This window comes from Apis mellifera, linkage group LG10 (genome assembly GCF_003254395.2).
Source record: "Apis mellifera strain DH4 linkage group LG10, Amel_HAv3.1, whole genome shotgun sequence".
Taxonomy (NCBI): domain Eukaryota; kingdom Metazoa; phylum Arthropoda; class Insecta; order Hymenoptera; family Apidae; genus Apis; species Apis mellifera.
The window spans coordinates 5041075-5301417 of NC_037647.1; the positions used below are offsets into that span (position 1 = coordinate 5041075).

General features: G+C 32.2%; 7 protein-coding genes and 5 long non-coding RNA genes across 22 annotated transcripts; 7 read left to right on the forward strand and 5 right to left on the reverse strand.

Moving 5' to 3' along the window:
• Nucleotides 1-5488: 5488 nt before the first annotated feature.
• LOC107965098 lies at nt 5489-94548 on the reverse strand. The gene is made up of 7 exons (XR_001704591.2): nt 94180-94548; nt 93990-94090; nt 92351-92434; nt 36509-36588; nt 17618-17691; nt 11214-11430; nt 5489-6480 (listed from the first exon to the last, which is right to left on the reverse strand). It is a non-coding gene; the product is annotated as an uncharacterized LOC107965098 (long non-coding RNA).
• On the forward strand, nt 22367-154007 carry LOC726179 (protein sister of odd and bowel-like). Of its 3 annotated transcripts, none has more exons than XM_006562495.3 (4): nt 22367-25857; nt 65246-65308; nt 120315-120354; nt 151496-154007. In XM_006562495.3, the coding sequence occupies exon 4, from the start codon at nt 151672-151674 to the stop codon at nt 153772-153774; it is 2103 nt and encodes a 700-aa protein (XP_006562558.1). In that variant the 5' UTR covers nt 22367-25857; nt 65246-65308; nt 120315-120354; nt 151496-151671; the 3' UTR covers nt 153775-154007. The 3 variants fall into 3 exon arrangements, with proteins under 3 accessions (XP_006562558.1, XP_016770052.1, XP_001121936.2); XM_016914563.2 differs by lacking the exons at nt 22367-25857; nt 65246-65308 and adding exons at nt 94574-94704; nt 94979-95097; XM_001121936.5 differs by lacking the exons at nt 22367-25857; nt 65246-65308 and adding an exon at nt 94586-94704.
• A 17338-nt stretch (nt 154008-171345) lies between these two features.
• LOC726199 (tumor protein D54) lies at nt 171346-193219 on the reverse strand. 3 transcript variants are annotated; one of them, XM_016914462.2, is made up of 6 exons: nt 181351-181854; nt 178587-178717; nt 177842-177990; nt 176114-176173; nt 174941-175103; nt 171346-173491 (listed from the first exon to the last, which is right to left on the reverse strand). In XM_016914462.2, exons 1-6 carry the CDS (start codon nt 181823-181825, stop codon nt 173363-173365), a joined length of 1107 nt encoding a protein of 368 aa, XP_016769951.1. In that variant the 5' UTR covers nt 181826-181854; the 3' UTR covers nt 171346-173362. The 3 variants fall into 3 exon arrangements, with proteins under 3 accessions (XP_016769951.1, XP_026298974.1, XP_026298973.1); XM_026443189.1 differs by lacking the exon at nt 181351-181854 and adding an exon at nt 192993-193219 and having other exon boundaries at nt 173169-173491; XM_026443188.1 differs by lacking the exon at nt 176114-176173 and having other exon boundaries at nt 173169-173491; nt 181351-181849.
• Nucleotides 175110-178717, forward strand: LOC113219032. Its single transcript, XR_003305421.1, has 3 exons — nt 175110-175756; nt 175998-176403; nt 178562-178717. It is a non-coding gene; the product is annotated as an uncharacterized LOC113219032 (long non-coding RNA).
• On the forward strand, nt 182476-184951 carry LOC102656145. The gene is made up of 3 exons (XR_001704540.2): nt 182476-183482; nt 183659-184816; nt 184895-184951. It is a non-coding gene; the product is annotated as an uncharacterized LOC102656145 (long non-coding RNA).
• LOC113219031 lies at nt 185855-188676 on the forward strand. Its single transcript, XR_003305420.1, has 5 exons — nt 185855-186120; nt 186195-186411; nt 186493-187039; nt 187118-187260; nt 188519-188676. It is a non-coding gene; the product is annotated as an uncharacterized LOC113219031 (long non-coding RNA).
• Nucleotides 193220-195631: 2412 nt separating the features above from the next.
• LOC113219037 lies at nt 195632-196730 on the forward strand. The gene is made up of 3 exons (XR_003305432.1): nt 195632-195750; nt 195820-196056; nt 196134-196730. It is a non-coding gene; the product is annotated as an uncharacterized LOC113219037 (long non-coding RNA).
• Nucleotides 196731-198303: 1573 nt separating this feature from the next.
• On the reverse strand, nt 198304-204259 carry LOC409525 (oxysterol-binding protein-related protein 2). Of its 3 annotated transcripts, XM_006562499.3 has the most exons (10): nt 204121-204257; nt 203733-204003; nt 202267-202465; nt 202086-202195; nt 201060-201218; nt 200534-200734; nt 200152-200341; nt 199318-199434; nt 199009-199226; nt 198304-198711 (listed from the first exon to the last, which is right to left on the reverse strand). In XM_006562499.3, the coding sequence occupies exons 2-10, from the start codon at nt 203765-203767 to the stop codon at nt 198609-198611; spliced, it is 1332 nt and encodes a 443-aa protein (XP_006562562.1). In that variant the 5' UTR covers nt 203768-204003; nt 204121-204257; the 3' UTR covers nt 198304-198608. The 3 variants fall into 3 exon arrangements, with proteins under 3 accessions (XP_006562562.1, XP_006562563.1, XP_016769947.1); XM_006562500.3 differs by lacking the exon at nt 203733-204003 and having other exon boundaries at nt 204121-204259; XM_016914458.2 differs by lacking the exons at nt 203733-204003; nt 204121-204257 and adding an exon at nt 203529-203705.
• LOC724872 lies at nt 204237-208535 on the forward strand. 4 transcript variants are annotated; one of them, XM_026443241.1, is made up of 3 exons: nt 204237-204445; nt 204513-204693; nt 208211-208535. In XM_026443241.1, exons 1-3 carry the CDS (start codon nt 204274-204276, stop codon nt 208431-208433), a joined length of 576 nt encoding a protein of 191 aa, XP_026299026.1. In that variant the 5' UTR covers nt 204237-204273; the 3' UTR covers nt 208434-208535. The 4 variants fall into 4 exon arrangements, with proteins under 4 accessions (XP_026299026.1, XP_001120083.1, XP_016769950.1 ...); XM_001120083.5 differs by lacking the exons at nt 204237-204445; nt 204513-204693 and adding exons at nt 206758-207229; nt 207450-207653; XM_016914461.2 differs by lacking the exons at nt 204237-204445; nt 204513-204693 and adding exons at nt 206758-207229; nt 207457-207653.
• Nucleotides 208536-208784: 249 nt separating this feature from the next.
• Nucleotides 208785-210591, forward strand: LOC412310 (cilia- and flagella-associated protein 20-like). Its single transcript, XM_395771.7, has 4 exons — nt 208785-208868; nt 209178-209372; nt 209517-209749; nt 210082-210591. Exons 1-4 carry the CDS (start codon nt 208785-208787, stop codon nt 210485-210487), a joined length of 918 nt encoding a protein of 305 aa, XP_395771.3. The 3' UTR covers nt 210488-210591.
• A 191-nt stretch (nt 210592-210782) lies between these two features.
• Nucleotides 210783-212191, reverse strand: LOC727023 (transcription initiation factor TFIID subunit 9). 2 transcript variants are annotated; one of them, XM_026443102.1, is made up of 3 exons: nt 211915-212191; nt 211356-211805; nt 210783-211121 (listed from the first exon to the last, which is right to left on the reverse strand). In XM_026443102.1, exons 1-3 carry the CDS (start codon nt 212051-212053, stop codon nt 210979-210981), a joined length of 732 nt encoding a protein of 243 aa, XP_026298887.1. In that variant the 5' UTR covers nt 212054-212191; the 3' UTR covers nt 210783-210978. The 2 variants fall into 2 exon arrangements, with proteins under 2 accessions (XP_026298887.1, XP_026298888.1); XM_026443103.1 differs by lacking the exon at nt 210783-211121 and adding an exon at nt 211191-211288.
• A 2810-nt stretch (nt 212192-215001) lies between these two features.
• On the reverse strand, nt 215002-217463 carry LOC113219028 (pancreatic triacylglycerol lipase-like). Its single transcript, XM_026443101.1, has 7 exons — nt 217348-217463; nt 217096-217261; nt 216744-216889; nt 216235-216486; nt 215462-215650; nt 215229-215364; nt 215002-215128 (listed from the first exon to the last, which is right to left on the reverse strand). The coding sequence occupies exons 1-7, from the start codon at nt 217373-217375 to the stop codon at nt 215071-215073; spliced, it is 975 nt and encodes a 324-aa protein (XP_026298886.1). The 5' UTR covers nt 217376-217463; the 3' UTR covers nt 215002-215070.
• Nucleotides 217464-260343: the final 42880 nt, after the last annotated feature.

Sequence of the window (260343 nt, forward strand, 5' to 3'; positions counted from 1 at the left end):
TAATATTTATTTAGATACGAGTCGAAAGAAAAAAAAAAGAGAAGCTACCGAATAAAATGACAGACAAGATATTATTATATTAGAAAAGAAATTTAACCGATTTAAAAACAGACCAAACGAATTAAAGATAAAAATTTCTTTTCGAAATAATGCGATTCGAAATTGATGGACAAAAACTGTTATATAGAATGGAATCGGTCTAAAAAAGAAAATCTACGAGCAATCATCGTTTTCGATCCGGTTCCAAAGCCACGCTTGCAAAGGTTAATGCAGTCGCGGGTAATAAACTCTATCCAGCGTTGGCTGGATCCAACAGCTCTTCTCTCTCTCGTTAGGGGTCGAAAAATCTCGAGAGCGTTTTATCGTTAATTGCAGCGCCTTAGAAAGCGCGCCTCTGAGACGGATGGAAGAAAGATCGGGAAGAGACGAGAGAAATCTGCCAGAGGGGCGTAAAAATCGGACGGAAGCCGAGGGTCGACGTTAATTTATGCTACCGTTTCAACGAACAAACTGTATTTATGACAAGCAATCGGGAATCACCGGCCAGTTTCTAGTTGGAAATTATTGAAACTCGAGTGAGGGGGGAGGAGGATACGTCGACGAGGATTTGAATCGAAATTTATCTCAAATGATAATTTAAATTATTCTAAAAATTATTCAACAAGCGAGTTTCGAATCGATGCCATTCACACGCTTCTTCAAATCGAAGATGAAGCGATTTTTCTTCTTCTCTTCCACGAATCGTTATTTAAACCCAACATTAATTTCTATATCGCGAAACTATCGATATCCGATGAAGATAATCCGAATGATTGACAGAGAAATGGTTATGTTTTTATGCAAGAGTGTATTACGTGCGCATCTTCAGCTAAACAGAAATTGGCAACGGGTTTCAGATTGGAATTCCATGGAAAAACAGTACATGAATTTCGTGTTGAAACTCTTATCTTCACTTAGAGTGAGAATGGTAAAATATAAATACGTCCTCGCACATTCGTCACATTAACCGATTTTACTTTATGATTACCGATGATATCGGAATAGGTTATTACACCTTGCTATATAATATCGAATTAAACTTACTTTCCATCTTAAAATTAATAACCTTTCCGACATCACATTTTTTTACGATCGTTGCAAATAAAATACGTGTTGTTTGCACAACAATTTTTCTGAAAGCATCAAACATCTTTATCCATTTTTTTTCAAAGATCCAAATTCAAATTCCGCCACATTTCGAGAAAAATGAATTTTGTGTCCAAGTTATCCTCCATGAATTCTCATCAGCGAGTTTTATTTATTTTTTCCCAAACAAGTGGATAACTCGTTTCGATCACATCGAATGATGCTTTGCAATCGTTCCAAATTGAAATTCCGCCACGTTTCGAGAAAAATTTTGCCTCCAAGTTATCCTTCATGGACTCTCATCACCTTTTATTTATTTTTTCCCAAACAAGTGGATAACTCGTTTCGAGAAAAATGAATTTTGCGTTCAAGTTATTCTCCATGGACTCTCATCGCCGAGTTTTATTTATTTTTTCCCAAACAAGTGGATAACTCGTTTCGATTACATCCAATGACGCTTTGCTTTCGTTCCTACCCACTTAACAGCAATTGTGACCACCCTCCACGGACAAAAACTCCTATGCTCTTCTAAAAAGTGTGCAAAAGGCGTGTTCAGCAATTGTTTTCCAACGCCTGCTTGTATCGGATATCACCGATATCGCCACGAATATATCTCACTACGCTTCTTAGACCGACAAAGACGGATCTCCAGTCCCGTAACCGTGACTCAACACAAAAGGAAAAAGGAGGGGGAGGGGAGGGGAGAAAAGAAGGAAAAGAGAAAAAAGGAACGAAGGAAATAAGGAACGGCGTAACACGCTGACAAGCGGAGAGGAAAAAGATTGACTGAGAGAGATTAACGGAAAAAAGAAGGAAGAAAAAGTTAGTACAACGTATTAGGTAAGAGAGAAAGAGAGAGGAAGATAAAGGAAGGAGACGGAGGAAATTAGAGGAGCAATCAGAGGAAACGAGATCGAGCAACACTGTGCAACAACTTATGATTCCCTCTGGCATTTACATGATCATGAGTAGTGAGACGTTAAACATAGGCGTATCTGTAGAAAATCGGTGTGGTGTTTCTATGTGTTTATATCGATCTCGAGATCGTCAATAGGATTCTACAGGATGTCGATATATTCGAGACATTGGAGGATCGATTTCTGAAACGAAATTTTTAATTAATTAATTAATTATTTATTTAAAGTAGCAAGTAATTTGAACTGGATGAATTAATCGATGAAAAATCGATTTACATTTACATGATCATGAGTAATGTAGGAAATCGTATCTGTAGAAAATCGGTATGGTGTTTCTATGTGTTTATATCGATAGGATTCTATAGGATGTTGATATATTCGAGACATTAAAACGAAATTTTTAATAAATGAAAATATTAATTAATTAATTATTTATTTATTTAAGAAGTAATTTGAATTGGAAGAATTAATCGATTTCCATGGCGGAATATTAATTGAAGAGAATCGATCTATTTGAGAAAATTTATTTTGCGAGAGAATTTGATTAAAAATCATTTACACTCTCACAAGATTACGATCATTCTACTGAACATTGCAGAAATATTTAGATAGAGTACGTAATATTAATTAATCGAAACACCACAATTCACTTTACAGAAGAATCGAATCCTCAATCACTTCGTTTCAATCTCGTTCCCACGTATGATACAATTTCTATCTATAAATCGCGATTATCGATATCCACTCAGTTGCACTCTTAGTGTATCGCTTTTTCACGTCACGCGAAACTCAGATTATCCTCGATCAGAAAACCGGGCACCACCCTTATATACGCAGGCTATTAGGAAACGCCATTAGCAACGATGAAACTCGACTGAACCAAACTCACATTCGAACTAAATTCCATTGTAAATATATTTCGATTCCTTTGTAAATATTTTGAAGAAATGAAAATATAGAATTTCAACCACGCTCGATATAAACACGAAACTTTTATAAACATACGTTCGAAAACGAAAACAATATTTCGAAATAGATGTAGATGTTTGAATAGCTTCGAATTCTTGTTAATAACTTTGTTAAAAATTTCCTGATTTTATATATTCTTCCTATTATCTTCAGAAAATCCTTCAGAAAAGGAATACTCTTCAAAGAATGGAGGATGTAATCATTATGCACTTCTTCGTATCAGAATTTTATTTAAATAAAAAAAGGAATATTTCTTTACGAATATATCACAACACTCTGTGCATTAAACTTGATCCAATCCAAGACACGTTAGTGCGTTCGCATTGGATCTAACTTGTAGCACAAGGTTGCCGAGCAAAAGCACCACGAGGAAAAAGTTAAATGGCTGACAGTAGGATTTCCGTTCGAAATCAGGCCGCTCTTTAACGATCGAATCTCGCGATTTTCACGCGGTATCCGCCGGCGTTTGCTGCGTGCTCTCTGTTACGCAACTACCGAGATTAATTGGAATAACGATCGGAGCTACTTTCCAGATGAACAGCTTGTTAAAGAACGCGAGGAAGATGGGAATTAAGACGTGTTTTTCTTCAATTTCTTATTCCTTTTTTAAACCCAAGTTCCGGAATTACGGACGATTCTTCTTTTTTCTATTCTCCTCCGATTATTGTTGAAGAATCATTAACAGACAATTTTGATTTTCGATAGTGGATCTCCAAATTTTATTTATAGAATGAAAAAAAAAAAAGATATTCTCGAGGATAAAAATTTCATTAAAAAAATTTTTGTAATTTCAACAATATGTTATACAAAATTTAATAATTGGAATTTTTCAATTATAATACAAATTGAAATGAATTCTTCAATAATTAATTTTCTTACATATCGGCAAGATTAACAATATGGTGGTATTTCTCCCCTCCATATTTTAAATGGCAGTCTTAAGTTAATAAATTTCATAGAAACTCGGTCAATTAACAGCCACGATGGAAAAATGTTACTAAAAGGTACGAATTAATAAACGATTAAAGGCTATTAGTAAACGTTTATTCCTTATTGTAACGAGAGACTATAATTTGAACCGTTTATTAAGAAACGTAATCAGCATCGAGCGAGTATTAAATGCACGATTTATCGACGTACACGTTGCTTTTAAAATACAGTAGCATTATTTCGGATCGATCTTGCTCAATTTTATCAACGATTAACGGTTTTTAAAAAGAACCAGTTTTCGAAGAATATTTCCATATTTTTGCAACAATTTTTCTTTCGATGCTTCAATGTTTCAATACGTAAAATGATTGAAAAAAGAATCACGAATTCACGCGAATTCCTGCAACTCGAAATTAATTCTCGAAAATGAAATCTCTCTCGCTCGAAAATAAATTAATCGATCGATAGATTAAAAAGGAAGAGAAGAAGGTAAAATAATCTCCTCCACTGTCGTTATGTCCCTATTCTTTAACGTGGCGCGCAGAAGACGAAGACACTCAATCTTACCATTCGAACGCACTCGATCTAAACATGGGTGCGTATTATTCAACGAGACAGACTTCATCCCAACGTAATTTCGTCCCGTGGGTTTCGTGTATGCTCGAGATCCACGTGAAAGCGTTGCAGGACAGTTGAATGAATCCGCTTGTCATTCGGCGCCTTTACAATAAATCTTGGTTTCATAATTGCTTTGCTTTGACACGTTCTCAACATCGAACAAGGATATTTATTGCCTCGAATGCGCGCGCTTCTTGCGCGTTTTCCTTTTCTCTCTCTCTCTCTCTTTCTCTCTCTCTCTTCTTCCTTTCTTTTTTTATGGAAACGATAATAGCCATTCAAGAGTTAAGTGATCGCTTTTAAATAACTTGAAGCGACAGGAAGGAAGAAAAATCGTGATAACGGTTAAAAGTGATCGCAACAGATCTCCATTTTGATTTCTAGATTTCGTTCATTTCTTGTTCTAGAAGCGTGCAATCAGAATGATTAAAAAAATCCGCCTCTTGCGCCATCTCATTTAATTCCATCTTCCTCTCCCGCTTCGTTACGATTTTCCTTTTTTTTTTTCGTCATCAATATCAAATTTTGTTCTCTTTATATATGCCTCCATCTTCTTTTTTCTATTTCATCGCGTTTCATTATTTTATATTATATTTTACGTCGCACTGCTTCATTTTATTCTTCGACAAATGTTATTATATTTTATACATCTCTTGATATAAATGTACTTGGTTACTTGGTTACAAAAAAAAAAAAAACGAGAGAACGATGCTGCTTGTGATTTTTTAATGACAAAAAAATTAAATTGTAACCTTTTTGTACATTTTAAATTTCTATTAGAATTAATTAATTTATAAATCAAGTAAAGCAATTACGCCATTGCTGGCACTTATATTTATCTTTACTTAAATTAATTTCCGAATAAAACTTTCATTTATTGTTTCAGAATCCTCTATTAATCATAATTTTAAATTGTATATATAATCAATTAATACAATTAATTTTAAAACCACGATACAATATCGGCGACGCGTGTGACATCTAGCGGCGATTGTGATATATCACAAAAGGCGATGCGATTTTATCAATTTCCAATCAATCGCCAACAGCACATTCATTCTTCTACTCGTCTCAATTTCTCTCAGTTCTCCATCCAATCTATCCCCTTCAATTTCTCCAATTCGCATAATTCGAAAGCCAAGCCAACTTGCATCCCCTTCTCGCCACACTCCTTCAAATCGTCCCATCCATTCTGTTCACCACCCTCCTCCCTTCCCTCCCCCTACAACTCGCCGATTCTCGAGGATTCTCCTCTATCAATTACGCAGTAGGTCGACGCCGCCGCCGCAACATTCATTACGGCTCTCGAGCCGCGTTTCGCAACGCGCGTGTCGCTCGATTTATGGACCGACCTCGGGCATCGAGACTCTCCGCGGGACAGGATTATCGCCGCCAACCATCTTGGACGGAGAGGAGGGTGACGAGGATACGCGGGTTTTATTGGTACGAGCTTCACGCTCGAAACGACATGTGCATTCGAGAGTTTCAAGACGAGTTCCATCAGATTCCACGGAGATCGTGTAAATAATAATCGTCGTGTAAGAGGAGAGGAAGAATTTGGATCCTTCTTATCATATAATATTCGAGAATATCGGTTAGTGATAAGAGTCTGGCTAATCCCTTTTAGAGATTGGAAAAAATTGCGAAGCTCATTTGATCGAAGGTTGAAGGTTTGCAACTTTTGCTTCAAAAACTCATTTGCGTCAAATTTCGACTCGTCATCTGAGGTAAAGCGTTTCGAAAAGGTCCAGTTCCCATGCTCCTTCCTTCCAACTGAAACTCTCCTCCTTTTTTCCCTTCTTCTGTGGCTTTAAGAGCGGTTTCCCCTCGCTGCAACTCGACCGTGCAATCTCAAAAGCGGTTGCCTGTCCACCACGGTTTTACGGAAGCTTAATGGAGTCCGTTTCCCGATTCGTCGAGACTGGAATTGGAAAATTTTCCAATCAAATTCTGGTTTAAAATCGATACATAGCTCGTGATTTTTAACTCGTGGCCGACATCGAGTCAAGACTTGGGAAAAAGAAGGAGAGCAGCGCGCTAATAGATCAGGCGCGGCCTGTGTGTAACACGATTCCAAGAACACGGAGGTGATATCGAAGGAAACGCAGGTTGAAGCCAATGAACAACGATGAACGCAGCGGGTTAGCAGTTCTTCTAATTAGCCACGATCCGTCTTCGTAAAGCGGTTGGTGAAAAATCGAGTTACAAGCGCGGCGTTAAACTCGATCGGTTTTCACGGGTTCTCTGTAACCTATATATTCGAGGCGAGGAGGTTGTAAAAGCGGGCGCAAGAAGCGGAGTTTGTTGCACTCTCAGCTCGAGTCCTGCCCGATTCAAATGTGAAATCGCGCTCCTTCACGTGTTCGAGGAAAGAGGGAAGAGAGAACTTGTTATTTAATACGTTTTCGTGTTAGACCGATCCAGGCTGTTTCATTTTTTCTTTCATCTCGTCCAATCTATTATGCAGCGAAAGTGCTTTAATTGGTAAAGGAATATAGGAAGAAATTTATTTTAATCGTTTCTCAATTTTGTTTTTCTTTTTTGCATACTCTTCTCACAAGAATGTGACAGGAAATATATTTTTAAAGGGTAAATTAAAAATTATCTAATATGTATCTACAATTAAAACTTGTATTACCTTTTGTTTTATCTTGAGAATTATGAATTGAATCGTTGAAAAATTTATAATGGAAGTTTTTGTTAAATTGGGAGAATACGATCTCAAAATTCTATTATTTTAATCATTTCTCAATTTTGTTTTTTTTTTAAAGCGTCTCTTTTGTGCATCTTCTCACAAGAATGTGATACGAAATATATTTTTAAATTTCTGCAATTAAAGTCCAACTTGTATTAATTACTTGTATTAATTGAATTGTTGAAAAATTTATAATGAAAGTTTTTGTTAAATTGGGAGAATACGATCTCAAAATCCTATTACAAACACTACACACTGCGGTCAAACGTTAAACGAAAGCGTGCAATCACATCAGAATCGTCGTAATAATAAACCTCTCAATCATAAGAGAGACCATACTCGCAATAATCTTCGTAATAAAAAGATAAAACAATTTCATCCGTTCGTGAAATTTTCCCAACTTCGACAATATTATTGCGTATATACGATAATCTTTTTCTTCCACACATTTTTATAGCGCCAATTAAACCGTAATATAATTTTGCAATCGCTTTTGCCGTGAGATAATTCGATTGCAACTCGAAAGAGAGGGATAAATATTCGTGAATAATATATCCTCAACAGTTTGTTTCCAACGCGTTTTCATATTGTATTAATTGTATCTTATTGGACGATTAAAAAGTTTTTCTTCTTTTCTTTTTCTTTCCATGAATGGAGAAGAGAAATTTCCTCCCGTACACGAATGATTTATGCAACACGTGTTTGTGAAAATTCATTTATGTTCCTCGAAACCGAGATGAATAGATTTGATGTTGGACGAAACTTTGTTTCAAATAATAATTTTTTACATAACAGTTTCTTTTTCTTCTTTTTCTGATACGACAATTCGAGGGATTTGTTTAAATAATAGAAATAAATAATAGAAAAGAAATACAATTTATCTTCTAATTATTCGCGTAAGTATAAAAATTGTTGGTGTAGCAATTAATTTTAAAGATTTTCTAAATTAACATTTGAAATACACGGAGAAAATTCATATTTTATTTATTTCACGATGAATATATAGCTATATAACTTTGTTATTATCCCGAGTTTATTATTCTGGTATAATTACGAGTTCAATTAAATATTATCCCGTTCGAATTAATACCCGAGTTGTTAATATAATTTTATAACATGTAAAAATGTGGAAAACTAATTGTTACGCTCGAAAAAAGGAGAAAATTTTTCTCTAGCTCCTTTTTCTTCTTCTTCAAAAAAAAAGAAAAGAAATATTATTCCTAAAACCTATATTAACAAAAAACGAAGACAACGAGAGATCTCACCTTCTTCTGTTTAACATCACGTTCGATCATCGAATAATCTCGCGAATTACATACACGATAATCCTGCAATTAAATCCTGACTCATTTGTATTTGTAGAAAGTGCAAATAAAATCGTGTACAACGCATCTCTTCTCGAAAAGAGAAAGAAAGAAAGAAAAAAGAAGCACAAACACACGACACAAACAGCTCGCAGCTCGGTTACTCAGTGCCTATTTTCACTCGATAATTAATCCAAACAAAATTTACCTTACCGCACACTCCACTAATTAAACCCTCACGCTCTTTTCAACGATTCCCCTACATTACTTACACACTTTAATCACTTTAACAACGTTACACAGCGAAATCATAATTACTCGTACTCGCGATGAGTGTGCAGAAAATGTAAAAGAGGAGGACTGGATAAAAGATCCCTCGTCATTCTTGCATACAAGAATTCAATCTCGCAAATAGAACGCGCTCGTGATCACACGTACATTCCCCTTGTTTCATATTTTGTTTCCGCAAACCAGACTTCCTTAAACTTAACTTCGCCACGACATCCATGCTTCGAGCTAATTACCAGGCAGAGAGATAGAACGACACTATGCTTCGCCTATTCTTAATTTTAATTTTAATTAACCGTGACGTTGCCATCCCATGAATCCACGGATAATGGAAAATATAAAGAAAAAGAAAAAATCTCTGCCTCGAACGATCAAGGCAATGTCGAATAAAATACGCTCGACAGGTTGTAAATCAGTTGGTTACGTAAAGATACGTGTTAAGTCAGTTTTCAACCTAATACGATTTGTATATATATATAGTGAATAATAGGGATATTTATCGTAATTTAAATTTCGTGAAAGAGACGATGCATAGAAAACTTTTATTTGAAACGAAAGTAAAAAAAGATTGTCTTAGGTGGATCGAATCGAACTTTTGGAATATTTAAAAAAAAAAAAGAAGAGTAATAAAAAATTGGAACTAATATTTTAATAATAATTTAAAATAATCTCTCGTTATATCATTGATTCCACAAATCAATATTTTTAATTAAACTGTTTAAATTCCTATTTAAATAAAATAAAACAGTTTTAAAACAGTTGTGCAAAAGAAGCGTAGAGAAAAAGCAAAAGGGGGAAGCGATTCGAGGAGAAGGATAATTCGCGCCAACACCGCCTAACCGCGTTTTACCAGCAACAATTACAATCGCGGCGAGAAAAATCGGGGGCAGCAGCATTCGATCGAACCAATAATAATACAAAGTGGATCTCTCGACAGGAAACTACTATCTCGCCAGTGATGAACGGCTGTGGCGAAGGTCTTTTTCACGAGGTGGCCGCGCCGTTGCACACAGGCACACCGGGGAAAATGCAACGCTTCCTAGCAGCGAGAGCGCCGGTGCTGGAGCAGCCAAGCATGGAGAAACACCATCGGTACAATGAAGGGGAGAGAAAAATGGCGGGGGATGCTGGGAGGAGGCGAAGAGGAAAACATCAGGAGAGCGTGACTCTTCGCGCAAACGAGAAAATAAAACGACACTCGACTGGAAGAGGAGGAGGAGGAGGAGGAGGAGGTGGAGATATACGTTAACGAGTTACGATCTCGAGGAGAAAGAGTATAGAAGAGTGTGATCTCGAGGTTCTTAACGGGGGGAGAACAAATTTTCTTGTTTTATACACTTTTGAAGACTTTGCCTATTCTTATAGATTTTGTTTGCATCCTTACAGGGGATGCGAATGAGAATCTAAGGGAGGAAGGTGTATAAAAAGTCGTGTGATATTGTAAGAAGATAACAATTTATATGTTATATAAATAATAAAAAAAAATTATATATGTATATTATACTTATAAATAAATATAAATAAAAATTTTTAAAAATTTTTAATTAAATTCACTTAAAAATCTGTACTAACATAAATAATTATAAATAAGATTATGTGAATAGTTTGTTTAAAAATTTTAAATTTGTCATTTTAAAATAGTATTGATATAATTTTTTTTCTAAATTTAATAATTTTTAAATCTAATTAAAAATCTATACTAATATAAATAATTATAAATAGTTTGTTTGTTGTATGTTACACAGTTATACTAATAAGTATGCTAAGATGAAATAAAACAAAATGATAAAACTGCCACCTCTTGTCGACTTATAGTTCCTCCTAATGAGAAGCAAAATTTTGCCCTTAAATTAATCCCACTATATGAATAACTGTCCAATTATATTTTATCAACATTTTTTGCGAGCAAAATTCCCCCCCCCCAAATTTACAATGTTGAATTATCCCACCATATGAAATCCTGTCCAATTATATCTCAAGAATCTCTAATCCCATTCATACTGTTCCATCTAATCAAACTCGACATTTTTTTCTTTTAAATTTACAATTTTCACATCTCCTGCTCCCAATTAACAATTAACATATCTAATCCCTCCATATGAACGCGCCCTAACGCGGCGACCGTTCACCGTCTGCTCGCGAATAGTTCCGTTCGACTGGGACCGCGGTCGGTTTCTTAACGGTATCGCGAGTTACGTCGAACAGCATATATCCTGTCGGATGTTCTCCACTTGGAAGGTGGAGGGAAGGAGGGAAGGAGGGGAGGGGAGTCTGTATGTAGGTCTCGCGACGCGATTGGCCGAGGCTGTTGGCGGGTAGGACAACGAGCCGCGCTCACCTTCTTTAAAACTCGGGGCTTAAACTCACCTGCTGCACCTGGCGTGGCCGGGCACCGGAACCCCCCCATGATTTTGGAAACTGGTTGTTGCTCGACTCACGATCGCCGTGTGACCCATATTCCGGCCACTACGCTTAGACGATGAAGACGTGGGATATGCTGTGGACGGCATCCGTCCACATGGCCCGGCTGGCTGCTCTCCTCCTCCTCCGCGTTCGGATTCCACGCCGATTTTATAATTTATGCCTTGGGATATACGGTGCAATATTATTTGCACGCCAAGCTCGATTTTCCGTTAGGGAATTAAGCACGCTGCGAATTGGACTTGGATTCTATTTATAGGTTATGTTCGAACATTCCTTGATAAGCGATTCGAAAGGTGGTGGTTTAATAGAGGGAATTGATGCGAGAGGATTAGAATATTTTCTAGTAAAGGATTCTTTTTTTAATGGACTGTTGCACAAAGAATGATATTATTAACTAACATCAAATATACTCGAAAGAAACTATTGTTCGAACGTTTCTAAATAGAATCTGGAAAGAATATAGTTATATGCATTACGAATAACATTAGAAACCCGATGAAGCGTGTCTTTTTGCGTTCGAGTTAAATTTCTAAATGCACATTGAACTCGATACCATCGCTATTTTCCCCACGTATGCTTCGCTTTGGGGTCTCTCGAGGCGTTTGGCATATAGGGGAAAAAATGGAATTTGAATAGGGAATTGGAGAGCGGAGATAGCCGAGGATCGTTGGGTGTAACACTGAGTGGTGCGCGCGTGATCCGTGATATATGTTATTTAGGAAACGGGTTAAATTATTTCGACGATAATTGGATAAATGGTGTATTGGAATATCTTGAAATTACGCGCCTTTCGATCGGGCGTTCTTTCGAAAAGTTGAATTTGGAAACTTGGATTTTGAATAAAGATGGCCACTTGTGATTTTGATGCATGCCACTTCAAAGTGAAGCGTGTGAATATTATACAGAGAAGTGGAAAGATTTGTGAATGTAGGAGGGAATGCTTGGTAATTTTTGTGGATTATTTTATAAATAATGCTAACTTTGTGATTGATGTTTTATGAAATAAGAGAAAAATATATAAATTTTCTAAGGAGACTCATTAGAGATTTCGTAAAGAATGGACGAGAAGAGATTGGAATATTTTAATAATTTTTGAATTATTGTTACTTGCTGATGAATATTTCTTCGAATACTGGAAATAGTACGAATATTTTGCTAAAATACGTAGTATTATGTAAAATGTAAATTATATATTGTAAACGGTTCGAATAATTAATACCCTGATGAAGATAAAATGTGGAAGAGAATTTAAAATATTTTGCAAACTTTTATATTATGTGATTCATAATGAATATTCATAATAACACTATTGATTGTGTGAAAATTTAAAAAAAATCTTGTTATTTTAATCATTTTAATATGAAAAAAACTGAAAAATGTAGAGTACCTATTATTTTGAAATATAAATTTGTGAAATTGAAATATAATTCATAAATAAATGGGAGGGATATTCACAAATATTTATAAGAAAAAGAAAGATAACTAAAATGGCAAAAAAAAAAAAACTAAGATACTTGTAATCTTTGAAAAAATATTGCTGAAGAAACTAACAACTACAATAATTAAAATGCAAAAGATAAATAGATAATTCGATCAAAATGCATGTAGTAGCGAATTGACTTTATATACCATAACCTTGAAAATCGCAATACTGAACTTTTCTCACTTTTCCAAAGAAGATCTAGAGAAAAATGGGATTCGATTAAAACCCAGAAAATTCTAACATAAATTACATACTTATAATGATATTATCATTTTTCCTCCCATTTAATCTCTGTCAAGTATTTAAATATTAATGCAGAAATACAGAACTTGAAGAATATAGTTGGAAAACGTTATTGCTACAAACTGGAATTCCTCATTTATTTCATAATTTATGCGTTTCTGCATGATATATCGGAGTTAAGAAAACAGAAATCGATCATATAAATAAAAAAAAAAAAAAACTAGTATTGAATGGAATTCTTTACGATATTGGATTTAAATTTGCTATAATTCATACTTGAATTTCATGCTCGTACATCATAAACAATGACGTATTAATTAATCACAATTCTTTTTTGATTTTGATTTTGATTTTGTTAACATTATCGCGTGTAAATTTTTTTTGTTTGAAAAGATTATTAATAAAAAGAGAAAGAATTCCATATTTAAATTATAATAGGAAATTAATGAAATCTCGCGAATAAATTCTTTCTAAAAATTTGATAAAAGATATTTCTTCGATGTACAAATAAATCGTTTCCTTCGGTTAATATTATTAATATATCGTACCTGTTATGAGACAAGATACGTTTAAAAATTAAATTTAAATAAAAAAAAACTGTTCCTCGCGAAAACAGGAAATTATTAAAGACTTCAACTTCTTTTCAACCTTATCTACAGTACAGATATAACTCGGTTAAAGATAACAAGAAAGTAATTTATTTTTTTAAAATGCATCGCGATCGATCGTTCAGGAATTTTATTTATCGAAGTGAAATCAAACACGAAGTTAATAATAATTTGAAATCTCCATAATCTTTATTATTTCACGATTATAACCGACGAGCTTAAACATTATTAACTATTATGCTCGACTCGTTATTTATTATTACATCTACCATGTTCTTACTATTTGTATAATTTTATAGACCGTTTTATACATATATATATATATAAACGTTAAAATTATACTTTTACTTACGATTCAACAATTCCTAGAATTCGATTAAAAGTAGAAGACCGTGTATGAAAAACGGACGCAGCCATCGTTGAATTGTCACGGTTCGTAAATTTTATAAACTGGTTAGAAGAATTAATAATAATATCAAATTAAATTTATTAAAAATTCCACTGAAAATATATTTCAAGAAAGCTATCTATCCTTTATCATTTTTTCCTCCACTTTCCTGTGAAAAGAAACGAAGATTCTTTTTCGCACCTTTATTGCTTTAAAATATCGTGGGAACAAAAATTCGTTCGAATTTCTGCGAAAACGCTTTGTACACAATGTTACATCTTCTTTCCTATAAACAAAATTCCTGGAAACCGTTCCAAGGTTTTACCTACAATTGGAAACTTGTTTCAAGTATTACGCTATAAAATCAATAATATACGTATGTCCATGTTATTATTTATTATATAATCTTCCATTAAATAGTTAATGGACGAAGAAACTCTGGAGATCCGAGTGGAATTCGATGGAAGCTAAGCACTGACCCTACTTATGATTTTGAAAACTGGTTTCGATTCAGGAGGAAGGTTGTTTTGTAATTTTTTAACGTCCACGATTACGAGACATCCGGTCATTCGGTTGTAGTTAATGGCCAAAGACGCTAGAGGTCTCGCATGGAATGTAAGTCACCTAACTAATGGCGAATCAGAGCTGTTTATGATTTTGAAAACTGGTTTCCCAATGGTTTTTAACAGGAACAGAGAGACATTTGAAAAATGTGCGAACATTGATAAAATAACGAGCGATATCGGTGTCTCGTAATCTAATAATATCAGATATATTCTGCGCTAAGAAGGGAATTATAGTTACAGTTCATATACAGTTCAGTGGAACATAAACGTTTGAATGGGAAACATTCTGATCTAAATGTACAACTATCGAGTGAATGAAATGTATGATTTTATTTTTCATTTCTGTACTTTATTTACTCCCTATGTGAAAATTTATCTAATCACTTTATTTCTCTAAAAAAATGTTATAAATAATATTGGTGATTAGATAGAAAGTGTCTTGCAATTGGTGACATATTCACCAATAAAATAAAATTTTCCAATTTAAAATTCTTATTTATAAAAGTCTTGTGTTAATAAATTTATAAAGTAAATTCACCTAATGTCAAAGATTTTTAGGTATTTTTAAAAATACCATTTCTTTCAGCTACCAATTTTAACATTTATTTATTATGGTATAAATTAAAAATAATTCAAAATAATTTTAAATTTCATTAATATGCAATTACTTGTAAATGCATCATTTATTAGATGCATATATGTATGTATATAATTGTGAAATCTTGATTACTCACCTATATGTTTTTATCCCATGCTTTTGGAGAAAAGGGTTTATAAAATTTGATAGGAGTTTAACGTTGGACAGGTAACATTAAACTGAAGCCCTTTGCAATTTTAGGGAGCTGTCATTATATTTCTTGTGACCTACATTCCGTCGAACGTGGAAATAATTTGATATATCAAAGGGGGTTGTTTAATTGCTAAAATACTGGAATTTTAAATGGAAAGATATTTATAAGAATTAAAAAATTATTTAAAAGTATGATTACTTTTAATTTGAAATTATAAAATTATTTAAACTATTTTATATTATATTCTCCTCAATTACCATATTCGATATTATTAAACTATTTCTGTATGTAGAATATTCATCCAGTTATTTTGTAATAATTCCTAGAGGCGTGTTTAGAGGCTAAATTGCGTTTCCTCGCTTCTCTTATCCAATTTATCCCATAGCAGTATAATGGAATCTAGGTCGTGTAATTGTAGTGACTAAATCGTGGTATGTATATTCTTTATTTTTAGATTTGTTCCAAATATCCTTCGTGCAACCCCAAAATGAGTTAAAGAATAGATCTAGTCTTATGAGTAGAAGAAAAATCAATTAATCGTTGATCTAACAATATCCCATTATTTTATATAAAATCTCCAAAGTATTTCTTCAAATGAAAATTGAATATTTTTCTTCAATCTTCATCCATACATTCATCTAAATATATTATATTTTTTTTCTAAATTCATTGCAATTTTAATTTCAAAAATTATGCAACATCATTGTTGCAATGTATCATTAAAAATTAACATTAACTTCCTCTTACTTCTCATGTCTTCATCCACACACCTTCATAATAGATCTTCATAATCACGTTAAAATTATATTTTTATATTTTTCCACATTTATTATGAAAGAAACAATATGAAGAAATTATTTTTTTGCAACATTACTATTGTAATACATTTTCTATAGCATTGTTATTGAAATTAATTTATTTTTTAATTCCTCACTCATATTTTTTCCTATTCGTTCGTTTCCTTAAAAAAAAAAAAAAAAAAGGATACGGAAACAAAGACGCAAAAATAGGAGAATATTCGTAGGGACTGTTGCCATGTTGTCCGTAAAAAGAATTGTGCTCAATTAACGATTCATCTGTAACGTCTGGTCGAAGAAACAGGTTCTCCTACTCGTGGATACGGTGATGCTCGTATATATATGCCCTGCTTCCTTCCTTTTGCAGAACCCTTTGTACTTAATTGTATTAATATAACGAGCTGCTTATGCGCAATAACGATGGAAGAGTAATGTGTGCAAACGATTGGCCCATTACACGATACGATCGATGCATCGTGTTCGTCTGTCCAGGTGGAAAAGAGAATTGGAAGAATATTTGGCAATTTTTTTTTTTTTGAAAGATGGTCGAGTTATTTTCTTTAATCAGTATTCCAAATCTAAGGAATATTAAACGTAAATGGAATTCTTTCGAATTTTGTATTATTGTTTCTTCTTCTTGCTAATATAAAAATTCAAGTTTGAAAAGTTTCTTTCATATAATGAAATATGTAAAAAGTTAGAAATATAAGAAATGATATAAATAAGAGAGACCATCTTTCACGATATAATTCGATGAGTCTGAAGAACCTGAACGATTATGAGGGAAATAAAAAGATTAGGGATAAAAACGGATATGTTTTAAAAATTCTTGAGAATGAAAAATTCTTACCCTGTTCGATTTTGTTCGCATATGTAATAAAAAAAACGAAAATTCAAACCGGCTATTCTGTACTCATTTAAATAAAGAAAGGGATAAAAACAGGCGAATTTCGAAAGTCATCAGCGTTGAAAAATGCTTACACGGCATGATTCTTCTTATTTCTTGTAAGAAATCAGAAGATTATAGTAAAACTAAAAAAAAAAAAAAGAAAAAGGAACGAGGCGAAATTGGGGAGTCATCAAAATTGATAAATTCTTTCACAGTGAATCTACTATGAGTAATCAGTAATTAATAGCCGTTTGTCTAAAAAAAAAAATATCGTAAAAAAATTGACCAAATATAAAAATATTAAATTATACATCATTAAGTTTTCATTTTTCGGTGTAATTTTTTTCTTCGAAAGTAATCAATTAGAGGAAATTTTTTTTCACCGAAATTAAATTCGTATTTAGTAGAAAAACGATAAATTTCTCTTAATGGAATTAATTTTTTCTCACCATTAAAAAAGACTATACAATTTTATTTAATTAATTTACCATCACGTCGATTATTTTTGAAAATTATTATTCCTATAATTATTTTTAAATCATTCTCAAATTATTCTCAACAAATATTTCAATTAAAACTCACCTTATTCTAACATACCATTGAAAATTGGGATGATTATCCAGAAACAAGAAAAAATCCGTAAAAAATGTATCCCACTGAAAATAAAAAAAGAAACAAATGAATTAAATAATATTAAATAAAAATATATAGAATATTAACGATAATTCTCGCTTTTAATTCGCATTAAATAAAACGAGATGGAGACAGCGAGACAGTTCACAGCGCCATCTCTATCTCCATCTCTCTTCATCCAATGCAATCGCCTCAATTCCCTCATAACAAGCGATCGATCGATCGAAATTTCTATATTCATTTCGACCTTTAAGATCGATCTTCTCACCTGAATGCATCATAACACTTATACAAAGATACAAGGAATAGATGCAAGTGCGGTTTGGATCGAGGTTAAACGCTCGTTCACCGGAAACGCCAACGATTTTGAGTCTCGCTTGCAACAGCCTCGCGGCGGTAGGCTCGTTCCTTTAACGATCCACAATTAGACGAACAACTCCCACGCAAACGTTGGCGCGCCTTCGACCGAAGAATTCCGCCATTATCTTCTTAAAAGCAACACCTGCACACTGAACTGAAACGCGGTGGAGGAAGGTCAAAATTGGAAGACCAATTTTCGCTGATAATAAGTAGATTATCCTTAATAAGTAAACTCGTGACACGGTTTATTCGAACTGTTTTTTACGATACATACAGAGATTCTGCCACGACACGAGGGATCGTGTGTCGAGTGCCTGGAGGCGTCTTGTCGAGTACCTTGTATGCGCTAATAGCAGTCAAAGGGTTAATGATTTCAGTAGTTGGTAACGTTATGGTTGTACGGTTGTTACTTTGGAGGAGCGTAAAGGCTTCTTTGATATATTGCATTCCAAAACAAGTATGCAAGTTTGCATTGGCAATCGTGATTAAAGTTCGAGGATTTAATTGGTTATTTCGCTTGATTAAACGAAGAAAATTCTTCATTTCTTCTTTTTTTTGAAGAGAAGTAGGTCTTCTATGGTTACGTGTGTAATGATATTATTGGAAAAGGAAATTTCCTATCTTAATGGCTTCTGAAATTTCATTATTTTTCTTCTTCTTCTAACGTTATTATTACACATTTTTATTGCAATGTTCAGAAAAAATTGGAACGTCGATCATTGCCAATAATCTCTTCTCTGTACTATATATTATTAATATTTTTATATATCGTCTCCTCTTAGGTTTGACGAGATTATGAATGACTAAGCTTCTCTAATCTCGATAATAACAATAATCATCCAATGATAATACTAATTACGTTAAATTGTACAACGAACACTTTCTACGTGCAATTGCAATGTATACCATGCCTCGTGTATCATTATTCTGTACCCTTCTTCGTCTCGACTCGACATCTTCGAATATCGTAAAAACAACGGAGAGACGATTCACACGTGGTACAATTACAATGGAAAATTAACGATGGATAACACGAAACCGGTAAAACACCGGTCGATAACACGTATTTACGAAACGCACGATTATTATGATTGTTCCCCACGCAAATACGAGATGATAGGAATGGAACATTTATTAAGAAGTAACGGATGGATCTAAAACTGGCTGTCTCATCCCAAGAAACTAGGACTAATGCTTTTTCTCTGTTCGTTTGTTATGGTAAATTTGTAACCTCATGGTTATTTAGTCATCTCGGATACAAATACGATTCCTCAGGATTTATTGGATAATGAATTGCGAGGGATATAGAAACGAAGTGAAATATACTTGGTTTCATTATAATTTTATATGATTTGCGAATATTATATTTGAAAATTGGATGATTATATAGTTTGTCCAAGGACAAAAACTTGTAAAGTAAAGGTAATTACATTGTCCATTGTCCATTAATCTTGTAAACTTGTGTATTAAAAGAATATATGCATATACCTACAATTCCTACAGCTTACCTAGTAGGAATAACTGTTGTCATTATTAATTCATATTTTTCTTCAGAATTTAATACTTTAATATTAATTACTTTCTACAGATGCAGTCAAGTGTACACCGTTTCACAGAAACAGTAACTGATAATAATTTTGATAATTAATTTTTTTTTCTCTCTCTCTTTTTCATTTTCCTTATCTCACATCGTATATCACTTCTATCATTTCAAAAGAGAATCGCAATTCAAATAAGATTAATCTACAAGCTGGAAAGAATTATTATTAATACAGTCGTCATCCAAAGGATATTTTTTTTTTTTCGTTTACTCGTAAAAATAATCGCAATCATTCAATATATATATATATATATATATATATGGAGAAATCATTACATCGTTAACACGGTTCACGGAAATGGAGACACATTATTCATTGCTACAGAATTGGATACACAATGTGTAAAAAACATTGCTAAGCATCGATGATTCATTAATAAAATCGTTATATACAGTGAAATTTTCTCGTAATTTACGATCTTTCTTAAGAAGAAAATAATAAAACGCACACCGTTCCTTCCTGTAATAAGCTTCATTCAAGAAATTTATTTCATTCTATTTATTATATTTAAAATTTATTCAAGGATTAACCCGATTTTTTTCTCCCCCTTCGAAGCATATAGAATATATATTATATATGCATTTCACGATAAATCTTTACGGCCAATTTTTCAAATTTGACTTGGCAATTTTTAAAAAAGATTACAAAACTGCACACTTTGTCAACTCCTTATTGTTTCTATTCTCACAAAACAACACCCAAAATTTCTCTTTAATCAATATTTGCACTTAATTCGTACAACGTATCATTGATTAAAAAATTTAACTCGAATCTTCCAGTTATCCTTTCTCTCGAATCAAACTTTTACACCCTGGAATTCGAAAGCAATTGCAGAATACAATCGACCAATCACTCTGATCCATATCTCATCGATATTAAGTAAAAGGAGCCGAACTTGGTCGACCTTAAACGAATGGCAAACGAACCGTTAACGAGAATAACATCCTGTTCTCCAGCTACCCCTCGTCATAGAAGAAAGAAGGAGAAGAAGCTGTAAAAAGAAAGACACAAGTTGCACGAGTCGTTCTCTTGGCTTCTCTAATATCATCTGTTTGCAAAAATCATCCCGACAACGGAACAGTCGGTTTCTCGTTGAAGCGTATCGATACCGCGGACGTTTCGAATCGGCTCCCTCCGAGTTTCAACCGAGCCGAGCCTTAATGGACACGATTAATAGACCCTCCAGCTAATTACTCCGCTATCGCCAACTTTTTCCAACTTGCCCTCGAACTCGTTTATCGTAGGATAGAGTTAGATTATTAATACGACCATCCAAGGAATTTCACGATGGGGAAGATAGCGGAGCTATCTTGGATGGAATGTTTCGAGAATTAACGGATTGCCTTTGCTGTTGTTATTCGCTTATCGTGGGTAATTTCGTCGAGAGACGAAACGTGAAATAATTTGGAAAAAGAACTATGGAAAATTGGAATACAAAGAGTGTCGTTGATTTGTGTATTTTAGGGATGAGAGGTAATGAAAGAGGTAATATTTGAAATCGAAGTTGACTCTTTAAAAGAGAGAATTTCGAAGGAATTGAAGAGAGAAATTTTTCGATCAAACGAAAACACTTTGCATAGATTCGAGCAAAATCCTATCCAACATCGTCCACGATAGATTTTCACAACGTAATCAGAAGCTCGTGAATCGAATTTCCAGCTTGGCACGAGCGTCCTTCCTGTCCACAGACACCGTTGATAAATTCCTCTCCCTCCCAAAAGGAGGAGGATGATCGAAAGATCGAGGGGATTCCATATCCCCGGGGCGTGCACTCGCCTCTCAACTCTATACACGCGCTAAACTGGTATTTAAAGCGGTTATCATTTATCGCGGAACTGTTCCGCGAGACGGCGAGATCGGGTGGCTGCTGTACACAGATCCTTTTCCCTTCTTTTTTCCCTCTTGGTGTTCAAGCGCACCAGCTGGTGCTCGTGCACGTGCTACGTAGTGATGGGCTCGAGTGGGACGCGAGCGTTCGCCAACAATTCGACAGCACTTTCAAAAGTGAAAGGAAGAAATTGTTTCGATCGTCGAAACGAATTCAAGAAAAAATCAATCTTGTACATCTTCGAGAGGAGTTGTACATCTCTCGATGAAATTTTTTTCGAAATTATCATCATCGTCTCACTTCAAACTAGCTTAAAAAGAAACGAATGAACAATTTATTGTTCATCTTGCTATTCGGTGAAAATTTTGCTTTGAATTTGATTTATATATGTATAAAACTTGGTCCCATCGCTAGTCTTCTGCCTTCCTCAGGGAGGAAGGAAAAAGCGAAGACGGTGGAGGCTTAATTGCGGAATACCAGCGCACGTGCACGCGTCGATAACGCGCATCCTTTCCGCTCCTCTCTGACATCATCGATCAAACCACCCCGCGCGTTCCTCTCCTTTTTGCAAACGAGGTCTTCGCTTCTTTCGCACGCCGCCATTTTTCCCCCATCACGGTTATTAGTCAGGATCAAGATTTTTGCCGGGAAACGGGATTACTTTGTCTTTTTTGGAGCGGGGATCGATCAAGGATGGAGTTATTGGACGGGTACATGGGTGTCGTATGTCGATGATTTTTGTTGAGTGGAAGGAGATACGATGGTTTTCTTCCGCTTATCATCCTTCGAACGTTTTTTGAGCATTCACATCGTCGATTTATATGTATATTGTACGTTTCTCTTTCACTGTAGATAGATAGAATTTGTATGAAATTTTTTCTATCATTTCGTATACGCTTGAAATTTAAATATTCTCAAAATCGAAGAATTTCTTAAGGAACAGAATCCCTTTACTTCTTCTTCTTTTACTTTTATATACTATACTTGGAAATGAAAATGTGCAAATTCACGATAAAACCTAGAAAAAAAAATAAATAAATAAACAAAAAGCGAGAGAAACCTCCTTTACAAAACCCCAAAAAATTCCATTCGTCGAAAAAGAATCCAATTTCTCAAACCATCTTCCCAGAAAAAAAAAAGAAAGAAAAAAGAGAAAATTTTAGAAAAATGAATCCGTTCCAAACCACCCAGTATATGAGCACAGGGGTCGGTAGCATCCGCACGGAAACGGTATCCCGAAGTAAGTAAGCATCCCGAGCCGAACGAAACGCCGTTCTCCTCGACGCGCAGAGGGCAGGGACCCTTCTTATGCGCTCGTCGAAGTCTCCGCGCCTGGCTAGGCCGGCCAGCAGTAGGTCGAAGCGAGGCCCGAAAAGCTCACGGCCTTGAGAGATCCTGCAGCCCGCTGGTGCACGCTGCTGCGTTCAGCGGTAGACCGCAGACCGTACGTCGGTGTTAACCCGGTGTGTTCCTCCATACACACGAGCATCCATAGAGAAAGAGGAATAACGAGGCGGAGAAGCCGAGAAGCGAGGCGAGTCGAGCAGAGTAGGGAAACGCGTGCACACACAACTCCGGTGAGTATACTCGTCCCACGGATACATATACATACACACAATATACACACACTACACAACTACAACACCGACGATGGCGGTATAACGATGATGGTGGTGGTGGTGATCGCGACACGTGCAGTTACACGTAGAGAGAAAGACACTGTGTGTGGATGTGGAGAAAAACGAGGGGCAACGTGGGGTACCAGGACAGGCGAGTGGAGGAGGGGGAAGAAGGAAGAGGTGGAGGAGGATACCTGGCCAGGTGGTAGTGGCGGCTAGGTGGAGGGGAGGGGGGCCGAGAGGTGCCCCTCGGCGAGGTGGTGGGCAGCTAGGTGGTAGGGGCCCGGTGTGGGGGAGCGGGAAGGGGGTGGAAGAGTACCGCTATACCTGGAGTCGCTCGAGGCGAAATACATACCTACCTACCTACCTAGTATATATTCCCTCGGCTCGTTGTACCCGGCTGATACGATCCTCTCTGTCCTCCACTCTCTCGCTCTCTTCCTCGCTCTCTCGCTCTCTCTCTCTCTCTCTCGCTTTCTCTCTCTCTCTCTCTCTCTCTCTCTCTACCCCCTTTCGTCGTCGGCGTGCCGAAGCCCCGGCAAGGTATACCGCTGTAAGTCCTCCATGATGCACGCCATAGAGCGCACCGCGGCCACCGTAAGACATTGCGCCACCAGTGTCTTGCCTTGCCTTGCCAACGTCCGACGCCGCTGCCGTCGCCGTTCAGACCGACCGCCGTCGCGTATCCACTCGCCATATCCTCCGGCTAATACATCCTCTACCCGTTCTTCTACGCGTAACAACATCATCACGGGATAACATCACGGGCGGAGGAGGAGATTTCGACGTGGCCGATCGAATCGATCCCTTTTTTCCTGCTCTCCATCTCCCGGAAACCTTTGGGATCGTTCCTCCTCTTGGGGGACAGAGAGTCTCTTCCTCGTCCCTCCGTATCGCGGAGTGAACAATTTTCTTCAACGACAATCTGACGGGATCTCCAGGTTCAAGCGTACAAGTTGGAGGTGAAACTGTGATCGAATCCTTTTGCGTTTTCTTCTTCTTCTTTTTCTTTTCCTCTCGTGTTCCCTTTCCTCGTCCCAGGAGAGATTTCCAACTTCTCGAGGAAACGGAGAAGTTTTTCGCCGAGTTTGAAGAACAACATCCCGGCGGGTGTTCGGTGTTCTGTTCCAGGAGAAAGGAAGGGAGGAAGAAACTCGAAGAGGCTCTTCCTCTTTCGTCGCGAAATTATATATCCGGCTTCTTCCTCTCTATCTATCCGTCCGTCTGTCTATCTATCTATCTCCTTCCTCGCTCTCCTTCTCGGAGAAAAACAAATTCCCCGGCCGGCCGGCCGACGAGAGAATTCGAGGAGATCAGCGCACCGAAGGTGGTGCACACACAACCGAGGTAGTCTCTCTCTCTGAAAGAGGAACACGAAGAGGGTTCCCTACCTCTTTCCCCACCTTTTCCTCCGCCACTCTACCTACCGCTACCTCCATCTCCTCCTTCCTCCACCTCCACCACGCGTACAGTCGTACGGTCGCCGGCGAGCAATACGGTTTACGGCCGCGTGACACTGTCCCGGACAACATCGGCGTCCACGAACAGCTGGATCCACGTTCCGATCGATCCGACTCGGATCCTGCGACCTCCTCCTCCTCCTCCTCCTCCTCCACCCGCTGCACGTAGCGTTCCAACGATGCATCCGTGCCGTATCCTGCGCGATTTAACCTCGAATTGAAAAAAAATACAAATCCATGCCATCCAGCTATCGAGCCAAATTCCTTCGAAAAGATACCTCCGCCAAGGGTTTACGACACCTTCGTCTCGTGAGAGAGAGAGAGGGAGAGAGAGAGAGGAAGAGAGAGAGAGAGAGAAAAGAGCGCTTCTCTCTAACTGTATATCCTCCGTGTATATCCCGCGGAATATATACGACGACTGTTGGATCGTGGTTGGTATCGACGTGTAGTGTGCGGTAGTTGGAGAGCCAGGAGAGCAACGCGACAAGGGGACAAGGGGAATTAGTGAGTGAGTGAAGAAGAAGAAGAAGAAGAATAAAAAGTAGAAGAAGAAGAGACAACAACGACGACGAAGAAGAAGAAGAGAGGAGCGTCGGCCTCGTTCGTCGGTTCGTTGATTCGTCGAGAAGAGAAAAGAAAAGCGCGGTGCATATATGGCCGGCCAGGTGGCAATCTCTGGAAGAAGCTAGCGGAACATACCGTGCCCGTGTTCGGTCGCGAGTGAGAGTGTTTTTCGCGTGTAAACGCTAGCGTGGCGGCGTCCGTGGTTCTCGCGAGACGTCAACATCTGGTAGCGTGTATCCGGCCGCCCGAGCGCGTGCACGTCCCGTTCCCCTGGCACACGGCCCCCTGTCCGCCTTCCTCTGCCTCTCTTCATCTCTTCCGCGTGCTATCTGCACGAGTTCCCTTTCCAGGATCGTCCCCGTGCGCGAGAACACCTCCACCAATACCCCTCTCGCTACTACACTCGTGTACACGTACACACACATCGTGAAAAAGAATCGAATGATCGGAAGAAGAAGAAGAAGAAGAGCCGACGACGTCTCCATCGCGATACGACACGTATTATAACGTATTACAACCATACATTTCCCACTTTTTCTCCCCTGAGAAAAGAGGAGGTGGTGGAAGGAAACTGGAGGCTGGAAGCCGTTTTCCAGCATGCCGTGGACGGACGAAGGAACGTCCTCGAGCAACGTTTTGTGACCGGATTCTCAGACAGATCCTCGCGCAGCCCGGTGTCCAGTCAGCTGTCGAGGATTATATTCCCCGGCCAGGTTATCCCCCAGCGGTGTTGGACGTCCATCTTCTATTCGCAGAGGTTAGTCACTCTCCGCTTCGTTCCGGTATAGTACGCACACTCGTACGCGAGTCGACTGTGTGCGCGTCAGCGCGCGCGCGCGCGCGCAACCGTGTCGTAGCACACGTACGCCTCTCTACGCCTCTACACCCGTGTGGGCAGACGTCCTTACGCGCATCTCGTACGGGTGTGAGCACGTACACGTACGTAACGCACACCGCCACGCACCGTTGTGTACGCGCGTACGTGCGCGGTGGTCTGACCGCGTGGATACGAGTCGGTGCAACGATCTGCGCGTTCGTCGAGCAGCGTTCGTGATAATGTGTGTGCGGTATGGGTGTGTATGAGGCGAGCACTCGTCCGTGTTGCGAAAGCGGCTAGGCTGTTGCGATTTTTCAGTGGAAGAGTTGTTTCGAGGTGTTTCGCGTGGACAAGTTTTCGCCAAGGCTCTTTCGCCCGGGAAGGGGGTCTAACGCGCTCGCGAAAGCGCGTAGGAAAGTGAGAATTTTGCATGCAAATCTCTTGCAAAGTTCTTTTTTCTTTCTTTCTTCTTCTTTTTGGACGAAATGTTGGATTATCTTTTTTTTTTTTTTTTTTTTACTTTGGTCGAATTTCTAGGAATTTCTAGGCGAGTATAATATAAGGGGATGATCGTGGGGGAGGATCGTTTGTAGCTTCTGGTTCTTTTCTGATTTGTAGAAAGAGACGCGTATGGAAAATTGATTTGGAAAGTTCAGAGTTCAGAGACACGTTCGAGTTGAAGATACCGAAGGTAGCTGCATCGTTTGCATGCTAATGAAAGAAGTGATATTGAAGTGTCTTTGTTGCTCAACGACGTGAGTAGCAGTTGAAGGTTTCACGTTTTGCAGGATGTTCGAGAATAGAAGTTCGTGATTTCCGAGAAGCATTTTTCATCGTTGTATGATGTATGATTTTATTCGTAGAAAAATTGGAGACGAAATATTTAAGATAAAAAATAACGATGATATATCTTTCTTGTAAAATTATACGTTTCTTGGAACAATTTTACGATCCATTTCAAATCGAATAATTTCATTTTTCTTCCTCTGAATCGCGAGTTTTCGATTCCGTGCATCAAACTTTTTCGTCATTTTGTAATTTTGTTCACATCCCGATGAGCAATATAGTTAGTCTAAAATCATCGATAACTTTAGACACAACGTTTTGAATTCTACCGATTCTTGCTTGCCGAGACAGAGAAATACTTTTAGAGCTGATTCCTTGGTTATCTTCGTGTGTATTGTACGTGTTTGAAATACGAAATTCGTTCCTTCAACTTCCTAGATTAATTAGATATTCAACGAGTTGCTATGCTGATGGCTAGACACGCCGTTACTTTTCGTCTCTGGTGTTTCGATTCATCTTCTGAAACAACCTTACTGCATTTTCTTATAAATATATCTTGATTTATCTCGAATAACGTCAAGTTTTTTTAAATACGTAAAATTAAAATTTTTCTGTTTCAAACTGCGTATATTTCGTTTCGAATCGAATCGAAAATTTGATTCATTGCATATATAATTGTACATTTATATATATATATATATATATACCTTGATTTTCATTCAAATTTATACAAGATTTGATGAGGAAAATCTCGAGAAAAATATTTAAATTCTTCGATTCTAAATGCTTGATCGCATTTCAATCGAAAGCATTTGAATGAAAATCGAAATATTAGAAAAATATTAATCCGAGGAATTAAATCTTTCGTGTGGCGGCTAACGATCAATTAAAACGCGAGTTTAACATTGGAGCACCTGCCATGTTTTGGCACAGCTCGCAATTAAAGCGCTCGTAACTTGAAATATGGCGCGTAAACGTTTGCAACATATTTCAAACAACTACTATAGCGTGTAAATATTACACGCGCGGGTATACAAACAATCAAAAGTATCCAGACGTTTGTTTATTTCTACGTCATCTGTTTGCAAAATCAAAGATAATATAATTTGCAAAACAATAAGTTGCATTATGACGATACAATTAATCCTCTCGTTCCTAACCTCAATCTTTAATCGTCACGAATCAAACGAAACGATACGAATTTTGCCAAGATATAAAACAATAATAATAATAATAATAATAATAAATACTAACTATATTCACTAACTAAACGATTATTAGAATTAAAAAATAAAAATCTAACGGACGTCTTTCAATATCTTCAAGAACTAGGATAGCATGTTTCATCGAGAAAACTTGTAGTTTCCAATCCTAACCTAAATACTTCTTCACCTACGTAAATGAATTCAAACAAAACTGTTTTTTAACACCACACTTTTCCCCATCTCTTCAATTCCATTTCAAATTTCACTACGAAACACATCCTACATCCTTATTTTACTTAAATAAATTCCTCCCTCCCAACCCTTTCAATCTCTTCTTCAATCTCGTGCAAACAAACGCTACAATCTATCCACAAATAAAATAAACGAAAACAACGAGATCCTCTTTGAATAGGCGCTCAAAATCAACGGACGGAGGAAGAGGAAGGAGGGAGAGAGGAAGGAGGGGAGGGGAGGGGAAGATTAATCGGCAGAAACGAAAATTAACCCGATTGTACGTTGCACGAGCAACGTTGTCGGGATCGATCTATCCAATCGGGATGGAGTAAAAACGCGCCTCGGGTGTTATATTCGCATCCAGAATTATGCAATGACAGCGTGAAATTAGATCCCCGCCTCCTTAAGTGAACGCAACCGCACACCTTTGTTCCTCTCCTGGGGCCTAGCCAGCGCGAGGTTGGTTTGGTCATCGACTTTATTTTTTCCTTCTTCCCTCCCTCCCCCTCCGTTCCTTCTGACCCGAAACAGATCTACGATAACGTAATAGTTGGAACGATTGTTTCCATCATGGCGATCCATCCAGCTCGATGCAGCGGAACGACGAGGCTCGCTTTCGGGTCGAGGAGATCGGTATTATCGCTTGCGAACAACATTATTTTTTACCTCATCAATTGTCATCATTGTACTCTCAAATTGTCTAATTCAAGTAAAGTAACAATAGAGATCGATAGAGTTATCACGCGTTTTCAATTTTTTTACCAATTCTTGTTTTTCTTTTTCTTTTTTTTGAAAATTTTTTACTTCAACAGGGAAAGGCCATTCCTAATTATTTTCGACCCTTCAAATCCACGCGTTTAACAATATGCACGTTGACTTAATTATCGCAATACACGTAGAAAGGAATTTCATTCTTCATCTTTATGACACGACAATGAAAATAAGCAATTTTATTTTTCTCCTAATTCAATCTCGACGATTTTCTATCCATACAACACTTTGATAGAGATTCTGCTCTTCTGACGAGATCTCTTGGAGACGTGATATTCCTCGTTTCATTGATCTTAGACGACGATTCTTAAAAGATAGAGGAGAGAAGAGGAGGGGATTCCACGGCGTTACTTCATTTCTCTTCGTTTCATGAGAGAGAGAGAGAGAGAGAGAGAGAGAGAGAGAGAGAATTGGCCGAGTCGGAAAAATATCGGTGTAACGAGCGGCCGATTGGATTTTTACGCTTTTTACGCCGCGTTTCGTGTCCGTTTCTCGCAGCGACACTCGAATACCGGATAAACGCTTCGACTCATCGCAAGAAAACGCCGGGATCTCTCTTTTTCGATTTCTCTACTCCTCGGTTTCTAAGTGGACAAGCGGGCAGGGAGGAGGGGAGGAAGGAGGGAGGGAGGGAGGGAGGAGGGGAGAGGGGAAAAAAAATTCTCTTTCGTCTGCTTAAGATTGTTTCCAAGAGTCTCCAAGCAAGCGTGGAATGGGAAACGTTTTGAAAGAAGAGGGAAGAATCGGTTCATCTTTATATATCTATTAATCGTTGTTTAATTCTTTTTTATTCGATTTGAATCTTGTGCAATTTGTACAAAACTCTGATGGAAATATGATGGAAATTTAAATAGAAACACGAGTTTGTAAAAAAAAAGAATGGAATTAGATTGATGATAATATTGTTTCTTTCCTTTTTTTATTATTTATTTTTTGATATATATCTGATTGTATAAAGAGAAAAAGATGGATAGAAAATTGTCGAGATTGAATTACGAGGAAAATAAAATTGGGTTGCTTATTTTCATTGTCGTGTCGTAAAGGTGAAGAATGAAATTCCTTTCTACGTGTATTGCGATAATTAAGTTAACGTGCATATTGTTTTATTCCCTGTTTATTTCTGCAAATATTTATCGAAGTATCGTTAATAAAAATAAAGATTTATGGTCAGGTGAAAGTTATGATTTACGCAGTTATTCATAGATACATTTATCAAGTCAATTTTAGGATTTACAATTTCTTTTTCAAGTCCCGGAATAGCACAGCGGGGATATAACCTTGTAATTAGACGTATTATATAAAATATAATCGATACGACAATGTAAATAATAAAATGATCCTTGCGTTTTTCTAAATTTTTTTTTATAATTCTTTCTTCTTCTTCTTTTTTCCTCCCCTTCTCTTTATTTCTTCACACGGAATAATCAAATATATTTTTATTCATCGGTGAAAGAAACATTGAGAGAAATGTGTGTCAGATTTGAAAATATCCATATTTTCATATTCTAGAGTTTAGAGAGAAAGAGAGGAAAAAAAGAAGAAGAAAAACATTAAATTATCCACTATCTATTACACTTACTTTACTGAAAATGATTACCTTAGATTTCGAGGAATGATATTAGGAATCCAACATGTTATTCCAACGACATTTGCAAACGGAGAAAATGATAAAATCAGAAATGATCAGAACGATCATAATTTTCTCAACAACGGATACCTGTCCATCCACGATTCTCGCATTAACCCTTCCCCGCCAGAAAGTGGAAAGTGGAAGAATATATGAGAAACAACAAAAGGAGCGCGACTTGTGTTACGAAAAAAAAAAAAAAAAAATAATAATTTTCCTCGTTTAAAAAAAAAAAAAATTTAAAATCATCGCCTCATCGAGAATCGTAAGTTATGTAAAATATTCCATCGTATTTCCATCGAGATTTTTTTTCGAATCGAAGAGGCGTGCGTGTGTCGATTGTGTGTCGACTTCCACAAGATTCCAAGAATGTTATCCAAGTCGAATTATTCTCTCGGTATCGTGCAAGTCCACTCTTACATCCCGGATTTCTCTCAGGCCGGCTCGCTTCAAAAGCGACAATACGTTATGCAAATGAGGGTATGTCAGCGAGATTCTCCCTTCGATTTGCATTAAGCTCGCATCCAACGTCGCTAAGCACTTTCACCCGTTGAGCTACGAGCATCGAAAACGTCTGACAATGTACCGAGGAATCGAAATCTGATCGATCGAAGGAAGGATCCAAAGAATTTTTCCTTCTCTTTTTCTCCCATCGAGACTTGATTAATTTCACCCGCTCCAATTATCAATGCTTGCTCTCTCAACTTCTTATTGAAACAATGTTTTCTTTTTTTCTTTACTTGGAAACTACGATTATTATCAAGCGAAAAGATGAAAATATCGTTTCAGGTGAAATATTTATCAACACTTTGCACGATTCGCGTGTTCTTCGTTCAGCAAGTTTCGTTCAAGCTGCTTTTTCCTCTCTAAATTAACAACGATGAGTAGCGTATCTGACACATCTAATCCCTGGCCACGATTCCTGGTAACAATTCATTCTCTGTTTACGCCACGTTATTTGTAAACACATTTTGTCGATCTTAATATTTCTTCCATTTGCTAATAATAATAAAAAGAGGGAAGACAAAAGGATACAGGAGGAGGAACAATTAACCCGGTTTCCAGTCTACTCCCTATTTACGCAAAAGATCGGTTCGATTAGAGGATCAGGGCAAAGAAATCTTCTAGGCGTATCTTTATTGTTAATTAATGATTTTTCTATGGTAATTTTAAGGATAATTTTAATAAACACCGTTAGCCGCACGCGTATCGAAAAAGAATGAAATTTTTAGATTTTCTAATTAACTGTTATAGGAAATCCCCTACGCGCATACACGAGAGAACTTCCTTATCTTTTTATCGTAATTGTGTCGTTAATTAGAAAACCCCTTATTAGAAAAACTTTTGAACGAGAATTTATTTATTAGGTAATAAATTGATCACAATGAAACAGTAATATCCTGGATCCTTAATTAATCGATGAAATTATATGTATATGTGTGCCACGTGGAATACCAGTACTGTTAATCTAATTTTTAATTAATTATCCGGAAACAAAAATAAATAAATACAGAAAATATAGAATATTAAATTATAACACGAATGTTAATTTATTAAACTTTCTGTCCATCTTGACCGATTATCATCACTCGTTTCGTTCTTGAAATAAAAAAAATTTAAATATAGAAAATATAGAATATTAATTTATAATATGAAATCGTTCTTGAAATAAAAAAAAAAAAAAAAAACTTACACGAATAATATTTACGATAATTGATGGAATGTTAAATATACTTTTAAAAATAAAGGAATATATTTCTCGTGGAAAAATCGTGAGATTCAATTTCATCTCTCCACGAATATTCCACCTTCTTCTTCAATCTCTCAAAATTGAAGATACAACAAAAATCAACTACAGAGATCATCTCGTAGTTGATCTCGATTATATATATATCGTTCGATGAAGCGGTAACACCGTTTATTATTCGCGTTCGGTAACACGTAACACGGTAAATCGTGCGCCGCACGATTCTCAACGGCGCAACGATTCTCCACGCAACGAGAGTCGTGGAATTTCGCGTCGGCAGGCAGAGAAGAAACGACAAGTCTCTCGATGCAAACAAGCTCGACACATGGACGATCGGTGAAAGTGAATTACGATCCTGGCGCCCGCTCGGAAACATGCTTTCCTCGCGGTTTCGAAAAACCGAACAACCGACGATTAGGCGAAACGATTGACCGATCTATTAGGCCGGTGTACACGCGAAACACGCCATTTTCACTCGCGACGAGAAATCTTTCATCCTCTCGTCTCCCCTCGAAAACATCGAGCGTTTAATGTCGAAATGATGATCTCTATCCTACCTTTTTTTTTTTATATATAACGATTCATTGATTTTTTTCACTTGGATATTTATTTATTTATTTTAGATCGAGTTTGATCATATTGCGAAAGAAATATATGTTAAATGATCGAATTCGATTATTATAATGATAATGATGAGAAATAATTTTGTCAAATTTGAACGAGGAATGATTTTAAATATTTTTTTCGATAAGCGAACGAGTATGTTTTTTAAAATATTACTAGGCGCCTTAGAAATGTCCCTAGAAATATACGTCTCCTAGTTGTTTCTCGTAAATTCGAACGAATCGTACGTATATTGCGAGAGAAAAGAAATTTTAGAATCCAATTTCGATCCAATTCGATATTTTTAAGTCGAGGATTTCTCCTTGCGTTTGATATTTCTGTATTAAAATTTGTTAAAATATCGCCTCCCTTCCTTCTTTTCCTTCTTTCACGAACGGGTTTTCTTTGAAAAGAGGGCTCGGCACGAGACTCTTCTGTTTCGCTTTCATTTAGATTTAATCTGAGAAAGGAAACAAACTCGGGCTACAATGTTAATAATGGCGGCCGGTCGTCGAGGCGGCGTTGCGTGCGCGTGACGGTTGCCGACGAAACGAATAATTGCTGAAAAATTCCTGGTCTCCATCGGCCGCGACCGCCGTGCTATTAATTAACTATAAAACATTCGTGATGGCGAACGTGTCGATCGGTGAACAGTTCTTTCTCGTCCTGAACGTTGTCACGCTGTTTTGCACCAATGATCACGTTTCTTTTTTTGCGCTCTCGTATCGAGAACGTTGATGCTCATGACAGATGGCGCGCCGATCTTTTTGCTTGCCTTTTTTTCTCTTTTGGGACGAGAGTTTCGAAATGTAATTTTCGTTCCAAAAAAATGTACGTGTCTATCTTTGAACTATTTCATCGATTTCATTAAAAATTGCACTTAATTAAATTACACTCTATTTGTCGAATGCATTGAATATATTGTACCAATTATTTATTATAATTTCGAGGTTAAAAATTTCCCGTGGATCTCTTGCACAACGAGAAGTTGAATTTTTTTTCTTTTTTTCTTTTTTCTTTCTTTCTTTTTTTTTTTTTTTTTGAAACGAATTTATACTTTTCATTACGTAAAATTTATTATATAAATAATAGTAATTTGCAATTCGAAACTTTCTCCCTTTCTTGAAAGAAGATGGCACATAATAACGGATATTAATACGTTACATTATTATTTGTTTAATTTTACACGTAGAGAAAACACTGGTTTCTAAATTCAATTGCCCATGTTGATGAAGAAGAATATTAAAATTTACAACTTTTAAATCCGTTCACTGTGTAATTTTTCTCCTCGTAACACCTTTTACACACACAATAAAGAAATAATTGCAGCCATATTAATTCATTTTATTTGCAAAACGAAGCGCAAACACAAGCGTGAGCAAGCTTTCATCGAGTATTTTTTGCACGAGTATAATAATAATAATAATAATACAATTAAAGACGGGAGTTTTTTTCTTTTTCTTCTTTTTTTCCTTTTTTCATTTTTTCAGTTCAAACAACCTGTTAACCTGTCCGGCCATTTTGGCCAAGAACACTGGGAACACGTGATACGTTTTTCCCAGATAACGGAAATTAAAGTATCAACGTGGCCGTAATTATTCTTAACGATTCTCCCATTATTTCCCCAACATCTCATCTAGCGAAATAAACCACGTTGTAATACGCTTTAAAAGCGATTGAAAATTGTAAAAAAAAAAAAAAAAAAAAGAAGGAAAAATAAGAAAAAAGAAGATCAAAAGATCGAGCGATTTCACGTGTTCCAAATACCGATCTTATGGTTATATACACTGCTATTACACTGCTTAACTGTGCAACAATTTGCACAATTACCATTACGAATTCCAATTTCACGCAATATTTGGCTTAAAATCTTAAATATGCTTGGATATATATATAGGTAGAGTATTCATTTAATAGTAATTTGAAAACCAAACATTATAATTACATATCGATAATACGATAATAGTACGTACGTGTGCGTGTGTATAAGAATATATGGATATTAAATTATTCGAAATTTTTCTGAATATTGAATATTCGAAATTGTACCACGAATATCAAAATGGGAACGTTCGATATCTCTACGAGCGATATAAAAATATCGCTTCTGCGACTGATACATAAATAAAATTTCTGAATATTCGTAATATCCAAATTCAAAGGTATTTCGAAAAAATTAAAATATTCTAACTCTGATGAAAATATTGGAAAATTAAAACATTCCAATACTCTCTCTAAAATATTCGAAATCTCTATCTCTGATTTATCCCAACGTGGATTCGTGACTTCAACTATTAAAAAAAAAAGAAAAAAAAATGGATTCGAAATTTTCTATCTAGAATATCACTTCTGGCTGATACAGCAATAAATAAAATTTCTGAATATTCGTAATATCCAAATTCAAAGATATTTCGAAAAAATTAAAATATTCTAACTATGATGAAAATACTGGAAAATTAAAATATTCCAATATTCTTTCTAAAATATTCGAAATTTCTATCTCTGATTTATCCTAATGTGGATTCGTGACTTCAACTATTAAAAAAAAAGAAAAAAAAATGGATTCGAAATTCTCTACGAATATCACTTCTGCCTGATACAGCAATAAATAAAATTTCTAAATATTCAAATATTCGTAATATCCAAATTCAAAGATATTTTCAAGAAAATTAAAATATTCTAACTCTGATGAAAATATTGGAAAATTAAAATATTCGAAATCTCTATCTCTGATTTATCCCAACGTGGATTCGTGACTTCGACGAGTATTAAAAAAAGAAAAAAAAAAGAAAAAAAAATGGATTCGAAATTCTCGACGAATATTAGATTCATACGCGAAATACCGCGCTATAATTCACGCTGATTGCGAGTCACGAAGCAACAGCATCGTATCGCAAACTTGTTCGTTTCACGAGCGCATAAATTTCGTTACGTGCAAAACTCGATTGCAACTTTGCTATTTTCGATCGTCGTCGCGGATCATTGTGATCGTTGAATTATATATCGTTCAAGATTCAGCACGCATACGCTCGTCGAAAAAAAAGAAAAAAAGAAGGAAAAAAAAAAGATCGTGGATCGATTATTCAATTTCAAGGCCAATTACCGCGCGCCAAGAATAAATTTCGAATTTTTGACGTTTCAGATTCGCAAAACTGATACTGAAATTTACGAACCATTCGTGCTCGATCGATTTTTGCTCGAATTTCGCTCGAAAAAGGGCGTTGCTTCGATATATATTTTTAATTCCTTCGATTTTATCAAAATTGTTTTCGAGCAATTGAAAAAGGATGAACAGTAATGAAATTATTTATAGATGAATAGCAAAATTCCAGGCTGACTGGTTCCACTATAACGAATCATATTATTTATAGCTACGAATAACTGGTGAAATCCTAGTGAAGAATTGTTCACGAATTCCTCGAGTTTCATTAGCTGGTAACATCTACTTATAATAATCTTTGATTTAAACAAATATAAAGAGAAATAATCGTTAACTTTTCCGAAATTTATCATACGTTTTTAACACGTCGAGGAATCAGAATATTAATCAAAGATTGATAAGAGAAAAATTATTCGAATGGAATAAAAAAATAAATCGAATAAGAATAAAAAGCTTACCAGAAGAATCCCGGCATCGAGGAGGGTAGACCATCAATCTTCATAGGCAAAAAAAAAAAAGAAAAAAAAAAGAAATAGCTCTGGAAAAAAAGGAAAAATAATCAATTTCGCGTCTAATTAAACTTTATACAAGAAATTTTACATCCACCAATATTAATATTGATTGCACAATCATCGAGAGAATCGATGCATCGATGATGTTGCACGCAGGTGGTCCCTCGGTTTTGCTCGATTAATTTTCCAAAGCAGGATGTCTGGAAGATTCGCGCGCCAGGTGGTGAACGAGCAATTAAGCGGGGGTAATTTAATCCCTCCCCCAATTGGGCTGTTAGAAGGATGCGTTCGAGACTTTAACGAGCTTACTATTTCGTTCGAACTTGTATTCTTCGTCGTTTGAAAAATTACACACACTGGACTAGGACACTTGCGTTGATGATTGAACAGTGTCAGGTGTTTGATGGCGAGAGAATGTCACAGAATTGTCCTTTTTTTTTTACTGTTATATATTATATGCAAAAAAAGAAAAATGAAATTTTAATAATAATTTTGTTTGTTCCAATTTATCTAAAGAAATCTCTTTTTTTTTCTCTTTTAGAGAAATAGAATCTTATTGGAAATAATTTAATAATTGTCGTCGATAAAAGTCTTATTTTATAGAGGAATCTTTCTCCAAACAGCTCGTTCGATTTCGAGAATCCAGTGAAACGAGAAAATCCGCATTCTAGAGCATCCCGATTCGATTTTTAGAACAATGCGATTCAGAGCCATCCATTCGATCGTTCGTGCACGCACATCCTCGCGCATACATAATTAATCACACGTGCCTAAATAATACGATTATGCATACGCGGCTAACTCGGACGCCAAACAGCTCCACAGAACCGTGATCCAAACGTGACTTTCCAGACCGATACTTTTCATTCCTTTGAATGGAACAATTTTCATCATTCTAACGATCCATACGATCTTTAATTTATTTTCTTCTTTACGGAAATTCTCTACACTTTTTCCAATATTTCTCATTCTAATATTAATTTCTTCTTCTTCTTTTTTTTAAATATATCGTTCAGATATATTATTGAACGTTATTTTTAAGAAATATTTATTATGATGAAATATTTATGTATATTTAGATACGTGAATATTTTTCAATTGTTGTATATTTAAATAATATACGTATATTTTAATTAAATATAATGTATGTGTTGATTTTTTGTTTAATTTTCAAGGAAAAAAGAAGAAGAAAAAAAAGGAAAGGTTGTTATACGATAACAAATCGTTTAGGGGAAATGTGTGCTAACAATCTCGAGAATCGCGCGTGTCATTCGACAAAGTTGCAAGCAATCTCTCTAACGTGGGAATCCATATGTCATTTGCTTTGATCAACAGGCTGAAAAAAAGCAATTGGAGAGAGATTCACGATTCAAATTTATAAAACTCTCTAACTCGAACCGCTTTCGAAATTTAAACATCGAAACATCGTTTTCAAAATTACTCTTCTCGAAATTAATATTTTCTTCAATTTTAAATATATTTCCAGCATATTGAGAATTCTTTCTCTTTTTCTTTATCTCTAACCAAGTTTCTCGACGGTGCTGCTACACTTAACTAGTTCCTTTCACAATATCTGTATCGTTAGACTGCACACATCATTTATGCATTTATTTAAAGATCAAAAGAGAAAAAAATGTGATACGCACGGTATAAACATATTCCAAGCAAGGTGATTATTAATTATTTGATTAGCGAAACAAGATTTCATTTTCTTAATTTTATCGATAAAATTAGGAACTCGTTCGAGTATTCGCAATTCACCGATTAAGTAAAGACTAATAAAAGTTAAATATAATTTAACATTTTGAAATTCAACGAATTTCGATTCAATCTATCTCTTTATTCTTTATATAATTTCATCTCGATGGAATAAAAATACGAAATGTTCAATCCTAATCAATTGAAAATTGTTATTTTACGTAACAACGATTTAAAAGTTGTACATATATTTTATCCCTTTTCAACCGAAACGTTTTAGAATATTCTAAACGCCCAAAGGATCCTAAAATATTCTCCATTTCCATAAAAAACGAACAAGCTCGCCCGCCAAAATTCCACAATTCCCCCAATTTTTTTTCCAGACGATAGACATCGTGTTAAAAAGAAAAGAGAGAGAAAGAACTCGAAAGGATGCTAGGGTTGTAAAGTAACGAGACATATAAATTGGCGATATATGAAACTCGTCTACAGTGTCACACGAGCTGGCCGACCGACTGGTTGAAAAATAATTTATTTTTATCGAGAAATAAAAATATCATCGTTTTATATTATAGAAAGAAAGGTGTCTGCCTAAACGTAGAGCCACAAGGATCTGAATTCCAAAAATGGCGTTTTACGTCGTGCTCCAGAGACTTTTATTGCTGATTCGGGGCCTGGGTTTTAGTTTTCAACTTGTTCGAATCTGGAATTTCTTATTTTGCTTTCGTTTTTCGGGAAACCGTGCGAGGAATTTTTATAGTTTTCGACTGTGCCGATATCTAAAAACAGATTTTTTTTCCTTTCTTTCTTTCTTTTTTTTCGACTCTTTTCTCCAGACTCGATCGTTTCTTTCTCTCTCTCTCTCTCTCTTTTTATTCCCCGTTTTTTTCTCTGGCTAAGATTTCTCTTGTCCGGATCGTTCCTTTAATTTATTATCCACTCGAGGGAAATCGCGTTTGAAGATGAACGCGAGGTGGAATGAACGAGAAGAATAGAAAAGTATAACACACAGAAGATGAAATAAAATTACGCATAGAATTAATAATACAATAGAAATTAAATAACTCTAAACGTAATTTTAAGTTTCAATAATCGTTTGCGATTGATGTACACGAAAAGTATTGCAATTCATTGCATTTTTATTCTATATTTTTTTTTCCTATCGTGAAAGAAACGACAATTTTTTTCATTAATATAATATAATAACCTAATATAATAACATATAAAGAAATTTTTAAAAAGATCCAATACAATGTTCGAAATAAATAACATTCACGTATCCTCAAATTAATCATTTTTAAAGTATCTTTATATATTTAAAAAAAAAAAAAAAATAAAAAAATCTCATTATATCTCGATATCATCGCACCTATTCCAAACAACCTATTCAATTACTACCCTCTATTCTCCTCCATCAAACACAGACCTCCTCTAATTAATTTTCTTCTTCAACTGAAGAAAACTCAAACATTCGAAATGGTTCAAACTACGTTAAAAACCGAGAAGCTTCGAAATCTAATTTCCCCAAATCATCCTCATTCTTTTGACCCAGTATCGTAAAAAAAAAAAAAATGAAGAAGAGAAGACAAACCTCTGAATCTTCTTTTCTTCCCCCCCGCCACAAGTTCGCAAGTTGCACGAAGATTTCATCTCGACCCATGTCTCGACCTCGTTAACGGCTTCAATCGTTTTCAAATGTCGTGACGAAATTCCACGTGACCTAGCGTGAACGCTTGGTAGGTGGTCCGAGGTGGATTGACGAGGCCGATGATATCGATGAAAGATAAGGATTATCAGGATGGATGCGCCCCGCGGCGAGACACAGCCTACCGAAACCCACCGCGCTTATCACGCCTCGTTTCGCCCGCATTGTCCGATTTAATCTGCGAAAAAGCTTCCAATTTGTACTTGGGAGGGCGAGACAATGAGCCCATTTGCACGCGCCGTTTGCTTCCAGGGAGGACTCCAACATTCCATTCCGTTTCTGAGTGGAGAGAGAGAGAGAGAGAGAGGAGGTGAAAGATTAATCTGGCTCGCGACGAGATCGGATAAATGGATTCATCTGGGTTAATTTATTCATTGGACGATTGCATCGATCGATGGAAATTTCATCATCTTGTTTCTTTTGGAAAGTGATATCCTTTAAACAGAAAGAAAATCGTTTAGTATTAGAACAATTAATTTATAATGAAGAAGAAGAGATTATTTTCTTTCCACAGAGGAAAAGAAACTTGTGATTCGATATCACAATAATTCGAATAACTAATCGCTCTAACATTCTAACAACAAGATCTTTTCGAGAATCGTTAAAGTAATTCTCGATAGTTGGGAAGGAGAGGATCGGTTTGACCCTTGGAAACGAGGTTGTCGATAAGATTCACATCGACAACGGGGAAAAAAAGGAAAAAAGGGAGAAAAAGATCTGGCAATTTCTAGCCGAGCGATCGTAAATATCGGTGCAACGAATGGAACGAATGCACAAAACGACGACACCTCGTGCCATCCTCCGCGAACCGTGAAAGTAAGCGCGCTGAGAGAACAGCTGGTGTTCCCCGATCCCGAGGGGGGAATCGTGATCTCATTTGGCTCTCCGCATTCCTCGAATTAATCAAACCGATTACCGATCTGTCGATCCGGAATAATTAATCTCGAACGGTAAAACTTTATTTCTCGATGCCGTTCCATCCATCATACACACGTGGTAAAAGGAGGATTAGATTACGGAGAAGATAGCACTACCCCTCTTCTTCGAGGATTTTAAATGGGTTGAGAGTAGGATTGATAAGAGAAATTTGAATTTAGAGATCTGGTATTTGAACTGGATTGGAATTGAATTTTTTTTTAATTTGCAACAGTTTCTCTCGATATTATTGATTAATTGCAGTCAATTTAGGGTTATTAGTTAGATGTAGGATATATAGAAGAATGATTCGATTCGTTGAGATCGAATTTTGAAAAATTTTGAAACTCTCAACTCGCTTTTTGGAATGCTTTTTTCCCCGAGGAATTTGAAAATAGTAAAAATGAATGAAAATATTTGGATTAACCGTGATTCGTTGAAAATACATCGAAATCGTGTTTGCTATGAGTAAAAATATCTTTTTCTACAATTATCGAATTAAGAAATGACCTGATTGAGCCAGCTAAACACGATGATTTCACGTTTATCTAGCCATGGAAACACCTTAATTATAAGTTCTAGTTACATGGTAACCGAATATCTCTCCTGCCTTTTTTTTTCAGCAATTTCAATTTTTATCGACCGTATTTACATATTTTATTGGCCGGATTCTGGGACGGACAAAACATCGTCGATACTTATATAGACGCTTTTAACAAAATTCTTCGTTTAATTATTTAAAATTTACAGTTAATCGTATCGTGTACGAGATCTGATATTATAAAATGGAAATTTCAAATGTCTGTGAACCGTAAAAGTTAATACGATTTGTAAAAAAAAAAAATACTTTTGCCAGTGTCGAGGATACGAGATTAAAATTTCTTCTTAAAATACGAAATAAAATTTTCACGGATGGAAATGGAATTTCTGAACTGAAAATTTCTCTATAATAAGTGAAATTTCTACAAGTAAAACTTTCTATGATATAAATACATATATTTCGAGACAAATATGTGTATTCACGTGTTGGGGGAAAAAAAAAATAGAAAATTTAACTGTTATCGTATCGAAGTTTGCTATCTCGTTTCGATATCTTCTAATATTTCATCATTCACGAAAAGATGGACGATTTCTATTGCAAATTTCGAGATTCTTTTCTATTTTACGATACCACGCGTGTACCTTCTCGACGACACGCAGTGTAAATGTAACACAACTCTCTTATAGGTGAACCACTCGTCGACTACTATCAACCTGGCAAATGTCAGACTATCCCAGGGTGGTAGAACCTGTCCTATTACCCACACGCGCGCGCACACACACACACACACACACACACAAGAACGTGCACAGAAAAGCGCACGACACAACCTCTCTTGTCGAAAGTTATTAGACGAATACGCAGGCAGAGCAAACTTTGCTCGAAATAAATACACGCGAAATTTAAACGAAGGTTGAAGGTCTTTGTTTCGCTTTCGAGCGAGTATTACTCATTGTTCGCTCGAAGAATGTTTTTATTTATAACCGTGGATTATTTATATCGTGGATAATAGAGATTGAAATTGTAGAACGAATAACTTTCGTTCGATACCAATGAAAATAAATAAAGTTGCTCGTTCGAACAAGAGACAAGGATTTCGATTTAATGTAACATCGATTGTAAAATTATTACAAGTTTAAAATTAAATCGTAATTATCTCTCGTTATTTCTATTAACGATTTTAATTTTAGCTATTAAAAAGAATTAGTTTTTTTCGTTTCCTATGATTTTCTTTTTTTTTATTTGTTTATTTTATCGTTTCTTCTTTTTCTTCTTTTTTTAAATGTAAATATTCCGAATATCACGAATGCAGATAATTCTAAAAAAAATAGAGAGAGAGAAAAAAGAAAACGTAAATGCAATATTTCTCGCAAGTTTTTTCCTATTAATATTTATACGTATAATTATTTCCCATTTTTATACAATAAATATGTTTCTAAAGTGTTTTTAAAGCATAATTAAATCATTTTAATTATCGAAGCAGAATAATTATTAAATTGTTTATTACTTAATGACTTCGCTTAATGACATTTCTTTCTCTCCTGGCATTTTTCATTCATTTATTTAAAATTAATATTTAAATAGTATCTCACACATTTCCTCCGAGACCTTGTTGTATTTTTAATTATTACACACTTTTCGAAGTAATAGATATTATTAAACGGCAATAAACATTTGCGTATACACGTGTGAATCTATCATTAAACGTGTTCATTTTAACAATATTCTCATATGTTCAACGTAACAGTATATACTTTAACGTAGCCACTGTCATTGATACAAATCGGCAAAAGTGTATATAGATACTTATGAGCTGTAACGTTTATTGAATTTAATGATGTGTAAAGGAAAAGAAAAATATTTTTAACTTTGAAATCATGTTGTTGTTTCAAAGTTAATGATCCAAAAGCTGCGGAAAATTTTAAAATAATTTACTGTACATTTACGTTATAACAAGAAGCAATATGTGAAAACTATATAATTAGAGCAGAATGCAGTTTTTATAGTTTTATTGAAGAAGGAAGGAGATAAATGGCTACTTATAAAACTGGAACATAATGAAAAATACCTTCCTTTCATGATTCATGGAAGATAGATGTGATAAAATTTTATTATGAAAAATTTCTTTTTTTATATAAGAGATAATATTTTTAAAAATAAATTTAGAAAAATATTAAAGATTTAAAAGATACTTAATAATAAATTTTTTATCTTTAACATTTAGAAGATTGGGTTCAACTTTATTCTCTGTAAATTATCTATAAAAATTACCACATAAATTAAAATAAAAAAAAAAATTAAAATATTGGTAATTGCCAATAATTCTTTGACACTTTAAAGCCTGGATATTGGTCACGTAGTTCTATTCCATTCTATAATTAACAATCACCTGTTGCCTAAGTGGTTTTACATTTTTTAAAATCTGTAACTAGATACCTGACTGATGTAGATACTGGTATCTACATCTTTCTCTACATTATTCTGAAACACCATTTTAAAATGTAGAGGTAAAAGCGGTTATCTAATTACATTTGCAATCAATGATTATACATGTTTTATAATTATGATTTTGTTAAAAAATCATATTTAACTATGAATCCAACCTATAATTACTATAAATGATAATTTAATTAGCAAGTGATAATACAATATTTGCAAAGCAAAGTGCTTATTTGAAAATTAAATATTTTTACAATTAATAACTTTTTCTTAATCTTGAGAAGCAAATAGAATATAATATAAATTTAATATTCCTTTACTTTTATATTCATTTTTTAATTTAGAATTTTTAAATTTTTTAAATTGTGCAAAGAAAATCATTTAACGCGTCAAGATTAGTTGGAAAATCATTAAACATCTCTGAAATTAAATAATTTAACTTAATATCAAGTTTGAAATAAATTGTTTAATTTAAATTTATATAATTTAAATTCAAATGTTTTGATTTACAAAGCTTGAACAAAGCTTGTTTTCGTATCTGAATAAATAGTGCAATATAATCTCTATTCGCTCAACAACTATCTACTGAATTTGCACGTGGGACGTTTAATGTTGAGATACGCAGTGGGATGCGATTATGTAGGCTATTTATGGCCTAGATTTAGACGAAACCAGTATCCAATCGTGCTATACGCGCTACTGGTAAAAATCCCGTATTAATAATTTATGAAGCGAGGGATCGTTTCATTGAAGATGGTTCGAAAACAAAAATCCCTTTTCATTATTTAAGATTCATTATTTAATTATTTCTCACACTTCTATTTCTACAATTTGAATTTGAAATTTTCCAAAGAATAGGTTTAAAAAAGTAAGCACAAATAACTTACTTTCTTTTTTAAAAGAAAATTTTACTTATGATCTATAATAAGATATTATCTGTATAAAATATTTTTTTTTAATTATCTAAATTAATAAAAGAAAAATAAAGAATTCAGATACGAAGTGAAAAAATGGATATGTTCCATCAAATTATTTTTTTTCCATCGAAATTATTTGCTTAATTACACGTTTATCTCTCTATACTATGCCGTTTCTACACTCTCGATATCTCAACGAATACGTGGATCAACGTGGTTAAAAAAAGGAAAAAAATATGTAATCGTCTTCGTTCTGTACACGAGTAGAGGAAGTCCATAGAAGGACACCCGTGAAGTCATCGCCGAAAAAGACCACTAGGTAATACGTCTCTTCGTCGGCAATTAGACAGATATGGCGAAGGAAAAAAAGGAGGAGAAAGAGAGAGAGAGAGAGAGAGAAAAGGATATCGGATCCAGGAAGTAACGAATCGAACGAGTGCAAGCTGATTTCGCGCCACTTGTCCAGACAATAATCTCGGAAATGGTGACCGGTTTTAAACTTGATTTCATGCTACCGGATTGGGCAGCATTAATGTATTCGATTTCATTTGAGGCAACGGGTTTCTGGCTGGGCATTGGCTGTTAACAGTGGCGGAAAATTATGCGAGATTTTATTGCAAAATTTTGATACATTTTATAAGGACACGAAACTATTGCATTAATTAATTTATTTTAATTTAAATCGATTATCCTAATAGAGTTTATAAAGAGTATAATTACATTTATACAATGAATTTTAAAACTTTAATCTAAATTGTTCCAACTTCGATCAATATCAAAATATTCATTCTCGAAAGAAGGATGAACATAACCTAAATACCTCTCGATGCAAACCTAACCTCAAAAATTCGTTATAACTCGTCAAAAATAATATTCGCTGTTTAATATCTATAAAAACAACATGATCTTTCTACTTCGTGTATACCTCGACAACTCGTCGAATATTATTCCTACGTGCCTGTGAAAATCCATTCAAATTCTCAAGCATCGTTTTCCAATCGAAAAGAAAATATTATACGCGGAATATAACGTGATCGATCGAAGCCGATGGTCAACGGTTCCCATCAATTTCTACTCTCCTTCTGAAAATACATTTAACCAGCGTGAGTCACCGTTTTCTTCTAGCGGAATGTTAACGGTAATCGTGGTATCATGGAGGGGAAAAAAAAAGAAAAAAAAAAGAAAAGAAAAAAAAAAAGAAAACGACTCGTACGATGGGTACATGCTCCAATAGCGACTTATTTCCAATGATAATTCCACGTTCATTCACGAGGATTCACGCTTCGCCACGATACGAAACGCGTGGAAGGAAGGCCTATAAATTAATCACTTTTTCTTCAACATTTATCTCTAATAGTTTCGAACAGGAAACTTTCGGTCAGATCGAGAACTTTTTCTCTCTCCTTCTTTTTATTCCAGCATTCTTGCATATCATATCCAAGCGATCAGAGAGAAAGAGAGTTTCGCAGCATTGTGTAAATGATTTTTTAAAGTTTTTTGAATTTTGAGAGATTAAACTTTTTACACGAAAAAGAAAAGGGAAATTTAATAATTATTCGAGGTATTGTTCGAGGAAAATATTAATTTTGTTTGAATAATTTAATTTCGAATAAAGAGTTTATTTCGAGATGAGGTTTGACGACGAAGAAAATTGTAGTATAATTCGTTATTTAAATATTAATAATAATTATTCATTATTCATGAATGGATTATAAAATATTATTCGCTATCTTCTATTCGACATTTGAAAGAAAACTTGTAACGTAATCCGTGCTTAATCTCTCTGGAAAAATATCATCTAGTGACAGGTAATATCAGAAGAGAGAATTTTATCGATCGAAAATCAGTCACAAGTAAAGGTTTCTATCTTAACCTTAACATCTACACCTTAACGGAAAACAAGTTCCCCAAATAATCAACTAGAAATCCTAGACTACAAGAATTTCTTTGATACTGGGCCTTAGAAAATTTTACCGCCACCTGCATCGATTAAGAACCAAAACCTGTTCAAAGGCTGAACAAAGTTTCAACACGATAACTATCAAGCCAGATGAAATCAAGCTGAAAGAAATTTATATTTTCTGGTAACCCTTGGATAATTTACTGACTTCTGTTAGGAAATATTTTTGAAACATATTGCAAATATCGAAAAACGTATTAATGTATGCAAGAAAAATCTTATATAAAGAAAATTATGGAAATTTGATTTTTCTTGTTGCATGTTTATTAATAATGCAGATAAAAAAACTATGAAAAAATAAAATAAAATAAAAAATAATTTTATATAGAGAAAATTTTATATAGAGAGGAATAATGAAGAAAATTGTAAAGGATTAAAATTGTGTCTTTAATTAAATTTTTCCAATCTTTCATAAACAAATTATTACTGAATTATTATTTTTTATTTTCACCATTGATTCTTAGAAATTTTTGAAACAAGATATTTAATTTCCTACTTCTAATCTTCCTTTCCAAAAGAAAATGAAATTAATTATAATTAAGTTATGAAAGATTGGGAAAATCAACGAGTCAATTTATGAATAAGTTGTCTTAAAGCAATTTACTCGTGACAATGTTATTTAAAGTCCTACAAGATATAACATACGTTGAATAAGTATAAAATACAAGTAAAAGCTATAACGTCAATATGTGTTTTATTGATACCTTAAGGCAGAAAATGTTATATTATTATATATTAAGCATCCTTCTTAATGATTAAACTCCGCTATTGAGAAATTTGCAATATTGCAATTTCACGAGAATAATTTATAATTTTGAAATATCTTGATTTTATAATTTATAGATTCTTTAATCTTCTCTTTATTTTGCAACATCATAGATGTAAAATTCAAAATCTCGTTTATCGCCTGGCCTGCGTCATTAATAATTTACAATACTACAATTTTACAATTTCAATATAAATTTGCAACATTACAATTTTACATTATCATATATAGGACGATCAAATCGAATAAAAATAAATATGATTATGTAAAACTTTTCCACCCGTAATTTCTTATATTACAATACAATTTTGTAACGCGAAAATTCGAAAATTTCTCATACACAATTTTCCAATCCCTCTTGCAATTTCATCGAACCCAAAGTCTCGTCCATCGCTACGAAAGAAAGCACACAGATATATCTCGACGAGGAAATGACTCGGTTCACCCCGCGAGAACGAGAATCGGTTTAATTGCCCGCGAGACTAGCGCTGCCTGGTAATTAAATGGGAAATTAATCGGTCTTCCAAATGGAAAAACGTACGGAATTCTTATGTAACCGAATATCAAGCTGTGTAAACGATCATGGCCTCGGGCGAAATTAGCGGAATTTACGATCGTCACGCTTTATTCGAGTTCGTGGATCCGGTATGTCTGGTTTACCCGCTCGTGAATTAACTTCTCTGAATTTCATTTTTGCCACAGACCTTTGGAGCTACTGGATCGGATACTCAGCGTCGATCAGCTGCGTGTTTCTCGCAACAATTTCCTAGCCTACTACGTATCTGCACAGATATATTTTATAAAACGTTTCTCGTTTCTCCATATTTCGTTCGCAATAACTCGACTTTTCGATCGCGATCCTATGTATATTTTCATTTAACGGGCGAATCCTGTTTTTCTCCCCGCTTCAATATTTACCGGTTCGATATTTTAAATAATTAATAACCGCGTGATTTTTTTGAAAGTAGATTCGTCGAGGTCTGTTCAACTACGATGCTACTTTTTTGAAAGTTAAATATTAATTAATTAAATACGAAAGAGAATTTTGAACACGAGGGAAAGTATATTTAATTGGCGCAACTTTGTAATAAAAACAGTTTCCCGTATAGGAACAATTATATCGGTATATATTAAAACTGTGTCTCCGTAATTTGTAAAAATTATCTCATTATACCGATAATTTATTGCAACACGTTTGCTGTCGTAACAACCAGTTAGGTATTTGAAAAAGTGTGTATAGATAAAAAAAAAAAAAAAAAAAATCTATCCTGTTTATTCAAATTATATAGTGTAGTTTTCATAAGAAGTTATGTTAATTCGTCAATGATATTTCGTCATATTTAATTTTTTCATCGTAAAATCATCTGTAAATAATAATAAAAAAAAAAAACAAGTTACTTGATGATTCACTAATAACAGCATTATTTTATTCATCGTCTCTTTTGGGGAAATGAAAAATACGTTATAGTAATTAATTTTTTCCCCCACGAGGATACATGGAAATATTTATAAAGTGAAAAAGAAATCGTCCATTTTTTTTTTAATGCAATTGTAAATGTTAATAAAACTCTCCTTTTAAATACAATTCTTTAGAAATCATAATTTTTGCAAATATCCTGTATAATCTTCTTCCTTGAAATTACATATTATTCAATACAACATATAATTTATATCATCAATTGGCAACAATATCTCTTAATCTTTAAAGATTAAACGTCTCTGTACATATTAAAATACCTCCACGAGATCTTTAACACAATCACAAGTGCTTTTTCTTCAAAAAAGCAAAGATGAAAATTCCCTAGCTCACTTTGTCCCTAGCGCGGGAGCGAAAATGGCGGCTTCGCCTCGCCATTTCTTCTTCCTCTCTTAATTTCGAGCGGCGAAAAGCGGTTCTCTAATTGGAACAAAATTCTTTTTCGTCGTGGCGTGGAAATTACGGGGCCAGGAAGGCCTCGAACGTCGTTACCGCGTCCCAGATATTTCCTGGTTAAAGCCACCACGTCGAACGCTTCGACGCACGATGCTTGTATACACGAGGCGATCCCACGCTTGGAGATTCGTATCTCCGTCTCGTTTGGCGGTTTTCCTTTGTTTTGGCTGGCATCGGCCAACTTCCTGCCGTTTTCTATTCCCCGGGCCACGCGTGTTACGCAGTCCTCCTTCTTTTTTCCCTTATCTCTTCTTCTTCTTCTTCTCTCTCGCGCGTGGATACGAGAACAAGAAGAACGAAGACATTGTATTCGGCGACGTTTCCCAAGCCAAGAGTGGGATTATTTGTTGGGGTCACAATTTGTGAGTTTAAGAAAGAAGGTCTTGTTGAAAATAATCAAAATTTGTACGATTTTAAATAGCGTAAAAGATTGTTCAAGAAGGAGTTTCGATTTCTTGTTTTTTTTTTTTCTTTTTGCATCATAAAGATTTGAAAATTTTTTTATCACGTTTTTTTATAACATCTGAGGTACGAGTATTACGTCTCACTTATCGTGATTCGCGATAAAACGTGATCCAACTTGTAAGAGATGTAGATTACGATACTACTCCAATGTATCTTTCCAATACTTTGATACAAGTGAAATTAGATTAGACACGCAGAAGACTTCCGTTTCTGTTCTTATCAATTAGAAAGTTTATCAATTATATTTAATTTAAAAAAAGAATCTCTTTGATTTTTAACAAACTACTTGATCGATATATTTTCCAATAAATAAGCCCATCAAGTTTTGAACATCAATTATAAATATCCTACCATTCTAATGAGTAAACACGTAGGAAGGAATGTGAGAAATCAAGTTCAATGCGCAAAAAAAAAAAAAAAAAAAAAAGAAAGATATATAATAAAAAGAAATTGATCAATTTTCTTCGTGATTCCACTCTAGTGAATGAATTTGTGATTAATAAATGGCCGGCGTATCTCTTTCAACGTGTCCAATTAATTCTGGAAAGGAAAAACCGAAAGATGTATGGAATCTCAGGAATATTGCAGTTACATTTACATTTTATTGCGCAGTGCAATGTCTCTGAGCTCGGTTCGAAGGATCGAACGAATCAAAATGGTTATTACTATCCAATAATGCGTGACGTTTTATTTTCTCTTTTTTTTCTCTCTCTCTCTCCCCTCTCTCTTTCTCCCCCCGTGTCTGTTCTCTTCTCCTCGGTATCCTGGTATGGTGGAATGCGGCCCCTTTGTCCACGTTTTCTTTCTTTTATGCCGGATAGTCGACGAGATGTCCAGCGTAGCTGTTACAATGTAGCTGTGATTGTAGGTTGGCTTTAGTTTTATGATGGAGAAGAGGGATTGCAACGGCTCCGTTCAGATTGAACTGCGTAGATTCAGTGACCCATTTAAGAAGATCTCCAACATTTTAGAGTTGGAGAGTTCTCGTTTTGGAATAATGGCAGCATAAGATCGTTATTCGCTTCATTTTCACGATACGCAATTAGAGAAAGTATAAAACAGATATCATTCGATATATAGCGGTATTCACATTCCAAATATTATTCAATCAAATATAATATACTTTCTTATTTGAAAGCAAAGTGGAATTGTATTTGTCGAATTACATAATTACGGGCACTAAAATAATTGCAAGATTATACTTTAATAAGTATTACTTAAAAAATTTCACTTTATTTCCTATTTTCTAATTTCATAATTTTCAGAGAGAGAGAGAGAGAGAGAGAGAGAGAGAGAAAGAAAAATGTCTGCGATTTCTTTCCGAGAGAAAAAGAGAAACGATTTTCGAAATTGGAATAAATAGAAAAATGATTATAAGAATCATCGAGGAGTAAAAATTAAGAAAAATTCAATAATTTTAAATCGAAAATTAATTAATTCGATATAAATAATAGTTTATGGACGTCATAAAGAAATTCTTTTCAAATTTAGTCGAAAATAGTTCTCGCGTCAGTCAGTCAGTTTCTATCGAATCATCGCTACGTCTTCGAGTCATCATCAACTCTCTCACGAGGCGCTTCTTTTTCTCGACCCTGATCTTCGATTAAAACCCGTTACCGTTACCCGACATTAGAAACTTCCTCGCCGTTTTATTTTTCATCCTCGAAACAGCTCCTGCCGTGTGTTTTTGGGCACAGTGGTCCAAATGAACACGATACACGCTTTCTGAAGGGATCACGAAGGTCGTTAATATCTTGTTCGAGGGTTCACTGACCTGGAACACAGGTCCCTCGACGGTGATACAATCCTCGAAAGAATTAGAGGGTCGGTTACCTGCCCCATCACAAAAAAAGGAAAAAATCCTCTAACTCTTTGGGAGGAGAATGGATCAGATATACAAAATATTCCAAACTTGTTGCTTGTTAAACAGATGAATCGATCCTTTAGTTAGATACCATGGATTCTAACTTTGAATTAAATTAATTTGAAAAGAAATTGTACTTTGATAATTAAATATTTCATTTTCAATTTATCTATATATATATATTATTCAAGTACAATTTCAATTTACTCGAAAAAAAGATTAAATTATTTCAATTTATCTATCGATCAATTTTGATTATTTTCGATAGTTTCTGCTTTGATATATGCTTTTCGATTGGTATAATCTCGCAGAATTATTCTTCTTAAACGATTCGAAAGGTCTAAAACGAGAAAAAATATCTATACTTTTCCACGTCTCGGATCTTCCTGTTTTACATAAACATAGAAATTACGCGTGAGGGCGCTGTTCAGGACAATGTTCATCGTAAAATAATACGTCGTGCATATGCGATGTGCACGATACGCTGTTGTTCCATACGTCGAGGATGTATTGAAATCGAAAGGTGTAATTTCCGATAGAATTCTTTGGCGGCCATGAAGTTGGTCCGAGAAATTCACATCGATCCTCGAGGCTAGAAAATTACCACACACAGGAGACGGTGTATGAGTCAGTTATTCCATTCCGCACATTTTCACATCCTACAGGTATTGGCTCGCTCCAATTTTCCCACTCGATCGAAATTCATGGCTTGGCCAAGCTTTTGACGATATCGTAATTCACTGAAAACCGTTAGGGAACCCTAGATTGGTGATTCACTAGGAAACGCTGAATTTCTATTCTCATTGGATCGAGGCGGTCGTGATCCACTTTGTGTGGTGTAAAAATAAAATTCAATTGGTATTTTTAGATGGATAAGTGGGTTACTTGAGTTCTTTACCTTTGATTCGAGGTATGCTCATAGAGTATTTAAATTGTTAAAAATTATTTCGGCAAATATAACGGATATTTTATCACGAAGAATCGTTATTTCTCTCGACGAGATGAAGAGATAATTTTAATACAATTTTATAACAAAGCTTTTTACAATAAAGCGTTCAGTGTGTAGAATTAATGGCAACAATTATGCTCGGAGGAAGAATCAGGCAAATTTGATTAATCCTCTTCCACCCGTAATTACTTCCTTCCTGATCAGTATCAAATAATTAATCCTTTGACGAAATAAAAAAAAAAAAACTATAATTTCGATAATAATAATAGCATTATGCATGATGATGACTATCCTTTCCAAATCTTCTTTTACCACGCCAGAAAATCAACTTTGCTCATTTTCTCTTCCGTTATGAATAGACAAAGAAGCAATTGTCTTCCTACGAAAACAAAGGCATCGCTGTCCTTCCTATCTCTATTCAATTACTGAAGTCTTTAGGAAAGACAAGACTAGTACAGTTGATATATAAAGTAATAAAATATAACATTCGATTATTATTTACCCCGTTCCTACCACTATTAACCAGTAATACCAACAATTTAAAATTTAATTTCTATTTTTATCAACGATTCTCTTGAAAACAAAATCGTATCAACTATCTCGTATCAACAAACTCTCGTCTACGATATTCAAGTAATGATAAAATATTCATTCATAATTAAAAATCAACAATTCCTCTAACACTACCTACAAACATCAATACAATCACAACACACTTATAAATATTCACATCACACTCGATCATTCAACCCATTCTACTAGCAAACACAAACTACACCACCATTCTACAAAGCTACAAATTATTTTATACAATAAAAAATTCCATCGAAAAAGAAAAAAAAAAAAGAAGAAAGTAAAATATTCACACAAAGCATCCAAGAACATCGCGATCATATTCGCCGTAAACTCGTCACACGTTCGATTCCTCCCCCCTTCCGAAAATCGTTATTCCCATACATAATACATGAATTTTCAATACGAGCCGCATCATTAGTCGCGTTCGAGGCTGAGCCTCGTTATTGGCAGCGCATCTCTCGCTCCTGGTTCCGCTTGTCCCCGATAATTGACGACTTTATGCCGAATACAAACACTGTTCGATATCGGTGGTCCCGTTCATCGTCCCCCTGAATAATCTTGCCCGGTTATCTCGCGTGGGCGCATCCGTTACACGAGTGTTGTGCAACCTCGAAACAGTATGGCAGATTCTCCCGATAAAAAAAAAAAAAAAGAACGGCGCGTTGGGATATCGACGGGGTCGTGGTCGGATCTCCATTTCCTTGAGAAGGAAATTGGAATGATTCGTTACAGGAACGGATGAAATTATTACGGATTATTTTTAACCCCTGTGCAAGATTTTTTTTTTTAATAAAACTCGAAAGAGTCGAATTTTGTCGAAGAATTGATAGATTTTTGAGAAATTGTTTATTATCCGAGCGATAAGTGTTGATTATTAAATTTTGAATTGGTTTGACAATTTAATAGGTTATCTGCATAAATTTCCGTATAATTAATGATCAATTTCTACAATTCAATCCATTAGTTTATTATCTGATAATCGTGTAACCCGAGTATAATTGAAATTCTGCAACATGTTGACTGAAACACGTTGAATAATTCACGGAATATTGATGCTCTCCGTTCGAAAGGACGTATCGACATTTAGAATCGCGTGTTGGTCCGTAACAAAATCTCGTAACGCAACTCGTTGGTCGTACAACTTCGAAGGCAGGTGCATTTTTATGGAAACCTACTTCGATGCATAAACGTCAAATCGCAAGATGGAGGACGTTCTTTCTTCGTGCAGTGTAAAATCGAATTTGGAAATTATTTAATGGAAGAAGATAAACTTAAATGTGTAGATATTTGAAGGAATAGAAATAGATTTTATCTACATTTTCTATTTTCTATTTTTTTTTCTTTTTTTATACTTGGATGAAATTATACATTTGGAAAATTTATTCGAGGAAAAAAGTTGAAAAGTAATTATAGAACGATGGATATATATATGAAAATTGCAATTATTTAATTCTAATATGTATTTCGTGTTGGAAAGAAAATATTAAACGAAGGAAGTAACGAGTAATATATGAATATATTTCTAAATGTTATAAGAGATTAATTAGTTTGATTAAGCTTTGTTGCCTTGGAAAATGAATATTTACCATTGGTTTTTTTTCTTTTTTTTCTAGAAATTATAAATACGATTTCAAGTTTCCTGGATAATGTTATTCGTGCACATATTTTACATTATAAAAAATCGTGATGATTATTATAAAATCTTTCCCAGGATTTAATATCTAATAAATTTATAAATTCGCGATTAATTTAATTTCTTATTACATCCTGTCATATATTTTACATTTTATCCTAATATTTAACACTTTTACATTGTTTCGAATCCCTTTTTTTCCCCCTCCGTCCCCTCTTAACATCGCCATTCTTAAAAAAGAAAAAAAATACCTTACTTTTAAAATCTTTCTCTAAAATTCTCTAAAAAGAAACGAAGATAATCGTGTTTTATAGGTGTCATCCAGACGTTATAACTCTCCACTGTTAAATCCTACTTTTTATTACCTTGTTTCACTTAAAATTCCACATCAGAAGCTCATTCAGAAAACATTAAAATTTAGCAATTCTATTCCACGAAGCATAATTCAATCAAAATTAACAAACACAAGAATAATTACATAAAAAAAAAGAAAAGAAAAGAGAAGAGAAGAAAAGAAAAGAAAAGAAAAGAAAAGAAAAGAAAAAAAAAGAACCAAGGTTTATTTCTCCTCTCCATTTCTCCTCTTCCTTCCTCTCCAACAGTGGTACACTTCAAAATAAACACCGATAGAATATTATTGGCCACGAGTTACAATGACCTCCCAAGAACGGCACCATTGCACAATAACCAAAGAATCTCTGTCCATCGATGCTACGAAACGCGTTACAAAGAGCAGTAAAATACCTCGAAACCTGATAAAACCCGTGATAAACGTTCGTAGATAACGGAATTTCTATGTAACGCGATATTATACTTAGACTGTGCGTGTTCAATATCCAACAAGCCGAGAATCCAATAAAACACGCGATCAACGAATTTTAACCTTAGATGCTAAGAGGGAAAACAAGTTTCTTCGTCTTATCTATTTTGATTATCCTCCTACCCTTATAGAAAAAAAAAAGAAAAAGAAAAATTCGTCAATTGGACTTGAAATTAAAATCGAATTTATTTATATTCGATTATTCGGTTGATTAGTTTTTTTTTTTTTTTTTGGTTACTTTACAAAGGAAACAAAAATCACTGATTCAATTGTCAATTGAGATTAGATTAGAAACTTGGACACTTTCTAACGTTATTGGTTTCTTTTGTAAGAGGACCGTAAAAGGATTCTTTTTTTATATCCAAAAAATCATTATTTTTATTTTAATTTCGATACAGCTGTGAAATCATGATATTCTCTTGTACCGACTAGTTTATCAATTATTTTAATCTCGATTCGTTGTTCAATTGTCTGACCAAACAGAATATACGCATTAACGTATTTTAAGATGAGTTAAAAGTCCTTCCTCTTTCTCTCTCTCTTTCTCTCACTTGTAACATATTCCACGAATCATTCTTCTGAATTAAAATTCCTCTTCTCCTTCCACTTGCACTCATATCTCTCCTTCTAAATTGGTTGATTAAATCACCTTAATTATCTTAACGATAATCCTCTTTTCCTCGACTTACTTTACAATTCCCACGCGCCGCCATCAGGAAATAAAATTGCCTGAGTTATTACCCCGATAATTTATCCAAATTTTTTTTTTCCAACCCCTCACCTACGATCATCGTAGATAAGATAAGGAGAGGGCTCGATTGAAAAATAAATAACGCAATGATAATGAACTCCTCCGTTTATAGGTTGGATCGCGCGTGGGCCGTTTTCTGTTACGCAATCACGGAACAACGGGGCCCCGCGATGGCCCTTTGTGCGCGCCGGTTTTCCCCCACGGAATCTCGATCGCCTACCTTCCATATTTCATATCTCGAATTAATAAATCGATGAATAAATTGACGATGCATCCATTCTCTTTGTCGATCGATAATATTTGATGTATGTAATCTCGAGGAGAGAAATCTATTTTTTTTTTTAAATATTCTGTATCTTCCAAGATGCAAGTGGATTATTAATCTTCATTCGAGTATTGTGTGTCAATACAAGATGGGGAATGTTATATATTTCCTTTATTTTTAATTATTGAACGTGCGTTTTATCATTCATTATGAAAAGCAATTTTTCGACAGAAAATGAAGGATTAAATAGATATTTAAAACGTTAATATATATCCGTGGAATAATCTCGTTGAATCTAACACATATTAAAACAAATGGGATAGAATTCCAATAGTCAAAGATTCAAACTTTACTCCAAAAAAAAAAAAGAAGAAGAAGAAGAAGAAAGAAAAAACAAAGAGAAAAACCAGAATTATCGCCATTACGCTTAACCAAACACGGATCTTCGAAACTTTCCATTCTCGGCATTCCTAAGAAATATTTCAAATATTACCATATCGTAAATATCCCATTGCAGAAATCATGATCGCCATAAATTCAATGTCTATAATCACGATTATACAGAGTTTTTAAAATGTCGTTAAATACTTCGTTTTCTCTTGTTGATTGAACGCCGTTTCCCCTCTCACTCACTTTTCGCACCGTAACCCGAGGAATTTTACAAATCGATTCGAGACGTTCGCCCGTATCGAAACGCGTCACCCTATATATAGACAAGCCACGTCGCCTATGCGAGTTGCACGAGTACCGTAGCCGTAGAGAAATTTCTGCGACAAATTTCGCAATCGTGGCTCCAATAATTTCCCCCCCAAAAGAAACGAAAGTTCGAAGTAAAATTCGAATCGATTTTTCATTTTATTAAATAAAGAAATTTCCGGAAAATTTGGGGAAAGAATTCGAAATTTTATATGTAAGGAGGAAGGAGTTGTTGAAGACTAGTCTCCACTATTATAACGATGGAAGATGACTGGATATATATTGACCCAGTGCATTAAGGAATGCTAGGGGAAATCCCCTAGCAATTGCAAGCAACTTGACACGTCTTCGTGATAAGAGTGTTGGACACAGGAAGAATATAATATGAAATATATGGAGGACAGAGATGGAAATAATCGTCCTTGTTAAGTTGCCATGAACTATTTAGAAGAGAAATCTTTGGATAAGATTTTATAAATATAATGATCGTCCAAAGATGGATGTTAATCGATGTTTCTTCTTTGGTTTTATTACTGGCAAAAGATTCATCCGTTCTCAGGATACGAGGAGCTCGGTTTTAGTTGTTGTAAATATATCTAGATAAATTGAATGCATTTCTTCTGTAATAATGATTCTCGAATCTGCTTCGAGACGACGAAATCAAAATTTCTCACGGTGCCAAGTAATAAACTTTCACCGAACGAAATCTCTTTTGTCATTTCCCCTCGTTTCACCGATTAACGTATGTTTTTCTCGAAATCACGAGAGCTCCATTAGTCCCTAGCCTCGGCGACGATACGATTTACACAGCTCTCTAATATTTCTTTCTTTCTTTCGTGTTCCAGAGAACTTATTATCGATCCATTTGACTTGGTGGAAAAAGCGTAATTGTAAATCGTTGTATAAATTAAATATCGTTTTGTACAATGTCGAGTTTTTTTTCAATCATTGAAAATTTGTTTTTGTTCCTTTTTTATTGTTCCTCGTTTCGCATGCTCGTTTATTTATTTCGATTGTAATAATAAAATGATTAATTGTGCACGCGATTTGCGCGTCTATAATTATATACAAATTATGATAGATACAATTCTATATATTTCTTGGAACGATCCTATAATTTGAGAAGCGTATAAATGTCTTCTTATCCAAGATTGAATTGCGGAATTAAATTAAATTACGAAATCATTTATCAGACCTCGATATTTTTTTACAAATTCATTTTTCTCTTCCTATATATATATTTCTCTCTGATGAGAGAACAGAGAAACAAGACACAGGGATCCATCAGGAAAGCAATATCATTTAGATACATACCAGTCATGCTTCTCATTAAACAATGAAAGAAATCTACGATTATGCACACTCTCGCTTAAAACTTCTCTTATAAATCGTGACATTGTTCATTATCCCCTATTTTTCCTAATAAAATCAAAAAGAAAAAGAAACAATATTTATCACACGTTTCAACAACTTATAACAAAATTGAATTACTACTCAAGAATGAACTATTAGAAAGAAAGAGAAAAAAAACTCTTACGCTGGAAAGGTTAACCATCTCCGCAATGACGCATTTCGTGAAAAATTTCCACCGTTGACTGAGTCACGGTCCGAGACGACCAGACCTCCTCTCTTCCCCGCTAATCTAAACCCGCGTGAATCGTGCGAATTTAAGCAATTAAGCGTAACCTTCTCGACACGAAACGGCCATGGCTGCGGTGATCATTCATCGCGTTTATTAGAGGAATATTTCGCAGGTATATATATATACATATATATATATACACATACACGAATAAGGATGGAACGAAGATAACGAGCGACCGTTCCTTTCCTAGCGTGCATCCGGTGCATCACGCTCGAATGCTGGAAATAAATCTCGGAAACTGAAATGTCAAAGTGCTACCGAGGAGAGCCGAGCCAACTAACCGGCTGGCTGGTTTACGACGCCGTAACAACAATAGCGATCCTTTGCGTCACCGAGAAATCACTCCCCGCCGATTGTCGTGCGGTAATGGCCGTTGTAATCGCCTCGTGGCTGCGTGTATTAGCCGTGTTATTTTCTTCTCCGGGAGAAGAGGGCTTTGCCTGTCTCTCTAGAATTGGAGAGGAGATTCAATGGAACGAGGCCTGTGGTGTATATATATATCTTTTCATTGTCTCTTCAATTTTTCGACACCTAATCTCACTTTTCCTAACACGTTTTCATGCAGTGATGAGGGTTATTAGTTTTTAAAATAAGCCTCTTAAAATTATCGATAAAGATGTGTGTGAAAGATTTATATATATATAGGGTGTTAATATATTCGTGCGATACAAGTTGATATTTAATAGATGGAGGGGTATTTAAGTTTGTGTTGGACGAAAGTGTTCTATTATTTTTCCATTAGTCGGAAGAAACATTAATCTTTTTGGAAAGATAAATGACTGTTAATAGGTTAATTTGTATCGAAATACTTTTTTCTTTTTTTTTCTTAGAAAATAATTTTGCTTCTTGAAAGAATAAGAAAAGTGAAAAGAATTTCATAAAATATCTTCTCTCATAACATAATCGTTGAATTTTCGATCGAAGATTAGATAGAATTTACTTGCTACGATAAAAATCATCAACACGATTTTGCATTTTATACTTAATCATCCTCCGACCGAGATGTAATTTATTGCGAGATAATGTGTATGTTGAAAACGGTGAATTTAGGACGGATCTAACGTCGTAAATATCCGTATATCCCGTGTCCGATCTATGAAAAAATTGATTGTATAATAATTAAGGTACCCAAGAAACATTGTGACGATAAATCAATTATAGTCATTACAGGGCGGAAACATGCTATTGAAAAGCTATTTACAGCAGATGTTACGATTAAATATTTCTCTATCTACCTAACCTATAAATATTTAACAATATAAAAATAAAATTTTAGAAAACTGAACTAATAAAAAAGATACTTGAAAATACGTAATACTCTAATTATAATTCGAATATTTAAAAAAAAACAATTTAAAGAAACGTATATATAAATAATAAATATATTAACCAATTTACTGGTAGTTAATGGTCACGTGGCGCTAGTATCGCGCCAACGTTCACATTTACGAAAGACACGATTATTAAAAAAGAATCTCCACCGACTAACAACCCAATATAAAATTTTTTAAAGCGACATTCGTCGAAAAATCAACACCTATCTGCTCCTCTCTAACTCAACTCGTCTAACGCGCAAATTCCACGCTTCCAAATACGAATCAAATTGCTCGCAAGCAATCCCGGCCAATCCCAAGGATAATTTCTATCCCCCGTCGTGTGACGGATGATGGATCCTCCATCCGTCGTCGTTGAATCTCGCATTCAATGAACAACCGACCGACCGAGATACGGCACACGGCCGTGTGTTAATGACGTCGTGGTCGTCGTCGTGGTCGTCGTCGTCGAGGCTGCCTCTCCGGTTGCCACATCGCGCGCGAAAACACGCGAGTAACGGCTTAATCAGTTTCACCGTTCGAAAATTGCGGCTTGTACTCGCGTGCAATTCCATCGGCGCGAAACCTTCGGCCGCCTCTTACGCAATCCTGTTACCCTGTTCACGAAACGGAGCCGCAATCCTAGACGGCTGGCCTCTACGTGACTCTGTCGAGTCATTTTTTTTTTTTTTTTTGCCCCGACGACCATTATCTCGGGAAGGATTGGAGGGATTGGTGGTCGTGGGTGTTGTTTGGATCGATTGTTTAGAGGGGGGAAAAAATGGGAGATGCAATATACGTGGCATGGAGGAGAGGGGGAGATATGAGAGCAGGATGAAGGCGCGTTGCCACATCTTGGATTTATTGGCTCGGCTGTCACGGTGGAATAGAAGTAACGGCGAAAACGGATGGGATGATATAAATGCTTGGAAACAGTGTTTAATCACGGCCTGGATGGGGAAACGCAGCGTTAATAAATGGATGAAGAGAGATTCTGTCCTTGGATCGTGTCTTTTTTCTTTCTTTCTTTTGTAGCAAAATTGATATTGGAGTCGTACTAATTTATATTGGATAGAAAATCATATGTTTGTTGAAATTGGGCAATAGTCAAAGTATTTTTATTCGGGATTTTTAGGAATTAATTATTAAACATTGATTAAATTGTTCAACAAGAATTCGAAATCTTTCCATAAAAATTATTATACACAAAGTATTACGTTATTTCAATTACTTTCTAACGAGAAAAAAAGATGGAACACAAGTCGAAATAGAATAGAATCATATTCGAAATGTAGAAAACTTTCATTAGTCGAGCATGGCCGGCTAATTAAACACAAATATTATAACTTGAAATGGTAAGAAAAAAGAAAAGGAGAAAAGAAGAAAGAGAGAAAAAAAATTGACGTATGGTGCTTAAATATCGTGGCAAACCTATGATTATATGTTAAAGATGCATTAATTGAACTAAGCACCTGAGACTGCAATAATAATTTATTGCCTGAATAATCTTGTGACCTTTATATAGCCGATGCTTACAACACATATTCCATGGACATATAAATATTTTCTCGAAATTTTGCTAATAGATAAACTCAATAGTCGTAACAATATTTTCTACACTGCAATATAATTCACGGATCACATTCGTCACAGAGAATATTCGAATGTTAACGTTCCAACATTTTTCAACCCCTCCGGACACAAGTATGGTATGTAATTATGTAAATTATGTTGACAGAAGAAATGCGGACTTATCGCATTTCAGAAATATAAATCTTCGCCTCGAGAATGCGCAAGAAATCTTCTATAATCCCTTGAAATTATGACTAAGAGAGAAAGTGTTCGTTCTACGAGAAAATTGCGATATGGGAAGTAATGAAAAAACAAAATGGAGACCGATAAATTAAAGTTTAAATTAAATTTGACTAGATTCTAATTTCTCTTTTTGATCAAAATCAAAAAAAAACTTAATTCTGAAAACTTAATATTGAAAGAACCTATTAGTAATAATTTTCTCATTTATTTTAAATTATCTTTTCTTCACCGATCATTCAAATCACCACGACACAATTATTATTAATTCACGTTCCAAAATTAGAACTTTAAATAGTAGAAAAAAAAAATTTGTCGTATAAACATTCCTAAAGTAATTATTGAAATGAGTTATCCCTTAAAAAATTTTGAAATAATTTCATAATTTAAAAAAAAAAGAAAATTCTTACAGTGAGATAGATATGCTCTCGTCCTTCTCACATGTTGGACAACGAAAATGGCCGCCGTCCACGTCGAGAGATAACCTCTACAGATATAATAAAAACCACGATTCATGCTACTTTAAATTTCATCCCGCAAGCGACTCCATTGTAAGACACGAAAAATATTCGTCACCTTCGAGCAAGGCCTTCGGCATAGAATTCACCGTATAGAGGTCACTAGAGATCGCCCTCCGCCATCGTGTCCGCGAAGAAACACGAGACTCTCGCGTTTTATTTATACGTTGCCCTACGACCCTCACGTTTCGATGGCAAAAAGCGTTAACGCCTGTCTAATGGAGCCCCCATTAACCAACTTAACAGCGACACAACTGCTTTACAGCTCGTCGATAATTCTGGCCTAATCTCAATCGATCTATCGACCACGAACGATTAAGATACAGCGAGTTATCGCGTTTTGATGCGAGTCGAGCTTAAACGAAAGAAACGGTTGCCAAGATTGAAAAAGAAAAAGATAGAAAAGAAAGGGAAAAAAGTATCGAAAGGCGAATTAATTAACGATCGTGTCTCGAGACCAGATAAGGAATTTACGAATTTTTTTTTTTTTCCCCTAGATAGATGAAAATTACTCAGAATTTTTGCCTTCCCTCGAAATGTATAATATAATTTACAACGTAACAAATCGGTGAAATATAATATAATTCAGGCCTTCAGGTTTCCAGGTAAGGGGGGAGGGAAAAATCGAGCAACGAATGGGTCTCGCTTCGTTTCTGGGCGAGGTTTATTCCTGGATTTATGGAAATTTGTCTCGACTCGAACGTTTGATAAATGCTCTCTTGGGTTATTATTCCGATAAGGGGAGCAGATTCGACAAACCATGGCATTTTCACATTTACAGAACGTTACTCAACTGCTGGGAATTAATAACATTTTGATTTATATATATATCAGGAGAAATTTATACCTTCACGACTCTTCTAATATTTTACCAATAAAATTGTCGTATTATCGTTGCGTAATCTGTATATATATATTTTAATTTTCCACGATATTTCAAACGATCAAATCGAGCCTGCCTTTCGTCCACCAGCGCAAGAAATCGATCACGGCTTCCCTCTTGCGAGCCGTTTCCTTTTTTGCGCCCGATCATTAACTACATTGTGGCCAGTTTTCGATGCGCGTGAGGGAAAGTCTCGGTTCGAGGAATCCCGGGAACGGTACGTTGAAATCGTAAATCGAAGAAGAAGAAGAAGAAGAAGAAGAAGAAGAAGAAGTCCATGGAAATGCAACTTTCACGATTAGCCGCTGGATTCCTATTTTGGGACTAGCGGGGCAGGATATTGCCTTCCTTCGAGACGTCTTCCCGCCTTTTTTCACGGAACGTGGCCCAGTTTGCAAGGACAAAACCCGGCTCCTTTTCCTCCCCCCGCGCCTCGTCCACTTTACAAGGAATTACAAGCCTCGACCGTTTAGACTAATTATATAATGCCAACTTTCTGACAGTTCTTGCGTGTTGTCGTCGAGTGGCGGTGGTCCTGCGTCTCTGTTTCTCCGAAAGGAATCAGTTTCTTCTTTTCTTTGCAATATATATTTTAGCGAGGATTTTATTTGGATTTTTGGTAATTTGGTAATTTTATTATAATAATTTCCATCCTTTGTTCGGGGGAAGAGGTTCTTTTTTGAGAACAATTTTGTGACAAAATTATTTTAAATGCACGCGTTGAATGTAAGATATTGGAGTTTATTCTTTTCGGATCAAAATAGCAAAAAAAGGGTTCGTTCACCTCGCGCTCGGCCTAATTCCATGAAGATATTTTAACACGTTGAGTTATTAGCACGTTGGCCCACAGTGTAGTATAACAGTATGTCACGTTAATTCCATTCGAAATAATAAATCTGGCTGAAAATTTATTTATTATTCTGTCTTTTTATTTATTTCGAGAATGTGTCAAAAAATTGAAAAATTTTATTTTTCACTTTTGGATTTATTTCTAAAATAATCGATACGTGAAAAATTATCAAATTTGTTAATCCTTGAATTGATATTTATATTTTCTGGAGATGCTGATATCTCGAATAACTCGTGGAATTAAAAGGAACCTGCCCGATTGTCACGATTGTCAAATTTGATTATTGAATGTTGACGCAATCAATTTATTGGTTGACCGCGTTTTGCCACTGGTGTATAATTTATTCACCACCCCCGTTAATTGCTCAACCGCTTTCATTCGAAACGCTAATTCAATACACACACACGTATATACATACACGGACACGATACAATAAGCGGCTGGCTTTCTTGGTCATCGTTAAGTGGTACGGGACACGTTTCATTACCTCTTTAACAACGTTATCTCGATGTACGAGAGAGATAAGAATGTCCGGTGTACGCTTGTGCAATGAATCAATATCGATGATAATTAATTTTTCCAGCGTCGTCTGGATAAAAGATCGTGTGATCGTTCACTTTATAAATATTGAAATATTGTAAGAAGTGTTAAGAAATTGGTCAGGTATCGTGAGAATTAATTTCTTTCAAAGTGTATATAATTTTAAAAATTAAGAATATTTTATATTTGTTTAACTTTGAATTATCATTCTCAATCATTCTGATTTCAGGAGACATTGAGCATGGTCACCAAGATGAATTGAAGAATCTGCCACGATTCATGGTGCTTCAAGGTATTTGTCTTGCTTTTTAGGAAGTTTGAATTCACACTGCCATTTTGTAAAATATTTCTTTCGTATATTTTTTAAATGGTTAAATCATTTCTCTATTGATCATAAACAATTTTTCGGAATATAAATTATTTTCACATTCGATGCTTTTCTTGGAAAATAATAAAGTCATTCTATCGATAATACATTAGCAATGCTATCCTGATTACACGTTTGTTCAATTTTTAATCTTCAATTTTAAGTAAAATTGCTCAACCTCCTTCATTAGCCAAACATTTATTCTTTCTTTTCATTTCATACGTACATCAAGATTTTTACAACTATTTTCCAATTAGAACAACTTTTTTGCAATAACTAGACAAAATTCGTCAGCGAACAGAGCAAACGATTGTCTTCCCGAGGAAAGCTAATTCCAGCGCAAACATTGCAACCAGCGAATAATCACTTTACACTTTTCCAAAGCATTACGAAAAATTTCCAAACGAAACCTCAATCCTTCGACGCGAAAAACGATTCGTTGCGTCGAATATGTAATTATTATATAGGCCAGCGTGTATTAAAAGGAAAAAAGAGAGAGAGAAAAAATGTAATAAAATATGGAGGTAATCAATTGCACGCATACACATCGCGTACACGCGTGCATGTACACGCGGTTCGCGTAATGAGAGAGAGAAGAGAGCGTGGGCAGAGTGTTTTACCCTCTGGCGTTATTTGATCAAACCCACGCAAGTCAATTAAAGATACGTAGCGAAGTTTCGACAACCTTGCGCCGTTGTAAGCTAGCCGAGAAACCTACGTAAATGACAGTCGACGACGAGTTGGAACAGTGCGCGACAAATCGAACGACTGGATTCGTGATCCAAAAAAAATTCAACGAGCGTAGTAGCATAGGCATTATTTTTGAAAAGGCGCGGGAACAACAATTGTTAAATTAAGATTTGTTTGTGGAAGATTTGTGTTCCATATTTGTCAACTTTCCAATTTTTTTTGTTACGAGTCTTTTCTTTTAAATCGCCTTTTATCGAATCGAATTTTTCTTCCCGAGAGTTAAAAGGTTAGTAATTAAATGTCAGAACATTTATTATCACATCAGAATTACTTATTATACGATTATTGGAAAAGAGTTAAAATTAAATATTAATTGATGATTAAAACGAAGTTTGGAAGATGATTAAAATAACGTTAAAAAACTATAAAAAGAAGTAGGTTCAGTTCCCTCAGAGGTAGATAATTGAATTTCGCAATAGGAGGCTATTGATTTCGTTGAAATCTCCGCACAGGCGATGTGCCACTCCTGGAGATTTCAACGCGTGGATAATAGGTAAGCAATGTCAATGAAAATATCTATTTTTAAGAAACGGAATAAAACGTATAAAAAAAAAAAAAAAGAAAGAAAAACTATACAGTGGTAGTATTCCTATAAAACTATTTCACACTGCTGCTAATAAATTATATCTGTTTTAAAAAATTTTCGAAATTATTTTCATCGAAATATAGTAACAGAAAATTCCTGTAACGAATTGTAAAATTAATAATTGGAACATTCGATGCAAGAAAATAAATATTTAAACAATATTTGAATTCTTGACGCAAGAAGCTATATTTCAATCCGCTAAAATCACTGCGGTAGGGAAAAACTAGGCAATACGCCTCTAAAAGTGACGCCTCTACTATTGTTTTAATGCTTTATAAATGATGATACATCAACGTGAGTAACAGGTTTGAACATCTTTCGATAAGTGTGACTTGTATAAAATCTTTCTCCATATACAATAATAATACTACTACGAGTACCGTATTATTATATCCCATTTACTATTAAAAGATATTATTATCTTCCATTACATCCTCTCCTCCTTCGAGCAAAAGAAACGAATATTTCATACGAATATTTCTAGGAAGAAACGAAGAAAAAAAAAAAAAAATTACCATTCGTTTCATTGATTTTCCTTTTAAAAGTGGGGCGCCGTTAACCAGTTCTAAGCGCGATCGTTTCGGAGACTTCGATGCTCGCACAAGACACGAAGCCAAGTAAAAGCGACCCAATAATTCATCAAGTTCCCTCGATATCGATTTCAAAAAAAAAAGTCTCTAATTAACACGCGCTACAAACATTTCAATAACAACACTTTCGCGAGGATGGAAGAAATTTAATAAAACCCTCCCTTTTTAATTAATATCTTGCGATCCACGCTTCTTTTCGTTTAACTTGTTTTTATTTTTTATTTTTACTTTTTTTTCCTTAACAATTCCCCCGCAGCAACGATCGATCTGTTTGATAAATATTTATCGAGCTTGCCAGGAATGGCGCATGGAGGATGTGTTGCGTCCAGGAAACGTATTAAAAAAAACGCTAATCGTTTACGCGGAATTATGAAAAATCTGACAGAGGGGAGGGGAGAGAAAAAAAAAGCCACACACTCATCGAATGGAAGCACATGCTAATTAAGCTCGTTTCCACAGATAAATGATTATTAAAACGATCGTAAAATTCACCGACGTGAATTTCTGCGTTTCAGTAAACACGGTTTACGAGCAACCGATTTTGTTCCACGTTCGCCATATATTAGAATCGTGGAAGAGGAGGAGGAGGAGGAGGTGGTTTCTTTTTTTTTTTTTTTACCGGTCGTTCTTGAATTTAATTATGCCACGAACGTTCTTCTGCTGCCGCAGCAGCAGTTTAAGAGGCAGTAAACGTTATGTATTTTTATGAATTGGGAAAAATATTGAGATATCGTTTCATTCACTTTCGTCCACATTCGAGTCGAAAAGTTGGAATGAATCGTAAACCGGAGGGATAAGTTGATCAAGAATTGATCTTGGGATACGTAGTTCTTTCTTGTAATATTTATGAAGGAAGAAATCTATGAATCAATTAACAAATCACTCTTTTGTTTAATTTTTAAATATCTTGAACTTTATCTTTATTCATTTCGACTTCTAAATTCTCCATATCAATCGATAAAAATCCCGCTACTTAAAAATTATTCAACCTTGCAATTCAACAATTCAATACTACTAAATTCCTCTAATAAAAAATAAAAAAAAATAATCAAAAAATCGTCTTTCTACGAAAACTTTATTTAAAGATATTAATATATTAATATATTATATATATTATATTAAATAATAATATTTAATATAATAAAAAATATAAATTACAAAATAAATATATTATATTAATTATATGTAAATAATATACCTTGCAATTCAACAATTCAACACTACTAAATTCCTCTAATAAAAAATAAAAAAAAATATAAAAAAAAAATATAAAAAATCAAAAAATCGTCTTCCTACGAAAACTTTATTTAAAGATATTAATATATTAATATATCATATATATTATATTAAATAATAACATTTAATATAATAAAAAATATAAATTAAAAAACATAAATATAATATATTAATTATATAAAAATAACCATAAAACAATAATTTTATTGCAATATTATAACTTATTAACCTATTAATAATTCCAATTTTGGTTTTCCAAAAGTGGTTTATAACTAAAGATACAAAAGATATAATGAACGAGGCATCCAATATTTTATCACAACAAATTACAAATAAGAAACTACGAATCTTAATACAACACTCCACGTATCCACACGTTGGAAGATCTGGGCGAGAATTATTGATGGTCGCCGAGTGGCGGCGTCATAATCGTGGCGCAATGGCGCCGATGAAAATTTTCCTCTCGGTTGCTGCCAATGGGGCAACCGTTTTTTCCACGATGACTTTCCATCGTGGCACGCGAATATCGAAAGAGGGGCCCTCCCTCCCCTCCTCCCCTCCTGCCTCTCGTGCGCTCGCCAGTCTGACCCAGATTTTTCTTTTTGCCGGCCGGCTAGATTGCCGATAATGATTAAATCGCCGCGCTAGTTTCGCGGAACGGTCAGCGGCCACGGAGAGACAGCAAGCCTATCCTTTGCAACCGGGTCTCCCTCTCGTACACACGTATGGCCTAACGATTGTTACACACGGACGCGCGGAAACCTGTGGTGGAAACGGTTACGTGCGCACGATCTTGGCTGCACTGGTGTGCCGGTACACTGCCGGCAAAAAGTTTCGCGGCAAAGTCTCTCTGGTGAAGCGTGAAGCGTCTCTCTAGTAAGCGCAAAGGAAGATGGAACGACGTGTTTCAATTTTGCGAATAGGAGATTTTCAACTTGCAATATATTAACTATTTTGGAATTGATTTCTCAATCGTTATAATGAAACTCTAAATCTTTGGATCAATTTTCGAACTTTATCTCAATGAAACCCCTAACCTTTACAACAAAGATATAAATTAAACTTGCTACGATATTTAAAATTATGTATCAATCTTTCAAGACACAAAGGAAATATGTATATCACTATACATAGGTTGTTTTATCATAACAAATTACAAATAAGAATCTTAATACACGAATCTTAATACACTCTGTATCCACACATGGAAGATCTGGGCGAGAATTATTGATGGTTATTTTGCTATAAAAGCACATAACCTATAACTTCCATCTTCGATCGATGACCGTTACGTAAGGGGATTGATAGGAAAAAAATACGGATATGGCGGATTATGCAACTGTGAGAGGAAAAATTTATCCATTCAGCTATCCTTTAACTTTTGAACGGTGGTGTATGCGTAATGGAAGCCGGCGTGCACGAGTCGAAAGATCACGCAGCCCTCGTAATCCGCGCGCGCTGACGATCGTATCTCGATCGCGTACACGGAAGAAAGGTTTATTCGCGAAATAAGGATTTGGCCGTTAATGGATCGCGCCGTGCCGATTTATGCGTTATTGATCGATGTGCCCGATTCATCCGTTCTACGTAGTTTCGTACGTAGCCGGGTGAGAGTTTTGTAAAATTCTCCACGGTTATTTCTCTTTTCCTCTTTCTTTCCTTCTTTTTTTTTTTCTTTCACATTGTATTTCCTGCATTCGATTCAGATACCAGATAACATTAGAAATTCAAATCTGATTCTCGCGTGGTATTCGAGTGTTACGTATTTGAACGAGAGAGGAAATTACAAATGGAACAAATCGCTTTTTAGATTGATTTTTAAATATATATGGTGGGTAGAAAAATTATCATTATATTGTTTGTCGTATACACATTGGATTTAAAGGATTTCATTTCCTATTCTCTCGCGAAGAGAATAATAGAAGATGAAAACGAATTATTCGTGCATTAATAAATATTTATAGGTAATTTATTTTCTATATATAATATTTAATTAATATTATAAATATATCCATTTTGGAGTTATTATTTATCGTGAACTTACTCATCGTTATTCGTTAATTCGAAGAGAAAGAAAGGAATAACGAATATTTTTCCTCCCTCCCTTATTTATTACACGTAAAACAAAATTTATCACGATTAACACATTCGTGGGTGACAATGGATCGGGGGGGGGGGAGATACGCGATTAATCATGGATTAACCACAATACGAAATGCGGCGGTTTTATGAAATCGGTGTTTTTTAACGATATTGCCGATCACGGTGCTCGTTCTCGTTCAAGATTTCTCAATTCGCTGGCACGCGAAATTTCTTACCCGACACGAATTTATCTCCTCGTGCTTCCAGCCCATTTATATCCGTCGTGGTTGGCGGAAAAATGTGAGATTGCGAGCAGTTCAACTCAACGGTATTAAATATTAAACCATTTCTTTTCACACCTGACTCGATTCTCTCTCTCTAAATAAACTCTCTTTAAAAGAAAAAAAAAAGAAAATACGCTCTAAATCCTTCCAATCAAATTAAAAACTCGATAAGATAAACAAATAAATTACCAAAAAGAAAAGAAACTATCTTTTACATCCACCTAAAAATAACCAACAAATACAAAATCTTCTTTGATTGACAAGCAACGACTCAAAAACTCGTGTAAACCATTAATCTCCGTTTAACCGATCTACACCCATTAAACCATTCGCTTCCCTCGAAAGATAATCCGAGCACGAGTGTTGGATTCGCGGAATCGATGCAAGGGGCACGATCCAACGAGCAGTGTTCGCGTCATATTAAATACAAATCACGAATTTCTCGCGGAACGAGACACAAAGCCAACGAGATGGAGGGAAAGAAAGAAAAGGAAACCAGAGAAACGGAGGGAAAAGAGAGACTTCTTAACTGGTAAAGAACGGGGAGCCGGTAGTTCGCGGTGGCTGTGTGCCAAGCCCTCGACGACTTCGGTTGAGGCAACACAACGCCGGTATCCACGGCTCTCTTTGCGAAGCCAACTTCTAAGCCGGCTTGCTCATGACAGCTTCAGGCTATGTAGGCGTAGTATCTCTTCGTCTCTCTCTCTCTCCCCCACGGCTTGGAAGGTTGCGCAAGCAAGACAGAGGCAGAGCACAGGGAGAGCCAGCCAGACGACGACCACGTTGTCGACGCTGTGTTTCGTTACGTTTCGTTTCGTTTCTGTCGCCATTGTATATAGGCTAAAAGCATAGCTGATAGGTATGTACCTGACACCTGACTTTGGTTAAAAGTCTATGCTCTCTTTCCCTTTCCTTATCCATCCTATGACGTGATCCTAATGGATTAATCTGTCTAGATATTCCTCGTGATTGTCTATCAATTATTGATGTGTTTATTTCTTTTAAATTTCGATTGATGCAAATTTAAAGGAACGAGAATGCTTGTTAAAGATCTATGCTTCGATTTCTTGGACGCAGGTACACTTAATATGGATGTGGAAGAACAGATTAATCTGTCTAAATATTCCTCGTAATTGTCTATCAATTATTGATGTGTTTATTTCTTTTAAATTTCGATTGATGCAAATTTAAAGGAACGAGAATATTTGTTAAAGGTCTATACTTCGATTTCTTGGACGCAGGTGTACTTGGAAATATGTGGAAGAGCAGATTAATCTGTTTAAATATTCCTCGTGATTGTCTATCAATTATCGTCCAATGTGTTTTTTTTTTGATTTATTTCTTTATTTTTTTAAATTTCGATTGATGCAAATTTAAAGAAACAAGAATGCTCGATTTCTTGGTCGCAGATGCACTTGGAAATATGGATGTGGAAGAGCAGATTCTGTCTAGATATTCCTCGTGATTATCTATCAATTATCGTCCAATGTGTTTTTTCTTTGATTTATTTCTTTATTTTTTTAAATTTCGATTGATGCAAATTTAAAGAAACAAGAATGCTCGATTTCTTGGACGCAGGTGCACTTGGAAATATGGATATGGAAGAGCAGAGGCGTGCGAAACCGTTTGAGTTTTGCTTTTATTCAACAACGCTTGAAGAAGAAGCTGTCGGATTCGTTTAATAGAAAGAATCAATCAGAGTTGAACATGGTACAATGAGATGAATGGAAAATGTGTGATGTACATGGTTTGTTGTACGATTGTCCGTTTTCACTTTGATGAAGCCGATTCTATCGAATAGATCAGACACTTTGGGATTACACTTCCACTCCTATTTCATGTTTCAATATGAAAATATGGCTAATGTAATTTCTCCTCGTTTCAATTTCTTTGTTCGAAAGAAGATTCCTTTTCTCCTTGTATATATTTTATTGGAGGATGAATTAAATTTTATTATTTTTTATTATTTTTTAAATTACAGTCTCAGACTGCTTCGTTAAAGCAAAAATTCGATATCGATTCCAATATTAATAGAGCACGTTGTGACATTTGTTGCGATACAATTTCAACGCGAGAGTTTTCAAAAAATCCCTCTCCTTACGAAGTGTCTAATAGTACGATATACTTTTCAATATCGATACAGGATTAATCGATAAGGCTTATCATTTCCTACGTTCTGTCCCTACATCGTAGGAGTAGGTTGTCTAGATTCGTACCCTGCCCGATATTTTATGCCACTGTCTCAATCCACTCGAATCAGAAAAACATATTTTAACTCGTTCATAATTAGCATCGTTGGGAGAATTTCAGATAACGGCACAGCGTGAACTCGCTGTGACGTGATTAAAGCTTTATCGAAATCTGCAATCTGGATAGAAATATCGGATATTTTTCGGTGGGTGGAGAAATCGATAATAATTTCGACGAAAGGATTTTTATACAAATAATAATCTCGTTGGGCGAATATATTCGAAAATTTGAAACGATTGAAGAGTTAATAAATTAATAATAAATCCTGTCCTAATTTAAATTACTTGTTGCCTGATCTTCTAATCTAAAGAATACTCGAATCACTCGTGAGAAGAGAATTAAAATTTCACGATAAAAATATCAAATATCAGCTACTATATACTATTATATCCATGCTTAGATATCTAACCTTGTTTCGACTAACTAAATTACCAATGAAACGATTTAAATTATTGTGATTAAAGCTTTATCAAAATCTGCAATCTGGATAGAAATATCGGATATTTTTTGGTGGATGGAGAAATCGATAATAATTTCGACGAAAGGATTTTTAAACAAATAATAATCTCGTTGGACGAATATATTCGAAAATTGATTGAAAACGATTGAAAAGTTAATAAATTAATAAGAAATCCTATCCTAATTAATAATACTCGAATCACTCGTGAGAAGAGAATTAAAATTTCACTATTTCGCGATAAAAATATCAAATATCGGACTACTATATACTATTATATCCTGCGATAATAATTTCGACGAAAGGATTTTTAAACAAATAATAATCTAATTGGGCGAATATATTCGAAAATTGATTGAAAAATTAATAAATTAATAAGAGATCCTGTCCTAATTTAAATTACTTGATCTTCTAAACTTGACTAACCTAAATACTCGAATCACTCGTGAGAAGAGAATTAAAATTTCACTATTTCGCGATAAAAATATCAAATATAAAGCTACTATATATCATTGTATCCACGTTTAGATATCTAACCTTGTTTCGACTAACATCTAAATTACCGATGAAACGATTTAAATTATTATTAGCAATAAATAGCACACGAGAGAGGGTATGATTCACAAAGGCAGAGAGAGGCTTTTGTGCCTCGAATACTTTCCATCCAGCCTCGCCAACCGGGCTCGATAAACGAACTGAAACCACCGTTTGTGACATGAAGTATGTACCTGACACTGAGAGACCACCATTCTATTTCATTTCACACTCGCTTTCACGTTTTGCCCTATAAACACGAATGATTTAATAATTGCACGCGGTTGAAAGGGATCTCACATATTGGCCGCTCTCAAATATAATTGGCCACGAGGCTACAAAAGGCAACTTGTCGCCTTGATCATTGAATCCGTTACGTTCCGAATGAATGATTTCATGAACGATACGTATATGGATAAAACATTGACTGCAATGCTGAATGATTGGAAATAATATTTACTCGTAATCCTATCCTATTACCGCACGAAGCATTTTCTAATCGTAGAATTAAAAAAAGTATTCCATAATCGACTTATTCCGAAATATTTACACGATCCAAGGGAATAAAATTAAAATACAATTTCCTCGATTCTTAATTGATTGATACAACGAACAACAAAGGTGAGTGAAATCGTAACAAAAACAAAAGCTAAAAGATAATCCTTCGGAACGAAAACAAAGATTCTCGCAACAATCGTCCAAAATTCGTCGAATAATTCAAGTGACTAAATTTATTAAATTACTTAAGTGAATAAACCACTGCAATCGTGACGAATGTTTCGCGATTATTTTTAAAAAAAGGGAAAAAATCGTTCTGTTTCGCGAAGCAGGAGAGGATTGTGCCACGATTTCTTGGCCAGGATTGTCCAGAGGCGAGCAAATACGAAATGACGAAACGAGGCTGGTTTCGTCAGGCGATCGATCGACACCGGCGGCGCTCCACAAAGAAAAATGCATTGCTCTCTGTGGGAAACAATTCAACGAGCGAGCAATCGTTACCCTACATAGAGCCCCTCTATTGTTGCATTCGTTTACGCGCACAGGCCCATTTATTAACTCATTACACGAGGAGCACGAGGACTTCTCGTTAGCCGATCTGTTCCTCTGTTTCACGCGTATTCCAGTATACCAGGCGAGCATTGTTGCGGGATTCTTGAAAGTTTCAAACTTTTTCTTTTATTTCTCTCCGTTGGAAATAAGTTTTTCTTAATTAATTATTCTTGAACAATTGAATTTCGTCGTTGAGCTTTTTCCTTTTTATTAGAATTTGAAGGAAAATTTGAGAATTTGAAAAGTTGGGAACAGAGGAGAGACTTTTTGTCTTTCTTCTTTTATAATATTCGAGAGATTAATAAAAGAAAGGATTCAGAAAACTTTTACATTGCTTTAATTTATCTTGAAAGTTCTTGAAAGTTTCAAACTTTTTCCTTTATTTCTCTTTGTCGAAATAAGTTTTTTTTTTGTCTTTCTTAATTAATTATCCTTGAACAATTGAGTTTCGTCGTTGAGCTTTTTTTTTTATTAGGATTTGAAGGAAAATTTGAGAGTTTGAAAAGTTGGGAAAGACTTTTTGTCTTTCTTCTTTTATAATATTCGAGAGATTAATGAAAGAAAGGATCCAGAAAACTTTTACATTACTTTAATTTATCTTGAAAGTTCTTGAAAGTTTCAAACTTTTTCCTTTATTTCTCTCCGTGGAAATAAGTTTTTTTTTGTCTTTCTTAATTAATTATCGTTGAACAATTGAATTTCGTCGTTGAGCTTTTTCCTTTTTATTAAAATTTGAAGGAAAATTTGAGAATTTGAAAAGTTGGGAACAGAGGAGAGACTTTTTGTCTTTCTTCTTTTATAATATTCGAGGGATTAATGAAAGAAAGGATTCAGAAAACTTTTACATTGCTTTAATTTATCTTGAAAGTTTTTGAAAGTTTCAAACTTTTTCCTTTATTTCTCTCCGTAGAAATAAGTTTTTTTTTTGTCTTTCTTAATTAATTATCCTTGAACAATTGAGTTTCATCGTTGAGCTTTTTTTTTTATTAGGATTTGAAGGAAAATTTGAGAGTTTGAAAAGTTGGGAAAGACTTTTTGTCTTCCTTCTTTTATTTTAAAATATTCAATTAATGAAAGAAAGAATTCAGGAAATTTTGCTTTAATTTTTTGGAACTAATTAATATAAATTCGTGTTAATTTTACGAGTGGAGATAAAAGAATAGTGTTTGAGAAGGAGGAGAAATCTGAAAAACGACGAAGGTCTTGGATATCTATAACTTAGGCTAATAATAAATCTCGTGATTTCCTCGATGGAGGAAGAAAATTAGGGAAAAAAAGGAAAGACAAGGTCGCGAATCACATCGTGTGTAAAAAATTAATAAAAAATCTAAGCAAGAATGAGCGGAACGGAAAATGTTAATAAACGGTGAGACAATCTAAACGCGATGAATTCGTCAGCTATATTTTCAGCGTTTTCATGATTCAGTAAATTGAAAAAAAAAATGTTACATCATTCGTTTTACTTTGACAAGTATAATCTGCATGGCATTAGACACGACAATTCTGATATAAATTGAGAACTGCAGATTGCTTCGCGATTATTTCATTGATTTTTTTATTTTCCATGTGCATTTATAAACTTTGTCGATATTTAAAAAAAACTAATGTTGATTTGAAACGTGGAAATTCAATATTTCGATTAAAATTTATAATTTATTCGATCACAAGTTTATATTTATATTTTTCAACTTTAAAGGAAATTTTAATTAATAAAAATAAAATGTATGAATAAATATACTGATATTTAAAAAAAAAAAAAAGAAAAAAATGTTACTCGATCAAAAATGATTCAAAGAACGTAGCAGAGTTATAAAATTTTAGAAAGTTATAATTTATGTATTAATTGTTTACGTATAAATTTTAGACATTAAATCATATTTATAATTTTCGAGTTAGAAAGTTTTAGAAAGTTAATTTTCAGCTATTTTGAGTTTTTAATTATTTTAAACAAGAATGATGAAACACTTTTGAATTATTACTTCGATTAAACGTTACGTGAGAATGCGTTTGTTTTACAGAAGGAATTGAACTTGTTGTAGTATTTTGTTCGATTCGCATATATACCAAGATTCATTTAATGAAGCATTCCAGTTTATTATCGTAATAGTGATTTATGTATTCCATTGAATACTGTAGCAAAATGCAAAACCTGATAAACAAGCTATTCGCGCTAATAAATATACATAATGAATATAAAGCGATATCATAGTGATATACTAATTATACACGTTCGACCGTTTATACGGAGGATTTTCTATTATGGAATAACAAAATAAGAAATGAATAAAAGAAATTAGCAAGAAACTTGATATTATCTTTCGACTTGATCTTATATCATTTCGAAAAAAAGAAGAAAAAAAATCAAAAAATTTATGCACATTTTTCATTGTATTTACTTTAATTTATCACTATTTATTAATTATTATAATATTCCTTCGAAGGATCATCAATTATAAAGGATAATCAACATTTAAACAAACAAAAAATTCTCCCCAAGGAATTCACACATAACTCACTTTAAACTTCATGCATAATTCAAACAGATAAACAACAATGCTCACATTAAGTTCTCCCGTAACAAATTTATTATACCCGATTTCTTACAAATACGAAACTTTTCCAATTTATATCTGAACAAAGAAAAAAAAAACTTTTCAATCATACAAAACCTAACTCTAACAATATTGTCCCCCTAACAAGATCAATAATTCGATTTATAATATCATCGAAAAACACGATGCGGAAGAAACTTCGATATCGAGAAGTTAAAGGAAAAATAACAAATATCAACAACTCGATTATTAGGAGAAGCGAAAAAATCAGTGGCTCAGTTAAACAGAATAAATCCCGGGCCCATTCATTAAGCTTAATAATCGTGATTAACCATTATCCCGCAACGGGCACGATCGCCTTCGAGTCCTCGGCCTTTACTTTCTCTCCGGGTTCCGTCCCTCGAGCCCCGATTTCTTGCTCGCCGCTTTCCACGTGAGAATAGATCGCCGATAGCATCGTCGCCCCATAAATATCGCAACGCGTTCCACCGCGGCTGTTTACGTAGCGGCGGCTGTTACGTCGCGTCCCGCCATGAGAGGCCGATTTTTCAACCGCGATCGCTTAACGATACTTCGAATAATTAACGCGCGCTCGCTCGTGCGATTTCTTACGCGCCGCGCTTTTCGATCCGGGAACACGATTCTCAAGATTCTTGTTACGCTTGTAATGGTGTTACGGGATATATCGGTTGTTTTTTTTTTTTTTTAACATGATTTATTTTCGAGAAAGTGTTCTGCTTTAATTTAATTTAATTTAATTTAATTTAATTTAAGTTAATACTCGGTGCGTCGTAACGAGATAATTATAATGGAATGGAGAAATTTAGTTTGATGATTACGCGTTTTTGGAATTTTGGAAGAAGTTTGAGAATTTTTGGAAGGATTGGTTTTGTAAATATTGGGGGATGAGAATTTGAGAGAGTTTGTAAGAAAGTTGAAGTTTGTATGAAGAGATTGAATTTTCTGTTTGTTCTAGATATATTCTATAGATCTGAATATTTTATCCAGATTTCGAACGAAAATCTAAAGGATTTTTGCAAAGAAAGGAAAAGGAAGAAAAGAAGTCGAGTCCACTTTCGAATTCTAGAGGATTCTCGAAACAGAAATTTGGGGAGAGGGGGAAAAAAGGGGATTATTTTTCAGATACCCTAATAATAATATAAAGGAAGTTTTAAAATTCTAATTGCAAATGCTTCCCCGGTTATTTATTCGGGATAAATTATTCAGTTTCACAAAATCGCAAACTCCATTCACATGTTCAAACCCCTCGTATTTTTTGAACATGATAGTCATACATTATGTAAAAAGAAGAGGAGGCGAACAAAGAAGTACACCAATATGTGAAAATGTGGCCGCCATGCGGCATGTAGAGATAGAGATTTGCATATAATGGATAACACGGTGGATGGAAATCCACGAATTTTGCAAGCGGCAGCCATGTTCGAGCATTATCAGCTGATTTTTAACTTCTTTTTCCCCCGTGAGATACGTATAAAAGATTTAAACTCTCGAGAATATTATACAAATTGTGAAAATAAGCGTATCTCTATCCAAACTAGCCACGTTTCTTTAAAATCCTGAACGAAATTGGTGGATATGAAATTTAAAAATTTGATTTACAAATTTTATTTATAGAAAATATAAAGTGAAAACGAAGGAACGATTTTAATTTCTATTGTAAAAATACGAGGGACAGAAGATTACTATTATCACAAATCATGGTGTTACAATCAGTCTAACGTATTCGACTCACACGACTCATCGATCTTGGTGAAATTTATGCGAAAGATAGTTCTTAGAAAGTACTACAATTGAAATGTACTTTTTCCATCGCCTATTATTCACGTCGGATGGAAAAAGACTGTCTCTAAAAGTCGAGGAAAATTTTTCCAAATTTTTCCTCCATGAAATATTGCTTCGAAAATTATCTCTTTGTTGCTCTCCAGCATAAACTGGATATATATGGAAATTTGAATAATTCCTTTAATATAGTTCTTACGTGAAAACTTAAGTTTACTTTAACATTTTTAAAAAATATATCTTCCTCGAAATTACGAAGAATATAATAATAATAATTGGGGTTGTTTTCACTGCTTTAACGAAATCTCGAATCCTCTCCCCTCTCTAAGAGGATTTAGAAAAAAAAGGGATTTCTTTTTTCTCACGATTTCACGCGACGGTTGGAAACAAAGCTCGCGGAATAATCGGAAGTTCCGGCGGCTAGGACCACAGAGACCCGCCAGCTTTACCGTTACACGACCCAGTTTCCGGTCGTGTATAGACACAGCCTTGCCGAAAATTAATTTCCAGGCCGACAAATCGTTTTCACAAATCGATGGAACGACACGAGATTCCATTCGAACGAACATACGAATAAACTGAGATTTCTTCAGATCTCTGTAGAGATCTTTCAAGACTTGTAATTGTTTTACTTTTAATTTCTTTTTTTTTTCTTTCTTTTTCAAGGAGAGAAACATACTCGACTCCGGACAATTTATTTATTATTGCGAGGAATTTTTGGTCGATCGACGAAACTTTTTAAGTTTCCCCGAGGAGATGGAGGTTTAATTGAAAATACGGTATCGATCGAGAGGCGTAATAAGATTAATCCATTAAGGAGAAAGCTATGAAAATAAGAATTGCGTAAATGCTTATGTGATCAAGAGGATCAAAATCGATATGGGACGAAAAAAAAAAAAAAAAAAACTTTTAATCAGAATTTTACAATCCACGAGTATACACATTAACCATTTTATTCGTTATTTCCACGCGATTCGCGATCGATCGGCCATCCATTTTCTTACGAAACGAAGAGATACACATTCGCGCGTGCAGATCGATAATTCCGACATTAATCAATCCGCCTATCATAGAGTAACGTTTCATTCTCTCCAAGGATTAATTGACGCGTGTTTACACGTAAACGGTTGTCATGTCGAGCATTTATCGCGGTACATAAATTCGTTCATACGAAGACGTGATGTGACTCGTTGACAGAAATGAACAGACGGACAAACGCGTTGAATACCAATGAATACCAATGAATCGGTTTTTCTTCACTTCGGCCGAGGGAATCGTATAAACTTGGCGCCTTACGACACCTTCTCCCGATCCTCTCCTTCGAACTGACTTCGCCAAACCCGACCGCCGACTCGTATAAATCATTCGATTTAACCTCTCCTCTGTCTAACACCGTCTCGTGGATAGAAACATATATATATATATATATAACGTATATAAGAAGAATGGAAGTCAAGTCAATGGCTATTCAAACACCAATATCAATATGGCCGATATTACAATGATCGTTGCTTTCGGATTGCAGATAGTTTATCACGCATTTCTTTTTTAAGCCCGAATATCTCGATTCTTCGATCGACATGGATCGAAAATTTTAAAAATGACTCGAGATATGCCAATAACGCATCTCCTCTCTGGACGAAAAAAAAGAAACTCGACACCACATCTGTATCGATCTCTTCTCTCGACGAGGACCTAACCTCCTCCGCTTTCTTCGGGAATAATTTCTCCCCTCGAGAGAGCTTCTTAACGAAATATCGTGTTTCCGAAGGAGAGAAAGGGGTTTTTGGGGCGAGAAAAGGATCGGATCTCTTTCTTGCGCTGATCTCGTTCAATTAATGCGGATTCTCAGATCGCAGGTTGCCGCAAGCAGAATTTTAAAATCCTGTTACGCGATTAAAAAAATTGGAAATTTTTCATTGGGATTTATTGGGAGAGACTCTTCTTTTTTATTCCTCTTAAACTGTGCTTATTTTCTTTCCGTTCGTTCTTTGGCAAGACTCACGTTGTTAATTGTGAAATATTGGGAAATATTTTAATTATTTAAACGAAGAATCGAACGAGTATGTTTCTCTCCTTGAAAAGAAGAAAAAAAGAAAGGGAAAGGAACGAAACAATTACAAGTCGAACAACTGCAGAGATCTCTGAAGAAATCTCGGTTTATTTGAAAGATCTTCGTTCGAACGAGAATGGATCCTTTTTTCAATTGCACGAATAATTTTAGGGATAATAGAGAAATTCGTGTAAATTAATAATAAATTTAGAAATATCATTCGAAACGAAATTATAGAATAGGTATTATTTTATCTGTCACGATCCTACGCGTAAAATTAAAAAAAAAAAAAGGAAAATGAACGAAAGAAGATTAAAATTTCCAGATTAAAAGGCAAGATTGCGAATGTTAAATATCCACGTGGCGAGATTTATCAAGGTTATCACCGGCTCTATAATTGTTCGCGGTTCATTAAACAGAAATGTTACACCCACGTTGCCCCGTTTTTCAAAGAAGGAAATTTCCAGCTTTCGCGTCAACACAGAGAAACCGTGATGTTAGTCATTTTGCGATCGAGTGAATTGGCTGATGCTGTTTCCCTCCCCCTCCCTTCCACTTTTTTTTGAAAAAAATTCAGAATCCAAAAATCGAAAGTCGAGAAAATATCAAATGTGAAAACAAGATCGGATATTTCTGGAATATAGAAAGTATCGAAAAATTTGATAGATCGATGATTCAATTTGGAAATATATTTTCATTTGATTCGAAGAATTTTTTGAAAAGGATGTTATCTTAAGAAATTTTCTTTTCTTTTTTAATGAAGAAGAGAAATCGTGATGTTAGGTGTCATTTTGCGATCGAGTGAATTGGCTGATGCTATTTCCTTCTCCCCTCTCCGTTTTTTTAAAAAAAATTCAGAATCCAAAAATCGAAAGTCGAGAGAATAGCGTGGAATAAGATCGAATATTTCTAATATTTCTGAAATATAGAAAGTGTCGAAAAATTTGATAGATCGATGATTAAATTTGAAAATATATTTTCATTTGATTGGAAGAATTTTTTGAAAAGGATGTTATCTTAAGAAATTTTCTTTTCTTTTTTAAAGAAGAAAATTTCCAGCTTTCGTTTGTTCGCGTCAATACAGAATCATTTTGACATCGAGTGAATTGGCTGATGCTGTTTCCCTCCCCTCCCTCCTTCGTTTTTTTGAAAAAAATTCAAAAGTCAAAAATCGAGAAAATATCAAGTGGAAATTCTATTTCTAATATTTTTGGAATATAGAAAGTGTCGAAAAATTTGATAGATGATTCAATTTGGAAATATATTTTGATTTGATTGGAAGAATTTTTTGGATGAAAATCAGGATGTTATCTTGAGAAATTTTCTCAATAAAAATTGAAATGCGTTTCAATATTCTTAATTACGCTTAAAAAGGTCGGATAGAAATGAAAAAGAAAAATCATCAGGAAAATATATCATTAAGAAGTTGTTCTGTCACGATCCTGCAAGAAAATATTCGAATAATAAAATAAAAAGTTAAAAAGTATTTTACTGTTTCTCCCATAAGTATGCCTATCGCTAATCATCTATCATCATCAATCATTCTGACACAAGTGACAGTCTTATGCTTATTATACATGATTAAATATCCAATTTCAAGGTTACAGTTCATTCTTCATCCATCCTATCCGTTTTTCAACTTTTCCTGTTCCAGATGTGTATCAATGAGCTTTTTTCTTTTTTTCTTTTTTTTTGTTACCAAGATTAGCGAACTCTCCTCGTTAAAAGTTTCCTCAAATTCTCTTCGATACACAAAAGTGAGCAAGAAAAGAGTGACAAAAAGTTTTAATTAAAATACGAATATCACATAGAAACGAAATTAATAAGCAAACAAGTTCTTATTACCAAATTGTCCGTGAAACATTTTATTTATTTATTATTACTCGTTCGAATAATGATATATCGAATCGATGGAAACAACCTGTAATGGATTATAAATAAGAAGTGATAAATAACGATTTCTTTGCGAGAGTGAAACACATTTCAATTCGTCCCAATAATTTATTCGATCAGGCCCGATCTGATAACCCTCCACCTCTACAATCAATTCAAAATAATAATGTCCCAACCGTAATAATATTCCGCTGTAAAATATATATTTCAAACGTAACAGGTTGCTTTATCTCTAAATCTGAACCATTAGGACCGAGATCGAATAGCGTTTTATCACCAAACAAATTTACAAACTGCTTTACCTCTATCGTAAGTTTTGAAAAAAAAGAAAAAGAAAAAAAGGAAAAAGGAAGGTAAAAATTTTATATCAAAAAGTTCAATGAAAAGTTAGTTCAATGAAATTAGAAAAAGAGAGAGAAAAGGAGATATATGGATAATGTATGTTCATCGATGCAGAATTATTATTAATCGAATTTCTGTTATCAAAATAGTCCACTATTTTCTCAATATTATTACTCAAATATTTGCATATTCCAATTTTATTACTCTTTCGATTTTCCTCAACACCTTATTATTTCAATACTTGTCTCTATATCCATCATCCAAATATATTTCACAATTTTTATTATTCGAATATTTCCTCATCAACAATTTCTTCCCTTCAATTTTCCATCACAAATAATCAAACACTCGTTTAAATTATTTACCTTTCCCTATTCGTTCAATCCTCTCCTAATTTTCGAAGGTGTCTCAGACAATCAAATTCAATCATCAATTAATAATCGATCGATTCACAGTTTTCCATTATCCCTCAATTCAACGAGAGAAAAAAGACACTGGACGGTTCCTCTCCTCTTTCTTTTCGCAACTGAGGCTTGGAACGCATGCATACACACACACATGCACGCGTTCCTTAGCCGAGAGGCGGCGAACCGAGTTACAGTTACCAGGCTATATCGAATTTTAATCGAAAAACGAGATCGCGCGGCGTAGGCCGGCCTCGTTGGCCTAGAAACGTTGGCCACTCGATTCCCGAACGAGAGACACCTTATGCAAGGGGATGCAAATGATCTGATCTAGTTGGATTGTTGGAAGTGCAATGATTATCAAAGTAATTAATAAAGATTAATTAATAAAAGAATATTTATTGCTCCTTGAATTTGATCCAATTCAATTTTGTCCATAAGTTAAAGGATTTAATTGAACGATTGTCGGAAGATATATAATCGAATGATTTCATTACTTGTGAAACAGTTGAAGAGGAAATACAGAAAAAAGTTTGGAGTTTTCATCCTGAGATGGTAGTAATGAAATTCATCTTTCCAAGGAATTCTAATTAAATTTTAAATTAAATAATAATAATCGCGCCTCTTCTAAGAGTTTCTTAAGGGTTCAAAGGGAAGAGAGATGAGATTCATTCATCAAGGATGATTTATGGTTGAAAGGCATGATAATGTATATTCGTTGCAGGATTTGTGTAAATCTGAGGAAACGGAGACAATTATAGGAAGAAACAAGGATACTGGAATTAAGAGGTGAGCGTGGTTATGCGGGTATAGGTCGCGCTTTCTGGTCAAAGGTCGCGGATTCGAATCCCGTTGGTTCATTTTTTTTCTTTTTTTCCTCTCCATTCCTACATTTACGTTTCACGAAATTTCACTTTGAGTATGTGTGTTTTCTAAAAATTCCTTTCCTTCCACGTTACTTTTATTATCCTTGGAAGAATCTTTTTAAGATTTTTTTTTAATTCAATTATGAGATATATATTGGAATGGAATTTGTTTTTCATTGGAAAAAAAGGTTTTTTTCGAAGTGTCTCGCATATATTTCCATAAATCATGCTAAATCAGAGAAGAATTGTATTTTATTCCACGTTAAAAGTAGCAATTTGTAATTAGAGCCACGAATACTTAGGCAAATTAATTTTTTGCACATCTTAAGATCTATTTTTCCTTCCAATGTATATCTTAATTTTCCTTGATTTGTATATTACGTGCATTCTCAACATTTCTCAACACGTTTAAATTTTTCAAAAACGAGCATAAATATTCTATTTAATTAAGCAACGAATATTCCTTGCTTAATCGAACGAGATAATTTTCCTACGCAAGAAATAAAACATTGTTCTATTGAAATGTTAATTAACTTTGTCAATTTTTTTCTAATTTTTAAGAATACTTTTTTAAGTGTATATATACTTTAGGTAATATTTAAAAAATATTTAACAAATATAGAAAGAACAATTTTATTGTTGAATTTACAGTTGAATAGAACATTGTCTTAATTTTGTATTTTTATACTTGGAATAATGACTCTGGGAAATAATTCGTATAACCACAAGAATATCAGTAAAATAGAATACTGAATCTGGGATTTATTTGTGTTAGTAATGATTGTAAGTAGGTGTAATCAAGGCCACGAATCTTTTTAGAGTTTCGTGAAGTAAGTAGAACTCGTGAAAAATGATGAAGAAACGATTGAAGAGTCAGTATATTATTCGTGTTTAAATATTTACAAAGGAAGAGTCAACAACTGTGTCAATAATTACTAATTACAACTAATATTTTGTGAGAAAAATTAAAATTATTGTAATTTTCATCTTACAATCATTACAAATATTTGATGAAATATTAATGCAATTGTAATTCCTTTTTAAATAATAATTGAATAATGAAACTTATCCAACTTGAAATATATCTATACTCTCCTAATAATTCCAGATATTATTTCTCTAACGTTAAAACCCTATTTTATCATTACTTGCTCGATTTTAAAAACATCAAATTTTTTCAAAATATTTAAAAAATAAATCTAAACTCATAAATATTATAAAAAAAAAAAAGAAAGAAAGAAACGAAAGATATCTTATTATTATTGGAAAAAGAAGTAAGATTCTGCTCGATACGAAAAAAAAAAAAAAAAAAGAAAAGAAAAGAAAAAATAGATTGCACAAGCAAACGTTAAACGGATTAAAGGAATTTTAATTTCATTCGATTAAGGCGGCACGAAGGTTTCAAAAGTAACACATTAAATCTCATGAGTTGCAATTACTCACGCAAGAGACTATGTTGGCTAATGTGATTTAACCGTGTTGTACATATGATTGAAAGCCTCGAGGTCAAAACGTGACAAGTTACATTTTGCACGACGATCACGAGTATGTTGGATTAATAGAAATTAATAGAACAGAAGTTGTAAAATTTCCATAGAATTGATCGAATTAACTATTGACCAACTTCATTTCTTCAAATCTTTTTCCTAATCTGATAATGGGAGTACAATCTACGATCTATCATCTACGAGAGAGATCTTGTAAGAGATGATAAATTAAACCTACGACTGCGCCAATTTTTATAAATATTTTTCTTTTCTTTTTTCCTTAATCTGATAATAGAAATAGAATCGTGGAAAAAAGAAAATGATGAATTAAAACGCGACTCGATTGTATAACTGAAATATTATTACAATTTTTAAAAATAATAATATTCCAAAAAAAGAAAAAGAAAAAGAAGAAATTAACAAAAAGCTTACGAAATTGTTCGTAACGTTACTCGAAAATTAAATATCAATTTCCAAGGAAATAAAAAAACGAAAGGAAAGTCAGTTACATAAAAAAGTTACCTAATATAAAAGGAACAAAAAAAGAAAAAAGGAAAAAAATGAAAAATAATTTGATCCTTTTCATTTCATTATGAAATCATTAAAAAGAATTATATTATTTTATAAATATTATTTTATATAATTATGAAATACGTCCAATTACACACTTTTTTCACGAGTATCCTGTGAAATTTACGATTCTACGGACGATTTTACGACTCAACGATGTTGGATCGACACGATTTTCAACGTCAATGGAATAAAAGATCAAATTTGACAGGGGGAAAAGAGAGAGAGAGAGAGAGATTCCTTCGTCATCATACGCTTCTACTGGCAATAGGAATAAAAATTATTCGCTCGAGTCTCGACTCAAGAATCAGGTCCATTGAGGTTAAAGACGTAATTTAACCGCGATTTCCTAGAACACGCCGCGAGGAAATTGCCAGTTAACGCATTCATTCCATCGACTGCTAACGTCCATGCGTTCCTTATATATATATATATAAACAATATTCAACGAAGAGAAAGGGAATTAGGAGAGAATTGGAGTAAAAAAATAATCATAAATGTTAAAAAATTACGACCAAGACAATTTTTTTTTAAAAACTCGCCTTTAAAAATAAAATTATTCCAAATATCCTTTCGATTATTACATTCGAACACCTATTTTAAGAACAATTCAAAAAGGATTTTAAAAAATTTTTCGATACATCGTTCTCATTTTTGGTTTAGTTTAAAGAATCAACATCTAAGCTGTAACATTTATGATGATTATATAGAACAATACTTATATATATATATATATATATAAGAAAAATCCATTGAACTTTCGACGCTAAAGTATCACCGTACAGATATTCAGAAACAATGGTCCCCCCATCCCAGGGCAAAATTCTTTTCACGTTGCTCAGAGCTCGAATGTTTGAATAGACACACTAGGTCTGCTAGGTACTTACAGTAGACATAAGTTACATTAAACGCGTACTGTTTCGATTCTATCTCCTCGCTACCTAACAACCCTACCAGTCGCCATAACTTCAACATTAACGGCGTTACAGCGTTACGTTTTCTTTGTGCCGCGTCCCACCGACGGGGGACACGGACACGGTAAATCTCGCGGGAACGAATTACAAAATTACGACCATTCGAGCCACCCCGTGATTATGAACCCCGTGAATTCAAAACATCGCTTGTTTGTCACACGCCATGCCACTCATCCGTTTCGACGCCTAATGAATTGTAATCAATCGTTCTTTATCGAAAATGACAATTCTATTCTCGTTACACCTCGTAATGAATTGGATTGATTGGATGAATTGAAACTATTGATGCTTAACAATAATTAATGGATTATTTGGTTTTTTTCATTTAATTTGTTTTATCTATTCGTTTGATTGGAATTAATAATGTTTTTAAAAATTCTTACTCTCAATAATTATCAAATTGTATCTTGCCAATATTTTCTTAATTCTATTTAATTATTTGAATTCATCTAATTCTAATATTCGTTGAATACAATGAATTCAATGAATTCTTTCTAAACTGAAAGAAAATTTAATTTAATATAAATAAATTCACAACTACAGTAAGCAATCTACAATCTACAATTCTTGAACCCAAATTTTCCTATTTTTTCCACAAACCAAACAAGAAACTATACAATAATGTAACTCTAATTACACCCTGTAATGAATTGGATCAATTGGATGAATTGAAACTATTGATGCTTAACATTAATGGGTTATTTGGTTTTTTTCATTTAATTTGTTTTATCTATTCGTTTGATTGGGATTAATAATGTTTTTAAAAATTCTCTCAATAATTATGAAATTGTATCTTGCCAATATTTTCTTAATTCTACTTATTTGAATTCATTTAATTCTAATATTCGTTCAAGAATTCAATGAATTCTTTCTAAATTAAAAGAAATTAAAAAAATTCAATCTAATATAAATAAATCAACAACTACAGTAAGCAATCTACAATCTACAATTGTTGAATCCAAATTTTCCCATTTTTTCAACAAATCTCCGAACAGATAAGAAATCGTACAATAACATAACTCTTGTTACACCCTGTAATGATTGGATGAATTGAAACTATTGATGCTTTATGTTAATGGGCTATTTAGTTCTTTTTATTTAATTTGTTTCATCCATCCATTCGATTGGGATTAATAATGTTTTTAAAAATTTTGAAAAACTATCCAAATTTCAAGAGAATCGATAAGAGATTAAAATTTAAAAATTTTTGAATTCGTAAATTCTTAATCTCAATAATTATCAAATTGTATCTTGCCAATATTTTCTTAATTCTATTTAATTATTTGAATTCATTTAATTCGTTCAAGAATTCAATGAATTCTTTCTAAACTAAAAGAAATTAAAAAAATTCAATCTAATATAAATAAATCTACAACTACAATAAGCAATCTACAATCTACAATTCTTGAACCCAAATTTTCCCATTTTTTCCACAAACCAAACAGGAAACTATACAATAATGTAACTCTTGTTACACCCTGTAATGAATTGGATCAATTGAATGAATTGAAACTATTGAATGAAACTACAATTCAATGAATTCTTTCTAAACTGAAAGAAACTAAGAAAATTCAATCTAACATAAATAAATTTACAACTACAGTAAGCAATCTACAATCTACAATTCTTAAACCCAAATTTTCCCATTTTTTCCACAAACTTCCAAATAGATTAATATAATTTAATATAATTATTTTTATTTTAATATAATTTCGTTAACATAAGATGCGATTTTTAAAAAAATTATCGGAGAGAATTGACAAGAGAAAAGATAATAAGTTAACGGGTCGTCAGAACGGAAAAGAGAGGCTTAATAAATCTGCACCGAGAGAGATCCGATCGCGGCGAATTTCGCGTTCTTTGATGCTCACCGGGTATATCGAGCGGTGGATCGACCGTGTCCACCCAAGGATTTATACCCTCGACGAGATACGGACGTGGTATTTTATCCGTTTTATTTATTTTTTCTTTACCTCTTTACTTTCTTTTTATTTTCCGCCGCTTCGAATAAATTTTTATTCGTTCAAGTCGCCGGCTTCGATAAGACTTCGCGTGAAAATATGGCGAGTCCCTCGATTCTCTTTCGATTCTCTACGTTAAAATGCGAGAGAAGGAAGGAGTCGAGGGAGAAGGAAACGGAAGAGGGACGTAATTAAGATGCAAGAGAGAGGAGGAAACGTTGGTGATAATTTTGTAGGTTGTTTCGTGACTTTATTTACTCCTTCGGATCTCTCGTCGAGAATTAAGTTAAGAATTACTTAATAAAGGAGAAGGTAAAGAAGTAAAGTTATTTTGGAGGATGAGAGAAGAAGAAGTGTTGAACACTTAAAATACGTCAACATCTCATTTCCTCCAATTGAATTTATAGGAATGAAATTATTTTGGAGGATGAGAGAAGAGGAAGTGTTGAATACTCAAAATACGTCAAAATCTCATTTCCTCCAATTGAATTTATAGGAATGAAATAAGAGAAAGATCCTAAAGAGAATACATTACAGACGTTGTCGGTGAACAATGTACTGTTTCATGCTCGCAAGTTGAAATTACGTGCATCAAGTTCTCGTGCAACCACGACCGTATCCCTCCCCTGTTTCGATAATAAATGTTCATTTCACCTACCGTATAGCTGCGTTTAACCCAACACCACACTTTCTACCGTTTCATTTTTCATCCAAACCGCCATTCATTCAACACCCCGCATCCTTAAATAACGCCATCCTACCTACCATTCACCAAACCTCGCATAATATCAATCATCCTTTCCAAATAAACCGCCACTCACCACGTATACCTTTACTTTTCCTTCCCCTCCGAACTTTACTTTCGCGAAATCGACCCGTATAAAACACCTTAAAAGAACATTGGTTTCTTCCCCTCCCCTCCCTGCTCGCGAAAATTCGTTCCTTTCGATTGTTCATCCAAACCTCCCTTCTGTACGAATCCTCTCCGCGAAACACACGCTTTTAACAAAAAAAATTCGCGTTTTATCCCCGTAAGAAACCGATTTGATTTATGTAGTATCCCCTCGATCTATCCGAGACGCAATTACACACCGGCTAATAGCCCGTATTATAAACAATTTGAGGATCGAACGGTTTGCAAGCCAGTGTGATTTATCGGCTTGCCGAACATCTACAAAGATTTACGAATCGTGGATAGGGTTGCGCGATACCGCTTCTAAATAAGATCCGCTCGATCGGCAATAAATCAATCGGGTGTCGAAGATAAATCGATTCGAGTACTCTCGCATGACGTGTTCATTGCCGAGGATCGGGAGCGGGGTGTAAGCGAGGTATTTCGAGGGCCTGACTTTCGAGGGCAATCGCCTCGTGATCTTTGGGCACAGAGCATGATTTTTAAATTCTTTGGATCTTTTTTTTTTTTTTCTTAAGGATTAATGACTTTATCGGTTATTAACGGTTGCTTGGAAATCGGTAATTCTGCACGGTATAATTTTCTCTCGCGTTTGCGGTAAGCTTTGTCACGTGGATTAGCTATGATTATGATAGAGACGAAGATGAAGGTTTGAATATATATATGTATTTTTGAAATTTTTAATAACAGCGAGGATGAAAATCTGAAACTAATCTTCTCAATTTTACTCGGTTTAATTCTAAAGTGTTAAAGTTATTCATGCTTAGGAATGATTAATTATTATCTCATCACATTGTTCAGTAACAAACCATGACTGTATCCGTGATCAGCAATTATGCGCTTAACGATCCTTTCGTAATTCAGTTCCTAAGTTATCTAAGCTATTGCTCGCGTTATAGTGAGAAATTTGAGTAATTAAACGCGTCAATGTAAAAGATCGGACAAGTGCCTATAAAATTGCGCAACCCTTATCTTGAGAATCTTGAAGGAAGATTATAAATAACGCTTCTGATATCGATAAATATACTACTATTTTCATGTTCCCTGAGTAATATGCTCGGTTGTTATTTTGCAATTAATTTTTTGCTGATACTAAAGTTTTAATAAGCAAGTTTTAATTACTTCCTGAACTATCAAACTATAAAGTTTATGCGAGGAAAAGATATTGTAATGTTAAAAACTATCTTATTTAGCTTAATGGATAATTTTTGGTATAAAATAGATTTATAATATACGTATGTCGTGCATCGAAACTTTATATAAAGAGGCATGCATACTATTGGCAATTGTAAATTGCAGAAAATAAAAGGATAAAGAAAGAATTGAAACTCACTATACGTTGTCTTCAATGTGGGTGTTGATCCAATATTTGAAAAGAAACTAGTCGATGCAATCATTGTTTCACTGACTTTGTTTTCTGTTTAAACAAAATATATAATATATTAATATAATAATGTATTAACAATGTTAAAATATGAAAATTATTTAAGTAATATTTTTTATTTGGAATTATAAATGTTTATTGTTGATAAATGATAATTGTATTAGAAGTATAAATTTCCTTATAATTTTTTCATAAGATTATGAAAAAATTATCTTATTGTATGAATTACCTCAAATAGAAGAAAATTATTAATACAAAATAAGGTTAAATTTGATATAAAATTTATAAATTAAACATTGTATAATTTGAATTTGCATGATCAAAATAATTATTAAATATATAATATATAATATTCTATATTTATATAATATATAATATATAATGTATAATATATATATAATATATAATATTTTAATTTCATATTTATTATATGTAATTAAAATATTAAAATATTATATAATTTATATATTATAAAATTTATTATAAAATATATTATATATAGATATATATAGAATTATATATAGATTTCAAACTAAAGCAGGAAGAATTTGTATTAAATATGTTACAAACTTTATCTTTCATAAGGAAAACAAACTTTTTTCAAACAGACTTAAAATCTATATATTCTAAGAATCTATATATTCTAAGAATCTATATATTCTAAGAATACCTTCTTATTGCGAGTCATTTTCCATTGTTTTTAATATTTCACACACACGAGGCGCAATATTTACAAATATTTCAAAGTGAGAACGTGGTCGAACATGACTAAGTGCGTCGTAAACGAAGCCCTGTGTTTACCTTTCATACATATGCTGTTCAATTTATTATATATAATATTTGCTGTGGTTAGTGTAAATTAGAGGTTGTTTGGCATTCATTCAAAGCATTGAATTCAAAAATGAATTGAACTACGTAATATATCTATCTTTTATTATAGATGGCTTTTATTATATTTTGTGATCAACCAAACAAAAGTTTTTTTTATAAATAATTGCATTTTTAATTTTAATAAACTAACAACTGATAAAATTTATGAAGTAACCTTACTTATTCTTTTCTTATTCCATAAGTTTGAATAATTTTTAATTAGCTTTTAAAATTCATTTAAATAAAAATGAATAATATATTCTTTTAAGAAATATATATATATATATATATATAAAATAAGGGATATTATAATAAAGAAAATGGAATTGCTCATATTTGCATGCAATAGATATAATTAAAACAAAAAGAATTTAATATATATATTTCTTTCAATGCTTATTATTTATTTAAATAGCCTTTTTCCTTATGAAATTTAAATGTTTGATATTTTATATGTAATATTTGAGGTAATTTCACTTTAATATGTAATATTTTTTATATATGTTCCCTATTATTATCGCAATAACTATAATTTGAACCCTCACATTTCAACAACGCTTCCAGCAATTTACGATATTTATCGCATCGTTAGAATACTAATTTAAAGAATAATATGTAACAATTTCGGAATTGTTCCTATCGCAATTGATTCCACTTTCACCCTACACTATTATATGTATTCAACGTGTTCCGACACGACGAAATAAATCAGTATTACCTTACGATTGTGATAGTGTAGAAAATTCCGATTCGGAATGGTCAACGTGCCACAGCTTCTCTTTTTATGAACGCATGCTCCTAGCATCTAGATATCTCATTCTGCAACATAACATAACCTAACGTAATTCACCAACGAATCTAACCAAGCGTATATAGCAAAATTTTACGAAAGTTTCTCCATACTATACCTCGATCGATGTTCACTTTCTCACGCAGTGAACTGCATCAATAGCCTCCCCACTTTTTGTATACTTTCCATCGTGTAGCTTGAAGGACTAAACGCCGGCTGCTTCGTATCATGCTTCGTATTTCACAGCGAACGAACCCCAACGTTAAATTTATTCACACTAATGTTCCTCCTTTCCTTGATAACACATTCTTGCACAATAAGACAAACACAAAACGAAATTAATGGACAAATTACTTTCTGTCAGGATAACCGTCCGTAGTGTCGAAATTTATTGCGTCGCTGATCGCGCGAAAAAGGACGCTCTCGTTCAATGCGCGCGCATCATGCGCGCATCGACCCCGCGCATATGCGACGCGCCGTTGCGCAGTGTTACCCCCGCGCATGTGCGTAGTGTCGTTGCGTAGTGTGTCGGACAGCATGGTGCTTCAAGAACGCGGGAAAAAAATATTAACAAATTGTTTTGTGTGGTGCAATAAATATTCATGGGTGAACAAGAGAGACAACAGATACTCTAGACCACATGGTAAGTCAAGTTTACGGGATGAGTCATCGCCCACTTCCTTTTTCGATAGTCGGAACACATCGGCTCGTTCTTGAACGTCGTCATCGTATCGCCGGATAATAAATAATACGTACCGTTTACGTGAAGCTGTTTACGGCGGTTGAAAGTGATATTATTCTCTTCCTCTTTTTCTTTTTTCCGTTTTCTCTTTCTTTTAAACAAGATTAATCACTCTACTCGCTTAATTAAATATCGTGTTAAACGATTCTCAAATTTATTCTATCTTCTCTACAAGAGGGCGGATATCACGTGACTTCCATATTAATGGCGACTAATGGCGCGAAATTATGAAAAGAATATTGCCTCCAATTCCGGAAGAAGATGTTTGAAATGAGGAGTCAACATGAAAAAAAGGTATTTAATTAAAATAATTTTATAATAATATATAGTTTTACTATGTTTTATAAAATATCAAAGAATTAAATAACTTATTTTTCTGGATTTATGAAAAATAATAATTGTATTTTTATTTAATTCAAAAATTATGAGTTACAAAAGTTTTAATGTTTTAAAGTTAGAATTAAAATAATTTAAATTAGATATTTTATTTTAATTAGAATATTTTTTATAATTAATTAATATATATATATGTGTGTGTGTATATATATATATATATATATATATATATATATATATATATATATATATATAAGTAGGTAATTGATAATTAAAATTTTATTATATTATTATATTGATTGACTTTAAGAAGACATTTTATAGAAATTATCAATTTTAGTGTGATTTGATATAAAACTATGCTTACTTTTATAATTACAATTTAATTTCTATATCCTTTTTTCTTTCTATTTCTTTTTAAATCATACATTTGTGTGTCTTACCATACATAAATCAGTCTAAAATCGTAATTCGAAGCGTGAAGACTTTAGTTGCAATGCTCGTCACGCTTTCTTATTTATTGTTAAATATTTTTTGTGTTTTTTGATTTATTCTTGAAAGATTCATTAGAAATAATAAATCTGTAATATATCATCAGTGTTAATTTTATGTTGCTTTGCACCTCTGAACATTTTAATCAGAGATAAAATCTTTTAAGATTTCACTAGAAGACACATTATTATTACTATTCTTTTTCCACAATGAATATTCCTTTTCAACTTTATATAGAATTAAATACAAAACTATTCTAACATCTAACAATCTATAATTTAGAAAATAAGAAAGATGATATACAATGCTTAACAATTAAATCTTAACATTTGAAAATTTTCAATATTTTTCACAAACGAAGATAGTTTCTTTTCATATAATAATTTTTTTCAAACTTTAATAAAACTTTAATGGAAACCTTGTGAGACGGAAATCGACTTATTCATGCGAGCAACGTTTCTCTTCTATTCCCAGATAGATTCATATCGTGAAATGCTTGTTCGATTCCGATCTCACAAGATTCTGATTCATCTGATTCATCCTCGAACAACGCGAATAATCATCGTTAGATGTTCATACTTTTATAACAAGAGATTAAGGGTAATTTCAAACGTCCGCAATCATCCGAGACGCGGATGTTGGTCGAGGAAATGAATCCATATGTGACTCACGAGTATAACTGTAAATTATATGTTCTCGTTTTTTTCTTTTTTTTTTTTTTTTTATTAATCTTTCTTTTTCTTTTGACAATCTTTTTCAAAAATCTATCTTTTCTTCAATCTTGAACTTGGCGTTCTATGCATATGAAACTTTCACGTCGTTAGTCCATATTTTTATTTTTCGTGAGTGAAACGCGTATCGTTACAGTTCACAAATGGATTTTTAACACGTTGTACGCGATGAATCGTTAAAATCAAGCTCTAATTAATTTCTTGATCGAATATTTCCGCGACACTGCGTGTTTCTTTCTACACTGTCATTAGCAACTTTAAAAAATATACATACATAGATAAAAAATAGGATTAATTTATAACAAATAATCGAGATAAATGTTTTGATATCGACTAAATAATTACATGAATATTTCGTAAAAAATTCTATGCAAATTTTTTTCTTTTTTTAGAATAGCGAATAGAAATTATTCCGGAAAACTTTTAGGAAAAATACATTGTTTCTTTAATTGTCTTTTTTAAATTATTAATGCAAATCTGTCGGTTTTCTCGTATAAGAAATTTAAAAAAAAAGAAATCTTAGCAGACCATTTACAATTCTTGCAATTTACAAATAATCTGTTACTGAAACAGGTTACAAAAATTGTCACGTATTCCATTTATTTCTTAACAACGGAAAAACCCAATAAATAAACGTATCATATCTGTCAAACAAGCGATACCTTATTAAAAAAAGCGTCAATTTTTCTCGAATTTACAATTTCGATATTCGCATTTCTCACTTCGTTCTCAATTTATTTATTTATTTATTTTTCGTCCTTACATGATTAATTAAAGTGATGGTAAAAACAAAAAGTTGAAACGGAAGGGAGGGGGGGAGATGGAAAATTAAAATGCAAATGAACGAGCGTGAGTGTATCGGTGGCTGTGAATTTATGAATAAATTTTACCACGTCACAGACCGGATTTAACTTCATTCGATCTAGTTTAATCATGCGACTTAATGAAGAATCCAGGGATCGACGAATCTGGATCCTTAACAGAGCAGGGAGGAGGGTGAGGGGAGAATATATTTATTTCACGATAGATTCATAATTTTTGCGTTCTAAAATACGATTCGAATGAATCAAAATAAAAACTTTTCCTTTCCTTTATCTCGTTTCGTCTTCTCCTCCTCCGTGGAATATTGTTGCGAGCAACTTGTAGAATGTCAAGGACTGCTTCTATGAAGAGGTAGAAAGAAAAGATAGTCTGTCTCTATTGATTTATTATTGAATTGTTGTTAATTCAATAAGCGCGTTAATATTATTTCAGTATTAGAAAGCTTGACAGATTCGAAGATACACTCGTTTCACTCGTATTGGATAGGCAACGCGTTCAAAAGCATATCCTCTTTTTCAGAATTAGAAAAATCTTCCTCTCTCTAATTCCAATCTTGTCTTGTCAAATTGGAACAAAAATTGTAACAACAATTTATAAATATTTACAATTAATATTGGTAAGATAAAAATCCTATGGAATTTAATCATGGTATGATAAATATTCGTTTAAATTCAGAGTCGTTTAGAAATATTTTTCGTTTGTTCGTTATCGTCTAATAAATATAGGATAGCTATCACGAAGGATAGATGAGATATGCGTGAAATGGACAGATCGGTTAATTAATTAAAATCATGTTCGAACGATCATTAACCTATCGTGATCAGTGATCATTTATCAAGGACACCATAACAATAAATACCATAGCATAATACCATAACCATAAATTAAAATCTTAATAATTTTATAAATCGATATAAAATCAGAAATACCGATTTGATCGCTTCGTCTGCCGTTTCTTCCTTTTTTTTTTTTTTTTCTTTTTCATTCCGAGTGCAAACAAGATGACCCGGTGATATCGGAGAAATTATTAACGGGAATTTATGTATCCTGTCATGGGTCAACGGATGACGAAGAAGAGAGAGAGAGAGAGAGAGACCGTGCAAGCCAAACACGTGCGAGAGTTATATCGGCTATGAATATAAAGTATCCGTAAAGAAAATGATCTCCTTTTCTGATAAGACCTGTTCTATTTTAATTACGTACATTTAATAAATAAAATTCGATCGAATGTCGATAATTCAAATCATGAATTTTATACAAAGATTTCGTTTCAATCTGGCTCGTCGATAATTCAAATAATAATCGAGTTATATAAAGATATTTTGAATTAAACAAATTCAATGTTTAAAGATTGGGGACAAGGATTAATATTTTTTTAATTATAGACTCCCAGTAATTAAACATCCATCTCTCCATTTATATTCTCATCACAATACTAATATTCAATACTCATATTCAAAAAATCAAATATCCATTATGTTTTCAAAATTATCTTATAAATTCTCCCTTCTTCAATTCTCCAAGGAACGATGTAGAGTATTATATCATTTTGAAATTAAAAATTGGGGACAAGGATTAATATCTCTCACATGAACTCTCAGTATTGGAAAGAAAAATATTTCAAATATCTTTTGTTTCCTTCCATTCATATTCCCATCAAATTCTTAATGATATTAAAGAAACTCGAGGAATGAAATCCAAATTCAAAATTATTAATATATTAATATTCAAAAATCGAGAGAATCACCAAAGCATCCACTATTAATTTTTAAGATCACCCTATATATATATGTACTTCCTCTGCAAGGTATCGAAGGAACGATGTTCCTTGCTTTTTTTTTTTTTTTTTTTTTTTCTTTTAACTTCGTTTCAGTGCTCGCTCGTCACCATTATTCTCGCGACCCTGCCCTTGAAACGGGTTTGCAGCCCATGGTTTCATTTCAGCAACGGCCACCGCCTTTGATTGAGTAACACCGCTTAGCGGTACCGACTATCCTTCGCCGCGTGTGCTCGCGCGTTTCGATTTTCACTCGTTCTAAAAATAATCCCCCGCCTCCGGTGTCAGAACTCGAAACGTTCGGCTCGCTCTCGATCGGCGAAACGATCGACAGACCTCTCCGCTTACTTTCTATTCGGATTTATCTCGAATCGCTTGACAGTTGGAGGCTGAGCGTGAAACTTCCTCGACGATTCTCGCCAGTGGATGGAAACGTGTGGTGTGATGCAAAGGCGCAATCTCTCTCTCTTTTGTTCTTCCTTTCAGATTGAATTTCATATAGCCAGGAGATAGGTAATTTCACAGTCGTTAAGAGAACTTGCTCCGCTTTTTTTTTTCCAAGGAATAATTATTCGAGGAAGATAGGATTGTTGGGTATAATTGTTGTGGATATGGAAATTCTTTCGTATTCGATTGAATAAATTATTATACATGTTATAAGAATTTTTCATTCTTCGTATTTTCTTGAGATTCTATCCGTTCGATTTTCGTAGAAATTATTGGAGAATAATTTATCAAATCAAAATCTTCGAATTCCATCTTCCAATTCGAATATCTGTCAAATAATCTCGAATCAAATTATCGTAATTTTATTAGCCCAAAAATGAGCTTCTTTTTTCATTCGAATACATTTGAGACAAAAAACTGTGTATCGTAGAGGCGAGCGTATCTTATTGAGGCTGGCTTATCGCTTACACATTTTCTACGTGTAAGCTCGATGTAAATCGGATCTTACCGGTGGGTGTACATCGGTCCACATGGAACCTGACGATATTACCGGGTGTCCAGCCGGGAGTGACAAGGACGTCTGGCTCACCACCATGCTAGATTTATGGGATCAATCGGATCTGGTTGTATCTCTGGTGTAGATCGACATCCAGATTCGACGTAGGTATATATATATATCGTACGATTATGAGCAAAAGGATACGTATATACGTGGGCAGAGCTATACGTATGTTAGAGGCTCGCTCAAAGGTGTGAGTATGCGGTGTGTTTTACATAGCTGGCTCCATATATGCCACGGGAACACGGAACTCTTACATCACCTTCGATACCATTGCTCGCAATTATCGATATAACGTGCCACGCAGGCTGAGCAACTTTGTTAATTTCTCGACGATCATGTTGGATTGATTAAAAATTATGTATGGGAGGGAAACTTCTTTTTATAATATTATCCTTTGTAATTACAATTGAATATTGTTAATTGTAGGAGTATGGATGTTGCTCTCTGAAAAAGATTTAATTGGTAATTAAAAATATAAAAATAAGAAAGCTATGTGTATATCAGTGAGGTGGTATTTTTAAAGGGTATATCAAAATTAAATCTTCTTTATTTTTGGCTTGGTGTGAATCTCTTATCCGCATTTAGATCGGCATATATCGGTAATAGAAATAATTAATAAACATCTATATCTTCTATGTATCGTAAGAATTTTTCATTCTTCATATTTTCTTGAGATTCAATTTTCATAGAAATTATTGGAGAATTATTTATCAAATCAAAATTGTTCGAAGCAATCTTAATCTCTTCCAAATACTTCATCTTCGAATTCCCAATTCGAATATCCAGAAAGTCAAAGAATCTCGAATCAAATTATCTGTATTTATATAATTTTAATATAAATTAATATTATATAATAATTTATTTTATATATTAATTTTATTAGCCGAAAAATGAGTTTCTTCTTTTATTTCTACTTCTTAACTCAATTTTTACGTGTTCGTTTTCGATCTTTCTTTCTTCAATATGCAACTTTATACACGATATAATTATTCACAATCGATTCCATTCCAAAAGTCTCGTAATTCTCACGCTGGCATTCGATGAAAACGGCTTAATCGGTTAAACGGATAATCGAGTCCCATTTCAGAAGTTGCACCTGTTCCGATAACACGTCGGCCGGTTAACAGCTCACCAGTGCGTACACTTTCATACCTTTCACGGTTTGACGTTGACGCGTAATTAGCTCGCCGCTAAATTATCACCGGTTATTGTATTTGATTTGGTAAATTGGCTTTCGGTTCGATAAAAGGTCGGCCCTTGCATCTCGAAATTTATATAACGCGGCAGAGGCGTTTCCTCCACAGAACCGATTTTATTCTTTAATTAAGTCAATGTCCATGGGGAGGAGAGAAGGATCACAGAGAGTTAGATAATTACGTTAATTCATATTCGATGTTTGATTCGAGATTGAAGTAATGAAATTGCGCGAAGATTTCAATCAAAGAGATTGGAATATGGAAAAAACGATTTGGAAAAATATTTAGATGTTTAAAATTTGTAAGAATTATTTTCACGTTAGTATACACGAAGAAAAAGGCGTGTTGTTGTTTCTCTGATAACGAATAATGGATATCTATTAATTAATAAGGGATTGATTAGCTTAGATTTAAGACATATTTAGATTTATATTGGCCAATTTATATCATTGAATTATAGCTGAGGTGAGAAGCTGAGAATAAAAATGTCTGATAATAAATACGTATTATAATGCAATATAAGATTTATCTTATTTAATTATAGGTTAATTTGATAAAAAATTCGCTACTCCATAGAAACTAAATGTATAATTACAATCTTATTATATCTTATATTAGATATATTATCAGTCTCATTATGTGCAATTAAGTGAATTTTGTTTCCTTCATGATACTGGTACATTTCAAAATTTTATTCAATCATTATCGATTTATTGATTGTATTTATTTAAATAAATCACTGAATCTGATTAAAGTTAAATGGTTACATTATCACATTTCTTCGAGAAGAAAAGAAAGGGAAAAAAGGCGAAAAACAATGATCAAATTCATTCAAGAGAAAATCGTGAGCAATCGTTAAATTTCGAATGTTTCCCCTGTTCAATTTCAACCACTGAGCCGGTTCTACGCGTGAAAAATTCTCAATAGAATTCGAGACTTTTCGCAGAGCCTTTGCTCGAACGAAACACTATCGAGGCGTGGTTCGAACATGTCGAACGTGGGTAATAGTACATCTGCTTTTAACTCGAGGACGGCAAACACAAGATTATTATACGTGGAAAAAGAAGAAGAAGAAGAAGAAAAAAAAGACAGCATCTAACGCATTAAACGTTGCCTCGTTAACCACGGGTTAATACTTAATTTCCTCTCCATAAAATATAAAATTTCAATTTTTCTTCTAATTCCTTGCCACGGTCTATACCGGTGCGTCCATCTTTCCACGTGATACACACGTTTACGTAATCACTATAATTTAAAGAGTTTCCAAAGCTCCCCGTTGCCGCGCAATTATCCAAAGAAGAAATCGTTAACGAACGCGAACACGATACCATCAATTTACGAACGCTTCTATAATGTTTTAAGCTTCTTGGTTTCTCTGGCGAAAGAAACGCTTTCCAGACACAGTTTTGCGATCCTTAATTGCACACCTGCTTTTGAACCCGAGACAGAGTGTACAACGGTAGGGTAAAATGGCACTTGCCAACCCCTTTACCCATAGAATGAACGAACGAATGAATGAATTTGTTAAAAATTAGAAATAGAAACGATTATTTTCACTTTAAAATTTAAGCTTTTGTTTGCATAGGATATAATTATTTTTCTTATTTATAATTTTGTTTGTTTCTTTTTTATTTTATTGTAAAATGGAACAACATTTTATAATATGGATGTTTAAAAATATTTTGCTTTGGTTTGTTTGTGAAGGATGTTGATGAAGGGGATGAATTTGTAATAATAGAAAGAATAAATAGAAAAGTTTAGCAGAAAATCAATTAAAATTTTTAAAAATTAGAAATGACAGATAGAATAGGATTTTATATTTTTTGATAAAATTTAAATCCTTAAGAAATAAAAAATATTCTGGTAATCGTTTTTCAAAACATAGAAAATACTATCAAATTATTTAAAAACATTTAAGTTGTTGTTGAATATTTATTAAATAGATGGTTTAATATTCAGGCTGATTCATAAATGAGAAAAGCAAAAAAAGCATATAAACATAAAAAACATAAAAAGAAAAAGAATATCGGATTTTGCAGAGATTATTATTTATTAAATCGAATTCCTTAAATGATGATAGTAGATGTTAAAATTTTATATAGATATAGTATTGCACTTTCTTCGCATCTTTGCATGATTCTTAAAAAACTTAGAAAATTCCTTTGTAGCTACGCGTTGTTGCAGCATGTAATTAATTTGTGATCGAGTCATTAAGCAAACATGCATTATCTAGATTTTGAATAATTTAGAATAATGTAGAAATCTTGGAAATTTTTTTAGGTGAAACTTTTTAGTTTGAACCTTTCGAATTAAGATGAAATTAGAAGTTCGTGTGTACGTATGTATCGAATAATAAAATTAAGCTACAGTTATGATACAGTGATTAAACACGTGAATATTAAATATCTTTACGTCTATTATTAAATCTGCAATTCTTTGTGGGAAAATAATTTAAATATCTAAAATTATAATTATGAATAATAATACAAGGGAAACAATTTGTATTTTTTGATAAGCAAGAATTATTTATTTATAAGTGAATGAAAATTAGTTTCATACGTTTTCCATTATCAAAATTGTAGCATTAAAAATATTAATAATAATAATTTAATATTGTATCCTGTAGAATTATTTAAATATTATTATAGACAATGACTAATATCTTCATCTTTAAAATTTTAAACAAAATAAAATTAAATTACATAAAATGCAACATGAAATATTTTCAATAATTTCTATAATGAATACAAATGAGATAAGATAAACAGCAAGATTACAACATCAGTGCATCAATTTCATGATTGCATTAATTTCAAAATTTTTTTCGTTCCTTCCTCTTTGAAATTTTTTTTCTTTTTTTTTTTTACATATTTCATTCCAGATTTTAGACTAATTTTTGTATGACAAATGATCTCTGCACGCGTGCAACGATAAATCATCTTACGTATTGAGTTTTAAGAAAGTCTGGAATTTTGAGTTAAATTTCGAATCAACTACAAATCACTGCCCATTACCATTGCAATTTATATGCTTGGTACGAAGCCAAGTTGAACTGGAAAGCAACGTCAGCGTGTAACAAATGAAAAAGAAGACGTAACGCGTTAAATATGAATGTTAAATATACCATAAAATACTTGTTATCTTTAAGCATAATCTGTGCTGTTTTATGTATAAAACGATCCTGCAACGATTCGCGAATTTCAACATGAAATTTTAATCCCTGTTAAAATTCAAGAGGCTGGCTCTCTATTTAACGAAAATTTATACGTATTTACGTAATTGCTATAATTCCAGGATTCTTTTTTTACAATTACAATAATTAGGCACTAACTTGATCTTCTGCACGAAATTCTTATTCAATGATATCTTCGTGACATTTTTAAATATACACGTTTCCCCGTTTAAATATTACGAATTATTTTTAAATTCCTATATTTTTCTTCCATTAATTGTTATTAAAAAAGGAAAGATCGTTAAACGAATGAATCCTCTCGATAATTCATATTAAAAACAACGCCATCAATATTACAGTTTCCTCGGTGAAAGAAATGCTTTCGAAACACAGTTTTGCTGGTCGAACTGTTTAATTGTATAGTTGGGTTTAACGAGTTTCGATAACATCGTGACCAGGGGGGAAAAAAAGCAAGCAAAATTATACACGTACGAATATTAAATCTGTCATGGAACAGCGCGTGAGCGCTATCGCATTTTACGCTGTCTTTCTAATTACTGGAAATGTTGACATGGATAAAATTGTAGTTTCTTCAGTGAAGTTAGTAGTTTTTTTTGTAATATTAATTCTTTATTCTACGTCTAAATGAAATAATAAATTTTTAGATGGATAAATAGATAGATTCGAGATTCAATGTTTAGTTTATTAGTCAATGATGGAAGGATACAATTCGGGATAATTTTTAGAAAAATTAATTAAATTGAATCGATAAATATAATTTTCTTGGATATAAAAATCTTTCATACTGTGTTATTTCACCCGATAGAAATCTATATAATAATTTTAGTATTATTAAAAATATTATTCAAGAATAATGGAGATAAAAATTACATCAGATTAAAAATTCACACAAAAACTTATACATACGACCGGTTTTGTACAAACAGAATAATAGAAGACTAAAAATATACTAATCAATTGACCTCAGATGCGATTCAAGAGATATTTCTTCATTCCTCATCCTGTTATTACAAGGATATTTTAGCAATTAAATTCTATGACATCACGCGTTACTATATAAATATACATAATTCTGACAGTTAATTTGTTCGATAAAAAAAGAAAAGATAGGAAAAACTAAAAAAAATTAGTCAGTTCGAAAGAAAATTTGAAAAGAAATAAAAAAATACCACAAAATAGAAAACCAAATATCAAAACAATTTTTCAAATAACACCTTAATGCCCAAAAATCATCGATTTAATATAAAATAAAATAATAAAACGAATTGAAATTAAAATTCCCCTTCGAGAAAATTTATCTTAATAATTCCATCCTCCTTTCAACGCAAAGAAACAATGAAACGCCGTACATCGTTTATTCTTAACGCTCGATGAAAGCACGTTTAAGGAAATCACGGGTGAAAATCGACTGAAAACGCGAAATGTAAGGGGAATGTAAAGTAGGTGTATCGCGCGATGGATGCACCGCGAAAGACATCTGAGAAAATGAAGATACCGTTACGAAGCGGCATAATTGTAGTCACGGCTAATGCGAGGACATGGAAGAACCGTGATACGCAAGCGTAAGCCGGTGTATCGCTATACGTAATTGTCGGAAACCCTGGTAAATGGAATGTTGTCCCCGTCGATCGGCCGATCGGGGTCCACATCGCTAAATGCACGAAATATCATCGTTTCGATCCACCGCGTTATCGTTTCTCGAATCGAGAATTAACGTGCCACCATGTAAAATATGAATTTCTGTTTTTCCATAGCTTTCCAAGCTTTTTCAATCGCGTTCGTGGAATCGGCTCAATCGGTCGATCGGCACGTACGCCTATTGTACTTTTTGAATTTATCCGGATATTTTTATTATTTTTTTTTTCCACCGGATGTAATTTAATTAGAAAATTTCGAATAACAGGGACAGGGTATTTTTCGTCGAATATGAAATACGCTTTTGCGGGTCATGCTCTGGATATTCCTGTTGACAATTCGTGTCGTGAATGATTTATGGCTACTACTAGTCACTTTTGTTTTATGGGCTTAATGGTAGTTTACTGTTTTTCTTTTTTTCTAATTATGGTTTTGTTGCCATGTTTCTTTCCTTTTATTAGAAGTGTATTAATGAATGATAATTTAATAAATGAGAGGAAAAGAATGGGGCAAATTAACGTTGAGTCGAAGTTCATTTTTGCACTTTTCTCTCGATGTTTTCAAATATTATTGGGATAATTATTCATTTATTAGTTAAAAAGGATCAATCACGACATCTATTCCTTATCATTATGATAATCACAATGTATCAATTGTAATACAATTGTGATACAGTGGCAATTGAAATCTATAATCCGTTTCGATGTCATTCAATTCCAATTAAAGAGTTACTTTTAATCGTTAGCTTGTCACGAACAACGTTCACTTGTTATCTAAAAATAGACTAAACTGTCCTGATACTAATAGTATACATGTACTTATACACGTACAAATACCAGTTTGCGGAACATGTGTTCCTGTTCGCCATTAATTCGCGAGAAATTTCTTCGAACTCGTGTCACGATAAAAATTAGGGACTGCTTTGAAGCAGACCTCTGGGTCTCCTTGTTAAATTGGCGTAAATTGGGTTGCGGCATGGTTGGGAAATTGTGTTGAACCGTTGCTGGATTTTTAAATAGCGGCGAAATACTGGATGTACGCAAGAAGTTGATGTTATTTCTACTTATATGGGGTTGTTAATGGGTTGCCTCGATATGCTAGGATTCTCGGGATGTCAGGTGCGTTTTAAGAAAGTTTTATTAGAGTGTATTAGAGAGTGTATCTCGGGAAATTTGTTTCTTCTAGATTTATGTAACAATTTCATTTAGTTTTTCTTTTTTTTTTCATTTTGGACCAGCTATTCATTATATTTTTACTTTCTTTTCTTCTTCATTTTCGTTCATTGTTAAGATTTTAGAGCATAAAATAATTTCCAATAATCCTTTTACCATCTCTAAGTATTCAATATTCTAAATATTTTATTAAAACGTGTTATTAAAGATATTTTTTCCATCGACAAAGAGATCCTATTCAAACTTCAAATTCTTTTGAAATTATGCAACACTTACAATATATATATATTCAATATTTATTGCAAAGCAATGATCGATTTTATCCATTTATACAAGCACATTCTTCTCAACCGACATTTTTATTTTAACATCTTATCTTGTTAAAAAAAATTTAACTCTCCTCAAATTCTTATAATATTTCTTGACGCAATCGTGTCATTGGTCCAAGAATATTCGTCCCGAAACACGTCCGCTGTATCAATTGGAGATTAATTTCAGGAATGCGATTCGATCTGCGGTCGGGGGAAAATTTCGTCGAAACGGGTTTCCAGTCTGATAATGTTACCCGCGACCTGTTTCGGCATGAAATACTTTCTATGCCGTGGTGAACACTAAATAGATAGCCGAGGAAAATGCGAGGCACATGCGAGCTCGCGTACGCTCGTGGTCGCGCAGCGGAAATGAATAAGGAGCGCGTGGACGAAAGGACTGCTCGCACGAAATAATGAACACTTGTACCTGTTTCCGCTTGTAATTTTGCAACATTTCGATAAAGTGTTTGTATTTTAAGGGGGATAAATATCGTTTCGAGAAATGATTCCAGATTTTTCACCTCGAATTCTATTGTTTTCTTACATATTTCTTAAACTTTACGTTTAAAAAAATTTATTCCTATTAAATTTCGAGATTTTCAAAGTTTTCTTTTTCTCTTTTTTATTTCGAAATCTCTCGAAAATATTAAATTCTCTTATATTTGATTTGTTAATCGAAATTTTGTAGCGTAAGAATTGTGCAAAAAGAATTTTACAACACGAAATTGTAATAATAATTATATAAAAAATTTTTAAAAATTATATAAATGAAATAATATATAATAATATGAGTAGTAATAATATAACGTGAAATATTGAATCAAAATAAATCGCGGCACGAGAAATAATAACATCGATCGTCATTAATATCCGAATTTGTTTTGATTTTACGGAGTCGATTTCCATACACGGAGCGAAACGGTCGTGTTTCTCCTCGCTCCGCGATCGAATATTATATCGTTTAATAAATTAATAAATTATCGTGTAATTATAAATAATATAAATAAATTAAATAATTAATGTAAACAAAATTGTAAATAAAAAAACGTTACGGAGATAAAACGCAACAAAATAATAAGTAAAAAGATATTACATACAATTACAATATTATTTGGTTAATTTGTATTATTAAATTTCGAAATTTTTTTAAAGTTTTTTTCTCTTTTTTATTTCGAAATTTCTCGAAATTATTAAATTCTCTTCGTTTTAATATTTCATTCGTTGATTGAAGTTTTTAGCATTAGAATTGTGCAAAAAAAAATTTTACAACACGCGAGATTGTAAAAATTATATAAAAAAATTTTAAAAATTGTATAAATAATATATAAGAATAATATTATATTATAATATTATAATATTATATTAGAATATTATATTAATATGTAGAATAATATTATAATTGTAATAATAATATTCTAAACAATCACAATGTGAAATATTAAAGCCAAAATCGCGGCTTATAATAACACGGGAAATAATAACATCGATCGTCATTAATATGCGAATTTGTTTTGATTTTACGGAGTCGCTTTCTAAACACAAAACGGAACGGTCGTGTTTCTGTTCGCTCCGCTATCGAATATTATATCGTTCAATAAGTTAATAAAATTATCGTGCAAATAATTACAAATAAGTTAAAAGACTATTATAGATAAAATTTGTAAATAAAAAAATATTAGAGGGTGGAAAACGCGACAAAATTGTAAACAATATTGTTCGATTTTAATACAATAATATTTTAATACAAATTATTGTATTCAATACAATACGATAAAAAGAAGTTATTATTTTTCTTCAATTAAAATCTTCGACACTTTCTTCGAAGAGAACAAACCCGAAATAGACCATAATGGTGTACGTAGTAAGAAGAACTATCATTTGACATTTATCCTAATCAATATTGGCAGCATCCTCCAAGCAATATTGAAAGAAATCACGTCGTAAATAAAACGAGCAACCGCTAATCAACCTCGTCTTTAATCCTCGTTTAATTAAACGTATCTCCTCCGATAAGGGAATTTTCTTGAAGGAAAATCGTGAATCTCCGCTGAAGTTTATCAGTCACGATTAACCTCAGTCCCGCGATAGTTCCAATCAAGCTCGCAACGTGCTCCATCATCGACAACCATTAACCTCAACCGACATTTCACACTTTACGGGATGAAAATTCGTCGTCGATTCGGAAAATAAAAATCGCGTGCGTGTCGTGCGTGCCCTCGCCTCTTCTGGAGAGCATCGGTTGCATAAGGGCCCGGAAAATTTATAAATGGCAGGCGGTCTACACATCTGAAACGGGTGTTACGCAACGGTACATGCCGGTGTATAATATCGGGAGATAAGTACCGGTTTCGCAGACGCGAACTTCCACCAAAGTTCGCCTGGGACCGTTATTTGTTTTCGATAATTTTAGACCTATAACGATCGATCAAATTCTGAAAGGTGGAGAGATAGGTTGAATTAGGGAAGGGAGGGAGGTGGAAAGATGGATGCGTTTAACAAGTTCGTTATTAAGGCCTCCGCGAGTTGTGCAGTTATTTAATGTTCTCTTTAGCGTATAACTTTCTGCACGGTTAGTTGCCATCGTGTAGCCCATCTCAATTGTATGCACTTATTTGCATGCGTTATCTCTTCCTTATCCTTTTATCAATGTTGCTCCGATCGTTTTACGATTACATTTGGATTTATTGTTAAAGGGTTTTAAAGTCGGTGTTAATTTATTTTTATAAATCGTGACAAATTGTGGTAAATTATAAGGTATTGGATAGGATTTTTATTCAAAAAAGTCTTCGAAGAAACGAATTGAAAAAGAATTTGAAAACTATCAAGGATCGTATAGATGTAACTTAAAATTTAGTTTTAATTATAATAGTTTGTCTCGAATAGTTTCAAAATGAAGAATGCACGGTTTAAAAATTGTTCGAGAAACAGGGACAAGGTGATCGTAAAAAGGAAAAAAAAATATCGTGAACAGAAACCATAAAAAAAAAAAAATAACATAAAATTGATAAATTTCTCAACTTTATACATTGACCATCGTAATACCTATACATTTCAAAATTGCCCGGTAATAAACGTGTTAATTAACCACATCCGTATTTTAATGACTTTTTCATTAACGAACGCTTGTAAAAAAAACGTCGTCACGCGATCCTGTTGCGGAAAATATCGATCTCCTCGTCTTTATTACAAAGAAAAAAAAAAGAAGAGAGAGAGAGAGAGAAGGAATATCGTTCAAAATGCGACGCTTAATTAAGATAAACATTTACGGATCGGGTCAGCGTGTGGGAGAGCCGGTCCCATGACGTAACTCGTTATTCAATGCACTGCGATTGAACTTAGAAGTCTATCGCGTTCATCCATGTACATATACATCGAGAAAAAGAGAGAGAGAAAGAGAGAAATGCTAGTGTCCCTGCATTCCATTACATGGAGGAATAGTCTTCGATCTTACGTAAGCAACGATGACTTTCGAGAAGAGAGAATTCAATCGATGCCTTCCAAAATAATGTTTCCAATGTTCGTGAAATAATTTGAGAGATATGACTTGAAGATATACGTGAAATAATCTTAGAGAGCGAAAGTTGAAGTTTGTAACCTCGAGGGAGTCGTGTTATCATCTATGGGAAATTTTTCTTAAATTAAGGATTTTGAAAACATTTTCGACAACAAAAGATCTTATTGATTAAATGCACGTGAAAAGATCGTGCGAAAATAATTTTAATCGAATTTAATCTGAAACTATAATTGACGGAGATGATCTGTGTAAAAAATAAAGAGTGAAATAAAAAAAAAAGAAAAAGAAGGTAATATAAATATCTGGATCTGAATCTGGACTACGTATTCAAGATAGAACACGATTGATAATTAATGATTAATAATAACATCAGAGTTTGTTACATCCTTACAACTCCTTATAACTTAATTGCCTCTTAACTGCGTTTTAAAAGTTAGATTATTGTTGTGCGCGTTATTAATTTTCTTGTTTTGAATATTTCTCCATCTTGCTAAAGTTTGTCCGTGAAAACCGGAAGCGTCATGCATATCAGGTTGTCGATCTGAATGCATAATGCAATATTGTTAAGATCGTACGCCACATTATAAAATATTAATGAAATTCATGCACGTGAGAAGATAATTTAAATCCGCGTAAAAAAGAAAAAAAGAAGAAAGAGAAAAAAATTGCAAAATTAACAAATCAAATTATTAAAAGTTTATCCTTGTATACGAATATATTTTCCGCAATCGTTCTAATTTCATTTCGATCATTGAAAATTGACTTTAAAATGAATTCCGAGTAAGGTGTCTCATAATTCCTTATTTAATCGGCTCGTGCATGAATATGATGTTAGCTGTAACAATTTACACAAAAGTATTTCATTATGTTTCGATTTCGACTCGTAGGTTTATAGTTCTCGTCCATAATATAAGAAATTCACGCGTCACATTTCTTTTTTTCAATTTATAAAATACCAATAAACTTATAGGCATTTGTAGTCAATTTATAGGCATCGTAAGTTAATATTCAGAGAAAGAAAAAAGGAATTAGCGTCAAATATAAATTTAGGATAGTGAGTGATTCCTTAGAACTTAGAAAGAACGATCCAATATAATTTAAGATATAAAATTTATATAGAAGCGTCTTTTATAGCACTCTTTTATAGCTTTATGAAATAAAATGTGAAAGTGTTAAAAATACCACTTTTGCAACGATCCATAATTCGATCGATCAATTCGTGTTACTCGAACTAATCCATTAGTTATCAAAAATTTGTAGATAGATTTTTAAAAGAACTACGAAATACTTTAGAAATAATATTCTTGTTGAACAATGTTCCAAGTTAATTAACATTATTCTATTAGTCTAATAGTTCGTTCGAACGACAAACTTTCACACTGTTATATCAATCGTTATCTATCTATCTGTCCAGGGAAATCTTTTATTTCGTCGTCTCGAGTGCAAGTGATAAAAAAAAAAAAGAGAGAGAGAAAGAAAAAAGCATCAAGGCCTGCTTTTAATAATAAACGAGCTGGTCACACTTGTTCCGGCGATTTGCTCCATGAATTTAAGAATTTGCATGATCGAGCGTACAAAGTTAGCATGTGGACACCGTCCATCACACGAGTGAAAACGAGCCTGTGCCTGAAACGCTTTTCATCGAGAAAATAAATCGTCGAGTTTAGATCAAGACGACCTTAATATGAATTTAATGCGCCTATCAACAGGTGTCAAAGTTTTTCCTTCTTGTTTCCTGTTCACATCGTTAAAAATCGTACATCTAAAAATACGTTTCATATTCATACGATAAATTTTTTCACATTGCTATATATAAATATAGATAGATTTACTTACAATGTATAATTCGTAATTTTTCTTTTTTTTTTTTCGTGATTTTTCTTCTTTTAAGATCTACTTTGAACATAATTCTCGTGTATAAAAATACACGTAGGGATATTTATATCTCTTTTGTATAACAAATATTTTTACTTTTTTTTTTTTTTCATTTTTTAATGTTATACTTTTTATGCTGAGATGTATACGAATTCGCGATTCATTGTATTTCTAAAATCTCGATCACAAGTGCGCGAGATTTTTCGACCATCCTTACGAAATCCTTAAAAGACGCGATTGTGAAACTGGAATTTTCACCTCTCGGAACAGGTGATTCATTGACATTAGGCTACATTGAAAATCTGGTAGATCCAATAGGCATTAACGAGAAATGTAGGAAATATGGAAAATGGCTTGTTAAGTTTGACTTAGGTCGCACGATTTATAATACTGGAAGACAACTGAATGGGTGTCTGGAAGAAAGAAGGGTGTGCGTTGGAAATTTTTCGAAAATGAGTTTCTCCTCGAAGCATAATTTATCGAGGATCTCGGTTGCACGATTTATAACACGGCCGAGACAAGTGAATGGGCGTCCAAGAGAGAGAGAGAGAGAGAGAGAAGGGTATATTAGAAATATTTTTTTGAAAAGAGTTTTTCCGGGGAACGCGCGAAAAGGAAAAAAACGATCTAGGAAAGTTTTTAGTACCGGGTAATGGCGCTAGGGGTCAGGAGTGGGATGGAAGAGTTTTTTTTTTATATATTTAAAATTTTAATTTAGTGAACAAGTGTCCAGGCAACGTGTTCCACGAATATATTAACGTCTCGTAGAAATTCTAATAGCGTGACAAACTGCTTTCCCCTCCTCCTCCTACTCCTCCCTCTCCTCCTTCTCCCCTCTTCCTTATTACGAGGGTGGTCCTTCGAGAATACCTTCTTAGTCACCACACACGTGTACATTTTTCCAAATTCGATTCGCACAGGATCATATAATTCACAAGTACGAACATAGTTGATATTAAAGATTTTCTTTTTTTCTCATTTCATACAATTTCTCTTAATCCAATCCAAAATTCAAATTTCCACCGTCAAATTCAAACTCAACCTCGTTTAACTTACAGTAATTGTTCAGTCGTCAGATTGCGCGTCTCCAGCTTCCGGTAGCATAAAGCTTCTCGACGAAATCGGGCCCCCGTCCGCGCAATCGGCCCTCGGATCGGGCGGCGAAAGGAAAAAGAGAAGAAATAAAGGAAAGGGAGGGAAAAAGCGACAGAGTTACCGTAATTCAGTCGTAAATTCGCCATTATCTCGCGCCAAGCAAGTTGAATCGCAATGGTTAACGGTACATCGGGGAGATCCCAACCACGAGCCAAATTGGTCCTTTACGAAAAAATAGCGGGCGAGTTAACGAGGGCGCGCCACGGAATGGTGGACAAAAGCGCGTGGACAAAATGGTGGCGGGCGTTGGCCACGGTCACGCGCCAGGCAGTCGAAAAGGAAAAAAGAAAAAAAAGGAAAAAGAAGGGGAGAAAGAAGGAGAGATAATCGGCAGCGCGTTCTTTCACGTACACCCGGGATTTCGTATGCCGAAGAAAGAACACGAATTCTTCTTTTTCCGCTTCTCGGTGCAGGAAGCATCGTGGAGATAAAGGAGCGGGGAGGGGAGGATGAACGGATGTTGAGACGAGTTTAAATGCATCCCGCGTACCGCCTCTGTTTCTCTCTCTCTCCTCCTTTTTTTTCTCTTCCTCCTCGCATTGTCCTCTACCGCGCCTTGGACGTTTCGCCGCGCCTCCTTGAACGTAGTCATCGTTGTCTTTATCTCTTACCCTTTTTTTCGAGGTGGAAGAGATCTTTCTCCCGGGAAAAATGCGCAAAAAAGTAAGTAAGGTAATAGAACGCGATTGTTCGAAAGATAGGTGAAAATGTAACCGCGAACGAATGGGCGTCGATGTATTTATGAATCTTTTTTAAGGTTTTTTAAGCTTAAAGATTCTTAAATATTGACTTTTGATTCCATTTATTGTAATTTGAACGAGTATTTTTTCTTCATCGATATATTTATCGCTCGATAAATATATATTTATGCAAAGCGATATGCAAAAAAGAAACCACAAAATATTCATCATTATATTTATAATAGATAGGGCAAATCTCTGTTTAAATTTCTTTGATCTCATTCGTGAAATTGTCATTGCGATAATTCGTAGCTAGTCTTTGTGAATCGTCGCTACTAATTACTAATTAACAATTAGACTCAGATCGAGTTAGTTTTCTAGGACAGTAGTTTCTCGCTGAAACCATCGCGTTCCAACTTAATCGTCCTGGAACTTGGACAAGCCCCTAGGTGTCGCCACGTGTTACGTGCCTTTGAGCACATTGCTCGCTTTATTATTAATAATTATGGCTTTTCTAGAGGATCAGCCGGTTTCATTTGCCCGTTGGGCGAACGAATATACACGGTCTCGAAGGAAATTAGCAGTCGTTAGTGAGCCACGTTGCTCAAGGAGTGTCTGGATAATTGATGGAATCTGCTTTAGAAATAAGAATCGATGACCGTGAGTGATAAAATCGTGTTCGTGATAGTAATAATAATAATATTGTCGAGGAAAACTATTCGATCGATAAGAATTTTTTTCTTTTAGTTTTATCTTTTTTGTTTCTTTTTTTTTTTAAATTACGCGGGCTAAAAAATAGGCATCCCGCAAAATGGCCGAGCGAGTAGACAAAATGGCGCACGTTGACCGTAGTCACGCGTTACGTGGTCGAATAGAAGAAAAGATAAAACGTGGAAAATTTGTAAGATAGATAGATTGTAGGATAGGATTGAATGGTTGTGAGTGATAAAAGTGTTCTTACGAAGGTAACATTGCTGTTGAAAATTGTTGAATCAACAGAGGTTTTTTTAATTAAATAATTATTGGTATATAAATATTTGGAATCATTAATAGGTTTATTTAAAAAATATTGGAAATAACCATTGAAATGAAATAATAAATTGCGATTATAAGTATACTATTTTAAAAAAAAAATGATAATTATCATTTTTTTTTTAAAATAGAAGTGCCATTTTATGTGCACTAATTATTTCAAATATTATCTTCTATAATTATTAAGAGGCAAAGGTTAAGATACATTTTAATTATTATTGCAAATTAACCTATCTAACGCAATAGAGGAAATAGTAAATTCCTATACTATTGTTAGCATACAAGATTCTTTTATTGCATTCTGGGCAGTTAATATTCTCATATTGTATTTAAGCTTTTATATTCAACAATTTCTTTGATTTTATATTAGCAATATTCATTTAACGATAGATATTTACTTATAGTTAATGAGTCATTATCAGAAGTTGCCCATCATTTTAATGTTAACTTTCATATTTTTCAACCAACGTAGCATCCATGTTGAGACATCTATTACTCTTAAATTAAGGTACATCATAAAAGTATATGTTTCTTCTGTTAACACTGGAAAAAATTAAATAAAATGAAATGCCCACATAGAACAGGAAACTAAAAGGAATTTAGATCCGACATAATCTTTAATAAATCTTATATATAATGTAATTTATACAGTTACATGAAATAAAATCAATGTATATATATATATATATTTAATTTAAAATAGGAAAAATTATAATGGTTCAATGGACGAAATCATCAGAGAAGAAATAAATGTTCTACTTCTTCTCTAAAAATATAGAAATTTATCCTCGTTCGAAAATGAAACAAGCACGACATCACAATTTTAATTATTTTATGGAATATAAATCTTTTTCTTCACTTTTTTTTCCCCTTCTGCTTTACACGACTCTAATCTAAATCGTCCAAGACAACATTCCAAATCGAAATCGGCCGAATAAGTAATATCAATGGTACAGCATACATCTTGTTTTACATCGTATTTGAGTTTTCTCAGTGTTGCAATGGCGAGCGAAGTTAGCTCCACCTAATACCGAGCAGGGCCTCCAACGAATTAGAATAACAAATTGGGAGTGCAAGGGGAATAATTGTGAGAGTGAGATGTTGGACAAGATGTTTGGACAAGTCTTGGACACGGGCTCAAGGTGGTCATTTTGAGGTGTACAGGTGGTAGTAACCAGATATGGCTGGTTAGAAACGTAAAATTCATTATAACTATAATATTCGAATACGAGATGGAACAGGATCTCGTCTTAGATCTGTGCTCGTCGTAAGTTATTGTCTTGGGATTATTGCGCGTACGTAATGTAAATAGATTTACGGGAATGAAATTATGAAACATAATATTTATACTTCCCAGGTAATTGTTTATTCAAATTTTGTCGTTCGAGCTTGTGATTTTTGCAATTATATTCATTCGATCTTTAAATAAAAGGAATTCAGACGGAATATTATTTAATTTAAATGATTTTATATTTTGTCGATAATTGATTTTTCAATGCATGTTTTATTTATAGCTTATTATTATTTCTTATGTCTTGTTTGTATTTCTAATATGAAAAATACGTGGTATAGAAAAAATAAATAAACGGTTACGAAGAAGAGAAAAATCATAAAAAAAAAAAGAAGAAAAAAAAATAGAATATGCCGAAGGCTTTAAAGTAAGAAATCAGACACGATTCGAGAGGAGCTTCGAAAAATCCAATCCAGAAATTTGTATTTTTCTAATTTCCGCTCCTCATTTGTAAAAAAAGAAAATATTTTTTACGAAATAATACAAATCCATTCCTTTAGAAACACATTTCGAAAAGAATATAATAATTTCAAATTTGACGACAATAGTGACATACTAAACTTTGCCATTTGACCAAAAGTTCACCGTAATCTAACAAGAAATGGAAGAAACAAATCGAGGTGTAAAAATGTTTAATGGAGAGAAACGTGGAAGGCCAAACACCTCTATTAGAACGAAAGATAAAAATCGATAAAAAAAACTCTTAAAATCCCAGGAAACTAGCTAATAAATCATATTCGTTTCATATTTCACGGAAACTTTTGTAACTTTCCAAAGGCTAACTCGAAAGACATTTTTCGTTTCTTCCTTCCTTTTCCCTCTTCTTTTTTTTCTCTCTTTTCTTCTCATTCTTTTTTTTTTTTTTTAATATACACAGTGGACATTATTATACCACCAGATTTAGGCTCGCGTGTTTTCTCAGCGAAATTTCTTAAGGTTGTCCAACTTGTAACAGATAACGTGAAACGCTTTAAACGTCTCGAGCCGAGACAGATAACGCGAAACTCCCTGAATGCTCGACTCGCAATAAATAACACGGAACACACGAAAGAAACATCGGGCGAAATAGATAGCGGAAACGTTTCGCGCGTTTAAATAGACGGATAAATTCGCCTTGGAGGATCGATAAGGCCGATCTGTTCGAGCGGCTTTGACAGTTATCGGTGGCCCTTCGCGCAGCTCCCAGGCCAATTTGTCATTGATTCATCGCGTGGAAAAAAAAAGTTCGTTGAAAAAGAAAATAAAAAATAAAAGATGGCGGCCACGTTCGATGGAACACGATGGGAAGTTGGAAGGCATGAGAATGTGAAAGCGTGGCGTTTTAGAAGTATGCGTTAGAAATTCTGATGCTGAAAGAAATGTTGCATTATCGATGAAGGAAAACTGGTTGCATTTATGTGCACCAGGGATACCGGTATTTGGAATTTATGCTTTTTGCCGGGTTGCATTTTGCGAATTTATCCCAGGATATCGAATTTTATCGCTGTAACGATATTGGAATAATAACGATTTTGCCGCAGTTTTATCGCGGTTCCGGGGAAAAAGTGAATCTTATTATTAAGCTGTTGGAATATAGATTTGATATCGATAAGAAAAATTGACGAAGAATCATAAGATTCGCTGGATTAATGTCAAGAATCAATCGAAAGAAAGAAACGATCAATTCGAAATACAATTTATTTTCAATTATCCTTGAAATTGATCTTGAATTTGTATGGTGTGAAATTTAGTATACTGATAGATGCATTGATAAAGATAAATTAGAATCGTTAGAATTGTAGGAAATAGTTGAAATGAAATATTAATTATAGATAATATTCCTTTTTTTTTTTTTGGAAAGTTAAAATAATTCATAATTTCGATTTTCTTTTCTACTAATTTAATTAATCGTGTACAATAGATGTAGTAAAATTTATATATCGCTCGATGTTACTTCTCTGCCCGATTCATCTCCGGTTAACACAGTCTTTATTCGTTTGTATCGCCGTGCCGCGAGATCGGTTAAAATCGAATCGAACACGTATTTACGTGTCTCGTATCTGGCAAGCATGCAGGCAAAAAGCACGGTTGTTACTCGGTAGGGTTGGCTGTATCCAATTAGCTTTCTCGTTCGACAGCATTCTCAAAACTGCCTTGGTTAATTAATTGCCGGACACCGGATATTCGCCATAATTCTGGTAGCAATTTGGAAATATATTAAGTCGGATGATGCTCCTTTTTTTTCTTCCTTTTCGTTTCTTTTTCTTTTCTTTTTTTCTTTGTTCTTCTTTTGTTAATTTTTTAGTTGGAGAATAATTAATTAATTAATTAAAGATTCTAGAAGATGTTGTGATCAAAATTTATTATTTTTCTTTTACTTTTTATATTTTTAAGAATATTCTTTTATTAGATTGATATCTGTAATATTGATATTCAGTTAATTTATTTTAATTTTTAAGAAAATGTGTATATTGAGTATTTCAAATGTTTTTAGAGATAAATGTCGACGTATTATGGAAATAATTTTTTTCAAGAAAAAATTATTAACAGGAAGAAATTATAAAAAAATACATTCTTGTTGTAATAATTTTTCAACATCTGCTGTAATAATTTTAATCCCAACATTCTTAACTAAAATTAGAAAAAAAATTAGAAAGTAACATTAATAAAAAAAAAATTATTTCCACGCGTATAATATAGGAAGAAAATACCTTGATAAATTTTAACAGAGATAGAGAGGATAATACGATTAACAAAAAGAAAGAATTTTACCCGCCACGTTTCGTTCCGTCCTAGTGAGTACATTTCCTCTAATAAATACGAGAAAATATGTGGTATCGAGCCACGATTAGATCATTACAAATCGTACTTTCAGTTCCTAGATTATCGTTTTTTTATCCTTTTTTTTTTTTTCGTTCGATTATTCTCCACCTTGAGATGCGAATTTGCGGTAAATCGGGATCGCGGAAGCATATCGACAGTTTGCGCTAATTGAATCATCGTGCAAAAATAAAAAAAAAAGGCAATTGTTGTGTTGTATACGTGTTTCGAAACGAGGAAGAGATTTGTTTGAGCCAAACGAATTATTATATGTATCGCTCACTTTCGTCTTAACTCGATTAACGTAACTCGATTTTTCGAAAATCGGGATCGAAGGAGGGGAAAGTTGAACGTAAAAATTCTTTCTTTGCAACGAATCGATGTGATCTCGTGACGAATAAATGGGATAAATAATTTTGAGTTAAAGATTTGTAGGGGAACTTTATTGTAATATTTTTTGTAATAACATAAGAATTTTTTTTTTGTTTCAGACGAGCTGTATCGGAGCTGACTTGTTTTCCTGCCACTCGGGTATGTAACTTCATCTAATTCTAATTCTTTTTTTTTAATTTTCGTTTAAATTTGCAATTTCTTCCCTTTGAAAATAAACGTAGGATAATTTTGACATATTATGAAATTTTCTGGAGAGTCGTGAGAATGTTTTAGAAGGAAAATTAAGTTGTTCTAATTCTCAAACCTTCAATTAATATTATTTATGTCAAACTGACGTTTATTACGATAACCTATTAAAAAAAATGTTATATCTCGCGCAAACATCATGAAAACTCTCCCATAGGTTAACCTAACAACTTATCGCGGGAATTGTGTAACAACCGCAACACCGTTTAAAACAATAATTTTTTAGTTTTATCACTATTGCGGCAACGCTTCTTATTAAAGATTCCGTATCTTGTACGTATATCATGAACACTCCATCATAAATGTCCATGATATACTCCGTAAAAACCTAACCTAACAATTTCTCTCGCGAAAATCGGTCGCCAATTGCGTAACAGCGCATTGTTGAAATCATAATTTTCTTTTTTCTAAATATATTATTATTACAGTCAATGAAAATTCATTCACAGTTCAGTCTACATCACAATTCTGCGACAAAATCATCGAAATAATCATTTTTGAATTACCATTAAAATTCTCTCTTTCGCAGATGCAATTATTAATAGAAATAATAAAACCGTGTGGAAATTTTTGTTTCAGAAATCCAATATATCGAAATTAATCGGTCTTAACTAACACCATGATAAAGCCTCGAATCCATAATCTTATTAGTTTTGTTTGATGCAAACAACGTAACGATATTAAAAGCCTCGTATCTCGTACGTGTATCACCCATAGCTAGCATCCTGTAGAACCTAACCTAACAATTTCTCTCGCGAAAATCGATCGCAATTGCGTAACATAATTATTATTACAGTCAATGAAAATTCATTCACAATTCAATCTACATCATTTATAAATAATCATTTTTGAATTACGATTAAGATTCTCTCTTTCGCAGATGCAATTATTAATAGAAATAATAAAACCGTGTGGAAATTTTTGTTTCAGAAATCCAATATATTGAAAGGATTCTTAACTAACACCGTGATAAAGCCTCGAATTTCCTCGAATCCATAATCTTATTAGTTTTGTTTGATGCAAACAACGTAACAATATTAAAAGCCTCGTATCTCGTACGTGTATCACCCATAGCTAGCATCCCGTGGAACCTAACCTAACAATTTCTCTCGCAAAAATCGGTCGCAATTGCGTAATATAATTATTATTACAGTCAATGAAAATTCATTCACAATTCAATCTACATCATTTATAAATAATCATTTTTGAATTACGATTAAGATTCTCTCTTTCATAGATGCAATTATTAATAGAAATAATAAAACCGTGTGGAAATTTTTGTTTCAGAAATCCAATATATCGAAAGGGTTCTTAACTAACACCGTGATAAAGCCTCCAATTCATAATCTTATTAGTTTTGTTTGATGCAAACAATATAACGATATTAAAAGCCTCGTATCTCGTACGTGTATCACCCATAGCTAGCATCCCGTGGAACCTAACCTAACAATCTATCGCGGGAATCGGTCGCGATTGTGTAAGAACGGTACACGGTTCTCGCGTTGGATCAGCACGCATCAAAAGCATGCCTTCCCGACGACCGGTAGGCGTACGCTTGTTCGTCTTCGAGGTGGCCTACCGCAAGCTTATTCAGTAGCTCCTCCAGGAGTATCTGTTGCAAACTACCGGTGCAGCTGCGCGCTTGCAGCTCTCCTATCCGATAGCACCGATATTTATACGTGTATCTAGGTGCCCGTGTACTTGCCAGTTGCTTCACGCGATACCGTGCCAGATTTACCAGCAGTTCGACCTGCATACGGCCATAGTATTCAGCCACGTCTCTCGGCCAACCTCTCGGCTAGTAAATACTGGTTTCACGAGCGTGCTCGTGCACCTATATAACGTGCACACAGACGTATATAATGTTAATACCTGTTGCTTGTCGGCAAACCGTGTATATACACCCACGAATCACGCGAGAGGGCGCGCGATTCGGATCGAGGCGATCTATTGCTCAATAGAGTTGGTTGCGCAGCATTTTTGCGCATCGTCGCCATTATTTTTCCGTCACGTGACATAATGGCGGATCCTTCGACAGGTATTAACCCTCGATGCCACTCTCGTGCCAGTTAAGGATAAATATTAAGAAAATTAGGATCGAGTAGGAGCGTAAGATGGATTTCAATGGTAATAACGTGCAATATCTATTCGAATATTTCACTTAATCTAATCTAACTTGAATGGAATATATATAAATTCTACGTCGTAAAAGTTTGCTTGTCTTTGTTGAAGTTTGTGTTGGTTGAACGTGGAAAATAGAAAAGAAGGGTGGAGGATAGGTAGTTGAAATAAACGTATGATCGAGTTTCATACGTGTATCGAGAGAATTATTCTTCTAATAGGGGATTATGTGTAGCTATGAGGTACGTTTTCATCGTAGAAAGATACTTGTTCGACGTTTAATGTATCTTATCCGTATCTTCAACTATTAATTCGATTGGATCAGAAATGGCTTGGCCACGAGATCGCGAGAGTATAATATCTAGCTTTTCCAACAGCCGCGGGTCCCGTTCTCTTGAGAATCGTTGGAATACTAATTGATGACCGGGTCGAGCTAGTGGCACGTCCGTGGGGTTATCGATTAACGTGAGCTCTGTGATTGCCAGACCATTTGTTTAAATAGTATACCACGGTACAGACTGTAAGTTTCCAGTTCGTTTTCTTTCTTGATTTATTTATTAACTTGGAATCTACAAACGTAAACATTAATTGATAAGGAAAATATAAAGATAGGATATTTTTAATTAAGGAAATTATATATTTATTAATTTTGATATGTTTTTTTTTATAGTGTATAAATTTATACGCGCGAGATAATCGTTCCCTATCTGCAAATATAACTACTTATACATGGAAATTGGAAATATCGAAGATTGATTAAGATGACTAATAGATATTGATCAAAGTAATAGAGTTATAGTAAAGTTCCAAGCTGATTTGTTTCTCAAACTTGTCTCTATTTATTCCTTCGAACTGTTAACAAGCAGAATTTTAAAATTATCAAGATTTCTTAGATCCAAATCAGAAATTATTCAAACATGAATAATGAGTTTACTTAACTGGTATTGGATTATTCAAGTTTAATTTTCCAATTACTTGGCTAATGCTATTTTCTTCGACGAAACGTTTGTAAACGTTTCTCGGAAGTTTCTTCAAGATTCTCAATTATTAAAAAAATTTCAAATTCTTTCTTTAACTCTATGCTAATAATATTCATATCATATTTCGAATCATTCTTCGATGCATACAAACAGAAAATATAATTTTTTCCCTAGTTGTAAACTGTTTAAAGCGATTTAATCAATTAAACGTTTATCATCACTCCGTCTTGTTAGATTCTTCGTGATCTTAAATCCAGTTATTTATCACAGGATATTCTTTCCAAGCTTAAGGTTCCCGTTTCGTTCATTGATTGACACTTTATCTCTCGATCTATCGCTGCCAACGTGTAATCGGTATTTGTCTACGTATTAAGTGTAATGCAACAGGCAAACTAGGGCTTATCGTGATTTATCTATCCATTGCGATCGATTTTCTAACGCTGTCATTCGTGTGAATTCGATACGATAAAAATGAAATGATCGAAAGACATGGTTGAATTGAAACAACAATGATCCGTCGCGAAAAGCCGAGAGGTTGAATGGCTATACATAATGTGTTAATATATTATTTTCAGACACCGAGTATTTTATCGAAATATCGAAATGATACTATGCTAATCAGAAATCATGTTTGATTATCGTTGAAGAGCTTATTGAAAAACCAGTGTCAGTTTTACACTTACACGAATTATTATATTTTTTTTTCTTTTTTTAAATTATTGTTCAACGTTTCAGATTGATGCAAGTGCCTTTAAAAACTTGAGATTTACCAGAATACTTATTTCTGTTATTATAACATTAGGGAACCATAATTTCTTCAATTAATTATTTGAATATTACGAATAAAAGAATCATAATTTAAGTTTCTATCTTTTACTTCTAATAAATAAAAATAATTTTGTCATCTTATTTGCAAAAATTTATGCAGATTCTGTTTTATTTCACGGTTATCGAAAAAATTGATCCGATTTGCAGAATTTAAAGGAGCGATATTCGTATAGAATTAATGGTGAATACGCAGTTGGGATCTCTTTGAATTAATCTCGATCCTCACGTTGCAGGTATATACACGTATACACACGTATAAATCTTACACCTCGGCACAGATCCACTTGCCTCGCTGGATTGGATCATTATGCAATCGATCGTTCCGCGATTTCGAGCGGTTGTTCGTGGTCGCACGGTTGCTGTAACGTATCCACCAGATCTTTCTGAAACATTGTTTACGGGCCTCGTGATGAGAGGAATTCGATCCCTTTAAATAAATCAGTCAGGCTCACTTTTAGTTTCTTCTTTTTTCCTTTTTCTCGAGTTTTAAGTGAAAGTACTTAAACGATAAATTGTATCAATCTTAATTAAATATTAAAAATATAAATTGCTATAATAATTACTTTAAGAGGTTCTTTTTGAGAATAAAATAATTAATTATCCATGTTCTTTTCTTTTAAATAAATTCCATTTATTGTATAAGAACGATCCAAATGGAATTATTAAATTATTATTCCATTCTTCGATTCAAATTGCTTAAAATTTTTACATATAGACTTTTTGTCCTGTATACAAAACTCTGTTTTAAGATTCTTCTTCTTACATGTAGACTTTTTGCCCTGTATACAAAACTCTTTTTTAAGATTCTTCTTCTTACATGTAGACTTTTTGCCCTGTATACAAAACTCTTTTTTAAGATTCTTCTTCTTACATGTAGACTTTTTGCCCTGTATACAAAACTCTTTTTTAAGATTCTTCTTCTTACATGTAGACTTTTTGCCCTGTATACAAAACTCTTTTTTAAGATTCTTCTTCTTACATGTAGACTTTTTGTATACAAAACTCTTTTTTAAGATTCTTCTTCTTACATGTAGACTTTTTGTCCTGTATACAAAACTCTGTTTTAAGATTCTTCTTCTTACATGTAGACTTTTTGCCCTGTATACAAAACTCTTTTTTAAGATTCTTCTTCTTACATGTAGACTTTTTGCCCTGTATACAAAACTCTTTTTTAAGATTCTTCTTCTTACATGTAGACTCTTTGCTCTGTATACAAAACTCTTTTTTAAGATTCTTCTTCTTACATGTAGACTTTTTGTCCTGTATACAAAACTCTTTTTTAAGATTCTTCTTTTTTAAGATTCTTCTGGGGAGACGATTGGAAAAATCCTTTCCAAAAGTTCCGTTCGTGATTCGCGGAAGAAGAAGAAGAAGAAGAAGAAGGGGAAAAGAAAGGTCGCGGAACGAATGAAAGGGGGACAAGCGGCCGGGGAAGATTCATCGGGTGACAAATCGCCGGCTATCTCACGCCGCGTGTTGTTCAGCGAGGAACATCGGCCGACACGCTTCCATCGCGGCCCGGTACACGTGTCCCCACAGATATTTAGCGAGCGCGCACAAAGGGATCGCACAGGTTCACGGCAGAGGGGATAAATCGCGCGTACATCGCCGCCACCGAAGCTCGAGCAATCGGTCGAGGAATCGCGGAGGAGATGACGTACGATCATTTATCCGGAGGACAGGGTTTGCCGAGTACCGGCATAAGGGGATAAAACCGCGTTATTTATCGTGCTCCTAAAGAGTAACTCGTTAATTTCTTTTTTGTTCTTCTTCTTCTTCCTCCTCCTCTTCTTCTTCTTCTTCTTTTTTGCAGGAGGAACGCATGCGCTCCAGGAAAAACTGTTTCGCTACGATGATTTATGGGATAGGTTTTGGGATCCTTGCTTTCTTTCCTGAACCGGTTAGAATTTCCTTATAAATTCTCGATCGAATCGTGTCTCAGCAATTGTAGGATGTTAGAATGTTCGATTAGTGGAATTGATTATTTATTTTGAGCTATTTTAAGCTATTCTGGTTCCTCTGAATTTTTAGATTTTTAGATTTCTTCAAAACTCTTCTTTCATCAATCGTTATATCTCTCTGTTAGAACCCATAACTCATTGGTATCATTTTGAAACTTTATAAAATGGATTCCCAATCAAAGAGATTCGCAAAATAATTTTCACAATTAATTTTATTCTGAAAAATTTTCGAGAATCATTATTAGTCAAAGTTTATCATAAAAATCTTTGATCTCTGAAAGAGGTTCGAAAACACAATTCTCTAACATCATCTTACTACTACTTATTACTTCTGCAACCAAATTCTCTTCTTACACGCCATCTTTTCCATATTCGTACGAGAAACTATTTTTCTCTATTCTTTCTCTCTCTCTTCCTCTCTCTGTCTCTCTTCTAAGGTGCGTATGCATCGTGAAGAGAGATTACCGCCATCTCGTTGTAGGCGTTTCACTCTGTGCAGACACGGCGCATCTGGGATCGGTGTCCCCTAACGGGACGAGATGCAAATTTCTGACAAAGCTCGAGGATAGATTCCTGTTCTTGCTTAGCTGCAACGACCTCGAGGGTGTTCCGTGGAAATCGGCTCGAATAACGTTCCCTCCTTTTCCCAAACCGTTCGAGAAATTTGTAATGTCAATGTTGTGGAGTGGAGTTTCCGGCAATGATACGGGTATCGAATTGCGGAGGTTGGCCAGAAGGATGAGTGGGTTTCGAGTTTTTGCAGACGATGGAACGGGGACGATAAGAGAATCACGATGTGAATTTCTCAAGTTATGCGATTGCTGTCGAATTGGCTCCTGTGAAATGCAGTTTCTTTGAACGAATAATTTAATTTAATTTATTTAATAGATAGATTTGATGTAAATTAATTAAATCACATCTTGGATATTATATCGTGTATAATAGTTTGTTTAAAATTTCGAGGAATGAATTACAATTCCTTGTTTAAGATTCAAAATTTTTAAAATTTAATTCTTAAAAGATTTCCTGTCGTTCAATCTAGAAAAAAGAAGAAATAGAGAATCTCTTTCCTCCTCTTCAAATCCAGAGAAAATTTCCTCTTCCAACAATCTGTCCCATAAATTCACCTTCACACACGGCCACTCCAATTTAAATTTGTCCAAAGAAACGAAACCTCTCCGTCTTTTTAAGCGGAATTGAATGCAAAACAGTCACGTCGAAACTCGAACAGGCGTTGCACGCCTTTCTAGCTTCCGATAAATTTCGTGTTTCGCGTCTCGAATTTCACGACCACTCTCTCCACTTCTCTCTCTCTCACCAACCGTGAACGCATAAAGCCTGGTAAAGGATTGAAACATCGGCTCTGAAAATGCGCAACGCGAGGATAAACGTTTGCGGTCGTTTCGCCAAATCGTTCCATATCTGGCCGTGTGTTTTTGTAACGGGATCTCTCCGCCTATTTTCCATGAAATTTCGCGATCCTCACGTGCGCATAATGCACCGCGTTAGATGGATCGGATCGATTGCGTTCCGTGGATAAATTAGAAGGAATGGAGAGAGCAAGCATAGATGCATAGATCGTGATTCGCGTTTTTGGTGCGTGGAACGTGTGGGAAAAGTGGACGCTATTATTGTCCCTTTTAGAGGTTATGGTACGTGGGGAATGATAGGATTGTCTTATAAGTTTTTACTCTTTGCCGTTTGTAAAGTAGATAAAACTTGGGATTAATATAAAAGATATTGTGACAAAAATATCGTTTCTTCAAATGTTAGTGATTCTCGTGGATTCTTAAAATTGTGACGTGTTTCTTTCAGATCAAATTTCAATAATCATTTCATAGTTTCAATCCTCATTAATTACGAATTTATATTTGGAGTGTAAAAATATTAAACAATCCATTTGAAAATATTTTAATTGAAGATAAAAAGAAGTTTTAAATTTCTTGCATAGGAGAGGTTAAAACAAATAAGAGCTTGGTGTCAGTTAAAGATAGAATGAGACATCATCTCTATTTCTCTGTCTCTCTTTATCCAAATAAATTAAAATAAAAACCATTTGAATGGTAATTTAAGTTTTTCAGAAAAATAATAAACTATTCTTAAAATCTTTCAACTGGTGCACTTACGTTCACCTATTTTCCATGAAATTTACGTTATCCTGATCTTCCTGACGCTGTGATGCATAATGCACCGTGTCAAATGACTGGGATAAATCACTGTAAGATAAATCAAATGTGATGAAAATCAGAATCGCACGAGCAGAAATATTTTTTCCCTAGGATCGACGCTAGATCGAAATTCTAGAATGGAATGGACGGTGTAAAATTTGTGAAATAGGATTGCGAAATTAGGATCTTTTGCATATATCGGGTGATTGTTTCGAGAAACTAGAATAGAATGTAAATTATGTATATATGTTCTATAGGAGAAAATTTAAACGATTGTTTGATATTCTCGAGAACGTAGCATTTATTAGGATTTCTACAATGTAGTGTTTTACACTATAATGGAAGTCAAATTTAAATTCAGAAGAACCTGTGTATCTTGACAGATACTAAAGTACCTGAGTTATCCCTAGATTATAGAATTCTTTTCCCTATGGCCTTTTTAAACTTTGTATCTTACATGTACAGACAGTAAAATGTTTGAATTATAGGTTATGAATTAAAGAAAATCCTTATATATATGTAATTTTATAATTAATTTCATTTGAATACAATTTTTAAGATAAATATCTTTCTCTGATCATCTTCATAACCTAATTTCTTTTTAGGAAAAAATAAATGTAGCTTTGAAACAAGTAAAAACTACTTAATTACAAAGAAACAACAATAATCGAACAATAATTCAATATTGGAAAAATCAAATAAACATATTGTTCTTTCTTTGGATCTTTTCAAATCCAGTTAAAACCAACTTATTCCAAGAGAAAAAAAAAAACTCTCTTGCATATTTAGAAGCAGTACAGAAAACAGCAAACGACCGATTTATCCGAGTATAATCTGCATACGGCTAAGCAACGTGTCCGTCACGGTCTCATCCTGCATACCTATCGTATCTTCAGGTCGGAGAGCTTGGTTTTTTTTTCTTCGTTTTAATAGTATACAATGCCGCCGATTTCGTAAGTGTAGCGTGGCGATCGCGAAGTGTTCCAACGTGTTTTACGCGCATGCGCCGCAGGAATTGGGCCGAGTATCCGTTTCCTCCCCGTGAAACGTTTTTTATTATATTAATACCATTTAATGTAGGGCGTGAATCAAGAAATTGCGTTGGACATGTTTTGATCATTTGATTATTTCGATTTTATGATCGTGTAGTGCAATTTAGGTAAGTTATTATGAAGAATAAGAAACTAAGTTAATAATGTTTAAACTTGTTAATGAATGATGGCCAACTTAGTATAGCAAAAGTAACTAGGATAAAATTAGGATTAAGGAACAAATTTATCATTCCTATATTATAAATTATAGGTATACGTGGAAATGATGATGGATTTCTAATTTCTTTCCTTTTCTATTTCTCGGTTATTCTTGTAAGAACGTAAGAACGAAGAAAATCGTTGTTTGCTCGTAATGGAGTTCGAAACGATCGAGACGATCGAATGGTTAATAGAGCAACATGGATGTTGAGAGTTTAAGAAACCAGAAGCCAAGACTTCCTTTTTTTGCCGCTTGCTTTGCAGTTTCCGATTACATAAAAGTAAATTGATGCATTATCGTATATTAGGAAAATATTTTTGTATTTTTAGAAATTTCTCTTATGATGTAATTTCTTTCCTTTTTTTTTCTTCTTCTTTGGAGAGATGATGTAACGTTAAGATTAATGGTTAGAAATCCAAGCATTGGCATTTTGTTGTATGTATGCATCTACTTTATTGATCTATCTTACCAGAAATAGCTTCTGCTTCCTGGAAGTGTTTTTCAGTCTCATTCAATCTTTCGGTGCGTAATAATATAGTACAGGGTGTTAATGTATTCCTGGAGCATCAAAGAATTAATTCCAGGGATTAAAACAAACGCTTATAGTTTATACAAAAATATTAATTCAGGTTACTTATTAAAATTTAACTTTGCATTAGATGAAGCAAGATGGAGATAGAGATGGCGCTCTAATACAGTTATCTTCTATCCCTTTTCATCTAATGCAAATTTAAATTATCCTATATATAAATTTCTACTTAAAATTTTTTTAACTTTTTCAAAATATATTTTAACATTTAACACACATATTTCATCAAACCTTTAAAAAATATACATATACTATTATCTTAACAAAAATATTTCGCAGATTATACCATTTAATATTCAATAATATTTTTTATCGGTTTTAACAAATTTGTCTTCAGTTTTACCATACGGTAAAAAGAAGCTAGATCTCACGTTTCGATCTCATTAAACGTCAAACCATATTATCGGCTGTTAATAATGAGCAAGCTCATCGCTTTTTTTCCCTCGCCCCCTGTCGTATGGAAGATTTTTCTTGCGACGCCGTCCCCAATTCATCGACCGCTTTACGACCATCTTGAATCAACCGAATTGTCCCGTTTAAATTCAATTGCCTCGATCTTGCCTGCGAAGACTTGCCTTATCCTGGCCAATTATCCGTTTTTGGTTTTAGCCTTCCTTTGACGATCCATCCTTCCTGCTTTTACTTATAAGACGAATGTTCGACAAAAAAATAATCGTTTTTTGCAATCGATATAAATGTATTACTGTGAACAATCTGTCCTTTCTTCCATTTGTCGCGATATAGTGTTTTATGTAATCTCTCTGTCAACTCGAGTCGTACCATGGATATAAAAATCGCGGGGAAAGGTAAAACTATAACGAATAAATTGACGATGAACAATAATTTTTATTTTTTTTTAACAATATCTTTTAAAATTTATGTTGTTTTCGTGTATATAGGATGGGATGACTCGCAATTGGAATCAGTTATCTCGAGAATGATAAATAGAAAAAGAGAAAATAATTGAAAAGTGTAGGAGAGTTTATTTTTGTACAAATTTATATTTTTATTTTAACATCAGTGTAATGTTTTCTTCTAAAATGAATCATATATTTGTTTTATAGATTCTTTATGATTTTATCAATGTATTTTATTGCAATACTTTTAATTTTTAAAAAATAGAAGAAGATTGATCGCAAACGATGTAATAATTCAAATAGCAAAAATTCAATTCTTTTAATTAAATTTAACTTTTTCTTCTAGGTTCAAAAAAATCGAAACGATTCATAGAGGAAGAAAAAGCTTCGTTTTTCCTTCCTTTCGAACGAGAAATAAAATGAGGCGAGTAAGTTGGTTCGCTGGAAAGCTGGATTGATTTCGTCTGGACGCAGTTACGTTTAAAGCCGCTTCACTCTGCGGACAACGTGTCCAATTGTTAAGTGACAAGTGGGTTAAGGGGTCTGCGGCTTAATTGCCACCATTTTTATCATTTTTTTAATTGAGCGAACCGGAGTTCCTTTAATTACACACGTGCACCGAGAAAGCTATCCCGCGTTACGTACTTCTCTTTGTGCCGATATTCTTTTTTCTTCTTTCATTTTCTCTTCAGTCTCGTTGATTGATGAATAGAAGAATTATTTTCTTCTCTTATTTTTCCTCTTGTTCCCTCGTTTCGATCATTTTCGAGCATTGTTAAACGATGATTGTTGTAAAAAATAGAATATTCTTTCAAAAAACCGATCTTAGGTATTCAAAAATTTATTCCTTCAAGTGTAGGTTTCGATAAATATCAGCCACTAAATTGGCTACAATATTTTTTTATCGAGGAGTTAAAATTTTGAAAGATCACTATCCATTTCAATAATCACTTTTATTTATTTAAAAAAAAATATATATAGGAACAAGTAACCACTTGCGAGAAACATAACGAAGAATGAGACACCTAGCGACAAAGAATCGAACTATCATCAAATTTCATATTCATCAAAGAACATAACCTAATTCATCTTCACGGAATATCATTCGAGAATTCGAAGATAGAGACTCGAAAAATCGTGTCGTCGCAGAAGAGAAAAAAAATTCTTCGCAACAGTCGACGAACAATCGAAGCAGAAAGCATACTTCTAGAAAGAAAGAATCTAAGAAACGAAGAAGAGAAGAGATGGAAGGCAAGAGGAGGTCGGAACAGTCTCGTGCAATTAGTAATTACCGACCACGGGTTGAAATTACGTCCGTGAAGAATCGAAATACGAAGAATTTGAAGCGAAAAAGGAAGAAGCTTGATGTTTAAATCAAGAAACGAAGAAACTTTTCTACGCGTCACGTCTGCATGTCGGTCAAGGTGACAACGATCGATCCAAATTTTATTTCGAGCTCATCTTTTTTCTCTTCTTCTTTTTCTTCTTCTTCTTCTTTTTCTGTCGGACCGGCACATCCGGTTACGAATATGCGTTTTTTGCGAGATTCTTTTTTTTTTGGAGAGGAAGAAGTAAGTAGGTAGATGGAGGATCGAGATTGAAATGCTGTCACGTTTAATGAGGGATTAATTAGTCCGATCGTTAAAATAAGTGGTCTCTGAAATTTTTTGCACAGAGGGTGGTTATAGAGAGCTCTCTCTCTCCTTCGATTTTATATTTATTATGCTTCTTAAAAAGTATTTGCCGTGGGATGAATTAATATGTGGTCCAGGCAATTTTAGAAAGTTATTTTTAATTGTGATTGTAGGAATTATTAATTTGATGCAGGGTTATTTTTATAAAAAGATGATTCGTACAAAAAATTTTTGATAATCTGATAGGATAGATTACATTCCTCCGATTCGATATTATAATTCATTAAAAGATAATAATATTCGTGTTAAAAATGAAGAATTAAAAAATTGTCAAACTTTATCGATACTTAGTTTCGATTCAAAAAATTCATCAAAATACTTTTTAACAATTTAAGATGAATGAATAAATTTTATTAATTCCGGTTTGTAAGAATAATTTTATTAAATAATTTTATTAAATCATTAAACTGTTTAAAATAAAATATTTAACATATAAAATCTCGAACATATAAAATATCTCAATTCGTAATTTTAACTTCTATAGCCGCATAAATATATTTATATAGATCAGGCAATAATAATCGAACGAGGAAACTTCGAATCCGGATCTCTCTCGACTCTCGTAAAACGATCGCTTCGATTAAATTACTCTCGATCTGCCATTTAATTTTTTTCTTCCTTTAAGTGTCACAATCGTAATATCTATCGTCAAAGCGATAAAATATTTAACGAGATCGTAATACTATCGGTATTATCATCTTGGATATATGTTTTATTCGCCACGATAAAATAAATCATCTGACACGTTCGAGAATATCGAGAATACGATTTCGAAAGGTTGTAACACAACTTCTTTTTTTTTTCTTTTTTTTTTTACATATCATTTTTATTCCTTCGATAATAAAAAAGGAAAAAGCAAGCATTTTCTATTTAATCAATGCTTTGCAATATATAAGGTATGGATACGTATATCGATTGTAACTTGCAAAGAAAAAAAAGAAAAAAAAAAATGAAAGTGGATTTTCGTTTTAAACGATTTTAAATTGTGTTAAGGACAGGTTACAGCTTTACTCTATCGAGGTATATCGAGACTATAATTAATATAGAAAGAAAATATAACGTTTCGATTGCTAAGAGAGAGAATTAATCGATCTTTAAATGTTAATCGTAGATTGAATGTTGCAATTTTTCGCAACACTGCATAATGATGCAGTTATACTTGAATAGAATTCAAATATTCAAAATTTTAAATCGATCAAAATGCGTTTAAAACAATACGATAAGAAAAAGATGTTTCTATTTTCGATACTTTATTTTCTTTCTATGAGAAGCTATAATTAAAATATTCAATTGGAGTGAAAAAAAGAAAAAAAATATCAACCTTTTAAGGCCACTTCTTCGAGCGAATATCACATCAACCATGACACTCGTTTTTTTTTTTTTTTACCCTATCCACACTCTGTCCAACTTCAACGATTCGACCTTCGTTTTTCTTCCTTTCACCATTCTTTCTATTCATCATTCTTCTTTCTGCCTCTGCAATTTATTCTCGTGCAACAATCTAATCTACCGCATTTCTTTATTAATTCTTATTTCGTTTGCATTTATCAAGTTGTAAAGGGAATAAATGATATCATTATGAAACGAGTAAGTTGCATAACGAACTTGTATCCAACCTTACATATTTTATTTCCTGAATGCGACCTTTTGTTTGTTAACAGGTGATAGAAAACGTGATGGATAAAATATTCGAATAAAAACAAATAGAAAGACGTTCGAAGATTTTACCATTTTCCATTATTTTGCAATCGACCTTCATTTTCCATTATCTCTAAACATTCGTATACCAGCTCTATTAAAGAATGAAGAGAAAATATTTATATACAAAATGGAAAATTTTAATCCATTTCGTAACAATAATTCTAATATTTACTACGAAAGAAATTATCTTTAAAAAAAAATCCTAAAATTCTTTTCACGCAATTCTCGACGCAAGAACAAAAAAAAAACAAACAAACAACGAGAAGAATTAGAAAAATGGAAAAGTCAGAATATAGAAGATCGGTTGAAAGAATTGCATCAGCGAAGAATGCTGCACATCTTCATAGTTCGTAATCGAGGCAGTGAGGAGAAATCTTTTGCTATACAATGTATCCGTTGTTTATCAACAATCAACGACCATATTCAAGGAACGGTTTACACGTAATTAACAGGCTGGCCTTTACAGGCGTCGCGTTGCGTCACTGACACTGACTGCCAGCTAGACAACGTTGACATTGACACACGTCGCAATTTCAAAGTCAGATCCGTCAGGATCGTTCGGAATATGCCGTGAGAGTTCCTTTTTTTTTTTTTTTTCTCTTTTCTTTTCTTTTTTTCACGCAATCGAATACCTTGAAGAACGACGTCTACGAGAAAATAATGGGGATATATATATATACAGAGAGAGAGAGAGAGAGAGAAGGAACGAATATTGAAGGCAGTGTAATGGGAGTGAGAAAGAGAGAGAGAGAAAATTGCAACGAGTTTTTGTTCAACGAGAGAATAATCGAAGAAGGAAGTGTGCTGAAACGGTGAACGGTGGACAAAAGTTGTTTTTGAATGGTTGGATAAATGAAAGGCGACGATACAGTGGTTCTTTCTTTTTTTTTTTTTTTCTTTCTTTTTTCTCAGAGGCTCACTTTGAGGAAGAAACCGCGAGTCGAGGTTGTAATTTGGTATTGTCATTTGAATCGAAGATATTTGAGTTTCTGAGAATTGTGGAATTTTTCTTTATTTATTTATTGGAAAAGAGACTTTATAATTGATAATTATTGAAATGTTAATTTAATGATGAAGATATTATTTATACAATGTATCTAATACAGTGCAAATAATAATAATACAATTAAGTTACATAAATAAAATACAGTAAAAGAAGAGGAAAGCTACAATATACAAATGACAATAATTTAATATAATATTTTAAAGAATGAATTTATTTGTATCAAAGAAAATAGAAGAAGAGACAAGATAAATAGAGGAGGTATTTATAAAAAATTATAAATACGATTTTAAAATAGCATTTTTTTATTAATTAACATTTGTTCTCCAATCTAATCACATCTTTATAAAAAAAACAAAAATATGAGCATTTAAAATTCACTATTATCTTTTTCACGAAGTTATTATAATATCAACAAGGATGCAAAACTATTAACTCGTATAATAAATCTTCCAAACAAACACAAACTCAAAGCTAAATGCCAATATCGAGGACCACGATCATCATTGCTGCCTTTTACTCAACATCCAAGTTCAACATCCCAGTGAAAGTGACCTTTGACCGTCTCGTGATCGCATCTCGACAAAGAGCAAACTCTCTCAAAAAGAAAAAAAGAAAAAAAGAAAAAACAGAAAAAGAAAAGAGAAAGAAAAATCTAATCAAACGAAAGTTAATTTCTTTTGATTAGAAAAACAATAAGACGAAGATTGTTTACATTTACGATTTTAATCAAAGCAAAGAAGAGGGAAATAGAGATGTTTCAGATCGGGAAAATAATCGGGAACGAAGGAAAGTAGAGAGGCAGGGCGAAGTGACAGGTTGCAAACATGGCAAGACCTGTGTTATAGATCGTCGATCTATAAGGCAACAGTCTTGTATCTACAGTCGATTTCTACAGAGATCTTAAAGATAAAGGAACTTAAACGATACAAATTTTTGTTCCTCCTCAGGGGAGAGAGAAAGTTGCCGCTTAATCAACTTCGAGGAATATCATATCTGGTATTTAACTGCATAAGGATCTTCAGGAAGAAGGACAGAAATTCTTAGAATCGTATAAAATGTGACGATCGTTATTCTACAGGAAATTGATTTGATTAAGCTAAGGGGTTAAGCAAAGAAGAAAAAGAAGAAGAAGAAAAAGGCACAGTGATTAATCCTTAATTGGCGACGTGTGTATTATTTACGACTAGGTAGAAAGTAAGTAGGTATTTAAGATGACGATTTTTCATGACAGGTTACTACTTCGGTGTTTCTTTCTCTCCAATGATTTGTTATTTGCGAAGCAGTCTTGGACAGCGGTGTTATATTAATTTCCTTTTTTTAATTCCTCTCTTACTTTTTTTGTATGAATCTTTATCTCTTTGTATCTTCGTCTCTTTAACTTTCTTCGTTTCTTCCACACTCGATTAATCCCTAACGAGAGAGAGAGAGAGAAAATGCAAGACAGAAGAAATCAATCTAGATCCATTCTCGTTGAAAAAAAAAAAAGGAAAAAAGTAATTCTCCAATGATGAAATTTCAAGAGGAATGAAAGGATTGGAAGGTTGAAAAAGAAAATTTCAAATTTCTACAAAATCATCTCGAAACGTGACTACGATAACCTTGATGAATAATTCGAACGTGACTGTTTATAGTTGTTATCCTGTCAATCAAATTATAAAAAGAAGAAAAAACCCGGAATCGAAAAGAAAGGAAGAAAGAGAGGGGGGAGAGGATGTAATGGAAAAATGTAAAGAATAAAAAAAGAGTTAAAGTCATTCGATCAGGTGAAATCGAGAATGAAGCCATAGAAACCTTCGAACGTATTATTACGGAGTATAAAGTGGCTCGTAAAAATTTGCCAATTCTTGGCCAATTCTTAAGGGGGCGAACGAAGAAGAGAGGAAGTCGTCTTTATCTTCTCCCCCTCCACGATTTCTTCTTTTTATCATCTCCAAAAAATTTTCCTAACTTAAAATATTATAACACGTATCATATCGTAAAATTTTGAAATCCCTCTCCCCCAATTTACGATCCCCAAATAAATTTTTATCTTCTCAATATTTTTGCAGCGCAAAAGATATATTTCGATATCCAAATTACGACGCTGCTCGTTGCTAAATGATTCGCTTAATTTTCGTTTCCACGATGCGAAATTCCAAAAAACTTATTCCCATTAATAACACGCGTCTCAAAATCGGGACAACTTTTAAAAAGAAAGCAGAGCGCAAAAAAAAAAAAAGATGATTGAACCACACATATATATATATAGCAATATATGATGTGCATACGTACACGCAAGCTTCTAAAAGCAGATGACTTTCCAGAAGAGTAAACGCCGGTGTACAAGCGTGTGCACGCACGCATAAAAGATGGGAAAGGCGTATGTTCCGTGTATGTTTCACCGCCGACTTCGATTTCACCTTGTTCCGAAGTCCTTTGACCCCGTGGAACGCGTTTGTAACGCGCGACATAACGCTACCTTGTAGCGATAAATTAGATCGTGCGCTCGTGCCGCGTTTACGGACAGTTTATTTTTTTTCTTTTTTTCCTTTTTTTTTTTTTTTTTTTTTTTGCTTCACGAACACGCTTCCTCGTCGAACCTGCTCCGGGAGGAAAGTAAAGCGTTTTTGGCATTCGCAACGCGCTGTTGGACGGATTTAAAGTAACGAGTAAAATTTACATTAGGGTGTTTAACACCGTTGGATGGCAGAGGTCTCGGATAGCGAGGCTCGACGGTGGCGCCACAGAGGTCACTGGTGGTACTCTCTATCGGAATTAATTAAAGAGTTATGATAATTTAAAATGGAAAGTTGTGATTATGATTTTTTTTTTTATATTTGCAGGAAGATGGGGATAATAAATGGGAAGAATTTAATTTTTGCAATAGATGAAAGGAAACGAGGATAATTGATTGAAATTCTTAATGAAATTAAGGATATTTTTGTTTTAAAATACCACGAATATATTAATACTTTGGATATATTGAAATATGAGTAAAATGATCGTTCTGTTACAAATATATTCCTTGCGTAATATTTATTACACGATTAATTATGCAAAGTATGTTTTTCCATTTATTCCGTTAATAAAAAAATGAAGTTCAAGATCTTCGTTTTTACCTCTACGAGTTTACTTGTGAAACTTGATCAAGGTAATCAATATATCCGTGGAATTTATCAACAAAATAGAAATCAATTCTAAAGCAGAGAAAAAATATTGACGTTTATTTATTTGTTATGTTAATAATTTAATTTAATTTCGACAGAGACAGAGTAAAAAGAGTAGAACCAAAAAAAACTTTTTGCCTCTTCCTCTCATCTTTAACCCAATTCAAGTATTATTGTCCTTCGAGTTAAATCCATTCTCTTAACATTACTTTTCATAATCATAGTTTCCATGTTCCATAACACTCGACCTATTAATTCCTGTCCAAACTGTACGTGAGAAAACATAATTCTTGCGCGGACGCGATGATTTCTCTTAACCGTGACGTTTAGAGATGAGTCAGTAACCATATCATCCATAAGATTCATCCATGAGACCAAGCTTATATGCATAGATCAAGATCTAACTCAAGGGCGAGAAACAGGGAAGGGGGGAGGGAAAAAAGGCTGTCGTTCTCTCTTTCACTTTTATTACTCATTTCTATTTCCAGAAATAGAAAATTCACTTCTTTTTCTTCCCTCGTGCTTACAATTGTTAATTTGCAATTGTTATGGCATATCCATTTCACAAAAAAAAATAATGTGAACACGTTAGCATCACGCGTTATAAAGATCGTTATCGATTTTACATTAAAACTAACATCAAAGATATGATCTTTATTTACAGTGATTACCTGATGTTGATCGTCAGTTCTGATTGTTGTGGGATTATATTTCAATTTTAGTTACATGTTTCAATCCTTGTAAAGTGATTTCTAGAAGGCTTGATTCGTTTTAATACAAAAATTTTTTTTTATAAGATCTTTCAAAGTTGCTATATATACCATATTTAGTTCAGATCAATGCATAAATTAATTTATGCAACTTGTCATCAACATCATGGAATGATACGTATTTTTGTTAGTTATTTTTATTAAATAATGCAAAAATAATTTAATATAATTATAAATATTTCAGTATATAAAAGATGATTTTTTTCTAAATTATCCTTCTAATAATAAATAATAATTTACTCTCAAATTTTATCATTTAAAATCAAATACATTTCAATAAAAAAAAACACACGAAGTAGCAACTTCATTCCTGTACTCAAAACAATAATAATAACAATAACAATGCGATCAACAATGTGATACAAGAAAACCAGAGCGCGAGAATGATTCATCACCGTGGTACAAAGTCTGAAAATAGCTAGTATGTAGATCAAAATCTAACGGTGTCGTTTCGCCACCGGCAAAAACAAAGGCGAAGAATCGAGCAAACAAATTCCGACACAGCTGTGGTCTCTCGAGGAAACTTGGAGAGAGGGCAACGAAAAAAATGAAGGCGAAGAAAGGAAAATCGGTTCTTCTAGGGCTGCCAGGCAATTAAGTGTATCCCAACGTGTGTACAAGGATTTTTGCGAATGATTCTTCCTAACTGACCGTTAGAAAGAATTGTTGGAAAGAATTCGCGGAACGCTCCACATCCTTTGAAGCGTTTTGTCGCGATCGCCGCGTTTGTCACGGTTTGCTACGGTTTGTCGAGCGTCTCGGAAACGGCAATTATCAGGTCACACCGGCGACGCTGTTTTTCGAATTAAATGCCCTCGTTCAAAAGGCATTAACCGTGCTTTTTCGCTTGCGAGCCGAGCACGTAGAGATTTCTCTTGTATCGTTCAAGTCGAGTCGTTTGAAATCACAAGTTAAACTTGTCTAAAGTAGAAATCGAATATACAAGAAAAAGTTATGAGTTGGATTGAATTGACAAAACGAAATATTTTGTAAGGAGTTTGTGACGTAAAGGAAATTTAATATTTGACAAGGTTTGCTCATCAATATTTCGAGTGTAATTGATAAAATGATTTGAAGTCATTTAAAACTGTTTAAAGTGTTGTATGTAAAGAAAAGTGAGTTATGAATTGGAATGAATTGATGGGCAAAAGAAAATGTTTGATAAAGAAGTTTGGTAAGAAATAAATGAAGTTTAATGTTTAACAAAGTTTGCTTACTAATATTTCGAGTGCAATTAATAAAATAATGATTTGAAATCATTTAAAGTTGTCTAAAGTATTGTATGTAAAGAAAAGTGAGTTATGAATTGGAATGAATTGATGGACAAAAGGAAATATTTGATAAAGAAGTTTGTAACATAAAGGAGGTTTAATGTTTGACAAGGTTTGCTCATCAATATTTCGAGTGTAATTGATAAAATGATTTGAAGTCATTTATTGTCTAAAGTGTTGTATATAAAAGAAAGTGAGTTATGAATTGAAATAAATTGATGAACAAAAGGAAATGTTTGATAAAGAAGTTTGGTAAGAAACATTAAACGAAGTTTGATGTTTGACAAAGTTTGCTCACCAATATTTCGAGTGGAATTGATAAAATAATGATTTGAAATCGATTGAATCTTTTCAATTAAAAAATTATCTAATATAAGTATATAGATGAATCGAGGGTTTGCAAATGTTTATGTTGGTTTGACGAAGTTTGAACTTAAGTTAAGAAAGAGAGAATTTGAAATTTCCGAAAGTATATTTGAATATATTTTATTTAAAAAATGTTTATCGTTTAAAATTAACAATAATTCAAGTGTAAAAATAAAAAATTTAGATAACGACAAAGAATATATCGCATTTTATCGCAGATAAAGATAAGTAAAAAAAAAAGAAGCTGTTGAATATACAATAGAGAGGTTTCTCGGAATAATATTCGGAGTAGTATGAAACCAGCTGTTCATCATCACCTGGCTCGTTACAGGGATATTAAACGTATCTCTTAATTTACGAAGAAACAGGAGGCATCTTTGAAAGTCTTCTTCTTCTTCTTCTTCCTCGGAGAGCGCATTATTCCCTCGTGCTATAACTTACGCTGAAAGGAAAGTTTTAACGACTGCATCATCTGCATGTGGAAATACCAAGGTTCGCATAGTTTCAAGAGAATCTAACGCACTGAATCGTTATGCAGAAAACTGATAAATTGCGGATAATTAACGAGCATGGACTTGAAATCTTATTCTCGTTTTTGATGGTTATTATTAACGCGGGCTTCGAGAGGATATTAAATTTCATTCCAATTAATCGACCATAAAGTTTGCAGAGATTGTATTATATGGAAGAAGAAAATTAAGATACAAGATTGTGCTAATTGTGCTCTTGGAATATTTCTTTTCTTAATTTAAATTCATAATTGAAATTTATATAACGAATATATATTTGTATTTATGCCGATTTTCTTCATATTTTCAATAATTACAATTACTCATAACACCGTTTAATTCAACGTTATAGAATCTAATAATTCCATCAAGTTTAGCTGCTCATGCTACGCGTAATATTCCATGCTCATCTAAACCTCTTCTTCCCAAAAGTATCACCTCGATTCAGTGAAAAGAAAAAATCACTAATACACCATTAAAAAGTAATATTTACGTTTTGAATCTCGTTATCTCGAACGATGGAATAATTGAAAGATTCGATTCAATCAGCAATACCATTCATCGTCCCTGTTATAATAGATTGGAAAGGTATGAAGGTTAGGAAAGTGGGTTCCGCATGAGCTATCAGCAATAAACCGTATTCACCAGGACGGACCTTCTGTGCTTCTTTTGCGGAATGGATAAAATCAACTGGCGATCGTTTCGCGATCGTATCGTTGGAAGAAGGTGAGAAATAAATCTTGTGCAATAAACTACTTCGAGGCAAAAGAGATAATGGGGCGTTCGTTCATCGGGGTTGGAGCGCAATTAGCCTGTCTTAATCTTAGGCTTTATACGTAGGTTTTAGAAAAAAGAAAAAGAAAAAAAAAAAGGGAGAAAAATCGCGACACACGATCGATTTCAAGAGGAACAATGGAGTGGACGATTAAGATCGAGAGATGAATGTTAAGGAATTCTGTTAAAAGATCGAGTTATGTATTTCTCGTGTGTGCAAGATCCGTAATGGGATTGCGTTTCATTGTAATAAGGTTATTGTTTGCTGGAACGATCGTGAGGATATTACTAAATAAATGAGATAAATTCTTGATCCTTTCACGGTCCAACGTGTCAAGGATAACGATTAGAATTCGTATTTTTATTATGTTTAACCCTTTGAATCTCTTTAAAATTGTTAAAGAGAGATTATTTACCAAATATATAAAATGAAATCTTAAAATTATATTCTTGTTTAAGTATCTTATTCTTTAAATATTTTATTATTTGGATAATATTTTATTATTATTCTTATTTAAAATTGGATTTGATAATTGGCAAAATTTTTTATTTTATCTTCACCTGCACTCTGCACACGAATCATTATCAAATAAGGCCCCAAAAGATCTTGGATAAATGATAATGATTCCATAAATAAGCATATGTTTTTATTGGCTCCTCTCCAGGTGCTAATTATACGATGATTCGTGGCTCTTGGATTAAATTGGCTGGACTCGTTCCGAATTAAATTTGTTAATCGATATTCTATAATATGCATCACGAATGCATATGGGGTTATATGTAGTTTCTTTGACCATCTGCACGATAATATTTATCGAAAATTCAGGGAAAATAAACGACGAAAGTAAATTAATAAAATGATGAAAAGAGAAAAGGTCTGTATATTATTAAAAATTGAATAAGTAAAAAAAAAAAAAAAAAAAGAAAAAAAAAATAATGCAAATGCATCTTCTTTCATTCTTAATTAACATATCATTTTCTTTTAATTTTTTTTTTTTTTCAATATCGGAAATTATAATACGAAGCGTAAAGAATCAAATAAAATTAACATAATAGTTAATTAAACTGCAATTGATTATAAATGAAAGATTAAGTACAAGTTTAAAAAAAAAAAAAGAAAAAAAAGAAGAAGAAGAAGAAAAGAAAGCAAAATATGTAAATTAAAAATGAAATATCTGAAAGAAAATCTCTGAAGTTTAATTTTTAATTAGATTATAAAAACGAATAAAAAATTTTTCGACGCATAATTAACTCCTTCATAGGACAAGCATTGAAAATGACATCTTTTTATTAACATAACTTTTTACATCTTATTATTAAGTCATTAAATAATTATATTTTTTTTTTAAAACGAAATTTAAATGTCATATGTGATAATGAATAATATTCTGGAAAAGATAATTATTATAGCAATAATGAATCTATTGTATTGTAATAATCATATTTCTTTCCAACAATGAAGGTTAGACTTTCTTTGAATAAACGAGCAAGTTCATTTTTAAAAAGAAATGACCTCGCAGAATATCACAGAGAGAGATTTCCTTGACTTACACCATAGGTCGATCATGTAGCTATTATTCTTTGTCTAAGGTGGATTGGTAGCTCAAGGCCATTTCACTGTCTGCGAACATGACACGAGTGACTCTCTTTCCTTTGTAAACTGGTTGCACACTCCGATTCTATCCAAATACGCGCACTTTTTTTCATCTCTATAATTCGTGATAGGCAATTTAAAACGAGGTCGAGAAATTCGACGTCGAAATAATCGACGAACTAATCGAAAAAAAAAAAAAAAAGAATGATACAAATTCAATTTTAATTACTTAGCTTTATATCGAGTGAAAGATTATTCTTTCTTCAAAAAAAAAAAAAATTCCACGAAAATTCAATCCCCAAGGAATGCAATTAAACTCGGGTATCCGACCTGATAATTATTCTTAAGAAAAAAAAAAAACAAAAATCGCTTAATCCCCTGGCAGAAGTTGGAATAATTTTTCAAATGGATCCGACAATCATCCTACCTCGTAAGCATATCCGGATCGATCTCGAAATCGAGATCACGTAATTCAGGATGCCGAAACCGGCTAATTTGGCCGAAACGGGCCCACCTGTGGGCCCAAAAATGGACACCACGGTGTGTCGTGTTTCGACGGAAATGAAATCGACAGAGACCGGATACGATGATTATCTCCACGGATCGCATTCGAGAACGTTATAATTGGCGAGTTCGACGATTTCGATACGGATACACTGACCTCGTTTATTCGAGGGAATCCGCCTTTTTTCGACACTTTGCGCGTGCCTTTGGGCCCTCGTTTCACCTCGATCCCGTTTCGACGTGTCGCGAGATCGTGAAAAGATATTTCTGCTCGGTCAGTCGGAAGGGATTATCCTCGACACATCTTTCGAAAGACGATGTAGGTTGAAGTTCTTTTTTTTTTTTTTTATAACATTTCCGCGTGAAATAATTTCAATAATGTCAAAAGTTTTTAAAATATTGATATTCCTTGAGGATCCTGAATTTTTTTAAATTATTCTTTCAAGATAATTTCTTCAAAAAGAGGGAAACAATTTGTAGAATTCAATAAGAAATTGTTGAAAGAGGAAGAAATTTTTAATTTAGTACCAGAGATGACTACTTGGGGCGCTGCAGTCGCATTCAATTTATGTTCTATGGTTAGAATTTAATAATGAAATATTAATACATATTACCATTGATTTTTAACCATTGATTGGTTAAAAATTATTTTACTTTATCATACTTTGGAGATTTAGAAGGAAAAGAACGTCTCGAATGCCACGATGATATTACAAAGGGTGGTTAAATAGCTGGGGGGCTCGAGGCGAGTAAGAAAAAATACGATAGAAACGATCTTTCACGAACAAGCATTGCTTATTGCGGCAATAGCAAACTTGAAGATTGGTCTGCTGGTAACTCGGTAACTCAGCTAAATGTCAAGGATAGTTTGAATTATTCTTTTACTTTTTGCGTCGCAGCGCTGCGAGCGACTAAACTTTTATACACTGTGAACCCCTGCCAGTATCGATGAGTAATATTCATTGATATTTCCACGGTGTTCGTAAACAATCGCACGATTACTCGTTTCAAGTTGAATGCACAAGAGTTTTAAGAGTTGTTCCCGTCATATTAGAATTGTGTAAACGTCCATCAATGGGCTTACCTTGATAAATTGAGCCTCCTTAAGTTTCTTAATTGTATTTCGACGATTTATCTTTGTTGAAAGTTTTGTGATTTATCGCGTTAACCGCTCGACTTTTTCTTACTTAAAGTGCATTCTACGATTATTATATTTATTATATTTGTTAATCTTTCGAAGAAGAATTTAAAAATTGAAATTGAAAAGCTGATGTACGAAAATATCGAGTGAGGCTTATTTATTAAGTTATAAGTATTAGTTTGCGTTAGAGCGAGATAGAAATAGAGATGGCGCTGTGAGATTATAGCTGTCTCACTTTATCTCCGTCTCTCTTCATCTAACGCAAACTTGAATTATAAATTGTAACTCAATAAATAAACATTAATCGACATTTTTATACAACAACTTTTACATTTATTTTAATTTCTAGAATCTCTTGGAATCGATTTTTATTAATAAAGACAATCATTTACATTGAATTAATTTATATAATCAGAATAATATCAATTAATCACAAAAACATATTAAAATTTTTCACGTCACGATTTTTTGTTTTTCCAAATCGTTTTATTCTCAAAAAATCGTTACTCCTCTAAATCATCCCTCTTCGATAGTCGTAAAAATCCCCAGACTCGCATACCGACTGAGACACCATAATCTCAAATTTCGTTGCATTTATGATTTCGAGGCAATCGAAGCTGGCATAAATCGATCAACGAACCGACAATTAGGCGGTACCAATGTCAGTGAACGAACGAACAAACATCCTCAACGCGAACATCTTCCATCCTTTCATCTCTCTTATTCTCTTTCTCGATCCACTGTCGTCCCTGAAGCGATGAAAAGGCGCGCGCCTTCGAAGACTCGTTTTTTTTCTATCGACGTAATTTTGCGCAACTTGATCTAGTTTCGTCGATAGAAAATCATCGAAGTGGATCCTAAAGTTTCAACGATCATTTCGTGTGATGTGCCTGGCCTGATCAAACCTAACCTCTTGCAATAATGAAGGAAAGAGATAAAAGAAAGAAGAAGAAGAAGAAAAAGAAGAAGAAAAAGAAACTGAGTCTTGCACCAGTGCAGAGAAACAAACTACGACGAAATCGAGTAACCAGAAACGATAAGTATCGTTCGTTCCGTGAATTCGCGGTCTTTTTGCTGGACCAGCGACACCTGTTTTCGCTTTTCTTGCTCTTCGATGTCTTCGACTGGACTTCCTGTTTTTTGGCTAAGTGTATGTAATTTTATAACTTCTTTTTCATTCGCTCTTATGAAGCGGTTTGTCAATTCGGTATTGGAGGATAATTAATGAAATAAAGTATAATTAGAGTTGTGTGAATATTAAATAATAGTTTTTTAATCGAGAAGTAATACAAGGTATAGATGGATTTTCATAGTGATTCAAATTTCAAAATAACAATTTCCAAAGTGAAAATTTAAAATCTTATTTATTCTAATTGTTGTAGTATTTAATAATTCTAATTATTCTATTGTCTTATTTGTTCTTCTTATTAATTGTATTTATTCTAATTGTCTAATATTCACTTGACTCATCTTTAAATTAATTCCAACCGTGTCTCGATTTAAATCTTTAAATCTTCAATGATCAGAAATATATTTTTGTCACAATTCCATATAGTAATACTCGTATCTCCAAACGAATTTATCCAGGATGATAAATATCCAATCAAATACCGCGTGTGCATGAAAATTATCATCACTCCGCGTTCAAATTTTCCAATTCTCTATACAGATCCAACAAAACCAACTGCACAAGCGTGTTATATTTTTCGTTTTTGGTTATTAGCGCGTTTTCAATCATCGCCATTGCCTCACCTTGCGCGGCGGATGGAATTTTAATTACATTGTAGTAAAGAGCAAGATTGATGCCACTGCGTATATTAGATAAAATACAAAAATAATGTTGTGTAATAAATGCACAGTGATAATAAGCAGTGTGTGAAAGACAGTGAGAGTTTGATCGTGCAATATGATGATCATTACGCCGGCATTCTTCAGTTAAAAATTAATGGAGACACTTTGACGATTATACACGTTCCTCCATATAATGGATTATCGATAATGATCGAGTTGAATTTGTAACAATAATTATAAATACAAATTCGATTCAATTGAAATAATATATAAATAAATTGTTCGATTATATTCTGTAGGTTTTTTTTCATCGTTTTTTCGCAGCGCATGATCGTTGCATTCGTGCAAAAAGAAATTTTGTATTTTTATTAATGTATTTCGTGACGTAACGTTTCATTGTAATGTAATTTTTGTTTAAACGAATCGTTGAATTATTGAATTTTATTTTGTAACATTGTGTTTCCATTACGATTTTAATAATTATCAATGGATATTTATTATTTTTTTAACAAGATAATATATCGTTGATAAATTATATTTTTTTCAAATCATGAAAATTTCTTTCCTGTTTTATGATATAATATCTTTATGATATTGATTGCACATGTAAATTATTTTGTTTGATTTTTGTTTTTTTTTTTTTTCAATTACATTACACAACAATTATGTAACATTTCATTAGTTAGTGTATAATGAGTTGAGGATTTTAATTATAATTTCACATTTCCAAGATGAGTAAAAAATTTGAGTGATGGACAAGGATCCTTGAATTATTCCCTGGCATTTCACTGGACGAGGTTTTTATATCTGATGCAATCTCGCAAAACTTTTAATAATAAAGTGTTCAGGAAGTCGAAGAATGCTATGAAGAATCTTGTAATACACGTCCTATTAGAGTTTTCTATTTATCGATTACGTTATATGGTGAACATTTATGAAAACAATCGTAAAATATTTCACTGGAATAATGACATAATAATATTCATAAAGTTAATATTAATTATTTCACACGTTCGAAGGATATGATTAGCAGTAAATCGCCTATATTTTAATCCATCATTATTTAATAATGATTACATATTTTAAAAAAAAAAAAAAAAAATGTTCTCATACTATCTTCCATACTACAACTACGACTATAAATTTCATTTCAATATCATAATTATAATTTTTCCTTTTATTTTCTATCGTCCATTAGTACAATCCAAAAGTATTAATACTATTAGACAATGATTCTTTGATTCTTCTAAGTTAAAAGAATCAACTCTTTCTCCAAAAAATCCTTCGACGTTCATCTTTCGTCTAACTTATCATTACCAAGGAAACCATAGCACATTAATCAAAATGATACATCGTGTTTCGTACGGAATAAAAAATGAAAAAAGTGTTGCCAATTCCGGACAGGATTAATCGTTATAAATATTCGCGAGGATTAATGATAGCAACGATTCATTTTTAACGATAATTTTTATCGGAAAAGAAAGCAGACAGAGAAAGTAAGCAATAGGTAAATCGATGTTCGGCTATGGATTTATTTCAGAATCAATCAATTGTTGTGCTAACGCTATGAAGTAAGTGGTTACTCGCGTGCGTGACCATAGATAAACATCTACTTTCGCCATCTATAGTAACGGGATAAAATTGGCCGTGGTAATTTTGAACGAAAGTGAATCGATGAAACGAAGAGTTTTCGAATTTCTTCCATACATTTTTAAAATAGAATAGAATCCTATAATTTAAACTCTTTAAAATTTACGCCAAAGAACCTATAATATAAATTTTCGTCTCACAATTACTTAACGATAAATCACATGCTCGAATAAATAATTATTGGAATTAATTTGCCCCAAATTAAATTTTCCATAAAGATATTCGCAATTCGATTTGAAAAAGTTTCGAAGATCTGTAAATCTGTAAATCAGAAATCTGAATTTTCGACGATCCATATCGCAATTTTTAAATAAGAAATCGCTTCAATTTCGATTAATTAAATAATTTGAAGATGCAGGCTCAGTTTTTGCATCGGATGATGTATCGCGTATGCGATTCCAGGCCTCGGTTTCGCAACGTGGATCGACCGTCCTCGGACATCCGGGTGGCGAACGGGTCTCGATCAATTGTTATACACTGTGGCTGGCATTTAGCCGCGCGCGACTCGCGTCTGCACTGTTGCCGCATTAATTTGGTACGGTGCGTTGCGGTAGGATAGCTCACGGAAAAGAAATTGCGCAACCCTATGCTGTTTATGCCTCGTACCATGAGCGCTGCGCCTGTACAGGCTGATCTTAGCTTAACTAGGTTGCGAATATCTGTTCCCAAGTTTGGATTTATCTTTCATTTTTTCCTTTGAAATGACAAACAAAGAAAAATATAATAATTCAAAGTGGAATAAGAAACTTTGAGAATAAGAATCCTCCCTTTTATAAATTCTGAAGGAATTGAAAAAGTGAGGTTATTTTAATGGAGAGAGATATCTTAATTATTCCAAGAAATTTAATTTAATTTAATTCCAATAGGAAAGGATTTTTTTATTAGAAATATCGTTCTATTGTTCGATTCATAGAAGAATATTTTCTTGTTAAAATCCTCATGGGTCATTAAAATTCGTATATTATTCAATTATTTTAAATCAACTAGGAATAATACTAATTTATAAAGCACAGATTGAGGTTATGTTTTCACTTTCATAAATCGTAGGCGGTAAATAGAAGGATCGTAGAAATCGCGACAGATATTGCAATAAGAAAGAGATGTGTCTCCTTCAAAAAGATGCGTAACTATCCAATTTTTAAACCTTCAAGAAAAAGTTCACTTCTTCATTATTCATTAGTTCTTCGTTACAATTTACCACTTCTAAATTACTCTATAAAATATCTTCTAAATTAAACTACATAAACTAGCCCAGCCTCTCGTTACGTACACAGTGTCCATGCAACAAAGCCTCTGATCTCCACATTCTTCCCTTCTCTGCCACTCTGTCTACCTCTCCATCTCTCCGTCCTCGTTCTATCTCTGCCCGGCCGGTTCGCTTTCTCCTTCTCCGTCTCGATCCCTCTGTCTCTTGTGTTATACGTGGCGGGTGATCAACGTGTACCAACGGCTAGCTGGATTTATACACGGCCACGGTGCGTTCCCACGCCTAGTACATGCGAGAGAGACCTGGCTCTTCGGCCTAATGCCCGCATGGTACCGATCGTAAGAAAACTGGTGGAAAATCTGGGACACGGCGTCGCGGTATGCGCCATTGTCCCGCGATTCTATTGGTTTCGATATCTTGGTTAGGTTAAGCCAGTTCCATTGGTCGCCCTCTCGGCAGGTTTTTTGCAACCTTGCTCGGCGATCGAGCCGAGGTTGGTTTTGTTTCCCTTTCCGTTTGCATTTGCGGATGTTTATGCAAATTTTTTTAGAATTCTTGTTTTCTAGAATGCTTGGCAGAACGCTCGGTATTTCTCTCAATTTTTCTGTAATCCATTATATTTATTCTCAACCGTGACACAAATTTTCACAATGTAACATTTTGGATAAATCTGATGAAGATTGCATTTCGTATTTCGTATAATGTGGTTCAAGATAATCGAGATTAAAGCATCCTATAATTTAATTAAAAATTTTTATTTGACAGACTTGTATACACGGAATAAATAAATCATAAGATCTTTGTAATAAAATCTTATATATAATAGAATTTGCTGAAATAAACAACATTAGAAAATTCAAATAAGATAAACTGAAGTATAATAAACCATATGATAATCATGTTATTACAAACGCTGTATCATAAGAGAGAAAGTGAAATTTCTCTCTCTCTTTCTTTCTCTTTCTTTCTCTCTCTTTCTTTGATTTTTTTTCTCGTATCACTATATAACTGTTACTTCATTTCCTTCTCTTCTTTTTCCCCATTTCATCTCGTCGAGTCCTTTCTTCCTTCTTTCTCTTTCGTTTAAGAGGAGACAAAGTAGTCGGGAAAATTTTCAGAACAGTTTACTTACCAAATCCAATCTTTTTTTTCAGGTCGAAGCCCGAACTCAAGGATGCCGTGGGTGAGGAGACAAATTATCCACCACCACTGAAACCCGCCTCCCCCCCCTTGACCGCCTTAAAACGAATACTGCCAGCCGCCTCGAGGCCATCGATATCGAAACGAAGCGTCTCAACCGATCACCAGGACGAAGCACCAAACCTACCCCATGGATCTAACCGAGGCATTCGCCCCGGGAGGGGGTGGAGAGGAGCTGCCAAAGACCGACTTCTTCGACTTCGTCGTCTCTCCACCTCCCCACTGCGCCTCCGCAGATGGCGTGTCGGACGAAGAAAGCTTCCTCCATCGCACCACCTGCAGGAGCATCGGCTACCTTCAACAAGGTCACGAGGAGCACGAGACCGGTCGGGAACTGCATGGCTCCCCGTTCATCAAGGAAACGAACAACAACACGCTGACAGCTTTACCACCTGTCTCGACTATCACCGGCTCCCTCAGCCACCATCATCATCACCACCACGTGAGAACGCATCACACCGCCTGCAACGTTCAACAGAGCAACGAACAGACACCGATGGACCAATCCGACTGCGACTATTGGGGCACGGACGAGAGCAAGGAGCAAACCTGTAACATACTCCTGGAAGATCTGAACAAGTACTGTTGGTCGGCTCACGCGAATGCCCAGAGCCACGGGAACGACAACGTGAACGTTCACCAGGGTTCGAACGAGCATCACCAAGGGGTGGGTCGAGGATGCTCGGCGAACGACAGACAGAACACGGACGGGGCGATATACACTCTCACCGTGTTGAACAACGAGGCGAACTCGATGGACGCGTTGGACTGTTGCAAGAGTCCAGCCCCAACGTCAAGCGACTCCTGGTCGCTCAGACCTAACCTAGATCTGGACGCTATACTGAGCATGGAGCCGGCGTCCGCCGAGCAGGAACACGACCAATCGAATACCGTGACAGAGGTTTCGCGGACGGTGAACGACAGGTTTCACCCGGACCGTTTCTCCGTCGCCTCCTCGCAGTACGCGACCGACGACAGCGGTTTCGTCGAGAGCAAGGAGTTGTGCGGCCGAGGCGCATCAAGCGGCGGCAATTGCACCGGCGGCGGCGACAACAACAACGATTGGAAGCTGTCGGATCAGAATCTGCAGGAGGCTGCGGCCGCTGCCGCGGCCGCTGTCGCTGTCGGCGCCGGCGACTCCGCCGAGAGCCTGCTCAGGAGCGCTCTTCAAGGCAAACTGTACACAGGCCCTGCCCAAGTGGTGTCCTCCTCGTCGCCGACCACCCAAGGCTCCGCTATATCGATGCCTGTCACGAGCAACGCCGGTTTGCAGATAGTCACCGATCAACAGCAGCAGCAGCAGCAGCAGCAGCAGCAGCAACAGCAGCAACAGCAACAACAGCAGCAACCGCAAACGCAGCAGGACGAGTCCATGCACACGTGCACCGACGAGGACTTGTTGCTCTCCCAACTGGACCAAACGACCTATCGCCCGGGCGACTACGAGAAGCTGAAGAGCATAGCGAACGAAGTGGTGGAGTCTTACTGCAGCCTGGAACCGGTTTGCAACGTGTCGGCAACGACCACGGTTATGTACACGTTGGACCCAACGAGCGGTAGCCTCGGCACGATCACGCTTCCCGCAGATCTGGGTCAAGTGAGCACGGTCACGGTGGTGACAGCTGCTCAGCAGGAGGTTCTCCAGCAACAGGCCGCGCCTCGAACGGAGGTGGAGCAGCAACAGTCCGCCAGCCAACTTCAAATAACCCCGTCGCGAGTCGTCACGACGAAAGCCCCGAAGAAGTACTGCAGGCGCGCGAACAGGAACAGCAGCAACGCGAACGCGGCCAGCAATGGGAGCAGCGGTTCTGAGACGGGTGGAAGCACAGGCGGGCAGCAACAGGGTGGTTCGGGCGGCTCGCCTGGCAGCGTGCAACGGAAGGAGCGCTCGTTGCATTACTGCAGCATCTGTAGCAAAGGTTTCAAGGACAAGTACAGCGTGAACGTTCACATTAGAACGCACACGGGCGAGAAACCGTTCGCCTGCTCCCTGTGCGGCAAGAGTTTCCGCCAGAAGGCGCATTTGGCCAAGCACTACCAGACCCACGTGACGCAGAAGCCCAGCGTTCAGCAACAGGCGGGCGGCGGTGGCGCCAGTAACAATGGGAATAGCGGGAATCCAAGCCCGTCTGGCGAGACGAGCGGCACGACAACTAGCACCGTGACGAACAGGAGTCAATCACACCAGGTGTCGGTCGATCCCGCGGGGAACGCCTGCAATCCACCTAGTTAGTCGCGTTGGATGGGCCAGACAACCTACTTCCGACGGTTCCCAATTGGATTGCAGTTAATCCTTGCTACTCCATTTACTCTAACTTTCCCGGTGGCACGGTGCGGAAAGTGGATCGGCGATTTTGCACGATGGTGATGGTCAACGAAAGGATACACCGTGCGAGTCTTCCTTTTTTTTTTCTTCCTCTCTCCTTTATTACTCTCTATATATATATATATCTGTTTCCTCTGTTCTCTGTTCTTGCTTATTTTTTCGTTTTTTTTTCTTCTTCTTCTTCTTCTTTTCATATTTTCCGTCCATCGATCAGAATCTTCGTCCGGTTCGAGAATTCGGGATGATTTACCACGACTGAAGAAGTTGCAGGATCTCGGCAAAGAGCTAACCATGACTAACGTCGAGCATCGTGAGATTAAAGTATTGATTAATATTCTTTCTTTTTTTTTTTTTTTTTTTTTTGGAAATTATCTCGCTATCCTAGGAGGATAATATTAGGGCCGTTCTCTCGTCGGTCCGGATATTTATTTTTGAGTTGTACATCGGATAGCACAGAGACGTTTCATGGCGTTTTAAAGACGTCTGGTCTAAAAGAAATTAGAGTTTAAAAATCAAAAGACGATTCTACTTCGAATTATAACGAAAGATCAATCGAGAGAATCGCGAGTTTATCTGTGATAAATTATCATCAGTAACATCTTCTATCATCAAAAAACATTTATATTAATTGGTTTTCTTTAGAAGCTCGTATATATCTCATAACCTCTTTATATAGCTCAAATCATGTTCTAAACGGTGCAAGAGTGTTCGAAAATCTAGAACTCCATATATTTCTCTTAGAGAAAATAATTAATAATTAATAGTAATTAATATTTATCATTTTTTCTCTTATATAACAACAATCATTAACGATTGTTTATAAAAATAATTATTCGCGAAACATTGTTTAAGTAAAAGATAAGTGAAAAATTTGCACCAGACATCTTTAAGACGTTCGACGAGATTTAAAAACGAACTCCATAATAGACATCTTTTAGACGTCGTGCGCTGTCTGGGACGAGTTGCACGCAGCGGTGCTCACGAGTTATGCGAGAAAGCGCGAGCTGGTAACCGCTGGTAGCCGCAGAGATCCCACGAAGAATTTAACGAGCCACACTGTAGAACATTCCTTCGGACGCTTTCTTTTCTGGGCGTTCCCGATCGTACCCTTGTCTTGCGCGTAACAGCGATTTATCAATCGCGGAAAACCGTCCGTAGAATCGCGATCGGATCGCGGTTTATCGTGAATTTATCCATGGGAGTGCAAGGAGGAGACCTTCTGATGACCTTTGCATGGCTGTTGTTCCTATCGCCAGTCTAAGTTTCCGTATTATATTATTCTATGATTGTGATGCCAATATTAACGACATATATATATATATATATATATATATATATATATATATATATATATATATATATATATATATATATATATATGGCCGGGAACTTGAATTGGCGATGCTCGAAGTGAGTGAAAAGTGAATTAAATCGATATTACGATTACGATCGATCGATATGTTCCGTCGATAAGTTCACGATGATATTATAATAGGTTAAGGAGGCGAGCAGAGATCGCCATTTATTTTTTTATTCTCGTGATTAATTATTTCTCGTTCGATGTCAATTGGTCGAGGCCGTTCGAAGGAGGGTAAAGTGATATAATGATGGAACGATTAATAAAGGAGAAAAAAGAAATAAATAATAAATAAATAAGGGGGAATAAGTTCCAACGAACTGCCTTCGAATGATTGATCAATTGATTTCGGACGAGAATATATAGTCGAATCGTCGATCGACAGTGGGTGCACGATACGATTCAGTTATCTCGCGATACGAGAACTCGGTGAAATTGTTGTTCCTAAGACGACTTATTGCTGTTTCAAAACGAGGGACCACGTCGACGATGATAGCGCACAATATTGATCGATATTTAATACCGCTACGAGATATTAACGTTGATGATATTTTTACAAAGAAGATTCTTCTTCATCTTCTTGCTCTTTCCATTTCTTCATTTCTTCTTCTTCTTCTTCTTCTTCCTCTTCTTCCTCTTCTTCTTCTTTTTCTGTCTTTGTTATATTTTTCTCTCTCTCTCTCTCCTCTTTTTTTATTTTACATACACACGTATACATTTATACACACACACACAGAGAGACACATATTAGACTAGAGGAGGTAACGTAGAATCGGTAAGTAATCAGAGAGAGAGATATATAATGTTTAGAAGTAATTAGTAGCACGAGCTGTGATTTAGATACATACTCAACGCGCGAGGGCCACGATCGACCCTGGTTCACAGGCGATCGCGTGTCACGCCGTCTGTTATTCGTAAGAGAGTGAAAGCGAGACCGTTCAAACGCACGATTTTGCGAAGAATTTAACCTTCGATACACAGTCTTAGAGCCGGATCGTTGTGCACGAACCTCCTTCGGATCCTATGGAAATTTCCCTTTCAGCTAGATTCCAGCTCTAGAGTCTCTGGCTCCCCTCTGTCTCCTATTCCTTTTTTTTTTTTTTTTCACCAATTACTCTGCCAATTCGGCGGGTCGAATACTGCCTGTGAGATTCCACGATGTGAAGAACCGCGCCGTTTTTTTCTTTCTTTCTTTTTATCGTATTTTATCGATATAACAACGTTTCCATTTTTTTATTCCGTCCACATTTTGAAAAACGTACGAAGTTTTTATCAAATTTGCTCAATCTTAGTTTGGATTTCTCGTTTCGATTTAGAAACGAAAGAATTGGGTGATTTGAAACTCGTTGAAAATCATTTCCATTGACTTTTTTTAATTTCGAAATTGATTTTGAACGAAGCATACATCGATCTTTCTTTCTCGATCGTTCAGAGATGTGAACTATGAAAGGAAAGATAAAAAGAGAAGAAAGAAAGGAACGAGGTCGGTTGTCAAATAGTGATTTTTTTTTTTTTTTGTTTTTTCAAAACTGGAAACTGCCTTTGACCTTTGAACGACTGGATTTCCTTGGTCGTATCGTTTTTAAACAATGAAGAATCAACGATCGGTTAATCGGCGCGGTTCCCTCAGTGTTCAAAGTCGCGATGCTCATTGTCCTTTCGTGTTCACAGCCGTAAATCCTGTTCTCCACCAGAACAAGTAATAAGTTCTTGTCCAATTTATATCAAGATATTAAAAAATTATCTCTTATCTTAAAATAAAAATCTAAGATAGATATTTTATTTATCCGCGATCTAAATTATATTGCAAATTTTTTTAAATGAGTCTTCCCCTCCAGCAAAGTTTGGATTTTTAATAATAAACTATATTGTCGTTATTATTTATACAGGGTTATCAATTCATTAATATGGAAAAAGATTTATAAAATACGTGAATATACACGAAAATTTGGTAGATGAAAATCAAGTTACGTGCGAGCGATTTAAGTTTGCGTTAGTTAGAGCGAGACGGAGATAGAGATGGCGCTGCGGTAAAGATGCAACTATCTCTATCTCTCTCTCGCTCCATCATCGAAAACTTCAATTGCTGATAATTTAATAATAAAAGCCTCGATAAATTTTTTTTTTTATCTTTAGCATACAAAATCCATTTTCCAAAATGGAAAAATATAGGAACAATTAATTGTTCTGTTAACTCTTAATATTCCTGAAGATCTATACATTGCTTATCGCTCGATTAATCGTGTACAAAATTATATACGAAATCTTGACACAAAATCCCCTTCATCATATCGTCCACGTTCGATCAACAATTAACCATTTAACCAAGCAATAAAAGCGAGCAAATCAGACAAGAACTTACCACTCATCCTGGTCTCTATCTCCATCCATCGATCGCTTGAAATATTCGCGCCTCTTCCTACTCCGCTTGCGCCATTGTGACGAGAGATCTATGCCAGAAACGAGGCTGTCTTCGTTCGTACGTATCGAGTTTTATCTCCGCTCGTAAACTTCGATTTCCAATTAACGATGTACCGCTCACGATCCAAGGACGAGAGAGCCACGGTGTGAATTTCTTCTTCGCAATTCATGGGATGGGAACAGATTAGATAGATATACGCCGCGATTGGTATTACGGAATCGACGTGGAATTCATTTCTTTTTCCCCCCTCTTTTCTTTTTTTTTTTTTTTCCTTTTTATTTTCTCGTTTCTTCTTCAGAATCGGGATCTAACTTCGAGTTTCTTTCGCTTCTTTGCGAGGAACTCTTGTTGAGCAGATTGTTGCTGGGGAATGATTTCGATGAGGATCGAATGGGAAATCGGTGTTGGAGATTTGACCCTTTCGTTCATAGCAATCGAAGAGGTATTATTGTTTAATTATTGAGATCGATTTTAAAAGATAGAAAAGATAGGGAATTTTTTTATATTATTTATTGAGGAGAATGATTTCTTTTTTTTTTTTTATGGCAACAAATAATAGAGGTATTTAATATTGGAACAGTATTGGTTACGTAATATTGTCGTGACTGTTTGGCAACGTTTTTCTTTCGATGAAATTTTTACGGCCTAATTACGATCGAGACATGGACTCCTAGAAACCATGTATCTGATCGGTCGGAGATAAACAACATCGTGCATGCTAAATCTGGAATTGCGATTCTTTTTCGATTCATGGGTTTCATTTGTAATGGGGAAAGATCGATTGCTCGGACATGAGATTGATATTAAAAGAAAGATAATGCAAGCATTTTGGAGGACAGGAAAAATGTACGTATAAATGTTTATAATATATTTAATTTTGGACAGGTTTATATATATATATGAGGATGAAAGAAGTACATCAAAATTTACGAATCGTGTACACAAAGTTAGAAAGAAAATTGGATAAAATTTTAAAGACAAATTTACAGGCAGATTTCTGAAGCAAATGCCGATTTAAAAAAAATATCATCACTGCTTCATGATTCTTAAATCTTAAAAATTGTTTTTGAAAAATCGAAATATTTCAGAAAAATATAAATTCGTTAAAAATGCTTCGAAATCATGATTTGAAGATCGGCTAAAGCGTAACAGCCGCGGGAAAAAAGGATAGCATCGGCGAAACGAGCGTTGCATCGCGGAGGTCAGAGAGTTTTAGAGAGAACCCACGGTTGTTACGAGTACCGTCCAGGTAATTACACGTTCGCGATATTGCGTTACGTGCATGCATTACGCACATACTACGCGAGAAAAACGATATGTCCTGCGGCGGACGATAAATTCCGCTCCACGCCGTGTGATTTTATCGTTTCTCATCACTCGATGCACCGATGATAATTCAACAGATTTTAGGAATATTTATATAATCGACTTTTTTCCAGGATATTAATATTTGGAAAAAGAATCATCTTTTTCACGTTATCATTTCCTGTCTGATTTACGTAAGAATTATTTATTTAATTTCTAAAAAGAATTATTGAAAAAATTAATTTGAAAATATATTTTTTAAAATTATCGGTTTGATTAAAATTTCGAATGTGAAAAAATTTTTAATTTAAATTGTTAAAATATTGATAAAATTTTCAGAGAGTTGATTATTAGGTTATATTAAATTGTATTAAGCAATTTAAGTTTCCGTTGGATGAAGCGAGATGGCGCTGGAATCATCTTTTTACCATTTCCTGATTTACTTAAGAATTATTGAAAAAATTAATTTGAAAATATATTTTTTAAAATTATCGGTTTGATTAAAATTTTGAATGTGAAAAAATTTTTAATTTAAGAGTTGTTAAAATATTGGTGAAATTTTCAGAGAGTTGATTATTAGGTTATATTAAGTTGTATTAAGCAATTTAAGTTTCCGTTGATGAAGCGAGATGGCGCTGGGATTATCTTTTTCACGATATCATTTCCTGATTTACTTAAGAATTATTGAAAAAATTAATATGAAATATATTTTTTAAAATTATCGGTTTGATTAAAATTTTGAATTGAAAAAATTAATATGAAATATATTTTTTAAAATTATCGGTTTGATTAAAATTTTGAATGTGAAAAAATTTTTAATTTAAGTATAAGACTTGTTAAAATATTGGTGAAATTTTCAGAGAGTTGATTATTAGGTTATATTAAGTTGTATTAAGCAATTTAAGTTTCCATTGGATGATGCGAGATGGCGCTGGGATGAAGAAAAGAGCAGTCTCGCTCCATCTCACGGTTTCAAAATTGTCTTAAACTATGTTACATATGCTCACGGAATTAAAGTAATTGCAAATGTTTCGAAAATTGACACTGTTCACGAAACTATTCTCGTTTTACAATTATTCCAGTTTCGTTTCCTTTTTCGCAATCAGGTTAATAAGATACTTTCATAACGTTACACGAAACTGAACCGTAAAAGATTTACATTTCTTATAATCTAAAAAATTTTCATCAAACTTTTTACTTATAGTTAATAACAAGAATCTATTTGTGAACGAATTTTCATGATCCTTACTTTCTGAATATAATCTAAATCTTAATTTGGAAAGATTTGAAAATTCGTTTTGAAGAGATTTTATTTTTGGATATAATTTGTATCGATTTTTTGTGGAGATTGTTGCGAAATCTAGTTAATTTTTTTTAGAAGATTTACAATTTATTTCATTTTTACAATTTACCATTATTCTCAACGATCACTCTGACTTTTATGAACTCTTACGAAGGTAAAGAAAAACGGTGATTTTTAGAAAATTTTTACCATCGTATTTTACGATCGTCTCTGTTACGCAAACGAAACTAGTAGTAGCAGGAATTTCATGAAGTTTTATGAATTGGAGCGAGACTTTCGAGGAATTTCTCGTCGTATTTTAAAATTTTATTGAATTTGATTGGATAATTTTACGAACATTCGTGAAATTGTCAAAAAAAATTTAATTTTTATCTCGGTTTCCACGATCGTTCTGAAAGTTTTTATAATCCCAACGGATCAATTAACCACGGTATACAAAATTAATCCTTTCATTATTATATTTATACCTCTGAATATCGAATAATTATTTATAATTAAAATATCCTCTCAGAGATTGTCCATATTTCGAATTAATTGGTTATTTTCGTTAATATTTATTAATGAAATTAGGACAGATAAAAAATTTTAATCAAAAAACGAAGATAATAAATCCGAATAAAATATCAATTCATACTTTCAACAAATCCTCGAGTAAATACTCAAACTTTTTATACTTTAATAATATATAATTATTCAAAGAAACAGTAACAACTTTTTCTTTGTTCTTCGCACTTTCAAACAAATGATTTCTCATTGCAAAAACAAATCCACATCTTCACCATACTTTTCCCAATATCAAATTCGCGCCATTTTTTTCCTTGTTCGATCACAAGTAAATAGTATTCATAGTTTATCGATCAATTTTTGTAAAAATTATTTTATTACCAATTCGTATCGTTATGATTCCTAAACATTCAAGTTTTCTCTACGTTTTTTTCCCTCAAACCCGAACAGTTGAATGTTGATTGAAGTTTCAAGACTGATCAAATTTATACTTTAATGAGTATTCACTTCTGGTTATATATATATATATATATGGCGGATAATCTCGAAGAAGAGTCGTATGGAAAAATTTCTTGTATTGCAAAGGATGTCGCTCTATTTGTGGTCACTCCTCTTGCGGTCGCGGAAAACTGGTAGCAGCTGTGGTTGAGCAAACAATTTGACGAACACCAACAGGACGATGTTATTCACAGTTGCTCCAGTTGTGGTTGTGAAATTGGTGCAATTCTGAAATTCTTTTTTTTTTTTTTTCTCGTGTAGATTTATACGTAAATAGTTAGATAAATAGTGTTGGTAAATAAAATAGTGTTAAACGACTGACTGCGAATTTCTTTGTAAAAATGTATATATATATATCTTTATAAAATTTACAATTTTATTAAATTTCACACATTTATCGAATAAGGAAGGGAAAATATTCACTCCAATCTGAACACAAATTCTTCCAACTTCATCCATATCTTCCTTACCTTGATATCTCGCTACCGCAACAGTTCACAAATCTTCCCAAACACAGTCAATCTTCACCCAACACCTGCCTCGAACTATCCAAGATCTATTACGGCATCTATTCCAACCACTAACAGCCTTTCACGCCGGCAAATTACCCTAATCTGATCCACATTCGCAAGTGGAACATCCACTATATATAAACGATTCATAACCCTGCATCCGTTTCACCGATCCCTAGATATCCCTAGAATTTTATCTCGCGTATAATGGAACCGGTCTACTTTATCGATTATTGAAAATTTACCGACAGATATATCACTGCTGCCATCTAGCGGTACTCGGTCATCGTACTATGCAGTGTTCTCCAGTCTTCTCCCATCCAAGATCACAAAGAAGAACTTCCACAACGGTTTCCTTCCATTTCTTTTTTTTTTATTTCTTTTCTCTCTCTCCTCACTTCCAGCAGTGGTAACCCAAAAAAAAAAGCCTTTCTGACCGACCAGGTATCGTTTTCTCGCAGGTGCACTCGCGATACTATCTTTGCTCGTAACGCGTTTGAAGTATAGTCCCAGATGGATTTCCATCTATCTTCCCAGCCTGTCTCCTCCTCTGTTACGTTTTACCGGTATCATTAGTCAGTTTTATGGGATAAATCGTGACAGAGAGGAAACCGATACGAAACCGGACTCTCGCCAAGAGATCGCGAAGGGATTCGAATCACCCGCTCGAATTTCTCATCGCGAAATATTATCAATAACGCTCTATCCATCGATCCTCCGTACAGATTCCCAGATGTGATAATGTCAAGGTAATTGCTGATCGGGGAGGGGGATAAGGACTTGGACTTGGACTCCCTAATCTCATCCTTTCCATCACTTTCGCTCGCCTCGACTCGTTTCCGAGATAACGTTTTAAAAGGATAATTAACCGACTGTCGCTGACCCGTTTATGATCGAGCGATTTTCAAGACGTTGCTTGCTTTCTTGTTTTTGCATTTGGTAAAGCTCAATTTTTTGTGAAATGTATTTTTTACAACAATAATAATTTTCATATAATTTTGTTTTCAACAGTTGTCCAATTGTATGAATTTGATTTATGTAAAATATTTGTTATTATAATTATAGAAGAAGAAATTGAATTGTTGAAGATTGTTCTTTTGAATAATAATCGTGATAACACAAGAAGAATTGATTTCTCGTAAGAATTTTTTTGTTTGTCTTGTTTTAAAGTTGTTTGTTTTATTTTAGAGAGAGAGAGAGAGAGAAAAAAACCTGGCAATATATTAAATATGCTACAAGTCAATAATTATCTGTCATCAAGATCCTTTCAAATCACTGTAAAATCAATAGAATGTGAAACAAATACAACATTATCATCTATGGCACATCGTTAACTATAAAATCAAACGTATATATATATATGTTTTCCATATTTTCTTCAATATATTTTACATTCAGTGGCTGGGCATTAACTTAACACTAATGTTTCTCGTTGATTAACTAGTAAATATTCGAAGGGTGATGCGATAATTCCCGGAGTCCATTCTTAATGATGCATAGCCAATTTACCATTGGAAGTCACGTTGATGACTACTGATGGATCAAGTAGTGACGTTTAGATCTATTAGGTTTCCGGAGATATCTTGTTTCAGTAACGATAAGAAATTTCTTTCCATCCTTTCATCGAATTTATGGAAAGAAACGCGAGTCTCAAATCATCAATTAAATTGACAAGAAAGCGATTGCCTTGATTGGCCGCCAGATGACTCTCGTGATAGTATTATCGACTCGTAATTTGGAAACTGTTGGCTGTTAGTTATTGATTAGATGTATAAGAAAAAAGAAGAAAAAAGTTATGATATGGTCTATAACATTCACGTTGGTTAGAAAGTGGTTGGTCATTTTAATTTAGAAAGATTTATGGAGAAAGAATTAAAAATATACAAGTCTTTGATATAAGAAAGTTAATGGAAGACAGATTTACATTGAAATTAAAATTTCACTTGTATTTAAAATCGATTTATATTTTGTTCCAGATTATTGTTGTTAGTTTTATGTAATTCTATTGTTAACTGTAAATAATTAAATCCAGATCTTATCTTACAAATATCAGGAAATCAATGTTACATCATGGAATTTAAATAAAATTATTTTTTTTATAATTTCAATAACATTATAAAAAGAATAAGAAGAGAAATATTCTGAAGATGAAGCAGCTAAAGTCCTGTATACGAATATTTCATTTAAATTAAAAATTTGAATATTTAATATTTCTTTTATCCTCATATAAAATATTCTAAATACTAAACATTCCTTCTATTTAATACAATACAAAATATTAGATCTAGAATCTAAAGAAAGTAATAAAATAAATTTTCAATAAATTATAATTAATTATATAATTCTCGAAAGTCTCGAGCCTTCCATTCCAAACATGATTAATCGTACAATCAAGATGATTCTTCATTCTAAAATCGATACTCGTTTATCTCTCAATACTCTCTATATGCACAAAAACTATTCCCAAAACTTTTACTTAGTTATTGAACGTTGCTTAAAAAAAAAAAACAAAAAAAAAATAGTAAATTAAAAAAAAAACAAAACAAAAAGGAGAAATCAGAATGCAAGTACGAGAAAGAAACTGTATGTACAACATGATTTCTCGTCGAATTAGATCTCGATGTGCCGAGTGGAAGTTCCAGGAAAGCCTTCCAACGCATAAATATTCTAATTAAGCGCATAATTAGCGAATAACGAAAGGATGGATTATCGGTCAACCGTATTTTCATACCTTTATCAACGGCAACAATATCTTGTCTCGATATCTCTTTTATCGCGTTAATTAAGCCAGCTGGGCCAGCTGGTACACGACTGTAAGTCGGAAAACTTACTTACATGCCGATCGACTCGATCATAGAGTGCACGCCTAATTGACTCATTCTTGTGACTATTGCCGGTGTACACAATTTAGAAACGAATGTTTCTGAATACGATTCGAGATGTCCGATAACGGCTCTGTTAAACTGCAAATTCGTGCATTTGCAAGATTAAACTCTCAGAGACAGAAGGCTATTTGGAACGGTTATTATCTCGACGTTTAAAGGTTAAGTGAAAATGGCGGAAGGGGGAGGTGAAAATGGAAGTTGTATGTGCGGTATTAATATTGTATGAGATTTGAGCGGCTTGGAATTAGGTTAGAAGATATCTCTATCGTTAATTTTTCTTCCTTTCTTTCCAGTTTTTGAATGAGTATAAAGTGAGATATTGGAAGAACGAAAGGAGAAGGAAATTTGTGAATGAATTGAAGAGGATAATTAGAGGAATGAGTGTAAAAAGAGAAGGATATTTATGTATTTTTTCTGAAGAGATACTCTTGTGAAAATTTAAATAATTTTAAATCCCTGATCTTTTTCGTTAAGGAGATGAAATAAAAGAGAAGATTCAAAATTTCTTTTGATTGATTCCAGTATTATTTTTATCGTGTGTTTTATCATGAACTTAAAAAGTGCGACACGTGCAACGACTCTAATTATTCAGGAATGAAAACTGTCCGCACACGAGCCGACTTATGACATTTGAAACAGCATAAAGAATTATAAGGGAGCAGTCTTATGTAAAATTCATCGATAGCGTTCGATGCGCTGAAAATATATTTTGAGCGTATTGATGTTTGAAGTATAAAAAAATGAATATAATTTTTTACTTTATAATTAAAACAAGGAGGAACTGAAATATTCTTTTACTTAACATCTGAAATTTACATTTATTTTTTTTTTTTTCAATTTTTCCTTCAAAGGTTTTAAATTCAATCACACTGTATTAATTATATTTGCTAATCGATTTACACTTCAAGTTTCGAATAGGATTATTAGAATTCAGGAAAATTACACTTAATTCAATCAGCCTTCACAAAAATTCAATTTAAAATGTCAAAAGCATACATCCAAGTCCATTTTTAATTTTTCTTCTGACTAATCATTATACAAGTGATGTTAAATCTGATTTCTATAGGGTGTTCAACATATCTACATATTTTAATAAGACATATGTTTGAAAAACACATTGAAATATTTATCAAATTACAAGCAATAATTATACCATTAAATAAAACGAGACAGAGAATAATAAATAACTTCAATCCTCGTCTCTAAAATATTAACATTAAATATTTCCAACAAATCATAATCAATTTTTTCTATATTTAAAAAAAAAGAATATTTTTCAATTCACTCGATCATTAAAATTCTTCAATAATTATATATCCAAATAATTTTTTCCTTCTGAAATATTAAATTCACCATCACACAACAACTATCACAACTATCGAGGAACGATGGTTTCTTCAACTTGGTTGAAAAAAAAAAGAAAAAGAACAAGAAGAGGAACAAGATGGAATCAGCGGTGCTCCAATTAATAGGCCGAGCGAGGAAAAATAGCGCCATTCTAGATCCATTCTTCAACGAGATCGATGGATCGATAGGCAGTAATCGGCGTGTGCCCATGAATTTCCTCTTCCTTCGCAGCTATTCTTTAAAATCTTGGTTAGCTTGGACACACCGGCGAAGCTCAACACACTTCTTGGGATCCGATATGATGAGAGCCGCCGTATAAGGGTTACAACCGGTGTTTAAAGTCACTAGCGGCGCGGCTTTCACCAATTTAAAGTCAGATTGCGACCCACCCGGCTTCTAATCGCCGCTCACTGTACCAACCAATGATCGTGTGCCCGGTAATCGATCCCTCGATTTCGCGTATATATATATATATATAGCAACGTCTTGCTACGAGAGAAGAACGAGTGGCTGTGATTCTGTTACTCTGTCATTATGTCGTTTTAATTAGGTCGGTTCTTTAATTGTACCAAGGATGAGTCAATTCATCCACTTTTGATTCCAATGATGAACAATGTTAAAAATTAATCCAAATAAGAGATTGTAATTGAAAGTTATACAAGATTATTTTGGGCAAAGTAAATAGACTTGTTGTTTTAAACTCTGCCTTAAACTTAAATTATATAATCTATTTTAAAAATCTATGCTTTTTAAAGATTTTGGAAAAAGTGCATGGTTTTAATCTTTTTATATGTTAAATCGATTCACTCTTGGTGATATATAATAGGATGATTGATAAAAAACTTCTTATATAATCTGTTGAGTATCGAAGATTGAAAGTGGAGGATATTCGAGAAAGGAATTTTAAATAGGAAAGTTGAGTCGTAAAAGAGGGATCTGTAATTGTCTAATAGGAAAACGATTTAACCAATTCATCGATCATTTTTTGAGAAATATATTAATAATACAGATCATGAATACTAGATAAAAATATGTTTCATCAGTTACCTTGATTCCTGTGATCTAAAGCCTCGAATTTTATTTCTATCGAATCCTGCATTGATGAAGTTTCCAGCATTGAAATTTTAAAAAATTAGAATAATCAGTCCAACATGTCATAATTAAAGAAAATAATTGAAAAATTTCAAATTCAATTATCACGAATTATAAGTAAGTCTGTCGATATTTAACAACGAAAGGGTTAATTCGTAAATCCAAACACCTTCCACGTACATATGTGCACATATATATACATATATACACACACACATACATACATACCTCCACGAGAAATCTTTGTACCCATCGAGAGAAAAAAAGAAAAAAAAGAAAAGAAAAAAATTCAGGAACGTCGTGAAATCTCGCAACGATTTATTCAACCGCACGGTTGGCCCAAGATTTTTCAACGACATTCGCATTGTGGTCGACTAATACCGCTACAGCGCGTTAACCTTCTGAAGGTAGGACGGAGGTGTGCCACACCCCCGTCTCTTTCGCCGTGAACCACGGGAGAGATACTAACAATGGCCTCTGTAGATGGGAGATTGGACGGAAAGGTGCAACGTTCACGTGCAAAGGTCGCCACGGTTGAATCGGGTAAACGAGGATAATGTCGTGGCCCCCCCGACTATCATAGGTGAATTTTATTGCCGCGAAAAAGAAGGCTTGCCGCATCCTAGACGCGTCTAAACGCGATATCCCCGTATCGTGAATTGTTGGCATGGAGGAAGGAAAGTCTTTCGTGCTATATATTCGAATATTACGAATTATTCGTAAAAAGAAATTGTGCAATTATGAGATTGTATTTTTTTTTTTTAGATGGCGTGGACCGTTTCGTACATTTTTGCTGGAAAAACTGAAATTTCGTTCGATAATTTATGCGCAAACACAAAACGTGTATTATTTGAGTTGCATGAATTTCTTTGTGGGGAGGTATGGTGTGTAATGGCAGTTGTAATAAGTTGTTTTGGAAATTTGGTAGTCATCTTTGTTGAAATTCCCTTCGAATGGTATTGTCAGGTGATAGATGATTATAACAGATTGGAGTAGGTTAATTTTTAAGTACTTAATTTTATTTTATATCATATATTTTAACGTAGTAGTTAATGGTATTAATAGCGTTTTAATAATCTGATAAATCTTGTAAATCTTTATCTGTCCTGTTGTAATCATCAAATAAATTGAACAATTCCAAATAGGGTAATTTGAAGCTATTGAATTTCCAACTTGTTTTGTTGTGAAAATTAAAAGCAATTCACATTATATGTCATGCTTCTTTGAGAAATGTGCAGCTATATAAAATAACGTTTTATCGTTACATCTTGAATACTATTTGCACTTAAAAGAAGCATAAATTTTCTTTCTTCGATTAATATTGACTATGGAAAAAAAAAAAAATCACAATTATCGTGCAATTAAGAATTTATCAATTATTTTATATCAACTTCAAAAAATTTATAAGAATTCCATTTCTAATAAACGATGAACAAAATCATTTGAAACGAAAATAGATATTTTCACGTATTATCTGTTCTCATTCAAATTATTATCAACTTAAGCAAAAATTTATGAAACAGTCCAGAAATACATACCATGAAACACACAAAGAAATGTGATCTTTGAAACGTGATATTTACACAAAAGTCGTGGTATGTATATTACATTAAACTCGCGTAGTAAAGTTTAATCGATGTAAATTAAGTCGAACACAATAATGGAACTTAACCAAGCGAAATTATGCATCGCTCGCACGCTAAATCTTAGCGCTGGTTGTCAGGTACGGAACGAATCATGGTGTCAAAGTTGTTCGCGTACAAGTTTTGCCCTCTCTCGTAACATTTCCGAACTACAAATGCAACCACAAATGGAAACGCATTAATTTCTACAAACGCGCAATCATTGAGAATCGTAATTATAAATATTATCATTTGTGCAAACAAAAAAAAAAATCTTCAAGTTCGTGAGAAAATGACATTCTAATTGTTCGAACTTAATAACGATGTATGATTATATTGCAAATGTATATGTAATAGAAAAAAGAAGAAAGAAATATTACTAATTGTTCCTTGAAGAAATTGAAAGAATCGAAGGATATTAACGAGTTGGATAAGCAATGGAGGCTCGAGCGAATTTCCTCTCGGCACAAAATCGATTCCCCGCCAACAACTGCGATTCATCAACGTTACGATCGTTACTAGTGATTCGCTTAATAGTAAGCATAATTATATCGTTACCGCGTGATTCAACGACGACAGACGTTTCAGAAAGCCGTCACGCCGATTTGTTTTCACGTTGAATAATACTCAAGGTACCGTTGTATTATAAAATGATCCCTTCCAATTTATGTTATACTGCGTTTTTAATTTAACATTTTTAAATTCCCTCCCTTTTGTTTATAGACATATACATATATTATAAATATATATATATATATATATTTTTTTTCTTCTTCTTCTTCTTCTTCTTCTTCTTCTTTTCACGCCCTATTTTCCTAGTTAATACAAAGCCTAGTTTTTTAAAAACAACGGAGAACGTCTATGTTGTTTTATTAAGATGGCGATCCCAATTTCAAGGTTACCATGGTAACAAAATATATCTGTTACGAGATATTTTCAACGAGATGATATATAAATAAATAATTAAATAATTAAACTAAAATAATACTCAAACAGGCCTGCACGTTGCCTGAATGAAAAAGGATGACAGGCCAAGCGCTTGCGCTTCATATCATAATTAAGAAAAATTGATAGATTCTTTTTTACATATATATAAATGAAGTTATTAAAGATTTAATAAAGAATCTCGACTATGTGTATATAGGAAACTGTACGTGTTGGCCTATCCAGTACAAAAAAAAATCGTTATAATATTATAGATCACAGATTATTGTGTTATGTGAATAATTACATTTTATGTTGTTAACGAAGTCGTAATATATACACATGTTTCTATATATATATATAGATATACAGATATATGTACGAATATATATACATATATATAATATGTATACGCATACATACATAGATATGTATGTAATTGCATATAATGTTAACACAGCTCTCTCTCTCTCTCTCTCTTTTCCTTCCTTTCTATTTCTTTTCTTCCTCTTTCTTCTATTTTATTCTTTTCTCATCCTCTGTTTCTTATCTTTCTACTTGTTTGCTCTCGCCATGCAGCTGGAGAAGACTACTTATAGAGGATCGTTTTTGTTTTGTACTTAAGCGTGCTCGTACGCACCCGAACTATGTTTTGTACCACGTGAAGAATGGCAATAAAGTAGTTGACCAATTCCTTTTTTTAACACCGTGTACAATTGTATTTTCCACCTTCGTATTTGTACATCATGTATCCTCCATAGATCACCATATATCTTCACATATTTTCTCTCCACTATATTAAAATGCATCGAATTTATTGATTAATTTTACTTTAATAAAATATATTTAAAGAATTAAGTTTAAATATTATTATTAATCTCATTTTAAAGATAAGTTGATCTTTTTAAAATAAAAAGATTTTATAATTAGCCAATTTAAACGTAAATATATATTTTTTTTAATAATTTCTTTAATAATTTTATTTTCTTTCTTTAATAGCAATAAGATGGCAGCAATGAAAATTTAGTATTCATTAAATAAAAATTTGTTTCTTTTTCTCAAATTTCAAAGATCCAAAACAAATTTAATCAATAGATAGGGTTATTTAAAAAAGAAACTAAAATGATTGTTAAGATAGTCTATAAAGTGGTCCATTTATTATAAGCAGGAAACTGGAATACTCGAAGATAGAGTAATTTCCAAAAAGTTGTCTCTTATATTAGGACGGTAATCTTAAAGTATCATACAAAGTACAGATATACTTAAATAATATTAACAAGATTATTCCAATGATATATTATATTAAAAATTCAACGAAATACCAATGTATTTTATAAATTGTGTAAAGATGAAGAAATGTCATATTATAGATTTAAAAAAATGATTAATATATAATGCCAAAATATATATATATACACACACACAAAAAAAAAAAGAATGTCATCAAAATGCAAATTAACATTTTCATGGAATAATCTTATCTAATTAACTAGGAATCGAAGAGATCCCACTAAAACTAGTAAAAAAAATAGAAACTTTTTAAAATTTTCATAAAAAATATATTATTAAATTCCCATTAAGTACGAATAAGTTTTATATAATTAAGAAAGCACACATAGATCTTTAATATAATAACAAGCATATTTTAAATCACATTTCCATACAGTGGGTGAAAAATCGCTCTTCACATGTAGCATTTTTTTTTTTAAATAATTATTTATTCACCAATATGAACAAGTAGATCATGTAGCAGGCTGTCGATGACGACATGAGCGCAGATTTATGATTCATCAAAAGGATCATTAAATCGAGTTTCAATGATAGATAAACGTAATTAAATATGATGAAAATACTTTGTGTATCAGTGTATCTATATAACGTGTATTTATATAATTGCATCCGATTCCTTAAAAGTTTAGTACACATCTGTTAAACAAACGCGCTCTGGTCATCGCGCATCCGCGCCATTTAATTTTCATTCTAGAGCGTAATAAAAAATATTCTTCGCTTTCCTAGTCAATTTGCATTTAATTCGATTCTTTTATTTTTATTTATTTATTTATTCATTATTTTTTTTTCTTTTTTTTTTTGAAAGTCATTCGTAAGGCTCAATGATCACGGGAACACGGGAAGCCTCGTTCTTCCATTGACTACTACTTCTAAACCATCCATAGACCCTTCATAAACTCTTCAAAACGAAAACAATTCTCGTTAATACACATATAATTGTTAAAGCACATCGACGAAGAATTTGATTTTTCACTGAATAACAATGTCAAGTTAGAATTTATAATTTATAATTTTTTTTTTTTACAACGATAAAAGATATCAATTCGAATAAAACATGATCATAATTGCTATATCATTTTTTTTTTTAAAATTGATATCGTTTTGTTAAGTTAAATGTAACGAGTTATAAAATGTTTTTTACGATATAATTATAAAGACGTTTAATAACGTATGAAGATAAATATATATATATTTTTTAGGATAAATTTAAGAATCTTAAGAAGATAATGGCAGCTACCTGTGTCCCGCATAAATTAAATCCAGGAATAATCTAGAAATGTTACCGCGCTAATTTTCAAAGAACTGTTAAAGAAGGATTGGATCCTCTTGTTATCACACGAAAATAGATAGTATTGTCGAAGCACGAGTCTTATCGAAGAATATTGATAGTCAGAATTCGTATGTCATAGGAATACATCGAGGTAATACCATTTCAGATGTTTTATATATTAATCGAGGTCCAGTATGTAAATAAGGTCCGGGGAGGAAACGCCACCGAGTTAAAATATCTATCTTCAAAGCGTGTGTGCCCTACATTCACAAATTCGTGGTGCAAAAAACAGGTTGAAACATTAAGGTACGTATCAACGATATATTATATTATGCGTTATAAAAAATGCGCCATAGTGCAAATAAGTTCGATAAAATAAGGAAAAATTAATTGCCATCTTCTTGGGTAACATGATCTTCTTCGTTAGAGGAAACGCAAATTTCTGATACAAGCTCTTGTCATCATGTACAAAAATCAAAACTCTATGAATTAATTAATCAGTACAAAAATCCTTGCATCTTTTTTTCGAATCGAAAAAAAAAAAAATAATAATAATAACAATATCAAAAAATCATCAAGATTTCATGTCTATAAAATTACACACAAGTTCCAATCAACAATCGTTAAAAATCAATTTATATGTATATATAGATAAAAAAAAAAAGCTAGAAAGAATAGAACAAAAAGAATAGAAAAAAAAAAAAAAAAAAAAAAAACAAGAAATAAATATATATCATAAATTATCTTTCGCTTCAATAGAGATTTATTGTGCAACTTACTGAGTAGTTTTTTAAAGAAGCGTCAAGTTGCATCAAATTATCAATTTCAACAACGTCCAATGTCCTACACAATTTTTGTGCACACGAGGAGACATCCAAAAGACACGAATCATCCGAGTTGTACCACATTATAATCGAGTTCCGCGAAGCCAACTCTTTTTGCTCTTTTCCACAATTTCATTTTTTTTTCCTTTTCTTTTTTTTTTTTTTTTTTTTTGTTCTTTTTTTAATAGATGATCGATTATATGACATCGCATAGCAATACGCAGGTGGAAAGTGATAGTGAGTAGCATAGGGCGAAACAACCGGCATCGTGGATCGACGACGCATCAGCATGTTACGCAGAGAAGAGGCAGAAATCGATGTAGAATTGAGAGGCCCAACTCTAAGACAGAAGTTTATCCTCAGGAATGGTCGGGCTAGTTGCTGTTGGTGCAGAACGTAACGAGTCGGTGTCTCGAAGCATCTCGTTGAAACTCTGCATCGAGTTGGATCTTGAAGGCACAACTTTTGTCTAGAATAATAAAGAGAAAAAAAATTTTTAACGAAAAATCTCAATATCTCAATGAAGAAATTAATTTTTTATTATCAGAATAACACGTTAAAACACTTAGAGAGTATGAAACTTTCATAAAATTTTATGGAATTTTGTGAAAATATATTTCATCTTTTAAGAAAGTTTTGATACAAAAGTTTTCCGAAGTTTAGAAAGCAATTGAAGTTAGGATATTGAAGTGAGCAGAATTGGAAACGGAGAAACTTATCGATGTTGAATTTGATTTTATGGAGTTTATAATTAATTCCAAATTTAAATTTTGTAAGAAGAGGAAAATCGAATAACTGATTGTGATTAGATATTATATTAAGTGAATGTAAATATAATTTAAAATATTCAATGATGAATATTTTTCTTTAAAGTTAATAATGTCTGCCATCTTAAGTTTTATAAGTATAATTATTTTTTTTAAAAGCAACTTTAATTTTAAAATTTGCATTAATAAATATCTTTTATTAATATAAATTTTTTCTTCAATATAAAATTTTCTATTCATATGATATTATAATATATAAATTATGTATGTATAAATTATATATGCAAAATAAATAATTTTTAAAGAGATGTCTCTTTCATAAAAATATTTAAAGATATATATTTAAAGAGAAGATAAAATTTAATAAGAATTCTGAGTTTATGTTTAATTTTACGTTGAAAATTGTATAGTATATATTCTTAATAATTCCTTCATTCACGTTAAAAAAATGTTTTATTACAGTTTTTTTAATATAAACTCAAAGTTTTTTTTGAATCACATTCAACTTTTTTTTTAAAAAGAAACAGAATTCAATATCCAAGGCAATAAATATAATCTGACTTTAATATAATATATGAGTAACTTTATTCTGCTAATTTAAAATTTCTAGCAAAATAAGTTACCCAGATTTTAAATTAGTTGTATAGGACAACGTGGTTGGAAGTTATAAGACTTAATCTCATAGAAACGGTAAATTTACTGGAAAATAAATTGTGTGATGTATTTATTGTATAATGTATATAATTTAAAACTTTTAATTATAAGATATTCAGATTTATTATCCAAAAAATATTCCAGATAAAATCATATTTAAAAAAAAAAATAAAAAATAATGAAAATTTCAAAATAAAATTGCTGTAAACTTCCAGCATATAAAGAGATTTCTTCTTGATAAACTGCTCCACGTGTAACTTATATTCTACATACTCTATAAACTTTCATTAAAAGAATATTCAGAATATTCAAGTTAAATCAATTTTTCTATAAAATAATATTCAAATTCTTTCTCTAGCCATTGTATACAAAATTAAAATTAGGATTCTAATTAAAATTTCTTATAAAATAATGTTGATTTTTATATTGAAGACTGTCCAGATTAAAGAAAAAAAGAAGCATAATCAAATTTAAGCTGATTTCATCTATCTAATCACCTTCATGTTCTCATAGGCAGATCCAACTCGTTCCTCCAATGAACGAAAACTGTCTGAATTACGCATCTGGCCAAGCTTCATGGATAATCCACTGCCGAAACCGCCAAGAATGCTGGTCGTCTTCTCAGCTGTTGTCTTGAACACAGACTCCGTCTTCTGGAATCTGTAGGTGGACGAGGAAACGATAAATATTCATTTAACATGGAACTTGTCCTGTTTCAGACAAGGTCACGTTGTCCGTGGTCACTGACGCCTTAGGCAACTCGATAATGAATCAAGCCGATGGACAAACATGCATTTTTACTCACACACAGCCTCACAACGGATTAATCACACAAGCGTTCCGTGCTCGTCGCTAGATCAGAGTTATATAAAAGCTTATGCTTCTTTATTATTATTATTAATTTTTTTTTCCTTTTTTTTTTTTTTTTTTTAAAGCAAAAATAATTGCGCCTCGTCTCGATTCGAGGTCGATATATATATATCCTGATTTTACAATTTGGATTATATAGTAACAGTTTAGCTTTTAGATCGTGCTTTTGATTGATTAATATTTCATTCCGTTGAAATTCTTCTCCATATACATCTCTTTCCTTCTTTCCTCCTTTCCTTTTCTTTTTTTAAATTTAAGACGCGATTAAGAACCTTAAGCGTATGTTGGAATTTTACGCGGGTAGTGTGACAACGTGCAAGAGATTATATTTGGCGAGAAATGTTATGTTGTACGTGATCCAAAATTTCTATCAGATGCGCGCAAGATGGAAGAAAATGAGCGAAAGAAACTTATTTCATACTATAAATAATTTCATTTTAGAAGTATGATTTAATTAATAAAGAGAAATAATGATATAATATATTTCTTTCTTTTCAGAAATTATTTTCAATATCGAATTTTAATTTAACGTGGTCTCTGTTTTAGATAATTTTTTTCTGATCAACAAAATGGATGATACGTTGGAGAAATATCTATTGATAGTTTCATTTATTAAAATTATTAAACCAAATTTATCTTCGATTAATAAATTGCAATCATAATAATATTATTTTTAAATTTTAGGTGGCCCCTTCTAAAATGACAATATTGCTCGTGGGATAACTTAGTTTTAATCGATGATTAAATTACGATGGAAATGTTGGATCTGAAGGATAACACGATTGCATGTGTGTACTTACAAACTGTTGTCGGTGACTGCCTTGGTGATCTGACCGAGTTTCTCGCCGACGTTCTGATAACTGAATGAGAACCCAACCAAAAGTCAAAGAAAAGTGTTCTACATGTCTGAAGAGCAGAAGTAGCAGAAAATAAACGAAAAGGGTATGGGAGGGCCGGTAGCCATCACCTTGCGCGAAATTAAAAAAAAATTAACATCGTTTAGAAGTGTGCGAATACTTGCTTTTGGGTCGAGCAAAAATTTTAGTTGCATTCGACTTAAAATTCCAAAAATATCATCCTACGAAATGAGGTATTTATATTTTTACTATACTTTATATTTTAGAATTAATTTATTATCTATATCCGTTTATCATGGATAAAATAGCAAATGATTCAGCATGTATTTACTGTATGCAGGATGATTTGTACAATTTATTCAAATATAATAATATAAATATATGTATGCACCATATTTGGCCATACATAGAGCCATTGATATAATATTCATGGAATATTTTTGGAAGGATTGATTTTAGAGAGAAAAATAAGTACAAAAATTGGTATACAAAATCTGTAATCTACTTTTTAACTAAAAAAAAAACAGATATGGTATTGTTGTACAATTTATCCTGCATAAGAATACATTTCTAAAATTTGAAAATGGAATGGAATATTTTTTTTAATTACCTTTAAATTGTTGATTAGAGAAATTTTGACCAATGTTTAAATTATATTCCATCTTCATAGATTTTTGAATATACAGTTTAATTCACGTCTAATATAATTTTTGATAAGATAGCAGAAAAATTTTGGACACCCAATTATTCTGTCTACCCGCACACTTCTAAATTGTAAGTTTTTTATATAAATGTACAAAAAAAAAAGGTGAGTATTGTGCATGCGTAACCGTTTTTAAAACGCGGCTTAAAACGCGATGTCTGTACAATGGATTGTATAAAAAAAAATATATATATATATATAATTTACAATGCCGAGAATAAAAAGAGATTTGAAGATTCTTAATGAACGTCTACTTACATTGGGCAAAAATTGAGAATGTTTTCTTACAAAGAGACAAATAATCATATTTTCTGATAATAATATAATTACAGCAACCTCGATATCTCTATATATAATGGCAACAAGCTTTTATAGCTCTAGCTTGAACCGCACAATTGTTCGCGTGTGGCATTCGTAAATGTGTATTTGGAGTCTCGGGCATTTCAACAGCATGTTATGAAAAACGAGCGAATAGAAAATTCTGCATATAATTGTATAATTAGTTCTTTATATTATATTTTCGTAGCTCAGTCTTAATTAATTCCCATTCTCTTGGTGTATATATAATTAAATCCTTGCAACGTAAATATTTTCCTGGACTGTTTATATTAACATTTTTAATTTCTTTTTATTGTCACGTATTCAAAGTTCACAGAAGTTTTATTGATCCTCGATCATGTATGATGTGTAATTAAATATTTCTTTTGATATATTATATCTTCTTATATCATGCAATAAGAAAATTTCTTAACTTAAATAAATTATATATATTAAATAATTCCAACTTGATAAATAATATGATACAAATAAGATATTTATTTGGAAGGATTGAAAAATTAAATCATGATGTTGAAAACCCTGCGCATAAGAGCGCTAGCAAAAACTCGGCTAAGACTCCATTCGTGCAAGATGAGGGTGAAAAATATATAGAAAAGTGCGTGCTTTGTATGTACTGAATAAAAACGTACACTTGACTCTCCTTAACGTTTTTCAACCCTTGATTCATATCATCAGTGATCTCCTTCCAAACGCTGATACCCAGTTTCCTCTTCAAGTCTTGAGAGACTCTGATCTTGTTCGCCAGCACGTGCCTCAGGGTTTGAATCTCTTCCTCCACCTATGAAACGTGACTTTTTCAGTGAAATAGTTAATCGTTCGCGTTTGAACTTTTTCTGAAGAGTGGTTTTTCGATGATTAAAAAAGAATTTCTAATAGATTACAATGATTTGAACATTCTTAGCAGAATAGAACTGATATGGTGTAATTATTAATATTATTTAAAAAAAAAAGGAGGGGTAAAAAGAGAATTTCCAATAGTAAAAATTAAATTTATAAGTTAATATGTATTTTCTAATAAATTAAAAAAATAATTATTTTATTATGAAGCAATTATATGAAAGTATCCAAGTTCTAGATCTTTCTAGAACCAATTATAATCGTTGATTATTTGATAAATTAAATTTTTAGATTTAGGATTTAGGCTTATATCTTTTCACAATCTACTTTCACAATTTTCAATACTCCACTTTCCATCTACTTTCGCAAATGAATAATTATTTTGACAGAAAGGATATGTTTTAAAGTAGAACTATCCTTACAAACCAAGGTAAATATAATATATTTTATGAACAATTGGAATTTCTCTCAAGTCATATTTCACAATTCTAACTGTTCAATATTTTTTACAGGATGAAAAGGCATAATAAGATGTACTTTGGCCAATTCTGCACTCCATTCCGCCTTTTGACGATTCTGTTCTTCCAAAGAAAGTCCTTGCAATTCGTTCACCACGTTATCTGACGTTGGCGAAATGTAACCAGCTGAATGGAGACTGGCGTCTTCTCCTGGAACAAAAAAAAGAAAAAAAAAAAAAGTCAATGATTGAAAATTATTTTAGAATTAAAAAATGCGAAATCTTGATCTTTAAAATATCTTTTCGCTCGTCTTAATATGATTTTTGGTTCCTGAAATATCATCGTGTAAAGAAAAGATAATTTTTAATCATTTGTTGATTAATCCTTGTTAAAATTATGAAAAATTTATATAATATATTTTCTAAATATTAATTGAATAACATGTTTCAGCTATATAAAAATCAGCAGTTTATTAATGTTTTTGTTTCTTTTTTAATTTATCAAGCAATTTTTAATTTTAATAAAGCAAAATTAAATTATTGTATTATTACTTAAGAAATCTTGTTTTATTTGCTTGAAGACTTATTTTATTTCCATGAAATTTCATTTCTATTAATAATTAATAATTTTAATTTTTACAAGCTATTAATAATTTAATATATTATTTTATTTTATATCCGTCTTTGAAGTACAAATTGCAATCTAAATGCAGTAAAGGATTAAATTTTCTGTTATAATTTAACATATTTTAAAAAAGAAGAAAAAGAATATATTTCTCTAAAATTTCTTTCTAAAAATTTCTAAATCATTCAAAAGCGTGAAATGAACGAATTTTGTCCAATTATAATTTCAAATTCTGACTACCAGCTTGATATATTTTCCATCACAAGATACTTCATATCTTTTCCTCCTTATTTATGAATATAATCGAATAATGTCTTCATTTAAAATCTTTCATCTTTCAACGCCAAATGCATCTCGTTGTAAAATTTAAACGTCTCCTACAATTTTAGAACACGAATGTTTTATGAATGTACAATGTGAATTTACCCTGCATAAAATTGGGGGCGATAAAAATTTTAAGATCATTTAAAATGATGTTCATAATAATATCAAAACGAAAATAAATTGAAGAGATAAATTGAAGAGATTAATTTACCGTAATGCATTTACAGCTACAATAAATTGTCAAGGATCAAAAAATTAAAGCTTCAAGAGCTGAATACGAACGTATTAACAATTTCAATAAAACGCTCACTATTGCGATCGAAAGACAGATCATTGTCATTTTATCGATCATATTACATCTACTTATAACTACGATCGAATCACGGATGCTGGTATCGTTTTACATGAAGTATTGCTCTACATTTTTACAATTGCCTTTTCATAAATTTTATCATTTTTTTTTTTTCAGAAACTTTTTACATTTTTTTAAAATACAATTCGTACAATTATAATAAATATATATATATAATACAAAATTTGTATTACATTCTGAATTGATTGAAAAAAAGGATCCTTTCAATTTTAAAAAATTGAAACATGTGCTACCAGTAATAATCCTCGCGTAAGCGTTCTTCCGCTTTACGTGGAATAATATTATAAATTATTTCCTATCACACCAAATTAAAAATATTTAATTAACGAAAAGTTAAATTTCACTTGTATTAATATCAAGAAATTCCGTATTTTTACGTAAAAAAAAAAAAAAGAAAGAAAAGAAAGAAAAAGAAAAGAATTACGCGATAGGTGAAAGTGAAAGAGCACCCGATAAATTTAAGGATAAAATGATTACTCATAAACAAAAAATCTGGAACATTACTATAGCTTAATAATAATCGAATATACTTGTTTTAACCAAAGGAAGGAAGTACAGCACGTAATTAATTATTGCTTTTTCTCGCTCCCTAGAGCGATTAAGGAAGAACTACACTTCTACGCTGTAAAACTAATCTCTGTCTAAACGCGCGTACATCCTGAATATCATCGATTTAATAAAGTAAAGTGGAAGTCATGAACTTTCTCGAGTTCAACCAAGCGAAACGATATTACGAACGCGAGAATGATTTCGATCGAAGGTTCAAGAAATCTAAACTTAATCACTTTGTCGAAGAATAAATTTATCAAAGTCGTATTTACAACTTTTAAATTTTTCCAAAGAATGCAAGATGGATGCAACGTGATTTCCTGTTACAATTTTTTTTTTATATGTGTACACGAAATTGTTAAATTTATCGCGGCAACAATATCTTTTCTTTAAATAGGATACAAAAGAAACATTTCTTGTCATTACTTACAAAAATGGTAATGTAACGTTACTCTCAGATACCGTTGCACGCCGCTCCAGTATTCGGTGGAAGCAACACTACGAAATACTGATATACTTCTCACTTTCATATTTTGCAATACTGTTCTACTTTACGATCGTTTATGCTTAAGTTTCGATTCGAATATAAATATCACGATAAAATGTGCTTAAACTTGAAAAAATATAGCGTTCGTTTCGAACGTCTGAAACATGTGAGGATTACAAATCGGCGGAAAAAAGTCTGAACCTAGGGAATTTTGTGGAGCGTATCGCGTGACTGCCATCTATTAAGACACGATCTAAATGAGATCGATATCTCTATAAATAATGCAATTATAACATTCATAAATTTATCCATCATTATCTATAAAATTGGTGTGCACGAAACGTTGGTATACTAATTAATGCAAAAAAAAAAAACTCTGACTAAAAATGAAACAAAAATACTGTTTTATCAACAATCGGTAGAATCGACAGTAATTCGATCGAGTCAAAGATATCAAACTTTTATCACAAAAATTGTATGCTGCACCTTTTACCAATTCGAGGAACTTCTTGTAATTTTGACTGTTGCTAATTTTGGCCAGGTACGGCTTCGAAAAATCCTGGAATATCACTCGAACCGATTTCTTTTTCTTCTTCTGGTCTCGATTAGTGGCGCCGTCCTCGGCGTCATTGGTCAAAAACTGCGTCTCCACCGACAAATTTGCATCGTCCACCACGATCTCGTCTATATCACCGTTCGAATCCCGCCAACAATGGACAACGATCTCGTCCACGTCGTCGCTGAGCTCATCAATGTCATCGAAACTCGGCGTTGCTGTTAAATTCGAATAATATACATCCTCCTCGTACTCCAGCGATTCGAACTCGTGTTCATTTTCACTTAGACAGTCCTGCTCATCATGCTCCTGACACACTCTCGATCTCGAACCTTGTTTCGATGGTTCCCGACGATTTTCAATTTTTACCTCTCCTTGCTTGATGTCCGGCATATCGGTTTTCATGTCAACGCGATGAATCTTTTTTTTTTTTTTTTTTTTTTTTTTACCAAGCTCGAAGAATCTCGATCACAATTCGTCGCGGGGTTAGGTTAGGGTTAATTGTCATCAATGGAATAGATCGATTCATTAAATTTAATAATCTTTGTTCAATTCATTTGATTGAAATTTGACGTTACAATTTCCACGATGCTATGAGATTGCGAGGTATCTTTTTAACCGCGAATCGTTTTTGAATTGATAAGTTACTTGATGAAATGCTTGTCATGTTATTAACCTTCAGGCATCGGGAGTTGACGGCTAGATCAATTTTGACACTTTATATAGAACGTTGATACATTGGCGAAATATTTAATAAAAAAAAAAAATTAATTCTAAAGAAAGGAACAAATAAAATAAGACAGATTTATTTCACCGTTATTTCATTCCATTTATAAGTTAATAAATGAATCTCAATCGAAATTTTTTTATACGCTTTTGTTTGTTTAGCCTAAAAGAATATTCACAAGCATATCAATATCTCGTAGATATTACGATAGATCAAATAAATCTACGCTTTGAATCAATGATTATGATTGTGTAAAAATAAAAAAGAATTATACTTGCAAATATTATTATATAACTATTTCTTATATATTTTTTTATAATTACAAAAACTATCATAAAAAAAGAAATTATAATTATGATGAAACCGTACTTTCATTTAAACAAGCGTAGAAAAATAGAAATATCATGAAAAGATGGAAGAGAAATAATATTCGATATATGTCAAAAATGATCGGGGCAGGTAGCCAGAGGTTATTAAACGAAATCTCTTGCTTGGCGCGTCTTTGTTTCTTCACCTACCGGTGAAACTAGTTTTCTCGCAGAGACCGTTTACCGTAACTGCATCACAAACTAAAAAAAACGGCAAACGCACAAATGTCACACAACGAACGTATGCGCGTAGTTGAGACGAAATACACGATGATTCCCACAACGATCTTCGAGCAAAACTAACTAAAACTCATTCGTCGAAATCACTGGGATATCTCACTTTCTCGCGAACGGCACCCGTGGTGTTCAGTCACGCGTCACGCGGGTAAACAAACCAAAGTTGAAGTTAGGTACGATTACGGATGGATATACAGCGGGAAATCGGCACATTTAGGCCGATTTATATTATCTCGAAGCGAAATCGACAATCTACGGAGTGGTATTGGCAACGGGCGATCTAAATCGACCACGTGAATCGATCGGCGCGTGCAGACGACGATCACAGCTGGCATGGATCATGCTTCGTTTTCCTTCGACGCGAACAGATCCCAAGTTCCGATTTTGACCAACCGTGGCGCCACTGTCGTTCAGCCACGTATCCAAGAAGGAAAGAAATCGCGGCCAGTTACTCACTCGTTCCTCTTTCGCGAAGGTGAAAGGGGAAGGGACCCAAGGTCCCCACCATCTTTGTGTGCCCGTCTTCTTTTGATTCCTTGATAAATAAATAAAAAAAAGAAAAATCTACTCTAGGAAATTTGCATCGAATTTTAATAAGATTACATTTTACCGAAGATTTAATAAGATTTATTTTTTTCGATTTTGATTTTTTCGTTGTTGATTTTTTTTTTTTATATATAAATACGTTTCGTGCACGAAGAAACGAAGCTGCCAACTTTGCTGTTGGTCGGTAAGTCGATCGTAAAATTTCCCTTTCTCCGTTTTACGTCACCTAACGTTGCGTAATAGTAATTGTAATTTAGTACGAATTCGATTGGTATTGAAAGATACAAAAGAAAACTGTATTCTGATATCAAATATTTTTTTTTCTTTTTTATAACTCGTTTTTTTACCGTTTGATTATAGATCGGCTCAGTGCACACTTTGAGGAAGACAAAAAAGAAGATTTGTCGACGGTAAAAAAGTAGATTGAAAGTTGGGAGGGGGAGGGGGGGAGGAATATACGCCTGTTCTTGCGAAAGATCTCGTTGGATGGAGATGATGGAACGGAATCTTGGACGGTTCGTTGACTCTGGACGCATATTAAATTTCCACTTGCAACGTGTAAAAATATGAATAAAAAGTAATATTACCATCTATATATATATTTTAAAGTATATAAAATTGTTATTGTAAAAATGACATTATGGATAATAAGAGAAAGCCAACTCTTCTCTGTGCTTATATAATTACTTTTTTCATTAGTTTTGGATTTTATAGAAACTAGACAGCAAAAATTGACAATTGGAATATTCATTATTAAATAATTTTTATATTTTAAAAAATAATAATAGGAAGAAATATTTCCCTTAATAATTTAATAAATCATCGTTTCTCAACGATCACTTTTTCACCAAGATTTTCGTGCAAAATCTCTCGACTCTAAACTCCTACATCTCTTATTAAATTCTATGTTAAACCTAAAATTAGATGTTATACGAAGCAATTGCGTGCACGAAATTAGAGTACGATATTACGAATCAAATTTTCCAAAAATCGCTGGTTAACAATTAAATAATTATAAATCTTCCACATCGAATAACACGATGAATGGACACGCAACACACTAGTTAACAATATACTAAATAATTGTAAATACAATTCTATTTAAAGATCACGGAGTGTGCCGGTTATCAAAATAGCGGAAAAGGTAAATGAGAAGCGTGATAAATGGTGGGTAAGCGTATTTTATATAATAAATATATCGGGAACACGGGATAAAGTTGATAGAACGGAATCTATGTGGAACCGGTTCATCCGCTTCTTTCGGTTCGATGAAGTTCTAAATACGGCCCTCCCTCGGTAACAGGAACCTCAAGGTTAACTGCTGCCTGTCGTAACAATCCACGGGTGAAATGACGGATCGTTTGAAAATAGTTGAAAAATTCTTTCGCCGTTCTGCAATCCTGTAATTATTTCGCTGCTGATATCGACTCACGACGACCCGAACGAAACGAGCTTTCCATCCCCGTATTAACGTGACTTATTCAAGTGGGTCACAAAAGAAAACTCGTGAGACGTCGTGTCAGTTGAAATCCTGCATTTTTGATCAACTCTAGAATGGAATAATAAATCTAACTTTTTTTCAATCTATCTTTGCAGATTTTTTTCTCCATCGTGAATGGACGAAGATACAATTAATTTTATGCTCTATATATGACAAAGTATTTTAATTAAATAATTATGTAATAAATATATTTATTTTAAATTGTTTTTCTTGTATGAGAAACAAAAATTATGAAAGATATATTTCCAATTATTAATAAAGATAATGATTTTTATAAGTTCAAATGTTTGATTTCAAAAGATCAAGGATTTTGAAGCAAGAATATCTAAGTAACAAAATTTCATTAAACTTTCTATTGATCTACATTGACATATAGTAAAATTGGAAACTGTTCTATGTCATTTTATTAGAAACTTGAGATATTGCAAGGAAATAAAATGGATTATTTAATTATAAATGGAAACCTATATCAAAACAAGATGTGTAATTTCTTTAAGGAGAAAGATGAAGTGGAAGGAAAAAAAAAAGTGAATAATGTCATAGAAATGATAATGCAATAACGTGTTAAAGTTTAAAACACTAAGTAAAATAAGAACTAAACATAACACACAATAAAATTAGTTTAGAATGATTCATTCAGAAGATTTTAATCAATGATAAACCTTGATCTAACAGACCATGGAAAATAGATAACGATATTATGAATGAATTGATTAAATAAAATAAACATTGTAAAAAGTCATCTGAATTGTAATTATAATTAATAAGCTACAATATGATTGTCTAAAATAGTTCACATTAATTTTATTATAAACACAGTAATTAGCTAGATATATTCCAAATAATATTAGAGAAAAAAAGGAGAAAAGAAAAATCTTTATGCCATTATAACTTTGCTATCTCTCTTTTATTATCATAAGTCAAATAAAAGTTATCACATGTAAAAGATATACCGTATAAATCGTGTAATTACTTATTGCATTATAATGAAATTATAAAAAAACATTAAAACATGTTTCATGTAAATATTACATGGTATTACTATTTCTTTTTTTTTTTTTTTTTTACAGATAAAACATCCATTATTTATTCAAGTATAAAAATGCATTAAAAAATTATATTCTCTTCCATTCTATCCAATTCAACTTTTCTACAAAATAATTTTTCTAGAACAAACAATGAATTATTTGAAATGATCACGTTATCCTGCATATAATTACCAAATTTCCGCAAAATATACAACCCAAGCAAAATCGCGTTTACGTGATGTCAGCTGATAACTCTATAAAATCACGCATACGTGGCAACAACGATCGTCAAGGTGTCGATTCGATTATTTTTAAATTTTACTTTAACTATATCGATCTCGATTAATTTTTACAATTTCTTTTATAGAATAAAAACGGAGGATCTTATCGATATACGTTCGATGAAATTATTATGATTTCTAAGGAATCGAGGGGATCAATTCTTTGGACTTTCTTTCAAGTTTCTCGAAACACGCGATTCCGGAATTAAGAGACAGGCCCGACGTTCGTTTGGGTGAAGATCGATAAAATTGCCGTGCTAAGTATTCACGATGCTAACGGCTCTCGCCATCCTGGATAAGGTGGTAAGTGAGTGAACTTTCTGAACGTTATAAAGTTTCTTGCCAGATATCGACATACATTGCTCACAATAAATTGTTTTTCAGGTAAATTTCGCTTAAATCGAATCTCACACGATTCCGTGAAAGTGGAATGAAAAAAAAAGAGGAAAAGATAAAGGAAAGTGGAAATCAAAGTGTGATTTAGACGATGAGTTGACTTTCTAACATATACAATTTGTTAATGGCATAACGTTTGTTAATGAAACAGAAATCTGGAATTAATATTTGAAAATTGTGGATTAAAAAGGAATAAAATAGGAAATTTTCTTTCCTTGTTATTTATATTTATATTTTTTATTATTTGAAATACAGAAGAGAATACTTTAACTTGTTAAATTCAAATTTTTCAAAAATTTAATAAATTTAGGAAATATAAAATTAAAAGGTTCTCGAAAATTTTCTAGATATATTTATTTGCAGGATACAGAAAGAATTGACAACGAGTTGAATTTAAAAATTATTAAATATCCTATAATTAATTATTAATTGACACAGGAAATATGATTGTTCAATAATTAAAATAGAATTTCTAGTTCTATTTTTAAACTAGAATATTCTTATTTCTAACTCTATCATCTGATGAACTTAAAATGTAATTGCATAAAATTTATTCAATTATTATAATTATTTCAACTTTAATTAAGAAAACAAATTTTTTTCTTAATTTTAGCCACGCAATTTATATGCATGAAATTAGCAATATGTAGTAATTTATTCATTGTGAAGTCGTATGTTGCTCGGACAAGCAATAAAAGCAATATTAGCAAGACAAAGGAATGGTTATTGAACGTGCAAGGGAAAAGCAGACAAAAGGTGAGGTATTAAACGAGCGTTGTACACGCGTTGTTGGCAAAACGTTTCCTTTGTCTTTAATTAATTTCCGGTACAAGTGGAGGAAGCATCGTGACTTCGATTTTATCTTATTTACATTTAAAAAAAAAAAAAAAAAAAAAAGAAGAAGAAGAAGAAGAAGAACGATCGTATAATTTCATTTACAAAATAACTCGAAAAGAAAAATAACAAAATGAATAAAAAATTAGAAAATAAAAGATGTCAATCGAGTTGAGTCGACTTCTATAGAGTTAAAATACGAAAATGGCGTCGCAAGCCTTTGAGCGAACATTAGGAATTTTTGTTTTACAGTCTAATGGGCACAGACATATTTGCGCATCCACGTGAAACCGAATTCTATATTTTGATTTAAAACTCGAAATTGAAAAAATTTCAACGAGTTTATTTCTTATAATGATATAGTACATTTAAAAATTTCTTTATTTTAGAGTGGAAAAATTATAGGGGAGAGAAAATATTAAAATAGAAGATGAATGATTAAAAACAATAGATATTTATACGAATATTGATAAATAAACTAAATTAATTTTAATTATTCCTCGATTAAATTTAATTCGATTTATCTTTAATTATGATAAATTAATTTATCATATTTTTTATTCATAGTGAAATATTAATAACGAATAGACAAATTAGATAATTGAACAAATAAACTCTCATACAAAGTTTAAGTTGAAAAGGAGTTTGCAGATTATAATTAAGTCTTTTGTAATTTGTTAATCAATTATTTTTAACAAAAGTTTTTTCTATAACGTTCATGATTGAAACAATTACAGATTAGAATTATGAATTTATGAATGATTGACTTTCACTTTCATTTGTATAGTGAATAGAAATAAAAAAGGAGAAAGAAATATTTTATAAAACTGATCAATAATGGCCAATCTTCCATTACCATGGTTCATAATTATAAAGGATATTAATATTAATAGGATATTAATAATTAAATTCATGAGATATTTTTAGATTCTAGAAATTGTAATAAATATAAAAATTGATATACAAAAATATTAATTATTTATTATGTTACAAGCAATTTAATTAAATAATATAATTATCATACAAAATAATTGTATGATAATACATTCTAGGTCTACATAATAAGTTTATAGATGAGAGATCATATATCAATATCATAATCAAATTAATCAAATAATGTAATATATTGTAATATTTCATAAGATGGAAAAATGACTAATAAAAGCATTCTGTTTTTCAGAGATTAATTTATAGGAGTAACAAGTTCACTCAATCAGATTATTAAATTAACCGAGTGGAGAGATATCAATTAACAAGAAATTGAATTAGTTGTGGAGTAGATTGTTATCTTCTGTGGAATATATGAAAATATGATTATATAAAATTTATCATGATTTAATTAGATAAAAGAATAAAAAAATGAATTTAAAAAAATATATATATATCAGTGAATTTTCCCCCTAAATATTTGTAATTTTGTATAAGAAAAATTTATAATTTCATTCTTTTGAAAAGATAATAAGAAAACTTATTCTGAGGTAAACTTATTCTAACAGTAGTAGAAGAATAATAAAATATTTTCTTCTTTAAATATCATTTTCTTTGATATAAGTTTTCTTTGATATCCAAAGTAAAGAAACAAATCCATTATTTTATATCAATAGGTTAAAATAAAACTTCTTTGAAAGAATCAGAAGAAAGAGTGATAAGATTAAAAAACATTCCATAATCCAATTATTCTGTTCATTCTATTCTATCATCTACAAACTTTATTCCCCTCGTTAAGAAACAAAATGTATCTATAAAATTGAACAAACATATAATACAAGAATATAACAAAAATATAAAGCATTCATGCGATTGTTATATACATTTTTTCCCACATATCCCACATAGGAACACAACATAATATGAGAAACAATCATGAGAAATAATCAAAAGGCGATTAAACGAAAAATTGAATCGTTTGTTCGATATGAAACGAGATTGAAAAGTTAATTTAAAATCGATTCTTCGTGAAGCAACTGTACAAAATACATATATTTTTTTTTTTTGAAGTTATAATATTACGTTGCAACCAGAACAGCGCGACGCGATTTCCGCGAACACGACACCATGGCTGCTTTTACAACTTTCTCTTTGGGATTGTCTGTCGAAGAACGAATGAATTATGCTTGGTTTATATTATCTGTTCAAGATACGAAACGATACGAGAATGATTCTGACAAATATTGGACGACACATCATATCAAAACGTATGAATTTTTATAAATTTTAATTCATTTGTGTATTGATAAATACACAATAATCAATAATAAAATTTTAGGTCCAATTACACATAAATTTTATTATGATCTGGAAAATGATTTTATTTTAGGAAATTTTATGTTTATGTTTGAAGCAGATATTTGTGACAGCATCCTTTCTTGTATTTTGTCACAAGTTACTTAATATTTATTTGTATTTCTGAGATGTAAAATGCTATATAATATAATATAATATTAAGACTAGTCTAAATTATTTAATCAAAAATATTGAAAATAATAAAAAAAGCAAAACTAGAAAGAAATATCTTTCTACAATCTCAGATTTGATTCTAGGTAAGATATTAACAGCTCCACTATGCAACTTATATATTCTTCTTGTTACTTTAAGTTTTCAAGGCGATTTTAAAAATATCTCATATCGGGGTTATTAAAAATATAAGAAAATGTAAGAAATCACCTTATAATAAAAAGAAAAAAGAAAAAATTCATGACCTTTGTCTTTCGAAAATAGATGACTCATGCAATATCCATCGATAAGCAATGGATGGAAAGGTTAACCATCCTTCTTCCGATTGATTCGTGGAAAAAAAAGCGAACGTTTCGCGTAAATCAATTGACGCGATACTTCCGCCCATGGCGGGTTTATGAGCACGTTGAACGGGAAATATTTGCACTGAAAACAAGAAGGCCGTTAATGTGAAAGGGGTAGGGAGATGCGAGCCGTTAGGACACGGGAGATAAAAACGTGCACAGAAATGTGGGCCTTGTTAATCTTTGACGTGGACCGCGAAAATAGACACGATGAATGAAATAGAGAATTTTCAGTTGTACCAGAAATAATTTTCTTTTGAGAGACTGTTCCGTCGTTTGAATTGCACGATTCATTAATTTTTGAGGGAATTGTTGAATGAATCGAAAATGTTGGGCAAAATGAATGAATTATGTACACGGACATGTGTTGAATTTCCATCGTATTCGCATAATTATGAGAGAAATAATTATATTTCTTGTGAAATATATTTTAAATATAATAAAAGAGAAAAGTGATATGATGTAATAATAAAATTTTGAGAAAAAAAATATTCTAGAATTAAAATATCACTTTACAAATTTTTTTAAACGTATAATACTTTTTTCAGGAAAATCCTCATTTATTTTTTTTATAAATTAGTGTACGTTATGTGTTATATATACACTAATATATTGAATAAAGATAAGAATAAAATATTTATTCTAAACTTAACATGTCATAATACCTAGAATATTATCTTAATAGAATTCTTGAAATGAATGATATGTATTTATTACATCATATAACTATTGTATCATATTAAATAATAAAAAATATATTATATAAAATTGAAATATAAAGTATAATATATATTCCTATATATAAATATATTTAATTATTAATATAATTAATTGTAATATTATAATATTAATTATATAATATATTATGCATTATTGTAATATTTTCTATATGATTTTATCATAATTCAGAGGATAATTTTAATTTTGCTAATAATTTAACTGTATTTCCATTAAATACAGTTAATATAATCTCATAGTTTTTCTTCTAAATATTCTATTTTCAATCCTTATAATATTTTTGCAATTTTCAGTAGAAGTATAAGAACTTTAGAACTCTTTGCAATAAGATATTAAGTATTCTAACAATAAGTAAATATTAGTATTAATATATCTAATGTCGTGCAAATATTTATATTTATACGAACATTCCTAGAGCTTCTAACACTTTGTAATACAGTATTATTCTACTGCCTTTACCATTTTCATATTATCCTTAATATAATTCACTTACATTATACAATCACTATTAATATACTTTATGAAAGGAATATAACTATTTTTATTTTTCTAACGATAAAAATATTGTTTTATTTATTTTAAAATATATAAATATATAAAATATATAAATATATTTATATATTTTAAAATATATCTTTACTATTAAATTTTATATCTTTTCTTATTTCTTTCAATATACTTATATATAAAGTTTTTATATATAAGATACTTAAAAAATATGAAATAAAAGAAAAATAACTTTAACATATTTAATTCTATTATTTTAATCTTTATATCTTAATGAAAATGTAATTTTCTTTCTTTTTCTTTTCATATGATGTGATTTAGATATCACAAATGTGTCTGTATTTTTAAAATTATATATAAAAATAGCATAATTTTTATTTTCAAATTTTTAAATTAAAATGGTAATAACAAATATTAAAATAAAAAAAAAATATTTAAAAAAATTTTTAAAATTCCCATAATTTTTAATAAAATTGAATGTGTGTGAATAGTAATTAAATAAATCTAACGTGTGCCAATATTAAAAATAATATATATATACATAATATATATATATATATATTGCATATCATCGAGATAATGATTTTCGCGATAAAAAGCAATATTATACGACGATAACAGTATTATTACATGTATGATACACGATATTGCGAATGACCTTTACCTATCATCACTTAAATATCATTATCTTTTATAGCTACTTACGGATATGTACTTATTACGTAGAAAATTATATATATTCTGATATTTCATTCAATAATATTTATGAAAATTGTGAACATCGATCGACATGACAAAAAAAAAATTTGTAAACAAAAAATATGAAGATATAATGTTTCATAGTCATTAAGTAAATATTTAATTTATTTTAATTTTTGAATGACTCCCACATATTAGATAATGAAGCATTTACATAACGAATGTGTAAATAAGGAGCCTTTAAATACAAATCAATTACGCACTTTCGGTTGAACGTCTCATTAAAGACTGACTTTAAAACAAAGCCTGGACAAATTCTAATCACGTTAACGTGATTAACGTGTGCCATGGGATGAGAATAACTCACCGGCATATATACGTATGTGTGATTTGCTCGTGTAATTGGAGAGGTTAGGACAACAATTGCTCGAAGACTGCATTGGCTTTTGTATATAAACGCGCCATTAACGTTCTATTATAAAGTTGTGAACATTTTTTACACAATATAAATAAAGAAAAACTGATTATATAAAATGCTTGTAAATAAGTATTAATAAGTAAAAAAAAATCTTAGATTACCTTCGATATTATCGCATGGTTAGTGAATAAAATTTCATGCGATATTGCGATTATCGTACGATCAATTACACGTAATTTCACGAGATAAGTGGAACGATAGAAATGATTTTAAAACTTTTAAAAAAAAATAACAATAGGTTAGAATGTACATATACAGCAGAAATAAATTATATCATTTATATTCTTCTTCTTAGAGCTATATTTATTTACTTATCGCTTTTTAAACGAGAAATATATTTTGAATACGAGATATGTCACGCCGAAAATATGGAATACATTCTTACAGAGGAAAATAAGAAGCGTATCGAAAAAAAGTGGCGTCAATGATCTCACCTGTTGGTACGTTGCTCATTTTGTCGAATCGATACGCTTACGTCGATGCTCCCTCTCGCTCGCTCACGAATCCACCACTCGCGAATAATCAACGAAACAATAATACGCACACGTTTTTCCGCGAGAACTTTCGAAACGGATACTGTGACGTGTTCTGTGCTACCGAACCGAGATCGATTCCTTCCGAATCGCTTCTGACGAACGGCACCGCGGCCATATTGAAAACAGCCGGCTAGTGGCGCCACTATACGATTTTTATGGAACTAACAAGCCCGTAGACTTAAATTTGAATTTATGGCGGCATTTTAGCAATATTAAACTATACTTTATTATACTGATCTAATCGAAATAGAAATAAGAATGAAGTATACATATAATGAATAACATAGTTTCTTCTTCATAGTTTTTACATATAGGAGTTTATGCAACATTTTAAAAATAAATAAAAGTATAATATATTGTGTTTATAACATACTAAATTATATTGAATGAAAACGATATTTAAAATAAAATTTGTAAAATGAAATCTCTCAAGAGTTAGAATTTACACGTTTTTAGAATCGTAATATATAATTTGAAGCATTTTTAAGAGTAAATGTTATAACTTTTAACAAATATTTTTAATTCATTTTTAACAGTATTTATAATGAATTGTGAATAGCATATCAGATTACAAATGATTTTTTAAGATTTAAAATGTTTCGTCAGTCGACAATATTAATGGATTTTTCATTTAATTTAATTTAACCGTGATATATCGTTTCCGCTTAGTACATATTAATTCTCTAGGAATCTGGGTCTGCTTCACCCACATTTTTTAAGAGCTTTGTCAGACATTCTAGCTCACAATTGTTTCAGCACAGATCGTTTCTATTAAAGTTGATGAAGCAACTTAGGTATCTGGAAGAAATCTTTTCTGTTAAAACTTTGGTTATATTATTTCAAAATATTTAAAAGTGAGCTTGAAAAATTAATTCTTTTAATCTTCAAATATATAATTTATGAAAAAAATTACAAAAATTATCTAAAGAATGATATCAATGTCATTATAAGAATAAAAAACAATTCATTTTCTTGCAATATCATTTTATTATATGTTGTATATTATATATTGTCTCTAGTATTGAATTTAAACTAGAATATATTTAGGCTTTTGTGATAAAAGGAACGTATATCTTTCTTTACAACATTTATTTCTAATATCTATTTATCTATTTACAGATACATACATTTGCCTATGCAACATAAATACAATAATATTCTACAGCTCGTGAGCTCAATGGTATACCTCTTCTAAATCTTATTGGCATTTTTGAAAGAGTATACTTATCATTCTTGTTCTTAATATATTTAATGACTTTCATGATAAATGGGTTAGAACAATCGTCAGAAATGTTACGTGGAAGCGTAAAGATGTTTATTACGCAATGATACATATCTGTAAAATTTATGCATAACATTTTTGTTTCGCGATAATACTGATACTAAATTCATGTTTATGCATGTTATGATGTAAAAACTTTATATTATTGACAGTGATCAATAATGTTCATTTCTTCTGAATGACAATGATCGAACAATTGACATTTGATCGAAAATTAACTTCTAAATTAATTATTATAAATATCACATCTTCTTTTTTTTAAACATATTATTTAGTTAAATATTTATCAATTCATTTGTACATTCCTCGTACATCTCGTTTTCTCTGCGGAAAAAAGATTAAAAAACTGTTTTAATCATCATCACAAATTTCAACATTCAACATCCTTCAACGCAATATTAACGATATCTAATTTTATAAAATAATATGTACCAATTTTTCAAACTTAAATTTACATATAGAATACCATTTTATATAGAGATAACCATATATTTGTCATATACTCTAAAATTATATCAGAAATTTCTTTAATTGCATAATAAATTACTAATCATATGAAGAAATCTCTTAACTCTCAGACGGCTGTTTCTTTTTTTTCTTTTTTTTTTTTTTTTTTTTTTTTTTTTTTTTTTTTTTTTTTAAGTAATTTGTTTTAATATCACTCTTGTATAATACCATACAATTTTAGATAGAGACTATGTTTGAAATATACATTAACGAGGATTATAAATTACGTTTTCTGCCGTCCAAGAGATAATATTAAATTCTATAAGACATAGTTAATAGCAAGTTAGATTCTGCACAAAGCAACGATATATTTACAAACTTCCTCATATACCATTCTCTCAACAAGTTACAATATTATATCGCGATCATCTTCAATTTCATCCATAAACAAGAATGATCGATCATGATATACGAAATCGATAAATAATATAATGAATTTGTGATTAGATTGAACATTTTATGAAATATACATACATATACTTCGAAATACACGTGTACATCTATCGATTAATGTTGAATTTATGACAAATGTTCTCATCAAAAGTTACTCGTGATACGGATTTTCCTATATAAAGCAACACATTTAGACAATTTCACAACTTTAAGATTCGATGGATGTCAGTATTTCAGAAGCGTATTTTAAACTCGTACTGGCCTAAATGTCCACATAGTTTCGTGTAAACGAATCGTTAATAAACGGCGGTCACTAACACGAGCCGGATGACACTTACACGTTAAGCTGAGCTAAAATCTAGGTGTGCATGAGGGTCTTCAGCCTATTGTCTTCTAATGGAAAAGTTCTATGGATTTCGAGGCCAAATAATGGTGGCATAAGAGTACTTCATTTCCTGAATCCCTTCTCAAAAGGTAATTAAAGATCTTATCAATGAATTTAAAAGCTTAAACACATAATAATAATATTATTTTTGTTTACAGTGATCTATGGAGAGGCCAATATCTCTGTTCTATCATTGATTGATCCGCAATTTCAATAATTCTTTTGATTCCACTGGTCAAATAAATACCCTATATATTTGAAGAAAGGAATATTTTTTTTTTCTTCTGACTTTATCATGGATCAGACAGCTGTTTTATGGATCTAAATGAGTAAGAGGAAAACTGAGAATAAAAGACAAAGAACTGGACAAAGAAATTATTGAAATATTAAGTTGAGTAAGTTAAGTAAGTTTTAAATTTTACTGAATTATTATATTATCTGTTTCTTTCAGTTGCTCATTATTTTGTTATAGGTAATTGTTAAACATTACTGACCCAGATGATGATACAGACTGCTGAAAGGATTGCAACCAACCATAGTACATTGATTGTACTGTTACTTATTGATTTCATTCAAGAAAAGGAATCTCTATGCCACAGAGGAGTTTTGGGATAATTAGCATGTAATATTTTTACATTGGCACCATTGAGTATCAAATATTATCTAATTTATTTTGTTCCTAAGCTTTGAATCTAATTATCTAAACTAGATGGTGGATTAAATTATAAATATTAGGTTATTGCTTAGCCAATTATAAGTATACAAGTTTCTTTGCAGTTTTTATTTGTCACAGATAAATATAATGTTAATTAAAAAATTCTATAATTAGATTTTATTCATTTATCATTTTCTTAATTTCCTCAACAAACAAGTTAGTAAAATGATGCAAGCAAATTTTAATTTTATAATTTTCCTCTTTGAACTTTTATAGAAAAGTGATGAAATAATAATAAATATTAATTAATATAAATAAAGAAATCTTTATATATACGTATAATTGGCTATTATTATGAAAGAAAGATCTAAATTGAGTCAGGTGATCTAAAAAGATGTAAACTATCCGACAAAAGCTATAAACAATATGAAAAACATCAACGATTACTAATTAATTTATTGCTCGTTCGATGCGTGGTTGCAAAGCTTTTTTGAAGATTTGAACTAACTATTTGAGCTAATTTATTATATATAAGCAACCGCTCATTTACTAAATTCTTCACCTCATGCTCAAAATTTTTCTAAATCATTAATCTTTAGATACAAGTATATATAGTACAGTCGCTGTATGTACAGAAATCTAGTAGTCAAACTAACGATATATATATAAGAAAGATGACGGGATTCTTGATTTTTAATCCCTTTCTTTCTTTGTTATAAAAATAGTTTCAGAAATGATTTCGTGGCTACGCGTAATTCATAAAAACGAATGTGTATATAAGAAAGAATATTTCGATTTCCCGATGGCTTTTCTGGAAATCGAATAGAAGTGATTTTTATATGTTGCATTTTGTATGTTTATGTGATATGTAACAATTCAATTTCGAGAATTTTGAGAATGTTTTTCAATATGAAAAATTATATTTTATAATCTTATCATTACTTTATTAATTTGTATATTTGATAATTTGTATTATCAATCATTGTAATTATTACATTAATACCAAAAAAAATTGATTATTTTATTAATTTGTTTAAAAAAAATATTATATATATTAATAAATATTATTTTAAATATTTTCATATATGAATTTTTAAGATATATATAATTTTTAAATGAATTTATTTTCTCGAAACTTTATTGTCATATCACATATATATTTAACTTGTTTGTGTATTATAAAAAAATTACTATTTTGTTATTTTTTCACCGTAGTATATACAGCAAATGTCGATTATAGCAACAATGTTACGATGGACTTTGTAATTTAAATTTCGCGCCATGAAAATTACCTAGCCATGCGAAGTGTCATGGCGAAGCATCCGGTCAGTTCGCTTGGGTGATAAAGTTCGTTCGTTATTTCGCGACATTTCATACAGACATTGATTTCTAAGTGTTATTTGTAAATCTACAAAACTGCAGTTACACGATATTCCATATTTAAGCGTGGTGCCGCGATTACAGCGATAAATTTCGCATGCGAACAACAACCAGCAGAAATTGTTTCATCTGGCTCGTTTCATTACCTAACCTCTACTATGGTACTCGCAGATTGAGTACCAGGGTACGTATTTAATTAGCTAAAAAAGACTATGCACGTACGACCTGCATACGGAATTTTTCTACGAGGTAAGCTTACTCGTTCAATTCTTCGACAGAAGATTGGATTTGAGAGATTTAATAATTTTTCATCTCTTTATGGCATAGTTTGAATAACAATTCCTTTCTTGGTCGCTTCGAAAGAATCTGTGAACATGTTCGTGTATTGAGAAATATTTGTGTGTACAATATATTAGGATTGCACTATCGAGGAGACACATATATGTAATATTGTGTAAAGCTGTATATTGTACAAAAGTTTTTCTCCTCAAGATGGAAGATCTGTTTGTGTGAAGTATCGCGTCTCGCATTGTCGTCTCATTGATCGATTGTACATCTCATCTCACTGGAACACAATGGTATTTGTATGTCACAAGAAAGAAAGCATTTCTTTTTTTATATTTCGCTTTCTCTTCCTATTCTTTATAAGATTTTCATGAATCTTTAGAAAAGCACGCGTTACGTTTTCATTTTATATTTGTTTGTTTCTCTGTTATTTATAGCTATAACGATGATGACAAGTATTTCTTTAAATCGTTTTGAGAATTGCAAATCGATCAATGATACAAAATTCATGCTATGTCATTGTTAAAGAGCAACCAATTTAATTCTGTTTGTATAAATATTCCTTATGAGAACAGTATATTTCGTTACTTGTTAGTTTTTCCGTTCGAATAAGGGTATCCACGTTTATTAAAATATGTCTTCTATGTTGCTGTAGTTACGATCCCAATAATCTCCGCGATATAACCAATCCATTTGATTTGTGTATGGATTCATAGCTAATTGGAACCACCTGTGGCACATAAAAGGTTTATATAACGGATAATCGATATCTGTAGTATCATCGAGAAGAAAAATTATAATGAATATTATTCATGAGATAAAATAAAAATATGATTATTATATATGTTATTATTATATATGCAAATAAGAAATTATTATATATATATAAATTGTTATATTGTAAAAGTGTTAAATAATTTCAGGTTTTAAATGTTTAATAGATAAAAATCGAAAAAAAATAAAATACTAATATACTAATACTAATAACCATAAAAAACTAATTAAATAATTTTTAATTATTTATTACCTAGGTGTCCATTCTTCTCCTTTCTTATGCTTTCGAGATTTACGTGTTTCCCGTTGTTTTTCTTCAAGTCTCATCTTTTCAGCCGCAGCTCCATCTTGATCACCATTTTCCAATTTCCTAATATCCGGTCTTAACCTCGAATCTGTTGGACATATTATTTTTTCCATTTCCGATGTCAATTCATTTAACGACATTGCAAACGTTGTGAATTGATAATACTGAAAATCGATCGAATAAATATTAATTATAATTTAATAATATAAAATTATAATTATCATAATTAAAAATAACAAAGAGATTTTTATTTACTTCTGAACTATTAGATGGTCTTGGAGTAGCTTCCCAAAGAGTAATTGATCCAGGAATATCATCGATCGTTGGAGTTTCATCTCCATCTATACTTGCTGATGGATCATCAATTGCATCCTTAAACAATTGAAAAAATAAAAAGAAAGTTTTAAGATGTCAAAAATGTAATTAGGATTAATTATTTATTAAGAAATAAATATTTAAATTTTTTAAAATAAAAGTTTGAATATTTTTCTTAAAAATAATTTTAATAAAATTTTATAAATATTTTTTATCTTTTAATTTTAGTTTGTTTAAAAATAAAATTTCAAATGTTGATATTTATTTCTGATATTTTCAATAAAAAGACTTTTAATATAAATTTTTATTCATCTTTGATTATAAAATTTTAATATATTTTAGAAGAAAAGTAGAGATCGTTCATAAATTATGTAAAACATTTGCTACTTTTCTCATGATGAAATTTTTTTTTTTTTTCATGAAGAGAACTTGTTGAAGTTGTTGAATATGCAAAGCTTTAATGAATGAAGGTAGGTATAAATAGAGATAAAATATAAAGTTCTATATATAGTTCACTTTTAAAACAACCACTTGAAAGTTGAAGTACAAAAAGATGAATGGAAAGCGGAATTTTTACCTTAATTTATAAAATCAAACAAATGAAACAGTTACATAAATTGGAATATTTTATTTTGTATATTTTAATTGTAATTATTTAAACTTTATTTATTTTTTTTATATATATGTATAAAAGAATCAAAATTAAAATTAATCTTTATTTCTATTCGTTATTTTTATTATTTTCATTTTAAAGTCAATTAGCATTCCAAATACCTGATGAGAAGGTTTGAAAGCTCCAACCTTGAGGCTGTGCAGTTTTGCAAGAACCTTCTTGTGACCAGGACTACCCTGAGGACTCTTCGCATCACGTTTCACCTTCTCCAACGCTTCTTCGTACAAGGAAGGATCGCACACTTTTACTCTATCTGTCCATTTTCCATAAAGAAACAGAAGTTTCCTCTTTCTAGACACAAAATATATTAAATATTTAAAACATCTTTTATTAATGTATTTGTAGAATTATTAAAATTCATGTATATTTTTGTATGCAATTATATTCATCATTATATTATTATATTTTTATTATATTTATTTTATTATATCATCATTTATTATATTTTTGAATTCAAGTGATAATAAATTGTTACCAGCTTACTCTTGATCCATTATAAAGCCTTCTACACGATGAAGATCCTTTCCATTACAACTAGCACTCTTAAAGGAGAGAATTGCCTTCAAGTTCGCTCCACCACTTTGTTTGATCTCCAAGGAACCGAGCTGTTCCATCCATAATTGACCAACGAGCACGTTATGCAGTATACAGTTGATGTTTTGCCAAGTGTATGCTTCCTTCCATCTGCGTGCAATATGTGAAATAGTTATTGATAATGGGATTTTAGTATGACCATTTGAATATTTTTACTCTTTTTGCTTTTGCGTTATTTGAATACAGTTATTTACAATTAATTCTTATAATTTTTCTAATGTATTTTTAGAATTCTTATGTTTAATTTCTTTTTTATATTTTTATTAATATATTGCTCATATACAGAATTTTCTAGATGTATTTATAAAGGAGAAGATAATAGAATTATATACTTTTTTTGTATTTTGATTTTTGTTTTCATAATAGTAATTTTCATAATAAAGAATTATGAATATTGAAAAATTAATATATTTACTTTGGAAGTTCAACAGTGACAATGCCTTTCGGATGAATTTCTATGGATGTGCCCCAGAATTTCAATTTTGGATGTATAGTGCCATGGAATACAAATTCATCACTTTCTGCATGGAACGCGGATACCGGTGGGTGATGTGATACTTGTTCGCAAACTATTCTGAAATGATAATTGCAATTTTGATATTCCATTAATTTTTTAACGCATTCTTAGCACGAGATAAATCTGACATCTGCATTTATTAATGATACTTATTATTATTCTCTAAAAAAGTGATAATTAATTTATTTTTGTTATTCTTGACAAGCAGATATTGCAAGATAATACAACATGATATAATATTAATCTTTTCTAGGAAAATAAAATTAACCTTCATATGTCCTTTACACATGTATTTATTAAAAAAATACTTGCATAAATATTCGCATTTGATGATTAAATCGATTATATCGATTTTTACATTGTTTGTCTATAGCTTATTTTCTATTCTTAGAAACCCTTTCCAAAGATTAAATGCAAGAGGGGTAAATTGATCCGCTGGTTTGTGACCCTTTTTGTGCCTATCTACCCATGGTAATTGCTTTACTGCCACGATAAAGAAGCAATCTTCAACTACTTCAATGATAAAAATTATATAATATTTTATTTTTGAAGAATTTCTCTCAAGAATAAAGAAATTTATATTTATTAATACTTTTAGATCATATTTTTAAAAGTCAAAGAAATTATTTAAGAGTAATGATTTCCAATTGTTTTTGTTTATTCTTTTTTTTGAAAAAAATATAAATTAACATTTTAAGAAGATAATATATCTATTATTTTTAATAAATATATATATTGTATTGCAAAATTTATCAAATTATTATTATCTAATAAAATTATCAAATTACTAAATCAATACTTTAATAATATTTCTAAATCTACATCTATTTTCAAAATCTATCATGAAATAAATCATTATTTTCAACATTTACATCATACTAGAACTATGAATTTTCCAGTGGCTTGAGCTTTATTATTACTTACCGGAAATCTTCACGTTCCAGTTCGTACGTTTCTCCAAGTATTGGGTTGAAGGGTTTGCCAAGTCTTTCCCAGTTTGAAGCCAAAGCACTTACAGCAAAAGCAGCGACGTACTGTAACCATCGACCAATAAATTGTTTTCCAGATAAAAAAAGATTTTTCGATTAAAAAAAAAAAAATTTACCTGTAACCTTCTAATTGGAGTTTCTTCTTGCGCAGCTTGTTTAAGCAATTTAGCATATTCCATATATTCGGCTACACGTTGAAGGAAAGAAAGCGGTTCGTTGAAGATGACCGGCATAGTGATCTTGCTAAGATCTTTGCCCAGTGATAACACCGAGCATAGATTTACTTCCGAATGACCTGGTACTGGTAACGTTGTTCTTAAAAAAAAAAAAATAATACTTTTAATACTTTGGTTAAATAATAATCTGATTAATTCAAGCAATGTTAATAATATTTATATTTTAATGATCATTTAATTTATCGTTTCAATCACATTTATTGTATATTTTATATTCATTTTGAATATAAAAATATTATTTCTTCATTCTTCAAAAAATTTCTAATACTAATATTAATGATATAATATAATTCAATAAATTTATATCTTTCAAAATATAAAAGTAATTGTTGATTACTATTTGATTATTTAGAAAATTTGGAAAATGGGAGAATGATAGTCCTGCTCAATCTTAGAAATAAGAAATTAAAAAATATACATGGAGCAATGCGCAAAACGTAATCGATTGCCCTATAAACTAGTTGTTTTGGTAACAATACTTAATCGGGATCAATAAATCAGCTACAATCTGACCGAACATGGTCGTCAATTACGTCATTTGAAACCATAATCGGGCAAAATTCGACGATTATAATCGATCAAAATTACAGTCAATATTTATTCAAGAAACATTCGATTTCTTTGCTGTTATATCTAAAAAATTTTAAGAAACATCTCAAAAAGTGCAGACTATAAAATAATAAGATGACAAATCCATATTTGATCTTTTATTTTGATGATATTTGATTGAAATTGATAACTTTGATAAAATATAAAGTTATAACTTGTTAAGTTTAAAGATTAAACTTTCTAAAAATAGATATACTGTACTCATTACTGCATAACTAATATCATGATCAATAGTTTTGAAATTATTATCAAAGTTTTGCTATGATATCAATAAATATTACTACCAAAATTCTTATTTTTAGTATTATTCTTACTATTAATTCTTACTTTAAGTATATTTTTAATATACTTTATAAGTTTTATTTTGAATTTAAGAATTCAAAATAACTACCATACTATCAAAATATAAATTCAATTTTTCCATTATAGCATTAAAATTATTGATATTGATATGATAATGCAATTTAATAACAAATCTTAAATTAAATTTTCTAGAATGGAACGATATAATTCATCACGTTCAATATTCATACTTTTCAACCGATAATAATCATTTGGTATCAAGCAACAATTGTCAGAGACGTTTAATAAGATCGTAAAAATCGCTCATCATCCTCTTCAAGTGCTTCGCAGAAATCGGCTTCGTGGATCCGGCAATCGGAATCCTCGGAATTTCCAATATTCATTCAACCCCGCCACCATTCTGATCCCTGAAAAACGACCAAACGATCACGCACCTGTACGGTCTCTGTGTCTTTTCGTTGGCCATCATAAACAAGCCTGTCGAGCGTGGGCAACCGTGCTATCCTCGAAAAAAACTGGCTTCCTGGATCTGCTCGTCCTCTCGATCCACCCTCTCTAAAACGAGCACACGCCACGACCAACCACACAACCCGACAGGGATCAAAGGTCCACGAGACGCGCTGATGCACGCCACATCGTTGGCTTCCTCTCTTCCGTGTTAATAATTAATTTCTCGCACAACGTGCATCCCACGGATGGGACGGACTTAGACAAAGAATACGATACGAGTGAACGAACACACGGATGAAACGAGCGGCGAAAAGTGGGGAGAGGGTGAAACACGAAGAGTGCACCGTTCGCGTGCTCCAAACGTGTACACACCTGGCTATCACCGCAACATCATTGCATTACAGGATTTCCTTATTGACACGATATTCGTATATTGATTAATCGGTTGTAAACTGTGATTACAGGATAACCTTCGATCATGTGCTCGATCAATCGCGTCACAGTGCGCTCTCGTTGGCGTTGGGAATGTACAGAACTCGGCGATCAGCTGTACACCCGGACACTGCACACGTTGGGCATGCGGGCGTGACGAGGTCTCTGGCGCATCCTCTTGTCCATATGCGTATCCCACTCCCACGCGTGTGGAGCGTATACCTGTCCACGGTGCAACTGTCTCGCTCGTGTCGCGCTCTCAAATGTACGTAAAATATCAATAAGTTCGAGCATGGTTATTGCGGCCCTTACTTGTGGACGTGTTATTCCAGGTAGGCGCATGCGCGGGGCGAACGATAATTTGAATTTTCAACGCGGTCAGAATCGTGGAATTAATGTTTTTTTTTTCTTTTTTTTTCTTTTCACGAGGATCGAAAAGGATAGATATATATGGAAATTTTTAAAAAAGGAAGGAACTTTTAATTGGAATAATTCGTTGCTCTGTTATTTCTGGTAAGCTATGAGAATTTTGTTATATTAAGTTGTTTTGAATTAGATTGTTGATGTTTATTTTAATCGGTTTATGTGAGAAAAAGTCAGTAATAGGAATTTAATTTTTTATATCGAGGAATTTTAGAAGTAAATAATATTCCTTACACGAAAAAAAAGAAAAAGGAGGAAAATAAATAGTCTAAATTTTAGTTTCGAGAGTTATTGTATTTTCGATATTGTAAAGTAATATTATCTATTCAAAAAATATTAATAATAGATACATGTAGTTAATTCTTACATGATCTAAATTTTTGTATTGTGATTAATTTTCCAAATATTTGAAATCTGTATTTCATAATTTAACGAGCACGTAATTTTCCGCCACGTTATATCGAAATATAATTTCCTTAAAAAAAGCGTACAATATTGATCCATGGTTTGTAGCGTTTCGTTATAGTTATTCCAATTATCTACATACAAAGTTACTTACTTATTATCTTTAGATTTCAAGTTAGATTTTACCTGAAATATTAACTTTTTATTTTAAATTTTATAGAATTAATATTCATAATTTTGCAGTTCGTTCATCCGAGATATTAATATATTCATGGAACATCTTCAAAATATTGATACTTATTTATTTAATATTAATAATCAAACCAAATTTTCATTGAAATGAAGAAAGAACGCAACTCAATTTTTATAATATCCTTATACTCTTGCTCTCGAATATCTCGTTACTTAGAAAGAAAAATTTTTAGAAAAAAACTTTAATAAGTTTCGTCCCCCTGATTAACTCGGCCGTAAGTTAATTTTTCCTCGCAATTTCCTAACCTAACGTCCCTCGATTAACTCGAGCACTCGGTTTTCGAGTAAGCGAGTAATTACGGCGCGGCGTCAAAGAAATTTCGTTTAACGCGTGGAGACGAAAGGGCAAGAGTTCGAGCCAAGTTGTTTTCCACGTTTATCGATTGGTGCACACACCGATTACCGAAGATGCACACCGTTTAATCGACGCGGTAACGAAGTTGTTAACGACATGTCCACGTTAATTGCGATAGAATTTTCATCGCTTCAAGAGTGGGCCGCAATAACATCCCATTGCAAGTGATTGGAGGACTCGATAGTCCTTCGATAAATATCCTTCGTGCTCCGCGTCTATTTCGTCCAACAATGGCACGCGATGTAGCTCTTGAAAGCAATTTCAATAGGCTTATACGATGGCGGTTAATTAAATTCTGTTGTTTTCTGCTTGCGAAGATGATGTTAGATTTACAAAATTTGATTTTGTTGAATTAAACAAGTAGAGATGAAGTGAAAATTGTGGAATTGGAAATTTAACCTCATACAAGTCGTTAGAAACTTTCAAAGAGAGATTCTAATCATTTTAATTGTTTTTAAAAAAATGGAAATTTATGAAGACAATTTACATTTTTCTTTTTTTCTCTTGTAAAAAGTAAAACTAAGTAAAACTTGTAAAAAGTAGTTTACAATTTATCGCAAATGATTTGTTTCTTTTTATCAAATTATTTTAAGGAATCGAATCATTTGAAATTCTTGGGAGTTGCACAATCGTAAAGCAAGATTATGATTATTCTTTAAGTGCATTAGAATGTGTAGCCTGTATAAAGACAAGTGACGTGAAGTGTGATTGACTGAAAACAGATATCTTTATTCTTCAGTTCATGAATATGTAACAATTTATACATATAAATATTAACAATAAGAAAATCAATCTGGAAATTGATCATATATATACACATATGCAGAAATCATACTGAATTGCTGCATAAATAACTTACTATTGAATATAAAAGAAGATATTATTTTTAAAGTATATCATATCAAATGTACACAAAACATGGAAAAGAATAAAGTAAGGTTTATTCATCTTAAGTATCATCCGATTATATATAAAATAATTGGAAATGCAATTCAGAAAATTATTCTAAAAAAATCCGTCTCCATTGAATATTAAATAATAAACATGCACTATTAATATTTCTTAAAACTTTTTATTTCGTATAACGATATACAAGTTTTTTATAATTTAATATATAATTATTAATTCGTCAAAATTATTATAATTTCTCGCAAAGTGATCGAATTTACTTATTTCGAACAAATATCTTAACGATTTAACGATCATCTATCTTACAAATGTAATTTAAATCATCGTAGATCGTTCGAGAACAATTTTATCCAGGCTTTCCCAGGAAATTCCTAAGGTTACCGCATAATCTTCTCGCGGCTAATTAGCATGGATTAATGGATCTGTGTGGTGAATTGGATGGTCCGACATCTACAGACAAACCCATCGCAATAAGAATGAACCGAATCTCTCTATTGATTCACCTGGAAACCAAATCGATATCCGTACGAGGCACAGGGGCTCACTTCGTTACAGATCGGCCAACTTTCGTCGGATCCAACAGAGAGACGAGCCAGACTCGCCGAATCGAAAAATTCTCCAGTCCAAGTTTCGCGTTTATCGCGATCATCACGTTTCGTTCATTCCACATTTTTTTTTATTCCAAAATTTTAGTTTCTTTCTTACGTGAGTAATATTAAAATCGTGATTAATTTCTTTTGATCTAATCGAGGGATAATATTTAAAAAATATTTCGGAAAATTGTCGGAAAGAATATATATTTTTTCTTTTTTTTTTTTTTTCACTTTTATCTTGGAATTATTTTGATTTGTTGCACTTGAGCCTCGTTGATGGATAAATCGTCTTTTATAATAAAGGATCGATATTTTTGTGTGATATTTTGTAGTTTATAGGACAAAATGATTAATCAGAAGGGGACAGCCGAAAATAATAACGATCAAAAGAAATTGAATGAGATTCACAAAAAGGAAAATGAAACGAAACCACGTGTTAAGAAATATATAACGAAACACATGAAATTGTATCCGGAATTATACAGAAGCGATGTTTCCATACATCCAAGTTACACCACTCTTAAAAAATTTCCTTAGTAAGAATTATTTCATTCATTCAAAACTAAATAAAATGCAATATACCTTTTTTAATTTCTGTATTTCATTTTTAAGACGAATTTTATAGCTGTTAAACAAAAATTTTTTCCCTTTCAATCTTAAATAGTGAAAGTTTTTAAAATATTATAAAAATTAAGTAAATGTACAATAATAAGAGAAATATAAAAGACAAATTCTTCAATTTTTCTATAATTTTTTATAATATTAAAAGAATATATAATGAAATCACTTATACAAATAATGAATTAATGACTTTTCTATAATTTTTTATAATATTAAAAGAATATGTAATGAAATCACTTATACAAATAATGAATTAATGACTTGTAAAAAGTTTCAAAGACTACTTTATCAAAAAAATATTAAAAAAGAATCTAATTCTTGAAATAAATTTGAAATTTTTCAAATTTTTCATTTCATTGTTCAACAACTCAGAAATTTATTTGGAACGTTAAATTTTTTTCTCTAAAAAAAATCTCGATTATTCCATTGTTAGTGTTTATTAGTGTTTATAAAACGTTTAATCTGTTAAAAGTTACGTGATCTGCCGGCACCGTGTACAGAAGACCAGGAAGCAGATCAGACGTCAAATGAACCGCAACATCATGCATTTCGCGATGATGCAGATGTTCGCCATCGATAGCGTCAGGATCGACCGGGTATTCAGCTTTGGGATACCGCAGGAGACATTGATTGTCCCTGATTTGCTGAACAAGAACGAGAGACGTCACATCAACGAACTTCTCCGTGTCAAATAACGAAACAACACCTCGTTATATTGTCCTCCCAACGTTCATTGTGCTTGATATGTAACGACACGTGCAATCGAATAAACCTAGAGTTTCTACATTGAGCACAAAGTGTGGGCGAATATCTATTTTCTTCCCTCGTTCCCTGAGTTTGAAAGGCACAGGGCGTTGTTGGAGCTTTCACGCGAAATTAGAAGTGAAAACAAACTCGATTCGACGAACGAAACAAAGAAATTACACTCTCGCATTATATTAAAACGATTAAACGTGACGTTTTCTCGAGATAAGGATACGATGGAAATGTAAGAGTTATTTTCGATTACTTTTTTTTTTTATCCATTCGATGAGAGGAGGAGCATTATGTTTCGTAACAAGTATCAACACGGACTTATGTCCATTTTGTACAGCTGTGGATCGTCACCGCTCGAATTATGGGATATGCATGTAAGTTTTTTAACGTGAGTGATGGAAAGTGTAGGAGAAACAAATATTTTATGTATACGTTGGATTAATTTTTTTCTTTTTTATTGATAATAATGATGAAGATGTTTTCCCTTGTGTTGAAATGATAAAATTAATTTCTTTCCATCTTATTTTTTATTACTGGATAAAGAAAATATTATTGAATTTTGCTTACGTTATTAAAGTTTGATTTCCATGAAAAGAATTTCTTATTGTACAAAAAAATTATGTGAAATAGTATATTTTATTTATAATTAAAATTGAGCTAAAAAGTGAAATCATTGCGAATAGGTGAAGAATGGTTATATTCGAAGAGTAACGGACGATGAGGTGAAATCTTTAGCTTTGGAATTAGCTGGAACCAACGTGACAACAACTTACATTTACTGTCCTCGTGGAAACAGGAAAGCTTCCCTCGGCATTAAACTTCCGTTTTTAATCATGATTATCAAGAATATGAAGAAGTACTTCACGTTCGAAATAACAGTAAATTTTTTATGAAAAAAATTTCGTACAACTTTTTTATTATTATTATTTCTCTTTTAAAAAATTAAAATTGCTTCGAATTGGAGAAAAGAAAAAGAAAGAAGAAAGGGAGAAAAATTTGCATTATCGTTTTCATTTCGACAGATACTCGACGACAAAGATATGCACAGAAGATTTCGAATGAGCAATTTTCAAAGCACCACTCGGGTTCGACCATTTTGCACCTCGATGCCGATCGGTTTATCTGGTGGTTGGAATCAAATTCAATTTAATCTGTCAGATTTCACGCGAAGAGCGTATGGCACAAATTATATGGAAACTACTCGAGTACAGATCCACGCAAATTGTAGGATTCGACGTATCTATTTTGCAGACAGGTAGGAAATTATTCTTCTTTTAATATTGAAATTAAAATCTGATCATAGGAATAATTATGCACAACATGTGTGTGTATTATTGTAATAATTATTTATATAAATGTTTTTAAAAAGATTTTCAGTTTTTTCTTTTCATTTAATCTTAGGTTTGTAGGTTTCTTCTAGATTGATGAATGAATAATTTTAATTATATTTCTCAATGATATATTTTTAATGACTTTTTTATTTTATGAAATCCAAGCGTGAAAATATATAAATTTTTTAGCAGCAATATGTTTCAAATCTATTATTGAAAAAATATTATTTTTTATTATTCAATATTTCTCGAATAGATTATATTCCGAAGATGAATTGCCAGAAGACTTTAAACTCTTCCTGCCAATTCATCGAAAGAAATGCGTTCGAGAAAGAGATGTGAAGGAAATAGAAAAGAAAGAACCACCGGAAGAAATCGAGATTGAAGAGCCACCACCTTTCGAAGGCGTACCTGAAGAGGAACGAGAAGAGGAAGAAGAGCCTGAAGAATTACCAGAAGAATTAGTAGAAGAGATACCCCCAGAGATAGAACCAAGAGAAATAAGAGAGGAGGATGAAGAGGAGGAAGCTATAGAACCTGAATTTGAAGCCGAAGAAGAAGTTGAAGAGGAAATCGAAGCTGAAATAGGTCCTACTGCATATGTTACTGAAGAAGAAACTGAAGCAGAAGAGCCAGGCGAAGAAGAATATGCAGTTCCATAGTGAATAGTTTTGATTTTATGTAAATATAATGAATAAAACGTCTATTTTCGTGTGATTTAAAATAGTATCTGAATAAAATTGATTGTAAATAAGTTGAAATTAAACAGATTCTATTCATTTATTTAAAATATTTATCTTATTTTTTTAAAAATGTATTTTACATTATTTAATGAAAGTATTTTATAATGAATAAAAATTGATATTTTATCATTTTTGTTTAGGAAAAAAATAAATGCAAAAAATTGTGATATATAATAAATACTTGGGTATTGGTATGGGTAATAAAATTCATAAATTTCATTATTACAATCATATATTTTTATGCTATTCTCTTAATAAAAATATATAATTTTATTTTAAATTTAATTTTAATTACAGAAAGATAAAATTATAAAAATTATTATATTGTATAAAGAAATCAAATTATTTTGACATTATACATTGTTTTATATAATAAAATATAAATATTTAATATTTATTTTACATGTACATTATGGTACATCATAATCATCATCTTCTCTCTTTCTTTTCATAGGTTCTTCAACTTCCACTTTTACAGGAGGCATTGTTTGTCCTGAGGAAATTTGAATTTTTGGCTTAGATACTTGTGCTTTTACAGTAGCACCTCCTCCCGCTACAAGGTTAAACAATTAATATAAATTAATAATGCAAATTATATTAATAACAATTAGGATATATTTTATTATTACTAATCAAATTATTTTGTCTTACGTATTTGGGTTCTTAATGAAATATGGATAGAGGGAATAGATGTTTGGGAATGCAGAGCTCGGAAGGGATCTATGGAATAAAATATAATTAAGAAATCAATATTTAACGTATTTATAGAGTTTTATATAATATTTACCTGCTGAAAATTTTAAAACAGGCTTTGGCATAGAAATAGTTTGAGTTCTAGCAACAGTTGCAAGTGTTCCTGGCCTTTTGACAATAGAAAGACCAGATTTATTACTTTCTACTTTGATTTTAGATTGACCACCTTGAATGTTATTTCCAACTAAAGAGTGTAATTGCTTCCCAACTACTTTTTTTGTTGCATTTTTAAGTTTATAATTTGTGGCATTTAGACAATATCTGTCAGGTGGTAATCTCAAACCATTGCTTGGTTTAACAAATGGAAGAGGTATATTATTTTTGGCTCTAGCAACATCTAATAACACATCTCGTGGCGGTGGATTTGTAAACGTACGCTCTAATTGCATTTTAACTGCTAATCTAACGTCATCCAAATCAATAAATTTCTTTTTAGCATGATTTGCATATATTCTACTGTCATCCAATATACAAGTAACATAACCTAAAATAATGATTATTTTATAATTTATATTTTAAAATAAAATAAAAAAGAATAAATATATATAATCATATATCTTATTTTATACATAAAATAAATTGCAAATACTTACGATATGTAAATTCGAGTAATTGATTTATAACTTTTGGCTCATAATCTGTAATACCCATGTCTTTCATAATTGACATTATAACTTGGGCATCTTTCGGAATATGTTTTACATGACTCATAGTTTTTGCCTTCTCCGTCATTTTAACGTAATATTCTTACAAATATTCTTATACTTTATATACTAATTTTAACTTATATGTATTTCAGATTTTGACTAGTTTTATTAATCAAAATCCGACAGAAAATTATGAAGTATACGCCATTGAAAGCAGTGCTACTACATATAAAATCTGAATTTGCAAGATTAAAATTTTATCATTTATAGATTTTTTTTAATTATTAACAATATTTTCATAATTTTTTTAAGAAGTTTTCTTTTTTTTTTATTAAAAAATAACTATATTAAAAAAAATTCAAGAAAATTTGAAAATTTTGTTACGTCGTTAAGGTGGCTACATCTAGAACGGCATGTAGTATATTTCAATTGAATTTAGTTGACGAGTCCGTGGCTTGTGGCTTACAATCAAAACTGTCTTTTGGAATTTTTGCCGAAGGAATATATATTATATGAAAATCAACATGAATATTACATCAGCAGGTAAATTATTTATTTTAAATATATTATTATAACGTATACTTAATTTTTTTATTTGTAATTTTGTTAGTAAATTTTTATATTATATTAGTATACATGCAATGATTTGCAAAACTCATGGACCATAACCTCTAACTTTGTATTCGAAATATTAAATACAATCGATATGAAAATACGTGTTAAATTATTTTATAACCTTTATATTTTTTAATTTAATTAACTAATTGGTTTTAATTTTTTTTTTTGATTTTAATTTTTATTATTTTATTTTCAGCTGGTATCATTTCTCTCCTCGAGGAACCAATGCCAGAATTAAAGGTGTTTGCTTTAAAAAAGTTGGATATGATAGTAGATGAATTTTGGCCTGAAATTTCTGAGGCCATAGAAAAGATGTATGTAATTTATATATCATTATTTAATCTTTTATATAGTTTTGATGAGATAATTAAATTTGACAGATGTCTTTTATATATTTCAGTGAAATTCTTCACGAAGATAAATCATTTCCTCAACACGACTTAGCTGCATTAGTTGCTAGTAAAGTATATTATCATTTAGGAAGTTTTGAAGACTCTTTAACTTATGCTTTGGGAGCTGGGGAACTCTTTGATGTTAATGCCCGCAATGAATATGTTGATACTACCATAGGTATTAGCAATTTTTTATTAATAATTTTAATAATTAAATTTTATTATATTTATTTTACAATTTATTTTATTTATTTTGCTATTATTTTAGCTAAATGTATCGATTATTATACTCAACAACGTGTATTGGAAGCTGAAGGAAAATTGCCACCAACTAGTAAAGGAATTGATCCAAGATTAGAAGGAATTGTAAACAGAATGTTTCAGAGATGTTTAGATGATAATCAATATCGTCAAGCTCTGGGTCTTGCTCTTGAAACAAGACGAATGGATATCTTTGAAGCTGCAATTATGCAATCAGTAAATTTTTAATATTTTAATTTAAATATATTAAAAAATAAAATACTAATTTATATTTAAGTTTATAAATATTTTTTTTAGGATGACGTTAGTGGCATGTTATCTTATGCCTTCCAAGTTGTTATGAGTCTTATTCAGAATCGTGGTTTTCGTAATACTGTTCTTCGCTGTCTAGTGAGCCTTTATCGTAATTTGGGAACACCAGACTATGTCAATATGTGTCAATGCTTGATATTCCTTGATGATCCATTAGCTGTTGCTGAATTATTAGATAGACTGAGCAAAGGTTCTCAAGATTGTGTTCTTATGGCTTATCAAATTGCATTTGATTTATACGAATCAGCAACTCAACAATTTCTTGGACGCGTCTTACAAGCTTTGAGGGCAACAGCTCCCATTCCAGGAGCTCTTATGGTTAAACCAATTGTAAAACCAGCTGCAAAAGTATCTACTGAAGCTACTGTTAGTTCTGAATCTACGCCTGTAATGGAAACTGAAAGTACTACACCAGTTTCTGAGGAGAAATCCCAACGTAGTGTTGAAAGTTTGGTAAGTTTTGTAAATAAAAAAAATTATGCTCTATATATATATTAATAGTTTACTAATCTAATCATATCATTTATTTAGAACGCAGAAGAACGTGAGCAACAAGAACGTGTAGACGCTTTATCAAGCATATTAGGTGGTGAAATTTCAATCGATTTGCATCTCCAATTCCTAATTCGTAGTAATCATACGGATATGCTGATATTGAAAAACACTAAAGATACTATACGCGTATCTATTTGTCATACTGCCACTGTAATCGCGAATGCATACATGCATTCTGGAACTACAAGTGATCAATTTTTAAGGTATCATATTTGTTTTATTTATTATTTTTTTACTTTAAAGTATTTATTTTTTTACTTTATTTTCTTTTTTATTCGTATTTCAGAGATAATTTAGAATGGTTAGCCAGAGCCACAAATTGGGCGAAATTAACAGCAACAGCATCCTTAGGAGTCATTCATAGAGGTCACGAACAAGAAGCTTTAGCTTTAATGCAATCTTATCTTCCACGTGATTCAGGAGCCGGAGCTGGTTATTCCGAAGGAGGTGGTTTGTATGCGTTAGGACTTATTCATGCAAATCACGGTGCAGCAATTACGGATTACTTACTTGGTCAGTTGAAGGATGCGCAGAATGAGGTATGTATTTATAATTCATAAAAAAATACAGTTATAAAATCATTCAAGCAATAAAGTAGTTGAAACCATATAATAATATTACATATACTACAATTTATCGTGGTTTTTTGTTCACAGATGGTTCGTCATGGAGGTTGTTTAGGGCTGGGTCTGGCTGCTATGGGCTCTCATAGACAGGACGTGTATGAACAGTTAAAATTCAACCTTTATCAAGATGATGCTGTTACTGGTGAAGCAGCAGGTATTGCTATGGGTATGGTCATGCTGGGATCGAAATCAACTCAAGCAATTGAGGATATGGTTGCGGTAAGTTGAAATAATACAAATTATTTTTTGTGTAAAAAATTTTTAATGAATTAAGGAAAAACATTTTAATATATACATATATTTTACATATAAAATATATAAAAAAATAAAGAATATTTTTATCCTAGCGCATAAGGTGGTTTACTTCCAGTTTTAAAGTTGTAGGATCCTTTAGCGCTGTAAATGAAATTAATAATATATAGTAGTTATAGATAACTGAATTAAAATAAAAATAAAAAATACAAATTTAGTCACAGTAATATAAAATGAAACTTACTTCGAATCGAGAACACTGCCACCCATATATACCGTTGTTTTCACACTTAAAAATGATTTAGATGTACCAGGAAAACCTCTTGGATTCGTAATAGATTCACTGTAATATTCATAACTACGTCCATGTGCGCAAGCTCCTGTTAAATAAAATTTATCTTTAACATTGTATGTACAAAGTAGAGTGTATTTTAAATTGGAAGTTAATTTAATTTAATTAATTTCAAAATTTCTTACCAAACAAGTCGTTATCACATCCTGGTTGTTTTCTTCCATTATTAGCATAGAAATCAGAAGTACCAACTGATTTATCTAAACCCAATAATCCAGGACACGTGTGAATCACTTGAACGTTTAATGCATGAGATTTATCCACTCTGCCATTAGCATTTTTGGTATCGAACAATGGTTTCGCAGGATCGAGAGCTGCAATTGCAATTTAAAAATTTAATATATTTCTATTCATTATAAATAACATTTTATTAAATTTAGTTACATCAAATAATTCAAAAAAATTTAATATTCAAAATTTCAAAGTTTGCATTTTTTTATTAGTATAAAATTTTTCATTTACTTTCACTTATGCATTAAATTAATTATTGTTTCTTTCATGATAATATCATTGTTTCGTTTTTGACAATTATTGTTCGAAAATCAATTGATCGATAAATTTCAAAATATTTTTCTTAATATGGTATGATAATCTAAATACATATTATCATAACTTATCGATTAAACTTAAATATATCGTTAGTTATCTCGTTTAAAATTTAGTTCATCTATTTTATTGTTTTCAGTAGAATCATTCTTTTTCTATCTTTTTTTTTTTTTTTTTTTTTAATTTTAATATATTTGTTAATTTAATCTTTTAGAGATCTTCAAACAAATAATTGTTTCATATCTGATTTATTATTTATTATTTATGATTTACATATATAAAGAGTTTTTATTAAAATTTTATTAGAATTTTCGAATTAGAAAAATGAAATAATTGATATGATATATCTCACCTATAACTTCTGCGACCTTGCTATACGTTGACACGCTCTTCGCAGCCAAACTCATGATATGCGCTCCAAGAGAATGTCCCACCATTTTCAATTTGGACGTTTGCAAATTGAATTTTGTGCGTAAGAAATTCACAAAAGAAGCTACGTGATTAGCCACATTAGGGACACTCTTTGCTGCAGTAGAATAAATATTTTTTGCTATTGTGCTCCAATCAACGATAATGACATTGCTGTCCCAAACATTAAGAAAACCTTAGGAAAAGATTAAAAAATTTATTAAATCGAACGAATAAAAGATTAGAATTATCCAATTAAGTGGTAGTAAGTAATTACTAATTCAGCAAAATTATAATTAAAATTTAATGAACACTAATATTTTTAGTGTTTTTTGTTTTTCGAAATATTTTACAATTTTGCATTTCGTTAATTTTATTACAATCTTATCGTATTATCTATCGAATCTATATCATGTAAATCAAATTAATTTCTACAGTTGTAATATTATTTACCATTGCGGACAAGTGTGCAAGCTTGTGTGTTACCAGCACTATTCCAACCATGAGTGATTATAATCGTGTTTTTTGCCGAGTTTAGATTACTATTTCTAACGGAATTCACATCATTTAGTATTAAACGATCGCCGATACGGTTATTTCTGAAATGGAAAATATATTTTTTAATAATTTTAATTATTTTTTTCCGTGATTGATAAAAGAAACAATTTTAACATGATATATCAATTTTGGATTTATTTTGATATCAATCTTCGAATAGATTGTCCCACAACACTTTGTGCATTAAATTAATTATAGAAATAATAAGAAAATACGAAAGAAAGAAAGATATAAAAATAATTCTGACCGTGTGAAAAGCGTGAAAGTAATCGTGTTCAAATCGTTATTCAAAAGATCAACTTCCTCCAAAGATAATGGGGTGTTATCGAGATGTACTAGATGTGGAACTCCATCACCATCCGGGAATACCGTATAATTCAAAGTTGTCAAAGTTTGTAGCAACGTAGGAACAACTGGAAAAAAAAAAAAAAAAAAAAAATTCTCTCTCGAATTATTCCTAATTTCCACAATTCTAGTGTGATATTCTAGTGATACAAACTTAGGGCTAACGATGCGTTGGCTACCATGCTTGCTTCTATTCTCTCCGCGCTACAATTCAAATCCGCAGCTTTCGAGCGTTGTCTCTTCTTTTATAGGCTTAAGGGAAACAATCATCACTCGAGTACTATTATACCGTTGATAAGTGATTCGATTGATGAATACGTGATGTTAGATTGATGATTCACGTTCACGTAAACGCGTAATTGGAAAATAGTATTTAAAATTGTATTAGGGTTAGTATTAAAATAGTTTTGCATTTTTTTTTTTTTATATTTGGAATTATGGATAGTATAAATGCTTTCGGCGGAATTTTGGCTTTTAATCGAGATAAAGATTGAGATTTAATTGATTTTATGTAATCGTTTATTTGTGTTGATTATTGAGACCGAGATCTGCTCGATTGTTTTTAATCACACTTTTTGGCAAAAATTAATATTGATTTGCATCGAGATTTTATATTTATTTTCGTTATATCGTTCCAATTTTATCGTTTATTGTTTATTTTATTATATCGTTTATTTAGGAATATATTATGAGTTTATATTTTGAATTTTAAAGATTTTTTGATGAATAATCATTTTTGTAATATTTTTCAATATATTTTTCATCTTTTAAATAGATATGTATTACGTTTCATTATTTGTGATTATTGTGCGATTATTGTATTTATCTTAAAAAATGAATAATTGCAATCAAGTTTTTCTATTTTATGAATCACTTGTTTGTTTATTTTTCTTATTTTAAATTAATTAATTAATTAACGATTATGTTTTTATATCTTTAAGATTTAAAAATATAACAAATATTCTTTAGATTAGAATTGGCGCTAGGATTGTTCCTAAAAATAATTATCGATTGTGAAAAACCTGATAGTAATTATGATTTATAATTTTTTTTTCATTTCACATATCTTTAAAGAAAGTTACAATAATATATATTTTTATAATACGTAATCAAAAGATTAGATTCATATTAATCGTTTCTTTTTTTATGAACTATTATTAGAAAAATATAATCGTGAATCGTATTATTACAAAACTATCATTTATTTCATAATAAAATAAATATTGTTGAATGGATATTCGATATGTTTTTAGCATATTAGCAATCTTGTTATTTATTTTTTATTTTCAACTTAATTATAATATTCACAAACATTTATTTGCAAATAATACACAACAAATATAATTCATTTTTTGAAATTTAGAAATATTTTACAAATAGGATAAACAAAAAATTTATAATTTTGTCATCATTTTGATTTGTCATCATGAAATGATTTTCCCATCAGGTTTGTCTCAATCTCAGTCGTTTTAATCTAAATTCTGTCATAGCCTTGTTTTCTAGTTTTTTTCTTCAGATTTTATTTTTTAGCAATTGGATTAGGAATCTAATAGGATATATGAAATCAATGGTTACAGATTCTCAGAGTTATAGGAATTTTGTGCTATTTTTTTTTTGCATAATTTCTTTTAAATCTAAATTTTAAGAGAATTATCACAACTTATTATAAAAAATAATAATTTGAAAAAGATTAAGAAATACTCTTTCTTTGATATGGGGTCAAAATGACTTTTTTACGACATTATACTAACAAACTAACACTGTAATTAACTCAAATGAATCGTGTCATTATCCATTTTTCTCTGAAACTTTTTGTATCCTTATTTTATATATCTTTTGCATAATTCATCAAATCTAATTATTTTAAAAATTTGAAACTGTAAAATTTAATACAAATTTTCTCAATTGTAATACCATCATTTTCGTAAACAGAAGCATAAAGCATAAAATCTTCAACTCGTTACCAGAAAACTTAGAAACGAAACGATGATTTAACCCCTCGATCTCTACCTTCTCTCTCTCCCCTCCCTCCATTGCAAAGGAACGTTTTCCAACAGCATGTTTCGCGCATAATCTCGGCCCATTTGTTCGCGAGAAACAGAGATTCTTGTTCGCAAAATAACGCGGCGTCGTATTTCTTAGCGATTCCCCACCGGGTACAACAACGAAATCCACTTACTGTCGGTGGAAGAATAGATGCAGAACAAACTGCATCGATTTGTCAAGGTTGTTTCACCTGTCCACCGATGAATTTCGTTTCCACGTTAGAATCCACGATTTTCTTCCGTGTTTACCTCGTTTCTCGCCTCGTTATCGAAAGATTAAAAGAAAAAATAAGATTTCTCCTTTCGATATCGATCGAATAATGTCACGTGATAATTATGTTCGTGAGATAAGTTGGAAATATCGATTGTTGAGATCAAAACAAACGCAAAAATTATACAAAAATATCGATTATTTATAACGAGACAGACACGTGTTTCATGCCATCTCGTTTCATTTAAATTAAATTGTTTATAATTTATAAACAAATAAATCTGAATCGATATTTTTGTATATTAACTTTCGTATTTTATTTTATTTTATTTTGCTTTTTTTATTTGGCTTCTAGAATTGATCTTCAAATATATTATAATTGACATTTTGTATATATATCTATTGAAATTAGGTCATAAAATGATGTTTCCTCGATTGGGATCTTTTCGATTGTGTATCTTCAAGATTGATATTTCTAAGAGCTGATAGATATCGTTTTTGCGAGGCAAGTATGACAAGTATGATGGAATAGCCTGTTCTTCAGATTATAACTTTTTTTTTTTATACAATGTATGAGCGTTATTTGGATTTTTAAAGTGATACGAGTATTATGATGTAATTAGTATTATGTAATATTGGAAAGGAACTTTGAAAATTTGATGAATTAATAATTGTTATGGAGAATGTATAAAAATACAGGTTTCTTTAGAAGTATAAATTCTTTGGAATAAATTCTTATATGGATGTATAATTGTTGGAAAATTTTACATAGTTAAAGATGAAGAAGTAACAAGAAAAGGAATTCAACTTTAACATTCATGCATTCAATATCTTTATTCTTTTACCTTTTGGTTTATATATATATTTTTTAAATTTTTTTTACAACTAATTCATTTATATTTCACACTGAAATGCACTCGAAAAAATGTTACACGCGTGCACTCCAGATATACACGAAATACATTTTCCTTTCAAAACTTCTCATTCTCATTCATAGAATCAATTTAAATACATATCTGCTCTTGAAAATTTCAATCTCGAGAAGTTATTTTATCTTTTTCCCATTACCCTAAATCTTCACTCGTTCCTAAAATTAATTCATCTTCACTTTGCAGTCTCGTTCGAATTCTAGATAATAAATATAATTTTTAAAAAATTTTTCAAACAAAAATTGAACAAATTGGAATTAGGATCATTTTTCCTTAAAGAAAACTCGTAAATATTGCTCGAATCAAAATTGTATCGATAATTTGATTCACGAAAATTTTCTTTTATGTACAATTTTTATTACATGAAAAAATTTTTTTTTTTTTCAGTACGCCCAAGAAACTCAGCATGAAAAGATCCTCCGAGGATTGGCAGTTGGTATCGCGTTTACCATGTACGGTCGTTTGGAGGAAGCCGATCCTTTGGTCGCTTCCCTTTGTGCTGACAAGGATCCGATTCTACGTAGAAGTGGAATGTACACGTTAGCGATGGCCTATTGTGGGACAGGAAACAACCAAGCCATCAGGAAGTTGCTGCACGTTGCTGTAAGTTTTACACAACATTCTTTAAAAATTTACTCCTTTGTCTGCTGAACTTTTTTTCCATTTCAATTTTATTTTTATCTTCCGTGTTTTCCTTTTTTTTTTTAATAGAAATATCAAATATTTGACAACTTTACGTGGAATTTAATCGAATGTTTTAATTTACAAATGTTTTTTTTTTGTTTTTCAATTTGCAATAGTATTTTGTATAAACTAAATATTTCTTTGCTATAACATTTTTTTTTATTTTTTTTAAATTTGCATGTGTGTTGTTCGATATTTTTATTGAAAAAATTCGTCGATGTACGAAACGAGTAAAAGTCAGATAGGGATAAAACATTCTGAGCTGAACTCCAATAATTTTTATCGTGTCGTTAGTTATATATTCGTGAATTGTTTGCAGTGGAAAATAACTCTTTTTCTGATTTCTTCTAATCGATTTCAATTGGATCACATGATATTTTTTTTATTATTAATCACGTGGTTGTTTTTTTAGATTTATTATTTTCTAATGCCATCAAACTTTAAAATTTTTAATCGTTGAAGGATTTATTTGTTGTAATAGTATAAATATATTTTTCAAAGATAATTGGAATTACATTTCATCGGTTTAATTGATGTAATTCAATGTATAAAAAATTGACAAACAACTTTATCAAATTGTTATTATATGATTTACGTCCTTAAGAAATTTTTAATAACTTTATGATATTGAATTTTTACAGTTTTATTAGAAACTTGAAAAATGAAATAAGATAAATTAGATACAAGCATATTTCATTTTTCTCAAAGACTTATAGAAATATCATAGTTGTTCAAATTCATTCACAAATACTTTTTTTTTATAAAATTAACAAATAAAGAAGAATATTATCTAATTCCATTTAGCGACAATGTATTTGATACAAGATATCATAAAGTAATTCATATTTACATTCATTTTAAAATTATATATATATATATATTTTATACCATAATTTTTAAGATAGAAATTTTTATCTATCTTCCATTCAACCACGAATTATTATTTGAAATCATGATAATATTTCGATCGAAAAACACTTGTGAATAAAATTCAAAGGTTATAAAAGGTTTTAAATTTATTTTCAGAATGTTCCATTTTCTTAATAACCTTCTTTACAATAACGTGAAATTATGTTCTTCCAGGTCTCTGATGTGAACGACGATGTTCGACGAGCAGCGGTCACCGGCCTCGGATTCTTGCTGTTCAGGTGAGTAGCACAAAAGAATACTTAAACTCATGGAAGTCAATATACGAGGTCGAGGAATGCGGATTCCTCGAGGTGGCTAGGTTTAGTATCGATGTTCCTTCCGCAAGTTTTCTGGCTTCCTGGAATAACCTAGATTCACGAGGTTAATAATATCGATGAGAGTTATTTCGATGATAATCCGCGCAAATACCTAAGGAACAATATCTAGAAAAAGAAGAGAAAATTCACTCGAATTCGAAACTGTTAATCTTTTACAATTTATTAATCAATTTTTTAATTCTCTATGAATCATATTTATTTATATTTTACTTATTTGACAAATTTATTTGAACTTGAACATGATACAATTTCTGTAGGTCTGTAATGATAGGATTATTTATATACTTTTAGGTTAAATTCAGATTAATATTGTTAGGTTTAACGTTGTTTTCTCTAATTTTTATCAGAATAATCCAATAGAATATAACATTTCATGTTATTGCCATTTCATCAAATTGACTTGTTCTATAAATTAGGCTTATGTTGTTTTTAAATATTGTTTAAAATTGGGGAGGATATTTTATCAAAATTGTAATTTCTAAACGGGAGATCGGTGTTGATTTTTCAATTATATTTTGATTGATTTCGAAAATGAGAGATTTGCAACGTAGCTTAATAAAGTGATTACTGTTCTGAGATTGTATCGTGTTCCTTGCAGTATTTAAATATTTTTTCCTACGCTGTTCAGCAAATACTTTTAGAAAGTATATTTGTTGAAAGTAAATTAAAGTTATTTCCTTTTTATTATTACAATAAAAAGGAATTTTTTTATAAAGTTATTATAAATTAAATTTTGAATTGTTCGATGAAAATTCAAATTAAATTGCACACGTAGTTTTCGAGATATCGTACATGGAATGGAGTTTACGTTTAATTAAATTTAAATCTAAAAAAAAAAAAAAAAATACACATATAATTTTTTCTCTTTCATAAGTATATACTTCCTCTGAAGAGGAGTCTTGAGAGAGACAATTTTATTTTAATCAATTCGATATCAGCTTATCAGAGTTCCATTAGGAATTGATAAATTGCTGTATCTTTTCAGAGATTATATTCGAATTGAAAGTGATCTTATTGATTTTTTTCTCTTTCTCCATTTTTTGCTTAATTTCAAAAGATCGATTATTCATTTATAGCTTTTCTTTTGCGATTTCGATTCATTATTATAGCAAAAATCCACGATAATCTATGAATCACTATTAATAATCCTACTAAAACTTTTGTTTCGCGGTAAAAATGAGTGTTTGACGTATTACATTTTATTGCATTTTTCATGATTCATTTATTATCTTCTTTTTATTCGAAGCAAGATTTTTATATCTCTTAATCCCTTATTATCTTTTAAGGAAAGATGAATTAATTTTTTTTTCTGTCGAAATAAAATAATACATCCGTATATTCATCTTCCCTTTACGAAATCTATGACGAATTAATTTTTTTTTTAATTTGAAATTTGATGATACGTAGATAAAATATTTGCATATATATTTTCACTTTTAATAAATTCACTCTCAATTTAAAAATGATATCGGATTTTATAAAATTGAACAAACATGAAACAATATCTACAATTCACTCACGTATTAGTTAAAAAATATATATATACAAATTGTCTAAAATAAATAATATACATCTCTTTTCCAAAGATAAATAAGAAAATTTCTTTCACACCTCATTCTTCTAAAAAATTGTATAAATTTACACAAATATTCCTTCAAAGATTACATCTTATAATCTCATCGGTTTATCAATAATATTTAAACTTGATCACATTTTGCCAACATTTAATTTCACGTTTTATTTAATAACGTTATTAAACGTTCACATTCCTCAAATATTTCCAATCCATAATATTCCGCCAATATTTTAAGTTGAACGATAATCACAGCTCTTTCATATTCTTGGAAAATTTATTTCACAATTTCCCCGATACACCATCGAATCCGATATTAATTAAACTTCATTAATATCCTTCGAACGTTTCACTTCATCTGTTCCATCCATCCTCAACCTTAATATCCCCCCCCCCCTCTTCCCCATATCGTATTCCTCCAACACTTTATTCCCCATTCTCTCTCAACTTTTATAAATTCAATTTCACCCATTGTAACCGTATCTCAAGCTCAAAGGCGTGCCAGAATCTCTTTCAAATTTCCCCTATCCCCTCGAAAATTCCTCGAATTTCCTCTTCCATCCCCATCCCTTACGCGAGGACCACCGAAAGCGTTTGTTTTCCATCGAATAACCTTTCTCCACCCCCGCAACGAATCTCGCGAAACTTTTTTAATACCTCGACTTACACTATATATATATACACACTGATCGACGATCCAAGGGGCTTTTGAAAGCGATCGATGCTTTTCATCTATGAGAATTTGACGGATTGAAAGTTGCTTTCATTCTGCCGTTAACTCATCCAATATCCGGCCGGTCCGAATGGTTCCCATTCTCGTTTCGACGATTTTACGGTGCAGTTTTCGCGGTCTTTCGAGGCGGCGGTGGTTAATCTGCGCCGACATTTTCTATTAAGCAGAGCTGGAGTAGGGGAGAGGGATCGATCAAACGCCGATCCCCTTTCAAATCGTGGCCGAAGGAAAAACCGTGACAATTTTCTCGATCGCTTTTATTTATATCCTTGTCTGGCGGGGCTCGCTCGCTCCCCCGTTGATCGATCGATCAACCCTTGAGAAATGGGGATCGGAATGAATAGCTTTCTTTCGATTGAAAAAAAAAAAGGAGAAAGGAAAAAAGTTGTAAAAGTTAGAAGTTGGACGGAGGATTCGTGGAGGATTAATTCTAAAATAAATGGATAGATAAAAAATCGTATCGATCGAATTTATTATTCTTTGTTTCTTTTTCCTCTGATTTGTGAATTTTGTTGGATAATTGAATTTAGTAGAACAGAATTCGAGTGAGAAGGAAGAATTTGTTTAACAAAGTTTGTTCCTCTGCTTTTAGAAATTAATCCTCCTTTCGATTGACTTCTGATCTTTCGAGTTTGATGAGCAAATGTAGATTATTGTTTCGTATTGTTGAAAGATGATGATTCGATTATTATTGATTCGATCCTTTCGAAGGGTAATGAAAAATTAATTGGACGATTCAAAAGATATATCTTTCGCGCAATGAAAATTTTTGAAACGAATTTCCATATTTGGAATAACGTCCGTATTTGGAATAATAATTTTTGCGTATGGTTTATTTTATATTCTTTTTGATGGAAATTTTATCGCAAATTTATCTTCTTATCGAATTCGACAAATTCCACAAAGTTTCTTTCAACTTTATCAATTCAATTTCCTTCGTGCATTTTCCCCGATTTAAAATCGTAAAAAAAAATATTTTACATAATTTCATCATAGAATTATGTTACGATTTAACCGTTTTAAAATTCTCCAATCAATTAACGTATACAATTACGTTAAAAATTATATTATCCATGCATTCTTTTCCTTTTTCTAAAATCGAAGGAATTTTTTTCAAGAAAAAATTTCCTTCTCCCCTCTTTTCGGTTTCGTTCCAGAGTGCATTCGAATTCTTCTTGCTCGCCAAGTTCAATGAATCTCGATACGGCGGGCAATCGATACCATCGTGGTCCTGTAGAAACTCTTAATTGAAAACAGTCGATCGATCTTCGTGGTATCGCGGAATGGACTGTCGAACAGGATGAATGGTCGGCATCCTTGCATCTCGCGAAAATTGTGGATCATTGAGTACGGAATTTTACACGAATTATTCATCTCTCTTAATGATAAGAATCGTTCGAAGAATGATACGAAAATCGATCAATCGATCGATTGTTCTTTCGATCGTTTTTGTATTCTTTTGTAAAATTTTAAACAGCCCTTTTTTTTCGAATAAACTTGTTTCGAGAAAGATGTGGATAATCTAGGATTATAATATTTTTCAAAATTAATGTATCTAATGCAATTTTCATTTTTTAATAATAATTCTTCCTCTAATTCCTACGTTAATATTTAACAAATTAATTTTTCGCTTTAAAACTTAATTGATTTGAATCGATTTTTTTTTAATCAAACAATTTATAGTTGATCCACTATGCTCTAAGATATCCAACAGTATCTATTAATCAACCTATGAGAATCTCTATTTCGTCTATTTCGAATTTTTTTGGAAATTCGAGTATAGGGATGAACGAATCACTCAAATTCGAGTTGTTGATACAACGGGTGGGTTAAATAGACTCGAAGAGTGGGGGAAATCGATGACCTGTGATGTAGCCGTGAAACGTGAGGAGGGTTGAAGAGGGACATTTTAAGCAGGGACAAGATCCTAAGCTAAGCTCGATTTTAATCAACGCTGGTAATCAGGGGATAAATGTAAATTAATTTCTGGCGAGGAGGACGGGACGAGGGATTTCCATCCGCTAAATGGGATCCGCGAATCGTGACTAGATTATTTCTCTCCTTTCCCTCGTTAAACTGTGTCCATTGATTTCGATTATGGGTTGGTCGATCGAAGTTGGTCAATAAATTCTCGTTTAAGGATTTCTTTTTTTAAAAATTACTTACATCTTTTATAAATAACAATCATTTTGAATGACAATTTCATAGAATAGAATTTCACGATCTCCTTTTAATTAATGGATTTTATTTAAAATTCTTTTTAATTTAATAAATTATAAAAGGAAGTTGTCTTAAACAACAATATATAAATAAAATATTTATTTTGTCACATAGGATATTGTTAAAATAATAAAAAAAAAAAGTTGTATATTCAAAATGACTGTATCCATTTCTAATAATATTAAATCAAGTCCAAGGATCAAATATTATTTAAATAGATGTGGATTAATTAAATTGTTTCAAATTATTCGCTCCACAGTTATTATACAGAGAATTGTAGAATGAATTCCTCAAACACTTTTCATATAATTGGAAGAACCCATCCATCATTACTTTAAGTCAATTATTAGAAAGATTGGGCTGTCCCCAAATATTTGGCAACCACTGGTTACACCGGCCTCTTTTTTTTTTTTATCGAGCCAAAATCAAGCCGGAAGTGGTCGATAACAGAGATATATCGCAGTCGTTAAGCGGAACTGTATTTGCACCGTGTCTATTTGCACAATCCATAATTTCTAGGAAACCGAATAGAAATTCAACGGTTGGACGAACCATTCGTTTCGTTACGTCCCTTTCTCTCTCATCTCTCTCCCACTATCCATCTTTATTCACAGCAATTTCGAGCACGGAATGATCGAGTTAGCAGTAAAATATTGCACCGAGGAATACAATGAACGATGAAACAACATTTATGCGTGTCGTCGAATTTTAAGAGAGAGAGAGAGAGAGAGAAAGAGAGAGAGAGAGAGAGAGAGAGAGAGAGAGAGAGAGAGAGAGAGGAAAGAAAAAATTATAGGATCGAATTGAAACAGAAGTGAATCTTAATCGTGTTGATGAAATCGTGAATGAAAGATTTTAGAAGAGGAATTGTATCAATTTATTTAAAGATTTATTTATTAATTAATTATAAAAATTGTCGTCTATGTCATCATTGATGATCAAGAAGATGAATTTTATAAAAGGAGGAGGAGAAGGTTGATCACCACTTCAAATCAAATTTAAGGAAATTAGAGAAATTATCTTTGCTTTCTGACATTATAATAAGATGATTAATCAGAATTCGCTTTGGGATGTGATTTATTAATCCTCCTCATCATTTGTCATATTACTTTACAACAAACTCATTAAATATTCCATGAAAATATAATAATATTATTATTATTATGATAAATTTCCCAGTAAATGAATATCAGAAAGAGGATCACAAATCATATTTCGTTCGTAAATCTAATTTTAACAAATATATATTTGACTGTTATTAATTCTTCACAAATCATTCAATTGATTGAAATCGAATTTAATAATCAAGTAGATAAAAATATAAATATAAATTAATGAATAATCATCGATTATTTTATTCAATTTTCAAATTTTCAAACTCTAAATTAATATAAAATTTATATAAAACAAAACAACGTATAACAATGATAGATAGATAGAAATAACCGGTATTGAATTCGTCCAATTATGCAAATCGTAAAAGCGACAAACAAAATTTCCCTGAATAAAATCCGACGTGGAAATAACCCGTTGCTTTTCAATTACCGGATAATTAAACTCGTGTCACGAATATTAACAAAGATCCCGGTTATGATTCCACCCGTATACTAATTTTCCACGAAAGATTAAGCGAATCCGCACATTTTTAAAAATCAAAATATTGTGTATTTTCCAAAAACGATCCGATAATTTATTTAATTACTATAAATCTTCTTCAAAATCTTCCATTGTCCGATCGTTAAGAAAAAAAAATCCAAAGAACTTGAAAGAATTGTCGAATTAAAAAATCATTAACGAAGCTACTGGTTGGAAATTTATTCAAAAACAAACGACAAGGTATTTTATATATTTTTCTCTGTTGCTTAATGAACTCCCTTATTCGAGCTTTACGATTGTTTGAAGCCATTTTTCCTTCGAGTTGGTTAAGTAATCATTAATCTTCTCCGAGAATACTTAGCACACATGCTATATTCATGATAATTGCAACTGTTCTTTATCATCATTAAGAAGTTTCTCCATGCATTTGGTCAAGGAATAACATAATAATAACATATTGAATTAACAATAAATTTGGAATTTGAATAAATTATGTTATTCCAAGCTTTTTATTTCTTTTTGATTTTAACATTTTTCTCGAATATTATTATTATTTTTTTTTCTTACGTTTATAGATTTCTTAAGAAAATTTACCGTCTTAGTTAATTGTTAAAACAAATTTAAAATGTGCGTTTAATTACGTATTTTAATTAGTTTCTCGTTGATCAAAATATCAGAGTTTTATTAGGACATCAAAAAATTGATGTACTTTGATATGGTGCTGTAAGAAAAGTGTCACGAATCGAAAACAAAAAAAGAAAAAAGAAAAAGAAAAACTGAAACTTTTCAGAAAATTGATTATTTACGTAGCATTTCATGACACTAGTAGTTCAACTTCAACTTTTGACATTTGTAGTATTGAACTTCACATGTGACATTTTTCCGAATGGTAGATCAGAAAATATTTCTGGAATACAATATAAATTAAAAATTGTCGACTTATGACATTTTTCTTACCAAGGTGTGATGCAGATGTAAATCGCAGAAGTATTAATACGTTGAATAAATAAGGTAGAAACCATTTTCTATCATTTTTTGTAATAAAATTTAACGAAATTCAAATCATAGAACATAGAGACACGCAACGACGAAGATATTCTATTTATTAATTTGTTTGGCTTTCATTAGTAAATTTTTAATAAATTAATAAATTTCGAGCAAAATTTTTCTATAAAAAAATATATATATTCTAAAAAGTTATTATTAATTATCATACATATGAAACGTAAAATATAACAAAAATCATTTATAATCCTTTTTTTTTTTCTTTTTTTTTATTTCAATTCTTTTTGATCTTTCACTTTCATTGTTCAACAACATCGAGATCTTCCCTCGAAAATTGTAACTCGTAAACACGTATCACGGACAATATATAAAATAAATTTGAAACAATTCATGCAAAATTAATGCAACGCGTAACCGAGTTCTTTGTGTTAATATTCGCAACACGTGTTTAATTGCCCCGTAATCGAAGGTTATCTTTTATCTAGATTATTCCATGTTTCGTTAAATTTATTGAATTATTTATATATCACGATATGGACGATCGAATGCGTTTTAATAGTTTGGCGATAAATTTAATACGATAAATGAAATTTGGCAATGAATAACAATGGGTCGGATCAAAACTGTGTGAAAATATCTCTCCAAGGAGAGATTATATTTATGGAAATGGTTAGGGGAAGCAGCAGAAGAAAGGAATATTCCATCCGGAGTTATTTTCCTTTCGGACCCTTTTCTTTAAACGGGAATATATATTTTTTTCCATTGTCTCGAAGAAGATGAAAAAATGAATTAGTGTATTCGTAGATATTCGAACACGATGTTTCATCTTTGAATGCGGAAGTGACTGCGGAAATTGAATTGGAAACCTCGAGGAATGAAAAATTAATGAAATCTTATAATTTTTTATCAGAGATGTTGATGATAAAAGTTGGCAAAAATTTTTGCAATTCGTCGTCCAACTCTCGAACTAATTTAACGAGTTGAATTAAATATCGAGAAAAAAGATCTCGTTTTTTCCCTCGACGTAAATTAACATACAGTGGTTCGAAAGACGTCGAATTGGTTGTTGTCAATTTTTGCAATTTATGGTCACAAACTTTTTTAGAAAAATATATAACGTAAAAAAAAAAATTTAGCAAGTATTTTTTTTATATTCATTTTGAATTTCGTTGCCATTTTATAATTGTCCCTTCTCGGATGTCAAGAAACATATAACATTTAATAATTCCATTCCTTAAATAAAGAAAATTTAAAAGCAAGCCTTTTCATCCTTAAAACAAGATCCCTTATCATGGAATCTGATGGAAGAAAAATTTGTGAAAAAATTACACCTAATTTCCTTCTTTTTTTGGTACTAAAAAAATATGCAAAGAATTTAAATTTTCTGAAAAAAAGAAAAAAAGAATCTAAAAGATCGGCGATACTTTGTTATATTTCTCTGTGCGCCGTAAGGACGCCTCGATCGAACGTCATCCTCACTTCCGGGAGCTTTCATTTCCGGCCGAGCCGTGTGCTCGCCGACACGAATACATGCACAGCTCAGGCGCATCACTTTTATTATGCAAATCAGTAGACGTTGCAGAAAAATCCCCTGTTTCCCCGTATAGGGTTCGAGTTTACTTCTATCGAAACCCTCGGCCGACTGATATTCAAATATTACCAATAACACGATTCCATACGAATTTCATACATAAATTTCGGGATAGTATTATTTCATGCACCATGAACGTGTATCCCGTTCGTTGTTTCTTTCCACTTTCTCGCGGTTGAAGTTTATTCTTTTTTTTTTTTTTCCCCTTCCCTTTGTCGTATTGTGAATATTTAACATACCGTGGTGATATTTTATTTATTTTTTTTTCTTCTTCTAAAATTACAGTATATTTGAATATTTCAAATCTTACGTTACTCGATAGAAATAAATATTTGAGAAATAACATTTTTCCTACAAAATTCGTATTTTTTCGACAAATATTTTACAATTCAAAATTACATCGAACAATACTTTATGACTTATGAGATCAAAAGAAAGAGACTGAAAAGTGAGGCAAAAATATCAACAGACTGTTACACTTATGAAAAGAGGTAAAGGAGGAGAGAAGAGAAAGGAAGGGAAAAGAGGACGAGGAAGAGATGTAAGGGAACTAGGTGACGATGAGACAATAAAGCAAGATAATAGATGAAAAGGTAAAGTGCAGCCTTTTTTTGCTCTACTCCTATCCCCATTTGCATTTTTCTCTCGACACGTGTAAGTTTTTACGCAGACACGCGGATCTTTCTCGTCGAACAATACCATTTAATTCAGGATAATTGTTAATTCCATTGATCCGATATATAAATCAGAATTACCACGCGTAAGCTTGTACGTGGATTGTTAACAATACATTTGCGGGAATGAAAGATAAAAATATGTATTGAACGCGATGCGAAATGTGATATACGCTTCTCCACTCCAATTGGTGTTTCAAAATAAATAAATTTCGTACAGTGAAAAATTGTATATCCCTATATATTCGATTCGTATCGACGATAAACTGCACGCGCGCGAAATTTCCACGAGGGCCATTCTCACGAGCACTTTGAAAATCGACGAAACAAAATACAATCGAATGCTTCCATTGTGTTCGCAACTGTTCGCTTTCCCTTCGAACACCATCCAACGAGATGTCGATTTTTTTGCTGTATTATTGCTAATTAAACGATATTAGTTTAAACAAAATGTTCAGAGAATCATTCTTGTTCGATCGCGTTTCGAAATTCGCGCCATTATTTTTGATTCGTGCATAATGGGAAAATGCATGATGGTTTATCGTTTATCTAATTATTCGAGGGAATAATTGACCGAGAATAACGATAGAAAATATTTTTATTACGGTATAGTACGTTTTCTTTTTAATTTTCAACGTAAGAGTGGATCTGTTAATTTTATAATGTTTCTTCGACATGTAAAAGTGTTAAAAATGAAAGAAAGAAAGTAATAAAAAGAGATAGATAGATATGATAAATTCTAATTATTTTATAATACATTTGGAAAATCTTTTCTTCCATTTTGGATTCTAATAAATGATGGTGAAGATAAATGTGCAGGCGAAAACGGATGCTAGATTGCATGATGATAAATAATACGATGATATTTCATCGGGTTGAAGAATTTTTGTTCTCTTTTTTGTAACTCTGAAATTGTTCAAAGTCATCAAATATAATTTTTCTTCTCGATGATTGGTAACAAATTTATAAAGGGCAATGTAGTATTTTTTCTTTTCCTTTTTCTTTTTATTAAATTTAAAAATTTCATTCATTCACTTTTATAAATTTCAAAGCAGAAGTATCAAAAACGTGTATTATACGATTTATTCGTATTTATACGAATAATAAGTTCTTTGTAGAAATAAGATCAATATTACGATGAAAATTATTAATCAAGCATATCAATGAAGCTCGAAAATGGATTGCATTTGTTATTCTCTTGTTCAATTTGTCCTTATCATACTCTTTGAAGTATTATTTGTTCTTTGTTAAAGTTCTTTCTTCGCGATATTATTCAAAAAGTAGTATCAGTACGCATCGAAAAATTTCATCTTATTTGATAAAAAAAAAAAAAGTTATCTGTGTGATTTTTAAAAATATTGAAATAACATTGGAATCTTTAATAAAAATTTTCGTGATATCGACGATTGTTGAATATTTTATGATATTTGATTTACAGATAATGCTTTATCAAAAATATATAATATATATAATGTAAAAATATATAATGAAACTTTAATTTTTTCCAATAAATATCGATAATATACGATATTTATTTGAATAAGTATTTTTTTTTTCCTTGGATTATGATTGAGAATTATATATAGGAAAATATAGGCATCACGAAAGAGATATTTTCTTCGTTTATGTGAAATAATTCGTTGTTTATTTGTTATGCTTTAATTTATTATTTAAAAAATGTTATTAAAAATAACACTGTGAAATAATGTTTATATTTAACGTTAAAATATATAGATACTGTAAAAATTGAAGATAAAATTGGCAGACATATGGTAGATGTATATTTAACTTCAAAAAGTTTCATTTAATTCATTGAGTGTTAAAATATTGACTATCCAAACTTTGCTTAATTGAAACGCCGATCATTCGAACGATTATTTATCCCGGACAATTATTGGACCATAGAATAATTCACGTGTTTAATTTGAACTACGATTACATTTTAGGACACAAATAGAATTTAAAATTTCGAAATTCAATATCTTCTACAATTTCTACAATTTCTATAGATTTTTACATTTGAAATGAAAAAAAAAAAAAAAAAGAAAGAAAGAAAGAAATAATGCAAAAATTAATTAATCGACGAAAATAATTTTAACGCATTTGAGATCGCGTGGAAAATCTAGAAATGCAAGACGACAATTTATACTGGAACAAACATTTTTAATTTTTATTGCAAAAGAAAAATCAAAGGTGTGAAAAATTCTTTCTTTCTTTATTGCATATTCTGCGAATTATCATTAATATTGAATAATTACATATTTTTATTGCAAAATTATTGATTAAGATTATAAATATACGCATTTTCAATGAGCACGAAAATTAAATCTTATTGAAACGTTAAGGTCGATAAGGAGGATAGGTCGGGATGGATGGAAGTTCATTAAGTGATCGGAATCGCGGTCATCTGTTCTAAATTTCTTTATCAGGGACACGTGTGAAGAAACGAGACGCCACGTATTCATTTCTATCGATAACGAAACGATCGTTTGCCTCGTTACTATCTTCCCTTGTCCAATTTGTGGTTTAACCAGTCGTAGGAAATGATACTCGATATTGTATCTCCATTTATATACGTAGGGAACCTCCATGCCAATTTCACGAATAAGTAACGGCGAGGAATCAAGAGGGCACCACCGTTCACTTTTCTTTTATTTTATTCTCGCGCGTGTGATGACGATCAATTGAGGTTAGGTTTTTTTCGTACCTTTTTTATTTCTTTATGGAAAATTCTAAAATAGCTCTCGAAACCTATATTGAATGATAAGTATAATATTGTATTAGGTGAATTAATTAATAGTGTTAGAATAATAATATTTAATATTTCATATCAAAAGATTGAATTACTTCACATCTATCATTTCTACTATTCGTTTCATGTAAAAAATTTAATTTTGAAATAAAATGTAATTTAAAAACTCTCAGATTTGGTAATAATAATTGAAAATTAAAACAATTATGTACAATTGGTTTCATTTGTAAACAATTTTTGAAAATTGCAATGGAATAATGTTATAATTAGATCGTAGATTTTCATTGCATATATATATTTTTTTTATATTACGCATGTTTTGGATATTTTTACGTAATGTTCGCGATATTTTATCGAAACAATTTTCCAGATAAAATCACTCGAATTTCTTTCGATCGCGTAACAACGGAAAGGAGAGAAAGAAAAATTACGTGACACCGATTAAACAGAGAAATGGAAAACAGTCGGACGTAAATTTGCATTAATGGCACATGTGCGTTTCCCGCGCTATCGATTTTCCCGCCAATTATATTCCCGCTTTCCACGAATCCCCGCGTTCTTTCTGATGTGTACACTACTACGTTTTCACTATTTAAATTCCATAAATTTTTAATTGCAAAATTCGTTTAGATTTTCACGCAACCAGAAACTGGGGGAAAATTTAGTTTTCAATTAGAGAAATTTCGTTTCATATAAATTCGTTTTAAAAGCACGTTCGTATTAATGTTAATCTTTCCCTATGATGATCAAGGTTTGAAAATAATCAAATGCAAATATCTTTTGTATCTCTTTCTTTATTAACATCATTCTTTTAATACAATTTTTAATACAAATATATATATTTTATAATATTTTACAATTTTATACGTACGTATGTTGTTTGGAAGCCGTCAATTTTTGTTGCCACCCACACTTGGATTTTCCAAGTTTTCCAAGCAGATTCGCGAAAAATAAATATTTCGTTCTCGAGCTCATCGCGTTAATGCCGGCCCCTCTCGAGATGACACAGGCGGAAAGCTGCTACTGACATCCGCCGCGAGCTCGAAGGAAAATAACCGGACGTTGAGTGGAGTCGCTATTGTTTCCCCGGAATGTCGGGGATACTTGAAAATTCTAGCTCTAGGTCTGCCGGGCAAATATTATTTCCCATTCCGAGGCAAATTTTTATTCTCCGTATCCAATCGTGTTTTCGCCCAAGAAACTGTCACCATCTTCGACCATCTCGAGATGCGTCTCAATGGGTCTTCGATTGTTTTATCTTATAACAAGTTGATCTAGGTATTTACAATTTTATCTTTACACTTGTATTCTCAATTATATTTTTTTTTTTTTCGAAAATTTCGTACAGAAATTGGTTACGTTGTAATATTGGTCAGTGTTTTTTGTTTTTAATAGTCGAAAGGAAAGGTTTTATCTTATAAAAAAAATTGATCTAGGTATTTTATATTTTATAATTTTATCTTTATACTTATATATTCTCAATTATACTCTTTTTTTTTTTCGAAAATTTCGTACAGAAATTGGTTACAAATTTGGAATTGAGTGAATTGATCTGAATAGATATATGGTATGTTGTAATATTGGTCAGTCTTTTTTGTTTTTAATAATTGAAAGGAAAGGTTTTACCTTATAAAAAATTGATCTAGGTATTTTATATTTTATCTTTATACTTATGTATTCTCAATTATACTTTTTTTTTTTCGAAAATTTCGTACAGAAATTGGTAACAAGTTTGGAATTGATTTGAATATAGATATAGATAGGTACATTATAATATTGGTCAGTGTTTTTTGTTTTTAATAGTTGAAAGAAAAAGTTTAATCTTATAATAAATTGATCTAGGTATTTATAATTTTATCTTTATCATTCTGTGTATTTTTAATTATACTTTTTATCTTATAACAAGTTGATATAGATATTTATAATTTTATCTTTATATTTGTACTACTTCCAGAAATACTTCTTTTTTTGAAAATTTTATATAGAAATTGGTTACAAGTTTACAATTGAGTGAATTAATTTGAATATAGATATAGATAGGTACATTGTAATATTGGTCAGTGTTTTTTGTTTTTAATAGTCAAAAGGAAAAATTGTTTAGAATTATCTGAAAAATTTTTGGAAGAATTATAAATATTCCATTATTTTAAAATACTTTCATAAACGTATAATTTTTCTGTTCGATATATATAATTCAATTTTATAACAGATAAATTATCCATAAATCTCTAAATTCGAATCGTGAATCTTCAAAAAATTTTTGAAAAAAATTTTTCGTAGAACATTCGTTCAATTAATAATGGAGAATCGAATAAAATAAACAATAAGCTTTATCGTTTCACGAATCATCCACTAAATGCACCCACTCATTAACCTTAATTATCTGTATTGTTAATTAACCTCGATATCCAACCATCGTTACGAAAAAGAAAAATGGAAAATAAAAGATCAAAGGATATTTATTCGTGTGTTCTTGGTATTATATACGAATATTTTACTGCGATCGAATCTATGCAAGATAGTTCGAATTCATAAGTTTTCAATGCGAATTCGAACGCCTTGCAATACACTTCTCCCTACATTCTTCGAATACAAAAGGGATCGAATATCGGACAGGTCTCGTTTCCTTTTTGATAAGATACAATGTTCAAATAGCATTGTTCAAAACTTTTCCACCGTTTTAAAATAGCTAAATATATATTCCTTATTGAATAAATTTTATAACACAATTCTCTTTTAATTTAATATAATATTTTTCGATAATATCATAACAATATTGATAATATTGGCTTAGATAGCAGATTAATAATTTTCTGATTTTTTAAATATGCAAGAATCAGAATGAGATATAAATAAATTATACTTTTGAATATTTTAGATTTTTACAATTAACTACGAAGATTAAAAGTATTCGAAAATTTCTAATAAATTTCTTTTTTTTTTTAAAAAAGATTCTATTTGGAACGAGAAATTGTACTTTTGAATGTCTTAGACTTTTACAATTAACCACAGGAAGACTAAAAGTATTCGAAAATTTCTAATAAATTTCTTTTTTTTTTTTTTTTTAAGAGATTCTATTTGGAACGAGAAATTGTACTTTTGAATGTCTTAGATTTTTACAATTAATCACAGGAAGACTAAAAGTATTCGAAAATTTCTAATAAATTTCTTTCTTTTTTTTAAAAAAGATTCTATTTGGAACGAGAAATTGTACTTTTGAATGTCTTAAACTTTTACAATTAACCACACGAACACTAAAAGTATTCGAAAATTTCTAATAAATTTCTTTCTTTTTTTAAAAAAGATTCTATTTGGAACGAGAAATTGTACTTTTGAATGTCTTAGATTTTTACAATTAACCACAGGAAGACTAAAAGTATTCGAAAATTTCTAATAAATTTCTTTCTTTTTTTAAAAAAAAGATTCTATTTGGAACGAGAAATTTCCATTTCTTGGGAAATAAAACTCGGTCCATCTGGCTTTCAGACTTGGTCAACCGATTTCCTAGTTCGATAGCAGTTGCCGTGATGGGAAATGTAAAAAAGGAGAAATAAATGGTTGCGCTCGAGGAAGCTTGGGGCCTTTTATTCGCGTAGATTAACGAGAAGCTAGCAGGCCACGGGATTAATTCTTTACGCGAAAACAGATTTTCGTGAAAGGAAATCGATCGACGTCGTTTATAACATCCTGCCGCTTCTTGAGAAACTTCTTGTTTGTCGCTTTAATCGGTGGATCCTCTTCCCTCCTGGGGGGGGAGAATCCTGATGATTTTTGAAACTCGGAATTTCAGAAGTTCGGTATAATCTATGCTTAAACGTGATCCTCTTTATGCATTCGACGTTTAATTATTGGTTTCGATGCTTTTCGAGTGCAAAAATCAATTATTATAATCTTAGAAAGACGAACGTTCGATAATTCTTTAGAAATGGGGGGAAAGAAATTTTATTTCTATATCATTCATTTGAAATAATCTGACACGTTCTAATTGTAACTTTTTCTCGCTTAGAATAAAATTTTGAATACATTTAAATATATCCAATCAAAACTTTTTCGATCAAACGATCTCGCAATTTATTATACATCCGCTTAAAATTATTATTATTGAAAAATATAATTTTAAAAAAAAGGAAGGATAATTTATCTCGATTAATATTCCACTTATTTTTAATATCCTTGAAATTTCTTTTTGTGTCCAATTTACAAGTATCGCGCGTTCTATTTAAATTTTTATACCATCATTTATGGAACAGAGTTTGCCGGTTTCGGCCCGTTAATGAGAAATCTACGAATCGCACAGGTGTCCCAGTTGCTTCTATTCCATCTTGTTTCCTTCCACGTTCATTAAAATTCTCGGGAATAAAATCAAAGTAAAGTAAGTTTTCGATCCTGTTTCCATCATTTGTGAAACAAAATTAATTTTTCCAGATATATAAATATTGTTTTTTATTAACAAAAAAAAATGTTTTCTATTTTCCTCTTGTATCATTTATCCTCTTCAGCATGGGGCATTTATTTGGCGTTTATTCGTCGATATTTTCATTGCTGGTCTTTGTTGGAATAATGTACATTCTGAATGATATAAAAAAATTATTGGAATTATTTTTGTCGTAGAATAATATACCTTTTTTTTTTAATGAAATATATCGTATATTTTTTTATTTCAAAAATTTTAATATCAGTAATTCCGTAATAATTATATGTTTCCAGGAAAATTAATACAAATCGAATAAATTTTTAATTTTTGCAATATTATAATCTATATAAATATAAATCTTAATGTTAGATAAAAGATAGATGATAGAATATCGTAACACAATTATTGAAAAATATTCCAATTTCATTTTTTTTTTTATTGAACCGTAGATATTTGTGGAAAATTTGCATAAAATTTTCAACGAATACTCGACCGATAAAACATCGAAATAAAGATCTGTTTCACCCTTTAAATAATATTTTAATACTTTGCATATTTTATGTTCATTCCATAGAATTTTGAATTATTTAAATTTTCAACAAATATTCACAAGTGTTACGTATCGTTCATAATATCGACAATAAGAACAATTTTAAACAAAATCGTAAAATATATTCATCATTTCTCTGAAAAAGTAGCCCAGAGTTTTCGTTTCATCGTCGAGTCAAGATGAAGAAGGAGGAAGAGGACACTTATCTCGGCCGATTTCCTCCGAGTTGATAATTACAAATTGCCCCTTAATCACTGGAAATCCTAGTGAAAGGCCCCCAAGCATCGTATCATCGGCTAAATAATCGCGTCTTACAATTAGCCTGGTGGCCAAGTTCTCGTTCGTTCCGATCGAACTCTTCGAATAATCGATCCTTGGCCGGCCAAATTCGAGATGAGAAATTCGATTAATCGGGGAGACCACGTTATCGTAATATCGTTCCACGTTTCAGGCATTAATCATCACCTTGGAACGAATTTCGCCCTACCCTTACGGCAGAGAAAGAATTGAACAAGTGGCCGGAATTGGACGCTAGGTGGGATGATCAGGTTTGTTGGATGTGTAGAGGAAAATACTTACTTGGTTGGAATAATTTATCTGCTCCCCATTTTTATTGCTTTTCTCTTTAATTCGCCTCGTCAATTCTTGGAAATGGAATCTGGATTTGGATAATTTTGGGTTATTGTTTCTTCTTAAATGTTATAGATAGATGAAGAAAATAGATACTGGAAAATTATAGTTAATATAATGATCTACAATCTGTTAGTAAAAGTGTGAAAAATAATATGATGATTGGTTGTAAAATGTTTGCAAGATATTATTGAAAACACACAATTTTATTTATTTATATATAATCCACGATTCAGAGTTAAAAATCAAGCGATTAAAACATAGGTGGATGACAAAGATAAAAGTAAATTCATCCCCTTTCTCACAATTTGAAAAGAATATCCGCGTCGAATGTTTGCTCGAGCATGGCAGTTAAAAGTAGATCCAGGAACACGTTTATGAGTATAATTCTTAGGATAATGGAACTTTATTTTTGCAATGCACGGCTCAAGGCATTCTTCTTTAGTTATTGCGAACCCGTTAGTCGCGCAATTTTTTAATCTTCCGTCCGTCCAGGAACTGGGACGAAGTCGTTCGAAAAGAAAGGAAATTATAGGGGTTAGTTGATGGAGAAAAAAAATTCTATGTTTCAATCCTTCCTTTTGATAATAGAATTTTGATTACATTCTCTCTCTCTTTCTTTTTTATCTTGTTTCTTTCATTTTTTAACTCTTTTTGTTTTCTCATTTTTTTTCTTTTCTCATTCCATGATTTTCATTCGAATTTTGATACAAGTTTTGTTATTATATAATGTATATTATATTATATATGTTGTATATTATAATATCAGTAATATTCCTCATAGAATTCATGGATTCATTTGTAGTAAAAAATTAAATTTTAAACATCTTTATTAAAAGGACTTAACAAAATGAGGATATCAATCTCGAATAATTTTACTCAACTTGCAGAAAATAAATTTATCACGATACAGAACAAAAATTTATAAATTTTTACTATTTTTAATTCGATACAAAATTATTTGTAAAACGAAACAAAAATTGGACGAAAGAAATATGAAGAGAAAATTGAAGTAGAAAGAAACAATATTTTCAAACAGAAATTTGAATGCTCGAAAATGCTTCTCCTTAATTGAAATCCTTCCTTCGACTTCTCTCTTTCCATTCCTATCAATTTCTTCCTTTCCTTTCCTTTCCTTTTTCCTTTTTTTTTTTTTCCATTCCTCGTCCCCAAATAGATATTTTGATGTACACAACATGGGTAAACGATTCTCTGTGTCGTTGGAAAATCCGTGGGACACGGATACGTGGATATTTTTGGGTGGCTGCCCTCGTTTAAATTCACGTTATTCCGTGAAAAGCCGCCCCCACGTAATGCAGTTTCCGTGTCTGTACTTCGTGACAATGAATCGGCCCCAGGGAAGATCTCGTGGGCTCGTTCGACAATTTACGAACAAAGGAAAATGATAGCTTTCCCTTTTCGACCCGCTTACAGATTTTTTTTCTTTTTTTTTCTTTTTTTCTTTTTTTTTCAACCCGGTTAACCTGTTCCGAATGAAGAGTAGAGAGAATGGAAATAGGAGACACACCCCTTCTCACGCCCAGAGTGTGTGTCTGAGAGTAATTGTAAATAAAATATCAGACGAATCCTTTTAGGAAATTTTGAAACGTGAAATACGGTGTATAAATTTTTAAAAACTTGTGAAATTTTTTTTCTGTATTACTTGTAAAACGAAACAAAAATTTGGACGAAAGAAATATATGAAAAGGAAACTGAAGTAGGGGATAATATAAGAAGAAAAAAAGGACAGCACGAGATAATTTAATTTGTGACATAGATAATATGAATTTGTTTTAATATATTTTTTTTTTTATAAGAGACAATCATAAAAGAGTAAAAATATAAGGCAGTTTAATTTAATTGAGATAACATGAATTTGTTTTAGTATATCAAAAATGTGCCAATAAATATAATTGTAACAAAAAGTAGGTATATTTAACATAGCATTAAATTTTCTGAACATTTGAATAGTGATTTAAATTGTCCAATATTAATATCTATTTGCCATTTTTGATTAATATATGATTGATAATTATTTATTTCGGATCATTATGATTTAATAACATAATAGAAAGCATATCATTGTAGAGACGAAGAAAAAATAATTAAAATATCAAGTATAATACTATGGATGTGTTCCTCTCTTCTCTGTATTAAATATCGCAATTAACTGCCGCCAGGGTGCAGCAGGTGTAATTAATACATCCAGAAGATATTATTTTATAATATCATCACGAGAGAAGCGAGAGATATTTCTCTCTAATCTATTTTTATAATCTCCATTCCTGCCTCCTGTTAATCTTCGTTTCACATCGTTTCATAAACGCGACAAAAAGATCACGATACGATGATTTTCAAATTTTTTTAAATGGCGAACGATTCTGTCTTTGCTTTTTTTCTTTTATTTCATATATCGTAAAAAAATTTCCTTGAACGTTTGTGAAGGAAAATAACGTTTCTTTCTTACACTGACATTCTTCATTTTGCAATCGTGTTAGTGTTTCTCTTCGACATATAAGAATTCTGAATCAATTTGGATCAATCGATTTTTGCAATCGAATTGAAAAATTATGTATATTCGCTTGCATAATTTTGTTTAGAATTAGGAATTAAAAGATATTTTTAACTACATAAATTTTCCTTCTGTTTCAGGTAAGTGGCCAAAGTGCAACCGAAGTTTTTACATTTCTTCCACGTAAGTTATTTTTATAATTTTTTTCTTTTTTTACAACTTTTTATCGCACAACTTAAAACTTATTATCCATTGCTTCTTTTAATTCGATACTCGAAGTTGCTTTGCAAGTTGGTCGGGCAAAAGAAAAAGTGGTTTGTAATACGAAACGAAAAGTCGAAAGGAAGTTTTTAATTCGTGAATAATAATATTACGACAGCTCGAAGCTCTTATCGAAACAAAATGATGTTCTACTTTTGTTAGCATTTTCTTTCGAAAGATAATAATTTTTTTTTTTTTAATTCAAACACAAACTTTTATCGTGAATCCTTCTAAATATCTTGGAATAAATTTAATCGTTAATTAATTTTAAATTTATCATTCGATCCATGAATATTTTAATTGGACAGAAATTTCTAATTTTCAATATTTTTAAATACGTCGATATTTTATAATTCTAAAAAAGTTTTAATCCAAGAGATGTATCGAAAGGAAAATAATTTTTATACCATCATCGTTGCTTCATTGCGATAATAAACGGGATTTTTTATTAACAATCGTTCATTGGATTGTTATTATATTTGAACTTGTTCAATTTTCTTTTGATTTATCCATCGTTGCTCGAAGGATAAATAGAATTAGGTCTCGTTACTGAGATTTGCATAATGAATATTATCTCGCGGAAAAATTGGCCGTCTCTCTGATCAATCTCTCATTTGAGAGGTATAATTAGTCGAAGATGAAGACACTGGTAATCTGAAGGAATTTTCGTGTTTGCCTCGAAGCAGGAATATCAATAGGATTTAATTAATTAACGTCGATCTCTTATTGAAGATTAATGATGTCTCGTAAAAATATTAAACAAGGAATTAATTTTTTTTTTGTAAATAGTCATGATTTTTTGTGTTATTTTCGTTTGCATTGTTTATTTTATTATTTTTACTTTATCTTAATTTTCTTTTCTTTCGTTATCATTCTATATTCTTTCTTATTTTTGTCTTTCACAATTATCATCTTCAAATTTGAATTGAATTTTATATAGAAATGGAAATAAAGATTGGTACAGAGAATATTTTTATTTTTCTTAAAATTGGAAAATAGTTAAACATCTTGTTGAATTTTTAAGTTTTTCCACGCGAAAAGAAATCGTTTATTTTCCTCTCTTTTTGAAGTAATACTTATAATTTGCAACACCAAAAGTTTTTCACAAAGATGGTGTAACATTTCCTTGTTACAAAGGAAACAAAATCTATAGCCTTGTTCGAATATCCTGTTGTTGCATTTTTTCGTTTTTCATTCTCAAACAATCCAGCGAAAGCTATCAATTTTCACAAACGATTTGATCTCACCTCCTTGTTACGTTTTTCACGCGAGAAATACAATTTTTTCCCTCCCTGAAGTTATCAAAAATTCCAAAATTGCAAGAATTTCAAAAAATTCGTCAAACGAGTCTCGCTTCGTTTTGATTATTTCAATCGATCAACAACGAATGTTTATAATATAATCGAAAATCTCGCGAACAATTTTCATTTCTCAAAATACAATTTAACAAGAAATAAAAAAAATTTTAATCCATCTCAATGGAAATTAAACCTGTTCTTATTTTTTTTTTTATTTATTATTTTCAACATTTTCGAATAAATTATTCTCGTTTCAAATGGAACCTTATATCCTGTTTTTCGTGGGGATCTGATGAAAATGTTTCTCAAGTCACTTATCGAAAGAAGATGGAGATAAACTTTCCATATTTAGGCCTTCTTTTTTTGAGACAACTCTCGATGTTGGCTGTCATTCCTGCATCGCGGTTTTACAACACTTCGTGACAAACTGTTGAACGCGATGAAATTACGTAGGCGATGGAACATGGAAATCGCGAGTTCCATTAGGAATTAATTTATGGAAATTTTTGTTTGTAAATTAAACAGGTACCCTGCTCTTTTCGTTCCATTATTTTTATTCATCCACATTTTCTTTCCTTTTTTTTTTTTTTTCATAGTTCTTTATAAATGGAATTTGCTCGTTTATGAGAGATAAGGATTTATGATTGATTACAGTTTTTTTCATTTTTTTTATTTTTATTTTTTACTTTCAACTGACAGTGAGAAGTAATAGTTGTTAGTAATACAACGATGAAATGATAAGATAAATGGAAGAGTGGTAAATTAATGAAAGAGAATTTATGAAATACAGAAATAGAGAAGGATAGAGTGAAAATTTTATCTTTGTATCTCATTAAAACGAATTGATTGTAAACTCTAAAAATAATCGTTTTAGCTTGTCAAAAAATCTCCCTTCCAAATATTCCCATGCAATATCAAATTAATAATCCATCCATAGTTTATCTATCCTCTCCCTCTCCCTCCCTCAAATTTTCAAAATTAATTTCAAAATAACAAATATTACTTAAAAAATCATTATTCCATTAAGTAAACGCGATAAATAATCGATTTAAAAAAAAAGAAATAAATAAAAGAATAATAGAAAGAAATTTGATGGGGGTAAAACGGAATTCCCTCGCAAAAGCCAATTCCCCTAGACGTGCCATTCATTAAGCTCGTTATACATTTTGCATCTTCTCTAACCTCCTCTCTCTCTCTCTCTCTCTCTCTCTCTCTCTCTGAATTATTCAAACTGGTTTCTCAGGGTACTCCACCCCAGTTTATTCCTCTTCATCTTCTTCTCCTCGCCTCTTAAAACTTCCTTCTCGCCAACGAATAGTTTAACGACTATATACGAGGCCATTCGCGTCACTGTCTCGAACGTCGACTTGATAAATTATTACAATTCCCGGTTTTCCCTTGCAACAACCGAGCGGGTGCTTCCCGTTGAATACATCACCTCCGCCTTGTAACGCGGTTTCCTCCCGAAATGAGAGAAAACTTACACGAAGTACAACTTGCCAACAATCTGCATCTTCTTTCCTGTAATGAAAAACAAAAGAGAAAGAAAAAATGTGAGAATTCGTTTGATCGAGAATGTGAAATAGTTTTTTCACTTAAATTTTTCCTTTTTAAGCAAAAGGAGTTTAGGATTCTTGTTTCGATCGAAAGAGCAGAGAGGGGGGGAAATTTAATTTGTATACGATTTTGGATTATCGAGGTAAAGTCGTTCGTTTGCAAACAGAGAGGCGAGATATTCAATTTCTCACGGCTTTGTTTATTACGACGAAAGTCGAGGTTAAATTCGATCTTTGTTATTTCGGTCGATGTTTAGTCTCGCGTCACCTTTCGAGTCGTGCGAACGATATCGATTTGGGATCATTTCGTGCGTGGAGAAATAATAGGTATTTTTATTTATTATATTTATTACATTTATTATTTTTTTATTTATTATATATTATTATTATAGGTATTATATGCAGTGTATGATTAAATCTCTCTCATTGAATTTTTATTCTATTCGATATAAAATATTCCGCGCCTTTTTTTGGTCAATCACAGAGCCATTACTACGGTAGCGATGGGTATGAACCGCCGGCCGGTTCGAACAAACGTGAGATAAACCGTGCAACACTCTTTTCTTCTTAACGTTGTTAAAATTAACTATGAAACTATCGTATCGGATATTTTTTTTTCAAAGAAATTTATTATTCTACCTCTTGAAAATTTAACATTGATTTTTCTTGAATTAAGTTTAAATAAAAATTATTCGGCTACTTGATCCACGAGTCGGTTAATCAATTCAATGAATATTTTAACACCTCTGTTAAAGGGTTAACCACGGAAAGGAAAATTCGGTTTCGCCGAACCGCTCTGTGTAATAACCAATGCACAGATGATATAAATAATTTATTAGCCATGAATTTGAAAATAATCGGCTAGTTATTGATTAAAAACGGTGGATTCAATCGAAAACGATGATTCGTCTTTAAATAAGATTCGTATTAACAGCGAAGATTGTTGAATATTTGAATACGAAGATAATTTAGGTATTTAAAAATCGGTGATTTGATTATTGGAGTGTTTGAAATGTCCAAAAATTGGATTAAATTTTTACGAGAATGCACATTTGGAAAGAGTCGATGAAATGATAAATTCGTGCTTCGATATCGATAATGGATATTCCAGATATTCTCTCCTGTCTTGCGAATTTAAGTTTACGCGATCGATCAGCCCGTGTATCTGTCATTGTCGTTCTTCGAGCCTTGATGCATTGGATGGTAGTAATCGAGGATATAGTGATAACGGAGAATAGAGATTACAAAGGGATGAATATTTTACAGAACATGTAGTAAATAGATGAAAATTCAAAATTTAAGAATAATTTAATAATTTAACAATATATTTATCTCAGAGAAATAGATAATTTGGAGGATGAATCTCGTCGAAGGGATGAAATAAGTGATAAGTGAAACGAAAATTAAAAATCGAGATAGTGGGTGAGAATGCATGTGATTGGAATAATTTAACGAAGGTTTGGATCAATTTTCGTTTTTCACACGCGAGAATTTTAAGGTGATTTTTTTTTTTTTTCAAGTATTCAAGGAGTACACGTATAGAAAGAAATATAATTATTTTAATTTGTATGTAATATTCATTGTTTTTGAACAATGAAATTTTGCATGAAAATAAGAGTGTACGTGCAAATTTACATATGTAGAGCAATTCGTTTCATTCGTAAATTTTTATTTCTATTTTTTTTTTTTTGTGCTTGAGAATTTCGTAAATGAGGTCTGAGCGAGGGAGAAAAAAGGATGCACAGAGGGAAAGAGCTGTGTATATTGTGTAAAAAAAAAGTAAAAAAAAAATTTATTTCGCACATTTTATTTTGTAGAAAAAAAAGAAAAATGATAACGAGAAAATCCCTCTCGTGTTCTAAATATTTCATGAGATACGGATCCACTTGTCCCGAAAAGAATTTATTTTTAACGATCGAAGATAATCGATGGAAAAATAAAAAAGTGATAAAGAATAAATATTACTTAATATTTATACATCGTAACGTAAACTTTGATAATTATTTTTAATTATCAATCGAATTACGATAAAACCAATCAATTCTGATACAATAATAATAAAAAATAAATAAACAAATTTACTCTTTGTAGAGTAAAAAAGAATCCAAAAAACAACCAAGTTTATAATACTCAAAAAATGGTAAAAATGGTAAAATAAAAAATTCCCCAAAAACGGAACAAAGTGAATCGATTCGATATTTGATTTTACATCTTTTCACATCGTTTTACGATGAATTTTACATATTTTTTTTTTTTAATTGATCGCGTGTAACTTTGTAATAAAAAATAGAAAAGTAATTGATCGCAATCGGATGCAATTAGCGCATAAAACGTTTCCACAAAGTAAATAACATTTGGTTTGACGCGGGTGGTGGGGTGGGATCAATGATCAAACTGGAAGAGTAGCGATTGGTTAAACACGCGTGGTTAATCGTGGCTCGTAATAAATAAGGGGAGGGGGATCACGGATCACGCACAGCAGAGTCGTATTAATCGCGTAGCCACAAGGGCGTGCGCACGTGTTATTTTCAATCGTCATCGCAACTCATCGTTCTCTCGCACGTTTTTTTGAAAATTAACGGCTCTTTTGGATAGGGATATAATCTTTTGTGCACCATCGATGCAATATTGCGATTAAAGAGGGGGTGGGGATAAAAAAAGAGAAATAGTTATATCTTTAATTAATAATTAATAATTTATCGATGTTTGTTATTTGGATCGATTTACGATGTATGAAATAAAATTTTTAGGATTATTTATTATGATAGGATTATTATATTACGAGTTAAAAATTGAAAGGTTTTTAGAATAGTAGATATTTTATACAAGTAGAAAAATTTTTCATTTGACATATTTTTTTTTTTGGACATTTTTTTTCGTGTATCCGTAGTTCATTGTGTTTTGGTTTCTTTGTAAATCTATATACAGATACAGGGATTTATTAATTTTCCACTGATCAGATTTTAATTCGTTATTTTTTGAAGATTTTGCAATGCAGGGTACAGGGATTATTACGATCTTTATTTTAGAATTTTTATTTATTAGAATCTCATTCGTTGGTTCGTGTAAATTTAAAAACATAATTATTTATAAATATTTTCTGAATTGAAGTCATTAAATTGAATTCCATAATTCAATCTCAATGAATTTATGGAACAAAGAAGGGAAATTATTGATTTTGGCACATTTTCTTGAAAAATATTCGTTTCATATTATTAGTCCATTCTAGAAAGAATATCTTCAGGAATGTAGTTTGGCTTGCTGAGTTGAGATTTGTTCCGAGGAATATATTAAAATAACGAGTTGTAAATCGTGCGAATTTGTATGTAAGTGTGGATGGAAATTTTTTCAAAGCTAAACCAAATTTAGTAAACTAAAAATATTTGTAACATTCCACCAATTCTCACGGTTTTTATTTTTTTCCCCGAGATTATTAGTTCAGTTATGATATTACGGTGATGCAAGAGAAATATGGGGTAATTTAAAAAAATAGTGAAATATTCACGGTAAACTATTACTGCGTGTAAATGAAAACAAATTACTTATTTGGTCCCCTCCTCTCGTATGCATATAAGACACAAAAATTGCAAAAAAGAAACGTGTCTTTATGCAACCGGTATTTATCAACGCTTTACAATTTAAATTTAACGAAAGAAATAATTTATTGGAAATATTTTTTAATAAATAAAATATCATTTTAAATATTGAATAAAAGTATTTGATTTTTCTTATCACGAAATTGAATTAAATTTTTATACGTACAGTAATATTTTCTTTATTTCTACTATTTAGAGAAGAATATAAAAGTAGAGTAGAAAATTTGGAATTATTCTTGAAACATCTCATTAAATTAAAACTCGAGATAAAATTTCATAAGTTTCGAAATCAAATCGTGGAGTAATTAAAATGATAATCAAAAGGACATAAAAAATATCAAAAAATAAAGATATACACATATAATATGCAATTTTAATATATATTTAAATCCGATAGTCTTTTCAAAATCAATGACATTATCTAATCCTGTTCTCGTATCATATTCCTATATTATAACGAGCAAATCACGAAGATTATACATCACAAAGATATCTTATCAAAGAAAAATTTTGCGAGAGTGAATGCCAACAATCTGTCAGACATTCTATATTCGATACTACTCTCTCTTTCTCTCTCGATATTCTCGTTCGAGACGCGAACACTCCATGCCCCAAGTGCATCTGGAAGTGACTCGAGTTTAAGCTCGGCTTATCCTCGTCCAGCTTTGATCGTACTCGACGCTTTGATTGACGCGCACAGAACGTAATACCCATACATAATTTTCTATTTACTCGCGAATAATTCTTTGATTGTGTTGGCCAACATCGAATCGCCTTGTTTTTCGAACGAAAATTTTTATTCGTGTCTTCGTAAACTCTTTCCCTTTTGTCACTTGGTTTTTGTGTAAAAGCTTCACATTGATTTTTAAGATAATCTGGTTTCTGATTTCATCTTCTTATATAATATTTCGAGAATCGAAAAATCGATAGAAATATCCCAATTATTTTGGAACACAAACAATTGTCATATAATTTTTTAAAAAAGGCGATTAAAATTAAGAAATCTTTGAATCTCTGTAATAATAATAACTTGGAAGATAGTGATTTCCGGTCAACGAGTGAACGATTGTTGGAATCGTGAAATCTTCTCCTTTAAAATACATTTTTATTTATCTCGATACGATTTCCGGTTCTCGAGATATCATCGTACAAAGAAAAGGTAATTTTTAATCGTTGAGTTCAAACCCTATTAAAATTAGATAAACTTTGAATAATTCTATCTTCGAAAATAGTTACTTTTGGTCAATAGGTGAACGATTGTTGGAACCGTGAAACCTTTTCCTTTAAAACACACTTTTATTTATTTCGATACGACTTCCGGTTCCCGAGATATCGTCGTACAAAGAAAAGGTAATTTTTAATCGTTCAATTCAAACTTTATTAAAATTAGACAAACTTTGAATAATTATAACTTCGAGAATAGTTACTTCCGGTCAATAGATGAACGATTTTTGGAACTGCGAAACCTTCCCCTTTAAAACACACTTTTATTTATCTCAATACGACTTCCGGTTCCCGAAATATCGTCGTACAAAGAAAAGGGTAATTTTTAATTGTTCAAACTCTATTAAAATTAGACAAACTTTGAACAGCAATAACTCCCAAAAAAGAGTTACTTCCGGTCAATAGGTGAACAATTGTTGGAACCGTGAAACCTTCCCCTTTAAAACATATTTTTATTTATCTCGATACGACTTCCGGTTCCTGAGATATCGTTGTACAAAGAAAAGGTAATTTTTAATCATTCAATTCAAACTCTATTAAAATTAGACAAACTTTGAATAATTATAACTTCGAGAATAGTTACTTCCGGTCAATAGGTGAACGATTGTTGGAACCGTGAAACCTTCCCTTTTAAAACATATTTTTATTTATCTCGATACGACTTCCGGTTCCTGAGATATCGTTGTACAAAGAAAAGGTAATTTTTAATCGTTCAATTCAAACTCTATTAAAATTAGACAAACTTTGAACAGCTGTAACTCCCAAAAGAGTTACTTCCGGTCAATAGGTGAACGATTGTTGGAATCGTGAAACCTTTTCCTTTAAAACACACTTTTATTTATTTCGATACGACTTCCGGTTCCTGAGATATCGTCGTTCAAAGAAAAGGTAATTTTTAATCGTTCAATTCAAATTCAAACTCTATTAAAATTAGACAAACTTTGAATAGCTGTAATTTCGAGAATAGTTACTTCCGGTCAATAGATGAATGATTGTTGGAATCGTGAAACCTTTCACTTTAAAACACATTTTTATTTATCTCGATACGACTTCTGGTTCCTGAGATATCGTTGTACAAAGAAAAGGGTAATTTTTAATCGTTCAAACTCTATTAAAATTAGATAAACTTTGAACAGCAATAACTCCCAAAAGAGTTACTTCCGGTCAATAGGTGAACGATTGTTGGAACTGCAAAACCTTCCCCTTTAAAACACACTTTTATTTATCTCGATACGACTTCCGGTTCCCGAGATATCGTCGTACAAAGAAAAGGTAATTTTTAATCGTTTATTATCTCCATCCTTATTGTTTACTGGGACCTCTCGTTCGCACCTCGTTTCACTGACCTATCCCGAATTCCAAACAAACGACAGGCGAAATTCTTGGTATTCGTAATACGCGTTTCCAGGAAAATATATAGGTCAGTGGGTCGCGTGCCGGTTCATAATCTCCCCGCTGTCTTAAAGTTACCATGGAAAACTTTGAGTCTTTATATCTCGGCAACGGATTAAGATATCGGGATAAAAGAAAAAAGGACTTCAATTTTTCTTTTCCCTCTATTTCCTGAACGGGTTTAAATGGGACAAAATTTTTAGTTTATTCTCAAGTTTTTTTTACATATGAAAGATAGAAATTTCTTTCGTGACTTCGCGTGAAGTATAACGATTTGTTTTCTTTCTAGTTTAAAAAATTCAGATAATCTAATCTAATCTTGTTTTAAGCCGAGAAAAGAAGAGGATCCGTTTTTCCGAGCTGAAAGCTATATTCAACGACTTCCTCTTCTCTTTCCTTTCTCCGATACGGAGAAAATTCGATACCACTGTTAACAAGCTACGTTAATTTCGAAAATCGATACCTTGTCCGCTACTTTTCTTTCAGCTTAACATCCCTTTCATTTCGCAGTGAAACGAAGTATTTGATACTTTTGCGACATATACCGAGATCGAGAATCATTGTATTCCTGTGATCAGCCGATTATACTTGATTTATACATTTATCAACGTGAAAATATTAAAAAAAAAAAAAAAAAAAAAGGAAAGAAAGGAAAGGAAGGAGAAAAAATTCTGTTATCTCGAAAAATAGAAAGGTATTTTAGGAAAAATTAATATTTAAAGCCAATACGCTTTAATAGAATTTTTTAATCTTCGTTTGAAATATAATTCAATCGAGTGATGAGAGAAATATAACCGTATTAAGAAATTAAAGGATCATTCTTCTCTAAAAATCCATTACTCCAAATACCGATAATACTCTTCTCCAATTAAACATTTCTTTCCCTCCATACTTTCTTCCATTCTTATATTTATCCTCTAATTGAATTCTGATTCAAGAGAGAGATTAAGTATTTTTCGCTAAGCTTAAAGAAGACTGAAATCGACGATTATCTTTTATTCTAAGAAATTTATATCTGTCCAATCACTGTAATAAATCACTTGCACAGGAGGACAATTGATTCAAACTCGAGCAACGAACAGTCGAAGAAAAGATTAAATCGTAATATTGCGATTTTTAAATGATTTTTAAGATTTCTTTGATAAATCCAGTTTAATATTTTTTTTTTTTTTTTTTTTTACAAGAAGATTGACTCAACATTTTCGCGAATTTCCATTTAGAAAATCTTTTTCAAATTTATTGTCGAAATTTTTATAGAAGTAATAATTGTTTTTTGAAAAATTTGAATGTTTTTGATGTTATAAGAGACTCTTAAATAGAAATGTCAACGCAGCAACGATCAGTTTGCTGAATTGATATGTCCAACTATTCTAAACTATCAAGTATTGTTGATAGGGATTAGTGTGCTTGACAGGTGTCTGTTATAACTGACAATCTTGTTGAAAGGGTTAAGTGGAAAAGAAATTTCAAAATTGATTGCTCCACTTGAATGTACTTTTTCTTATACATTTTTCCTTTCTTCAATTTATACATACAAATCGTTTCAAACTTCATTTCAATCAAATTTGTTTCAAAATTCTTAAAATAATATCATTAACAAAAATTTATTTCTCGAAAATAGATATTTGTTTGATATTTTACATAAAATAAAACGAAAATTAATATGAAATAAATTTCATACATTTATTTATCATCAAATTTTCTTTCTTTTTTCCATAAAGGATCACTTCATGTTTCAGTTCATATTACAACAAATTCCGTATAATTCTTCTTAAAGAAACAAATCATCTTTTTGAGCTCAACCTAAGGTGTCAAAAAATCATTATTCTCACACCCAATCAATTCATCCAGTTGTACGTATTTCGAAAGCCATTTAGGCGCACCTGGGATTCTCATTGCCAATGTTAATGCAACTGCGTTGCATTAACCAACCTCTGTTAGCCGAGATTCGCAATCAGAATACCCTGGTGAGCGTTAAGCGAGTGACAATTTACCAAGCTTTCCCTTTCCCTTCGAAATTTATCCCTGGCGCGATTCCTCTAAGGGAAATCTCAGTCGTTCTCGTTGGCGAAACGACTACCTTGAAATTGCCATAATTGGCAATCCAGCGCAATTAGCTCTATCCTATGTCGGATGGAAAGATTCGAGGGCAATTTTCGCATAATTCGAGTTCGAATGCGTTTTCGAAGATTTATAGCCGATCGATTATTCTGTGTTAATTGAGCGACTGTTATAAACTGTAATTAATGTATCATTAGCACAATTATCTTAAAAATATTCGAGAAAAATCCAAATTTTAAATTATTAAACTTTCAAGAGGTAGAATAATAAATTTCTTTGAAAAAAATATCCGATATGATAGTTTCATAGTTAATTTTAACAACGTTAAAAAAAAAAGAGTGTTGCACGGTTTATCTCACATTTGTTCGAACCGGCCGGCGGTTCATACCCATCGCTACCGTAGTAATGGCTATGATTGATCAATGTTTTTCGTGAATAACTCGTTAACAGAGCCGAGACGGAAATTTTTGCAAAGGAAAAAGTTGTTTGAAATCATCTCACCTATCTCCAGTTAAGATCCAGTTAAGATTTTTAAAATATTTTATACACGCGATCCGTCATATTTAATTTTCAGTTCCATTTCTTGTCGTAAGAAAATACATCTGTTTCCGTTCATTTTCTATAAATATTGATAGTGTACAGTTAATAAAATATTTTGTTAATAAAACATTCGGTTTTTAAGATATATTTCCAACAATGGAGATTCCATTCTATTTTATTTCGAATTTTATTTCGAGATGGCGCACTTGTTGATTTTTGACGGGGATAATTTTGTCCCAACTGCGAAATGGCTTATGACGGACGCTCTTGTACATCAATAAAGATTCTGAGAACTCCCTCTTTGAAAAATGCGATTCTTTCGTAAGCTTAGGAGATGGATACGTTCGACCAGCCAGAGAAATGTTGGATTAAGGCCAGTTGTCTGGAAGAAATTCGTTCGAAAGAAACTTATTTTTGGCTATAACATTAATAGAGATGGATTTTTACGGGTGATGGAGTTTTTGGAAATTGATGTGTGCGTACATTCTTAACATTAATTGAAAATAAATTTTTTATGGATATAGAAAAATTTGAGTAATTGAAAAGAATAGAAGTAAAGGGGAATATTATATCAAACAAATATATTATAATATATATTATAATATAATATAGTTTATTGATGATTTAATAGTTTAATAAAAATACAAATTTTAATATTTAAAATCCCCATTGAAAATATCTCGTATATCAAATGATTAATTTACACGAAGATATACTGAGGTGTTTTTTTATTCTTTTTTTTTTTTTTTTTTTAACATATATACACACATTTGTATTAAAAAGTGCATCGTCGTATTTACATATACGAGAACTAGGACGAATTAAATCGCTCTTATGAATTTTTAAATCTACGTGACCAAAAGGAATTGCTGATTGAGAAATGATCCAATTTGCATGTTAATATTCGACCATTATAGGTGTTTGTAGACTTCTTGTAATCGGGGATGCATAAATTAATTTCACGTCAAATTAATTCGATTCGTGATAATATTACCAATTCCTTTCGTTATTATAATTTTTTTTATCTCTCGATGAATTTCAAATTTATGTGATGAATAATTGAATGAAATATTCATATAGATATTATTATTTTTAATAAATCAAATTCGGTATGTATACTTTTAAATTACGAAAATTTTGTATTTGTCAAAAGATTTTTTCGACTTTTTTAAAAAAATATAAACGAAAAAAAAGTTGCAAGAATCGAAAAGATGACGCAATTAGCGACCGGTAACTTCTAACGAAATGAAGTTAACGCGGAAAGGGAAATTAAATTCCAACTGCATCCCCCGGCGATTCTGGGTTACTGTTGCATCAACAGCCTTGTATTTTCCGTGTTCCTTCGAAATTTCTTCGATCTCGTCCAAAAAATAATAAACTTTATATCCAAAAAATAGAACTTTATTTTCATCGATAAAATGTTATCTTTTAATATTACGTTTTTTTTTTTTTTTCATCAAGAAATCATTGCAATGCACGAAATTTAATTTCATATCGTGTTTCAAAATAAATTATATAAATTCAGACGCAAAAACGAGATATCATAAAGAAACAAGAAACGTGAATTCCTTGTGCGATTATCATTGACTTGTACTCCTTTTTTTCTGCCTAGTAACATTTTACATATCTCGCTTCAGCGAGAATATTTTCATTTCAATGTTCAATCGATAATTAAGATATAAATTCTTGGTTTTTATATTGATTCGAAGAATCATTGATAATTTTAAAACTTTGTGTTTCCTCTTATTCATTTCATTTCATTTATCGCGGACGAAATTAAGATTAAAAATTGAATCAGAATTCTTTCTTCTCATGAATTTTGTATAATGGAGAATTAACTTGCGAAGAAAATTGAATTTACTTATAAGCTACTTATGGCTATATTCGTTACTTTTCTCTGAAAATCGAAGAATTATTATTGGAAGCATTGGGATATTCGAAAATTTTAAAATTCCAAACGTAGTTTTTACGATTATTCTAAGAAAATGAAAAGGTGGCCTCATAGTGTGGAAATTGAATTTTTGGCGCGGGAGGGATTATCGGTGCGTTCAGAAATTGCTTGCATCCACAAATTCGCATTTTCCAACCCGTTCACAACTGATCGCCGTGGAAAAATATTCGAAGAGAGCTAAAGTTGGCTCTAACCCCCTCGTAACTATCGAGAATTAAACTTTCGAACAAGGATATTGAATTTTCAGAGATATTCTCAAGCTGGATGTGATTTAATATCCCATATGAAAATTACTTATTTTATCGTTGGATAAAGATAAAGATCCTATTTTTCCTGCTCTTTCTACGCTTTTAATATTAATGGTGTAATAATGTATTGTAATTGAAAATGTAAAAAAAATAATTTATCATCTTCGATTATTTTTCAATTCAATTTAATTTACAATTGAAAAATTATAAGTCTTTTTCTTTTAAATTTTCAAGAGTATATTGAATTAAAAATATTCATTATTCTTTCGCGCATGGTTTAAATTTCATCTGCTTCACTTTAAACGGAAGTTTTATTTTTTATCTCTTTGATACAGTGGAATCTCAAACCTTTCAGTTCAGAATAGAATGACACGTTGAGATCCATAATTGTGCAACTCGATGAATTCTGCAAAATGCGAGCACGTGCACGGGAATAATAAAAATTGGAAAGTTTTAAGATATCAGAAACTACCCTTTGTCCTAAGAAAACAAACTATATATCGGGGGATGAAATTAAATTCCGATTATTCACAGAAATTGTACACGTAAAGAAAGTTGTGTTCTTAGTTTCATATATTTATTCATTATTCATTATTCTGTAATATTTCACAAAGAAAAATTGAGTACTTTTTATTCGAAATAGAAATGTTTTAAATTATAGAATTTTTGGAATTTAATTTTTTTCAATGAACATATTATATTATGGCATGTTCTGATATCAAATTTTAGATTCTGTTAAATTTACAACCAATCAAAACCGTAATCAAAATCAGCAATTGATAATCACAGCATATACAAACTATTTCAAAAATTAATCTGTAAGGTTCAATTAATGATTTCAAGCAAATTTCTTTGCGAAAATTTTTCGATAACATTGAGTATGTGTCATTAACAAGTTGTCCATGTTTCTTTGACTATTTGTTCAAGCTCGACGATTCGTGAGCGACACATACCCAACACTATCGTTGTATGCGCAACGATCCATTATCCACGCGTTTTATAACTCGTTAATAGGCTAAAAAAATTTCAATAGCATTGAATATATACCATTAACAAGTCGCCAGATTCGATATACGTTTCTTCGATTATTTGTTCAAACTCGAGGATTCGCGAGCGGCACATACCCAACACTATCGTTACACATTTGCGTATTCTGCGATTGGCTAGTAATTTCTCTTTAATAACTCGTTAACAAGGTTAACAATTTTCTTCAATAGCATTGAATATATATCATTGACGCACATTGTTTCGATTATTTGTTCAAGCCTGGCATTTCGTGAGCGGTTCATACCCAACACTATCGTCAGACAATATATCTACACGCTTTGTAATTGGCCAGTGTTTCTCGTTAATAACTCGTTAACAAAGCCGAGACGAAAATTCTTGCAAAGGAAAAAGTTGCTTGAAATCATCCTTGGAATCCATCAGTTAATCATTTTACATCGATTTTCCGATTTCTTCGACATTCTGTACATCTCGCGGGTATATTTTCGTAAACTAGAGGCATAGAGATTGTTTTTCTCACGATTCTCCCATCCTTTCTACTTCAATTCGCCGAAAACTCGAATCACTCGAGAGGATATTCTCCCACGCGACGAAGGGTTAATTAACGTCACGTCGAACATAGGTGGAAGCCTGGTTTTCCTTCTCCGACTCTGTTCCAATCCTCTTTTGTCTCTCGACTCATTCATTCCTCCAAATCCAGAGAAAATCGTTTTTTTCCACGGATTCTTTCTTCGATTTACTTCGAACAACTGTTGTTTACCAAATACTCGATCGTCTCTCTATCATCTGGTTTCTGGTATCTCTTGTATATCTCGTCTGGTTTCTTAGTTACATGTTCGAACTAGTATTCTCTCATTAGTGGTGGAATATGATTTCTTCTCTTGCACTTTCTCTGAGTTTAATTTTCTCTTTTTTAGCGTGGAAAAAAATAATGATCGAGTGGTGGTTTTGGTTTCGGATGTGGTTTCGTGGTTAAAGGAATTTGAATGGATTTATATTTGATTGGTGTGGTTGTAGGATTGCATGAAGAGAATTTGAAGCAGTCAAAGAATGGGAAAAAAATAGAGTATAGTCGGATATATCTTTGCATATGTTGTAACGTGAGTTTATCTCGTTAGTTCTTTTTATCAAAATGAGTTAAAAATTTGTTTTTAATGAAATTTTGTGTACGTGAAATTAACTTTTAAATTCTTCATTCTTTTTTTTATTTTATAAAATTCAGATATTATTACTTGATCAATCTATTATCAAAATATTTTATTATCAAATGAAATTATATTTAAAATATAAATTACTAAATCTTTAAAGATTGAATTCAACTTTTTAAAAAAGATTTTAATAAAATTAAAATTAGAATTTTCGAAGCAGTTAAATTTTCTTGATACCATGCACGAACAAATCAAGTTCAAATTCAACGAAGCGCAACAAAAATTCAAGAAATACGAACGATATATATCCAAAAGTTAAACAATAAGAGAATATGATACACGATGATAAATTTCTTCAAATACCAGTTCTATCGAATTTGAAATCTCATATTTCATATTTCAAGTCTTCGAGATATCAATTTCGCGAGCTCGTTCCGTTCGAAATTCTTTCGTTTCAATATCTCGAGCAATCTTGTCTCATTTATTCCATTTAGAATTTCTTTTCCATTGATCTATCGAAATAATATTAACAATCACGCGATTTAAACCTCTAATTCAACTGCAAACCGACGGTTTTTCTTCCTCTCCTCTCCTCTATTCCTTGTGCATAATTTACCCCCCTCACCCCCACCCACATCGCGACTCATCCGTTTCGCTTTTCGACCGATTTGTTTTTCTTAGAACTTGACTATTGATTAAATTTCCTGGCCTGGTGATGAATGAAACCGCATTGGAACCTGGCAACTTAGCATTTCTCAGGTTGAAACGAAAATAGTCTGCCAATCTCTTTTAATATCTTCGAAAGGAACTTTCATCCACCGTTGTAGGGAAAGCCTCGTCCCTCGACAGGGATTTTCAAGAAAGATAATCGAATATTGAAGCTACTAAAATTAATATGGAGGAATATATTTGGCGCGAAAAGATTTTCATTGCAAAAGTAATATTGTGGAATTGAAGTTGATGGAAAAATGGTAATTAACATTTTATTATTATATTATCATTTTTTTTTTTTGCGTGTGAAATAAACAATTATCCTTGTTTCAGTGACTTTTCGAGAAGTCATAATCGTTTTAAAATTGTAAAATATATAGAAAAATTGTTTATTTTACTGTTGTTTCCCTGTAATTTTATTATCTGAAATATGTCGTTTGTTTTTTGGAAATATTAGAAAATGTTTTAGACAATTGTTCATTTGTTTCAGAAGGGGCGAAATATGATGTACTTATCTTCTTTATAAATGGGCGTATAAAGAATATGTAAAAAATAACTTTCTTTTTTTAAATACAATCATGTATTTTTTAATGCAGAAATAAAAGCAGCATATTATTCTCTATAAGAAATTACTAAGCCATTTATAGCCAAAAATTATTAGTTTAGCAGATATTTATAATTATATTTAATTATCTTCGAAAATTAATAAATTTTTGACATATATGGCTTATTATTTTCTTCTTGAGAATGATTCAAGATACATCAATATATGCATTAATAATAATACGATACT

What these genes read in the sequence shown, in the direction of transcription:
- LOC409525 (XM_006562499.3), bottom strand. Translation starts at nt 203,767, where the DNA reads ATGATGGCCAACGAAAAGACACAGAGACCGTACAG. An exon ending in CTCCAATTAGAAGGTTACAG is followed by an intron (nt 202,196 to 202,266) that starts GTAAATTTTTTT and finishes CGATGGTTACAG; the next exon opens with TACGTCGCTGCTTTTGCTGT. An exon ending in GTCACTGTTGAACTTCCAAA is followed by an intron (nt 200,735 to 201,059) that starts GTAAATATATTA and finishes TATTGCACGCAG; the next exon opens with ATGGAAGGAAGCATACACTT.
- LOC726199 (XM_016914462.2), bottom strand. Translation starts at nt 181,825, where the DNA reads ATGAAAACCGATATGCCGGACATCAAGCAAGGAGAGGTAAAAATTGAA. An exon ending in GGAGTGCAGAATTGGCCAAA is followed by an intron (nt 177,991 to 178,586) that starts GTACATCTTATT and finishes CACGTTTCATAG; the next exon opens with GTGGAGGAAGAGATTCAAAC. An exon ending in GCAGTCACCGACAACAGTTT is followed by an intron (nt 175,104 to 176,113) that starts GTAAGTACACAC and finishes GTCCACCTACAG; the next exon opens with ATTCCAGAAGACGGAGTCTG.
- LOC412310 (XM_395771.7), top strand. Translation starts at nt 208,785, where the DNA reads ATGTTTCGTAACAAGTATCAACACGGACTTATGTCCATTTTGTACAGC. An exon ending in TCGAATTATGGGATATGCAT is followed by an intron (nt 208,869 to 209,177) that starts GTAAGTTTTTTA and finishes CATTGCGAATAG; the next exon opens with GTGAAGAATGGTTATATTCG. An exon ending in CGTATCTATTTTGCAGACAG is followed by an intron (nt 209,750 to 210,081) that starts GTAGGAAATTAT and finishes TTTCTCGAATAG; the next exon opens with ATTATATTCCGAAGATGAAT.
- LOC113219028 (XM_026443101.1), bottom strand. Translation starts at nt 217,375, where the DNA reads ATGGTAGCCAACGCATCGTTAGCCCTAA. An exon ending in ACTTTCACGCTTTTCACACG is followed by an intron (nt 216,890 to 217,095) that starts GTCAGAATTATT and finishes TTTCCATTTCAG; the next exon opens with AAATAACCGTATCGGCGATC. An exon ending in GGCAGTGTTCTCGATTCGAA is followed by an intron (nt 215,129 to 215,228) that starts GTAAGTTTCATT and finishes TTTCATTTACAG; the next exon opens with CGCTAAAGGATCCTACAACT.
- LOC726179 (XM_006562495.3), top strand. Translation starts at nt 151,672, where the DNA reads ATGGATCTAACCGAGGCATTCGCCCCGGGAGGGGGTGGAGAGGAGCTG.
- LOC724872 (XM_026443241.1), top strand. Translation starts at nt 204,274, where the DNA reads ATGTACAGAACTCGGCGATCAGCTGTACACCCGGACACTGCACACGTT. An exon ending in CTCGTGTCGCGCTCTCAAAT is followed by an intron (nt 204,446 to 204,512) that starts GTACGTAAAATA and finishes GTGTTATTCCAG; the next exon opens with GTAGGCGCATGCGCGGGGCG. An exon ending in TCGTTGCTCTGTTATTTCTG is followed by an intron (nt 204,694 to 208,210) that starts GTAAGCTATGAG and finishes ATCTGTTAAAAG; the next exon opens with TTACGTGATCTGCCGGCACC.
- LOC727023 (XM_026443102.1), bottom strand. Translation starts at nt 212,053, where the DNA reads ATGACGGAGAAGGCAAAAACTATGAGTCATGTAAAACATATTCCGAAA. An exon ending in ATTACTCGAATTTACATATC is followed by an intron (nt 211,806 to 211,914) that starts GTAAGTATTTGC and finishes TCATTATTTTAG; the next exon opens with GTTATGTTACTTGTATATTG. An exon ending in TGTTTTAAAATTTTCAGCAG is followed by an intron (nt 211,122 to 211,355) that starts GTAAATATTATA and finishes TTAACCTTGTAG; the next exon opens with CGGGAGGAGGTGCTACTGTA.